Source organism: Salminus brasiliensis, chromosome 22 (genome assembly GCF_030463535.1).
Source record: "Salminus brasiliensis chromosome 22, fSalBra1.hap2, whole genome shotgun sequence".
Classification (NCBI taxonomy): Eukaryota; Metazoa; Chordata; class Actinopteri; order Characiformes; family Bryconidae; genus Salminus; species Salminus brasiliensis.
In genome coordinates this window covers 12,553,529-12,805,676 of record NC_132899.1, presented here as the reverse complement: position 1 = coordinate 12,805,676, position 252,148 = coordinate 12,553,529, and the positions used below count along the sequence as shown (strand labels likewise).

The window sequence follows — 252,148 nt, the reverse complement described above, 5'->3', positions numbered from 1 at the left end:
CTGTCCAACTCAACACAAAAGTGAAGAGAGAGAGAGAGAGAGAGAGAGAGACTGTCCAACTCAACACAAAAGTGAAGAGAGAGAGAGAGAGAGAGAGAGAGACTGTCCAACTCAACACAAAAGTGAAAGAGAGAGAGAGAGAGAGAGAGAGAGAGAGACACTGTCCAACTCAACACAAAAGTGAAGAGAGAGAGAGAGAGAGAGAGAGAGAGACACTGTCCAACTCAACACAAAAGTGAAGAGGTCGCTTAATGGTCAGTGGGTGTACATTTCTCTTACTCACACTGAGGTCCTCCCTGTGACCATGCCTTGCCCGGTTGTGGGGTCATGAAGTTAACTAGCTAGCTACATGGTTTGGCCTCCAACAGTCTACCCGCATATACGTAATATGTCCTAAAGTTTGTAGACACTTGTTCACCTAAAGTCATCAGTAATGATTGTTTGAGATCATCCTCATCTGCCGCAGTAACAGCTAGCTACTCTTCTGGGACCGGTCTGCACTAGATTTTGGGACATTGCGCCCACCTGGCCACCAGCGTCGATAGACGACGTTATCTGGTTGAATGTAGATCGTGACGTCGTCGGTAACCAAAATCCAACGTCTCACAAACGTCACATGCCAGTGTCATATTGATGTAAAATAACTGATAAGTGATTAAAACCTAACGTCTGCTAAACATCATAATTTTAACACACCTCACAACGCGTAAGGCATGGTGTTAAGGGACCAAAAACAACATCTGTCTAATGTTGGGGCCTGGTGTCAACCTAGTGTTGTTTATTTGATTTATTTGAGCCAAAATGCAGCATCTGTACAACGTTGGGTGCCTTCTGGGTGGTGAGAATTTGACTGCATTGAGCCACAACAGCATTAGTGATGTCAGGTACTGATGGTGGATGATGGTTCTAGGTCACAGATGCTACTCCAGCTCATCCCAAAGGTTCTAGATGGAGCTCCATCACATCAGAGAGCACACTTCCTCTGCTGGGGGGGATTATTGCTCCTCTAGAAGACCATTTGCATTGGGCACAGCGACTTTAGCCTCATGGCTGCCCCAGAACGTCTGGTTCTATTAGCAATGGTTTTCTGTGTACACAAGCTGAATTGCATAATTAGAAGATGTGTCTGGATACATTTGGACATCTAGTGTAAGTTAAAATCTCTGATGTTTTGTGCATGCCCTCACAGACACACACGTCACTGTGGTTACACAGCTTGAGCTACCAGGTTTAGTCTATTTTTAGTGACGTATGCCAGAGCATATCCAGGAGATTAGGCTAATGTGTGAGGAGCTTGAGCATATGAAGCTTCAGCGCTTGGTTTCCATAATCCAGATTATACTGTCACATCCTCTTTCCTAATGTATAAACGTGTGTGTGTACTAGAGATGCCTGTGCATAAATCAGGCATGAGCACCAACAGTCCAGTAGCCTAAGGAATCCCTGTAGGGTCTTAGAGACACTATTGAGAAGGTAATTCTTAAGGAAGGCTATATCAGCGCAACCACATCCTTCTTCTTTATAGATTCACAATCAATATGAAGCCTATCTGATAAATTTACATTTAAACTCAAGGGCCAGTTTTTTTCAGGTTCTAATTAAGTCGTGGACCAAATTGTACCGTCAGCATTTTCTACTGAAAATCCTTGTAGTCTAGGAAAGCGGTATCCAATCTCAGCTCTGGAAGGTCAGTAGGGCTCCTGGTTTGTGTTTCAGAAAACCGATTCATTGTTTATTCAGTCTAGTCAGGGTTTCATAGGGACAAAATCTTGGCCCCAGACAGCCCAATCAAGCTGGCCATTGGTCTTGGACTAATCCACACCTTTTAAGAAAGAGGTTCTTCCATAGCATTGTTTTCCAATGCTGTGGTTCATGGAGGAGTCATGACACCTCAAAAAACATTTGATTGCTTAAAAGTTTCTTTACCTGGTTTAAGACTTCTTTCTTCTTATTGATGGAAATCCTCCTAAACATGGTCAAATAAGTGTTTGTAGTACTATACAGAACTCTTTCTGATAAAAGTGTATAACCAGAGAACCAGCCTCAAAGTATACAAATGGAAGTTATATGATGCTAGCAGGTGTGACACTGGTGAGCTTGCAAGCTGAATGAGACAATTTGCAGTGACCTGCACCTGGAGGTTATAGTAAGACATTAAAGATATTAGTCTGTGAGAGATGTTTCAACTAAATGATGTAATTCATTTTCATCATTCAATTCAAATGCCAAGATAAGCAGATTCTAATATCACAGGTTAATAGTGTTTCTGCAATCACTAAGATAATTAAACTCTAAGTATTAATGGCTTAAAGGAGCAATGCAACTTTCTCAGTACAAATGAACCCTTTAGGTTATACATGCAACAAGCTTAATCAATAGTCATCTGCATATCTATTGCACTATTAAGACAGTCAATCAATAACAATATATATCTCCTTTCAGGATCCTGGACAGCAAATCAACAAAGGCTTTGTAAATATTCATTAAGAGACAGTAATGATCCTTTCAAATCCACAAATACTGATACGTAATCCTAAAACTGTCATTGAAAGGGTTATATTTAAAAATGTCAGTTAATTAAAAACATTACTGTATGAGAGAAAGCAGTGACAGAAAGGATAGAAAGAGAACATCAAAACATTTCTGTGTGGAATGTGCATTGTCTTAACTGCAGGGTACTGGCACAGACATAAGACGATGCTGCTTGAAATGCTGAATGAATAATTCATAAAAAAGAAGGTAATAATCAGTTGAAGCACAGCTGTCTGTATTATGTACATAATGCCAGAACCACCTGCTCGTGGCTTTGTTGCTGGTTTTCAGAACACAGATTATACCTAGAACTGGTCGGTTAGCCCCTTAGACTGCAGTCAGTTTGCATTGTATTGTAAAAGTACCTTTTGGAGTTCTTTATTTGTAACATATTTGCAGGCAGAACATATTTATTCATATGAAAGTATCCAAAAACCTAGATACCCTGCTGGCACAGGAAATTAATTGCCCACATACAGCTTGTACTTTCTTCTTAGAAAAGCATTGCTAAAAGAAAGGAATGCTCTGGACCTTACTATGGCATGCCCAATGCTAAGTGTGAGCTAGAGAGGCAGTTACTGCAGCAAAATAAATGCTGCTGCCAGGTATCAACATTTGGGCATACACACTCTTTACAAGAAGTGGTTCTATTTCTATATAACACCATTTACAAAGATTTTTTTTCCAGCCAGAAACTTTATAAGCATCCAAATGGTTCTTTGTTTTGTCAGGCGTTATATTAAACCACTGATTTTACTAAAGAACCCTTAGTTCTTAGCAGTGTATACAATTATAATAAGCCAATGGATACAGTTTATTTTAAATTTGGCCTTTTTTTCTGCACTTGAAGTGCAGTTGTGGAGATTTTACTTGTGAATGGGACTTGAATGAACATGTAGATGAGGAGTAATTGATGGTGAAGGGTTGTGGGAGAGGAGCAGTACAGAGCAGATGTGTCTGAGGCAGAATAAGCCTGTGGCTTTAACACTGTGGCTTACACTCATTTACTGAGTGGGCTGAGCGCAGCACAGTCTGCATTACAGATACAGCTGCATCGCCTCTTCATCACACAATAAAGCAGTTAAGTTGTCTACAAGCATTATCTCTTTGACTGTGCGCTTTTGAGCTAATGTCCCCTTCAGCATTTTTTTTGGCGGGAGAACATTTATTACATGATCATAAACTATCACTCCTTTTTCCAGCAGTAATGCAAAGGATAACGCGTAGCTCCAGTGTGTTAAGACAGAGGCATAACTTTTAGCAGGACAGCAGTGAAGTTCATGAATAAAGTATGAGCTGGTCATTCTCTCCTCTCCTGTTTACATTCCTCCTGGTCTCTCTGACAGCTGTCACTCATGAGAGCTGAAGCAGGACGCTGTGCGAGGTCAGCAGCGGCCAGACGCTGACAGCAGCTCTTGCCCCCGTCGGCTCCAGCTGCCTGCAGAACTGTCAGCACAGAGAACACCAGCAGAACACTTTGAATCTCCTGGAATCGGCCAGACCATTAACAAGGCAAGCTAACAAGGTAGTGTGGAGCTTAATGAGCATCAAGCTAAAGTGCTTATATTAGTGAGTAGCATGAAATTACTTTTGCATTTGTGAGGATTATCAGTTCTACATGTAGTAGTTTGACTTCATTGTAATTGTGATTACAATTTTTTGAATTTCATAGGGAAAAAAATGTTAATTCACCAGGCAACAAGATCTCATAATATTCATACATATACCACTAAAGTGACATTTATATTTGTGCAAACCTATTCATACATATTTTACAATTCACAAGGAGCTCTATTAGAATTTCACATTTTACTATTGTTATGTTTAAGGTTAAGGTAAGAGTTCGATCAGGTTTAGGTTAAGGTGTGGGGTCAGATAATAAAATTACATGGGTTGCTTTGGACCATTCTCTGTTCAAATCCTTTGATTTGTGTGTGTCTAGGTTGCAACCATATCTAGTACACATTAGTAGTCTAAATTAGTAGTATGAATGGCATGAAGATGGCCTATTGGTCACATATGTACGTCTTCCTCTTGAGACCAGGCTGCAAACATTGACAATGATGTAGTCAAGTTATTCTTTAAGCAGCAGTTTTGGTTTACAGTAATTTTTTTGACACTCTAGCTCTTCAACTCAGACTATTTTTCAGTTAAAGTTCAGTTAGGAAACAAAGATGTTTCTGAACAGAATTCTGCTGTTAGTGAGACATTTCTGTGGCTCTTAAGAGATTATCTGAGTTATTTTTGAAGAGTTTATTCAATAATTGATGAAGATCAACAACCTTTTCATTTTATGTGTGTGTATTTTCTGACCTTCTCTGCATTCATAGCTAAGGAAAGCACTTTGGCGGCATGTGTGGCAGCTCATATTTATACAAGGTCCTTTTTCACTACACATATCCAGCTATTAATAGTGATATTTTATTGCTTTTTGCTTTATACCAAGGACCTTAATAACACAGTTTCACACTTTATTTATGTGCATTTGTGTGTTTCCATCCATTTTTCCACCAATGTCAAGCGCCACTTAGCCAGTATGTAGGTTTTCCTCCATCGTGTGTCAGCAATAACAATATGAAAAGTCAGTCTTGGTCTGTGCTGAACAACCCAGCATTTTTTGGCAACATTTACTCATGGAATTCCAGACAGTTGTATCAAAGAATATAGGCAACCTAAATCAGTAGCTGCATTCTAAAGCCTAGGCTGCATTTCTCAGCTGCTACGTCATAATATCATCAAAATGTTAGTTTTTATAATAACATATGTCTGTAAAGAAATTCAAGAGGCACAATACAACAGGTTCCAAGGTTCGTGCTGCAGTTGCAGAAGGAGGGACTTCTGGAAACGTCACTACGCTGTCTCATTAGACCCCACCATATCTCAGCTGAAGCCTTGACTTTGGAACACAGCTAGTTATTGTGATTATCTGCCAATACTGCTATGATTCTGAAATCATCATCATACACTATATATCCAAATGTGGTCACCTCTTCTAAAGAATGCATTCAGCTACTTTATGTTGCACCCATTGATGACACAGATGTGCACACAGCTTGTCTAGTCCCTGTAGTCCCTGTTTGGTGTTTGGTGGACTGGATGATTGAAGTTTGAAGAAAGAAGACATATTGGCAATTTAACAATTTATTTATTTAATAAACAGGAGCCTCAGTAGCGTGTGGAGGAACCTTACACAGCCACAACAGCCTGGCACCTCCTCCTCCTCCCCAGCCTGCTTACACACTGCTGTGAGATGGCATCCCATTCTTCAACCAGCATTTGTCGCAAGTCAGCCAATGTGGTTGTGTTGGTCACACCTGATTGGCAGTAACTGGGGGTACCAGAAGCTTAAAACAAGTGTCAATAGCAACAGCAAAATAAGCTGTTTGGCAATGGCAGAGAAGATTTGGCAATTTTTTATTGGCTGCAACCCACATACTCAATTCTACTGCTCATCCCACATATGCATGTTCCCTACAAATGTGGCACCATTGAAAAGGTCAAATTTACAGGCTTTCCAACGGTATAAGATGTATTGGCAAGAAGCATTGTTCCAACAAAGAAATAAACTACCAAGATTTTCCAAAAAGTTTATATACATATTTATTTTTTAAATTATCCTTCATTTGGGAATAAACAATGAAGTAGGTGTCCCAATACTTTTGTCCATGTAGTGTACCTCTAGAGATGTCCAACAATTTATTACTGCATTAATTGAAATATTTGAACACTGCATAGAAATACAATATTACATATTATTCAATATTATTTCACAAGTTAAATGAGTCCTCAATCATGTTATCATCAAATCATCCAGGTCTGATAGTTTGACAACTTTACAATAGCAAACTGGAATTACAGCTATATCTTGAGCTATATCTTAATCAAGAGAGCATAGTACTACATTTGTATCCCAGATGCAGAAGGTTTAAGAGGGGAATTCAGAGAGTTGAGCACAGAAGACAGATAAGAATACATCTCAGACAGAGTGCTGGGAAATTAGATTAAATGAAATGACATTACATTAGATTCAAAGTTAGTCAAGCCTCCCTTATCTCAAGCAGCCACTCCTCCAGCTCCCTGAGCTCTGAGCTGTGATGTTTGTGAGGCTGGGTCTCTGTCTCAGGAGAAGAGTGAACCTGAGAGGCTCTTCCTCTGATCTCACCGGTCAGTCATATGACAGCACTAAAGCTTCTGCTGCACCAGCAGACCTGAAAAGGCCTCTTCCAGTACTTACCACTATTTCTCTGCAAGTATTGATTGACTTATTTAAATGACTTAGCCCATGTCTATATTTACTGTGCTTGGGCTGAAGTAAAGAGATGTAATGGCATAGGTGATTTAGTAATGTGATTATTATTACAAATTGTTATAGTATAGTTATCACTGGTGTCATCAGTATGTTTACAATACCACCCACAAAGAGGTTAAAAAGTACTTGGGCTTAATTGGATGTAGTAATGTAGAGCCCACAAATTCACGCTGAAGTTACACTGAGTGTTTCAGCCCTGCTGTTTTTTGAATTAGGCACAGTAGTAGAAGGTCATTTAAATATGTCAGTCTTAGATACAGTTTAATTCTAATAGATTATACAGAAGTTGGAAAATGGCCAGGTAAAAGTAGAATATTATTGTGGCTTGAGAATTTTCAACTATAGTACCAGGTAGCAGTCCTGAGTCCTCCTGTTTGGCAAACGAGCAGAAACCTTAGGCTTCCCAAGCAGCTTTCCTACGCGACACCAACAACATTCAAGCCAACAATATTAAACCTCAAACGGGAAACAGGAGCGACCCGACACACCGTTTGAGCAGAAGCACAGAAGCAGGGTTTTTTCCCTCTGTTCAGTTTGCAGCGGCACCAGCGACGAGGCCTACAGCAAAGAGAGCTCATTAATCACGGCCTATTGGAGGAGACGCAAGATCAGGCTGAATCCTCTTGGGGTGGATGCTCCAGCCTTGGGAGGAAGAGAGCTGACTAATTAACCAGAGAGAGAGGGGAAGACAGAAAGAGAGAGAGAGAGAGAGAGAGAGAGAGAGAGAGAGAGAGAGAGAGAGAGAGATTAAAAAGACATGGAATGCAGCAAACAGCTCTTCAAGCTGCTCAAATGCCAAATGTCAGATTCGTATATCTATATTTGAAGGCAATAGGAGGAAGCATAGAACGCTCTCCGAATCACATATTTCCATGCAGAAGTAAAGACTGTTGGAAAATCCCATGTGGTGGAAACCCTTACAAGGACTGAAAGCTGATGTTCATTAGTTCACATGTAATGCTTCACTAATTCACTTGTTGGTAATAGATTTGCCCCAATACAGTATATAAAACCTTGGTCTACTGTACATTGGAAATGCTTGCCTCAGTAAACAGGCAAATACTAATTATGTACAGTCCCTCTTGCAGCACCATCATGACGCAGTAGGAGAGAGGAAGAGAAACTAATGGAAAGCAGTACAATGCCACCAGACACTGCCTTTTTTTACACTCGTAGTTGATTCTCATAGTACCCATACTGCTCCTCAGCAAGTGAGGCAAGTGACTCAAAGGCCAGACCAAACACTTAGGCCTGATTAAAGCCAATGCTGTTTTTTGTCTTCCTTCGCTGTCTTTATCCTGTATTTTAAAAGAGGATTAAAGAAATCTCATTAAACAAACTCAGGACCACCATCAAGGTTACCTGATTTAGCAGAATAGCACTATGGAATCAGCATCTACACTCCACTAGCCTCAGGATAATGTCAGCCATGGAGCAGACACTGGAGTGCTATTCCAGCTGTGACTCTCTTCTGTCTTTATGGACAAAGAAACTGTGCCTAAGATTATTCCCCTCTGCCACATGGTGAACCAGATGGGCTATAAAGACTATCATCCCCTGCGCTATGTCAGAAAAGAGCCATTTAAGATGCAGCCTCTTTCTCTTGACTTAACGTTCATCTGCTTTCTCCTCCTAAATTGCAGTGTAGATTTTAAGCTCTGGGAGGCCCCCTGCTGGCCACTAACTTGATTAGTTTCTGCCATGATCTCCTCCAATTTAATGCGTATATAACAAAAATATTCCATACAGTGATCCTAATATAGGATATAATCACACTATTGCACTATTGTGATTACATATAAACACATTCTTAGATATTTAAAAAGAATTAAAGAGAGAATTTCCCTTCAGTCATTTTAGTCTGAATCATTAAGATGTAAAGTTGTTCTTAATGTTCTTGCTACCAGTGACTGGACATGTTCCCAAATTTGTATTCACTATTTATTGAATAGACTGAAGTGGTAGCAAGCCTAACCTAACCCACTAACCTTTAGCACCTTAATATCAGATGTGCTAGACTGAACACCAATTAGCAAACAACAAAAAAAGGTTCATCTGAAAAAGTCAAGATCCCTTCCCACCATTGGGCCAGGAAACCTAACTGTGAAGATATGTAAGCCACAATAAAGTGGAAATGTCCAATACAATTTTTAAAGAAATATGTAAGCTCCCTCTACTGGTAGATTGCCATTTTGTTGCATCATTAAATGGTAGTTCTCAGTCTTGTCCAATGTAACTCAAATATTCCAGATAACCACTTTACTGAGCTGAGTCTCAGGTGGTAGGAAAAAGAACTGGAGATGGAGAACTACCACTTGGAGAATGAGCACTGTTGTCTCACACATATCCTGGAAGAGGTTAAACTGAACAGGTGCATGATTTAAATGTAATAAACCACCTCATCGGAGTGAAAACCCAGTGTGAATACCCCTTAAAGCTGACACAGCAGGAAAGGTGGTGATTGACAAGTTCATGTCCTCAGCAAAGAACTTCGCAGCACACACTGAGGTGAACAAGCAGAGGATACTGAATTTAGAAGAGTCTGCTGCTGAAGCTTTGTTTTTCTTCTGAGAGAGCAGCACCCTGCATTGCTGAGGAGAACACTCTGTGTAAAATTGAAGAAAAAATGGTGGAGAAAGAGAAGAAGAAGATGGGGAATGGAAAGGATGTAGAGGTAGGAGAAGTAAGTAATTGTAAGTTAATCTTGGTGGGAAACTGAGAGGTTGAGACTAAGAGCTGTTAGGTGTGTAGCCTCAAGCTCATGCCCCTGCTGCTCTGCACGTGCTCCACAGTGCCATCCTGCAGCGACACAGCAGGCGTCCCGAGCAGTGAATGTCTTCAGGATGATTTTTCTGCAGCCTTCACTAGACTGAGCTTTTGCTTGTCTGAGCAGTTCCCACTGAAATCCACAAGTAAACAGTGTCTGAAACAGGGGTCACCGGGATGATTTTCATTCCAATCAAGCTGAAGCAAACCTGATTCTACTTGTTTAATTAGTTGATCTCTCTGCAAACACTTGATTGGTGAAATGAGGTGAGCTCCAATGTGGTTGAAATGACAACCTGTAGCCACACTGGCTCTTTAAGATTGGTAAACCTTTGTCTGAATGGGTATGTAAGTGCTACAAGCTTGTAACTTCCATTGTCATCTAGACATAGATATAGAGGTATGATTAATAAGATTAAATGGTTAAATGTTCTCAAGGCTAAAACATGTTACAGCAGTCAGTTTTATACCAGTGAGCAAGATACAGGTGTTGGCACTTTTGGGAACTAAATTTAAATCCAGGGTTGAATTTGTTTCCCAGACCAGCCCTGCTGCAAAGCCAATGGTTCAGCTGCACATCTGTTTTAATTTTGTTTCACCAAAATGTGTTTAAACTATATGAAAAGGAAACATGCAGGTATTTGACAAGCTGTGTGCTTCTACAAGCAAAAAGCCATGTTTTCCCACACAGTACGGACATAAAGAGAACGGTTCTGCTTTCCTGGCTATGCCTCATCACCACTTGTGGTGTTACAGTCCACTAGCATTGTTTGAGGCTGAAACCACCACAGTAAGAGAGAAAAATAAGACAACAGCAGCAAGGCATGCACCAGACAAAAAACAATATGTAAATATGTAAAAAAGTATGTAAATTTCTACAGTTTTAAAATCAAAAACATGTTTGTGTTCATACTTTTTCATAGCTCTACAGTGCCTTGCAAAAGTATTCTGTCCCCTTAAAAGTTCTGGTGCAACCAATTACCTTCAGAAGTCACGTGCTTAGTGAAATGAAGTCCACCTGTGTGCAATCTAAGTGTCACATGATCTGTCAGTATATAAACACACCTTTTCAGCAAGGCCCCAGAGGCTGCTACCCCATTGAGCAAGAGACACCACTAACCAAACAACACCATAAATATCAAGGAGAGTGCCAAACAAGTCAGGGACAAAGTTGTAGAGCAGTAAAAGTCAGGGTTGGATTATAAAAAAATATCCAAATCTCTAATGATCCCCCAGAACACTATCAAATCCATTATCATCAAAAGGAAAGAACATGGTACCACAACGAACCTGCCAAGAGAGGGCCGCCCACCAAAACTCTTAGACCAGGTAAGGAAGGCATTAATCAGAGAGGCAGCACAGAAGCCAAAGGTAAATCTGAAGGAGCAGCAGAGTTCCCAAGCAGAGACTGGAGTATCTGTCCCTCGGTTTGCCAAAAGACATGTAGGAGGCTCCCCAAATGTATGGAGGAAGATGCTCTGGTCAGATGAGGAAAAAACTTTTTGGCCACCAAGGAAACCGCTATGTCTGGCGCAAAACCAACACATCTTATCACCTAAAGAACACCATCCCCACAGTGAAACATGGTGATGGCAGCATCATGCTGTGGGGATGTTTTTAGCAGCAGGGACTGTGAAACTGGTCCGAGTCGAGGGGAAGATAGATGGTGCTAAATACAGGGATATTCTTGAGCAAAACCTGTTTCGGTCAGTCAGTGATTTAAGACTGGGACAGAGTTTCACCTTACAACAGGACAATGACCCAAAGCATACTGCTAAAGCTACACCCAAGTCAAGTCAAGTGGGTTTTATTGTCATTTCAACTACATACAAAGTACACAGTGAAATGAAACAACGTTCCTCCAGGACCATGGTGCAACATAGACATAGACAGTGCATACAAAACACAAGTGCAACACAAACAAGTGCGGACAGACAACACAACACAGTACAGACAGAGAATCATAAATAATTGGGGGTAGTGTGCAAATTCTGCAGTGTGTATAAATATTGAGTCCAGTGAGGTAGTAAAGTTATTAGTGCAAATGCTTTGTGCAAAAAAATGCTTCCCATTTTATCTGGGGTAAATGGTTGGAGAGAGAGAGAGAGAGAGAGAGAGAAGGAGAAGAAGAGAAAGGGAAATAGAGAGGATGTTGAGATGAGTTGATCAGGTTGAGGGATGATTATGGATCAGGCAGTGTAAATGTCCATGACGGAGGGGAGAGAGACTCCGATGATCCTCTCAGCTGTCCTCACAATGCGTTGGAGGGTCTTGCGGTCAGAGGCTGTGCAGGTCCCAAACCAGGCAGTGATGCAGCTGCTTAGGATGCTCTCTATGGTCCCCCTATAGAAGAGGGTGAGGATGGGTGGAGGGAGACGGGCCTTTCTTAGCTTCCGGAGGAAGTAGAGACGCTGCTGGGCTTTCTTGGCTGTAGAGCTGGTGTTCAGGGACCAGGTGAGGTTCTCCGCTAGGTGGACACCAAGGAACTTGGTGCTCTTAACACACAGAGGAGCCATTGATGTTGAGCAGAGAGTGGTCTTGTCTTGTTTTCCTAAAGTCAACAACCATTTCCTTGGTCTTCTCTACATTCCAGTGAAGGTTGTTGACTGTACACCAGTCTGTCAACTGCTGCACCTCCTCTCTGTATGCTGACTCGTCGCCTTTGCTGATGAGACCCAGCACAGTTGTATCATCGGCGAACTTTATGATGCTGTTAGAACTGTGTTTCGCAACACAGTCATGACTGAGTGGTTTTAGGGAAAAGCCCAAGATCTTAATTCGATTGAGAATCTGTGGTGAGACTTAAAGATTACTGTTCATCAGCAGAAACCATCTAACTTGAAGCTGGAGAAGTTTTGCTTTAAGGAATGGGCAAAAATCCCAGTGGCAAGATGTAGCAAGCTCTTATACAAAGTGACTTGCAGCAAAGAGTTGCTCTACAAGGTACTGACTTTAGGAGGGTGAATAGTTATGCACACAGAAGTTTTTTGTTATTCTGTACCATTTGTTTGCTTCACAATAAAAAAATCTAATGTTCAAAGTTGTAGGCATGTTCTGTAAATAAAAATGATGCAAACCTTCAAATAATTAGTTTTAATTCCATTTCATTCCAACAAAACACGAAAAATGCCAAAACCTTTGCAAGGCACTGTAAGAAAGGAAGAAAGCTTTTGAAGGTTTTTAGAAATTATAATGGTATTCTCAATGTTTAATTTATCCCTCTAGCTCATGTCCCCACTCTAGCATTAGACATGGTTACTATTCTATTGACAACAAATATTTCTCTCTAGACAAGCTATGTGTGTTTATTTGCACATCTGTGTCAGCAATGGGTATAACTTAAAGTAGCTGAATGCATTAATTAGAAAGTGTGTCCACAAACATTTGGACATTCTTACATACACTATTTTCATTTATTTATTTATTTTGTCTGGGTAGTGTAATTGAGGAAAAAGTACATAATAGTATTGCTTGTTGTTTCAAGTATTTGTGTCCTTGACACAGCCACGTTTGCAAGGTGAACACAAATTACATATAAAAAAAAAATGAAAATGAAAAATTTTAAAATAACATGTCAAAACAACAAGCACTGAAAGTGTGATTAATGTAATAATATTTTATGGTCACTAATAGCAGATGAACATGAAGCCCTACTCCGACATTCAAAACCAGACTGTCAGTCAAGATGTCAGAATAGTCGGAGGAAGCAGGTTTTTGTTCTTTCACTGAAATAACACGTGGAACTATTCTGTAACGCAGTGAAACAGGCTTACTGTACAAACCACACAACCCACAATGGTGGGAAATCGTATAATAAAGAAGACTCAGTATGAGTTTATCTTGTTCCACAACCAAAGTAGCATTTCAGGAGAAGGTGACGTGTCCTGCCGAAGAGTAATATCCCGTACAGTCAGACGAGAACCTCTGAGAGAGCTGCACCAAGTTCAGCTCACATGCTCCGAAATAAAATTCTCCAAACCTCTGAAGAGAGAAAAATACAGAGAGAGAGAGTGAAAGAGACACAGAATATATATAAATAATAAAATATATGAAAAGCAGGGGCATACCATGATCCAGTACAATACAATTACTCACTAATAAACTATGGCTACATGTGATGCATGTAGTAAATTCTGGCAGGCTTTCCGTATAGGTTATAGCACCAGATACTGCTCCTATGCAAATCATGTACAGTTTGTAATAATACTGAATCACTTCCAGGCCCTCTACACAAACTAACACAGCACTGAATGCATGGGCACATTCTCTTCTATCAGAGACTTCCAAGAATTTCCCCTTTCAAAATGTGAATAAACAAGTCAACAGGATAATGACAGAATTGAATTGTAGGCATCATACAACGCAATACAAGTGGCTCTGTGAAAATTCAATTACACTGTTTACTGCTGCTCCAGACAGCAGTATCTGGAAAGGATTATTAACATTTTGAGGGGACTAAACACTGGTGTAACTCGGATCTTAAGGTCCCGAGCAAAAAAGAATAAAAGAATAATAGGCCGCCCTATGACACTAACATTTATCGAATATAAATACTGCAATTGACCTGTTTAATTAGTATTGCATTTATTTGGGTTATTATTATGGTAATTTGTGATACATTCTTATCATAGCTAACCAGTATATTGTCTTCATAGTCATGTACAGTTGTATAACAAGCAATAATAAAAACATTAGGCACCTACAGCTTCCCTGCGCTATGGGCCCCAATGCGATTGCCTCACCTGTGCTGCCAATAGTTGCGCCACAGGGGCTGAATTGTGGTGTTAACAGTGTGTGCTTGTTGGGTCCCTAAAAAACAACTTGTAATTCTGTTATTGCCAGCAGGGGGCATTGTTTGCAAATTAACAGTTGGTTTGCTGCTTTACTTATGTCTTACACAAGAAAGTATGTATGTTGGGTATGTATTTTATGTGTTTGCAGAATAGCTTATTTAAGAATAAAGTCCAGGTGTTTTTGTTGTTCTTGTTGAAGATATTGGTATAGTTTTGTTATACAGGTTAAAATCATGTATGTGGATGTTCAGTTTATCACAAGAATCTATTGCACTTATTTATGACAGCTTAAGAGCTATGACCTAAAATTCCATTTTAAAAGTAAGGCAATCTAGGGTCTTACTGTTCATTATTATTTAGTACGGTCAATTATATTCACAATAGTTGCAACTATTTTGACAATGAACAGAGTCTGGGGTTAAAAGGCCAAACAAACTATTTCACCTCATAAATGTGAACTAAGCAGCCTTTAAAAAACTTCTAAAAATTAAGTTAAACTGTAACGAGACAATTAATTAATTAATTAATTAATTAATTAATAGGTATATCCGTTTTACTGTATGGCCATTATGTGCAGAGAAAAGAGCAGTCATTAGTTTTTTACCTCCAAAACATTTCTGGCATCAAAAGCTTCTCGATCTTTTATATTCTGCCGTCCTGGACCTCCTTTATCCTCAGCTGAAAAAGAGAAAGACAACCATAAGAGGACAGCAGAAACACATATACACAGTACCACAACATATCACATTAGCCCATAACCACATAAAACAGGTTTTACTCTGTTTATAAGTAATATGTGGCAGTGGAAATGTAGAAGCTTGGGGAATGTGAACGGATAACAGGGTTTACTCAGCTTTCTCAAATTGAAAACAGCACTGTTTCTCCTTAATGTCAACACAGATGCAGCCACCGGCACCACAACAACAACAAATGAACAAAACAAGCTACTTATTGAAACGGAGCCGTACATCGCAGTCGGTAAACACGACCCGGCTCTCTTTAGAAAGCAACTCGGCTGTTAGCGCTGCTGCAGCACTGGCCACCTTCCACTTACAGCAGCTCAATGAGCTCTTTGTTACCAGAGCTGAAAAACACCCTGCCCTGCTCACAAAAACACTTACTCACTCACTAAAACACACACACACACACACACACACACACACACACACACACACACACACACACAGCCAGGAGAACCAAGCAGAATTACAGGAATGGGCTTAGCATCACCACTGCAGCAACTGATAGTCATAATTTTTAAGAATGTGGCTTTGCTGTCACTGCAGGTTACCTCTTCACTGTGGTATCTGGGTGACGCCTATTAGATTTAGGACTGCTGACAGCTCTTAAGCGCAGAGAGAGGTCATATATATATATATATATATATATATATATATATATATATATATATATATATATGAGAGCGGCTTGCTTGTTTTGCTGTTGGATTCACTCAATCTCTTAAGATGATGATTCCTTGAAAAAGAGACTATCATTCACACTCTTGCTCACGTCCTGAAACACACGACTTACTTTTAAACCAAGCAAATCAAAGAGAATGTGGGTGAGTGTTTAGGACGGCGGCGTGAGATTAGCTGGCGTGCTTTACAGAACAGGTTGCATAACATGGAGAATCTCTGGCCGTGATCAGGGACACAACGTTCATCCACCATGTGCTCATACATCTAATATCAGCTGCTTGTGAAAATCAAGTGGCCGACTTCATCCCTGAAGTCCTTCATTAGGTTTTTTAGTTGCTCTCAGACAAAATTATGGCAGTTGTTCTTTACATTGTGTTGAAATTTGAAAATGATGAATGGACCAATAGAAAAGCTCTGAAATTGAAAAACCAAAAAAAAAAAAAAAAAAAGTGCATTGAGGAGGCCATTTCGGAGATACACGCATTTACAATCCAGCAGTGCTCCATCAGTGTCTATATCATGAAAATGTCTTCTTCTATGTGTGCGTCTTCGTTATTATTATTATTTTTATTTCTATTATTATTATAATTATTAAACAAAATTTTATGTGGTATGTAGACACTGTGAATATTCAAAACATTCCATTCACTCGAGAGTCCACCCAGTCCAAATCTAGAGGTCTGTACATGTGTGTGTGTGTGTGTATGTGTTTAAATGTGGGTGCATAGAGAACACATTTTGGCTTCGTCTGTGTGGTACAGACTGTAAACTGCATGGTACACTGTGTGGTAGGTAATATCAAGTTAAGATGTGCTGAGTTATTGTGAGCAGTTGGGCAAGCATACCTGAGGGATCCTTTCTGAACAGCGTGTTCATGACAGTGGCATGAAGCTTCACTCTGTCCCACTCCCTTACCATCAACCCTGCTGCCACAAAATGTTCCATCAGTCTGTCTGCTATCTCTTGCAATCTGCACACAGGCACATGCATGAAAACAAATGCACCAGTCAGATTGGCCTGTTTTTTAGTAACAAATCATATGTGTATATCGTCGCTGTCAGAGGAAAACCATTTACGAAAATGGTGAACAGGAGAAGGAGAAAACCCTTTTAAGCATTCATAGTCAATGCAAAAATATTTTATTCCAGCTCATCATTCAGCATTTCTATTAGTGAATTTATCATTAAATTCTGACTGCCAGGTTAAAGTTATGTCCAAAAGTGAGAAGCAGCTAAATTGCAGATAATGTTTTTAAAGTAACTTCATCCAAAGTACTGGATGAAGCTCCATTATTCCACAGAATGCAGCTCTACTGCTGCACAGCTCACTGCTAGGGGCTTTATACCCCTCTAGCCCATGCATGGCAGGTTCATGTTTATCTACTCCAGGACTAGCTGTGTGTGTGCATTTGCACATCCATGTCAGCAATGGGTGCCATTTAAAGCAGCTCAATGCATTCATTACATGGGGTGTCCACAAACATCTGGACACAAAGCATATATTACAGCTTAAAACATGTATATATTTAAGTAATTCTGGAAATGACTAACTAGTTAACCAAAGATTTATCACACCCCTTATTTGTTGGCATAAATGATTCTAATTGTCTGACATTACATTTAAGCAGCTTTATTCAGTAGATCATTGTTCACCAGGAAAAAAGAATGTATTATAAAAATACAGCTACTCTAACAAAGGATTAAAAAAGGCCTTTACTTGGACTTTTTCACAGTAGTGTAGAGCAGTAATAGCAGCAGTTGTAGACTTCTCTTCTTAACCATGTTTCTGTGCAACTGTAGGCTAACTGAGGTGCATTTCTTACTTGTCAGATCCATCCTGAGCGCTGACCTTGGCATATAAGACATCCACCATGGAGGGGTCATCGTTCATGTATTCAATCCCTCTTACCTTCAGACCTAAAGGTCTCCCTTCTGTTATGTCCCTGCATTCACACAATGTAAAACAAGGCATTGTGAGTTCAAACATTAGAACCATCAATTTATGGGAAATATCATCATAGTTCCATGTCCATTATTAGTACGTCATCATACTATGACGGCATGGACAACTAGGGCCAGAGTCCAGCACAGCTGATTTCCCTGCTCAGGGGAACAAACTTACTAAACCTGGCAATTAATAGATGAGTTGAATCAGGTGTGCATCGGCAGGAAAAGCACAAAACTGCAGGAATCTGACCCTCCAGAACCGTAACTGCCCATCCCTGGTATATGGCATAATTACTGTATGCTTTACACTTTGCTACTGAGTTGTTACTGTAACTGAAAAGTCTAAAACCAAAAAAACCAAACAATTAATGAGTATTAGTAGAGTGTCACCTTTAACAAATAAGGAAAATTCCCCACTGACAGAGTTATTTGTCCCAGAGCTAAACACAGTCAGTACTTACGAAACCTTACTGTGTCTCAGACACGCACCTGATGAAGCCCTGACACTGCTGCAGCAGCTCACATGCTCGCATCACTTCCTGTTCATTCAGCAGGGCAAGGGTTCCCACAGTGAGGTGCAGTTTGGCAGGGTTTTGAAAGATACTCTCATCCACTCCTCCATCCTACAGAGGGTACAGAAACAGACAGAGCAACTCAGTTCAATCACACACACATTTGCCAACAGTCTCTCAAGATACTTATAGTATGCATTCAGTATACCCAGCTGTACGATTATACAATCAATTAGTTAAATCCTAATTTTACTACAAATGTTGAATTGCAGCCAATCAGAAACTGAGCAGGTTTAACACACAAGGCCCTTTCAGTAAAATGTAACAGTATATAATAAGGTTCCACGTCATCGCTATCACACAAAAACCTTTTCTATTTATCTCCATTTATCTGTATTTTTGCTGTCTTTTACATTTTGATATAATGTGAATCTGGCACACAAGACCAGTTGTTTGAAAACTGAGACCAATCAAATAAACAAATGAAAACAAGATCAAAACCTTTGGAAAGAAAATCTGCAACCATACCAGCCTTTCACAGATAGGATTGAAGACCCTGCTCTATATTTATACATTCATTTGCATTGCATTCACTTATGTCTATATTTTACAATTATCTATTTATTTGATACAGGCACACATTGGTAAAACCTATGGTACATTTAAATGATACATTTGTAATCCTAGTCGTAGTACAGTCTGCTGGTCTACCTGACAACAGTGCTCCAATACTTCCTCCTTAAAGCGCTGGAACCCCTCCTGGACCTGAGGGTGGTTTAGGGCGAAGGACAGGAAGTGAGTAAATGGCTGCTTCCTGCGGAAGCTCTCTATCAAAACCTCAACACGAGTTAAAGCTGAAGCCACTGCAGACTTCTGAGGTCCTGTGATCACTGCAAAACCGCAAAAGACACAGATGTACCTCTGTCAGAGCAGACAGAACATACTGTACAAACCACTAACCGAATGCACTCCACCACATGATAATGCACCACCCAGATATAACCGCACTGCTCAGTACATCAGAGCAAACAATCTGTGATGCTGAACAAACAGAGTCTGGGTTCATTTCTCTGCCCCATCTGAGATGATTACATGCTAAGAACCTGAGAAATATTTTTTTAATTAAAGAATAAAATTAAAAATAAAAATATAATCTGACCTATCTGTCCCTCCACTCCTTGTTTGGGAATGCTGATTGATGTTTTAGTATCTGTTTCCAGACGTTTACGTGTCTCCCCTTTCTTTCCAATGATGTACCTTTAAAAAACACAAAATCAAGATGCAGATTATATAATCTAAATACAAAAATAACGAAATGCCGTAATTCAGAAATGCAGAAATGACAGTAAAACAGTCCATATTTACTGACTTGTAAAGAACACTTGGAACATCTATAGCACAGCGAAATCCCTTGTCGGTCTGTTCAATGTTGCTAGTGTCACAAGGTTCGTCCATGCACTGGTCAGTAACTGAAAGAGCAGATTAATCTGAATTAAAATATATCACTTCAAATAATGCTGTGCAGCAGGGCTGGACAGGGAACTAAACTCAGCCATGGACCAAATACCACAGCCTACACACACAGCCAGTGGTCAGTTTGTCCGTGCTGTACAAAGAGAAATGGTTGTTTTCATTTTTGGGCTCACAAACCTGGTTCAGAGTATGAGAAATCCTCCTCCTCTTCATCTTCGTAATGCTCCTCTTTAACGAGATTTTTTCGGTAAATCCTCCCATTGATGTTTACAAGCGCCGGCCGTAAAATGTCCATAATGATCTAGATCTCCTAAAACAGAATACATCTTAACATTGAACATTTCAATTGTTATTCTCAACAACCGTGAACATAAATACTGAATACAAATGAAAAGGACAACCAACACCAAAGCACTTCTATACTATTTAGTAAGCTTTGATAAACTAAGTATGAAGACTGAGACTCCCAAATCGATGGTGGCTCCAACAGTATCTATTTATTTGTTTTTTGGGTTTTTTTGGGGAGGTATACTTATCACCATTACATTGTACAGAGAGTAGAGTTACAGTCCAGCCTCAGCCTCCAGACAAATGTTGGCTAATACAGTGGCCCCGGTGTCCTAGTGTTTTCCTAAATGTAACCCACCCCATTCCCCTTCGAAGAGACTTATTTAGTTGTATTTGATGTTGGGAAGCAGCTAAAATGTGGAGTACCACATTTCAGGACTAGGGTCTGGGTTAGCAAGAGCAGTGTTGGACTACTGCAAGCCACCAACAATCCATCACCACACTGGGTGTCAATGACGCTTTTCTGACGTCATATGAAACCCTGTTTCGGCTCCCAGCATGCAGGAGGTGTGCGTGGCCAAGCTCTTATCTGATCATAACAGTCTGTTCCAGAACAGTTTGACCGAGACTTGGCTTTTGCTGATTGTTTGACACGGAGGCGGTGTCTTGTGTCTTGGGTGACAATTTTCACACCTAATAAAAGCACAGCGTGTTCTAGCTCATGCAGTGACTGTGAATGTCTTTTAAAAAATATTATAAGATTAAAGAACTTAATATCCCTGTGAGTGTAAGTTACAGTGAGCTAGATAGCTAGCTAACTTTCCTGAAACCGAGACATACTCCAGGGGCTGCAGGGCTTTGGGTAACGTTTCATAAATACAACCGAAGAAAGCGTATAACCGCCGTCCCACCGTGTACACCACGCTCACACTGACCTAAACTTAATGTACTGTCTAAAAGTATATGATGTTCATAGAAATGAGCTTCACAAACAAGAAATACAGCCACGTTAGCTTAGCGTTAAATACCTTCCGCAAGTGCACAACTGGAGCTGCTGCTGCTGCTGCTGCTGCCGCCGCTGCTTCCGCTTGCTTACCGGATATACTCCACGGTGGTAGATGGCGCTGAGTGGCAGTTTCTAGACCTGTGTTGTACGAGAAGAAGCGCCAACAGCTCGCAACAAATACGGTACAATTTCCTAAAATACTGTTTAATAGTTTAATGACAGGCCTCGTTTAGTCGTCCGTGTTGTTTCCACGGTTAATCTAATCTGTGAGTTGAGAGCAAACTCTTACAAAACCAGAAAAGCCGTGTTCAAACCAGGTTAGCTTTAGCTTCGTGCTAACCAAACATTAACGATAGCTATCTTAGCAGACGGTCAACAAGCTTCCCTTGTCTCTGTTGCATTTGAATAGTAACACCTGAGATATTATTATAACCGAGCATGTAGCTTACATGTGCTGCTGATCTGTAATATGCACCTCTCTGCTAAATAATGTGTTTATACATGCAGGTAAACAGTTTAGACTGTAGTGATTGGCGCTAGCTAGCACCATGTTCCGGCCCGGCAGGTGAAGGGTTATAGTGCTTCTAAGAGCTCTGCATTATTAAAAACACACGATGAAATATTTATATCTGTATGTCCAGTGCTTGACATTTTAGTTTGTACCTTTGTACCAAAATCTCCAGATAATTTAAAGCTGTTCTTCTTCTGAAGTAGATTTACAAATATTTGTGTAATAATGTTCATGATTGGTTAACCCTTAGATAAAGTCATATTCCCAAGATACAGTAGATCTATATGTGGTATTATTTACCTGGCCTTTCTTCTGAAATGTCTGTGAGGGTTAACTTCTCATGATGGGCACATATCATATCCATGTTTCCAATTTTATGGGTGTTCCCCCTTCCCCTTCTCTCTCTTTAATGATTAAAAAAAGGATCCCAAAAAATAAGGTACATTCGTACAAATCTATTCAGATTGTCAGATTTACCCAAAGTACCAAAAGCTTCGTTTCCCAACTAGCAGTTCAGTTATCATTTATTCATCTGTTTTCCTTAGCATTCATTTATTTATTTTCCTGGTTTGTATCTTGGTGTGTTTGTTATATATTTGTGTTCCAACTTATTGTATAGTACTATTGTAATTTTGAAAAATATGTCTTACTAGCAAATTGCTTATTTATAAATAATGACTCTAATTTCTCTAATTCTAGTTTTGATTGTAATGCACTGATGTTCAACTACAACCGCTTTGTGGGTGGGCGCAAAAGCCAGATCACTAACCTTAAAGTGCTCATATACTGTTTTTTTTTTTTATTGGTCACCTGAGTTTAAGTTACATTTATGGCCATTATATTATAACTCGAAAGTACAGTTTCAGTCCAGCCTGAGCTTCCATGCAGACGTCACAAAACATTTGTCAATAATCTTATATTCAACAATGACTCGATCTTGCTCTGCATGTGGTGTTTTCCAGATCTAATGTACATCTCTATAGTAAAGTTTACCTTAAGGAGGCCTTAATTAGTTGAATTGGATGTTTTGGGAGCAGTAAAATTTGCAGTGTACTGGAACTCGAGGACTAGGTTTAGGGTTGGACTACTGCAAACCACCAAACAACCGTTTCTTTCCTTTCTGTTTTCCATATAATTAAACAGGTTTTGTGCATTAAAGCATTCTATGTAAATTAACTCTATTCTCTTTGGCTTTGCTCTTTTGTTCCTTATTTAAGCAATAGTCGGGCTGAGACAGTCCTGTTACTTTCTGTAGCTTAATTATGAATGAGCAAATGTGTGTTAATATTGTGACGTCAAAAAAATACAAAAATAAATTGAAAGCATCAGTTTTCATATTGACCAGGTGGTAAAATTTGAATAGAATTTACATAATTAACATTTGCATTTATGGCCTTTGGCTGACACTTTTATCCAGAGTGACTTACCATTGAAGGAGTGTTACTTTAAGACTCTTATTGGTGTAGCGTAATGTGGTTTCCCTGATGGGGAGTCGAATCCAAGTCTGTTACAGGGAAGTTAACATTCAACGTTTTTAATTATGCTACACTAACCGCTATCAAATGTTTTATCTCCAAAAAGGCTAGGGATATACTTTTATTTAATCATAAATAATAAAATAATAAAACGTCGTTAATAAAACTCCTTACTCGTTCTTTACTAGTTTAGCTTAGGTCTAGGATTTTGTACATCATTGGCTAATGTTGGTGGGTCCTGTCTTTAACATTGTTTTAAGGTTCCCGGGTGTGGACACACCACCAGGCCAAATGGCCGCTTCATCTTCGTCCTCCTCAGCAGGTGGGGTGAGCGGCAGCTCTGTTACTGGATCTGGCTTCAGTGCATCAGAGCTCATTCCTCCCAGAAAAGTGCTCTACACGTACCCAAAAGGAGCTGGAGAGATGATGGAAGGTCTGCAGAATGCTGTTAAATTTCTTTTCAACTCAGGATGAACATGTTAAATGGAGTTGAGTGGCCAGTGCAAGTTTTTAGTGGACCATGAAACTAAAATAATGACTGGAGTAGAAGTCATAGTTGCTTTTGACAGTGTGAGTAAAAAGTATCTACAAGTATACATGCTGCTCTAAATCATTATGACCATTATGAAACTGGCTAGATTTAATTTACAAATTTAATTAATGTAAAGTGGAAACGGTTAAATGGTCCAAATCTATCAACTTTACTGAATTATTTTAGTTACTGCAGTTCTTGGATGTGAAGGATATACTGAGGTTATTGTTTTAAATGTGCCCTGCAGACTGTAAGTCATTGTTAGACAAGTTTTAGTGGTCTCTGATGAATGTGATGAAATATCCACCTCTTTATATTAAAGGTTGTTGCAAGTTCAGGGCTGACAGAAGAGTCAGTGTTCCTACATAGCCATAGTTCTTTTGTTTTTGACTCCTCTATGCTCCCAGTTTCTGGGTCGTTTGCCCACATGGGGACGTGCGTTTCCATCAGCCTGCCCCCTACTTTGCGTGCCTACAATCAGACAGCTCTTTGGCTTCCAGAAAGAACAGGAACCATTAATGAGGGTTTAAAACCCATCTGTCCCCTACTCCCAGTTCCGCTACCTCATTCAGCACATGCTCCAGTTAAACTGATTAGCTGAGTTTGGACTGGAAAACAGCATGGTAGCAGGGGGGTACAAACAAGGGGGACACTGCAGAAAGAAAAATCATGATTAATACCTTTTCTGGTTGTTGTCAAATGTTTGTGTTTGAGGTGTTGAATGATTTGTGTGTGTCTGTCTCTTTGTTTGTGCTTTTTGGCCCGTATCTTAGTCCTGCCCGTCTGATTACGGCACTAATTTGCTTTCAGTGGCAGTTGATTGTTATGTAATGGTGTTTTGCCACCGTGTTTTCCTCTGATAATTAAGCTGTGCTTGAAATCAATTACACACCCCATTCAGTCCCAATATGCAAACACAGGCTCTTACAGTTACATACAGAGGACTTTCCAGATGATCAAGTTTACATACAGTGTATATACTTTCCTTTATGTTAGAAAGAATATTTTATCAACAGTTAAAGGGACATTCTGGCCTAAGAATGAGCTTTTTAATGCTCTCTAACCTCCTTCTGGGTTAAAAAGGCAGCAGGGGTTTTAAACAACATGCCTTCATTTGTCTTTAAAGTGCTTGCAGATTTTCCACCGTCAAGATACATGATCAGAAGTGGATTACCCTAGTCAACACAGAAATCTCACTCTAGAGACTAAAACTGCAGTACTGTAGGATGTGTTTATGTTGACAACAGGTCAGAGTTTTAAAGTCTGTATAAATATGCACAATTCATAAAGTTTTGCTCTTTGTTTTTCAGATGGCTCAGACAGATTTTTGTGCGAATCAGTGTTCAGTTACCAAGTGGCATCAACTCTAAAGCAGGTGAAGCATGGTAAGAGGCACTGTTTCTAAGCTTTTCTGATTCTTTTCCATGAAAAATGATCACCAGTATCTTATCAAACTATACATTCAAGAGAGTTGTGTGTGGCTTTGAAAACTTCACTTGAGCTGGTTGTCCATCCACTTGCTTGCAACCTGATTGAGCTCAGCTGCCTCAACTTTGTCAAACAAGTTTCATGAAACAGCCAATGAGAGCCAGTAAAGTAGCCCATCATCCTTTCAAACAATGTATTCCAATAAACTGCAGATGGTTTATTAGTCAGATGAAAAGGAAATCCTCTTGAATGACTTTGCAGTGTTGATAGTTTATCATTTTGGCACTTTAATGATCTATGAAAACAATCCAAAGGAGATTTCTGAAAGCTAGCATTTCTGTATCCAGCTGGATTAACTAGTCAGTTAATACTAACCGCTAACCATGCTTCTGCCAGTTTTTATTGTTTGTCTGCTGCGGTCATGATTCACATAGTTTAAAATATGTTTTTGCCTCTCCTGATGTTTGATGGGTTTATACAATAGATTTATTCATTTAGATCAATAAGATGTAAATTATTACTGAGATGAGATCCTAGATGAACTACTCTCACTACTTCTAGGACAGTATGAGCAGGCATAATGGGTGTTCTGTGTTAATTTACAGAGGCTTAACATGCACAGAACTGATTTAAATCATGATTATAGTAAAGAACCACAGATAACAAAACATGATGGATAAAAGAGGGAATATATATAGATATAGATATATATAGATATATAATATAAATAGGGTTTCAAAAATGGGAGCTGCTAATCTGTTGACCGAGTATTAATATCTGTAGCATGTACCATTCTTCAGAATAGCTTCATGTTGAGCTGTGTGGAAATTCTGCTCCATGCAACTGTGCATGTAAAAGTTTCACCATGTAAAGCCAACCTCATCCGATCTTGGGTCAAGTTTCCATGGTGATCATAGCCTTAGTCAGTGTGGGCTGGTGAGCAAATCTGACTGAAAAAAAACTTTCTAACTGTAACCTCTTTATGAATTCTAAATAAGGTGTGGGTGTTTGTTCACAGATCAGCAGGTATCTCGCATGGAGAAGTTGGCCAGCCTGGTGGAGGAGCTGGAAGCAGACGAGTGGAAATACAAACCTATTGAACAGTTACTGGGCTTCACAACTTCATAACTCCGTGCATATCATAGGACCTGTGAATTTGCCTGTTTGATCAGAGCCCCCCCCCTCTTTTTAATTCAGCATGGGTATGGTAGCTATGCTATGTATGTATTCTTAAATCACACAGATGACCATGTCCAATATTTTGAGCATGTAACAGCTTTTTCTAATGTAAATATTCAAAATTACAGACCACAAGCTATCATATCTTGAATTGTGTACACTGTTTTTAACATTACGTATGTCCATGAAAATAAAGTCTTAACTTTATTAGAAAGTCATTATGTTGTTTTTCATTACTTTTATGGGTCTAGTAGACCCTTATCTCTAACATGTCAAATTTCAGTTTACAGCCCACATTATTAACATTTTAGATTAATCCTGTATCCTTCTTGTATATTTATATATAATATATGGTCAATAGAGCGGTACATCTATATTTTAATGCCTAATTAGGTATAAGAATTAGCCGTCGAGCCTTGATTCTGGCCTTTTGGTCACCTTTGAAGTCTGCTTTAGCTGTTGTACTGCACAAGCCCAGAATTGTCTCAATAAAAGTAAAAGAAAATAGAAAGGCAAAGCAACAACACACCTGTGAGGAATCTCAGGCTTCCAAAAGATCAAGTGTTTGCAACATTAAGAAGAATGACAAAGGAAATGGTGTGCTTGGTAACTATAAAGGAACTAGTAGGTCTACAAAGCTGATGGTTGAAAAATCCTCACCAAATTTAAAAGGAAATCCTCATACAGCATTTGCTTTTTGTACATAGCATTTAACACTTAATTCCATTTAAAATGGCCCTCCAAAAGCCTCTCCAGCACCTCCTTGGCTTTAATATGCAAGGATGGAGGACCAAAAGCCTGGGCTTTGTTTTTCCACAGGCCTACACAGTCGCTATTAATTTTAGTGCTGTGAACACTGCGATTCTCCTCCCCCCTTCACTGTATGTGAGTGTTTGTGACTGACAGAGAGAGAAAGAGAGTGAGAGAGAGTCCACAGCAGTTACTAAAGAAACAGGAGAAGACAAAGGGAGGGGGAGGTATGGTAAATAAAACCTACATTCTTTGTCCTAAGCTGAACATTGTGATAGACACAAGTCACAGCAGATCATTCTGTTTAGAGCAGGCTCTCAACACAGACACCAACTGTGAAAAAAACAAGTGTAAAATAAGTGTGTTGTCTGTGTTAGGATGAGAGTGTTTTTTTTATTTATTTATTTATTTATTTTTCTTAAAGTGGTGAACACACTGCTAACTGATATTTGTTTACAAGCCACTTCCTCACTGAAGCTGCGCTGTGTGGGACACCGTGCCCTGATGCATGTTTTGCATCTGAATGAAAGAAAAACCCCTGAATGTACAGAATGTACTGTCCTGCTCTGGGAGCTATTGTCCAGTCTCTATTCCATAAAAGGGCGGTGCCAACCCCACAAAGTGAACTGCAGGGTCCTAAAGCACCCTGGTCAGAACTTGTCTGCCTACAGCACTCAACTCTCAGCAAAGTTTTCCCAAACATTATATGCTTTTTTGCAAAAAGGTTTTTGGTATTATTTTGAGTTTTTCATATCAATTAAATCAGATTTCATGGTGAAATGAGCAATAGACCTGCTCCAAAATGACTTCTGTACAGCGTCAATATGCACAGTTTTCATTTACTTAGACTCCTCAATTTTATAAGCCATAACTTCATTAGTCATTTCCTAAACGCAACTGAAGCTAATTTAAGGGAAAATATTCCAGTGATTCTAGGACTACGCTCAGAGGAAACTTGACTGATCACTCATCTCAGATGCAGTCACATAACCAAGAAATATCTGGCATCTGAAGTTGCCACAAGCTACTTTAGTTTAGAGCAGGGGATGCTGGACTAACATTGCTAACAAACACTGGACTTATACTGTCACCAATGTCATCTGCGTAAATACATTCTCAAAAATATCTCTCAAACCAGATCTTTATTCGTTTGGGAGTGGACATTTCTTATCGCAGCAGAAGAGTGTAGTTCTGGTTTTAGCTTACATGTTTACATATGTCTTAAATCTAAATTTTTTTTATATTGATTGATTGATTTTCACATCAAATAAATTAAAATGATGGCATGTATTTACCACAATGATGTTTGTGAAAGTCTAAGTACAGTGTTTTTTTTTAGCATTATTAGCCTAAACTAATAGAAGTAATCTAAAGAAGCACATGCAGACACCAGACATGCCTTAGCATGAGCAATAAATAATATTCATTTGATGTGTCCTTTAATGTCGGCTAATAGGAAAGGGAGTATATGGGTTCCTTGTGTTGTGTTCTGCGAGTGAAAGCAGATGCAGGACATACTAATGGAATGGACATTGGAGGCGTGCTCTATGCTATGTACTTGGACGAAGTACACGTGCCAATGTATTTATTTTTCTCTCTCAGTTCGTCACAGAGAACAGTTTGTCCAGCACTCACGTGTACTCTCAACACATCTGTGGCAGTCTGGCTACCTGCCAAAAACCTTTTTTTTTTCCCTTTGCTGAGTGCACTTGAAAGGCCTATAGAAGGATGTATGTGTTGCAGAGCTCTTCAGCTTTGCTTGACAAAACACTCGACAGTCCTGATGTCTGTGTATTTCTATTTCCCTAATTTCACTATTTACCTACTTCCCCTTTCTTCTTTATGGAGCCCATTAGCATGGCAAAACAGCATTTTTGCTGATTGTCATTGGTCTTGTCAGTTTTTCTTTACTCCGTGTCCAAATTTTACAATGAGTAGGCCAGTAGAAATGCTCCAAATTGATTTAGACTAAAATCTTAGTCACTCACTTCCATTGACAAATAAGAAGATTTAACGGTCTGTGGCCATTTTAAAAATATGAGGCTGAGCTGTATCTTAAATGTTTAGTTTAGATCTAAAACGTATGAAATGTCTGATTCAGTAATACACAGTAATACATAGAAATGAAACTGCACAGTGAGGACATGATAACTACGATAATACGACACACTGTCCTCTCAGGCCAAAGTCTAAGGGGCTGTGTAACGTCCCTGAGGTATGTTGGCATGCTTCAGTATCATTACTCGGTGAACTCTCGGACAGTTCTTAACTACCTGGTAGTGTTTCATAGATGTTTATGTCCCAGACAAGCCCTTTTGATCGCAACCTGGTCATTTAAAAATAAAACCAGAATGGAAAACAACATTTTACTACTATTACATCTCGACAAAGACTAGAGGCAGTACTACCGTATAATAAAATATAACAAATGGTGCCAAATATCACATTGGTTAAAATACAAGTTAACAATATGCTTTTAAAAATAAATACACTTTGCTTTCTTATAAGAGCCACATTTCTCATGTGACTGATTTCATTTTGAAATCTGGATCAATCCTACAGGCCTGCAGCAATTTCAGGCCTCTTATCTTAAGCAGCACTGCATTTCTTGTAGTGTCATCAGAAGACCTCTGAAAGAATACTGGAACATGTAGGACCATGCAATATTGCATCATGCTGCACATTCAGACCACAAGTTGTGCTATAACCCTGTCAGATCAATGACGTGCTGGAGTAGCCACTGGCTTAGGAGCAGCACTAAGTGATTTATACACAGTAATTTAACATTGCATCACAACCTGCTGTCCCTTATTTTGACCTAACAGGTTGTGGTTCTTCAGCCTGTTAGAGTAACACAGTGTACTGATAGCAGGGTGGCCTTCTATTTTTATTTATTTAATTTTTTACAGCACTAGGGTGACTTTTTTTTTACACTTTCAGATGTTATCATTGTGTATGAGCTGACTTTGCATAAGTTACATAGTAATAGCTTGAGGTACACTTATCACATGGGTGTCCTGTTCTGTTTCCCTGTACTCTTAGGGCATACAGGCTTGAGTGTGTTGTAAAGACGGCTGTATTGTCCACACTGTTCCCTCCACCCATCCTCCCGGGTGGAGGGAACAGTGGCCAAACAGCTCTCTCTAGGTTTTTGTTTCATGGCCAGATGCAGTTTATACTGGTAGGCCTATGTGTTAGTTTTTTAGAAGTAGACACACACACACTCCCTGCAGATAAACTGCTAATTATGGTCTCTCAATTAAAAATGCAGCGTTTAAGGAGATATATCTAAATGTGTATGTGTGTGTATGTGTACAGTGTATATTTGTTTTATTCAGACCTTGATTAGCAAATTGGGCCTGCTGATGCCCACAAGGCAGAGGAAGACAATGAGAATATACAGTAATCAAGGTGTTTCTACTGTGAGAAATGTAATTAAGTTTGTGGGAACTGTGGAGGTCAAGATGACATCTGGAATTTAAAAAAAAACTTTTGAAAAGAACTGTTTATATGCTGCTAAGATCAAAATCAAAACCTCCACATGACTGCGAAGAACCTGCATGAAGGTTTAGCTGAGTCAGCAGTGGTGGTGCATTGTTCCAGTCTGCAGAGTTGCTTGCACAAACATAAACTTCATTGAAGAGTCATAAGAAGGAAAGCATACCTACATCACACAACTCAATATTTGAGGTACGCTATAAAGCATCTAGAGAAGCCAGAGGTGTTTTGGAAACCTCTGAAAATGTTTGAAAAAGTGGTTTGTGGAAACTGCTGAAGTCACAATCAATGAATGGTAAGAACACATTGCCAACTGTGAAGCATGGGGTGGATCTATTATGTTTTGGGGTTGTGTTACAGCCAGTGGCATAGTCAACATTGCACAGGTGGACAAAAGAAAAAAAGGATTCTACAAACAATCAGCAAATCCTGCACTTTTAAAAAGTAAAGGTGCTACAAATGGTTGTTTGAGCCAACCATTTTTTTGTAAAAAGATGTAAATACACTTTATGTCCACATCTTTAAGCCTTTAAAAGGTTTTCACACACAAACATCGCTTTCTTTTATGCCATTTCTTAAAGAACCTTTTACAGCAAATTTCAATCTATCTGTTAAAAGGCTGAAGCTGAAATGGAGTATTACTTCTACAAGAAGATAATGATCCAAAACATCTCCTTAAAACTACCTTGGACTACCTGAAATGACACAAACTGAACTACACTCCTGACTTAAATCTCATAGAAACTTTTAGGATAGGGCTTAACCAAGTTGTGCAAGACGACCCAAGAACGTCTCAAAACTGGAGGCCTTCTGCAAAAAAGAGTGGGTGAATATTCAAATCACAAGAATTGAAATATTTTTAGCTGCTGCGAAAAGTGTCTGCAAACTGTGGTTTTTGGCAAGGGGGGTGTTACAGTACTGATTCTGTGAAAGTGCTTAAACTTAGCTCCAGAGTGTTTACTACTTCTTAAATAACCAAAAAGACAAACAAACAAAAAAAACAAGCAAACAAAACGTGTCATTTGTCCCAGGATAACTTGATAAATGTGTAAAATACTTTTCTTAGCAGTTTAACTGCATTCCTGAGGAAGTGTGGCTTTCAGTAAGACTCATTCTGCATTACTGCAACAAAGAACCACACAGTTCCGAACAGAAATACTAACTTTCTCATTAAAGTCGAAAGATTTAACTGCACTGGTGTCCACCCCAGTCGTCGGCAAGGCTGTGGGGTGTGAGGTTTTGCCCTAACTTGTCCTGCAGTGAGACAAAAGGCGGTTGGGCTGTTTTTCCTCTGCCCAGCGCTCAGTGGCGGAGTCTGCGCCCCGCAGCCTTTCAGCCTCATGTTACCGGGCAGAGTGCAACGCTCGGGACGTGAGCTACGCGCTGATTGGCTGCTGAGTCCTGGAGCAGCGAGGCAGGCTCGGCACCGAAGCTGACGGCTGATTGGCTGCGGCGTTGCTGAGGGGGCGTGCGGAGCTGCAGCTGGTGCGGAGCTATTTAAACAGCTTTGTTCAGCTTCATGACATCAGTCTGTAGAGAGGAGAGCGGGCGGAGGGCCGAGGAAAGCAGCACTGAGACGAGCTCCTTTGTTACTTTTAGCACTGTACTTTTTGTTGAATGACTATAAAGACTGTACGTATAATCTTGGGGACTGCACTGGCACCGACTCCGGACCGTTACAGCTCTATTTTGGTGAGTGTTGGACTTCGAAGAGGCCATTTTTACTCTCTTTAGACTTTGTTTTTCTGTCTATTCATTGTTCCAGGCACCGTTCTCCAACTTTAGCTACCGTGGTAGTTTTTGCAAAATGCACAATACCTGCAGCTTAGGTTCTTCATTTAATGTTAGTTACATTAAAGCTATTCGTTGGTTCTTGCAGAAATTAGAAGTGAATTAAGTGTGTTCCCTGTTTGGTCTTTGTGTGCTGACGTGATGCGCTATAGCTGATTAGCCTGGCCAGTGTTTGCCTGGCACTCTTAGCTAGAAACTTCTATGATAGGTTAACAACAGCACAGCAATGCCCTTTTTTCTTTACTATTTTTTTTTTTTTTTTTTGGGTCATAATATTAATCTTTTTTTTTTTTTTTTTTTGTCCTTATTGACTCTTTTTTTTTTTAGAAGTTAAAGAAGTCCTTTCCTGGTGAAGAAACAAATCTCGCTGGATACAATCATGCATAAAGAGCGAAGTGCTGGTGTGTGGGCAGAACCGTCTCCTGCTACTGAGGCCTCAGCCAAGCGCCTGTCCTGGAGCTCTCTGGTGCAGAAACTGAGCCACAGCCTGGACTCAGACTCCGAGAGCACCAGCAGCAGAGATGATGATGTGTCTGACTCAGGTACGTGTCTCTGCTTTTTCAGGGATTCATTCATGCTTCATTCATTCACTCAAATTAAGTTCAAAAGGGTGATCAGGAGCAAAACAGTGACTTGGTGCATATCTGACTTAAATCTGATCTGAGTGATCTTTCATGCAAATAGTTATGATCAGTTTCTAATCACTGCTGAATGGCTAAACTCCTGTAACTGATTAGTTCTCTTGGTAGTTTTACAGTTTGGTTTAGTTGGCACCGAACTAAATGGTCCATTGTCTCTTTCAGGTTCTGTATCCCTGCCAGACTTATCTGCCCTTGATGCTGATATGTTTTACGACCCAATGGAGGAGAGCCTCTGTAAAGAAGTTGTGCAGCTGATCTCCCACAGCCTGATCGAAGCCAAAGACTGCACTCTCCACTGCTCCAAGCTGCTCATCCCAGAGAAACTTCTGGAGCACATTGGCCAGGAGCTGGTACATTTGGCTGCAAGTGAGCCGTGCGGCCTGCGAGGGGCGCTGATCGACCTGTGCGTGGAGCAGGGGGACACCTACCAGTGTGCAGGGCAGATAGCAGCGGACCCTTACCTTGTCCCCACCTTTCAGCTCACCCTTGTACTCAGACTGGAGTCAGGAGGCATTTGGCCTAAAATCCAGGGCCTGTTTGCAACTAAGTCCTCCTCGTCTCCACCAGTAAGACATGCCCTTAAACTGAGCACTGGCTTTAGGGTGATTAAGAGGAAACTCTACAGCTCTGAAGAGCTGCTTATTGAAGAATGCTGAATGCAAAAGACAAACTTGACTCCTTGGACCTCCAGCAGCTGTCTTGCTTTCAGAGAAACCTCTTGTCACTTTCTGGTGACCCAAGAGGTGTTGAGCTGTTGCTGAGGACTGAGGTGACCTTGCCTTCTGATGACCGACTGCCTGAGGCAATAGAGCTTGTATTTTATATTGAAGTGTACTACAATAGTGAAGATATTACCTGACCACATATCTGCATATCCTTTGTCACCAGAGTGTTTATATAAAAGAACATAGGGTACACATGGGGTTTGTCAAATTGATGAACACACTTGTTTTCAACGACTGCTGTATGTACGAGTTACGGATTACTGCATATAGTTCACATTGCACTTCTTTCAGGCAGTTTTTGAACCTGACAGGTGCTGTTCTGTCAACTGCTTTGAAATGTTTACCTCAGTTTCTGCGGAAACCTGCTGTGGCAGCTATTTTGTCTTGTAAACTTGATTTACTCTTGTCATGGATGATTGTTTTTAACTTTTTAATTTAGCAAGTGCCATTTTGTTTTTGTGAAGATCCAGTTAAAATGGCCCCATGCGCTTTTTTTTTTTTTTTTTTTTTTCCTCCTATAACTGTCATGCATATTCCTCCATGCATCATTATTTATTTGATATTCAAATACTGTTACATTTTTGTACGTTCATTTACAGAAATGCAGAAAATAAATTATTTTTGAAGAAATACCAGAATTGATTGCTTCTTTTGTTTGATATTTGCAGTGGAATTGGGTAGAATACTTTAAGTAGGCAATGCCAAACTATTACAGGTAACAGCAGTTCCCTACTTTTAAGGTGAAATACAGGTATAAAATGAGTAACCTCTCAACTACGGTTGATCTTAAGACTACGGAGACCAAACCAGTCCTGTCTTAAATGAACAAATTAAGGAACACCATGAATGTGCCAAACCTTCTGCAAGCTTTAAGTTTATGGCCTGTGGTCCATCTACTTCTATTTAACTATAGACATGTGTAACAAAATGGGAATGCTCCGCTCCAGTTCTGGATAATGTTTACTATGTTCATCAGGACTCTGCAAGCTGATCTTGGTTCTGACTAGACATTTCAATGTCCCATCTTTACAAATACTGCTTTTGGTGAACTACACTGGTATTTAAGCCACTCCTGAATGCTGTGGCTGTGTGCAGGCCTATACAAACACCATTCATTCCATTACATAGAAGAAACTGGGATAAAAGCTGATCTTAAGTACTGTGGCTACATCAAATGGCTACAAATGTTTGTGGAGACCTTAATGTTTCTTCCCATATCACAAATTAATAATGAAACCATTGCTGTGAGGATTTCATTACATTCAGCCAGAAGAGCATTAGGTTTAACCTTTAGTGAGGTCAGGTCCTGATGACTTAGATGATTAGTTCTGGGTCCCAAAGGTATTGGATGGCGCACCATCACTCTAGAGAACACAGTTCCACTGCTTTACAGTTCAATACTGGGGTGCATCATGCCCCTCCATCCAGCGCATAGCATTGGACACAGCAACCCCAGGCTCATGTGTAGGTCCTTCAGTCACATTCTATTGCCTATTGTTTTTCTATGGCGACACATATACAAACTGTGCATTTCAATATCTGTGTCAGTAATGAGAGCAACCTACAGCTGAATACACTATTAAGAACAGATGTCTATTAACTTCTGGACATTCAAGATGAGTGTGGTTTTCTAGAAGCAGATTAGGACTAGTCTAGGGCTAAACTGCCAGTGGTGATTTACTATTGACAAAAGACAGTCTATAACATAATTTGGTACAAAATGTCTTGAAATAAAAACAACTAAACAAGCATAAAACCAAAAATCTGTTTTCATTCACTCATTTTCCAAGATGTTCTGGCTTGTTAAGATTTCACTTTTTGCAGTGTAAAGCACTGCTAAAGGGTGAAAGACTGAAAGATTTCTGCGTACTATGATAAACTGCTGAACATTTTGCAAAGTTCAGTAATTTGAGGTTAAAAAAAAAGATCGAACAGTGAGAGGAAAAAAAGAGAAAATAGGCGCTCATCAGTAATGCAGATCCAGCAGAGACCAGTTGGAACGAGCTGTGACCATCAGCACACACAAGCTGTTTGAACTACAGGCTGACGATGAACGTGAGCCTCAGCATGTTTTAGCTTTCACTGGGAATGTAAACGGCTGCCAAAACCCGACATGACACACACACACATACGCACTCACACTCGCACACTTCTGCCTTTCCTGAAATACACACCCCCCAAAAGTCTCTGCACACTCAGGACAAAGACAACAAAACACGCTAGCCTGAGCAGTGAAGAGTGGCACGTAGGATTTTTATTGTTCCTTCACTGCAATGCGACTGCCTCTGTCAGCAGTGCAAGACTTCCCTGGGAGTTTAAAAATATAAAACTTCATAGTTTAAAAAAAAAAAAAAAAAAAAAAAGGTCCAAATCTTTGAATAAATACAGCAGCCACCTTAAATGTTAGTGTCCATGATAAAAGTATGGAGTGCAAATTTTTAACAGTTAAAGCTTATTAACTATGCATAACCTAATCGAAAAAATCCCTGCGCAGTGAAATCTCCAATGTACAATTATAAATTAATGCAACATGACTAGATCATGATCTACAAAGGACTGAAGCAAACGAAGACATGTAGAATGCTCTTGCTGAAGTTTCAGTCATCTGGGTGATACAAATTTTACCATAAGAATCCTTTACTCAAGGCGTAGCTCAGATGTAGCTATGGAGCAGACAGCTAGGGGAAGACCCCAAACCTTAAAATGTAATATGACCATCACAGCCAGGCAGAAATGGATCCTGTTTAACTAACAAAAACTCATCCACTCACACACATACACATATATACACACACACATAAACCAGCAGTCAGTTTGAAGTCTTATTCCTTTGGTTGATTTTCTGCCACCAGTTTGCCACCGTTCATTGTCACAGTCTTCTCCAACGAGGAGGTTCTTTTAAAATCTGTATAAACAAAAGAAATGAACAAAAGTTAAAATGTGATACATACACATCCAAAATCAAAATGGACTGATAGGAATAAAGTATGTGATATTAAGCTAAAAATAGTACAGGAAAATTGATTGCACACATGGTCTTATATACAGTGAGCAGGAGTGTGCGGCATGACTGGGTCGCATATTTTCTCTCGCACTGAAGTGGGACAGGTGTAGATCATCTAGTAACTGGGTCAGGCTTGGCAGGCAATTGAAAACGCATCATTTAAAAGAGACTGCAAAAGAGGAGACAGGATAGAAGAGAAAGCCAACAGACATTGCTGAAGAATTCTCTACTCCCTTGCTGCTGGTGGCTTTCTGTTTGCACTCCATTTGCTTACTGAGGGCCTTTTTGGGGCTTTAAGAGCTGAATAAACACACTCTCCACCTGCTCCTTTATTGCTGTGTCTATATGCTTAATGCCTTTTGTCTTAGGTGAGTATATGCTAAGGGAAAAAGTTACAGAATGGGCAGTGAGGCATGCTCACTGTCCACTGCATCCAAAGATGGCCAATGCCAACTTTAAAGGGACATATGATTAAAAACTCACTTTTACATTTGCCTGAAATTCCTACCAACCCTGGCAGGTTTTATAAGCTTTTGCTGTAAGGAGCTCCACTCATTTATTTCAAAAATAAGCTGTGAGAAGAGAGTGTGTGTGAGATAGAAAAAAAGAGAGAAAGAAAGAGAAGGAGATCGAGATATGAACTCAAGATTAAGCCGCCCCCTACTAGGACATGCAGGAAAGTTATAGGACTGCCATTTTTTTTTTAAACCACTGACGGACAAAGTTACTTTTTAAAACAAATCCTTAAACACCGTTTAGCGACAGTGTTTTTGTGAAACCAGAGCCCTAGTTAGAAAAGGGCCAAATCACCCCCCCCTCCCCCTACAGGCTGAGCCCACCTGTTCTTGTATTGATGGCATCAGTTTATCCGTGGAGAGAAGCCTGCACCTCAGACAATCTAGAGCAGCTGGGAGTACCCATTCTCTGAGCTCGGTTATAAAGCTCACTGTCTCCGAAGTACCGTGCACGATACAGCAAACCCTCCTCTGCAAACACACAAACACATACAAATAAAATACATTCTGTAATACTCCATTCACAGCACAAGTCAATTTCAGTAAAAGATCTTTCTGCAAAAAAAAACACAAAAAAAAAACAAAAAACAAAAAAAAACAGAAATCAAGCACAACGCAACGTCCCATCAAAGCCCACGTAGATTCTTCTATCACTTTCCCACAGAGATGAACTGCGGGTTGATAAATTGTGTACTCAGCTACTAAGCAAATTTGCACTGTCCTCATCAATACAGATAGAACACAGTAGATAAGTGCCTCTTCTCTCAACGTCAATTTCCTTATTTTATGAAGTTTAAGCAATAGCTAGTGTGAATGAGGACACTGGCCCCTGCTCTGACTTTGTTAAAAGCAGAGTTTTTGATGATTAATTTGATGAAGAAAAGAAAGTGACGCAAAAACTGTGAGCCAATAGGAAGTGAATTAAGAGATACCAGTTCGAACCAGCTGTAATGAATCACCAACAGAATGACATGCCTTCTGGAACTTACCAAGAACCCAACACAACTGAAGGAAATGTTTTGTGGTTTCTTGCTCAGCTGAATTCCAACGGTGCAAAGTCATGAAACTACCTGTAATGTATTTGCATATCACTTTAGATCTTTTTAAGTAATTAATTTATTCAGGTTTCATCTGAACCCGAACCCGTAGAACATGAGCTATATGAGAAATAGATATTAAGCCCTATTTGTGATCTAGGGAGGTGCCAACCTACTCATTTTACCACTGGTTTAAGATGTTAAGCTGAGGAAGGACAGCGCTCCAGACACATAAAACACTTTTTACAATCACAATTACACTGAACAGCGATCCTGTTTAAAACCCTGCTAGTCTGCTTGTATAGTCTTATTTAAGTGATGAATTTATAAGTAAACTTCATCACACAATTGATTAATTGTGATTGTACTTTTACTGGATCGACAGTAATAGCTATTAAGCAACATCTACAGCTGTTTGAATCCAGATCCATCTGATTTGTACATACAGTAATGTGCAGAGCCAACTAAGCACATTACGTAAACAACAGCTCAGTGCTGGGAGGCTTAATATCCCTCTAGCCCACGTCTGGCATTAAACATGCTGCAAATCTGCTCCAGAGAGTCCTATTCTATTGGCTGTATTTCACTACATTTACATTTGCATTTAAGGCATTTAGCAGACGCTCTTATCCAGAGCGACTTGCAAAAGTGCTTTGCTATTTACCCAAGAAAAACCTTAGCTAGTTAGAATAGACTAATAATTCAAAGATACCTCTAAGCTTAGACATTACTAAACACAAGACAATAAGGTGACCATAGTACTCTATTCGCCCAAGTACTCTCTGAAGAGGTGGGTCTTCAGTCTGCGTTTGAAGACAGCGAGCGACTCGGCCGTTCGGACACCCAGTGGAAGTTCGTTCCACCACTTTGGTGCCAGGACAGAAAAAAGCCTGGATGCTTGTCTTCCGTGGATTTAAAGGATGGCGGGTCTAGCAGAGCCGTACTTGAAGCTTGAAGGGCTCTTGGTGCGGATCGGCTTTTGACCATTGCCACTACAGGGTCTGGACAAGCGGTGTGTGCATTTGCACATCTGTGTGTCAGCAATGGGTTCAACTTAAAGCAGCTGAATGCATTCAAGGAGAGTTTTGAAGCTTTGAGCTTTGAGGTTTTAATAAACACAGTTATGTAAAACTGTTTCTTGTATAAATATTATTTGTATTTAGTCTAATATTTGAATGTTTATTTACTATAATTTCATAGGTGTTGTAAACATATACAGTACATATACAGTTCATGCTTTTCCAGCCGGGAAAATACTAAGTGCTTTTAAAATAATCATGTGCTTTCCAGCGCATTGGCAGGGGATTTTGTAAGCAGCGCTACTGAGCCCTAATGACTGGGATCAACCTCTATCATCAGATTAGGACATTATGCAAGTAAAAGATCAAAGTTCTGCATGGAAACTCTGATAGGCAACATTTAACCCTTTCTTAATTATTAAGCTTAATCAATAAAAATGGAACTGCTAAGCATAGAGGAGTGAATTGGTGTGCAGTGGTATTGTGCAAGTGGATCATACTTTGCTGTTTCTCTCTCCAGCAGTTGTTCCGGAGGGTGGAGATGTAGTCGTCCTCCACGTTACGCTCCACCTGCCTGAGACCCATGCCACTGTACTCCTTACTGAAGTGCTCATTCACGTAGTACGGCACGCGCAGCGTCTCCGTCAATCGCTTGTGTGTGTGACCCGCTGACCTGCACAAAACAAGTGCATGTGTGTGAGAGGATGTGTGTCAGACAGCAAGTGACCAAATACATGCACAAGGCTTAACAGTATCACATGAACTTGCTTCCACGAGAAATAGAATGTGGCTTTACACAACTTAAACTGAATGTTGCTCTGCTGAAGTCTGGCTCTGAGACAGTCTGACTGTGAAATCTCATTTTAGCTTCCGTGTTGAAGGACATGTCAATTAGAGTGGACAGGTGAACAGTAAGGCTGTGCTGTGACAGAAGACTTAATTGTCTAGGTTGCCATAACAAAAGGAAATTAAATGTTTCCTCATCATGATCATTATAATGTAATTATGTTTTTCAGTGCTTAATATTTCATTTGGTCAGCCATTTCATAGAACATGTCTCTCCATTTTTGCAGATTTACATTTTTAAAATCTTTGAATCTGGCAGTTGTTATTTACATTGTGTCCAAACGGACATGCTCTAAAATGAAACCTTTTAAAAAAGAATTACATTGATTTATACTGAAAGTCAAGTAGGGGGTTCCTTCTCATATGAAGTAGCCATTGCATTACAGCGAAAATACATACATTATCTACTATAACTCTTTCTTTGTGTAAAGCAGTGTGCTGCATTAAACTGTATGACAGTTACTATATAAATAACATTTATCAGGTGAATTATTATTTTGACCAGGAGAGATGTCTTATGATAATGATGGGATAAAAAAATTTAATTATCTCACAATGTTATAAAAGCTTATATATATATAATAAATATAATATATATATTATAATAAATGTCATAGCAGAGAACAAAAACTATAGGTCAGGTAGCTATAAGGAGAACCAAAGTCTCTGCATGTGTGCTCATCTAGCACACATTGCATGTGGCAGGCAATCAGGGTCCAGGGGAAGAGTGCAAAAGTCTTGTTCCCCGAGTGATACCATGACCCAGCACTGGCCATTTTGAGCAAGGGTTCTCTGTTTCACTATCACTATCACGCTCTACAGGGAGAAGAGTGGTGGAGAAAACCTGACTGAGTAATCGTGGTGCAAGGTTTCACCTGAGGTCCACTCCTAAAACGATAAGTTGGTGGCTAAGGGGAAAGTTCAGGGGTCAGAAACTCCTCATGGCTTCTTAGTGCAACAGGACAAGAAGCACACCAAAGATAAAGTAAAAGCCCAGGACAGAGGTTATGAGTTCATGTGGACAATGCAGTTTTACAAACGTGAAACCAACACTGTGCTTCCTGATGTGATCATATGATCATTTACAATGAAGGAATACCTTTTCTTCAACATAGCCACTATGTGCTGTTACTTCACCCTTAAAAATAAAGTGCTACAAAGGATTCCTTGAGCTCATTTACAACAATACTAAAATTGCTCTTAAAGGAACCAAAAGTGGTCATTCTATGGCAGGGGTAGGCCCTTTTTGTTTCTGGAGGGCCAGATCCCTGCACAGTTTTCTCCTTTTCCTGATCAAGCACACCTTATTCAGCTCACCTGTTAATTGCCAGGTTTAGTAGGCCGTTGTCCAGCCCTGATTTCTGGCATCGCTTAAAGCACCTTTATTTTTAAGCGTGTCATGTAAAGTTATAGGCTTAAACTTAGACTCATTGTCCTATGCCTAAAAAATTAACTCAACAGCAGGTACTGTCAGGACCCAACAGAACACATCCACCCACCTTTTTGTTTTTTATCAGTGAGAGAGTGTGAGAATATATTTGCTAAATGTCCTGTATCAGCCTGCAGGCTGTCAATAAGCTTTGCTTAGTACTCCACATCCTACAGATTAGGTGACTAGATGCTGTACGTGAGAAGCAGGACCGGTCAGCTCTGCAGTAGCGGAACTGTCTGGTCACTTGGTGAATGCGATTAGCTATTGATCAGCAGACTCGTCAGAGAAGGCGTCATCACTCTACCCCACAAATGACTGATAACACCACACATCTACACGGCCTTCACGTCCACACAGGCCTTACCACGGCTCCCTGGAGTGAACAGGCAGGATCAATACGTCTCAAGCTAATGCCTCAATCCTGCTTCACAGTCCCCACAGGAGTAGTTAGGGATGATTTCACCCCACTTCACCCTTGCACCCTTTTGTTTCTTTCTTTTCCTACTACTGAACTATGGATAGAGCCTTTCTAAGAGCCAAAGCAGCTGGACTACTTGCAAGTAAATTCAGGAGTCATCTGTATTTCTAATTAGGGAATAATAATAATACAAGGATGTGTATTACGCTGAGACAGAGCTTTGTGGATGTACTCTGCTACTGCTCTGCTGGTTCGTTTGATGATGTAGAGAGTTAATTCAAATATGCTAAATAGTTAAGCTACCCAACATTTTAAATATTATATAGAAAACAAATGAGATATTAAACGACAATTTAGGAGCGGTATATAAAAATAGATATATCAAAGTATTGTAATATTATGTTTTGCAATACTGTATCATTCTCAAAAACAGTATAGATTTTTAATAAATAGTTTACAGGCAAAGATTGGGGACAGACAGTGATTCATTTGTTTAAACCCCGACCGTTAGATATCAGTGTTGTCAGATATCAGTGCTCTGTCCTCAGATCCCACTGTTCTGATTGGATAAAAAGTACATTTTCCTTTTGTTTGGATTTTATGTATATTATGGTGTGTTGTGTGTGTATATAGTATGACTTAAAATAGCAATGCTTACAATATTGCAATATCACAATATATATTAAATCATAACACCTGAATATGCATCATATCGCCAGGTTCTTGCCAATACACAGCCATAATAAATAATATACTGTAATTCTCTTTTCACAGTTATTTCTGTGAGGTTTTCTGTGAGGGAACATTATAATAATATTATAGATGCTCTACAGCTTACAGACACACGTTTTTCCTCGTTTGGTAAACTGGAAACTGTTCTTATGTTATTTCAAATACTGATTATAACATTTTACATTTTACATTTTATAACAGTAACGACAGAAAGTGAGAGCTTGAGAGTTTGTGTAGGGCCAATGTGATAAACAGCTGAAGAATTATATACATATGCTGAGCTATAACATGTATAAATGTAAAGTAGATGGGAGTAAAGTAGAGAGCTGCAGGCATACACTCATTGTACATGTTAGTATAATTAAACTGTGTGCCAAGTGTATGTGATTGTGAACTTACGGTGCAAAGCTAAGGCTGTAGGGAGGATTGGTCACCATCATCTGGCTTAGAGCTGACACAATAACAAGTATAAAGATGGGCATGAGCTGGACGAAGAGTGCCAAGCCACCCTGTAAAAGAACACACACACACACACACACACACACACACACACACACACACACACACACACACACACACACACAATATAAATCTCTTGTATACTGAACCTAACCTCATGACTCAAAGTACAATCCTAACCACCATGCTGACCCAGATCTACAACACAGTCTCACCAAAACCATAAGTCTAGTCCTACACATTATACCCTAACCAAAGATCAGGGTCCCAAAATAAATCAACTAGCCCTTTTTAATTTTAAAGTTACTAAAAGTTCATAAGTATGTTCCAACATAAAGACTAACACAACCCACTTTTTATACACCCCATAATAGTTAAATTACACATGACAAAAAGGCAGATTACACATTCACAAGAAAGGTGTAAGAAAATATTGATATATGCAAGTATCACAATATTGTATCGATTCTTATAAACAAAGTATTGATTTTTAATTAATAGTTTACTTGCAAAGATTGGTGGCAGTCAGTGATTCATTTGGTGCTGTGTTTACACCCCGACCGCTAGATAGCAGTGATGGACTGTGACTTCAGATCCCACAGGTTCTGACAGGACAAACAGTCTTTTCTTTTACTTTGATTTTATGCTTGTGGTGGTGCGTTTGTTAAACTATGACAGTTTTCCTAAAAATGTATTTAAAGTAAAAATCTCAAAATATCACCTTGCTTACAGTATTGCAATATATTTTAATATCCTGAATAAGTAACTACTGTATCCCAGGTTTTTGCCCATGCACAGCCCTAATCCACACCATGGGGGGGGTGCTAGAAATTCTGAACAAAGGTTAATACAGATATCTAGCAGCTTGATTTTAACTTAATTCTTTGCTAACTTTAATTAAATCAACAATTTGCTATATAAGGACTGACAACTTCAGAACTGAGAGTAAACCTGACTCGTTATATACTTAAAATGATTTAGTGGATCAGGTCTAAACAGCTGACTGCTGCCCTCTAATGGTCCATGTCTGCCAAAGGTCTTCCAGCATTTTATAAAACAGCTCTTGCAAATCCTGCTGATGACAACATTAACAATGTCCTAAACAAATCCCACAATGCCCTACATGGCCTAAACAAAAACACTGTAACTGCGGACTTCAATTCTAGGAATCAGAGAAAAACAGGGGTTTAAACACTGTACACAAAACTTGTTCTCAGCTTCATGAAAAGAACAGCTTGTGGTACTTAAAAATTACCTTGTGATTCCTAAGCATTCCTAATGTTTCCAATTAACCTGGTAGAGCTGAGGACTTTGCCATTAGCAAAGTTCATTAATTAACAGAAACAAGCTGCTACTGGATGAAGGGTTACTTCATATTAAGCAGCGGTTGCTAACAGGTCTATCCACTGAATGATTTTACATAGTGATCAGACTTTCTTAAGCCCACGTTTATCTTTCCAATCAATAGAACCAGGAATAAAAATTTTAGTGCCCTCTTTTTTTCAGTACACACATAGGCTCATATACTGTAGGTTACCGACATCGGGGGATGCTACATGAGCCGGTTGCAGATCATAAAAGCTCAGATTGCAGAACTAATATATATATATTAATCCAATACAACTGGAGTGTGTTGAAGATGAGGTCGGGTTGTGAACATCCAACATCCTGACATTAATGAAGAATTCATAGATAAACTAGGTACTGAATAGTTTCTTGAGGCAACAGGACAGACATACTCACAACTGTTTCTAACTCTTTTTAAGGTTTTTAGGTAATTATCTTGGTGTTTTGGGCACAAATAAATCCTCACATCCCAGATAAACAGACATACATACCACTGTTCTTAGATCTCAGCTCAACTGTATATACATGTAATATTAAGATGCACTGCCCATGTGCTGCAGAATAATGCATGGTAAAGTAACACTATGTTGTTTCAGGATGCTTCACTTACTCCTCTCTGCTCTCTTCTCTCCCGCTGCTGACTAAAGCGCATTCGTCCATTGCTGTACATGTGTGCACTGCCTGCAAAAGAACAGGTCTCATTCTTTCAGACACATTCAACAAGATTTGACTGGTCCTTTAAAGTAAATATTTGATGAGGTATTTGTTGTATTTCAGAAGAGCAGGGTGTTTGCATTAGATTCATTCGATTGGGTTTGTACTGTAATGTTCATTTATTAATTTAGTCCCAATTTCTAGAAAAAGCAGATAAATGCATGTAAAATATCTGCCCCCAGTCCCATATCAGTGCATCTTCAGTTTCAATGGGACAATACCGGTGACCATAGACACGGAAAAACTCACTAGAGGGAAATCCTCCTCCAAAGAACATGTTGAAGAGATCCTCTGGCGTGATATCAGGCTGGAAGTCTGCATTTGCATGGCTGTGCCTGCCAGCTCTGCCTCTGACCTCTCCATACTGATCATACTGACGCCTCTTCTCTGGGTTGGACAACACCGCATACGCATTCCCTATGGCTGTGCAGAAAAATATTGTTAACATACAACCAAAGTTTCCACTTCCCGCCTTTAAAAAAGATAGAAATTAAATATAAAGAAATATTCTTCAAATAAAGCAGCATACACAAATCTATTGTAGAGAAGGAAGGTCTGCTCAGACCTGTAGTAGAGTGGTAAAATTAAAAAAATAATAAATAAAACTAACCTTTAAATGCTTCTGTAGCTCCTGGTGCATGGTTCTTATCAGGGTGGAACTTCAGGGCCAGTTTCCTGTACGCTTTTTTAAGGTCTTCATCTGACGCGTCTTTCTGCACTCCAAGAATCTCATAGTAGTTTTTACACTGTTTTATTCTGCAGACATAGAGCAGAATAGACAGGAACAAGATGAGAACACGTGTGAAGTCTAATGTAATCTGAATGTTTTTCAAAAAACAAGAAAAAAATATTTTCCGCAACACATCAGAGTGAATGAAAGGGTCTGTACATTAGTCATTGCTATGTAAAGACAGTAAGTTGTTTGCTATGCAAAGACAGTGGTTTGTACATGTTCAAAAATGTATGACTGCTTTTGCTCATGTTGATGAACCAGCAGTCGTTTCTGATAAAGTGTGAGTTTACCTGATCTGTAATGCTGTCATGTTTGGAGGCCCCCATCATAGGAAACTGCATTTAAATAAAGGAGTCTGAAACGTGCTGTTCACTCGCCAGTAAGAAGATTTAACTTATTTGCCATCCATCTTAAAGACGACGTTTTTTTACACATAAAAGTACCTAGTACATAATCACAGCTTGGAAGAACCCAAACACCTAATATACTGTAAATCAAACAGAGTCTTGACCATATAACCCAACATCCTTTTTTACACCCTAATACCCTTTACTAAAGCTGTTATTTATTTGTTATTTATTACATTTATTTGTCACACCTTTTGACAGCATCCACCTGGTCTGTACTGTAAGCTTTGGCAGAGTCTGAGCTTCTGTCCTCTGAAGTTCTCTGGTGTTCTGACCCGTCCTCTGGAGCTTCTGTTCCTGCTGTGGAGCCATTCTGAGAGGAGGCTTGTCCGTTCTGCTGGAGTGACTCCAATAGTACTGCAGACCCCACACATTAAACAAGAATAAAACTAGAGATCAGTTTAATCTCAAAGCTCGAATCTTCAATCAAGACTAGTCTTGCTGACTAAACCAGCTTTATAATTTGGTTCTTCCTAAACCAGACATTGTAAGATGTGGTCCTGGACATCTAGTGTACTTACAGAGCCAATGGACTGTGCAGTGACAATACTAATATCAAGGTTAGTAGATTATGGCTGCATTGATCAATTGAAGTGATGGGTACATCCAGCTTTTGTTGGCATAACTGTCTCTACTATCCAGAGAAGGCTTTTTACAAGATTTTGGAGCATTGCTGTGAGGATTTCATTGCATTCAGCAACAAGTCTACTAGTGAAGTGCTGGGGGGGTATAAGGCATGCGCCAATATCTGCTCCAGAGAGTCCAATTCTATTGGCAATACTTTTCTAAAGGCACTACACAAGATGTGTGTGCATTTTCACATCTGTGTCAGCAATGGTCGCAACTTAAAGTAGCTGAATGCATTCATTAGAAGGGGTGTCCACAAATATTTGGACACATAGTATATATCAGTATCACTGAACCAAATAACATTTCTTTTGAAACTAATTAAAAAACATGAACCTTTTAGATCAAATAATGCATTATTTGCATAATGCATGCTTTTATTGAGTTTGCGTTCCAGTTCTTCTAGCCTCACATCAGCGTACCTGCAGAACCTATCTAAATAATCAAACTGCACTGTGGTCAAACCTGAGATCAGAGAGGTCAGAGGTCACAGGTTCACTCCTCTAGTGGTTAGGTGTGCTGTGCTGTCTGGTTGGTTGGTTGGTTGGTTAACAGGGAGGAGGGCAGCATTAGGAGAGGTAGGGTAGTGGGCTGAGGGTGCAAATATGCTCCATATTCTCCCTAAATAACCCTCCCATCAACCCTGCTGGGTTTTTTCCACCACAGAAAGGAGACCAGGTAGGACGCCTCTATCTGTATGCTCCATGTTGAGCACATGAGAAATACCCTTCATCTCTTCAATACAGGAAAATAATAACTGTTAAAACTGTCCAGGGTTTCCAATCCTAGGTCTGACAAGGCCCTGCACTATCCCTGAATCACCTGCTTCAGTAGAAACAAACAGCTTCACATGGTCAAAGAAAAAAAAGTGGGATACATGTGTAAAGTGAGGCGAGCCCTGAGCTGGGCGGTAAACTGGGACACTGGGGCAGAGGAACGCTAATCCAGTCCCTAAGGGCCTGCATACTATGGGTATAATACTGTACACTACACTGTGTAACGCTTATGCATGCTTATGTACACTAGTATGCGTTATAACACACTGTAATTTTTAGCCTAACACTAACTATACACTGTGATATACGCCTATATGAGATTATATATATATATATATATATATATATATATACGCCTTACTTCTACCTATACACACCAGATCAGGCAGAGCACCGTGTTCACACGACAGTTAGCCACATCAGCGGATAACGCTACCTCCTAAAATCACCTCTAAGACAGACCTTATCAGACAGCCACTGGTGATATTAATCACCAGCACGGACTGGACATGGATCTACGCTTGTCTATGAGAAGAGAAGGCCCTAATGGTCTCTAATGTTCAGGATTAATGAGCAGCTTAGCTTTGGGGGGGCTAGTGGTGGTGGTGGTGGGGGGTGTCTCTCCTTACCTTTCGCTCTGTCGGTTGGAAAGAGTCTCTGTGCTTTTTCCAGAAACCGCTGCGCTTTCTCTGCCTGATTATTTCTAATTGCTTTCACTGCGATCTCAATACAGCGCTCCGCTTCGTCCTTATTCCCCTCCATTGCGGAGCGTCTCCGTGAACGGCAAAACCGGAGCTACACCAATAAACACACAGCACCAAATAACGCACCCCCTCGGCGCCTGCTGATGACGTAACACGTACGCTCTCGTCAAAACCCATGGGATCGTATTTACAGACTATTTATATTATTTTTAAATGTTTATTTTAACAAAGCACAAACAAGACCATATGACGGATACAGTCCTATAGGAGGAAAAACACGGAGGGGAAAAATCATGGGATTTAGTTAGAAGTGCACAGAGCCCCTGAAGTGTGAAGGTAGAGGAATATTTATATTATGTCTATTTTTAATACAATGTATTTTGATTAAACTAATAATTTGTTCCCTTAATCTTACAATCCAGTTTAGAGGGAACGATTCAGTAAAACTAAGGGAAATAGAGGGAAATTTATATAGTCAGTCGTAGGAAAGGTTTAAGTCTCTAAATATTCTTTTTCTACCATCGAAATAATAATAATAATAATAATAATAATAATCATAATAATATAAAATATTAACAATAAATTGTTTGCCATGTTTAACAAATAACATTTAAGAATAGGTTCGTGGTTTGATTGCGGTTGACTATAAGAAGACATTAGTTTCCCAGACAGGGATTAAGACTAGTATTAGACTACAGAGCACTTTAAGTGGTGCTTCTTCTCTATTGAGAGTAAATGTAGGAGTAGAGTTAATCCCATGCTGTGATATTGCACGGTCTTGAGGATCGTTGTGGATATGGATACATATTAGGATTAAATCTGCATGGTCATGAGCTCTGATTAACAATAAACTTATGGAGTGAATCTGATGGAGTTGTGGAAATCTGACATTCAGAAGTTATTAATATACAGTTTAATTTCTGAGAGTTGTTCCTGGTCTGATTTTTGACTGATAGAGGAGGTGCACCGTTCCCGGAGGTACTGCAATACCGGGTCGATGCGTGGAGTGGACGGAGCAAGCCCCTATTCCATCTCCCTGTTCCAAAAATCAATTTAATATATGGACCCCGGGTAGGGGTCGTATCAGATATTAAACTGATAAGAACAGATACTACACTTGATCTTAGCCAAAAGGCCGAGAAGCGATACCGACCGGCTCTCGAAAAGAAATGGCTCATTTTTCGACACTGACGACACGAGGACGGTGGGTTCACTACTGCACTGCTTTTTCACAAATTAAATGTACAACACAACGCGGAAAGATTACTGTTGACTTTGAAACACCAACCGCCCCGAACAAAACTGGATATTTAACAAATATCGAGCACAAAATTAAGCGGAGGGGGGAAATGATAATGAGCTCACCAGCCGTCCAATCAGAAAAGACGCGAACAAAATAGGCGAATAATTGTTTTCTAACAGTAAACACAAACGAGATTAAAAGTAACGTCTTTAATTCAGACTTTCGGAAAAACACTCGTTAAAAAAAGAACTTTAAAAGGGTGAAAATATAGTTTTGGTTTAGGTACTCTGTCTCTCGGTGGCCATATTGGGCCAGCCGTGCCCACAGGGCGCTGCAGTTTCTCCACCAACCGCTAGGTGGAACTACACTGGCTGGTTAGACCTGCAGCACACAGCTAACAGCTTTGTTACTTTAACACGTGTGTTGTTGTGAGACACGAAAGGGAAAATGATCCTACTTTTATTTTTTATTATTTTCTGTGTGTGTATAATGTATCTTACTATAAATGGATTATACAGAGCTGTATCTAGCAGCAGTTGTCAGACTGGACAACCTCCTGAGTTTATGTCAGATATTATTCATTTTTTTTAAACCTCATATACACGTACGCTCTCGTCAAAACCCATGGGATCGTATTTACAGACTATTTATATTATTTTTAAATGTTTATTTCAACAAAGCACAAACATGACCATATGACGGATACAGTCGTATAGAAGGAAAAACACGGAGGGGAAAAATCATGGGATTTAGTTAGAAGTGCACAGAGCCCCTGAAGTGTGAAGGTAGAGGAATATTTATATTATGTCTATTTTTAATACAATGTATTTTGATTAAACTAATAATTTGTTCCCTTAATCTTACAATGCAGTTTAGAGGGAACGATTCAGTAAAACTAAGGGAACCCTGTAGGCAAAAAAAAACGTATAATAAAAACTTTCTAATAAAATCGTATTCTTTTGACAGATTAAAAGAAACAGGTGTTCTTAAATCAAGTTGTAAAATCTTTAGACTTCGCAACCTCCCCGGGAAACCCATTTTTTGCAGTACCTGGAACAGGTACTGGTGCGGGACCCGGTCGAAGGCTTTTTCAAAGTCTAAATTTAGGACTATGAGCCGAAAGTTTCTGTCTCTCGCAAAACAGATGGCGTCTCGGACCAAAACTAGGCTGTCGGTGATCCTCCTTCCTGGCACTTTACTAAACACTCCTGGCAGTTTACTAAAAAGTTTACAGTCACAATTTAAAAGGGTAATAGGTCTTTTTAGGTTTTTTAGGTCGGTCTTGTCTCCTTTCTTAAAAAGTAAGGTAACTATCCCTAATCTAAAACTGTCTGGAAGTCGGTCCAGCTTTTCAAATTCATTAAAAACAGTCTGGATGTCCGTCTTCGTCCTGTATTTTACCATTTCCCACCACTGTGCCCGTGAGTCAAAACAGTCTTGGAGGGTCTGCCAGAGACTGTACTGCTCCCTGTAGCTCTTAACTATTTCTTCATCTTGTAACAGGGAGCAGTTCAGTCTCCACAGCCCCCCCCCCCTACAGTCACACCGGTGGGGAGAGACAGGGTGCATGACAGCAAGAGGTGATCAGAAAAACAGAGGGGGGTCAATGTAGCATCAGTTGGCGGGCAGTCTCTCGTAAAAATGTAGTCGATGCGGGAGGCTCGGGCACAGTCACCACTGAACCAGGTAAAGCCCTCCTCCTCTGGATGCATTTCCTTAGAGCAGTCGACTAGTTTCAAATCCCTAACTAAACCCTGCAATAAAACTGATGTCTAATTTAAAATCCTCCCCTACTCTTTTCCTATCTTTTCTAGATAAAACACAATTAAAATCCCCTCCCACCACTAAAGGCACCCTCCCTTCCACTATCAAGCTGGCACCACCTCGCTCCCCAAAAGTCGCGATGCTTCAGTGTCGGGGCTCAGCGGAGATCCTCCCCTGTGCCCGCTGCTCCTTTCGTGGTTACGGTCTTGCCGGGTGCATCTACGGGAGCCAGCGACCGTGGTGGTCTGGACCCCCCTGCGTGTGACCCCGGCCCCCTCCTCCGAATGTCGGCGTGCGGTGTCCCCTGCAGCGATGATGTAACCAGTGCAGATAGGGCGTGCAGGGGCTCAGTCACCCGTTTCCCCACCAGCAGGTTGCGGGAGGTCCACAGGGCGGCCTTCACGCCGTTAAGGGTGAGCCAGAGCGCTGTAGACTCTGCAGCTGGTAGTCGGTCTACGCCCTGGCCCACCCCGTTTACCGCTAGCCGGTAAACTGATGGCTGGACCTCCCCTGCTGGCAGGCTCGGGCATTGCAGGGGGCCGGTTATGGCCCACAGGTCCCTCGCCACGCTGCACTCCCAGAGCACGTGCCTCACGGTCTCTGGTTCGCCACACACAGGCCGCGGGCACGTGGGGTTGGATGCCATTCCCCGGGAGTGCATCACGGCCCTGATCTCATGAGCCGCCATCCACGACAGGTCCTTGTGCTTGTTCTGGAGAGCGGGGTGGGCTGCGTTCCTCCAAACTGCCTTGGCCTCACTTAGTGTGAGGCCGGGAACTGGGCTCACCTCTTCCCGGTCCTGCACAAGAGAGACAAGAGATTTTGCATTTATTAAAACAGTAAGATCTTCTTTTTCTAAATTATATTTCCTTAAAAACTTTCTAATAAAATCGTATTCCTTAGGCTGGTTAAAAGAGACGGGTGTTCTTAAATCAAGTTGTAAAATCTTTAGACTTCGCAAGTACGACCCCATCCAGAACTTTGCATTGCGGCGGTCTTGTTGTCTCTGGAGGGGTTCGCCGCATACTTTATGTGTAAAGCAGCGAACTTGCTTCCTAAAAACAGGTGGGGGTCTGGGAGCCCTTTCCCTCCGTTCTCCTTCCTCTTCTTCACCACTGTTCTCCTTAGCCTCTCCCACTTGGACCCCCACAGGAAATAAAACACCGCTCTCTCCAATCCTAAAAGAAAAAAACTCGGGGGACTAAAACAGAACACAACAGTAAAAGCAAAGGTAAAATCACAGCTTTGATTATTAAAACCTTGCCCTCTATCGTCAGCTGTCTTAGTCCCCAAAAACCCAACCGTTGCCTGACTTTCCCTAACGCGTCAGTCCAGTTGCCCCGTCCACCACCCTCTTCGTCAAATTTTATACCTAAACTCTTTATATCTTTCTCTTTAAAATCCAAATCCAGATCAGCACCTATGTTTCCCCAAGGTCCAAAGAGCTGGGCCTCGGACTTGCTCCTATTGAGCATAAAAGCGTCACGTCGTCCATGTACAAAGTACAGGTCGCCGTCAGTCCGCCTGGCAAGTCCAGTCCTTTGATCCATTTGTCCTTTCTCAAGATCTGCGCCAGTGGCTCAATGCACGCAACGTACAGGAGTGGAGATAACGAACACCCTTGGCTTTTGAGAGGTGCCCGTTTAACAGAATTTGACTGCTCATGTTTGTGTAAATCAGACCCACCCCCTTCAAGAACCTCCCGGGGAACCCCATTTTTTGCAGTACCTGGAGCAGGTACTGGTGCGGGACCCGATCGAAGGCTTTTTCAAAATCTAAATTTAGGACTATGAGCCGAATGTTTCTGTCTCTCGCAAAACAGATGGCGTCTCGGACCAAAACTAGGCTGTCGGTGATCCTCCTTCCTGGCATGGCGCAGGCTTGATCCGGGTGGATCACGTCCTCCAAAACCGTCGACATTCGTCTAGATAAAAGTTTACTAAAAAGTTTACAATCTACATTTAAAAGGGTAATAGGTCTTTGTAAGTTTTTTAGGTCGGTCTTGTCTCCTTTCTTAAAAAGTAAGGTAACTATCCCTAATCTAAAACTGTCTGGAAGACATTTAAAAATTTCCTCTCCTGTAAAATTTCCTGTTAAAACATCCTGACTATTTATTTGTTTTTCTAAAAAGTTGAAAGCCTCTTCCATCGTTTTATTTTGCACACTTTTCTCATTATAAAGTTCTTCATAAAAACATTCAATTTCTTTTAAAATCCCCTCTGTCTTTATTTCTTCCCTCCCTTCTTTTGTTATTTTTGTAATCCCCCCAGATAAAATTTTCTTTAAAAAGTATCATGTGCATTTTTCTCCTTCTTCAACTTCTTGTTCTTTTCTTCTTAAAATTGTACCTTTACTTTTTATCTCGTTTAAAACCGACATTTCCCTTTTAACTTCTTTAATTTCATCACTAAAATCAATGCCTTTATTTAAAAGGTTAAAATATCTCTGTAGTCTTTTTTGCAGCCCCATCATGCGTCGTCTCTCTCTACTCTTTTTATCTCTTCCTATCTTTTTAAAAAACGTCTCAGTCCTGTTTTTTACAGTCTCCACAGCCCCCCCCCCTACAGTCACACCAGTGGGGAGAGACAAGTTGCATGACAGCAAGAGGTGATCTGAAAAACAGAGGGGGGTCAATGTAGCATCAGTTGGCGGGGAGTCTCTAGTAAAAATGTAGTCGATGCGGGAGGCTCGGGCACAGTCACCACTGAACCAGGTAAAGCCCTCCTCCTCTGGATGCATTTTCTTAGAGCAGTCGACTAGTTTCAAATCCCTAACTAAACCCTGCAATAAAACTGATGTCTAATTTAAAATCCTCCCCTACTCTTTTCCTATCTTTTCTAGATAAAACACAATTAAAATCCCCTCCCACCACTAAAGGCACCCTCCCTTGCAGTAAAAACACATCAGACTTTAAATCTTTTGAAAGGGACAAGACACTCTCTGCTCTAGTGGAGGCTCTCACACTCCTAACATTGATCGTTGAAACAGTGAGAGCCATGAGCAGTGTAGGTTTTAAAAGACAGGTATGTAATTAAAAGACCATAAAAAATAAAACAAAAAGACTACATTAATAAAAGGTTAAAAAGGCATTTTAAAATCACATTATTTCTTGTGACACCTGCTCCTCTTTTACCCCCACTGTTCTGAGGTTAGGAGGTTGGCCGGTGTCTCCAGCCTCCAGGCCTACAGAACGATGCTCTTGTAGGGTTCTGGGTGTGGATGTCTTTAACTGAAAGTGTAAGAAAGACACCTCATTGGGGGATTCATCGGGCCACAGACGATCCAGACCTTCCGAAGAGGAAGTGTCTGGATCCTGTGTTGCCCTCTGTTTCTTCTCTGCCAGTTCTGGCGGGTCTCTTCCTCACTTGAGCATTGGGGAGCGAGCCCTCAGACCCACTCCCACTGGAGGCCACACTCCCCTCCGGCACCGTGATCAGGGAGGAAGTACTTTATCCCTTCTCTTGCTGCTGCTGTCCAACCGTTTCCTTGTCCTGTGCTGGTGGCCTCCGGTTCCTGCTCTGGCTCCGCCTGGATGTTAGCTCCGCCCTCTGTTTCTTGGCCAATCCCTAGGGCTGGCTGGGGATTCAAATCTCCCTCCAAAACCCCAGGGACCGCCCCCTCCTCCTGGCCATGCTGCCTGGCGGACATTTTTCTTGCCTTCAGCTTGTTGGCAAAAAAAAAAAAACATCCCATCTAAACAGAGATTGGGGCAATCTCTGTAGAGATGGGATGATTCTGCACAAAGATTACGCCGTCTGCCATTGGGACATTCCTCAAAAATGTGTCCAATTTCTCTGCACTTCCCGCAAACTATTTCTTGGCACGCTTCGGCTAGACGCCCAAACTTCCTGCTCTTGCGACAGAGTTTGGGTATCCCTTGATAGTAGATGTAGCCCCTAGTTTTCACCCAAAACTATCATGGACGGTGTAACGACTGGAAGTATGGTGTTAGGTGGGCGCTCTTGTGGAGAGGGGAATACTTAGCTCCATTAAGAGACACGCAGGGAACACGTCGTGCAGGGGTTTCAGAGACGGTTTTAATGAGCAATGAGAGCACCTCGACTTCGCTCGTCACAACTTCCCAGACAACACCAGCTGGAGAACCCAGGCTACAACCCAGCACGGTTCACCACACGTACACACTCTCCCGCGCATTCCTCCAAACTTTCCATGCACATGCGCACTGTACCCCACCTTAAAGTGACCGTTACAACGGTATTTGCCTCAGGCCTAGATAACTGCTCGGTTCTTCCCATTGTTTAATGGGAACTCGCCACGAGCAGTTCCAAATGCCGTCCTTGTCCAAAACCTTGACAGGTGGGCTTTTAACGGTGCAAAATCTAGCCAGCCATGTAACAATGTCCTCTCCAGTCACGGTTTCATTAAACATTTTGACAATCATCACCTTGAACATGGTGAACTGGTCCTTAACAGTTTCAAGCCGAGTCCAGAAATCTTTGAGCAGGGAAGCCGAGCAGAAGCTAACGTCAAACCCTTTGTTTCCAGGCAGAGTCATTAAGCAGTTCAAATCAGTAGGTTTAAAACCGAGAGTTTTCTGGACAAGCTTCCTGGAAAAGTCCAGCCGAGACATCATCAGCTTTCCATTCTCCTCTCTAAAAAGAAGGCGCAGGCGAGTCCAAAAGCGAGACAGACAGAGTCTACGGTCCAAGACTCATGCAGCAACAACCAGGGATCCGTACAATCTACCCTCTAGCATTGAGGACCAAGGTCACAAGGGCCAAGATCTCGGGACGCGAGAGAGTCGACCGCTGTCTTAGCCAAAAGATATTTCAACAAAGCACAAACATGACCATATGACGGATACAGTCGTATAGAAGGAAAAACACGGAGGGGAAAAATCATGGGATTTAGTTAGAAGTGCACAGAGCCCCTGAAGTGTGAAGGTAGAGGAATATTTATATTATGTCTATTTTTAATACAATGTATTTTGATTAAACTAATAATTTGTTCCCTTAATCTTACAATCCAGTTTAGAGGGAACGAGTCAGTAAAACTAAGGGAACCCTGTAGGCAATTTAGTAAATAGAGGGAAATTTATATAGTCAGTCGTAGGAAAGTCTTTAAATCTTTTAAGTCTCTAAATATTGTTTTTCTACCGTCAAAATAATAATAATGCGGTGTCCCCTGCAGCGATGATGTAACCAGTGCAGATAGGGCGTGCAGGGGCTCAGTCACCCGTTTCCCCACCAGCAGGTTGCGGGAGGTCCACAGGGCGGCCTTCACGCCATTAAGGGTGAGCCAGAGCGCTGTGAACTCTGCAGCTGGTAGTTTCTCTACGCCCTAGCCCACCCCGTTTACCGCTAGCCGGTAAACTGATGGCTGGACCTCCCCTGCTGGCAGGCTCGGGCATTGCAGGGGGCCGGTTATGGCCCACGGGTCCCTCGCCACGCTGCACTCCCAGAGCACGTGCCTCACGGTCTCTGGTTCGCCACACACAGGCCGCGGGCACGTGGGGTTGGACGCCATTCCCCGGGAGTGCATCACGGCCCTGATCTCATGAGTTGCCATCCACAACAGGTCCTTGTGCTTGTTCTGGAGAGCGGGGTGGGCTGCGTTCCTCCAAACCGTCTTGGCCTCACTTAGTGTGAGACCGGAAACTGGGCTCACCTCTTCCCGGTCCTGCACAAGAGAGACAAGACATTTTGCATTTATTAAAACAGTAAGATCTTCTTTTTCTAAATTATATTTCCTTAAAAACTTTCTAATAAAATCGTATTCCTTAGGCTGGTTAAAAGAAACAGGTGTTCTTAAATCAAGTTGTAAAATCTTTAGACTTTGCAAGTACGACCCCATCCAGAACTTTGCATTGCGGCGGTCTTGTTGTCTCTGGAGGGGTTCGCCGCATACTTTATGTGTAAAGCAGCGAACTTGCTTCCTAAAAACAGGTGGGGGTCTGGGAGCCCTTTCCCTCCGTTCTCCTTCCTCTTCTTCACCACTGTTCTCCTTAGCCTCTCCCACTTTGACCCCCACAGGAAATAAAACACAGCTCTTTCCAGACCTAAAAGAAAAAAACTCGGGGGACTAAAACAGAACACAACAGTAAAAGCAAAGGTAAAATAACAGCTTTGATTATTAAAACCTTGCCCTCTATCGTCAGCTGTCTTAGTCCCCAAAAACCCAACCGTTGCCTGACTTTCCCTAACGCGTCAGTCCAGTTTCCCCGTCCGCCACCCTCTTCGTCAAATTTAATTCCTAAAATTTTAATATCTTTGTTTTTAAAATCCACATCCAAGTCGGAGCCTATGTTTACCCAAGGTCCAAAGAGCTGGGCCTCGGACTTGCTCCTATTGAGCTTAGCGCCCGAGGCCCTTCCATACCAGTCAGTCAAGTCCAGTGCTCTTTGGACCGATAAAACGTCGGAACATAAAAGCGTCACGTCGTCCATGTACAAAGTACAGGTCGCCGTCAGTCCGCCTGGCAAGTCCAGTCCTTTGATCCATTTGTCCTTTCTCAAGATCTGCGCCAGTGGCTCAATGCACGCAACATACAGGAGTGGAGATAACGAACACCCTTGGCCTTTGAGAGGTGCCCGTTTAACAGAATTTGACTGCTTATATCTGTGTAAATCAGACCCACCCACTTTAAGAACCTTCCGGGGAAACCCATTTTTTGCAGTACCTGGAGCAGGTACTGGTGCGGGACCCGATCGAAGGCTTTTTCAAAGTCTAAATTTAGGACTATGAGCCGAATGTTTCTGTCTCTCGCAAAACAGATGGCGTCTCGGACCAACACTAGGCTGTCGGTGATCCTCCTTCCTGGCACGGCGCAGGCTTGATCCGGGTGGATCACGTCCTCCAAAACCGTCGACATTCGTCTAGATAAAAGTTTACTAAAAAGTTTACAATCAAAATTTAAAAGGGTTATTGGTCTCCAGTTTTTTAGGTCGGTCTTGTCGCCTTTCTTAAAAAGTAAAGTAACTATCCCTGATCTAAAACTGTCTGGAAGTCGGTCATACTTTTCAAATTCATTAAAAACAGTCAGAATGTCAGTTGCTAAAATGTCCCAAAAGGTCAAATAAAATTCCATGGGGAGTCCATCCTCTCCCGGAGTCTTACACTTTTTAAAACCTTTTAGACATTTTAAAATTTCAGCACCTGTAAAATTTCTTGTTAAAACATTCGGACTGTTTATTTGTTTTTCTAAAAAGTTGAAAACCTCTTCCATAGTTTTATTTTGCACACTTTTTTCATTGTAAAGTTCTTCATAAAAACATTCAACTTCTTTTAAAATCCCCTCTGTGTTTGTCTCTTCCCTACCATCTTTTGTTATTTTTGTGATCCCTCCCCCCCAGATAAAATTTTCTTAAAAAAATAACGTGTGCATTTCTCACCTTCTTCAACTTCTTTTTCTTTGCTTCTTAAAATTGTTCCTTTACTTTTTATTTCATTTAAAACCGACATTTCCCTTTTAACTTCTTTTATTTCTTCACTAAAATCAATGCCTGTGTTTAAAAGGTTAAAATATCTCTGTAGTCTTTTTTGCAGCCCCATCATGCGTCGTCTCTCTCTGTTTTTTTTGTTCCTTCCTATCTTTTTTAAAAAAGTCTTTGTCCTTTGTTTAACCATTTCCCACCACTGTGCCCGTGAGTCAAAACAGTCTTGGAGGGTCTGCCAGAGACCGTACTGCTCCCTGTAGCTCTTAACTGTTTCTTCATCTTGTAACAGGGAGCAGTTCAGTCTCCACAGCCCCCCCCCCCCTACAGTCACACCGGTGGGGAGAGACAGGGTGCATGAAAGCAGGAGGTGATCAGAAAAACAGAGGGGGGTCAATGTAGGATCAGTTGGCGGGGAGTCTCTTGTAAAAATGTAGTAGATGCGGGAGGCTCGTGCGCAATCACCACTGAACCAGGTGAAGCCCTCCTCCTCTGGATGCATTTTCGTAAAGCAGTCAACTAATTTCAAATCTCTAACTAAACCCTGCAATAAAACTGATGTCTGATTTAAAATCCTCCCCTACTCTTTTCCTATTTTTTCTAGATAAAACACAATTAAAATCCCCTCCCACCACTAAATGCACCCTCCCCAGCATGTGGGGCTGCAGGTCTTCTAAATGTTTAAACCTGTCGTTTTTATCATTAAAACCGTACACGTTAAGAATGTTAAAATCCCCTCCTAAAAAAAGTCAAATTTACTAAAAGAGCTCGTCCATCTCTCACCACAGTGCTGCCCTTCACCAAGATGTGAGGTTTTTTTTATTAAAACAGCAACACCGTCGGCTCTGTTATAGTGTGAACCGCTCCAGAGAGAGGGACCGGCAGCCCAGCGCTGCTCCCAATCTCTGTACGTCTTCAGGAACGGTAAAGCACACTCTTGTAGTAAAAACACATCAGACTTTAAATCTTTTGAAAGGGACAAGACACTCTCTGCTCTAGTGGAGGCTCTCACACTCCTAACATTGATCGTTGAAACAGTGAGAGCCATGAGCAGTGTAGGTTTTAAAAGACAGGTATGTAATTAAAAGACCATAAAAATAAAACAAAAAGACTACATTAATAAAAGATTAAAAAGGCATTTTAAAATCACATTATTTCTTGTGACACCTGCTCCTCTTTTACCCCCACTGTTCTGGGGTTAGGAGGTTGGTCGGTGTCTCCAGCCTCCAGGCCTACAGAGCGATGCTCTTGTAGGGTTCTGGGTGTGGATGTCTTTAACTGAAAGTGTAAGAAAGACACCTCATTGGGGGATTCATCGGGCCACAGACGATCCAGACCTTCCGAAGACGAACTGTCTGGATCCTGTGTTGCCCTCTGTTTCTTCTCTGCCAGTTCTGGCGGGTCTCTTCCTCACTTGAGCATTGGGGAGCGAGCCCTCAGACCCACTCCCACTGGAGGCCACGCTCCCCTCCGGCACCGTGATCAGGGAGGAAGTACTTTATCCCTTCTCTTGCTGCTGCTGTCCAACCGTTTCCTTGTCCTGTGCTGGTGGCCTCCGGTTCCTGCTCTGGCTCCGCCTGGATGTTAGCTCCGCCCTCTGTTTCTTGGCCAATCCCTGGAGCTGGCTGGGGATTTAAATCTCCCGCCAAAACCCCAGGGACCGCCCCCTCCTCCTGGCCATGCTGCCTGGCGGACATTTTGCTTGCCTTCAGCTTGTTGGCAAAAGATTTGGGGCAATCTCTGTAGAGATGGGATGATTCTGCACAAAGATTACGCCGTCTGCCATTGGGACATTCCTCAAAAATGTGCCCAATTTCTCTGCACTTCCCGCAAACTATTTCTTGGCACGCTTCGGCTAGACGCCCAAACTTCCTGCTCTTGCGACAGAGTTTGGGCATCCCTTGATAGTAGATGTAGCCCCTAGTTTTCACCCAAAACTATCATGGACGGTAGAACGACTGGAAGTATGGTGTTAGGTGGGCGCTCTTGTGGAGAGGGGAATACTTAGCTCCATTAAGAGACACGCAGGGAACACGTCGTGCAGGGGTTTCAGAGACGGTTTTAATGAGCAATGAGAGCACCTCGACTTCGCTCGTCACAACTTCCCAGACAACACCAGCTGGAGAACCCAGGCTACAACCCAGCACTGTTCACCACACGCACACTCTCCCGCACTTTCCTCCAAACTCTCCATGCACATGCGCACTGTACCCCACCTTAAAGTGACCGTTACAACGGTATTTGCCTCAGGCCTAGATAACTGCTCGGTTCTTCCCATTGTTTAATGGGAACTCGCCACGAGCAGTTCCAAATGCCGTCCTTGTCCAAAACCTTGACAGGTGGGCTTTTAACGGTGCAAAATCTAGCCAGCCATGTAACAATGTCCTCTCCAGTCACGGTTTCATTAAACATTTTGACAATCACCACCTTGTGAGAATTGTCAGAAAGTTTCTCCACCTTGAACATGGAGAACTGGTCCTTAACAGTTTCAAGCCGAGTCCAGAAATCTTTGAGCAGGGAAGCCGAGCAGAAGCTAACGTCAAACCCTTTGTTTCCAGGCAGAGTCATTAAGCAGTTCAAATCAGTAGGTTTAAAACCGAGAGTTTTCTGGACAAGCTTCCTGGAAAAGTCCAGCCGAGACATCATCAGCTTTCCATTCTCCTCTCTAGAAAGAAGGCGCACACTATTGTGCCTCCGCATGCCGGCACGAACAGTCGACATGCTTGGAGGCACCTGGTGGCCAATAAAACTCTTAAAACAATAAATACAAATAAACAGATAAAAACACTAAAAACAGCAAATGAGAAAAAGAGAGATTGCACTTCCCTTAGAATAATAATAATAATACAAAATATTAACAATAAATTGTTTGCCATGTTTAACAAATAACATTTAAGAATAGGTTCGTGGTTTGATTGCGGTTGACTATAAGAAGACATTAGTTTCCCAGACAGGGATTAAGACTAGTATTAGACTACAGAGCACTTTAAATGGTGCTTCTTCTCTATTGAGAGTAAATGTAGGAGTAGAGTTAATCCCATGCTGTGATATTGCACGGTCTTGAGGATCGTTGTGGATATGGATACATATTAGGATTAAATCTGCATGGTCATGAGCTCTGATAGACAATAAACTTATGGAGTGAATCTGATGGAGTTGTGGAAATCTGACATTCAGAAGTTATTAATTTACAGTTTAATTTCTGAGAGTTGTTCCTGGTCTGATTTTTGACTGATAGAGGAGGTGCACCGTTCCCGGAGGTACTGCAATACCGGGTCGATGCGTGGAGTGGACGGAGCAAGCCCCTATTCCATCTCCCTGTTCCAAAAATCAATTTAATATATGGACCCCGGGTAGGGGTCGTATCAGATATTAAACTGATAAGAACAGATTTTTTCTTTCGAAAAAAGTTTTATTGTCACAATTTCAATTCATTTCCATTTCATTCATTTTACAACATTTTTAAAGCTTTTCTTTTTACAATCATATTTCATCTTAATAAATAATTTCATAAAACCAATACACACATAAGATCATTTTTACACATAAAAGTCAGTTAAGAGCAAAAATCAGTAAAAACATTCAATAAAAGCTTTCGTGTGTGTGTGTGTGTAAAAGTCCAGTTAGGTTTTCTTTAAAAAGTGAAATACAATTACAATAAAAGCTTATACAAGTTTCAATAAATAAATGGAATAAATACGACAATACATAATCAATAAATAAATAAATAAACAAATAAATATTCAACAAATAAAATCAGTTCAGTTTAAAAGTCTTTGCTAAAACAGTCTCTTTGTGCAGGACCGGGGTGAGCCACTATCAAGCTGGCACCACCTCGCTCCCCAGAAGTCGCGATTCCTCAGTGTCCGGGCTCAGCGGAGATCCTCCCCTGTGCCCGCTGCTCCTTTCATGGTTGCGGTCTTGCCGGGTGCATCTACGGGAGCCATTGACCGTGGTGGTCTGGACCCCCCTGCGTGTGACCCCGGCCCCCTCCTCCGAATGTCGGCGTGCGGTGTCCCCTGCAGCGATGATGTGACCAGCGCAGAAAGAGCGTGCAGGGGCACCGTCACTCGTTTCCCCACCAGCAGGTTGCGGGAGGTCCACAGGGCGGCCTTCACGCCGTTAAGGGTGAGCCAGAGCGCTGTAAACTCTGCAGCTGGAAGTCTGTCTATGCCCTGGCCCACCCCGTTTACCGCTAGCCGGTAAACTGACGGCTGGACCTCCCCTGCTGGCAGGCTCGGGCATTGCAGGGGGCCGGTTATGGCCCACAGGTCCCTCGCCACGCTGCACTCCCAGAGCACGTGCCTCACGGTCTCGGGTTCGCCACACCCAGGCCGCGGGCACGTGGGGTTGGACGCCATTCCCCGGGAGTGCATCACGGCCCTGATCTCATGAGCCGCCATCCACGACAGGTCCTTGTGCTTGTTCTGGAGAGCGGGGTGGGCTGCGTTCCTCCAAACTGCCTTGGCCTCACTTAGTGTGAGGCCGGAAACTGGGCTCACCTCTTCCCGGTCCTGCACAAGAGAGACAAGAGATTTTGCGTTAGTTAAAACAGTAAGATCTTCTTTTTCTAAATTATATTTTCTTAAAAACTTTCTGATAAAATCATATTCTTTAGAAAGATTAAAAGAGACGGGTGTTCTTAAATCAAGTTGTAAAATCTTTAAACTCCGCAAGTACGACCCCATCCAGAACTTTGCTTTGCGGCGGTCTTGTTGTCTCTGGAGGGGTTCGCCGCATACTTTATGTGTAAAGCAGCGAACTTGCTTCCTAAAAACAGGTGGGGGTCTGGGAGCCCTTTCCCTCCGTTCTCTTTCCTCTTCTTCACCACTGTTCTCCTTAGCCTCTCCCACTTTGACCCCCACAGGAAATAAAACACCGCTCTCTCCAAACCTAAAAGAAAAAACTTCGGGGGACTAAAACAGAACACAACAGTAAAAGCAATGGTAAAATCACAGCTTTGATTATTAAAACCTTGCCCTCTATCGTCAGCTGTCTTAGTCCCCAAAAACCCAACCGTTGCCTGACTTTCCCTAACGCGTCAGTCCAGTTTCCCCGTCCGCCACCCTCTTTGTCAAATTTTATACCTAAAATTTTAATATCTTTGTTTTTAAAATCCACATCCAAGTCGGAGCCTATGTTTACCCAAGGTCCAAAGAGCTGGGCCTCGGACTTGCTCCTATTGAGCATAAAAGCGTGACGTCGTCCATGTACAAAGTACAGGTCGCCGTCAGTCCGCCTGGCAAGTCCAGTCCTTTGATCCATTTGTCCTTTCTCAAGATCTGCGCCAGTGGCTCAATGCACGCAACGTACAGGAGCGGAGATAACGAACACCCTTGGCCTTTGAGAGGTGCCCGTTTACCAGAATTTGACTGCTTATGTCTGTGTAAAGCAGACCCACCCACTTTAAAAACCTCCCGGGGAAACCCATTTTTTGCAGTACCTGGAACAGGTACTGGTGCGGGACCCGATCGAAGGCTTTTTCAAAGTCTAAATTTAGGACTATGAGCCGAATGTTTCTGTCTCTCGCAAAACAGATGGTGTCTCTGACCAACACTAGGCTGTCGGTGATCCTCCTTCCTGGCACGGCGCAGGCTTGATCCGGGTGGATCACGTCCTCCAAAACCGTCGACATTCGTCTAGATAAAAGTTTACTAAAAAGTTTACAATCTACATTTAAAAGGGTAATAGGTCTTTTTAGGTTTTTTAGGTCGGTCTTGTCTCCTTTCTTAAAAAGTAAAGTAACTATCCCTGATCTAAAACTGTCTGGAAGTCGGTCATACTTTTCAAATTCATTAAAAACAGTCAGAATGTCAGTTGCTAAAATGTCCCAAAAGGTCAAATAAAATTCCACGGGGAGTCCATCCTCTCCCGGAGTCTTACACTTTTTAAAACCTTTTAGACATTTTAAATTTCAGCACCTGTAAAATTTCTTGTTAAAACATTCGGACTATTTATTTGTTTTTCTAAAAAGTTTAAAACCTCTTCCATAGTTTTATTTTGCACACTTTTCTCATTGTAAAGTTCTTCATAAAAACATTCAACTTCTTTTAAAATCCCCTCTGTGTTTGTCTCTTCCCTACCATCTTTTGTTATTTTTGTGATCCCTCCCCCCCAGATAAAATTTTCTTAAAAAAATAACGTGTGCATTTCTCACCTTCTTCAACTTCTTTTTCTTTGCTTCTTAAAATTGTTCCTTTACTTTTTATTTCATTTAAAACAGACATTTCCCTTTTAACTTCTTTTATTTCTTCACTAAAATCAATGCCTGTGTTTAAAAGGTTAAAATATCTCTGTAGTCTTTTTGCAGCCCCATCATGCGTCGTCTCTCTCTACTCTTTTTTTCTTTTCCTATCTTTTTAAAAAACGTTTTCGTCCTTTGTTTAACCATTTCCCACCACTGTGCCCGTGAGTCAAAACAGTCTTGGAGGGTCTGCCAGAGACTGTACTGCTCCCTGTAGCTCTTAACTGTTTCTTCATCTTGTAACAGGGAGCAGTTCAGTCTCCACAGCCCTCCCCCTACAGTCACACCGGTGGGGAGAGACAGGGTGCATGAAAGCAGGAGGTGATCAGAAAAACAGAGGGGGGTCAATGTAGGATCAGTTGGCGGGGAGTCTCTCGTAAAAATGTAGTCGATGCGGGAGGCTCGGGCGCAATCACCACTGAACCAGGTGAAGCCCTCCTCCTCTGGATGCATTTTCGTAAAGCAGTCGACTAGTTTCAAATTTCTAACTAAACCCTGCAATAAAACTGATGTCTGATTTAAAATCCTCCCCTACTCTTTTCCTATTTTTTCTAGATAAAACACAATTAAAATCCCCTCCCACCACTAAAGGCACCCTCCCCAGCATGTGGGGCTGCAGGTCTTCTAAATGTTTAAACCTGTCGTTTTTATCATTAAAACCGTACACGTTAAGAATGTTAAAATCCCCTCCTAAAAAAAGTCAAATTTACTAAAAGAGCTCGTCCATCTCTCACCACAGTGCTGCCCTTCACCAAGATGTGAGGGTTCTTTATTAAAACAGCAACACCTTCGGCTCTGTTATAGTGTGAACCGCTCCAGAGAGAGGGACCGGCAGCCCAGCGCTGCTCCCAATCTCTGTACGTCTTCAGGAACGGTAAAGCACACTCTTGTAGTAAAAACACATCAGACTTTAAATCTTTTGAAAGGGACAAGACACTCTCTGCTCTAGTGGAGGCTCTCACACTCCTAACATTGATAGTTGAAACAGTGAGAGCCATGAGCAGTGTAGGTTTTAAAAGACAGGTATGTAATTAAAAGACCATGAAAAATAAAACAAAAAGACTACATTAATAAAAGATTAAAAAGGCATTTTAAAATCACATTATTTCTTGTGACACCTGCTCCTCTTTAACCCCCACTGTTCTGAGGTTAGGAGGTTGGCCGGTGTCTCCAGCCTCCAGGCCTACAGAACGATGCTCTTGTAGAGTCCTGGGTGTGGATGTCTTTAACTGAAAATGAAGAAAAGACACCTCATTAGGGGACTCATCAGGCCACAGGCGATCCAGACCTTCCGAGGAGGAGCTGCCTGGATCCTGTGTTGCCTTCTGTTTCTTCTCTGCCAGTTCTGGCAGAGGAGACCCCGCGGGCCTTTTGCCCACTTGAGCATTGGGGAGCGAGCCCTCAGACCCACTCCCACTGGAGGCCACACTCACCTCCGGCACCGTGATCAGGGAGGAAGTACTTTATCCCTTCTCTTGCTGCTGCTGTCCAACCGTTTCCTTGTCCTGTGCTGGTGGCCTCCGGTTCCTGCTCTGGCTCCGCCTGGATGTTAGCTCCGCCCTCTGTTTCTTGGCCAATCCCTGGAGCTGGCTGGGGATTTAAATCTCCCGCCAAAACCCCAGGGACCGCCCCCTCCTCCTGGCCATGCTGCCTGGCGGACATTTTGCTTGCCTTCAGCTTGTTGGCAAAAGATTTGGGGCAATCTCTGTAGAGATGGGATGATTCTGCACAAAGATTACGCCGTCTGCCATTGGGACATTCCTCAAAAATGTGTCCAATTTCTCTGCACTTCCCGCAAACTATTTCTTGGCACGCTTCGGCTAGACGCCCAAACTTCCTGCTCTTGCGACAGAGTTTGGGCATCCCTTGATAGTAGATGTAGCCCCTAGTTTTCACCCAAAGCTATCATGGACGGTGTAACGACTGGAAGTATGGTGTTAGGTGGGCGCTCTTGTGGAGAGGGGAATACTTAGCTCCATTAAGAGACACGCAGGGAACACGTCGTGCAGGGGTTTCAGAGACGGTTTTAATGAGCAATGAGAGCACCTCGACTTCGCTCGTCACAACTTCCCAGACAACACCAGCTGGAGAACCCAGGCTACAACCCAGCACAGTTCACCACACGCACACACTCTCCCGCACTTTCCTCCAAACTCTCCATGCACATGCGCACTGTACCCCACCTTAAAGTGACCGTTACAACGGTATTTGACTCAGGCCTAGATAACTGCTCGGTTCTTCCCATTGTTTAATGGGAACTCGCCACGAGCAGTTCCAAATGCCGTCCTTGTCCAAAACCTTGACAGGTGGGATTTTAAAGTTGCAAAATCTAGCCAGCCATGTAACAATGTCCTCTCCAGTCACGGTTTCATTAAACATTTTGACAATCACCACCTTGTGAGAATTGTCAGAAAGTTTCTCCACCTTGAACATGGAGAACTGGTCCTTAACAGTTTCAAGCCGAGTCCAGAAATCTTTGAGCAGGGAAGCCAAACAGAAGCTAACGTCAAACCCTTTGTTTCCAGGCAGAGTCATTAAGCAGTTCAAATCAGTAGGTTTAAAACCGAGAGTTTTCTGGACAAGCTTCCTGGAAAAGTCCAGCCGAGACATCATCAGCTTTCCATTCTCCTCTCTAGAAAGAAGGCGCAGGCGAGTCCAAAAGCGAGACAGACAGAGTCTACGGTCCAAGACTCATGCAGCAACAACCAGGGATCCGTACAATCTACCCTCTAGCATTGAGGACCAAGGTTACAAGGGCCAAGATCTCGGGACGCGAGAGAGTCGACCGCTGTCTTAGCCAAAAGATATTTCAACAAAGCACAAACATGACCATATGACGGATACAGTCGTATAGAAGGAAAAACACGAAGGGGAAAAATCATGGGCTTTAGTTAGAAGTGCACAGAGCCCCTGAAGTGTAAAGGTAGAGGAATATTTATATTATGTCTATTTTTAATACAATGTATTTTGATTAAACTAATAATTTGTTCCCTTAATCTTACAATCCAGTTTAGAGGGAACGATTCAGTAAAACTAAGGGAAATAGAGGGAAATTTATATAGTCAGTCGTAGGAAAGGTTTAAGTCTCTAAATATTCTTTTTCTACCGTCGAAATAATAATAATAATAATAATACAAAATATTAACAATAAATTGTTTGCCATGTTTAACGAATAACATTTAAGAATAGGTTCGTGGTTTGATTGCGGTTGACTATAAGAAGACATTAGTTTCCCAGACAGGGATTAAGACTAGTATTAGACTACAGAGCACTTTAAGTGGTGCTTCTTCTCTATTGAGAGTAAATGTAGGAGTAGAGTTAATCCCATGCTGTGATATTGCACGGTCTTGAGGATCGTTGTGGATATGGATACATATTAGGATTAAATCTGCATGGTCATGAGCTCTGATAGACAATAAACTTATGGAGTGAATCTGATGGAGTTGTGGAAATCTGACATTCAGAAGTTCTAAATATACAGTATAATTTCTGAGAGTTGTTCCTGGTCTGATTTTTGACTGATAGAGGAGGTGCACCGTTCCCGGAGGTACTGCAATACCGGGTCGATGCGTGGAGTGGACGGAGCAAGCCCCTATTCCATCTCCCTGTTCCAAAAATCAATTTAATATATGGACCCCGGGTAGGGGTCGTATCAGATATTAAACTGATAAGAACAGATTTTTTCTTTCGAAAAAAGTTTTATTGTCACAAATTCAGTTCATTTCCATTTCATTCATTTCACAACATTTTAAAAGCTGTTCTTTTACAATCATATTTCATCTTAATAAAAAAATTCATAAAACCAATAAACACATAAAATCATTTTTTACACATAAAAGTCAGGTAAAAGAGAAAAACAGTAAAACCATTAGATAAAGGCTTTCATGTGTGTGTGTGTGTGTGTGTGTGTGTGTGTGTGTGTATGTGTTTGTATAAAATTAGTTCAGTTTAAAAGTCTAAAACAGTAAAACAGTCTCTTTGTGCAGGACCGGGGTGAGCCACTATCAAGCTGGCACCACCTCGCTCCCCAGAAGTCGCGGTACTTCAGTGTCGGGGCTCAGCGGAGATCCTCCCCTGTGCCCGCTGCTCCTTTCGTGAATTCGGTCTTGCCGGGTGCATCTACGGGAGCCAGCGGCCGTGGTGGTCTGGACCCCCCTGCGTGTGACCCCGGCCCCCTCCTCCGAATGTCGGCGTGCGGTGTCCCCCGGTGTGACCCGTTTCCCCACCAGCAGGTTGCGGGAGGTCCACAGGGCGGCCTTCACGCCGTTAAGGGTGAGCCAGAGCGCTGTGAACTCTGCAGCTGGTAGTCTGTCTATGCCCTGGCCCACCCCGTTCACCGCTAGCCGGTAAACTGACGGCTGGACCTCCCCTGCTGGCAGGCTTGGGCATTGCAGGGGGCCGGTTATGGCCCACAGGTCCCTCGCCACGCTGCACTCCCAGAGTACGTGCCGCACGGTCTCGGGTTCGCCACACCCAGGCCGCGGGCACGTGGGGTTGGACGCCATTCCCCGGGAGTGCATCACGGCCCTGATCTCATGAGCCGCCATCCACGACAGGTCCTTGTGCTTGTTCTGGAGAGCGGGGTGGGCTGCGTTCCTCCAAACCGTCTTGGCCTCACTTAGTGTGAGGCCGGAAACTGGGCTCACCTCTTCCCGGTCCTGCACAAGAGAGACAAGAAATTTTGCATTTATTAAAACAGTAAGATCTTCTTTTTCTAAATTATATTTCCTTAAAAACTTTCTAATAAAATCGTATTCCTTAGGCTGGTTAGAAGAAACAGGTGTTCTTAAATCAAGTTGTAAAATCTTTAGACTTCGCAAGTACGACCCCATCCAGAACTTTGCATTGCGGCGGTCTTGTTGTCTCTGGAGGGGTTCGCCGCATACTTTGTGTAAAGCAGCGAACTTGCTTCCTAAAAACAGGTGGGGGTCTGGGAGCCCTTTCCCTCCGTTCTCCTTCCTCTTCTTCACCACTGTTCTCCTTAGCCTCTCCCACTTTGACCCCCACAGGAAATAAAACACCGCTCTCTCCAATCCTAAAAGAAAAAACTTTGGGGGACTAAAACAGAACACAACAGTAAAAGCAAAGGTAAAATAACAGCTTTGATTATTAAAACCTTGCCCTCTATCGTCAGCTGTCTTAGTCCCCAAAAACCCAACCGTTGCCTGACTTTCCCTAACGCGTCAGTCCAGTTGCCCCGTCCACCACCCTCTTTGTCAAATTTTATACCTAAAATCTTTATATCTTTCTCTTTAAAATCCAAATCCAGGTCAGCACCTATGTTTCCCCAAGGTCCAAAGAGCTGGGCCTCGGACTTGCTCCTATTGAGCATAAAAGCGTCACGTCGTCCATGTACAAAGTACAGGTCGCCGTCAGTCCGCCTGGCAAGTCCAGTCCTTTGATCCATTTGTCCTTTCTCAAGATCTGCGCCAGTGGCTCAATGCACGCAACGTACAGGAGCGGAGATAACGAACACCCTTGGCCTTTGAGAGGTGCCCGTTTACCAGAATTTGACTGCTCATGTTTGTGTAAATCAGACCCACCCCCTTCAAGAACCTCCCGGGGAAACCCATTTTTTGCAGTACCTGGAACAGGTACTGGTGCGGGACCCGATCGAAGGCTTTTTCAAAGTCTAAATTTAGGACTATGAGCCGAATGTTTCTGTCTCTCGCAAAACAGATGGCGTCTCGGACCAAAACTAGGCTGTCGGTGATCCTCCTTCCTGGCACGGCGCAGGCTTGATCCGGGTGGATCACGTCCTCCAAAACCGTCGACATTCGTCTAGATAAAAGTTTACTAAAAAGTTTACAATCTACATTTAAAAGGGTAATAGGTCTTTGTAAGTTTTTTAGGTCGGTCTTGTCTCCTTTCTTAAAAAGTAAGGTAACTATCCCTAATCTAAAACTGTCTGGAAGACATTTAAAAATTTCCTCTCCTGTAAAATTTCTTGTTAAAACATCCTGACTATTTATTTGTTTTTCTAAAAAGTTGAAAACCTCTTCCATTGTTTTATTTTGCACACTTTTCTCATTATAAAGTTCTTCATAAAAACATTCAATTTCTTTTAAAAGTCTTTATTTCTTCCCTCCCTTCTTTTGTTATTTTTGTAATCCCCCCCAGATAAAATTTTCTTTAAAAAGTATCATGTGCATTTTTCTCCTTCTTCAACTTCTTGTTCTTTGCTTCTTAAAATTGTACCTTTACTTTTTTATCTCGTTTAAAACCGACATTTCCCTTTTAACTTCTTTAATTTCCTCACTAAAATCAATGCCTTTATTTAAAAGGTTAAAATATCTCTGTAGTCTTTTTGCAGCCCCATCATGCGTCGTTTCTCTCTACTCTTTTTATCTCTTCCTATCTTTTAAAAAAACGTCTTCGTCCTGTATTTTACCATTTCCCACCACTGTGCCCGTGAGTCAAAACAGTCTTGGAGGGTCTGCCAGAGACCGTACTGCTCCCTGTAGCTCTTAACTATTTCTTCATCTTGTAACAGGGAGCAGTTCAGTCTCCACAGCCCCCCCCCCTACAGTCACACCAGTGGGGAGAGACAGGGTGCATGACAGCAAGAGGTGATCAGAAAAACAGAGGGGGGTCAATGTTGCATCAGTTGGCGGGGAGTCTCTTGTAAAAATGTAGTCGATGCGGGAGGCTCGGGCGCAATCACCACTGAACCAGGTGAAGCCCTCCTCCTCTGGATGCATTTTCTTAGAGCAGTCGACTAGTTTCAAATCCCTAACTAAACCCTGCAATAAAACTGATGTCAAATTTAAAATCCTCCCCTACTCTTTTCCTATCTTTTCTAGATAAAACACAATTAAAATCCCCTCCCACCACTAAAGGCACCCTCCCTTGCAGTTAAAACACATCAGACTTTAAATCTTTTGAAAGGGACAAGACACTCTCTGCTCTAGTGGAGGCTCTCACACTCCTAACATTGATCGTTGAAACAGTGAGAGCCATGAGCAGTGTAGGTTTTAAAAGACAGGTATGTAATTAAAAGACCATGAAAAATAAAACAAAAAGACTACATTAATAAAAGATTAAAAAGGCATTTTAAAATCACATTATTTCTTGTGACACCTGCTCCTCTTTTACCCCCACTGTTCTGAGGTTAGGAGGTTGGCCGGTGTCTCCAGCCTCCAGGCCTACAGAACGATGCTCTTGTAGGGTTCTGGGTGTGGATGTCTTTAACTGAAAGTGTAAGAAAGACACCTCATTGGGGGATTCATCGGGCCACAGACGATCCAGACCTTCCGAAGAGGAAGTGTCTGGATCCTGTGTTGCCCTCTGTTTCTTCTCTGACAGTTCTGGCGGGTCTCTTCCCCACTTGAGCATTGGGGAGCGAGCCCTCAGACCCACTCCCACTGAAGGCCATGCTCCCCTCCGGCACCGTGATCAGGGAGGAAGTACTTTATCCCTTCTCTTGCTGCTGCTGTCCAACCGTTTCCTTGTCCTGTGCTGGTGGCCTCCGGTTCCTGCTCTGGCTCCGCCTGGATGTTAGCTCCGCCCTCTGTTTCTTGGCCAATCCCTGGAGCTGGCTGGGGATTTAAATCTCCCGCCAAAACCCCAGGGACCGCCCCCTCCTCCTGGCCATGCTGCCTGGCGGACATTTTGCTTGCCTTCAGCTTGTTGGCAAAAGATTTGGGGCAATCTCTGTAGAGATGGGATGATTCTGCACAAAGATTACGCCGTCTGCCATTGGGACATTCCTCAAAAATGTGTCCAATTTCTCTGCACTTCCCGCAAACTATTTCTTGGCACGCTTCGGCTAGACGCCCAAACTTCCTGCACTTGCGACAGAGTTTGGGTATCCCTTGATAGTAGATGTAGCCCCGGTTTTCACCCAAAACTATCATGGACGGTGTAACGACTGGAAGTATGGTGTTCTAGGTGGGCGCTCTTGTGGAGAGGGGAATACTTAGCTCCATTAAGAGACACGCAGGGAACACGTCGTGCAGGGGTTTCAGAGACGGTTTTAATGAGCAATGAGAGCACCTCGACTTCGCTCGTCACAACTTCCCAGACAACACCAGCTGGAGAACCCAGGCTACAACCCAGCACAGTTCACCACACGCACACTCTCCCGCACTTTCCTCCAAACTCTCCATGCACATGCGCACTGTACCCCACCTTAAAGTGACCGTTACAACGGTATTTGCCTCAGGCCTAGATAACTGCTCGGTTCTTCCCATTGTTTAATGGGAACTCGCCACGAGCAGTTCCAAATGCCGTCCTTGTCCAAAACCTTGACAGGTGGGCTTTTAACGGTGCAAAATCTAGCCAGCCATGTAACAATGTCCTCTCCAGTCACGGTTTCATTAAACATTTTGACAATCATCACCTTGAACATGGTGAACTGGTCCTTAACAGTTTCAAGCCGAGTCCAGAAATCTTTGAGCAGGGAAGCCGAGCAGAAGCTAACGTCAAACCCTTTGTTTCCAGGCAGAGTCATTAAGCAGTTCAAATCAGTAGGTTTAAAACCGAGAGTTTTCTGGACAAGCTTCCTGGAAAAGTCCAGCCGAGACATCATCAGCTTTCCATTCTCCTCTCTAGAAAGAAGGCGCACACTATTGTGCCTCCGCATGCCGGCACGAACAGTCGACATGCTTGGAGGCACCTGGTGGCCAATAAAACTCTTAAAACAATAAATACAAATAAACAGATAAAAACACTAAAAACAGCAAATGAGAAAAAGAGAGATTGCACTTCCCTTAGAATAATAATAATAATACAAAATATTAACAATAAATTGTTTGCCATGTTTAACGAATAACATTTAAGAATAGGTTCGTGGTTTGATTGTGGTTGACTATAAGAAGACATTAGTTTCCCAGACAGGGATTAAGACTAGTATTAGACTACAGAGCACTTCAAGTGGTGCTTCTTCTCTATTGAGAGTAAATGTAGGAGTAGAGTTAATCCCATGCTGTGATATTGCACGGTCTTGAGGATCGTTGTGGATATGGATACATATTAGGATTAAATCTGCATGGTCATGAGCTCTGATAGACAATAAACTTATGGAGTGAATCTGATGGAGTTGTGGAAATCTGACATTCAGAAGTTATTAATAAACAGTTTAATTTCTGAGAGTTGTTCCTGGTCTGATTTTTGACTGATAGAGGAGGTGCACCGTTCCCGGAGGTACTGCAATACCGGGTCGATGCGTGGAGTGGACGGAGCAAGCCCCTATTCCATCTCCCTGTTCCAAAAATCAATTTAATATATGGACCCCGGGTAGGGGTCGTATCAGATATTAAACTGATAAGAACAGATTTTTTTCTTTCGAAAAAAGTTTTATTGTCACAATTTCAGTTCATTTCCATTTCATTCATTTCACAACATTTTAAAAAGCTTTTCTTTTTACAATCATATTTCATCTTAATAAATAATTTCATAAAACCAATACACACATAAAATCATTTTTTACACATAAAAGTCAGTTAAGAGCAAAGATCAGTAAAAACATTCAATAAAAGCTTTCGTGTGTGTGTGTAAAAGTCCAGTTTGGTTTTCTTTAAAAAGTGAAATACAATTACAATAAAAGCTTATACAAGTTTCAATAAATAAATGGAATAAATAAGACAATAAATAATCAATAGATAAATAAATAAACAAACAAATAAATATTCATTCAGTAAAATCCGTTCGGTTTAAAAGTCTTTGCTAAAACAGTCTCTTTGTGCAGGACCGGGGTGAGCCACTATCAAGCTGGCACCACCTCGCTCCCCAGAAGTCGCGATGCTTCAGTTTCCGGGCTCAGCGGAGATCCTCCCCTGTGCCCGCTGCTCCTTTCTTGGTTGCGGTCTTGCCGGGTGCATCTACGGGAGCCAGCGACCGTGGTGGTCTGGACCCCCCTGCGTGTGACCCCGGTCCCCTCCTCCGAATGTCGGCGTGCGGTGTCCCCTGCAGCGATGATGTGACCAGCGCAGAAAGAGCGTGCAGGGGCACCGTCACTCGTTTCCCCACCAGCAGGTTGCGGGAGATCCACAGGGCGGCCTACACGCCGTTAAGGGTGAGCCAGAGCGCTGTGAACTCTGCAGCTGGTAGTCGGTCTATGCCCTGGCCCACCCCGTTTACCGCTAGCCGGTAAACAGACGGCTGGACCTCCCCTGCTGGCAGGCTCGGGCATTGCAGGGGACCGGTTATGGCCCACAGGTCCCTCGCCACACTGCACTCCCAGAGCACGTGCCTCACGGTCTCTGGTTCGCCACACCCAGGCCGTGGGCACGTGGGGTTGGATGCCATTCCCCGGGAGTGCATCACGGCCCTGACCGGGAGGATCTCATGGGCCGCCATCCACGACAGATCTTTATGCTTATTCTGGAGAGCGGGGTGGGCTGCGTTCCTCCAAACTGCCTTGGCCTCACTTAGTGTGAGGCCGGGAACTGGGCTCACCTCTTCCCGGTCCTGCACAAGAGAGACAAGAGACTTTGCGTTAGTTAAAACAGTAAAATCTTCTTTTTCTAAATCATATTTTCTTAAAAACTTTCTAATAAAATCATATTCCTTAGAAAGATTAAAAGAGACGGGTGTTCTTAAATCGAGTTGTAAAATCTTTATGCTTCGCAAGTACGACCCCATCCAGAACTTTGCCATTGCGGCGGTCTTGTTGTCTCTGGAGGGGTTCGTCGCATACTTTATGTGTAAAGCAGCGAACTTGCTTCCTAAAAACAGGTGGGGGTCTGGGAGCCCTTTCCCTCCGTTCTCCTTCCTCTTCTTCACCACCGCCCTCCTCAGCCTCTCCCACTTGGACCCCCACAGGAAATAAAACACCGCTCTCTCCAATCCTAAAAGAAAAAATCTAGGGGGACTAAAAACAGAACACAACAGTAGAAGCAAAGGTAAAATCACCGCTTTGATAATTAAAACCTTGCCCTCCATCGTCAGCTGTCTAAGTCCCCAAAAGCCCAACCGTTGCCTGACTTTCCCTAGCGCGTCAGTCCAGTTGCCCCGTCCGCCACCCTCTTCGTCAAATTTTATACCTAAAATTTTAATATCTTTGTCTTTAAAATCCAAATCCAAGTCGGCGCCTATGTTTCCCCAGGGTCCAAAGAGCTGGGCCTCGGACTTGCTCCTATTGAGCTTAGCGCCCGAGGCCCTTCCATACCAGTCAGTCAAGTCCAGTGCTCTTTGGACCGATAAAACGTCGGAACATAAAAGCGTGACGTCGTCCATATACAAAGTACAGGTCGCCGTCAGTCCGCCTGGCAAGTCCAGTCCTTTGATCCATTTGTCCTTTCTCAAGATCTGCGCCAGTGGCTCAATGCACGCAACGTACAGGAGTGGGGATAACGAACACCCTTGGCGGACGCCAGAGCGAACTCTGATCGCCTTTGTGAGGTGCCCGTTTACCAGAATTTGACTGCTTATATCTGTGTAAAGCAGACCCACCCACTTTAAAAACCTCCCAGGGAAACCCATTTTTTGCAGTACCTGGAGCAGGTACTGGTGCGAGACCCGATCGAAGGCTTTTTCAAAGTCTAAATTTAGGACTATGAGCCGAATGTCTCTGTCTCTCGCAAAACAGATGGCGTCTCTGACCAACACTAGGCTGTCGGTGATCCTCCTTCCTGGCACGGCGCAGGCTTGATCCGGGTGGATCACGTCCTCTAAAACAGTCGACATACGTCTAGATAAAAGTTTACTAAAAAGTTTACAATCAAAATTTAAAAGGGTAATCGGTCTCCAATTTTTTAGGTCGGTCTTGTCGCCTTTCTTAAAAAGTAAAGTGACTATCCCTACTCTAAAACTGTCTGGAAGTCGGTCATACTTTTCAAATTCATTAAAAACAGTCAGAATGTCCGTTGCTAAAATGTCCCAAAAGGTCAAATAAAATTCCACGGGGAGTCCATCCTCTCCCGGAGTCTTGCACTTTTTAAAACCTTTAAGACATTTAAAAATTTCCTCTCCTGTAAAATTTCTTGTTAAAACATCCTGACTTTTTATTTGTTTTTCTAGAAAATTTAAAACCTCTTCCATTGTTTTATTTTGCACACTTTTTTCATTATAAAGATCTTCGTAAAAACACTCAATTTCTTTTAAAATCCCCTCTGTCTTTACTTCTTCCCTCCCCTCTTTTGTTATTTTTGTAATCCCTCCCCCCCTGGATAAAATTTTCTTAAAAAAGTACCGTGTGCATTTTTCGCCTTCCTCCACTTCTTTTTCTTTACTTCTTAAAATTGTACCTTTACTTTTTATTTCATTTAAAACCGACATTTCCCTTTTAACTTCTTTAATTTCATCACTAAAATCAATGCCTGTGTTTAAAAGGTTAAAATATCTCTGTAGTCTTTTTTGCAGCCCCATCATGCGTCGTCTTTCTCTATTCTTTTTTTCTTTTCCTATCTTTTTAAAAAACGTTTTCGTCCTGTATTTTACCATTTCCCACCACTGTGCCCGTGAATCAAAACAGTCTTGGAGGGTCTGCCAGAGGCTGTACTGCTCCCTGTAGCTCTTAACTATTTCTTCATCTTGTAACAGGGAGCAGTTCAGTCTCCACAGCCCTCCCCCTACAGTCACACCGGTGGGGAGAGACAGGGTGCACGATAGCATGAGGTGATCTGAAAAACAGAGGGGGGTCAATGTTGCATCAGTTGGCGGGCAGTCTCTTGTAAAAATGTAGTCGATGCGGGAGGCTCGGGCGCAATCACCACTGAACCAGGTGAAGCCCTCCTCCTCTGGATGCATTTTTCTAAAACTGTCGACTAATTTAAAATCCTTGACTAAACCCTGCAATAAAACTGATGTCTTGTCTAATTTAAAATCATCCCCTACTCTTTTTCTGTCCTTTCTTGATAAAACACAATTAAAATCCCCTCCCACTACTAAAGGTACCCTCCCCAGCATGTGGGGCTGCAGGTCTTCTAAAAGTTTAAACCTGTCATTTTTGTCGTTAAAACCATACACGTTAAGAATGTTAAAATCCCCTCCTAAAAAAAGTCAAATTTACTAAAAGAGCTCGTCCATCTCTCACCACAGTGCTGCCCTTCACCAAGATGTGAGGTTTTTTTTATTAAAACAGCAACACCGTCGGCTCTGTTATAGTGTGAACCGCTCCAGAGAGAGGGACCGGCAGCCCAGCGCTGCTCCCAATCTCTGTACGTCTTCAGGAACGGTAAAGCACACTCTTGCAGTAAAAACACATCAGACTTTAAATCTTTTGAAAGGGACAAGACACTCTCTGCTCTAGTGGAGGCTCTCACACTCCTAACATTGATAGTTGAAACAGTGAGAGCCATGAGCAGTGTAGGTTTTAAAAGACAGGTATGTAATTAAAAGACCATAAAAATAAAACAAAAAGACTACATTAATAAAAGATTAAAAAGGCATTTTAAAATCACATTATTTCTTGTGACACCTGCTCCTCTTTTACCCCCACTGTTCTGGGGTTAGGAGGTTGGTCGGTGTCTCCAGCCTCCAGGCCTACAGAATGATGCTCTTGTACGGTTCTGGGTGTGGATGTCTTTAACTGAAAGTGTAAGAAAGACACCTCATTGGGGGATTCATCGGGCCACAGACGATCCAGACCTTCCGAAGACGAACTGTCTGGATCCTGTGTTGCCCTCTGTTTCTTCTCTGCCAGTTCTGGCGGGTCTCTTCCTCACTTGAGCATTGGGGAGCGAGCCCTCAGACCCACTCCCACTGGAGGCCATGCTCCCCTCCGGCACCGTGATCAGGGAGGAAGTACTTTATCCCTTCTCTTGCTGCTGCTGTCCAACCGTTTCCTTGTCCTGTGCTGGTGGCCTCCGGTTCCTGCTCTGGCTCCGCCTGGATGTTAGCTCCGCCCTCTGTTTCTTGGCCAATCCCTAGGGCTGGCTGGGGATTCAAATCTCCCTCCAAAACCCCAGGGACCGCCCCCTCCTCCTGGCCATGCTGCCTGACGGACATTTTGCTTGCCTTCAGCTTGTTGGCAAAAGATTTGGGGCAATCTCTGTAGAGATGGGATGATTCTGCACAAAGATTACGCCGTCTGCCATTGGGACATTCCTCAAAAATGTGTCCAATTTCTCTGCACTTCCCGCAAACTATTTCTTGGCACGCTTCGGCTAGACGCCCAAACTTCCTGCACTTGCGACAGAGTTTGGGTATCCCTTGATAGTAGATGTAGCCCCGGTTTTCACCCAAAACTATCATGGACGGTGTAACGACTGGAAGTATGGTGTTCTAGGTGGGCGCTCTTGTGGAGAGGGGAATACTTAGCTCCATTAAGAGACACGCAGGGAACACGTCGTGCAGGGGTTTCAGAGACGGTTTTAATGAGCAATGAGAGCACCTCGACTTCGCTCGTCACAACTTCCCAGACAACACCAGCTGGAGAACCCAGGCTACAACCCAGCACTGTTCACCACACGCACACTCTCTCGCACTTTCCTCCAAACTCTCCATGCACATGCGCACTGTACCCCACCTTAAAGTGACCGTTACAACGGTATTTGCCTCAGGTCTAGATAACTGCTCGGTTCTTCCCATTGTTTAATGGGAACTCGCCACGAGCAGTTCCAAATGCCGTCCTCGTCCAAAACCTTGACAGGTGGGATTTTAACGGTGCAAAATCTAGCCAGCCATGTAACAATGTCCTCTCCAGTCACGGTTTCATTAAACATTTTGACAATCACCACCTTGTGAGAATTGTCAGAAAGTTTCTCCACCTTGAACATGGAGAACTGGTCCTTAACAGTTTCAAGCCGAGTCCAGAAATCTTTGAGCAGGGAAGCCGAGCAGAAGCTAACGTCAAACCCTTTGTTTCCAGGCAGAGTCATTAAGCAGTTCAAATCAGTAGGTTTAAAACCGAGAGTTTTCTGGACAAGCTTCCTGGAAAAGTCCAGCCGAGACATCATCAGCTTTCCATTCTCCTCTCTAGAAAGAAGGCGCACACTATTGTGCCTCCGCATGCCGGCACGAACAGTCGACATGCTTGGAGGCACCTGGTGGCCAATAAAACTCTTAAAACAATAAATACAAATAAACAGATAAAAACACTAAAAACAGCAAATGAGAAAAAGAGAGATTGCACTTCCCTTAGAATAATAATAATAATACAAAATATTAACAATAAATTGTTTGCCATGTTTAACGAATAACATTTAAGAATAGGTTCGTGGTTTGATTGTGGTTGACTATAAGAAGACATTAGTTTCCCAGACAGGGATTAAGACTAGTATTAGACTACAGAGCACTTCAAGTGGTGCTTCTTCTCTATTGAGAGTAAATGTAGGAGTAGAGTTAATCCCATGCTGTGATATTGCACGGTCTTGAGGATCGTTGTGGATATGGATACATATTAGGATTAAATCTGCATGGTCATGAGCTCTGATAGACAATAAACTTATGGAGTGAATCTGATGGAGTTGTGGAAATCTGACATTCAGAAGTTATTAATATACAGTTTAATTTCTGAGAGTTGTTCCTGGTCTGATTTTTGACTGATAGAGGAGGTGCACCGTTCCCGGAGGTACTGCAATACCGGGTCGATGCGTGGAGTGGACGGAGCAAGCCCCTATTCCATCTCCCTGTTCCAAAAATCAATTTAATATATGGACCCCGGGTAGGGGTCGTATCAGATATTAAACTGATAAGAACAGATTTTTTTCTTTCGAAAAAAGTTTTATTGTCACAATTTCAGTTCATTTCCATTTCATTCATTTCACAACATTTTAAAAAGCTTTTCTTTTTACAATCATATTTCATCTTAATAAATAATTTCATAAAACCAATACACACATAAAATCATTTTTTACACATAAAAGTCAGTTAAGAGCAAAGATCAGTAAAAACATTCAATAAAAGCTTTCGTGTGTGTGTGTAAAAGTCCAGTTTGGTTTTCTTTAAAAAGTGAAATACAATTACAATAAAAGCTTATACAAGTTTCAATAAATAAATGGAATAAATAAGACAATAAATAATCAATAGATAAATAAATAAACAAACAAATAAATATTCATTCAGTAAAATCCGTTCGGTTTAAAAGTCTTTGCTAAAACAGTCTCTTTGTGCAGGACCGGGGTGAGCCACTATCAAGCTGGCACCACCTCGCTCCCCAGAAGTCGCGATCCTTCAGTTTCCGGGCTCAGCGGAGATCCTCCCCTGTGCCCGCTGCTCCTTTCTTGGTTGCGGTCTTGCCGGGTGCATCTACGGGAGCCAGCGACCGTGGTGGTCTGGACCCCCCTGCGTGTGACCCCGGTCCCCTCCTCCGAATGTCGGCGTGCGGTGTCCCCTGCAGCGATGATGTGACCAGCGCAGAAAGAGCGTGCAGGGGCACCGTCACTCGTTTCCCCACCAGCAGGTTGCGGGAGATCCACAGGGCGGCCTTCACGCCGTTAAGGGTGAGCCAGAGCGCTGTGAACTCTGCAGCTGGTAGTCGGTCTATGCCCTGGCCCACCCCGTTTACCGCTAGCCGGTAAACAGACGGCTGGACCTCCCCTGCTGGCAGGCTCGGGCATTGCAGGGGACCGGTTATGGCCCACAGGTCCCTCGCCACACTGCACTCCCAGAGCACGTGCCTCACGGTCTCTGGTTCGCCACACCCAGGCCGTGGGCACGTGGGGTTGGATGCCATTCCCCGGGAGTGCATCACGGCCCTGACCGGGAGGATCTCATGGGCCGCCATCCACGACAGATCTTTATGCTTATTCTGGAGAGCGGGGTGGGCTGCGTTCCTCCAAACTGCCTTGGCCTCACTTAGTGTGAGGCCGGGAACTGGGCTCACCTCTTCCCGGTCCTGCACAAGAGAGACAAGAGACTTTGCGTTAGTTAAAACAGTAAAATCTTCTTTTTCTAAATCATATTTTCTTAAAAACTTTCTAATAAAATCATATTCCTTAGAAAGATTAAAAGAGACGGGTGTTCTTAAATCGAGTTGTAAAATCTTTATGCTTCGCAAGTACGACCCCATCCAGAACTTTGCCATTGCGGCGGTCTTGTTGTCTCTGGAGGGGTTCGTCGCATACTTTATGTGTAAAGCAGCGAACTTGCTTCCTAAAAACAGGTGGGGGTCTGGGAGCCCTTTCCCTCCGTTCTCCTTCCTCTTCTTCACCACCGCCCTCCTCAGCCTCTCCCACTTGGACCCCCACAGGAAATAAAACACCGCTCTCTCCAATCCTAAAAGAAAAAATCTAGGGGGACTAAAAACAGAACACAACAGTAGAAGCAAAGGTAAAATCACCGCTTTGATAATTAAAACCTTGCCCTCCATCGTCAGCTGTCTAAGTCCCCAAAAGCCCAACCGTTGCCTGACTTTCCCTAGCGCGTCAGTCCAGTTGCCCCGTCCGCCACCCTCTTCGTCAAATTTTATACCTAAAATTTTAATATCTTTGTCTTTAAAATCCAAATCCAAGTCGGCGCCTATGTTTCCCCAGGGTCCAAAGAGCTGGGCCTCGGACTTGCTCCTATTGAGCTTAGCGCCCGAGGCCCTTCCATACCAGTCAGTCAAGTCCAGTGCTCTTTGGACCGATAAAACGTCGGAACATAAAAGCGTGACGTCGTCCATATACAAAGTACAGGTCGCCGTCAGTCCGCCTGGCAAGTCCAGTCCTTTGATCCATTTGTCCTTTCTCAAGATCTGCGCCAGTGGCTCAATGCACGCAACGTACAGGAGTGGGGATAACGAACACCCTTGGCGGACGCCAGAGCGAACTCTGATCGCCTTTGTGAGGTGCCCGTTTACCAGAATTTGACTGCTTATATCTGTGTAAAGCAGACCCACCCACTTTAAAAACCTCCCAGGGAAACCCATTTTTTGCAGTACCTGGAGCAGGTACTGGTGCGAGACCCGATCGAAGGCTTTTTCAAAGTCTAAATTTAGGACTATGAGCCGAATGTCTCTGTCTCTCGCAAAACAGATGGCGTCTCTGACCAACACTAGGCTGTCGGTGATCCTCCTTCCTGGCACGGCGCAGGCTTGATCCGGGTGGATCACGTCCTCTAAAACAGTCGACATACGTCTAGATAAAAGTTTACTAAAAAGTTTACAATCAAAATTTAAAAGGGTAATCGGTCTCCAATTTTTTAGGTCGGTCTTGTCGCCTTTCTTAAAAAGTAAAGTGACTATCCCTACTCTAAAACTGTCTGGAAGTCGGTCATACTTTTCAAATTCATTAAAAACAGTCAGAATGTCCGTTGCTAAAATGTCCCAAAAGGTCAAATTAAAATCCACGGGGAGTCCATCCTCTCCCGGAGTCTTACACTTTTTAAAACCTTTTAGACATTTTAAAATTTCAGCACCTGTAAAATTTCTTGTTAAAACATTCGGACTATTTATTTGTTTTTCTAAAAAGTTGAAAACCTCTTCCATAGTTTTATTTTGCACACTTTTCTCATTGTAAAGTTCTTCATAAAAACATTCAACTTCTTTTATAATCCCCTCTGTGTTTGTCTCTTCCCTACCATCTTTTGTTATTTTTGTGATCCCTCCCCCCCAGATAAAATTTTCTTTAAAAAGTATCATGTGCATTTTTCTCCTTCTTCAACTTCTTGTTCTTTTCTTCTTAAAATTGTACCTTTACTTTTTATCTCGTTTAAAACCGACATTTCCCTTTTAACTTCTTTAATTTCCTCACTAAAATCAATGCCTTTATTTAAAAGGTTAAAATATCTCTGTAGTCTTTTTTGCAGCCCCATCATGCGTCGTCTCTCTCTACTCTTTTTATCTCTTCCTATCTTTTTAAAAAACGTCTCAGTCCTGTTTTTTACAGTCTCCACAGCCCCCCCCCCCTACAGTTACACCAGTGGGGAGAGACAGGGTGCATGACAGCAAGAGGTGATCTGAAAAACAGAGGGGGGTCAATGTAGCATCAGTTGGCGGGGAGTCTCTCGTAAAAATGTAGTCGATGCGGGAGGCTCGGGCACAGTCACCACTGAACCAGGTGAAGCCCTCCTCCTCTGGATGCATTTTCTTAGAGCAGTCGACTAATTTCAAATCCCTAACTAAACCCTGCAATAAAACTGATGTCTAATTTAAAATCCTCCCCTACTCTTTTCCTATCTTTTCTAGATAAAACACAATTAAAATCCCCTCCCACCACTAAAGGCACCCTCCCTTGCAGTAAAAACACATCAGACTTTAAATCTTTTGAAAGGGACAAGACACTCTCTGCTCTAGTGGAGGCTCTCACACTCCTAACATTGATAGTTGAAACAGTGAGAGCCATGAGCAGTGTAGGTTTTAAAAGACAGGTATGTGATTAAAAGACCATAAAAATAAAACAAAAAGACTACATTAATAAAAGATTAAAAAGGCATTTTAAAATCACATTATTTCTTGTCACACCTGCTCCTCTTTTACCCCCACTGTTCTGAGGTTAGGAGGTTGGCCGGTGACTCCAGCCTCCAGGCCTACAGAACGATGCTCTTGTAGGGTTCTGGGTGTGGATGTCTTTAACTGAAAGTGTAAGAAAGACACCTCATTGGGGGATTCATCGGGCCACAGACGATCCAGACCTTCCGAAGAGGAAGTGTCTGGATCCTGTGTTGCCCTCTGTTTCTTCTCTGCCAGTTCTGGCAGGTCTCTTCCCCACTTGAGCATTGGGGAGCGAGCCCTCAGACCCACTCCCACTGAAGGCCATGCTCCCCTCCGGCACCGTGATCAGGGAGGAAGTACTTTATCCCTTCTCTTGCTGCTGCTGTCCAACCGTTTCCTTGTCCTGTGCTGGTGGCCTCCGGTTCCTGCTCTGGCTCCGCCTGGATGTTAGCTCCGCCCTCTGTTTCTTGGCAAATCCCTGGAGCTGGCTGGGGATTCAAATCTCCTGCCAAAACCCCAGGGACCGCCCCCTCCTCCTGGCCATGCTGCCTGGCGGACATTTTGCTTGCCTTCAGCTTGTTGGCAAAAGATTTGGGGCAATCTCTGTAGAGATGGGATGATTCTGCACAAAGATTACGCCGTCTGCCATTGGGACATTCCTCAAAAATGTGCCCAATTTCTCTGCACTTCCCGCAAACTATTTCTTGGCACGCTTCGGCTAGACGCCCAAACTTCCTGCACTTGCGACAGAGTTTGGGCATCCCTTGATAGTAGATGTAGCCCCGGTTTTCACCCAAAACTATCATGGACGGTGTAACGACTGGAAGTATGGTGTTCTAGGTGGGCGCTCTTGTGGAGAGGGGAATACTTAGCTCCATTAAGAGACACGCAGGGAACACGTCGTGCAGGGGTTTCAGAGACGGTTTTAATGAGCAATGAGAGCACCTCGACTTCGCTCGTCACAACTTCCCAGACAACACCAGCTGGAGAACCCAGGCTACAACCCAGCACTGTTCACCACACGCACACACTCTCCCGCGCTTTCCTCCAAACTCTCCATGCACATGCGCACTGTACCCCACCTTAAAGTGACCGTTACAACGGTATTTGCCTCAGGCCTAGATAACTGCTCGGTTCTTCCCATTGTTTAATGGGAACTCGCTACGAGTAGTTCCAAATGCCGTCCTTGTCCAAAACCTTGACAGGTGGGCTTTTAACGGTGCAAAATCTAGCCAGCCATGTAACAATGTCCTCTCCAGTCACGGTTTCATTAAACATTTTGACAATCACCACCTTGTGAGAATTGTCAGAAAGTTTCTCCACCTTGAACATGGAGAACTGGTCCTTAACAGTTTCAAGCCGAGTCCAGAAATCTTTGAGCAGGGAAGCCGAGCAGAAGCTAACGTCAAACCCTTTGTTTCCAGGCAGAGTCATTAAGCAGTTCAAATCAGTAGGTTTAAAACCGAGAGTTTTCTGGACAAGCTTCCTGGAAAAGTCCAGCCGAGACATCATCAGCTTTCCATTCTCCTCTCTAGAAAGAAGGCGCACACTATTGTGCCTCCGCATGCCGGCACGAACAGTCGACATGCTTGGAGGCACCTGGTGGCCAATAAAACTCTTAAAACAATAAATACAAATAAACAGATAAAAACACTAAAAACAGCAAATGAGAAAAAGAGAGATTGCACTTCCCTTAGAATAATAATAATAATACAAAATATTAACAATAAATTGTTTGCCATGTTTAACAAATAACATTTAAGAATAGGTTCGTGGTTTGATTGCGGTTGACTATAAGAAGACATTAGTTTCCCAGACAGGGATTAAGACTAGTATTAGACTACAGAGCACTTTAAATGGTGCTTCTTCTGTATTGAGAGTAAATGTAGGAGTAGAGTTAATCCCATGCTGTGATATTGCACGGTCTTGAGGATCGTTGTGGATATGGATACATATTAGGATTAAATCTGCATGGTCATGAGCTCTGATAGACAATAAACTTATGGAGTGAATCTGATGGAGTTGTGGAAATCTGACATTCAGAAGTTATTAATTTACAGTTTAATTTCTGAGAGTTGTTCCTGGTCTGATTTTTGACTGATAGAGGAGGTGCACCGTTCCCGGAGGTACTGCAATACCGGGTCGATGCGTGGAGTGGACGGAGCAAGCCCCTATTCCATCTCCCTGTTCCAAAAATCAATTTAATATATGGACCCCGGGTAGGGGTCGTATCAGATATTAAACTGATAAGAACAGATACTACACTTGATCTTAGCCAAAAGGCCGAGAAGCGATACCGACCGGCTCTCGAAAAGAAATGGCTCATTTTTCGACACTGACGACACGAGGACGGTGGGTTCACTACTGCACTGCTTTTTCACAAATTAAATGTACAACACAACGCGGAAAGATTACTGTTGACTTTGAAACACCAACCGCCCCGAACAAAACTGGATATTTAACAAATATCGAGCACAAAATTAAGCGGAGGGGGGAAATGATAATGAGCTCACCAGCCGTCCAATCAGAAAAGACGTTTCACGTTTTGCGAACAAAATAGGCGAATAATTGTTTTCTAACAGTAAACACAAACGAGATTAAAAGTAACGTCTTTAATTCAGACTTTCGGAAAAACACTCGTTAAAAAAAAAACTTTAAAAGGGTGAAAATATAGTTTTGGTTTAGGTACTCTGTCTCTCGGTGGCCATATTGGGCCAGCCGTGCCCACAGGGCGCTGCAGTTTCTCCACCAACCGCTAGGTGGAACTACACTGGCTGGTTAGACCTGCAGCACACAGCTAACAGCTTTGTTACTTTAACACGTGTGTTGTTGTGAGACACGAAAGGGAAAATGATCCTACTTTTATTTTTTATTATTTTCTGTGTGTGTATAATGTATCTTACTATAAATGGATTATACAGAGCTGTATCTAGCAGCAGTTGTCAGACTGGACAACCCCTTGAGTTTATGTCAGATATTGTTCATTTTTTTAAACCTCAAGAACACATTCAGTTTCATAAAAAGAAAGTTATACAATTTATTGCTCAATAAAAAAAAAACATATATCACAGGTTTTGTAGGAAGTCCATTCTCAAAAACAAACTTCAGGATTGGAAGTACTGATACTATTGATCCACTCATCCCATGTCATCAGAAGGTTTATATTAAACTTTGTGGACTGGCCTTTTAAAATGTACACAATGTATTTTTATTGTTTTTTATGATCATATAGATGTGATATACTGACTCAAAAAAGACAGACATCATCAATAACAACTTACTACTGTAAGACAACTGAGTGCCAGCAAAAAATCTAAAGAGAAATAAATGAACAATAAAAAACTTTTTTCCCATGTTTGAACAGTACAGACCATGCAATACTATTGTAATACATCCACAAGCAATTACATGTTTCCCTGATTTAAATAAACAGCAGTAAATCAGATATCATAATCTGGTCTGGTCCATGCATGCTTCTTAACTGGCCAAATCTGTATTTCTTGCCAAAACTGAGAGAGAAATTGAACAGAATGAAGAATAAGTTAATTGAGTTAACTTAAAAGGAGTCTTGGGCATTTTAAACAAAACAAGTAAGAAGAGTGAGGCATAAAATGAAACATGGACATTTATGTAGGTAAAAAAAAATAATAAAAAAAAAATTTAACAAGATTCACCCAACAAATGTTTTAGGCTTTATCATATGTGCTTTGAATACAGAGTTCACTCCTAGATTACTTTAATCAGCCTCTTGGTAACGGTAACATAGAATCATGATCTTGAAGCATAGAAATAACTAGAGAGCCAATCAGTCTAAAGTACACCCTCCACATGGCTGGGTTAGTTTTAACTCAGTGATACAACTAAGCCTCCCAACTGAAAACAGTAAGAGAAGTCATTCCTCTCCTATATACATTTTAATCAGTTAATCTTTCAATTTTAGCATTCTGATACCAGCTCCTCCTCCAAGCTCCTGCTCCAAAAATAAATGTGCCAGTGGTATTGATATTTATTTTAAGGTTGGAAAGCTTGTTTAATTAAAACAACAAACAGCTGTATCAAAGCTTTCTTTGCATCATTTTGCCAGACGTGTTACAACTAGCCCCTTTATCTGTTATAATGAACACAGTCTATGGGGTAGGTTGTAACATAAGACACCCACTATGCTTTTGGCTGAACTGTTCAGAACAAAGTTAACAAAGTGAACGTTTTCATTTATAGCTGACGTGTGGAGGCTGCTCGCAAGAAAATACTTGGATCATTTAGCCAAAAGCATTAGGTTGTGCCTCGTTCTCCCAAAAGATCATCCAACAAGGATCAGACAATTACTTTGACTTATTTGTAAGCTAATGTACTAACATATGTATATTCCATGCTTCATACATGAATATTTAACTTACACTAATTATTATTGGAACACATTCTAAGAGTAATTATTTGCCTTCATTAACTTTCTAAAGGTTTAAAGGTCTAAAGTTTCAATCTTAGATCTTCTAGTTTGTGCCAAAACGGACCTGATCACTCCTGTAACACCCGGAGTGTAAAACAAAAATACACCAAAGGGTTAGGTTTTGTTTTATGCATTAGAGATTTAAAACTCAATACTATTATTATTATTATACTTTTAATTTTTAGTAGTAGTAGTAGTAGTAGTAGTAGTAGTAGTTATCATTTTAGCCATGCTACATATGGCAGGATGTATTGTCTGGGTAACGCATCTTTACTGAGGTATGTAAAAAGGCAATATTAAGACAAATTACAGCATACAGGCACTGAGAGAACAGGAAACACTTTCAGGTAGTGGGTTGTTCTTAAAATTAGAAGATTTGATTGGTTAATTAGAGTCTGAGTGCAGTGTTCTTGAGATTTTCCCAGGAGCAGTGGTCACTGAGACGTCAGTTCACTTTCATCCTTTGAATCGCTGCTTTCATCATCCCCATCCATACCCAACTGCTCAAAGTCATCCTCATCTTCATTCCCATACTCATCTTCCTCTTCCTGAGCCAGACGTTGATGCAGAGCCTCAAGTCCCAGGAAGCGCTTCAAGAGGGCAGCGAGTGCCTCTACATCACTGAGGGAAGAAACACAAGCATTGATTCATTTACCAACATTGCAGTTTAAACTTTTGCCTTTCCCATAGTTATAAAAACAAACAAACGAGATTCATTGGGAACATTACTGTGCAAAATTCACCTGAAAAGAATCTGATAATGAAGAATTCAGCATATTTTAGTAGTTGAGATGTAAACAAAGTAATTTAGAGTGTTTTGATGGGAAATAGTGAATTGTAGAGAAACTCAGATTTCTTTACAGTGGTGACAGAAACCACTGTAAAGGGGCGCAGGAAGGTATTTGGAAAAAAAGGGGAACTGTATATGAGAAAGCAAAAACTACATTTTGGAGTATTTCTGTTGGTCCATGTATTGTGAAATGTAGTCACAATGTAAAGAGTAGTTGCTGTAAATCACATGATGCTGAAAAAACCCCAAAACAAAACAAAACAAAACAAAAAAACCCCACTATTTTTGGACAGAGATGACGAAATAATAATAAAAAAATTAATACAATAGGAATTAGAAACACACTTTACCACCAATGCACAACCGTTCAACCTCCGCATTTAACCCATAAGTGGCAGTGAAAAAGCATTGTGCCTCTGTAGAGCATTTCACAACAAAACAGTCTTGATGACTTTCTATCAGCAGGCACGGACAGCACAGACAATTTGTTAGTTGTAGCACTCACCTGCGTCCACCGAGAGTAGCGTTCTGTGTGAGAGGATGAGAGAATCCAGTGGCCATCCGCAGCACCAGCACATAACCCTTCCCCAAGTAGCGCACCTTCTCCTCCTGAACACTGATGTCCCTCAAGTGCCGAATATCCAGCAATACTGATGTAGATACAACCACAGCAATGTTGCCCAATGCTCTGACAATGATCTTAACATCATTAAAAGGGTAAAAAAAATTGAGGCATTGAGGAGATTATGGAATTGTATGATGTCACTCTCACCCATTTCATGCCCTTTTTTCCACAGGGTGAGTATCATTGCATACAGACTGAAGGTTTTCAGCTCTATATTCCCCTTAGATTTGTCAAACACTGCTTCCTGTAAGATGAAGAAATGCCATTTATTATTTTAAACAGTCGAGAATGTGACACTTGTATGTGTGTGAAAAATAAAAAGATACTTCCATACCTCCCACTCCTCCATGTTTTGTAAAGCAACAAATAAGCAGCCTGTTACATAGAACGCCTTCCATAACACGCTGTCTGCAATGTACAAAAATGGTACAAAAATTACAATGATCTAATGTTTCTGAAAGGGATCTTTTTGAAAAGGGACTGCATTTATCATTACTTTCAGAATGCCATATTCACCTGAACTGTAATATGCTGCTGCCAGGCCTACTGAGGCAATGCCTGCAAGAGGAGAAAGGAAAGAGGAAGTGTCATTTAAAGGCAACTGTGTAGTTCCTTGAAAGAAAGTAGTATAAACGTATGATCTTCCTTCATCCAACTTTAACTCATACCGACAAGCAGAGACCAGGATCTAATTCCAGGTGATCTCTTCAGATGGAGAACATCAGCAGTGTGCTTCTCAATTATCATATACACCATCTATGGAAAAAAACAATGGCAGTCATAATCATAAACATCCACTTGGGTCATATGACAGTTTAAGTAAATTGTATGTATTGCAAAGCACTGAAACTGATATGACAGGCACACAAACTGCGTTAGGACATAAGTAAAATATGAACAGTTATCAATATGAGCATATTATGGGCCACCACCCACACATGGAGAAGAGAACATCTCGGATGGCTTTCATCACGTCAGCAGGGCTGGGCTGGGCTGGGCTGAGTCTGGCCAGCAAGGCAACTAGAAAGCGAAAACTCACCTTTATCACGTCGCTGAAGTATCTGGGTGTCTAACTGTCAGATCCCACTTCTTGTCTGAGTGTAATTTACTAACGAGCGCTCAGTTCAGGTCCATGCATTTCCCTCACACACGGGTTTTTCCAACTTCCTCCAAAGCAGCCTGCACTCTGATTGGTCATGGGCGTCACGAAGCCCCGCCCCTAACGGCTTTCCCTTAAGTGTCTTAGTGTGAATCCAAAGCAGTGGTAATATTTTATATATAAATCTGTAAAAACTCAATGTTTTGACAGATGGCTTTTATGAACGTATGATAAAGTTTAAAGATTTTTTTTTCACACAAAAAAACAACACGTGACGTAACCGCACGGTGGGACCGTTGAGTGTTTTTGTGCGCATGCGCGCTGGTTCAGCTGAAGGACAATGAAGGCGGCTGGCGCTGTGTTGAGAACCCGAGGAGCTTGTCTTCGACATTTCTTCAGTATTTCTGGCTTTAAAATGGGCTGCGGCGGTGGCGACAGACCTTTTGTTGTCAGCAGTAGGCAGTGTGAGCGTGTCTGCCCTGTTTTTTGATGAACGTTTGGACCTTAAGAGTCACAGCCGAGCAAAACCTTGCCTGTGTTTTCACTCGCTTTCGGTTTGCAGTGGAAGAAGACGCTCTTCTCTACCGAGCTGGACTTTCACACACTGAGAGCAGACCCACTGCTTTCAGGTCTAAAGAAGGTTTGGACAACTTGGAAAGAAAGCAAGCGGTTGCATTTTTAGGTTTCAGACTCCAGGAGTGCTTGTCCTAGGTAATTACACAAGAAACTAGTAAGGCTGGATCGATTCACGTATTTTTAGGTTTCAGAGGTCGAGGCGTTTTCAGTATTTTATGGGTTGCACGTTGATCTCGGAAACACATCATCATCATCATCATCATCATACAGCAGCAGCAGCAGCAGCAGTAATCTCAGTATGTAGTGTATATGCAGTATATATGAGCTTATTAGATTTAACTGATCAAAATCTGACCTCCCCTCCATCCACAGATATTCAGAGAGACCACATTGCAAATCACACAATGCTCAGGTGATGTTGGGCTCTTATGCTGAAACGACTGCATAATATTTCACTGTGTTTATAATACAGTCTACAAGAAAATGTGTTCAGGTCTCTGTAATGCTAATGCAGTTATTTTTGTATTTATTCTTCTTCTTATTTTTTACAGTTCACAAATAACCCATTAAAAGATTTGGCCCTATATTTTAAGCCAGTATTTGGAGATGCTGGGCTTCTATGCTAAAATCTGAATATCTAAATGTTATGAACTGCCTCAAATTAAACCTTACTTATCTCATATGCTATACTATGTTACGTATCTCATATACTACTATGTTTAGACTTCATATGTCTAAACTTAAATTGAATTCAGGTTTCAAGAGATCATATTAAAAATTGTACTTCCTTAAAAGTAAGATATATTGTATAGTCCCTAGTTAGATTTCTTAAGACAGACTTTTATTTATAAAGTCTCCACTGAATTGACTGTGTGTTTCTGTCCTGTAATTGAGGTCTAGCTAGTGTCTGTCACATGTGGAGACATAATGAAAAGACCCACAAGCCCCCTGCTCTGCTGTCTTTATTTCTAAAGAACTGTTACACTCTCAAAACAGCAATCATGTTCAGGTGTGTCATGGGAACCTTCAATTACCACCTGCTATCTGTTAAGTTTCTCATTATCTGGGTATTATGTGATGGCCGTGGGTTTCAGGGTACCACTTTCTCCTTACTGTAATCTGTAATTACAGTGTTCGTTTACAGGCTGGGATTCTGATTGGATGCTCAGGAGTTCTTAAAACTCAACAAATCTATCATAAGCTCATTTGAGTTCTGCTGTGGGTCTGCACTGAAGAGGAATACGCTACGTTTCTACCGGGACAGGAAATAATTTCTGCTGTTGATTGTGTTTTTCAGGAATTGTTGTATAATGTCTGAGGTTCACATTGCAAGGAAGAAGGAGAAGTGTGAAAATTGCACTAAACAGGTAACTGTTTTGCTCATACATATTTTATTAGAACTTGTAGAAATAGTTGCAATTCATATGATATACTTGTTTTAATCATAGCTGGCAATCGTAGTTGTGTAAATTGTCTTATCAATCTTGTTCTTTCATTTTATCTCATAGTGCAATAAGAAACAGAGCGATGATGCTCTAAGCTCACTGCAGGAGAGAGGTGTTGCCAATGGAGAGGTAGTTTGTTTATTGCTTATAGTTCAGAATCTGATAAACTAATAGGTCCCTTCTCTATTAAGCCAGTTGTTTTTGCTCCTCAGGTGAGCGGACATGCTCCAGCTCAGGCAGTGCTGCTGAGTGCATGCCTCTCGTGTGATGGCTGTGTGTCTGAAGAAGAGAGCCAGAAAATCTCTCAACAGAGCCTTCAAGAAATCAACCGTGTCCTTGCCCTCAATAAGGTATGGTCAAAGTGCCTTGGGTTAAGAATTTAACTAATGTCTGTCCACAAGGAATAGTCTGACCTGAGGAATAGTTCTGCCCCTCTGCCCCCAAGTTTACTCATGCGGTTCTGTTTACCGTAATTGCGTTCTTGTCCTTTTTTTCAGTACAAGTCTAGTCATATCATTGAATTTAGTGTATATTCCACCACGATTTAGCATATTACTGATGTTCTAACATTGTTGGTATTATGAAGAAAAATGTTTTGTGCTTATTCTGGGCTGCTTGGTCATGAGTGCTTGTGCATTTTGGTTATGTATATTTGGGGGGGGAGTTGCGACAGACCATGTGTTTCATACAGTGTGAGTTTCTCACATACCCTTTTGTTTGCTTGTGCTTGTGTGTGTTGCAGAAGTGTGATGCGTCAAAGCACAAAGTGCTGATGGTGTCTGTGTGTCCTCAGTCCTTGCCGTTTTTTGCTGTCAAATTTCACCTGGATATCCCAGAAGCTGCTCAAAAGCTCTGTGGCTTTCTAAAGAGTGTGGGTGAGTCTCCTGCCAAGCTCAGCGAATGTGTCCTTTCAGTCTGCCTCCAGATGCCGATCATGTCGCACATGCTTGTTTCTCTTCCCCCTTTTTGCCTCTTGGCTTTGATTTGTGTAGCACCATTTTTATTTTTGGATGGAAATTTAGTGCACGAAAGCAAAGCTACACCTGTGTGTTGAGTTTGTAATCAGAGATTCAAGAGTCTCAGTGCTTTTTCACTTCCACAATAAAAAGGAAACCTGTTTGTCTCTGTTCTCAGGAGTTAAACATGTGTTTGACACTACACTGGCTGCTAGTTTCAGTATTCTGGAGAGCCAGAAGGAGTTTGTACAGAGATACCGTCGCAGACATCACGACACACATGCTATGCCAATGTTCACCTCCTCGTGTCCAGGTAAGCAGTTCTATATCTATCTATCTATCTATCTATCTATAGATAACTTATTAGCTTGGTGGTGCATTGACTTAGGAAACTGTAGGCACAGATTCGGTTTAGTTTATGTGCTGATTGAGAAGAGACAAACTCTTTCCAGTCTCAAATGTTGTAATGTTGAACGTTTACCTAAAAAAGGAAATTTAGAGCACTTTTTTCAGGCATTTGTGGTTCTGAATAATACATGAATTTGAGGAGATTTTTTTTTCTTTTTCTTTTTATTTAAAATCATTAAACCCCAACTGGCAGTCACAAGAAATACTCATGTCATATCCTGTTGGTGTTTAGCTTAGGAGATCTGTGGACAACAGTGAGGAACGTGTGGGAATCAGTTCATTCAGCTAATTTTATAAGCATATACAAATATTACAGTGGTGTGAGATGGTCAAGTCATTAGCCTGGTCATTAAACGGGTGTTAAAATGTGAGTGTGGGGGAAGAGTGTGTGAGTGAATGTGTACACACTGTGCTTAAAGGGGTGTGACTGGACTTAGATAGCCAAAGCATCCTGCTTCAGAGAGATAGGCTGGTGTGAATAGTCTCACACCCTTCCCTAGAGATAGAGACCACTTTCCTACTTCCTTCAACCCTTGTGAAAATTCCTGTGAACTAAACTTTAAATGCACCTGATCACAAAAAGCCTATTATCATGTTTTATCTGGGAAACAGTGGTGAATGATTATTGGTGTGTGCTTGGTTTTGCTGTGTGGCGATAATGGTTTCGGTCAAAAATAAAATAAAATAAACTGAATTTCTCTCTTACTCCAGATACAGCTGATCAGTCAAGACATGTTTGATATCTGACTTGTGTTTCTTTAGCTTGTAATGGGAGATGCTGAGCTAACATTGTTAACAAACAGTATACTGGACAAGTGAAGATTTGGGAGTGTGTTAAATGAGCTTTTGAGGTTTTGGATGTGTATTTACAGTAAACGTTCAGCGTTTGTTAGCAATGTTAACCTAGCGTAATACGCCAAACTATTCCATTAGGTATATTCCTAAGGTGTAGTTAAGTATGTGTGTGTTTGTGTCCACTTAGGATGGATTCGCTATGCAGAACATGTACTTGGAAGTCTGGTCACTCCACACATCTGTACAGCAAGGTCACCTCAGCAGGTCATGGGCTCTCTCGTCAAAGACTACTTTACCAGGCAGCAGGTCAGCTTGCTTTGAAACACACTAAGCTTTGTGAGAGAGTGACTGAACATGTCTTCTGTGGTTTCAATTATCCAGCTTAAAACAGTGCTAAGTGGCTTATGGTGAAAAGCTTTTTCTTGTACATTTGCACAATATCAATATTTTGTCTGCTATGTAGTGATTAGGGCTGTCCCGGTCCGATCCAGGCATATGTTAAAGAATCAGGTATTTGTTATTTTAGTGGTAGTCCACTTCAGAGTCTTTTGTTTTAGCCACAGTGTTCAGAGTGCCATCTGGTGGCCTAAAGATGCCATTAACGGACGAAATATGAGTTTAGAGCCTGCCGTGTGGAACATGAAAACATCTGCAGCACTAGCAAAAGAGCCGGGAGGAGGCTAACGCTAATGCTAATAAGCACACACTATAGAAACCCAAATCATAGCACATTCACCCACCATAAACCAATTGTTTCATATCAGTAGACCACCAACAGCCATCAGTCCAGAGTGTGTACCACTACACGCACACACCCAAAAATAAAGTGATTTGACTGCAGTGTTTTAAATGAGCTGGGTGCTGAGTGGTCAGGGAGGAGAGTCAGACTGGATTATAAGATATTAAACACTGTAAAACAGTCTTTACTAAACTAGATAAATCATTTCCTAAACCAGAATGTATCTTTAAAGAAACTGTTACTAAAAAAAAGTTTTACTGAACGTAATAATCAGCAGTCCTAAACTGTGTGACGGTATTATGTATACAGATGCAAAGATTGGATCAGAATGGTATTATTCTCAAAATTAAGAGGCTGGATCGGGGCAAAAATAACCAAAAAAACTGCATTGTATTGTATTGCATCTTTGTGTTTTAACTAGTGTGCTAGCTTGTGGCTAGAACATTTTAAATCCGGTTATTTGTAACAAAAAACACAGCTTTTAACATATCACATTAGTCTGAGACACAATTCCAGCCACTTTATATATTTGCTGTATCTAATCTAGACACCACTACATCATTTCTAATCGAGTTATGAATCTTGAGAATCATTATGCCCTATATATTGTGGTGTGGAGTGTATGTGTGTGTATATCAGAGTTCATCATATGATTTTTTCCCCAGCTTGTCAGCAAATATTCTGAGTAGAGTTAATACCATAGATGTAAAACATCTTCTGAGTCTGTCAAAATTGTCCCACTCAAACCTGTTTCCACAATAATTTCTTGCTTGGTCTGTTGCATGCTCCCATAACGTTTTGAATCACATCTAACTCTGCTAGTGATTACCATCAAACAGTATTCTTCTCTAAACTTAACACGCTCAGCTAACACCAGCAGTAGCCCTGGAGTGGCAGTGGTGGTACCGTGAAGAATAAAGAATGTTGAGGGAGTGTGATGTGTGTTTGTAGAAGCTGACCCCGGAGCAGGTGTACCATGTGGTGGTGGCTCCCTGCTTTGATAAGAAACTGGAAGCAGTGAGAGAAGAGTTTTATAACAGCCTGCTGGAGAGCAGAGATGTGGACTGCGTGCTTACCTCAGGTATGAGCTCAAGGCACTTAACCCGATGCGCCTGTGTTGCTCTTCTGTGTGCAATCTGAGCTCTCCTCACAGTGTACTATCAGGCGGCTGTTATTTCAGTTAAAAGTGTCACCTGAGTATTTGTTGTCCTTTGTCTTTGTCTCTCACCTGAAAGTCTTTTAAAGGCGTCATAGAATGCATGTGTATCTTTTATTTATCTTTACTGTATAAATAGTATGTGGAAAATGGCAATAACTAAGTCTGGAGGATGTACTTATCTCCAGTGTTAAAAGTATCAACACCACCATGTGCTCCACAAGTGCTTTTGTGCTTGTCAAAAACCCTTTGCTACAGGGCTGGGTTTATGTACATTTTGGAGGCCTGAATATAACAAGTCTTGACTGTTGCAAAACAGTTTCACAGCCCTGTTTTGGTTATGCTGTATTTGATGAGTTAATGAGGAGACAACAGTTTAGAGTTTTGTGTTTTGAGGTTCACGTTATGTCCCTTCCATATACTGAACTCTCATTATTCAACTATGCTGAGGTGAATATAGTTTTCTCTTCTAGGGCACCTTTTAAGTCTATGTCCTGAGTGTTGTTTCAGTAGCTTTTGGAACCACTCCAGTGTAATACAGGGGTGATGGACTTGGTTAACTCTATACTAGTCCCAACAAGGAAGTTTCGTGTCTTAAATAGACAGGCCAGCAATACTGAATCAGAGTTGTGCTGTACTGTTGTGTTGACATTAAGTCAACGGATATAAGCTCTTCAGGACGTGTATTTTAAATGGAAGTATGTACACTTGTGGCACAGACGGCACACTTTAATGTTTTCCTCCTTCTAGTGATTTGTGGAACAGAGCCAGTGAGATTCTGTTGTAATGGCAGGGTGAAAGTCACACAACTCTGTAAACCACAAGACTTGTTTAATAGCGTCAGACAATTACAGTTGTTAGAGTGCGAGTCAAGGTGTTTTACTAGGATACATTTGTGTACATCTCTGTTTTTGTTCAATTCAGTGTTGTCTTTTGTGTTGTTTCAGTGGAAATTCTGCACATGATGGATCAGAGTAATGTCTCCATGGAAAACATCGACCCTGTTCCTCTAGATCATGTGTAAGTTAGATTACGGACATTTTAATGAGGTTAATTCTGATACTCCGGAAGTTCTAAGGTCTCAGAATGAGAGAAAGATACTGGAGTATTCTCATCTTGAGCTAAGTTATATCCTTTGGGCCGGAGACATACGTGCACTTTATTGTTTTATGCAGCCTCTACCGGATATTGATCATGTGCTGAGAAGATAAATAAAAAAGCTGTCGTTGACTTGCACTGGCACTTTTTTGCCAATAAAAGATGATCTTTGATCTTTGTCTCATTGGAGTCTAGTGAAAACGTTATGACCTTGGTACAAGACCACAGTCTCTGGGCTCTTTGGAAGGCTTTATGAGGTCATAACATAAGGCCATGACCAGTGCTGTCTTTTTCTGTTTTGCAAAACTAGCCTTTGTTTCATTGTTGTCCTCAAGAGGTGTGGAGAATATGAGCTGCATTTGCTGTGGTTTGTGTGTGGCAGGTTTGGTGAGATCAGTGATTCCAACTTGATGAGACATGATGGTCGAGGCTCTGAAGGCTTCCTAGAGCACATTTTCAAATATGCAGCCAAAGAACTATTTGGCTTAGAAGTTCAAGAGATTGTATACAAGACCCTCAGGTAAGTTAAACTTGGAAAATATCATCACTATGTGAAAGTAAATATATTCATATTTGGAAAAATTGCAATTATGACCTTGTCAGTTAATTTCATTTCATGACTTTTTCAAAAAGTCATTTCACCTTGTTGTGTTTCTGGTAGAAACCGAGATTTCCAGGAGGTGGTGCTAGAGCGTGATGGAGAGACTCTGCTCCAGTTTGCTGCAGTCTATGGCTTCCGGAACATTCAGACACTTGTCCACCGTATGCGGAAAGGCAGAGTGCCGTACCAGCTAGTGGAAGTGCTGTCCTGTCCGGGAGGTACATAACTATATTCCAGAGAATGCTTAAGTTAAGATGAATCTTGTCTCACCGCCTTTGCAGTACTTATGGATATCTTGTGCCTGTCCTGTTCTGACCTAGACCTATAACTAACAAACTAATGAGATTGAAACTTTTGTATTGATGGATTAACCTTTCTTGCCTTTTTGGTAAAGGTTTAGCAGGAAACTCACAGACCATTTGCATGCAATGTAAATATCACATTTGACTCTACTTGGCCAATCAGATCCGTGCATTATGAAAAGCGCTGCGAGACAGTGGTCAGAGGTTTGAGTCAGGAGGAAAGTTAATTCACATGGTGGCTCTAAAAAGAGAAAAGTTGTAAAAAAAGAAAAAGCAATCCATTCTTCAAGAATAGACCGACTCATACATGTTTATTCTCTTGTTGGTAGTATGGGTCATATTATGATTGCAATGTCAGATGATTAAGCCCTCTATATTAAGATGCTCTTTTTTCTTTTTTTAAAAGCAGCTTTGCTTGTAAATTTGACTTAAAACAAGAAAAGAAGATTCAGAGTATTTAGATATAGTTTGTTCAGTTCATTGTAAAAACTGACACTAGTTGTTGCAATGTATTAAATAGTAATTTTACTTATAGTTTAATTTGACACTCAAACATTCATGACACTCATGATTACATAAAATGTGTATATAACTACTACAGTATCCAAAATAGGGCACAGAATCAAAATGCAAGGTAGATTTGATGACCTTGAGGAAATGGTTTTTAACTGGACCTTACTGAATTTGAATTAAATTTACATTTAATTTTTTTAATGTTACTTGTTTTACCCTCTAGTTTTCACAGTCATGCTTTGAAACTGCTTTTGCTTAGTTAATGTTCAGTACCCTTGTCAAATATTGTTAAATGTGGTAGCTAATATTAAACTTAAGGATCTGTGCACGTTAGACTGACATGCAAATAGCCTGGCCCTTTACTTGGTCACAATACCCTATATATAAAATGGACATTTTGGCCTAAAATTAGCACCTAATGCAGCAGTTCATATCTCAGCATCATAGGGTTAACAAAAATTAGAATTTTATTTCCTTTTACCATCAGTGTTCTGTTGCTAGCATTACACATCTCCAAAATGGCAACTTTTATAGGTGAATTTCAATCATTTTTACATAATTATGTATAACCACTCACTGTATTTCTTTGCTATCACCCCACAGGTTGTGTGAGTGGCCGTGGCCAGGCAGAAGGAGAGGGAGGCAAGCCTGACCGTGCCCTGATCCAGCAAATGGAGGAGGCCTACAGTAGTCTGCCCGTCCGTCTGCCTGATGCCAACCCTGAAGTCCAGCGCCTTTACCAGGACTGGTTAGAGGGCCAGGACTCTCCACATGCCCAGCAGACCCTCCACACCAAATATAGCAAACACGCACAACCTCCTTCACAAACTCTGATCCCTGATATACAGTGGTAAAGAGCAGAAGGGCTTTAAGGGACCATTTATTTCTTGTATGTCTAGAGAGATGCAGCCGTGTTTTTAATTGGCAAGCGCAGAGTATAAAGCAGAGACTGGGACTGTACTGTGATCATGCTGGCCACGGCCAGACTGCACTGCGTCCATTCTAAGTGACATATTATATGACCTAAAAGCAACCAATCCAAGGAGTTTTATGTTCAAGTTCTGCAGTTTATTTGCTTGTAAGTCTTCTTCCATTGCTTATAAAAGATGTCATGAATAAATTATAAATCTTAGAGATTCATAAGTGGACCGTAGCAATAACCGGGCATTCTCTACTTACATTATATAAATATTATGACCATCAATTAAATCAATTATAAGGTGTTAATCACTACCCACATAGTGTTTGTACTGTTATTAAATGCATAATTATTGTTTATTAGCCTTGGAACGGCATTTTAACCCCCTTTTTCAGCAACCAAAGACCATTTGTTCTGAAATTAGTTTGTGGGGAATGTCATTAATGACAAAATACAGAGCAACTGTCAGTTCAGTGAGCTGCCACAAGGTGGAAATGTACATACAGTAAATATACACAATAGTCCTTTCTGCTGGAGGTAGCAGGCTGTAGCTTGTCTCTCTGGAAGCCAATCAAACTAGCAAATATTTTTTGACAGAGGGAACGTTGGTGCTGCTTGTCTACCATTAAATACTTGTGTACCTAGGGACGCATGATATTGCAATCATATCTGTATTGGCAGGTAAATGCTCTACAAAAAGTGCTAAACCCTGATTATTGGTGCAACAGTGTAATAAAGAAACAATCACTGATCCAGGCTTCACATTGATTACTCTCATAGTGCATGTAAGTTTAAAAAAAAAAAAATGCAGATTTTGTTTGGTGCACATAACTGATGTACTCACGGAACAGTATAAACAATTGAGGCATATATAGTGTAGTAAAAATAAATATTTACAGCTGACTGGTATTATAAACTGATAATTGGTGCATTTATTGTAGTGCAGAATGTTGATGCTACCTTACGCTGAATTGTCTATTTTATTTATATTACTGCAATTGTAGCTTTCCACAAATTAATGTTAAATTTCTTTTTAAGGTTGTCAGATATATACAGGAAAAATATCAGGAAATCTGTCAGAATTCTGACAGGATTTGTCTATAGGTGCATCCATAACTGTAACATGGTTCTGTACTAGGTATGTCTGATAAACACTACCTACTGTACCCAGTAGTGCCACTCAGTGTATTCTAACAATTACAGTTACATCAGTGAGAAAGCATGAACCATTCACTTTAATCAAACTCACACCAGCTCACGTTGGAAAATGCTTCCCTTTCTTTTAGTGATTTAGTGTTGTTACTATCAATATTTCCTTTAGAGGTTCAGTAAATGAGAGTATAGTGAAATGTGTGTTTCTGGTCATATGATCTGCTCTATTGTTATAGGACGGTGCATTGGTGTGTGGGTGTGTTGCCCTGCCCTGGCACACCGACAAGTTTTTGTGTGTCCTATCAGCACCTCATGCCTTTATCTCTGTGTTTTCTCTCATATCTGCTTGGACTGAAATGACATAGCAATAATAGACAAACTTTGTGGGTGGGAAGAATGTCATGGGTGTGACTTTTATTACACCATCCAGATTCTCTTAGATCTTATCTTATAATCAGGATCTTAAATAAGAATCGTTAATGATACACTAAAAGAGACAGACCAGGCCTTGTTACATAATAGTTGTAATGGATTTTACACGTATGAAGAATATCAGGAACTCTTATAGCAGTCAGCTGTTTGACAGTGCATATGTACACCATGTTAATCACTTAGTGTTCAAAGTAGTTTATTCACAATCGATTGGGTTTTTTTTTTGGTTTCCAGTCTCACATCTAAAAAGATTGAATTTAATTTGTAAATTCAAGTAACTTATTAAAATGCCCAGGATCTACAATCAGCCAAACTGGCTACACTGGCACATTTACAGTATGAATATAGATTAGTGTGCACAGTCCCTGTTAATCCTAATTCAATAAAATACAAATGAATGCTTACATAATTTATTTTAAAGATATATGAGATGAAAAGCAGATAATTAAAGATACTGTTGATGCAGATTTCTACTGATTAGACTGAGTTTGAGATGTTTAGTGGTGCTCGAGTTCAATGGGCGGTCTATATGGTTCAGGCGGTCAGCTATTGGCTGAGGAAAGGGGACCGTCTTCAAATCTCGGTTGCTAATTGGTCCGGTCAGGTGTCAGTCAGGGAGACGTCATGTCACTTTTAAGCTGAACCGTGTCTGGACTACTCGATACTTAAGAGTTTGGGGACGAGGGCGTATAATAGCGAGGGAGCTTCAGGACGTAAACAGTTTACTTAAGAAATTACTTCAAGAAATTTTCCCTAATTTTAGCAGTCGCTCAGTTTCTCTTGTGGTTTGTAAACTGCGTGTCAGCTTTAATTCTGGACTTTGGAGTGGAAATCTGTGTAACTTCAGTTTTGTAGGCAAACTGCTGAAAGTTAGACGGGATGTCAGGCGACCTCAGGCCCAGGCTGTGTGTTTTGGAGAAGAGCAGCGATGGATACGGTTTCCATCTGCACGGGGAGAAGGGGAAGGCGGGTCAGTATATCCGGCTAGTGGAGTCCGGTTCTCCGGCCGAGGGCTCGGGTCTTCTGGCCGGGGACAAAGTGGTGTTCGTGAACGGAGAGAGCGTGGAGGGAGAGAGCCACCAACAGGTCGTCTCCCGCATACGAGCGGTGACGGGAAAGTTGGAGCTCATCGTTGTAGATGCCGAGACCCAGGAGCTGCTCGCAAAACTCAGCCTCAGGTGCCAAAAAGAGTTCGTCACCGACGGGATACCTTTACCGGGCGGCGAGCCGAAGCCCCGCGTGGAGCCGGAGTCCCGTGTGGAGCTGGAGAACGGTACGCCGAGAGAGAAGAGCCCAGAGCCCGACACTAATGGAGACTCTACCCCCGACAGACTGAGTGTCAGCTCTAAGGTAAATGAAACGAGAATATACATAAGCCAGTCATTTAGTCATTTAGCTCTCTGATCTCCATATGACACGTTTCCTTTGGCCCATGTGCTCTCTGAGCTAGTCTGAGCTCAGCTCTGAAGAGCTCCATCAAACCTGTGGAAACCATACAGCTTAAAAAAGTGAGCTTTACTTCATTGATCACATTCACATTAGAAGCAGTTTGATTATTGATAAGAAAACAATACAAAATCCCAAAACCTTTACACCAATGTATTACATTAGATTTATTTTATGTAAAGTGTGTTGATTAATTTTTAAGAATGAAAAGTGCTAGATGAATTAAGTTTATTATTATTATTATTATTATTATTAATTATTATTGTTGTTGTTGTTGAGGTTTAATGTGATGTGTAATAAAAATACTGTTAGCTCTTTATCCATGACATAACCATACAAACATTTACCTCTATAGACCAGTCTTAACCGGCTTTGCGGCATTTTTTTCTAACCATGCTAAATTAAACAAACACTGATCAGTTGTTGAACCCTTGAACCCTTGAAGCACAAATCTGAAGAAATGTCTCAGATTTTGAACAAAACAGTAGGACATTCCCATTTGAGTATAAGTGTGTTCATGTATTATTGTAAGAATTTAAATAAATACTCAAGTGGCATTTTTCTTCATACTAAATTCAGTAGTTTAGTATGAGGGTTAAGTTGGCCTGTTCTGCTCAGTTTAGACTCCAGCTGCACTCATGCTTATGATACTTACAGCAGTAGATCTCAGAAATACTAGATTACAAAACTGTCTCCTTACCCCAAATGTAGTCAGTCAGCAAAGACAACATTTATGTCTGAAATTGGCTTCTTTTATTTGTACTATGACACTAACGTAGCTAAAAAGGAATAGAAGTAGATAGCCAAAATCTTTTTAAGTGACACTCAACTGGAAATTCGGCCAATGGTCTCTACTGTTAACCTTAACAGACCAGTGGCTCACCCTCCAGCTACTGCTACCTGCCTCTGAGAATATGCCCACAACTCCATTACCAGCTACACTGAAGTTTACATGGACTCTAACTATTACTCTTCTAACTGCTGTTATTATTATAGTTATTATAATTATTACTATCATTACTATCATTAACCATCATCATCATTACTTTCCTTACTCTTACCTCCACTATTAAGACTATATCAGTACATTTGAGCAAAACAGCAAGCTTAGGTAATGGTACGGTGCCTCTTTTTCTAACATCAATAATCTATACATAGTTCTGACAAGGGTAGAATGGGTCCCCCCTTGTGAGTGTTGCTTCATCACAATGTTTCTTTCTTCAGCTCTGTGGGAGTTTTTTCTTGCCACTGTCGTCTTTGGCTTTCTCACCAGCGGGTTTATGCTTTGTTTTGTTTATTTTGTCTTATTACCTAATTTCTGTAAAGCTGCTTTGTGACATCAGTTGTAAAAAGTGCTATACAGATAAATCCAATTTGACATCTGTTATATTAGCATTGTAGCTCCGTTGGTCTACCGGTATGCTGCCCAGCATCCAGGCTTCTTATCCAGTCGAACCTACAGAAAAAGAATGACCAAATACAGGCCAGAAAGCTTATCAGAGATTGCAAAGATAAAAGTGATGGTATTTCACCTTTGGTTCTTTCATAAAGATGCTTCTATTTGATACGTGAATAGTGTCTCATGCAGTAATATTACGTAGCAAAAGGTCAAATGATTTGCACAATTGTGCAGTGTGTGGATAATGCCAGGGGCCTTTTGGCAGGGAATGTGAACAATTAATTTTTTTTCCCCATGGATGTCTTAATCCAGCGATGCTTTCAATCAAAGTCCTCACATCTCTGAAGGACTGGGTTGAAAGTCCTTTTGATTTGAGACGTAGAGGACTGACACAAAGCTGTTTTTAATTTAAAGCCTTAATGACGCGCCTTCATGAGAAAGCTGGACCTGTTACCCAAGCAGGCAGACTTAATGGTTGCATTCAAATAACAACATTTGCCTTCTAAACGTTTTGCTACAGTGGTTGGAGCTAACCTGATTTCATGACGAGTGTGTCCCACTAGGACGTTGGAGTGTGACACTTGTGAAAACTGCTTATTAGGCATTTTCTAAATCGGGGAAATCAAACCATCTTCCTTCCGAGTCACAGATATGCAGATGTTAGCATGTCTGCCTTAAAAAATATCTAATTTAACCCATTTGGAGAGTTAGAAGAAGAAGCCAAGTTTAAGCCTATGTTCTTTAATGTAAAGCACAGCATGATAACATGGACACAATAGACAGAATTTCCTGTTTTGTTATGTCTAAAAGTGGTAATATTAAATATTAAATCTGATTGAATATCTCATACTTTAAGTCAAAATGTTGGTTTGTCAGAACTTCATTGGCTTTATTAAAATATAAGGTATTGAAGTTTCTCTATGTGCCAACACCACATTAGTCAGTGCCAGCTGTGCACTTTCTTATGAGCAGTATTGGTTACTTGTTTACAGGTTGGATTAGGTGCTGTTGTTCCGGCTGTGAGAGAACTTAATTATTGACCTTAGAACCATAGACTTGAAACCTTTAGTGTAGATGATTGTAGTTTTATTGAACACTGCGTTTTAATGATGTCATTAACACTGCGTTTTAATTATGTCATTTCATCACAGTTTCTCAATCATTTACTACAGGTGCAAAATGTGAAAAGTTAATGCATGGTAATAATGCATTTCTACATAATTACCTGTACCATTTAATATCTATCCTCCTATTATTGGCACATTATAGTGACCCCAAAGTGTTCCTACTCCGTCTGTTGCTTGTTTCTATTAGTGGAATGGAGCTAAACAGAGGCATACCACAATAAGATTTTCTCCGAGGTATTTGGGTGAATATGGATTATAATTACAGTTCATCCTAGCAATTATAATAAGTGCTTTTGAATGCCTGGTCATCTATGAATGACTCCTCTGTTGTGGAAGGGGACTCCATAAGACTCATGCATTTCACGCTTCCTCTCTCCTGTCATTCAGGAGCGATGCCACTGAATGGAACATCCTCGGAATGGCTGTCCAGTTGGCTTAGACTAAGCACCCTTTGTTCATAGCCAAACTCAGAGGGGTGTTATTTTCAAACCGAGATGAGTTTTTGGAATGGATTACTCACACAGAGGGTTTATTGTTTTTCAGCCATTTTCCTGGACAGCTTAGATGGATTTGCAGAACAAACATGGTGACTGTAATAGACCTGTAATAATACAGTATAACTACAGTTATGTTTTATGTGTCATGGAATGAGGATGAAACATCTGGTGCAGACACATGTCTATATATAAACTATATACTAAAGAAAATTTTTTAATTGTAGTTCATTTGAAGTTATTTATTACATTTGAGTGTGCCATTATAGACTGAGAAAGCATGGACTACAACGTGCTGGAAACTCCTCCATGTTGCAACAGTGTGAGTCACAGTGCAGACTGATGTAGTCTGCTTAGTAAAGCTGGGGCTTATTATAACCTCACTGACATTCCTCTGATGATTCTTCATGATTTGCATGTAGATACAAAGGTTCAAAGAGTTCTGCCCTTTAACCGGCATGTGCTCTAATGTATGCCGTACAGCCTACTGGCTCTGAACATAAAATTAAGGCAGTCAGTTATTGATTACTATTGACTATTGAAAGTCAGTATGCTAAATACAGGGTATGTCATGATATTGTGAGTGTTACATAAACTTGATTGAACTGCGAGATTTGGTATTTTTCACTTTTTTCACTTTTCACTCCCCCTACATTTGGGGAGTGTAACTCACATTTACACCACTATTGTAGATACAAATTGCACTTTTCCTTGTAAACAGCTGTATACGTGTGTTTGTTGACAAGCTGAAATATAGAGAACCAGCATCAGACCTGAGAGCATGTGAACTGACACGTTAATATTACAGGTAATATTACAGGATTTTATACAAAAGACCCCGCGAGAGGTCTTCTGCAGAGCTCCACCAGTTAAATAGTGCAGTAACAGTGTGCCAAGCCCAGGGTAGGAATGACAGAAATGACTAAAATTCCTACATTAACTAAATTCTTGTTATATGATAATCATTAGATAACATGCTGTAGCAATTTCATTACAGTTTCAAAAATAACATCAGAATTTAAACCTCTTTCAATATATTATGATATATTGTGATACATTTTTTGTATCATGAAATCTAAGTAAAAGAAAAGTCTGCTTTTTATCCAGTCAGAACAGCTCAAAATGAACCACTGTCTGCCATAAATTTCTGCATGTAAACTATTAAGTCTATATGTAAGTCTATACTGTGTTTTTGAGAGAACACTTAGTATTATGATGTTGTCAATAAAAAGAAGCAAATATCTTGAGACTTTGTTTTGAAGTCACTACACTGAATTTGCTTAACTTAACACTGTGAAATGTGGCCTAATCATTTTCCTCCATCACAGTTCCTAGTTAGTTGTGCTCGTTTCATATGTCATTTGCGTTCGCTTCTAAATAAATCAACCTTCATGATAAACTTGCACATGCAAATGCCTGGCTCTGACACAGTGTACACAGTGCTGCTCATGATGGCACCGGTGACTAGATCGAGGTACTTAATGCTCACTTCATGTCGACAGCCACATGTAAATTTCAAAACTAAACAGGAGGGCAGATGTCAGCTCGTGCGTGTTTGTAACAGCTGCTGATGGTGAAAGGCCGTGTGTAGACATGAAGCAGGGAGAGGTGAATGCACATTTGAATAAACCACTTCCTGCGTTACAAGGCTGTTGTTTTCCTGCTGATGAAGTCTTTGTTTTAAACGATAGAAAAAAAAAGAAGAGGCGACAAAGTGCCTAATTTCTCACTTTAAAATGAAGGCATAAGTGCCTTTTTTATGACACTTGGTGTGTGTGTGTATGTTTTGCTGTTGTCAATGTGCTGCTGTGTGTCTATTAGACCTACAGTCTCATGTCTTTGTAGGTTGATCATTATCTTTGTAAGTTCATGTGGTAGGTTCAAGGCCTCAGCATGGAGCTTGTAAAAAGCTCCCAATTTTCCTCATAGTCAAACTTCAATAATCCTGCATGTGTCAGTTGCTGACACCACCAAAGAAAACAAGTGTGTTAGACACTCTGAAGTGTTTTGTTGGTTTTAGATGAAAATTGTAGCCATGATGCATGAAAATGTCCTTCTTTTACTCCACCCCATTCCCAGTGTCTGTACTTAACTCTCCTCTTAAGCAAACCATAGACAGGATCATGGGTAATATAAGTGAGCTATAAAGTCATTAACCTTTGGGATGTTGCGCATTATAATGGCTGTTGATAGTGTTGTGATCCATAGGTGAGCTGTTAACTCTTGAGAAAAGGGTTTTTGTCCTGTTGAATGGATAAAGGACTAAGCTTTCTATTAGCAATTTTCAATTTAGTCCTTTCTACTCGCAAGGATGTTCTACCAGCCCCAGGAGGGTGAAGGGTGTGCGTCCTCCAAGTCTTATTCCAAGTCATTTGCACAACCGAACATGTTTGAAGGAAAACATTAACTGGGAGAGCCTAGCTAGCATTGCATTGAGTGATTGGGAGAACGAGGTCCATCCTATCCACCTGGCCATCTAAGGCTGTGTCATTTCCAGGGATCGAACTTATGACCTCCTAATAAAAGAGCCAAGCTTATTTGTTGTACATTAAAACGTGTGGCACACAGACATTGATCAGTTCGAGCTGATTAACAGTGGTTCATTTGAAGCCCTCAGCTATGCTATCTTTTGCTGGCATCGTCAGGCTTTTTTTTGTTCTTTTTAAAAAGCTTTTGTCACACACAGTTGTACTGGTCAGACTCGTTGGAGCACTGGTTGGCAGTGAAGGGAGTACAGGGATTACAGCATGTCTGCTCTACTCACCTCTACTTCTGATTGGACGATATTAGATACAATGGGGACAAGAATAGCAATTCTGGAAGGCCATTGTTACATGAAGGATAATATTTATTCTGGTGTTTTCATGAAAAGCCTTATTGTACACTCAGCAAACACCTTTTTTAGGAACGTTGTACTAATACTGGGCATGGCCTCTCTTATGCTCTCATAACAGCCTCAGTTCTTCATGGTATTAATTCCACATGATGTTGGAAACATTCCTTAGATATTCCTATCCATGTTGACATGATTGCACCACACAATATCTGCAGATTTTTCAGGTGCACTTTCATGCTCTGAGTCTCCTGTTCCTCCACATTCCAAAGGTGTTTTATTGGATTCGGATCCCGTGGCTGTAAAGGCCACTGAAGCACTCTAAACTCATTGTCATAATCATTATACCAGTTTGACATGACTTTTGCTTTGTGCATTGTCATGCTGCAAGTAGCTGTTAGAAGATGGGCCATAAAGGGATGCACTTGGTCAGGAAAAATACTCAAAAAGGCTGTGGCTTTCTGGATATTATCTGTTCACCTCTCTCAATAACAAGGTGTTTCCATCCATAGACCTGCTAGTAATTGCATTTTTTTTTTCTGTATTGCTCCTTTCTGAGTTAACTCTGAAACAGATGTGCTGAAAATCACACGATCAGCTATCAAAGAACCAGTCTGTTTGAAACCAAAAATATTTTCAAGCTCAAAATCACATATCATATTCTTTACTTGGTTGATGTAAACGTTACCTACATCTGCATCATGTCTGCTTTGCACTACTGCCATACAATTAGCTGTTCAGATAATTACACAAATTAGTAGATGTACAGTAGGTGTTCCTAATAAAGTATTAAGTGTGTAATAAAGTGTGAATCCATATTGAGTGTGATTCCGAGGCCTAAAGCATAATTTCATAGTCCTGTTTTCCAGCATGGAAAGAATATAGTTACATTAGGAGATGATTACCATGAACATAGAAATTAACAAAATAAAACCGCTATGCAGTTTTAATTATCTGTGCCCTACTGGCTTTAGAAGTATAAATACTCCAGTGGTGTCAAATATAAATAAAGCCATTCTTCTAGCTAGTTAACACGTATTAAAGCCTACAGAGGGACACTCATTTTTCACCAAAACAGACAATGTTCAGACAATTTCTAAACCAAGTAATGGACCAAACCTTCTCTCTCAGACACTAGAGCAAAACAGGTAGTCTTTAGGTTGCAAAAGCCTGGGGTAATACAGCCTGAACAGCTAACAATATATAACATTTTCACTAAAAAGGCAAGGGTTAATATAATAAATATAATTATAATTTTAAATATAATTTTAAAAATTTTTAGAGGGCACATGGTAACCATCTGCAATATCAGTATTTCAAAAGCCAGCCGTAATAACAAAAATATTATAAGTGTGCATTCCTGGTGATTGTATACTTGCATTTATATAAGACTTGCTTCAAGTTCTTTTTCCCATTTGTCTGTCTTGTGGTCATAGTGTATCATGGTAATGCAGATATTAGGCTATAATCGTGGTGTTTTTAGTATGCATGCTTTTACAGTCAGCAGTTCTCCTTGAACAGGACTCCACTCCCTTATGTACTCATTCACTCCGTTGCTACCCCTTCCTCAAGCATACCTAAGGAGACACATGTCTGTGTTATCAGCACACTAGACCCAGGTCTATCTATTACGTTCTCAAGGGGGAGACTGTGGAGTGGAACGCAGCACACCTTTTAATATATGTGATATACAATAAAAACGTGATATAAAAAGGAGTTAATTTTTATGCCCAACACTGGGAATAGCCATGTTGTCAGGGTGCAAATGCTTGTAAACCTCCTTTTTAAAAGCACATCACAATCAAGCATGGGTGATAAGGGTGCTGGACTTAAGAGTACAGTGTATCTTATCATTGCCTTCATGTGGTGTTGACCATTAGTGCAGTTTATTATAGACCCAATAGTTCCCTTCTTACTCACGCTGAAAGTGAATGGCTGCCTGCTTTTTTCTAAAGTCCTGAAACGGACTTTTTTTTTTTTACCATATTCAGCATTACTCATCTAACGTAGAGCAGAATTATGCAAGAATTATAAGACTGTGTCATTTGCTTTTACACACCCAGTGTCAAAACTAATCGTACTTTCAGCTGTGCTCGGCTCATGGACAGTGGTACACACATGCATTTGTTCACAAGCGGAAGGATATAGAGCCCACATTGAGAGGTGTTGTAAAGCTCCACCAAAATTACATAGTGCAGTAGCAGAGTTCCGACCTGGAGTGGCAATGACAGAGACGCCATTCTCCCTATTACTGTCAGTGGACCATCAAAATGATTTTGAAGCTGCTATTTGAAGCTCAAATGTTTCTTTAAAAGACAAAATTCTGCAGCAGGGAAAATAATAGTAACTAATCTAAAGACCACCACCACAACCCACCTTCGATTGAAAAGGCTGAGCTAGCTCAGAAACCGGCAAGATGTCATATCTCACCGCACAGAAGGATGATGGATCATGATTTTCCTATTCATATTGGCTTTAACCGTTAGAAGCCTTACTTATCAACAGTGATAGCAGAGCACAATGCAGTACAGTATTAATTATTGGTATTAATTATTTATAGTTAAGCTTTTGTACTTACAGTTCAGTTTCATAGAAAAGGAACAGCATAATAGTTTGCAATAAAAATACTGTCTGGAAGAGTTTAAGTCTGGAAATCCAGCTGTATCTGGTGACTTTAAAGGGGTTAAACACTTTTGCAAAGCAAACGCACCATGTTAAATGTGGAGTGAGATAATTACATGTCAATAGTTGAAGACTGGAAGTGTAAAAGTAATATATGCCCAGATCAAACATACATTTTGACGCTTTCACACAAAACTGCGTATCTCCATCTCCATCTCCATTTTTGTCATTGTGTCAAATTAGAAATGCAGGGCAGTGGTGGCTATTGATGTTGTGTTTTCGATACCCCGACTTGGCAAGCTGCCACTGTTGGGGCCCTTCTCTGCTCCCTGGGCACCACAGCTATGGCTGCCCACCATTCCTGGCACGTGAGTTCACTGTCACTGTGTATGTTTCCTCACTAGTGTGTGCGTGTATGTGTGTGTTCACTGCATAAATAGTTTACAGGTGGAGGTCAAATAGCATCTTTGTCTAAAACGAATAATGAATATGGTTCTTAAAAGTTTCAAAATTGCTTGAAATAATTTTTACATTCCATTGAAAGTTATACGTTATAAAAAAAATGAATTATTATTTTTTTTCATAAATTAACATTTTGTAGAGACAAGGTTTTTGTATGACCATTACAATGTGTTTGACACATCAGCAAAAGCACCCAGTTCAGACTCAACCTAGTTCCGCAAAAGCAGTTGTTGTGCAACCAAGAATGTAAAACCGCTTGTAAGAAGCACCGAGGCATTTCCCAAAATGACCACATTAACCTAACATGGTATTCAAATATTACAGCAACAGAAAATAAGTAGTCTTTTCTAGGATACATGGATGGCATGGTGAGAGCAGAGCTGGTGTTAGACTAGCCACAATCAGCACACCCAGCTCCTCCTCAGCAGTAACCTAATGCTCTGTGGCTGTGGGATTAAGCACTTACCTCAACATATGGCCTCTGCTGGATTAGGCCGTGGTAAACAGTGGTACACAAGGTGGCCTCTCACTTCCTCTTCATCTTCACTAGGTTTTTTTCACTAGTTGTAGTGCTGTGTGTGTGTTTTTTTTTAGACACTGTAGAAGTGAAATATTTCTTGTGTGAGGTTTTACTTTGTAAGAAGTTACTTTTTAGAGTGTGTGTGTGTGTGTGCACATCGCCAAAGCAAGTGGAGGTAGGTAATCTTGGTTAAGCCTTTACACTGACACTAATGCTACCCTTGTTTTTGCTGTCCAATTCCACTATCCCTTTTACATGTAAAGTAGCCTGCTGAGACCAGATGTCCTGCATTATCCTAATAAGGGTACGGACAGTGTAGGTGCAGGTTTTACACACAGACCAAAAAAAGCATTCAGTGCTAACCCTCTGCTCACTCTCTCGTTGAACTCTCTCATTTAACACTAGTTCAATGTAAAAGCATAATGTTGTCAGTGTGATTAGAGTGTTACTCGTTTATCTGATCCCTGTTTTTCTTATTACAAAGCTTGTGTGCCTGTTTCATTTGATCTATCATCATCCATAACACCCAAAGACAAATAGAAATATCATCTGAAGACCATTAGGAGAGACAGGAGGTCATATATTGTCATTCATGTGCAACGTTTTGTTTGGTTGTGTAAAACCTTGCCCATATATTATCAGGCAGTGCAATGAAAAAGGAAGTAGAAATGACAAGGTATCATCGGTTCTCATCAGTTCTCTTTTAAGTGGTATACACGGAGAGAAGGCGGATGCCTGAATTCCCAGTCTCTCAAATGGTATAACGTTTTTCTTTCTATAATTTCATGATTATTTCTATGGCTTGTTTATATGTTGAATCCATGTAACATTGCAGGGGTTTACTTTGTTCAGGCTTGATTAACAGACTATACATATCCATTGCATTGGCATTGTTTTAGCTGATCTGTACTTTGTTGGTGATTACCTGTTAAAGTCTTGGGCACTAACTGTGGATGACTGATAGACAGTGCTGTTTTTACAGTGTTTATTTGTACTGTAGAGTGGTATGTAGTGCTCAGACATATTTTCTGTTTTTTTCCTCTCTATACTCAAATGTGAAGTGAATCATTCTTCTTATCATGTTCAGGAATTTTTCAATTTCCAAGTCCACGTCTGTGGTTTTGTTTTGGTACTCCATCATGACATAAATTGTGTCATTTTATGATCATCTCTTGCTATTCAGTAATAATTAAACACATTGTTTCCCGCTCTCACACATTTCTCTTGTCTGTTGCAGGAATCGAAGAATGAGCTACGTCCCCGTCTCTGCCACATGAAGAAAGGAGCCACAGGCTATGGCTTTAACCTCCACAGTGAGAAGTCCAAACCAGGCCAGTACATCAGGGCAGTGGACGAGGACTCCCCTGCCGAGAAATCTGGACTTCGACCCCAAGATAAAGTGGTGCAGGTACTGTGCTTCCACAGCTCTGAAGCCCTTCTGGACTTTAACCAGCCCACACCTGTACTGTCATGGTCTGGCTTTAGATAATTATGATTCGATGGAAAATAAGATCTTAATGTTGAAAAGTTTGTTAGATGACACCACCTGTTAGGTTCACTGGTTGTTTTCAAACTGGAACTTGAGAAGCAGCAATTTTCAGCTTTATTATACCCTTGCATTCATGGCGCATTAAACAGTAAAAGCCCAGCTTACATTATATCTACCCTGCTAAAGTATTAAAACAGTGTTTATGAGATAATCCCATTATGCATCAGAGCAGGAGTGGTCAGTGCAATTACTGGCTCTCCTGGAGAACAGGGATTAGAGCACACCCCTTCTAGGGTCAGGGGGTGCTGCTTTTTTTTCCAGCCTTCCCACAGTGTGCATGGTGAAATGGGGTCTTACTTAATCCACTTATTGTCTCTTGGATGGAGTTACAGAGTTCAGATGGCAGTTATGCAGCTTGACAGTTCAATAAGGCAGAGAGAGAGGCCAGTGCATACCATGCTGTGAAAATGTAACCATATGAACTCTGTTCAGGGCTGTCTGCTCTTTTTGTAAGCATTTAAAGGCCCCATATCATGGTCAACAAAATTTTCTTGCTTTTCTGAAATAATTTGAATTTAATACAGTTTGTAGACATTGCTCACTTTATATTTAACACAGTTCACATATGGAAAAGTACATTTTAATAGGACTCCCTGGAGCAGATAAACCTGAACCTGAATATACCAGGAATAGGCTAAAGGTGTATAAAGCTCCCCAGCATTGAGCTGTGGAGCAGTAGAACTGTGTGAATTATCTTACATCCTCCCAGCAATTCTCTAAACTGTAAAATCCTTGGAAATCTGAAAATCCTTGCCTGGACAGTTACTCCAACAAAAGCAGGATTGTGTGTGTGTGTGTGTGTGTGTGTGTGTGTGTGTGTGTGTGTGTGTGTGTGTGTGTGTGTGTGTGAGAGAGAGAGAGAGAGAGGCAAAATACACATGTCAGATATAAATTCTACAGGAGAAAATATCTATATATGTTTTTACCAGCTATTTTTGGTACATAAAACCACACCAAAAACCTCCTGTGGGAAAACACAAGAAAATGTACATTGTGTGCTTTAAATACAGTATTTGATGTATGGCTGTAAGAGTAAGAACAAGAGAAGGCCAGATGCAGGCTGCATTCCTGTGTCAAGGGGAGATGTAGTCAAAACCTACACAGCTCTTTCTCAAAGGCATTGCGTCAGTGGTCAGGTTCATGGAGCTTTGAAGAGCCTGTTGCTGTCTAATACTGTCCCACCCTGGATGTGTACTCTCTGCCATCTGCGTTTAGCACTGACTCACCGATCCACCGCTCCCCTTGCTTCTGCTGGCTTCAGTGGTTACCTTCTCTAATCTGGAGGAGGCTTCATGTTGGGATGAATAATGGTGTAGCCTGTTTAACCAGAGACCTTGAATCGTTTATTTGTTGAGCACTTTGATGAATTCCTGTTATGCCCTTTAGTGTCAGACTGCTCTACACCCCCTTACAGACGGGATTTCCATTTTAAAGACACTTCCCAGCCGCTTCAGGGCAGAATAGGATCGAAGCTGAGCAGTAATTTGAATGCTGGCAGCCGTTAAAGGCGAACATGCTTTCACATTCTTAGAATCACCACACTTTCACTTCTTCTCCCAGCATGGCTCTCATTTTCTTCTGGTCCCGAAGTCTTTATGCACTTAAATGTCACAAATGGAGCCTTAAGGTTGTTTTAGACTGGAAAATTAAACTGAACAGTTTAGGTACTTTTTCCTAGTTCATTCCCACCTTTCAGAACTCCTAGTTTTTGTGTGGGTGTATGAGAATGTATTTGTGTTTGTGCGTTTGTATGTGTGCACACTATAGGGAGGAGGAGGGGGGTGTCTCCTGTGTTGACTGGGAGACACATAAGGGGGCTGTTGTTTGCCTGCTGTTCTTTAATTGCCTGGGGAATGGGAGGCTGGGATAAGCATTCCGAAAAGCCCACTCCTGCCCTGGTTCTCCTACACACATTCCTCAGCCTCGGAAGCACTGACATAGGCCCCCAGTGTTTCCTCAGGTGTCTCTACATTATTTCTGGACCAATAATATTACATTTCCACAGATATATTTAAATTATATAGCACATTAATTCACATAATGTGTGATGTCATGGTGTTAGCTGTGAGTTTCTTCCTGTGGGTTAATAGAATGGTTGAGTTGTTTGTACACGATATCCCTTATAAGTGAAGTGACCTTAAGTGCCTTAACTAAAAACAGGTCACTTTTTTTTTACTTTAATTTAAAATGTTATATATATATGTATAGATATTGGTATCTGTATCTGTATCTGTATTGTAAAAGAGAAAGTAGTATTGTCCTTCCTAGTATTTCTTGGATTGATCAGCTCTGTTGTATTGAACTCCTGTTGACCTCATTCTGTATAGAGGTTCCAGCAGGTTTAGAGATCCATAGCATGCTTCAGCTTTCCCAGCAGCCCTTGCTGATCTTGCCGGATCTCTATGCTGTTTGGCAGGTGAATGGCACGCCTGTGCAAGGCATGCAGCACTCTGACGTGGTGGCTGCCATCAAAGCTGGAGGTGATGAGCTTCGGTTGCTGGTGGTTGACCCGGACACAGAAGCTTTCTTCAGCAGCTGCGAGGTTCTCCCTACTGAGGAGCACATTACAGGTGAGCAAGTACCAAAATCTAATTAAACACTGTGCTATTGAAGGATACAATCACAGTATGTCATACTCTTCATGCATCTGGACATGATTGTCAAATGGAGTTTGCCTCTACAGTTGCTGCGTAATTTTTTTGCCAGTGAACATGCACACCTGGACTCGTAAGCAGCCATCCCAGTGTCTGGGAAGCAATTGGGGGTTAGGGCACTCCTGTCAGTCCAGAGGTTCGAACCATGAGCTTCCAGTCCCAAGCCCACTTTTCTAACCTTTAGGCCACAGCTTTAGGTGTTTCAGGGTTAAAAAATGTAGAGGCTGTATGTTGACCAGTTAAAATTCACTTAAGTCAGTTTGAGTCTATTTCAAGTCTTTTCCATCAAGGTGGGTGATAAGTGAGGCAAGCAAAACTTGAAGAAGCAAACTTCAGACACTACGTACTGATCAATGAGGTACTGTTTTGTAAGGGGAAAATTGTATACATGTGCTTCAATCTTCAGGTTAATTGCCCACACTTTGATGGTGCACTCACACACAAACCGTATGATTGGGCAACTGTTTAAACATTAACTCGCAGCCTTCACAGGCCCTATCTTGACATATGAGTATTAGTCAAAGTCAACAGAGTTCTTCCAGTAGGTCTTGGCAACCATGACCATAGCAACAGCATGGGGTTGGTTTTGGACCCTAAACCTGTCAGATATAGTGGACCTCCACACCAGCTGCCTAGACGTTATTAAAAAGTCTTTCCAGTCCAGTTTTTACAGTGTTTATAGCATTTCAGTATTTGGTCATGTATTTCATCTTAATACATACATTTTTTCCTTTTCTCTCCTTAAGATGAGCTTACATTGCATGTGACCAGCTGTTAATATAGTGTGTCCATAACGTTTGGACTTTGCTTATTGACCCTTCAGTTAATAGTTGTTTTGTGCATTGTCATACAGATGCTGAATGTTTAACTTGCAACAAGTCACTTATTTATTCACAAGCAGTTCCTCGCTCTCCATCGACTACACCGTCTCACATGTTCTTAACACAGAATGAACAACCATTAGTGTAGAAGATCCTAAGATGTGTCGGTTAGAATCATTTGAAAGGCATTGGTTTATTAATCTGACTTGTTCACATACACCACAGCCCTCCATAGTGGAGGTACTGATTCAGGGAATTTTACCAGACATTTTGTTTGTTTGTGTGTTTATGAGAAGCTTGATATGAGTTAATATTGTTTCTTCTTATTTTCTCAGGCCCTCTGCCTGAACCAGCTGCCAGCAAAGAGAGTTCAGAAGAAAAGGTAATAGTAAGTAAATTGCTCCTGTTTCATTTTTAAATGAATATTATTACTCCACAGCCAGTGGAACTGTCTCAGGCAATGTACGTTTTCCCAGTGTTGTGTTTTCCAGTGTCTAATGTTCAACTCGCATGTTAGATGTTTTAGGTGTTTTCAAGAAAAAAAAACTAAACAGATGAATGTGCAGTAGATCTCTAAGACTGGAGCTGAGAAACCCTGTTTTAGGGGCACTTCCCTGCACTCTGACTGAGCCAAGTCCCAGATTCAATTACACTGTTAATGGTGATTTTTCCATTGAGAAATCAGACCAGCACTCTTAATCTCTATTCCGGAAACCAGTAATTAGAGTCTTTTTGTGCCTTTTGAGAAAGTTTTAAACCTCAACCGAGAACTAATTGCTTTGGCATTTCTTTTCTAATCAAGTTTGTAGGTTTGGAGGCTGTAAATACTTTAGAAGCTCTTGTTGGTCAAAAAATGTATAACATGACTGGGTTAAACTGAGGAGAAAGCAGCTGTGTACCACAGGTCATGAGGTTCTGCTTTCTCTCACACAACACTCTCTATCAACGATGGCCAGATTACACTAAGGAACGGAGAAGGAAGAAGTCAGAGAAATACAGAATAAGAGAGTGTGCTAGATAAAAAGCAGCTGCTCAAAGGTAGTGGGGGATTCTTCAGCATATAAGACAGCATTGGGTGTGAGGAGCTGGGTCTGGTTTTTGCAACTGTAGTTTTTGTGTGAAACCACCAGTTATTCTCTCTAGTTTGTGGATCTTTCTGTCTTCAGTTTTGTCTTCATTGACTGAAAAGTTGCTGGGTTAAGGTCTGGTGATTGACCCTGACATTTTTTTTTGCCTTAAACACTTAAAGCACTAGCCTGTCCATTTTGCAGCATTTGACCAAATCTGAGCTTTATACACTTCACACTTGTATACTTTATACACTATACAAACTTCACTCTGCTACTTCTGTCAGTAAAACTAGATCAGTCTAGTATCAGTGTAAACACCTGTGACCCAGTTTGATTGGTGTTGTTGAGCTCACCAGTGTGATCCTTCTTTTTAAGAATCTAACATTTTTTTTATTTGACCACTGAAGTTTCTCCTGTTACTCTTGATAGATTTGTTTTTTTTTGTCTAATGATGGCCTCCTTCACTGGCATCCATCTCCATAAGTTGCCATGAAATAGTGTTATCAGTCAGTTGTCTTTGTTCTTTTAACTTGAAAAATGTATGCAGAAAAAAATTATAAAATGATTGAAGGTAATGAAATGAATGCAGTATTTTTGTTAAACCCTTTGACCTTATAGATGAAAGTCTACATTTAGGTTGCATCTTAATTACTAATTGTTGATTCTGTACACAACCACATTGTAAATAAAAAAAAAAGTACCTTTATGATCTGCTTGTTTTTGTGGGAACATCTTTTGGGCAGACCTTGTGGATTGAAGGGACATGAAGGTGCTGGTTAGTCAGTCAGCTTCATGATCCCTTAGGTGCCCATCTGAATCAGTTAAGTCGTGTGATGATGGGTGTGTTATTTACATCTTTATTAGTAGGATATAATCGTCTTTAAAACAGTATGGGAATATGTTGCAATTTTGAAAGAGAAGGATTTCAAGATCACACATAATTAAGGGATAAAAATCAGTTGCAATCATGAAATTAGTGTAGCTGACCGTTATTTGTCAACAAAGCTTAGCTTTTGCCTATAACTAGCTTTTTTAAAAAGCTCTAACCTGGCCTAGTTCTGGTCACAACGGAAACCACTAGATTGTGGTTAAAAGAGTGCATACATGTTATCTGGGTGGGGTTGAGTGACACCAAAATATGATTAGTGAAGCAGACCGTGTTAAATGCTCCTGTCACAATGTCCATCCAAGGTGCTCTCAGGGCTCTCTAGTGGATACAGATAAAAGGCTTTCAGTTATACTTCTCTGACATCAGAGAGCACTCCCTACCCTTCACTTCAGTACTTTGTACGCAAGATATGATCTGTGAACTTGGACTTGGCAGAGACCTTATCACTTGGATTATTATTTAATCCTGTTTTTGATGCATTAGAAAGGCTTTATCTGCTGATTTAGTCTCATACAGTCTCAGTGCTTTGGTGTCTGTTGTAACTTTGAATGTTCATTGCACAGGTAAAGAAGGAGGAAGAGGAGGAGGAGGAGGAGGAGGAGGAGGCAGCACAGGAAGCCAAACCAAAAATATCAGCGAGTCCCTCTACGTCCAGCACTTCCTCCACTGCATCCATCCCTGCTGCTACTGTCAATAGTCCACTCCCTGTTGAGGTCTGTCTCAATAAACACACACACTCACACATACACACACGCACACACTGCATAAAGGTTGTTTTGTAATTGATGTGCTCCCTCTAGTGGTTTCTAACTGTGCAAGGTGGTGATATATAGACATGCATAAATATAAACAAGAATGCTAAATTGTCCACATTGTGAATCTAGCTGTTAGCTAGAGCGTTGATGGATTTAGGAGATGCTGAACTTTGTCAATAGTAGTTTATAAAAGATGTTAGCTTGGCAGTGTGAAGTGCTGCTGGCTGTAAATGAAAGAACTTGTGGATACTCAGCATGACCTATGATGCTAATGTGTGTCACAGGAGAAGCCAGCGGAGAGGAGTGTGGTGGGAGATGCTGGTGCAGGTGCAAATCTGGATCTGAGTTTGTCCCTCCAGCAGGCTAAGGAGCGCGCTCACCAGAAACGCTCCAACAAGAGAGCACCACCTATGGACTGGAGCAAGAGAAGCGAGCTGTTTAGCAATCTCTAAACCAGCCCCCTTCCCCATCTCTGTTTCTCTCCGTAATTATCCTCCATTCATTATTTATGAAGTTCACAAACCTCAGTCAGGCTTATGAACCCAATCCTCAGATTCTGTGATCAGCTGGTAAAAGGGCTACTGGAAAAAGTAAAAAAAAAAAGGGAAATAATGAATTTAGGTAATAGAAAAACCTACAGTTTCCTTCTCTCACAAGAGTTGAAATCACTGTCTTGAAATGGTAGCTGGATATTTTAGTTTTGTTTCTCTTTTTTCCATCTTTTCCTTCCTTCTGTTGTTCCTTTTGTTTTAGCTCTCTCTCTCTCTCACACACACACACTCTCAGATGAACATTTCAAGCCAGTGTTATTTTGCTTTGATGATTTTTTTAATGAAGCTTGTTGGTGTGAGTGTGTTTGTACACATTTCTTCCAACTTTTCACATATCGATCTCCTGAATTAGTTTATCAGATGTAATGTTACTATATTATGTACAGTGTAGAGTTGAACTTTTAAGTAGGAAATGCATCATAATTCATATTTTTCTGAATGTTATTCATAAAAGATCATTTGTGTCCCTGTGAGATTCTGCACCACAATGTACTGTGACAGTTCAGTACACTGCACATGAGTCTGTCCTGTCTACATACATACCGTTTATTGATGATTGGAGATTACAGAAGGTTTCAGAACAGTTCAGAAAGTCTGTAGAATTAGAATTTTTTGGATCTACTGCTTTCTTATGATCATGTCTGATAAAATAATCGTCTGGGTAGGGGCAGATATCCCTATTGAAGTTATACAGAAAGGCTACGGTCTCTCTTCTGTAAAGCTGAGCCACTGTTTGTTTTGTTTTGTTTCTATATTGAGGAAATCTTAAATCTCTAACATGGACCATGCTGTTAGTAAAACATTGATTGATGGGAAATATGTGTAGAGGTACTTATTTTTAAATAGATTTTATGATTAGATTTGTTTTATGTAAATTAGTCTTGATCTAAAAATCAAATACACTGTTATACAGTCACCCAAAGTTTATTTAATATTTTAAATATTTACTCGTCATTAATTAGCTTTGATTTGTACTTGTTTCTTTATTCAGTCACATTTGTAACTTGTTGGGTTGAAAATCATGTAAGGCTGTTGACTGCAAAACATTTTTTTAAATGAACATTCCTGAACAAATGACCACTGTTTTATCACTGTACACACCTCTTCACCTGTTAACAATGATGAATATATAAAGAAAAATAAATACATTTTGGTGTATTTTGTGATTGGTTGGTGGTGGTTGATTGAATGAACTGGAGCAGGAGAACCACAAGCAACTTCTTGTAGTGTTTCCCTGATCCAACAAATGCACTTTACTCTAGGAAGGAGCATTAGTTAATTTTCTCTCCCTTTTCATATTAATTAAAAACTGTGAAGTGTGTAGAGCATAATAAAATAATGTATTACTTTAACAATGCCATCAGCACACGTAGATTAGGTGTTTCCCAGCCCAGTTGCTCATCTCCATTTACTCAGAATGAGACACTTCAGGTCCCCTTTACTCCAAACTCTAAAAACATGCAACTATTTCAATAAACATCAATCCGTAAACCTTTACTCACTCACCAAGACTAATAAATAGCCTTAATAATATTTATAGTTATATCATCTCCTTTTATTTCATGTATTGTATGTCTTAAGACACATAAAAAGGAAAAAAACATAAAAACTTCCTTACCTATTATAAGTTAATATACAACAGTTAGATCTGTTGGCTGGCAGTTCAGCAGCTAGAGCCCCAGGCTACAGATGATTGGGCTGTGGGCTTGATCCAAGTATGTGTGTCTCAGTCGATCCACCGCACAGATCCCACCCTTGACCAACAGGCTGGCCAGACTGTGATATGAAGTGTACTTAGGTAACATTAGCGTTATTAGAGATTACATGATTTATGTTTAAAATAAATAAGTATATGTAAAATTAAATAAATACATATACTAAAACCTCTCCCCTCATCTTGAACTACCAACTACCCAAACCACACATACCCTGACTCAAACCAGCAACCTCCTGATTACAATGACAGCGCCTTAGTCCACTGGACCACTCAGGACCCTTGGGTTTATGTTAAATGTACACAGCAGTAAATGATGCATTTACCCTGAGCAAAACATGCAGATCACTGCTGTTTATATTTACCACAAACCCAAGGGCCCCCAGGTGGTCCAGCAGACTGAAGTGCGGCCACCATGACCAGACGATTGCTAGTTCAAAATTATCTTACAATCGGATTGGGTAATAGGCATCCCAAAATGGAGAATATTCTGCAGGTCATTTATTGCATTTTAATAAATTGTGTCCAATATAAATAAATGGTATCCATTATCACAGGACAAATTGCAAAAGGCACTGATGTTGAGTGCGGCCAAATGTTCAGTAAAAACACTGTTTATTGAGAACACACACTAACAGAACATTATAGATAACACACACACGACACATCTGGACAAAAAGGGATCTTAATCTGGAAGAGAATGTTTTTAAAGCATCTTTAATTCAGTGTAAAATGTTTTTGTTTTCCAAAATCAACAGATACATTTTTCACAGCCATGCGGAAACAGTTTGCAATGCTTGTAAACAAATCAACATTCTCAACCAACAAGAGCTCCCCCATACACACACACACACACACACACACACACACACACACACAAATTTGAATTATATACATTATACACTATCAAACCCTATATCACGGCACAAATGATCATAGGAAACAGAGGAAAGAACATTTACAGACTCTATCAAAAAGTTACAAACCCAAAACCCTCACCTCTATGTACCATGAGGGTTCAATGTTAGTTCAGTTTTATTATTACAAATCATTCAGCTACTTGTATCCAAAATACAAATTTGTAATTTTAATATATTTCACTTTTATATTCAGTTTCCTCCTTAAAATGACTGACTTGATTTCCTCTCATAGATCAAATGAATGAGTTATCAAATATATAGCACCATGATGTAATTACTAAGGACAGGGGAAATATCACAAAAAACCCGTGTTAGTATTCAAGGCCAGAGCAGCACTGGCCTCCATCGGATTCTCACACTGCGGCATGCACTGATGATTATCGACCTACTATATATTTTTAATCCCTTAATTTGTTTTTGTTTTTTGATTTTTTTTTTAATATTGAAAAAAGAGGATAAGGCATCAAATTCACTGACAAAAAAGATTTTGCTTTAAAGGTGAAATTGTGCGTTAGGGTGTGTTAAGATTCATTTGAGGGTAGCAGCAAAAATCTCATGCCTCGAAACAGTCATGTCTTTTTATAAGCAAATGATTAGGTGATTTTGGTCGTAAGAAAAATAATACCAAAGTGAACTGACATCATAACCAGTGTTGACTTTAATCCTGATGCTATGATTCCGAGGAATAGCCTATTTAGAAAACGAAGGCTGGTTTAGAAGACCAGATCAATTGTGAACAGTCTAATGGAAAGAAAGGAAATATTTTCAAAAGCACTTAACCAAAAATATTCAATATGACAACATTGTAGCAGAGAATGTTATTGCCTCAACAGCGGTCATATGTGGCTATAGAAAGTTTTAAACAAAAAATAAGAAAAAAAAATTGGTTGGAATTTTCAAAACTGTGCATGTGGAAATCAACGGCCAATAAAGAATATATTCCATTCTAAAGGATGAACCTACAATTTAAACTCCACTTTGAAGACGAGGAAATGAGAGTGGAAACGGGTCCATATCAGAATATAGAAATGTTACTCAAAGTCGGTCACAAGGAAGGTACTCAGTACTGTACAGTTTGGGGTTTTTCAGTATCCACACAATTCAAGGCCTTCATCAACTGAATCAGGTGTAATGGAGCAGGAAAAACAGCAAACCCTGCAGTGCTGAACCTTTAGGACTAGGCCTGAGCAACAGTAATTAATAAACTCTGATTAGCTTCTGAGTTCTGCATTATTCATGAGGTACTGTAAATGAATAGCAAATATAGAAAAAAAAATTCACATTAATCGTCAATATGAAGAAAACTTGATTCAATAATATAACAAGCAAAAAGACTCCAAATAAAATAAAAAAAAGCCAATGAAATGCAAGATTTCCTGAGAATTCACCAACAGCCTTACTGGTACTAGATAGAGATTATAGTTATATTACGATAAATCACTATGCAAACAATATTGGTTGTTTTCTATACGACAATTAGGTTGTATACAATAAACATATTCAATAACAGGGAACGCTCAAGTCTAGCTTCTATAAAATTGTCACAGTTTTGCAATATATTGTAAGAACATCTGATTTAGGTCTATAGAATGTAAGTATATACTTTCGTGTGTGTTTGTGTCTTTTTGTTTTTTAAGAATAAGACATCATAAAACATAGAATTACTGTATTATTGCATATCTTTTCTTCCCATTTTAAGGACTCTGTCAATAACATGCTATGTTACAAATATAAATGTTTGGTAACTTGTAAAGTGTAATATATGGTTTGCCCAAGTGCATGTGAAGTCATAAACTCTTGTTTTGCATATGGTGAATTATAGTCCTTCCAATGGTATGTGAAAACTACCTATTGCAATAAGGTATAGTTAAAGAACCAACAAAACCGACTTGATTACACATGAACCCTTAACCTAAGTATTTTTAAAACTCACTTTAAGAGGTAGTACAAAAACCTTTATTCTGAAATGAATGTTATGATTAAAATACATCGGCCTGATGACTGCTCTCAGGATAGGCTTAATCGCTCATTGGTTCGGAACACAAGCAGAGAGGCTGGTAAACTGGCATCGTAATGATCAGAGATTAACTCAAATCTCACATTATACAAATACAGCATGATCAGGAGTCGTTCAAAGTTCCTCTGCTGTGCTACTATATCAGACATAATGGCAAGATAGTGTTTTTGTTGGTAATAATGACATTTAAGTTTACGTTTTATTCTGTGGCTCATGAAATACTTTGACCAGTTATATAAAAATGGCTCCAAGAGATTAACAGATATTCAGCATTGGCTTCATATCAAATAAATGATCTTGCATATCAGAATGTTGACTAGAGCAAATATTCCCTCTCAATTTTGTATTTTCAGCCACTATACATGGTGTACATTTGCTTGCCACTTAATACAATAAAGCTGTAACTTCAACGTTTTCACAGGCTGATTTACATTTAATTTTTACATCCCTGTAGTGCAAAATGTGACAGTGTTTTCCATTAGGCTATACCTCTTCTTACCAGGAAAGTTTATGACCCAGATGTAATATTAACCCTCACTCCACTATTCTACTATCCAGTTAATATATCATAGATAGATGGATATACTTTATCACTATAGATCATTATAGATTTTTACTGCTCTTACAGAATGCACACCCATCCAAATAAAAGGGATTTTGAAAAGGAAAAAAAAAATTCAGCGCATGAGACCATCGGTCTTGAAAAATGTTACTCAAAATGTTGCAAGGAGAAAAAAACAAAAACAAAAAAACTTCAAGTACAATGAACACTGAGGAAAAGTCCATCTGGCAAATTGATCAAAGTCAGGAAATCAAGAATATCCTCATTCCAAAGAAAATCCCTATTATATCTCGCAAAACTGTTACTGAATTGTCTCTTCGTCAGCTTTTCTTACCTGAACAGAAAAAAAAGACCTGGTGTGGAAGAGGAAAAAAAAGTGACCCTGTTCGCCCAGGTCTTGTGTGCATCGCTCTGAATGGGCTCTTCCAGTGCTGTTGGCAGTGAGGTAAGGCTCCATCAGGGCCAGGGCTCACGGCTCTTGTTTGATGTAATAACTGCCAGAGCCGTTGCTCTCTTGGTCCGAGATGCCCTGCGAGAAGGTGAACTCATCCACCTCTGGAGTCTCCTCCTTTAGCTGCAGCGAGGCCTCTGAAAGAGACCAAAGGAGAAAATGCAGTTCATTATATTTATACACAGATGTGCAGCACAGGAAACAAGGTCTTGTTAATCCAGCATATGTAGAAGAGCAATCATAACAGCAAAGAGGGGGAAAAAAACGCCAAAGTAAGGCAGTAGATACACATTTACAATAGATGAATGTGACGTTTCATTAATTACTAAAAACAATTATGAACCTAATGGCAAATGCTAGAGAGAGCATGCATGTAACACTAATAGAATAATACACTAATAGACAATACAAAACTTATTTTTCATGGCAATTTTCCAAAACAACAGAAGCTCTTTATATCTGTATACATTTCTGTACATCCACACTAGTGCCCACCAAACATCAAATCCTAGATCTCAAAAGTCCAAATTTTGTGTCCTCAACTGACCATGACAAACTGGGACCCGGCCACCTTGCCACAAACCTTTTAAGACAGATCTTGTGAAAAGTCCTTTTTGAACAACATGTGCTTCCCACGTTATATCAACAACCAGCGAAGCATACAACCCTGCCTTTGTTCACGCTGGCAAGTCTCATAAAACGTAAAGAACACCGCAGCACCCTGGCCCTGAGAGATTAAGAATGAATTTACCTGAGTTGAGAGAGCAATCACGCCCCACACCTGAGGTGAGAGGTCGCCTGGACCCAGACGGATGGGACAGGTAATGGGGTGGAGTCTGCTCTTCATCGTCTGAGAAACTGCTCCTCCTCAGAGACCCACCAAACCCGACCGGCCTCCTCCCCACTGGAATCTTCCTCTCTAAACACCAAGCCAGACCGAGGTTACCCAAGTTAACTGCAGCACCCAAACTACAGAGTTGCACTTCCCAGAAGCACCCTGCACACCACCTTCCTTCCTTCCTTTAAGGAAGGACTTCACTGCTGCACCAAATGATCATGCGCTACCTCTCAAATCCATGCCAGAGTCAGTCACCCGTGAATGGACCGCCACCCTGCTAATTATCATTTTAATCATGACCCCACCGATTCGTGACACCTCTGTAATTAGCGTTCAACACACAACCAAATCAGACCCAAAGCAGTCCAGACCAAAAGAACACCCTAAAGTAGTTCACAGCCCTGTCAGGCTGTGAAAAAAAAAGAATAGACAGAAAAGTGTGCGGGAAAATAAGGTGCCTTACTTTTCTTTTGTCCTTTGTACTGCGGAGCTTTCTTTTTCTGCTTTGTCACATTAGGAGGTGTTTCTCTTGTTGCTGAAGAGGGAAATTGTAAAAATGAAATTAATAATTCATGAATAAACAGTGTGAATCACAACATCTTTTATAAATACTGCTCCCTTATCATTTACAATGTATCACCCATGACCACATCAGGACTGCAAAAACAAACACTTTTGAATATGTATCCTAAAGTTAAAAAACAAAAAATATCTAACACTACTGCCAAGTAGACTGCATGCTCCAGTCATTCGTCCATTAAATTGTATCTTTGATATTGGAAATGCTCAACAGCGGTTACATTAATGCTGACTTGGTTGTGTATGCATATAACAAGGGTCACCGTCTGCAAAGCTGAATCTACTTGATTAGGCAGTTAGACTCAATCTTTGAAAACAACTCAAATTTGCTCCTGCTTGGTTTGAATGATACCTGCAAGCACACTGGCCCTCATAGAGAAGACTGATGTCACCTGGTATATAATATATAAGGACTGGGTGAGCATAACAGAGATTCTCAATGATTGTTCAATAAATACATAACACATACATATTATGTAATAGTGTAGATCATGCTGGATACTGGAAAAATATTTGTAGGTTAAAATGCCCATTTAATGTGTACTTGTAATTTAAACAAGCAATTTGATATTAAATTAAACATAAAATCACTCAAGTTTATGTAAACACTACAGGGCTGTTCTGGAACATACACTTACTTTGTGCAGCAGGTGGCTGTAGCTGGTAGCCAGTGAGCTGACACCAGCCCACTGGGTAAAGGTCTGGAGACTCACAGTCCACCCACTGGTCATATTCATCTTCCCATCCATCAAAGTGGATGCGGAGGAGTCTGTGAATGATCCTGGTCACAGTGGCTACACACACCAAGCGTGGCTCCATTAGGTCAACTGCCTCCAGCTTCATCCCTTCACGAAAGCCATGATTTGGGACCTCCTGAGAAACATACAGGTAACTAGTCAAAAGACATGACCCAAAAAGGGAATAATTGTGTTTTGACAACCAGCTTTAGGAGCTGTTGTCAACAACAAAGTTGTCAAACTCGAGCACCTTATCTGAAACCATCCAAAGCTGATTAAGAACAAAAAATAAATAAACGAACAAATGTTAAGATATTTAATATTAGGTGATTACACACCTATTTACCATATTCTTTATGGTAACTTACTTTGTTAAAGAGCTTCACAGGTGCTGCTATTGAACCTGTTTCTCTGAGATAGTCAAACCATTTGAATGGCAGTTTGCTGTACCCTGTGGATCAGGTTAAGATTCACAATGATCAGTCAATAATTTGTAGCAGAGAAGTGTGAATATTGATAAATAAATTATGCAAATTACCTCTTGGGGGTGTGAGCTCAATGCTGTTGATTTCACAAAAGCCTGCAGGAAAGATGGAGGGAGAAGTGGAGTGATAACAGAACCAATCGGATCCATCTGCTGCCTCCGAGCCATCGATCCCAATCATGAGGTAACCGTCTGCCAACACCTAAGCGAGGGAAAGAGCCAACTCCAAGAATTAATGAGTTTCATTCATTAATTATTTAGGGAAAGTTTCCATTTTTTCCATTTTCCCATCATTTATGTGTACATTAATTCATAATGAACTTGAATTACCTTTCTTACAGTAGCAACACATATAGCTGAAAGATTGAGAGGGTCTATTGCCTCCAGCTTCATGCCATCTTTAAACCAGTCCCCACTCTGGTCCACATCTTTCACCTGTGAATTGTAAGAAGAGAGAGAAAAAACAAAACAAAAAAAAACATTTGTTAGTGACCCCCCCATAAAACTAGAGCTTAATATTTACGAATAACATACAAATGTCCATATTACCTTCTGAAACAACTGGAAGGGAGCATCCATCAGGCCATCAATTTTCTTTGAGACATCTACAGAAAAAGGTATAAAATTGAAATGCATAAAAAGAATTTTTGACAGTTATTAGACTTCCAATATATCTAAAGATTAACTGTTGTAAATGACAGACAGAGCTAAACTTGCTTTATCAAAAACATTGGAACAGTTAGGTTAGTGACACAGAACACTGACCAGATCTTTTGAAGCGGTGTCCAATACTCCTCGACCAGCCAATGGAATGGATGAGTGGACTGTACATGTGACACCAGAAGTCATCTGTACCATCCTGGCTCTCCTCGTAGACCAGTCGCAAACGGCCGCCAATCACCTGCTCCACCAGAGCCACACGCGTCCGGCACAAATGAGTCTTATCCACCACCTCCACTCGCATTAGCTTCTTAAATGGGTACTGCATGCCCTCCTGCACCTGTTATTTAAATAGTAAGAAAGTATTTTAACAGAGTTAGTGGTTTCTCTTCTTCTTTAAACTAACAAATAAACAAAAAAAACTTTCCAGCTTCTATGCTATGAGACCCCTCAAGCTCAAACATAATCTTGCCTAATCTTTGGGTCCATCCGACATTTCTGTTACATTGAAAGGCCATGGAGCTTGCTTACCCTTGTAGCAAAATCAGGTGGGAGAGTTTTGGCCCCTGTGAGTCGCTTCACAAGAAATGCTTTCCAGTTAGAGCACTTATGTTGGATTGCTACAAAGTAAAAAAAGAAATGCATTACATCCATGCCAGCCAATTCAATTTAGCCTTTAAATGAAATACACCCACAGAGCTCTACTGATTGCTTACATTTGGGAGGTACCAGGGGTTTTCCATTTGAGGCACACCATCCAACAGGATGGATTTCTGGTACACACATATTACACCAGAAGTCATGGCTCGAGTCATTATCAAATCCCTCATATCGTAGAAGCGCTTTAAAACCTGGGAAGAACATTATGATTATAATTAGCTTCACCTCAGGATACTGCAGCAATTACACACGATTAGGGCAAAATTTAGCTTTACCTGCCAACTTAACAATCCCTGCTATCCAGTAAACTTTGGTAGAGAGGTGTGTGTCAGAATTGAGAACCTCTATCCTTACACCCTCAGTGATGTCACCCCAGAAACAACCCATGGGCACCTGCAGAACAAAAAAAAAGATCAATGATGTGAAATGATGTAAAAGGTACTGGGGAGCAAACAGAGGGCTTGTTGCCTTACACTTCTTTTGGGTCAATACGTACATGCTTAAAACAGCTTACTGGTGCTCCGGTAAGGTTATTGCTACAAATGTATCGGCCCCAGTCAAAGCCCTCAACAGGAACCACTGTGGGAATTAAAAAAAATAAAATAAATGCAGAAACACTTTAATACTTCAACTGCATGATCTACTATACAAAATGCCTCTGAGGCAATAACCTTAATCCAAGTCAATATCTATTCTTATTCCTTTACAATTCCTCTTATAAGCTCTCAAGCATTATATGAGAATATGTTATGTTATATTGACTAATTTATATAATTTCACATATATCTACATGCAAGTCTTACCTGATTTTGATTTTAACTGGCTCTGCTGATTTGCTTGATACTGTGCATAAGCTGCCAACTTTGCCATTAGAGGCTGTTTCTGTAAGACTTTTGCCTTTTTCGTTGGTGGTTTACCCTTGGTGAGACACAGAACAAACATAGTATTAAATGCATGAAAAACACAAGGACTCGCTTAGATGTTAAAATGCTTGTTTTGTAAACAGCAGACATGTAGAGAAATTACCTGAAGTCTTGCCAGTATGCTGGCTTTTTTAGAATTGGAGGAGTAGCTTCTGGAGCAGGACACACTACAGAACCTCTTTGTTTTTGAGTAGAAAGCATCTCGTACTCCAACCATCCCACACATCTCACAAGTTGCTTTAAGAGTAAAAAAGAAGATAAAGAAGATCACTACATGTACATGTATACCCTAGCACAAGTGCACGTCATTCTCCAAAGCAGGGATGTCCTGCCCCTATTAAGGAGAGCCACAGTCCCCTTGTTTATTCAGAACATCAGCAGGGAGACATGGATCAGTAGAGAGAAATGCTCTGAATAATGTTCAGCTTATTCATTAGTTTTGAGGTTTAGTAGGCGTGTTTGAGCAGGGAAATCACCAAACTAAAGCTACAGAAATAGAAAGTGTTTCTGTGCACCTAAAATCAGGAGTTTCTACTTCAAAATGCAGTAAACATGGACATCAAAAATGATACTCGAAAGCCTTTGAATTAGTATTAAACAAACCAACGATTTAAAGGAATTAAATCTTCATAAGATCTGATAAATATACATGCTGTCTCAGGAGGTTACCTATGCCAGTGTGTGCATTTGTGATTAAGTGATTTCTATCCAAAACAATTATTTACTAAAACTTTTTATTTGCTATTTGTAACATCAAAGTTTGGAGTTTGGATCCAGCCAGAGGTACAATAAACCCTGCTCTTCCAGTCCCACCAGTCTGGAATCTGACACCCTGCTTTAAGGCATGAGCTTAGAAGTAGTATTGTAGTAGGTAGTAAATAAACAAACACTCACCCATCCCAGCCTTTCCATCTGGGTAGGTGTACACCTGCCCATTGTTCTTGATGATAGGCAGGCTGGCAGGGATGCTGCGCACTTCATCCTCACTGTCTTCCGAGCTGGAGCTGCTGCTCGACTCCTCGCTGCTCTCATAGCCATCAAACATCCCGAATGAGTCTCTCCTTTTGCGCTCCGGGCGCGAACTGCGCTCCGCCTGCACAAAGACATTGAAAATGGGGTTAGTCCAAAAAGGAAAAGAAACAGAGATAACACCGAACATAGCAAATGGCAACATAAAAAGCCCAAGCAAAACAATATAAAAATAAAATCAACATGAAAACTAAAAACATGAGCATAAAAGAGAATTATTCCCCAATAACCACACAAGCAACCCTGAGTATTGTCTGATACTAATACCATACGTCTTCTCTAAATACTACTAGACTTTAAAATGAGCTGTACATGTTTGAAACACCTAAAAGTCAGCCCTGCAGGAAGACACATACAGCTAACATCACATCACACCTTGCAAGTATAGGCTATTTTGGGACAGATTTGTTACAGGATTTGATTCATTCATTTTTCAAACTCTTCTAATTTTGTTCTTCTGCAGCGCCCTTAGAGTATCAAGTTAGAAACATACTGAGACATAATCCATGCCCTCTATTTAATACTGTTCCCTCAATTTAACAATATGTCCTCTAAACTAAAGTTTCCCCAAATTAACTGCTTATGCAATTCAATAGATCACTGTCAATTTAATGATCTGTTCCCTCAATGTAATGATCTGTTCTCTAAATTCAATAAATCGTTCCCTAAACGTCCCTCAGAACAGAGGAAATAATCCAAATAAAGCAATGGGATGATTAAATGAACATAGCTAGCTATATGTATAACGTAGCTATCTATATATTCACTATGGTGCGATAAACCAGACAACTAGCACCAGCTAACGTTACTAACGTTAAGAAAACTAACATTAGCGACAATTCAACTAAACGAGCGTGAAAACAACTCAGAGTATGGGCAAAGGGTCATCTAACTTCTGGCTACCAACATCAGCACAATCTGAAACATCTAACGTAAGCACAAAACACAGGTCAGTGAAGGGGAATGTAGTGTAAAGCACTGCAGTATTGTGTAGATCAGAACTAACATGGCTTAGCTACAAGCTACCCCCCCCCTTTACAGCACTTCTCTCTAATAAATACAACATGCACTCTGCAGCTGTCTAGTGGTCTAAAAAGAGTTAAAAATATATAAATAAGATTTTCACTCTGAACCTGTAGTCCGCAGTACGGCAAGTCTGTAATTTATCCAACAGGTCAGCAGCGCCTCTGTTTTGCTGTGAACATAGCTGGAGTGGAGCCAGTTAGCTAGCTAGCTAGCTAGCCATGGAGCTAACGCTAGCAGCAGATTAGCGAGCTCTGTAATGGGCCTCGGGTTTCACAAAATACTAAATAAAGAACTGGAGTGAGCTGTAAATAATCTTTACAAACATGACAGAGTGTAAATCAACCCTCGGGGTTGCTTTTTTACTGCTAGAAGACTGCCAAGTTCGTGAGGTAGCTAACATTAGCTTTGCTGGAAACTGACAACCATAACAAAGAGGATTGTATGGAGCGAGCTAACGAGGCTAACTGCTGCTTCACAACCGAAACAAGGAAGCACATATTCTCTGTGTCTCTCTCTCTGCCTCTCTTACCAAATCCCGAGCGTCTTCCATTAGCCCTTCATGTAAGATCGTCACCTTACGCTAGTTGGTTACGTTGTATTCCAATGCCCCAGAATGTAGGGCTTCTGTGTGGGATATTTACGGAAAGCACAAAGAAAATAAAAATAAAATAAAATATATAACTCCAGCTGATTAGCAACAATTGTTATTGAACAAGTGCGCATGCGCTTCCGTGCCTGTTTACTATAGGTGCGGAAGCGATGTCGTCATCATCGGATAACACAAAAATAGGGCGAGTAAGTTAGAGCCGAGAGCAGCCGATCTGAGCAGAGGAGCCTCGACTCGGCTCAACCCTTCAAAACCTCAACCAGCAAATAATTGCCAGAAAACCCCTTTACCCTTTAAAGCCAAGTGCACCATTTTTGATACATATTTAACACCAGTGAAATTCAATTCAATTAAATAAGTATTATTTTTTATAATAATTATCAAACGATGTATAAATAATGACTACAATAATGCATTAAATAAATCATTATTAATAAATTAAGATACATGTTTTCTGCTCCCTAGTGGATTATTTGTGCGCTGCATGCACCAGAAAAATACATACAGATTTTAAAGTTTAAATTACTTTGTAAAGGAATTGTAAAGGAAACTTTAGCCAATTTTTTGTCTTCTATGTGTTTTTTATTTATTTAAAAACCCTGCTATGAACAATAAATTCTGGATGTATAAAATTCTAATAATAATACATGCAACTTTATACTTTTCAAATAATTCTTCAGAAGGATAAATAAATGTTATATATATATTATATATATATATATATATTACAATAATAATAATTCGATTTAATTACCACACTGATGTTGCAAAGGTCTCATAAATATATATCAAATATGTATTAAATAAAGGGTCAACATCCATGTCGCTTTCAGGGTTTGGCAAGTTTACATCCCAGCCATATGGACATTTTTAATGCAGTAATAAATATGACCACAGTTGGGTGGGGTACACTAAACCCATATCCAAATAAAACTTTTATTAGCTTATTATTGATTAATTAATGATTCCCAAAATAACCCAAGTAAAATATAACAATGGCACCTGGCATTCAAAACTAACTACTTACTGCCCATATGTGAAGATAATAGTAATAACAATAATAAAAACAATGACAATCTGTGTAAGAAGCTACAATCACAAGCACCCAATGATGTATAAATAAAAGTTAGGACACCCCCACATTTATTACTTCTTCAAAATGCTTAAAATTAGAATCAGGCGCGCCACATCCGACTTTATTGAAACCCCAGACATTTAGTTTGTATTGCTCTTGGTTGTTGAAGCAAGTATCTCTGGTGAGACCCAAAGAGAGGCCTTCAGAAAGGAGGTTGTAGATACAGATTGATGCATGGAGGAGTGGGAAAAACTCTCTCCCATCAGAGATTGGTAGATTATAGGAACTTTACAAATGACTTTTAAACATTTCTTCAGTTTTATTGGTTTATATAGGTTTTTGGTTGTTCTATTACCATCTCACAAGATTCTCCAAATGAAGATCAAATGTTCAAGTTTAAATATGTTTATAAAATGCCAATGTTTTAATGGCATATCCTAACTTTTTTACATGACTGTAGTCTGAAAAAGAAGGAGAAAAATGTATGAAAGAAAACCTAACAATGAAACATATTGAATAGAATAGCAATCTTTATTTAATTTTATTTGCAATATATTTGAGAGCACATAAACCTCAATAGGCACAACATATATTACATATTACACATAATAACAATATTACAGTAAAAGTACAGACAGTACCGAACAACAGAATGTTTTAACTCACAAAAAAGTGCAAAACTATGGAAATACTGAGGTTTCTTGCTGTCGCTCACACATTCCAAATTCCCTGAGCACTGTTCCTCAACTGGACATCAGTTAACTGTTCTCAAGCAGCTTGATGCAAAGCAAAGAATAAACTTTTGTCGACAACTAAATGTTGAAATATTGGAGATAAACAGAGAAAAAAAAAACCCAAATAAACATATAGCACAGTCAGTAAAGCTCCCAGTTACAGCGAGGGAAGCATGAAGCAACTTCACGTCAGCATGGTGGTCTCTGGGGGAAAAGGACAAAAGTAAAACAAAATAAGTCACACTTGCACAGGGGCTTTCCAGCTGAGCTCAAAAACAACACAAAAAGTGATACATGACTTTTGCGAATACTCTGATGAATGCATTTGTGTGATGTGGGGTGCAGTGGGGTGCATATCATAACTTGGTCTCTGAATGAGGTTCACTATATATCCAAATGTTTGCAGACACCCCTTCTTATAAATGCATTCAGCTACTTTAAGTTGCAACCATTGCCGACACAGATGTGGAAATGCACACATGCAGCTACAGTCTACATCTACTTCTGTACTACAGCTACATCTACAGAGATGTGGAGCAGTAGAACGGTGTTCTCTGGAATGATTGTACTCCATACAACACTTTTAGGATAAGTTGTGGAAGAGGCATAGTGGTGATCATACAACATCCTGACCTCATAAATGCTCTTGTGCCTAAATACAATCAAATCCTTACAGCAATGCTCCAGAATCTAGTAGAAAGCCTTCCTTGGACAGGAGAGACAGTTACAGAATAAACAAATTATAGATTATAAACTACAATTAGATTATAGTTTATAATCTATAATTATATGAACTAAATATAGATTATAAAGAGCAGGTGTCCCAATACTTTTGTCTACATTGTTGTTTTTTTGTAAGTAACGTTTGTAAAAGCTAATATAAAGAAATTCCAAAAACGGATGGATATCAGACTTTAAATAACTGATTACACATGATACAAGACCAAGACATTTGCTTACCTAAAACGAAGGCATATTTGTCTTTGGTCTTTCGTCAGTTAAATTCTTCTTCAAGAACATCGTCCACACTTCCAGATATTGAAGCAACTTCTACAAAAGATGAAGAAAAAGCAAATCAATAACAGTTCAACAGATCGTGCTTACTCACTTAGTCACCCTTTGAAAAACATTATGGTGAAGGGATGTCAAAAAGGACCACATTTCATAACACACATACACACACAAGCAGCATCTTCCAGTGAATGTTATACACCCTCATGCATCCCCTGTGTTGTGCAATCTTTAATATACATAACATATCAAATAATCAACTGACAATATATTTGTGACATTCTATATAGGCCTTATATACACTTTGTTAAACTTCCATATTGTGAACGTGAAATCTGAGAGTTCTCAAAGTTTTGTCATGCTCTTGTGAGAAACACCTCAACTTAACCACCTCTCCCAGACACACAAAGTCAATTTCCATGAAAATCATTTACTCCCCCAGTGCTCCAGTGAACAGCAGTATCACCATTAATTCAGCACCTCTTATTGGTACATCTCCCCTTTCGTCCATCTTGCTTTCAGGTTCCGTCCTCCCCTCTTGCACTACAGCTTGTTCACCAAGCTCAGTCTTCCCTTCCCTTATGTTTTCAGCATGGCCCAATTCATTTTCATCAACTGCCTGGGAATCACTGGTTCCCTTAGCAAAAGGGTCAGATGCTGACTTGTAAGAACCAACAAACATAAGGTCACTCCCAGTATTACAATCACTGGAGTCAGACAAACAGACAACACTGTCACCATATTGCTTTTGGTGTGTCTGGACAGGCTTAGTTTTTTCTGGTGCATCTTCTGCCATCATTTCATCATCAGCACTCTCTGAAAAGTCAGAGCTCAGACAGATTATGGAGGGGGAGGTCACAGAGGTTGTGTCCTCAGAGTCGGTAACAGAGGAGGTTGAGAATGATGGATAGGAGGATGAAGAAGTGATGGACGACGCAGGCATGGTAGTGTTAAATGAGGTCTCAGAGGAATCCGTGGAGGAGGTGAGGTAGTACCACACACCTCTTATTCCATCACTAGTGTTGCTGCCGCTGTTGGTGCTGTTATGCACACTTTCATTGCAAGTACTCTGTGAAGACTCCAGGCCCATTGCCTCGGAAGAAGAAGCTGTTACATTGTCACATGTCCCAAGGAACACATCATCAATGAGGCTGACAGAACCTAGTGCTGCCGTCACCACATTTACAGGGGATGAAAAGGAAGTTGAGGATGAGGAGATTTCGGAGTAGCTTAATGGATTCTCACAGACACTGACTGGTGGATCAGGGTCCAGTGGACTCAGCACTGAGCTGGACAAGTCTATGACCTGGCTGACCAGGTCACTCAAGCACTGAGATGGTGTGGAGTGGATGAGGGAGGAGGAAGATGGCATGAATCGGTCTGAAGGAATCTGGTCCACATCGGCCCGCTCAACTTCCACAATGCTCGGACAGGTCGCAGAAGACCATGTCAGGAGCCGTCTCGACCACGTATGTGTAGAACCTTAACACAGGTCATCTAAATGGTTGTTAACTCATTCATAATGATTACCAAAAAAAGTACTGTAATCAGCAAATCCCCCCCCCCCCCCAACTTCCCAAAATTAAAAACTCAACAAATCTACACAATTCATACATAACCATAACATCGTTCAAAATGCAGAATTTCATAGAAAGGGGACAAGGTAGCATGTATGCATCTTCATATTTTACAGTCCTGAAGTCACCTTCTTGAACCTACCTGACAAGCTGATGCAGGAAAGACTTAACTCTGATGTTGCCCCGGTCATGTCATCCTGTAAACATCCAACAATAGATGCTGTTAGTTCCACTCTTAAAAAAGGCACACTACTTAAGAGAGGATTGCTTTGACATGGGAAGGTACAGTAATAACAGCTCCCGGCAATTTGTTCTATAAGCTTCTGTGCGAAAAATACCATAAGTTTACAAACTCATTTACTGATTCAAACCAGAGAAAAACTATAGCTGTGAAAATGCACCTAGCTAATGACAGAAACACTGCATTTACTAAACACAACTAGCTGGGCAGATGGTTAGAATAAGAAAATCTACAACTAATTGGGAAGTTCTGTCCTTGTCAGAGTCCATTTTTGGTGCAGTCACAATGCGCAATTCATATTAAACACCTCGCACCTCATCTCATTTGAACAGGTCAAACATCAGACATTCTGTAATATAACTCCATGTATCTGAAATATCAGTAGAACAATTTGGAAACACAAAAGTATGTTTAATAAATCTAGAGAAGCACAGTGATGTTGTGAGCATGGACAAAATTGCTCTCTTACCAACATCTTCTGCAGAGATCTGGGCTCATCTCCATCTCCTGTCAGCCCACTGCCCTCGTCTTGACAGCTCACTGCATGGCCCAAGCTGATCAACTCTTCACCCAGGTCTACAATCTAACACACACAAAACAAGACACAAAAAAACAGATTTCACATCAGCAAGAGTGTCAAGGTGCATTAGTTAATTTTGCCTCCCTTTAGCAAAGGCACATGTGTTTAAGGCGCCTGAGAAAGCCGGTCTGAAAAACTGCTCTCAGAACCAGAGCTACATCTGTGCTTATACTGACCACCTTTCACCCCATTAATTGGGCCCCCCATCTCTATCTGTTTGGGTAGAAAAAAAATGGCAGAATCCAGTAATCTTCCCACAGTGCCGGAGAAATAGTAATACCGGTCAGCTGCAGTTAACGATGCCAACGGCTGACACAGGAAGCGACAGATAAACTTAAGGGAGCGCATTACAGTAAATACATTCAACTGTACTCACAGCAGTTTAACATTACAAGCCAAATGTGTTTGAAAATGTATAATATAAATAAATAAGCTATTTTAGAGTTGTGCTTTGAGTCCATGGGAGGGAAAGAGAGGTAGACTAATGCACCTTTAAAGCATCAGAGCTATAAAAAGCAAAGTGTTCTGACCTTTCCCTGCCGGTTATCATACAGCTTCACACTGGGCCAGGAGGACATCTCTGAGTGAGAGTAACTGCACAGTTTGGCCAGTAAAGGCTTCCACTCTGCACAGTATGTCACTCGATCAAAGTCATCCAGAGCCTCTTCTGTCCACACCTCTCCTGCAGCAAAGGTTTAGAATAATCAGAATATTTATCAGAATACTAATTTAGCTTAATTAATACAATATTGCTTTCACAAACATTAAAATACAAGTGCTCACCTACAGGATTCACCCCAGCCAGACTACACTCAATAGCTTGGAAGGGCAAGCTCAAGAAATCACTCCTGAAAGAGTACAGTAAAATCTCTCATTGGGGTCTCAGTACAACAGAGTAAAAACAGTACAGTAATTTAGGTGGTCCAACTTCACTCTCTGACCTCATGCTGCACAGCTGATCTCGTGGCAGCTCTCCATTGTCCCCAAAGTCCACAAAGTACAGGTCAACCAGACCAGAGCCCAGAATCCCCAGCACTCGCGCCCGGTTCCACGTGCCATGGTCCCGATAAGGAGCAGCCACAATGTCCCCCACAACTATGGCCTCCACTCTGTGTTCCTGCACACAGTTTCTTAATGACCTGTGTTCTCCCTGTTAAGCAAGAGGGTGATCTATACCCTCAAACATTAAAAAAAAGAAATAAATTCAACTCACATGTAAAGTGTCTCCATTGTAGAAACGACTCATCTCAGTTGTCAGTTTGTCCAGCTGAAGTGATCGAACTCCTACAATCTGGATCCAAAAGTGCTGGGGATTCTCTGATGCAGACACATACACTTCCAAATGCTCGCCAGGTTGGAAGCTCAGGTCTGGACTGGGAACTAGCAAGAGAAAGCTAAATTCTTTATCATATTACTTAACGGAGTGTTACCACTCTTAATGACCAAAATTCTTTTGGTGATTTGATAGATTGTCCCATCATTATAGAAGTTATAAAGAAGATCATTTACATGACAATTTGAACTTACTTTCAAATTTTGAGACCTCTAATGGTGAAGCTGGGGACAGAATCTCATCATCATCTGATTTAAGGGAATTTTCAGCTGTTTGGTCACAACTGCTGGCAAACCCATTAGAGACACTGGTATGAAGAAGTCTTGTGTCAGTCACTGGGGACAGCAGGTCCTCGCCGTTGATGTTCTGAGTAAGGTCTGTGTCTGGGCCCTGAACTTTGTGGATGAGCTCCAGTTCTGGGGTTTTCCTTTTCTGCCGTAGAGCTGAGGACTGACTTATCCGCTTCCGTACAGTCTCATTCTCCAGCACCTTCTCCATGATTAATTCCTAAGTGAACCAGAACAGGGCCAATCATTCAGACTACCTGATTTACTTAATTACAAATACACTTAAGGGCGAGACCAGGCACATTTGTTGTCTGTAGTTCTCTATTTTAGCCTTGCACTGGAGCTTCAAAGCTAATGTAGATGACAGTAAACTGAATGGCCAAATCATTACTACTCGTCTCATACCCAAACCTAATATCGGATCGGTGCATCCCTAGTATAATGTACATTTATGCAGTGACATACTGTAATAGACAAAAGCAACTTACTGTAGCACGGCGTACTTCTTGGCGTGTTCCCATAATTGTGACCTTGCCCTTCTCTTCCATTCTGTTGCCACGGTCCCGTGGACAATTCACCCGAGCGCCTGACGTCCGGCTAATTAACTTCAGCGTCTCACCCCCACGGCCTGTTGCATCGAAGGAAAGAATAATTTTAGAAATAATGGAATGGATAATTGCAGGCTGGTCACTGTAATTCTTGAGAAAAAAAATGCATGCGGATATAAGTCAGAAGCCAGTGGGATACCGATTATTCTCCCAAATGCCGTCTGCGGCACCTCAATCACGTCACTGATAACCTCACAGTCAGTGGCAAGTTTATCCAGAGCACACTTCGCCAAGAGAATCTGCTCAGCCGTGCCCTGAAGCAGAAAGCAGACGGAGCTCGGCTCCTCCCCATCCGGCAGCACATTCACCTGAGCCCCAGACTTCTGATTCACCTACACAAAAAGAGTACTGTAACCAATTAAACACACGTCACACACGTCCTAGAGCAATGTTTCTCAACCTTTCTCCTGGAGGACCCCCTGCCCTGAACATTTTAGTGTTTACTCTCCTCTGAACACTCCTAATTCAGATAATTAGCTAATTAACAAGCGCTTCCTAAAACATGTTACATAGAAAACCACTAAAAGAGGTGTGTAGGACAGGGGGTCCTCCAGGATCAGACTTTGGAACCATTGTCCTAGGGGGGACCACAGAATCGCAGCGTTTCACTCCCACCTCATTAGACACACCTGCTTTAACTCATTAGCTTATTAGCAAGGCCCTTATGAGCTGCATTCAAAGTTAGAAGAGGGCAAATGCTAATCTCCGCAGATCCGTGGCCCTCCACAAACAACATTAATCTGGTAAGGATGACTAGCTAATTGGATGAAAAGCAGGCAGAGTGACCAGAATAAAGGAAAATGGACACTCACCAGATCCAGAAAGGTGCTCTGGTGCCTTGCAATAGATCTGTACACATCAAGGGGCACAGAAAGCCTGGACTCCTCTGTTTTTTGGCACTCTGCTACAGAGTTCAAAAAGAAATATGAAGTTATTATCCACAATATTACTACAACTCAAGCCAAACAACCTGTCTGGATGGCTATAGTGTCCAAAGAGGTATAGTCACTCCCACTATGCCAATATGTAGACATCACACCAGACTGTAATCACAATAATTGCATTTACATGGACCCCAAAAGGTTTGATGTTAGTTCAACTAAGGCTGCTAGTCTGACTAGTTTACTGCTAAACTAAACTACACTCACTCGTTGTTTCTTTCAAAATCCAAAAAAGTGTATATATTGTATATACTGTTCAGCAAAGACTTTCTACTACCATTGCTGTGGGGATTTGATTACATTCAGCATTTAGAGCTTAAGTGAGTTCAGGATGTTGGATGTACACCACTCCACCTCAACTCCCCAACTGATCTCATCAATTAGGCATGGTGCCAATAGGTTCATGTTTAACTGTTCCAGAGAGTCCTATTCTATTGGAGGTATGTCTCTACAGGGACTAGAGAAGCTGTGTGTGTGTGCATTTGAATAACTATACAATGGGTGCAAATGAGCTAAATAGCTAAATGCATTTATTAGAAGAGGTGCCCACAAACATTTGTACATATTGTAGGTCTTCTGCTGCTGGGCTTCTCTAAGCCTAAGTTCAGTCTCATTTCTGCAGGGGGCAGATCTTCCAGTCTCATGGCCCAAACTATGGAAATCCTTACCACAGGCTCTCTGTCTCATCTTCATGTACCTTTTTCTCAATACTTTTTCTTAAAGACATGTCCTTCGTGTTGAACACTTTGTCAGATATAGACTCTCGCATAGTCTCACATAGGTTACTGTGTGCTGTAAAGGTTTCTCACCACTGCAGCTCCTAATGTGGCGGTAAACCATGTAGCCCACTGTAGCTCCCACAGAAAGGCCTGCAGCCAGGGCCACCTTCTTTCCAGAGCTTAGGCCCTTCCACGGACCATCCCGTACTGCTGCCATCAGCTGTGCTGAGCCAAGGGCTTGACCCCACCTGGAAAAAGGGAGGATTGCAGACAGTGTTACTAGTCTGTCCACAGTGAACCATTCTTTTCGGTCTGTGCACTGGCCTGCTAAACTGTGCCATGCAGCAAAAATGAATGTATAAAAATCTTTTTGCTTGTTTGATAACTGCCATTTCGACTGAATTTTCTTTAAGCCTAAATGGCAGTGGTCCATTTTAATTGGAGTCAAGGGTGAAAAAATGTTGCAAGAGACAATTATCTTTTATTTTGAGCCAAGAGTGAAAGAAATGTAAAACAACATTGTTTAACATTAGAAAAACAACCATAGCACAAACAACAGCTTGGTTGTTTTTGGCTTAGGCTTCAATTCATGCGGATCAAGTTCTTTGGGAAATCACATGGGCTCATACCTTAATACTGCACAAGCTCAAACATCAGCCTTCTCTTAAAGCACACACATAGAACATTCACTAAACAAGAGACTTTGTGATACATGATTAGCTACTTAAAATGACAAGCACACAGCAAAGTGCTTTAATGGGCTTTGCTGTCCTACTCCCCATAGCATAATGATATGGGAGTTATGGCGCTCTCACACACTTTAAGCACTTAAAGACTCACACCATGCAAAAATGGTTCTCACTGTGAGAGGAGGGCTGTAGGACTGTAGCTGAGAATCACAGAAGACCTAGAAACACCACCGTTCATCTTCACTCTTAAACTGATCTCCCTCCCTTAAGCAGCAAGAACATGTAAAAGCGTTAATACATAAGTATGCAGTGTTTATCGTCGCTGGCCAATGAAAAACCTGCATCTCCAAAATGGTGAATTTACAGGAGAAGGCAGAAATGTAAAATAAGAGTTTATTCCAATTCATTTAAAGCATTTCTATTGGTCTGTCCATACAGAATTGTTGACACAGTGTACAGAAGCAGCTACAGGGTTCAAACCACGGAACAATAAACTAACAAAAATGGAGCTACATGGTCATTGGACAGCAGCGATATGTGGTGTAATGAATCCTTACCATTAACTCAGTGAATAGCTGGCCAATGGGAAAGAACAAGATTAGATGGTTATGATGTAAAGAAAGTCATTCAGAGTGATTTTATGTGAAATGTCTTGTTCTAGAGAAACTGAAGTTGTAGGGTTGTAGAGTTGTAGGCTTCTGAAAGCTCCTTTACTAAAAGGTATTATATATAATTATTATGAACAGGATTCCTGATGTCTGAAAAACCTTTTCATAAAAAAGGCATACAGCGTTTGTCATATTAAAACATTTCTAATTCATACTTGAAGGAGAGGTATGTGCAGTTGTAAGGCAAAATAGTCCCAAAAGAAAGAACACATCAGCACAATAACAGGGCTGGTTAATGGCAGGACAGTGGGACACTCTTCATTGTGACGGTCATCACAATATATTACAATTTACTTTTCTAAGCATATCATTGGCATCGTCATCGCTTAGGTTATTTCACGTATTAAATAAAAGTCATTAAAAAAAAAGTGATTATATTTAGTGTCGAAAGAGAAAATGGTTAAGTTTTGCATTATAGGCATCAGAAATCCTGGTCCCTATCAACACCACAGTCCAGAATTAGTCTGGGGGTCTTTTCTTTTCTCTACAGTGGTCTATTTCACAGCTGATTGACTTTACATCTCAACCATTAAATTACACACACAACTTGAAACATTAGTGAAATTCCCCTTTAACTTCACCACCCCCATGGCCCCTTCCTACAAGGGTCACATGTCCCTTGCTGACTGCAAAGGGTTAAGTGAACGTTAGCTGCTTTCTCTAAACCACGTCTAAATGCACCGTGTAATAGCGGTGGTCTTCTAAAACGAAAGCAAAAAGTAAACAGCTATCTCTAGCTAACGTTAGCAGAGAACACCTGACAGATGACTCGGTAGAAATGAGGCTGGCCAGCGAGCTAGCTCCTCGTTCACTAGGCAGAGCAGAGAGAGCTTGCTGAGCCCCAGTGCGGAGCGACCGGAGACAGAAACACACCAGTGTGTTATCGCCTCAGGAAGGTCATGTTAGAGTCCAGCCCCAGCTGCAGCTGCAGCCACACCACAGGGTACCCATTTAAAGAATGAAGCTCGATTAAAGACACCATTAACCACCAGAACTCCTCCCAAACCCTCACCACCACCGATTACCTCCTAAACGCGACTGAAGATGCGATACGAGTCCTCCAAGCTTCAGCAAACACGGACACGGTACACCATCTAATCAGGAGTCAAACCAACGTGCCCGCTATGTGTGCAGTGGCGATGTCCGGCTAAGTGAATCGTTCATTAAACCGATTCTTTTCAGTGATTCGGTTGAGCTGACTCACATGTTAACTGAATCGTTGTGTAGCATCCTTGGCATGATCATGGCCGAATTGTTGACTTCTGACTAATAAAACCCAATAATAATAATAATAATAATAATAATAATAATATATAATTGAACCTCACTTAAAAGAAAAACCGCAATGATGACTTTAGACATTTTCCAAATCTATTACACCATTTTATTCGCCTTACTGTTATATATATTTATAAAAGGGCAGCTTAAAACAACAGAAAATCCAAATATCGGAGCGTCATATTAGACTTGAGTCTAAGACCTGATTAATTTAATGGGCTACATTTTTAGACCAGCCAAATTTTTCCTCACTGTGGTAAAATGTAGTTGTTGGACATGCATATGTTAAATAACACACTTCAATTTAATTTCCTCTCTGTGCTTTTCGAGTCGGACTCAATGTGAATCAGACTCACTTAACCTAATAAAAAATAAAAATAAAAAATAAAAAATCTCACTTAGCGACAAACCGCTTACCCTGAATCAACGATTCGTTGACTCAGACGCTAGTTCGAAAGAACCGGTTCTGTAAACTGATTCGAACGTGTCATCACGACTGTAGGCTCTGTGACTCCTCCTGCAATCAACACATTCAATTGGCTGTGGTGTGGCGGGTCAGTCGCCCTCTACAGCCAATCACGACCGCAACTGCTGAAAACCAACAGCTCGGGAGCGCCCCCTACTGGGGGATTATAATAATCTCAAAGCTCAAAAGGTTTGTATGGTTTTATCAACCAACTCAATATTTCTTTTACATGACAATTATATTACATTTTCCAACTAAATTAAAGATAGTAGTTGGCGTGAAGAATGACCTTAAATCCCTAGGAAAATAAGATCTAAACAAACGTAACAAATGTAACGAATTTAAAATAATAAAAAAAATAAAAAAATGCCAGTATACCACAAACTAAATGTAATGCCATTGATTGGGCATTCACAGAATATACATCCACAGCTACAGTTATTTTTGCAGCTCGGTTTCCATACCGGGAGAGGTGGACTGGTAAAAGAACAGCATGTTTTGTAACCTGCTTTCCCTAATATGGGCTCTTTAAAAGTAGGGAAGAGAAGACCATTCAGGGCAGTCGTTCAGTAACAGTAAGGTAGACATTTCGCCCTTGATCAGCTGATTTCACCCTGACCAACCCTCAGATGCAAAACATCTTCAACGCTACAAGTTCAGCCGGCTGGATTTAGAGCCAAGATAAAATCCAAGTATGATTATGTAAATACAAAGAATTCATAGGTTTTTAAATTTTTATATTTATTAACAAACTGGCTCACAAATAATTTTGGAAAAAAAACAAAAACAAATTAAAGACATCTTAAAAAAATACAAAATGTACAACATTTATACATTTGGTGAACATTCATAAATAGCAAAATTATTAATAGTAATTGGCGTAAACCAGTACAGGTTTTGTTCTGATCATTTATTTGCACACACATGTGTAGAGTAGAGAGGCTGAGCCTGGCTGTTAGGGCAGGGTGAGGCTGATATGAATGGTGGAAGCACCAGCAACCCCTGCAGTCCATGCAAGATTGAGTTAACATACTTAAAAAAAAGAAGACAGAACTCTTCAGTTGCAATGTCTTTGCATTCGTAATGTCTTGATCATGCACATATTTCAGCGAAAAAATAAAACGTTTTCAATAAAATCTCAAAAATAACTGGGATAATATAATCCTCCATATCTGTACAAAAAAAGGGAACAGAATTGTTACATGTTTTAAGGTGATAATATAGTACTGTACACACAGAACCGATCAGTGCTTTTTAACAAACGCCTCCCCTTTTTACTCTGATGTGTCACCTTTTGCAAAAGTTATGCCAGCACTAAAGCACCAGTTAAAAACTTTACACTGCCAATGCCCACTGGGTCGCCCTGCCATGCTGGATTTATGGGTGGATGGGAGCGTGCGCGCACAACATACGGCCCAAACCGCCATGAGGTCCTGAGGTGGACATTTAACACTATGCTAAAAGCACTGTGGCACAAGGGCTTCAGAACAGTAAGCACTATATGAAGTGCCTGAAAAGGAGACTACAGAAACTACAGGTTGAAAAAGTAATCAAAATAAGTAAGTAATCAATGCATGAAATATAGAATATGCACAACTATGTAAAGCTATGATATTTTGCACATATGACATTCTCCTCAGGCAGAACACACTGCATTTGGTGTGAAGGCCTATTTAAATATGATTCATACAAAGATGGCATGAAATAAATAAATAATCAAATGCAAAGACTAGTTTGAGCCTCTGGTTAAGACTGGTAGGATTGACTCAGGTATAATCAACAGGAATAAGAACTTACAATACAATATCTACAGTAAAGGTTGCTTATCGGACATGAAAAGGATAAGATCTGAAGATCATGAAGCAATCTCCTCCAGAATCTTCTGCAGTAACTCCCTTTATAAGGGTCCAGAGACAGGAGCAGGGGATCATTAGAAGGCTAAAAGGGTTAAACAAGGGCAAACTAAAGGAAGGATTAAATGCAGGGCTCGCTGCATTAAAGCAGAAGGGCACTCTTAAAAACAAAGGATGTTGAAAAATGGTTCTTTGAGCGATTAAACAAAAGAACCACTTTTGGTTTTCAAAAGAACAGGCTGTGCCGTGCTGTGTGTGTGAAGAACCTTTTATCAAGTGAAGGTTATTTAGACCTTTAAAAAGGTTCTTTACGCTCATGGCATCGCTGGAAGAACCATTTAAAGCACCTCTATGTTTACAGTTCGCACTGCTCTCTGTACCACTGGCTACTCTAACATGACTGCAATGAGCTTCAGTCTACGCAAAGGCCCGGCTGGCTTTCAAAATGATATCTCCGTGTTCTTGGGAAGCAGATAGATAATGGTCAAACAAACCAGTAAAAGCCCCATGTATTAAGATTAAAACAACGATGAAATACAACTGAGGCAAACAACACGAGGTAGAATAGCAATAAGCTTGTCTGCTCTCTTTCCCAGTAAAGACTGAAGTCTTGGTTTGGAAAAGGGGAGCACAAACATCATCTAAAAAGCCTAAATTAAAAGTTATGTTTGCAGTTCAGAATTGCAGATATTAAGTGATCCAGCCCCAGCTGTGTGATGAGAATGCAGGCAAGCATTGCTTCTTATCAACGCATGCATGTGTATGCAAATTATTCAGTCCGTTCTGGCTGACATTCACATATGTAAACAACATAAGTCAAATTTAGAAAAGCAGTTAGATGGAGCTAGAGGAAGATGTGTTCTATTTGAACAAGCCCTCTTTAGTTTAATCAAACTAGTTAGAGCTGCTGCTCCACCTGTTCACAGAGTAGAAAAATAAACCTGTTTCCTGTGTCTTCTAATTATTACTCATACGCTACTTTCACAGCTGAATTTCCAACCAGAGATCTGACCAAATTTCCTGGTCTACGAAGAAGCAATAATGAAATGTTTTAGGCCACTTTCTAGCTGACATCTGTTTAGAGACCAGGTAGTCAACTTCAGCCATCAAGGGCTGTTGACTCGTACGTCACATGCTGCTGGAATAAATACACTATATGGACAAAAGTAATGAAACACCTGCTCATTGTTTCTTCAGAAATCAAGGGTATTAAAGTTTAAACTGCTTTTGTTGGAGTAACTGTCCAGAGAAGGCTTTCTGTTAGATTTTGGAGCACTGCTGTGAGGATTTGATTGTATTCAGTGACAGCAGCATTAGTAAGGTCAGGATGTTGGATGATTACCACCCCACCTCATCCCCAATTACCCAACTGATCCCAAAAGTATTGGATGGAACACCAACCGTCAGTCCAGAGAACTAAGTTCCACTGCTCCATAGCTCTCCATAGACTTCAAAACACACAGTTCTCACCATTAAAAAACGCAACTTAGTTGGCCTGAGCATATTAGGCAATGCTCAAAATTAACCTAATTTCCCAAATGCCTCGCTCCAGGACCAGGACGTCTGTAATGGAGCATCATTTCTTTCTCTAAGTGCAAAAATTGTTTCCCCTGCAAACACTTGATGTGAGGTATTCTGAAGGACATACAAGAGATCTTCACATTCAAATCTGTTAGATGCAAGATGCAAAAGGCTCCTCAGTGTTTTGTGCTGCAAGATAGGAGAAAATCAAATGTAAAATGAAATCTCTTGACTGACCAGGTGTTCAGGCTTTCGATTTTGAGGAGCATTAGCCCTGAAGCGATCCAGCATGTAAATATGATCATATATGACCGTAACATGCTGTAAAATCATTCCATGTACTTTCTAAAAACCAATACGCATTATTTAGATTTCAGTCTGACCTACTGTGTCATTAGCAGGTAATGAAACTAGAAGAATGTATGATGGGGGTCAGGGAACCATCTTAATCATTTTGTAGTTTTCAGGAGTTTTTCCTCATGTAAACTGTAAAATCCTTACCTTTCCCCACACACAGACCTTGCTTTATTAAAGTAAAACTTAAAATTAAAAAATAAATAAAGTCTAACTTAAAATTCAGCTTAAACAGAGTGAAGCTATAAAAATAAAGAAAACATTAAAAAATTTAACTTAAACTGAAAGCTATTGAGGGACATCAATGAGAACAGATACTGTCCTCCGTATTTTGGTGGCTTTGGAGAGGGGGGTCAGTGTTTGAGTCAGGCACTGAGCACTCCTCTGAAGACTGTGGAGGAGAGGGAATCCTCGCTGTACTGCTGGTCATCATTGGAAACTATGAGCTTGCTTCATGATAGTCCTGTGTTTTAGCAGCTCAGAAAGGAGAGTTCATTCCCAGCTTAGTCTCAAACTGGAGCTTCTGACGTTTCTGGTATCGCACACGTACCCTGAAACAACAGCATGATTTAAATGATTATAATATATATATATATATATATATATATATATATATATATATATATATATATATATATATATATATATATATATATATATATATATATATATATATTACTGATACAAAAAATACCAGTAATGTTGTAAAATGTTAAAAGGCACCACTGCAGATATTAACCAATTATTCCGTTTTGATGTCAATTATTATAAAACTGGCCCCCAACTGTGATACATAAATAATCATAATCTTAATGTACTTTGCATAATGCTTAAGCTTTTTTTGCTCTGACTGTAATCTTACCTGATCTCATGTAGTTTGACAGCCTCGTTGATCAGCACCACAAACACAGCGGACAGCGACACCAGCAGCCAGACCACCATGGGCACATGACTTAATGTAAACTCCAATTTTATGCTTCGGTCCTGCCATAACTGATAATCTATTGTGGCCTGAACCACCTGACCCAACAGCCTGACAGAGACAAGAGAAAGAAAATGAAGAGACTGATGAAGAGGTTTAGATGTCTACTATTATTACTAGCCTGAATGTGATACAGTACTTTTACTTCAATTGTTGATGAAAGTTGTTTCATTCATGTAAGTGGTACTGTATTTAAGACCGTACTTTCCAGTCTTATAGGACCTCTAGTTAAAGACACAGAAGACTTACAAGCAACGTAATGGGAATACACAACCACTTACACAACAGGCACAGTAATACACCACCACGTGTTGCTGAAGGGGTTCTTCCTCCACAGTGGCTGAGAACGATGCACATAGCTCAGAGAGATTACCACTGGAACAAGGGAGAGAAAGAAGGAGAACTAATTATTCCCACATCTTACACAAAGTCCAGTCTTAGACATTTTGAAGCATTTTCTGCTTCTCACCATCTAAGTAAACATGTAAAATGATGCCAAAGTCTGGACTCTGAAGTGCTCAGTCTATCGATCTGAGAAAACCAGCAGCTTCAGCAGGTATGCAAATGTTCTTCTTTTCCGTCTGTTTGATTTTCTCAGTATGAGCTTCTTGATCAGCTCAACATTTTTTCAGACCCACAGTGTGGAGTCATCTTTTCACGATGGAAGGAAGGGCAGAAACACCTGTGGATTTTGGAGTAAGAGTGGAGCTACTCTCTCAAAGACGAAAGTTTGAAGTACTGTGGAAAACTAGGTAATCTAGTGGGCCCGGAACATCTAAAAACTAGGACATATATGGTATACATCTTAAGGCTCTGAGGGCAAGGCTGGAGTCCTCTACCAGGCAGGGTCAGATGAAATGATAAAACATGAAACAAAATAGAGGCCATTTAATGCCACAACCTCATCTTTAAAATAAAGAGCAGATATTTTTTGGTCCCAAACTTTTTTTTAATCACCATTGATGATTCTACGCAGCCGGTGGCTATGCATGCCTGTTTTTCTGATATTCAAATAACCATACCCATCACTAGTAGTGGTCATCACATTGTGGGCATAGGTAAGTGCCAGTCAGTAGATCTTACCAGTATGCAAAGCCAGGAAACCTGCCATGACTTTCTGGATGAGCAGCAGACCATTAGACAACTCGCCAAACCACTTTGGAGCATCTTTATTTGAGCTGCAATTGGGGTGCAAACAGATTAAATGAATAATCAATAAAAAAAAAAAAAAAAAAAAAAAAAAAAGTGTCAGACTATATAAAATAAAAAATATAATTAATGTCAGGGTGTGTACCTAGGGGTGAAAATGTGAACAGTGCTGGAGTTTGCAGCTATAGCACACACTTCCTGCAGAGAGAAGCCAAAACCCAGCAGGTAGGCACACATAGTCAGACCAAACTTGAGCAAGAACCAACCCAGGAAGTACTGCTGAGTCTAAAGGAAGAGAACAAAGACATATTTTATATTCCTCACTTGGATCCCAAGTTAAATAATGTTCACGGACACACCTAGATATATGCAGGGGAAAAGAATGTGATATTTGATGCGGTGTTTGTGCCCTTTGTCATGAGCCATAACCAACCTTCCGAGGAATGGCATCTAGATTCTTTCCAGTAGCAACTGTCATCACAGAGCTGTCTGGTGGCTTCCCCAATAAGGACACACTATAAAAAAACAATAAATGAGACATGATAACAGTACAGTAACTCATGTGTATGTGTATGCCTATATGTGTGCATGAGTGAGAGAGAGAGACTGATACTTTTTTCTCCCCTACCTTAGCAGTGGGTAACAGAAACAGGAAAGCCACAGAATGTCTGTTATGTTCATTGGAGGGGGAAGCTGGGTAAGACAGGCCAAAAACTATCAGAGAATAAGAGAATGTTATTTAACATAGTTATTAAGCACTGAAACTCAAAATGGTTTGTATTGAGTTTGATAAAATTAGAATATTAGCAAAGACGCTATACAGGTACAAACATAAATATTTAGCTTTTGTTCAGCAATGTGTGTATATGCATAGATAAATGTGTATCTATTTCTTAGTGTTAAAAAAAAAGAGCAGTTTGTGCTGCTTCATACAAAAGTAAAAATCTGTTCTATATAGTAATGTATGTATATATGTATGCATGTATGCAAGCAAGTTTGTAAAGCTAGTTTATTTATTTGCTTATTTTAACAATATTAACTATAAATGTCATCATGAAGATCCTGAAGCACATCCTGACTCTTTCCCCCCATGTGGATACCTTATTTTTCTTTAAAGTTTTGCAAATTAGATGCCCACTAGCTTAGTTCTTTATCATTTTCTGTTTCTGTAGGCTGAACATTTAAAGCATAGGTCAAACACTGTGGTAGATGGCTGAGCAATCACTGGGGTAGTGTCACATTAGCTGTGGTTGCTGTGCTCACCTGAATGATGACCAAGGTGAGCTGGCACTGAAGCAGGAAAAGGAAGCACTTGCGAATCCCAGATGTGGTGTGCCTGGCCTATAAACAGAATATTTGAGCATAAACAAACCAGACTTTATTTTTTTAGCTCATTTAGTTTATTTCATACAATAATTCAATGACCGAAGTGTTGTGTAGTAAAGCTGAAATTCTGAGTTACTGTTGAAAAAATATAACCCGTGAACGTTTCTGGGCGAGTTTGTCTGTGTGATACCTGCTCTATGAGTTTGACGATGCTGACGCTCTCGCCATGGTGGAAAGAGACAGAGCAGCCAAGGCTGTTGAGACGAGCGCTCAGGCTTTGTGGGGTAAGTTCCTCTCGTTCCTCACCCACCCCGCAGCCAGCTGCATACCCAAACGTCTCCCATGAGCACCGTGATGGGTACAGGGGGTCCAGAGAGATACTACACCAAAAACACAAACACCCTAAATATGCTTCACTTCAACATACCACAAATTATTAACAAATATAGCGCAGCAGAGCTATTTTTCCCCACCTGAGGTCACTCTGCAGGAACAGGCAGCTATTGCGGAAGTTAGCTGAGCTCCCCAAACAGCAAGTCACCTCTCTGTTCTCCTGCATAATTTTCATCATCTCACACATGGCTGCAAGCATGCACACAGACATTTTCTTGAGACACTGTTTTTGTCCATTTTGCCTTCAGTTAAGTTCACTTTAGATTTACATTTATGGCTCTTATCCGGAGCAACTTACAAGGTTACTCGTATTACAGAGGAGGGCCAATGTAATGTTAGGAGTCTTGCCCAAGGACTCTTATTGGTTTAGCGCAGGATAGTCACCCAGACCAGGAACTGAACCCCAGTCTCCCACATGGTGTGGTACCGGCCAGTAGTGGTGTTATCTGTTGCGCCACACCAACCACGCAATGAATGAATGTTTAAAATGAATATTCATAATAAAATAAAATAGAACCAGAGACTCACTTTCAGGTGTGCAGTCTGTGAAAAGGGGCACCAGCAGAGGCACATTGTCAATGTTCTTCAGGTGAGGGCGAACCTGGTGAATACCACGAGGCAGCTTGGCCTACAAGACAAACAGAAATTTTATAGCTTGGCTCTCTCACTGACATGGCTCAATTCTCATAGTAATCACAGCTAGAGGAAGACACTGCATACTCTGTTGCAGTCCTCCAGAAAGCTGGGCACATCACTGTCCGTGGGCTGAAAGCTGGCAAGATCAGACTGGCCTTCATCCTCAGGAAGTAACGGGCCCTCAGCATCATCCCTAGAATCTGTGCAAAGACAGATTAACTTATTCTAAGTCAACAATACAAATGTGCATGTACAGTTTCCATTATTCATACACGATTGTAAAACTGTACCGACACAAACAAGAAAACACAGCATACCCTGCAGTAAATCATCGTGTACAGAGCCTGCCTGGCTGGGACTGGACGGAGCTCCATCACCATGGCCATCACCGTTAGGGGTTAAAGAGATATGACAGTTCCAGCCTGTTTCCAAACCCATCTTCTCTGCAAATACCTACAACACAAACACATGCAAATTACTACCCACACAGCAGCACAAATGTTAGAATATTTACCAGCCCACAGAGCATCACATTCAGTTTTCAGTGTTTTGCAGTTCAAACAGCTTTGCACAGAGATAGCTAGACACTGTATTAGGGCTTCAGGTAATCTAATTATTTCTTTAATTGATTCTTCTATTAACAATTGATATTACCTTACTGCGTAGCTCATCCTCTCTGGAGAAGTAGACAAAGCGGATGCATGCTCCCACCAAGTTCTCAATGAGCCGCACTGTGTCCAAACGGGCCTGGAACTGTGAGGACACCATGCCCATAAAGATCTGCCCACTTAGGGCCTGAACACAGTCTTCCTTTTCAAGAACCTCTCCAATGCCCTCTGGAACATATGCAGACACAGAAAATTGAGATGAGTCTGAAAGAGGGCAAACCAACCATTTTCCTAGTTCTAAATCCCATACTGTTCCCATTAAAATCATGCGACTCCCACCTATAAACTTTCCTACTTTTTTAAAAAGTCATTATAAAACTAGAGCTGAAGGTACCTGTGCAAGGGCAGATAATCCAACAATTTCTAACTAGCTGATTCAAGTTTAGAACAAGTATAAATACTTTTTTTTACACATTAGATAATCCCCCTTTCCATCTCCCTCACCATCGGAACTCCAGCTGTTGCGCCGGCTGCTGTGTTTGATGGGTGTAGTGCTGGGCAGATCTACTCCGGAGAAGAGTGTGGGGCCTGGAGCCAGCTCCACACACTTTCCATTCAGCTGGTTGGACAGTGAAACCTGCATAGGCTTATAGGCAAAGGCAGAGCAGTAGCCTGACAGACAGGCACGCTGGTAGAAATCCAGAACCTTCTTCCTGTAAAGAGGGTAATCAATACTCTTCATTATGAGACAATGCAGTATTACAATGCATTTTGTACATTCCCAAAACATCAGACTGCCTGGGTGAGCATCTGTGTGCATGTGTTTCTGACCTGTCAGAGCCAGAAAGCGGGTATATGTCTGTGCCATCCCAAAAGTCTGTGCAGGCCTCCAGGATGAGGTCAGCCGAGCCGTGGGAGAGCATCTGCACATTGTCTGAGAAAAAAGGAAAAGGTCAGTGACAGCGCAGACCAACGAGCATAAACAGGAAACAAGCAGAGACCGGCTAAGAGGTTCTCACTGGTAGTGCTGTCCCGGACCAGCAGGCTGATCAGGTGGCTGATGGGTGGCTGGCGTTTGGTGAAGTGGTGCAGACGGCGTGGCGCCGACTCTCTGGCCTTCTCCCCACAAGGGAGCTGGTACAGGGCCAGATGGTTCTCCTGTTTAAAGAGTTCTCTCGCTCCGGGAGTAAAGCCTTAACAAGGGCACCAGGACATGGCATTGTGTCAAGCAGGAAGTCTTTTTATGTACAGTACAAAAGGTGTCTAAGCAACTGAGTACACACATTTGCAGAGGGTACCTGGGGTTTAACATGCACCAAAATCAGTGTGGCCAACAGCTGCAATTTCTTCAAGCTGGTTCTTATCCAGCTGTTACAATAAAAAATATCTTTGTGAGTGTTGTGCCTACCTATTAGCCTAGACAGTTCGCAGAGGCCCCAGGGCACATGCACAGGTAGCACAGCACCATGGCTCTCCTGAAGGGCCAGGTTGGACAGGTGGTCTGAGAAGCGACACAGCTGCTGGGTGACTGTAGAGTTGCATAGGTTCAGCATGATGTTGAGGCCCAGTGGCTTCAAAGAGGACAAGTGGCCCTGCCAGCCCGAGTCATCAAACTGGATGCTAACAGGGTTCTGCTGGTCCTGAGACAGGCTCAGCATCTCCAGGTGATAGTCACAAACAAAATCTTCTGCCTCACACAGACCCTCAATACCACACAGCTAGCAACACACATACAATTGCAAATTAGGAAACAAGACACTTATGCTTCATAACAAGGAAATGTGCGTGTCTATGTGAAATGTGGTACCTGAACACTCTCCTCTTCGCCACCCTCTGTATCATGGCTAAAGCTCACGTTGGAGCCGGACGGGTGTTTGGAACGTGTGCTCTGGGGACCCCGTCGAGTACGGTGAATGTCGCAGGACCGTACAGGGTCATTTACCATCTCACTAGGCTCGGGCTCATTGGTTAGATGTACTGAGGGTTCAAAGGCAGAAACACTTAGGAGAGCCTCAACTTCCTGAGCCTACAGAGAGAAACGAAGAAAAATACACAGATTTGAAAAGGCTTAGTTTATACACACAATCACTTAATCGCTAAATCACTGATAAAGGAGTGTTCCAGGATGCACTCATGTGCATTTATTATTATTATTTTTATTTTTACACTTGCTCACCTCATCTCGGTCCTCCTCTCCTTCCAGACGACAAAAAGAGTTGATGGACAGGTCATCCCTCAGGTCATCCTGACTGTCGTGGGGTGGCTCGACACGCCCGCTGAAGAAAAGCACAGTCTCTGGGCTGGGGTTGGGCCAAGAGAGCACACCCTGCTTATCCACACAGCACAATACCTGTAATAGTAACATATGCCATCAGAAGACCAGGAGGAATGTGTGTACTGCCCCATTTCACTGTTTAAACCACCAAAAAAGGAATCTAAATTATTTAAAAAAAAAAAAAACATTTTATATATATATATATATATATATATATATATATATATATATATATATATAGTTCAGTCTGCTGAGTCCCTGACATTCTATCCTCTTGGAGGTCAATGACAAGCCCACACATCTGTGATTACACCCACTTAATGACAGACCGACAGACTAGACCTAAGGCTTATTACTCAGGAAATGAATGAATAAACACTGCAAAATGACTTACTGGGTTATTGGGTTACAGGAAAAATGCAAATGTTTATTTCTTTATCTGAGGTCAGTCTGTGTGTGCGTGAGTGAGAGTGTGAGGCACTCACAGTCACTGAGCCTAGGTTTTGCAATAGACTGGAGGTGTAGCACAGCGTCTGAGACTCTCCTTTCAAAACACAGAGTAGGTGTCTCCACACACAGCGCAGCATCTCCTATAGACAGATGGACAATGCACACATACATAGTCAGAGTTGTGTCCCTTCTCTCCCATGAGTCACAACCCATGGTTGGCCTGTAAAAGGATCTACAAGGTGAAAGCCAAATCGCAAGCAAAAAACATAAATAAATAATCATAATAATAATAATAATAATAATAATATATATAAATGCAAAAATTCTTAATCTTACACTTTTTAATTCACATTTCACACTTCATTAGTTATTGTACATCTCCTCACTGTTGCAGTTACTAAATCATTTGACTGCAGTGCAACACACACAAGCATGCAGATACAGGCCAGCAGCTTGTTACATCCTGTTACATCTGCAACACTCTGTACAATTGCGGTGTACAGCATCTCAGAATGTGCAACAAATAACATACGTGGATGAGCTACAACAGCAGAAGACCACATCGGATTCCACTTCGGTCAGGCTCACATAAAACTGGATAGTTGAAGCCTGGTCTGATGAATCTGAGTTTTTGTTGAGACACCCAGACGACAGGTTTAGAATTTGGTGCTGACAGCATGAATCCATGGACACAACCTACTTTGTGTCATGGAGTCCATGCTGGTGGGAAATGTTTTCCCTGGTAGAAGTTAGGCACATTAATACCAATCAACCATTTATTGGAAGTCACAGCCTATTTGAGTACTGCTGCTGACCATGTGTATCTCTAAATATACAGTGTTATGGATACTTCCAGTATGAAAATGCACATTGTCACAAAGTAAAAAGGTCTTCTCAAAACGGGTTTCATGAGCACAACAATGAGTTCAATGTTCGGATCGGAATTCAACAGCACACTTCTGGGATATGGTAGAACAGGAGAGTTATGCATAAAAGTGCTATGGAAAAATCACCAGGAACAGCAATCATGTCAATATAGACCAGAATCACAAAGAAATGTTTCCAACATTTTGTGAATTTCATGCCTACATAGAAAAAATATAGTGTTCCTAATTAAGAGAACGAACACTCAAAAGTGGGAAAAAATGCATTTCAGAACCTCACCAGTGTGTCTTTTTTCGCCACTTACATTAGGTCAGATAATGTGATTAGAGCTCATTCCATGAAGCACAGCCTAATAGCAGGAGCATTACACTATCATGCAGGCTGTAAACAAACAAAGGACGCAGGCAGGCGCAGGCTGGGGGAGTGTAAGACTGGTACAAAACAAGAAGTCATAAATAACTAAATAAGTTTGCCACACACTTCATAGAAACTCTAGCCCTTAATACCACTTTATCAGTCAAGCAAGATGCAAAGATAAAGTAAAAACCAAAAAGCTTAAAAGCTGAAAGTGTATAAAAGAAAAAGGTAATAAAGATCAAAAGTGCTAGTGTGGAAAAACTAAACAGAGATTTATCTCTGCAAATCAATGTCTGCATAAAATAAAAATATACATATAATGAAAATAATGGGTGGTGTTGCAATCCAGAGTAGGAGAGAGGGGGCATGTATAGCTTGCAAGCAACAGGGAGAAAGAGGGAATAGAATAAATACAGATGATGTACCTGGGAAGACACCACTTCTGTGTAGCTGCTTAGTGTGTCCTCAGAGAACTTAGCCAGCTGGGACGAGAGAAGAGGTGGATTAAAACCCCTTATCTGCTTTTTAGGGACACACTATGGCACTATGCCTGCCTTGCGCTTGCTTAAAGCTGAATAGACGCTCACAGACACAGCACTGTGCAGGTTAATACAGAAGCCACATGAATTGCATACGTGTTGTGTTACTGAGTAGCAGAAGTATAAGATTTTTGAGAAGATGAGCAATACAGGCTTTATTACCATTTTGTGGAAAATCTATTGTGCTGTATTACTACTATGTGTGTGTATCTTCACTAAATGAGTGGAAGATTGTGCAAGTTGTGAAGGTGCTCAATTAATCACAGTATTAAAACAAGCTCACCAAGCCTGTTGGAGAATTGCGGCTGGATTCTGCCAAAACACGCGCCTCTCCATAAGCGATGACTAGGACCCACATGACTGGGAACAGAAGAGGTAGGATGGGCAGCACTCCCATCAGCTACACAACGCAGGACAAGAAACACAACAACTGTCAGAATAAGATCCACATCTCCTAAAACTTACAAATTACCACAGCATAGACGCCTAGCAACACCTAGCGTCACCAGTGTCAAAACTCACCAGTAGCCAGGATTTAAAAGGGACAATATTATACAAAATACTGAAGTCAACCTATGTTGTTATTGCGTGACATGAGGTACAAGCATACATGTATTTGTGCATTCATTGATCTTCAAGGTTGCACATTCAGTCTAAAACTAAGCAGACTTCATTGTGCATTATAAGAACAAACTTTAGCAAGGAATTTCATGTTCTCTGTGGAAATCCATGCTGCTCTGAATACTTTGTCTGAAGTGTCACTCAAATACAACATATTGGGACACCTACATGTTACACCTACAGGATCTTTTATGATTAATTAATAGGCATTAATATGCAGGTCTAACAGCAGTTATGGTGTCAGAATTGTGTTGGTGACTTTTATATATTATGATCCCTAGCATATCCCGCTCTGGTTTACTGGTAGTTGCTGTGGTTCCTAAACGCTTCTCACAGTGAACCATGAAATATCCAGGAGGAAAAAAAAATAAAAAATTCATAAACTGATTGACATCTTATTGCAATACCATGCTGGAATTCAGTGAGCTCTGTAAAAGCTCAAGAACCCATTCTTTCAATAATGTGTGTAAAGGCAGACTGCAGGGTTGTGCGCTGGATTTTATAAACCGGTGCCAATGGGACGAAATGAAAAACCTCAATGATTAAGAGGTGTGTCCAAATACAATTTGCCCATATAGCGTATGTCCCGGATTTGTTGCCTGTTGCTTTAAAAAAAAAAAAAAAAAAAAAAACACTACTTGAAAAAATACTGGAATCTTACCTGCAGCTGGAAGAAGTTGAACTGAGCTGGAGTGAGGCTGGGAGTTTCAATAAAGTAGCGAATTGTATTCACAGTTAGAAATGCCACCTAGAAAACACACACAAATAAATAAATAAAATACAAAAAAAAAAGAAAATAAAAAGGAAAGGTGTCTGTAATTGGATATTTTTTAAATGTATGCACACTTAAAAGCACATACCAGCACTGCTGGGCAAGCAAACTTCGTGATGATTGACTGCACCGTGAACCGTTCATTATCAAGAGCTGTGATTGGCCGAGACAGGGCAAGGTCAAGGCTGTTCCTGTTGAAAAATGTCATTAATCATCATACAGATTCTGTTCTTCTTTGCAGATTTTTAGAAAACATCATTTAAAAATCTAAAATTGACAAGATAAAAAGATCCTCTTTCAGAAAAAGCATTGCTACAGATTATAATACACTACCTGACATTGTCAAGTATTGGGGTACGGACAACCCTGAAGAGGCGGAATTGCTGGGGGCTGTGGGGTCCCCTTCTGTCATTCCCACGAGGGGAGGGGGGAGGTGAGAAGGGTGGAAACAGGTCTCCAGGCTCCAGCACAATGTGTTCGTCATCCTGGACAGGGAGAGGTTAAGAGTCACCAACACAGTGAGGGTCAGCACACAGAAAACTTGGTAAAACCCTGAACCACAGGAAATCCTGAAGGCCATTTTGCTTTTAAAATGATACACTGACAAAATAGCCACTTGAACACAATAGCTGAGGTATGAATTACCTTAATGCCCCTGAGCGAGGCAAATGCCTCCTGGCCTGGTCTTAGGGCAATGACATCACCCTCCACCAACAGGCTGACTGGTAGATTAACCAACTGCTCATCACGATATGTCCAGTGCAGTGACCAGGATGGAGAGGAAGGGGTGTATAGGTCAGGGTATCTTGAAGGGGCCCATCTGATTGGCTGGCCTCTACACCCTTCCAAATGCACTGATGAAGATAAAGCGCAATATTACGTTAGTACATCTTCATTGTAAATGACCACATTACGGGCAGGGCCTTTTCATTTATATATATTATATATATTACCCTTACACTTTAGTCCCTTCATTCTTTTCTATCTTTTCTTTATCTTTATGTTCTATGACACAAGTTAAACAAAACTGAATGAAAGGAACAAATGAATGAATAAGAGACACATACATTTGCAATGTACATATAAGAAACCATGTTGATCCTAAACTTGATGTACAGTACATGTACAGTTTAATTTCACAGCAAAGAGAAAAAAAAATCAGAAACAAAAAGGTGGATATCTCATGCACATGTGTAATAATCTCTAATCTAAAAAAAAAAAGCATTTTTTTTCTTCAAGCAAACTTGAATCACTGTTGTTGCAATCACTTAAAGGTAGGAATGCACTGATAAGGGAATTCTGGGTTGATACAGACATCTGACATTTTTTCCAGGTACAGATCTGACGATGCCTGGACTAGCATTACAGAGAACTCGAACATTCTGTTTATAGATGGTTACAGATGCGGTAAAATGAGGAACAAAATGGAGGCAGTTTAGCACAGTAGGCCAGAATCACCTAAACATTCTGTTTTTCTGAAATACAAAAAATACATCTTTAAAAACTGACTTGAAATATCTGACAATTGCAATGACTTTTCCTCACCGTTCAGCTCTGAAATAATGGACTTCAGTCGCTGCACCATTTCAGTCCTCCTTAGTTTTTGCTGGCGTCCAATTAGGAGGAGGTTGAGCAGCAGCAGAAGGAAGAGTGCACCTGCATTCACCAGTTCTATGCCTTGACTGAACAGAGAGAAGATTTATGTTATGTAAAATAACACATGCACAAGCATGAATCTGGGTTTTGATGTTGTAGTTTTCCAGTTTGTCCTTTTTAACAACAAGTCTCTCGTTAAAAAAAACAAACTATAGGTCAAACTGACCCCTAGTGGTCAGCCATTTGCCTAGGCAATTGGAGGGTTCATCTTTTACTTAAACACATTATTTAACATAAAACATTTCTGAACGCAGAGGATAAACAGGTTCTCTAAATTGCACGGCAAACCAAACCAACCAACAACAAAAACAAAGAGCTTGTAATTTGTTTACATGTAACGTTAGGACTTTTCCAAGAGGGCACAGTGTTCCAGTAAATTCACACCATTTACAAGACTCCGGTAACTCACCTCTGTTTAAAAGACACTATGTAAAATCCATTAAAACACAGCCTTAGCCTCAACTCACCTGCCTTTTGGCTGGCTGCCATGGCAACACAGCAAACCAACCACTATGAGAAGTGTGAGGGCAGCTCCAGGCCAATGAAAGCATGAATGGCGGTCCTCGTGGTGAAGGAAGCTCTTGGCCCATAGTTCCTGCAACAATTCCCTATTATGAATTCAGCTGAACCAATGCCTGTACAAAGTTTACACTAACATCACAGTCAATCATATGAAGCACACCAGGCTGGGACTCACTGACCTGTAAAGTGGATCTGCGCTGGCCGAGCTTCTGGTGCTGCTCCAGCAGACTGGAGAGCTGGTCCCGGAGGGTTCCCAGAGCCTGGGTTGTGGAGAGACCCAGAGGAGTTGCTCCTTCCTCCTTAAATAAAGGGTCAGATTAGTCACACTATCAGACAATATAGGACTTATCCTTGCAAAGTCATCAAATGCCTCTGGGCTGCATGGTGGGGTATGGTAACACAAGCTAAACAGTTTAAGAGTTAAGAACTTTGGCACATGGGACCAAACATTTCGGAACAATTTACTGAATGGGTTAGGCCAGAAAGGTCAACGTCCTCCGGTTGTTTAACTTCACAATTTCACTATTCAATTCCCGATAAGGCCAAAAAGAGGAGAGCCTATTCCCACACTATCCTCCTGTTCCGGCTCTATCTTAATCTGACTCCCAGTTGGCTACCGCACAATTTCATACTGGAACCACAAAGCAGCAGACAAGAACAGCAAAGCTATAAATAAACCAAACCGTTTCCCACGGCCAGAGACAGTGAGCCAACATGCTGAGGCAGGGTCTACGTGCATCCACAGCTAAAGGTTTACTGCCTACTTACTTTGCCATCTCCCTCCCTGTCACACACCCACACACCCCAAACCATAAAGGAGGAATTTCATAACTCTGTGTTAGCATAACTACAAGGAGACAAAAACATGTCCACATTTATATATATATAAAAAAATAAAAATAAAAAAAAAATCCCACACTTCTTATTAAATCAGCATACAGACTACTCACACCAGCCTTCCAGAACCAGGTTCCATCTTTCAGGATCATGATTAAGTCCTTGTGTTTGACACAGAGGCTTGTTAGTCAGACACAGTGTGTGTTCAGTGTGTCTGTGGGCGGGTGGGTCAGAACAGGGTGGTGGACAAAGTGTGGGCTGCTGGATAATGTATGCTGCTGTTTCAGCATCCAGCCGGTCCAGCCACCACGGCTTTGCCCCAGCGCATTCAGCCTCTCCGCTCTAGTGCTGCCTGCCAACGAATTGCACAGCATGCCAAAACCAGCTACTTAATACAGAAAGACTGTGGAAGCCCCTCGTTTTATTGTGTTATTGTGCCAAGCTTATTTAGCTGAGCTAATGAGGCTAATGTGGTTAAAAAATATTGGAAGATCGTCTTTAAATGTAGCGCCTTCAACCACAGATGCAGGTCCTCTTCTTCTTTGGTAAAATGTTGTGAATAGCTCCACTGCAAAACCAAAGCAACAAACTTTAGACACCAAACATGTCTTGCCTGATTGACTGGGTTTTAAGTATGCCTTTTTTATTTGGTTGGTTGGTTTCCAGTTACAAAAAACTGATAGATTAGAATGAAGATATTTAATTTCTCATAGCAAGCTCACTGCACACATCATCGTGCACTGACACCCACTGACACAAACTACTGGCAACCATTTAGGGAGTTAGACAAACCACTACCCTAAAGACAAAGTAAAAGACAGGTATTACTTGTTGATGGGATGCAAAATAATTACTGTGTTCAGAGGCACAGACAGACTGCAAGAGGGAAAAAGGCAAAAGTAAGGCTCAGACAGGCCAGCAAAAGCATGCCTCAACCCCTCCATTTAGCAGGCATTCATCTATTTCAGCAAACACAGCACTTTTCTATCTCAGCGGCAGTGATGGGGGCTGGAAAGAGAGGGATGGACAGAAAGCATCCTCAGTGACCCTCCTGCCCCATATACAGAGCCCACAGCTGCCTCTATCATCAGGCCTCAGCTTCTGCTCTCACAGCACAGAAATCGATAGCAGCACGAAGGAGCTGCCCTGCAGAGGACTTTAGTAACGAGCTGAGACACACACAACTGTACCAGGATTTCAAGGACAAAGTCAAAATAGCAATGTGCTACAAAGTTGCACAATCTGAACTGCTCACACTGCACCAGCAACAGTCAAATTACATCTTCCCCATAAACAGACATAAAGAAAGACTGCCCGACTTTCCCACATGCAAATTTCATACTGCATGCCTACTTCCAACAACACAGAAACTTACAAAGAGCAAAGTCTACTTAACCTCTACGACTTCCATTTTCACACAGAAATAGACAATTGCGATGGTCACATCTGCAGTGTTAATTATTAAAGAACACACCAAAGGCGAAAGAACCATAAACAGGAGAATTGGGTAAGCTCAAAGCTCTGCGGAGAATCTGGAATTCTTAAGTACAAATGTTCACATCTTGACCCAGTTGTGACATAACCTCCGGTTCAACAAACCCAAAGTTCCAGCAGACCTTTAGAATCTCTCGCAGCAAAGAACGCACCCAGAGAAGTAAATGGTGCCACATTCATCTACCACTTGGGTCTATTTCTGCACATTTTTATCTGGTATCCTTGCTATATTGTGCCATTACCTAATCAAAACTCCAAAAAACAACATGTATTTTGCTTTGCAGCAGCACAGGAGTTCATCTCTACTGTCCAGGGGACACTTTCTACTAGCATTGCTGTGAGGATTTGACTGTTAGTAAGGTCAGGATGTTGGATGACCACCACACCCCACCTCATCCCAATACTGGCTGGAACACCATCATTCCAGATTACATAGTTTCTCTGTTGTACATCTGAACAAGATGCGGGGCTTTATACCCCTCTAGCCCACGCCTGGTATAATGGCACTGACCGGTTCATCTCAATGGACAACCATTCTCAGAAAGCAGTCATGTTGCACACAAGGACATGTAGTAAAAACAATCATTTGGAGCCCTTAATGACCTGCTGCATCTCTGTGGGAGTAATGATTAAGTGATGAACAAGAGTTTCATGATCTAATTCTAATACTCAAAACTGGTTAGAGATATTGTTTCCAAACGAAATTAGCACAATATTCAAATATTCCCCAACACAGGCTGCTAATATGTTATTGGTCTACCATTGTATAAGACCTAAATATCCTGCACTTACAGTCTTAATATGAATGAATTGACACATTCTATTGCATGAAAACAGAGAGAGAGAAAGAAAAGAAAAACCTTTTTTTTGGTTTAAATGTTGCGTCAAACTGAATTTGGCCATACAGACACTAAGCTGCTGCAAACAGTACCAAAGAACTACTGTATTTTGGGAGCACTTACAGGATTTAGGATTCGCAATTAAAGGATTGTGGGATTAAATGTACTGCGTCATCCCAATAGCAACAGTGAGTAAGTGTTAAAATAATACAACGAGGCATCATAAAAGCAGAAGTGATCTTGTTTACTGGTGGCGATGATGGGGGTGGATGTGCAGGTGTAGGTGTGAAAAGAGGAGCATTTCTAAAGTCCACTAAAAATATGTTCGACAGCCCATAAACGTGACAGACAATACTTCTTCAAGGCATGTGCAGTTATGTAGCACTTCAGTATATTATGACATTAAACGCAAGTAGTAATGTTATGTTATGTGGACGCTCTGAAATACTGTCAATGAACCCAAGTCATCAAAGATTCATTCTAGAGGATCAGGATCAGATCTAGGATCAGTTCCTCTTATTTATAAATGATCTTACTGACAGGAAGAGACCTTAGATGAGCTCTCCTTGCATGCATATTTGCCCTGGTTTCATAAGCTAAGTGTAATTAAAACAAAAACAATCAAACAAACAAAACAATGGTCTGAATGTCTGGTAAAAGCTTTTAAATATTAATGTATATAATAGAACGCTATAGTTTTAACCCTTTTAAATCCCTGGGTTTATTATTTAGCTAATAATCCTTTTGCAGAAACTATGCAGGAATCCCACAGAGTTCTATCTTAAGGCATATGAAACTGACAGGGTCTATAGGGTGAAACTACATCACCCCATGCACACACACTACTATTTGGATAAACAAAGGCCAAAATAGAGCAGGGATTTCCATATAAACAGTAATAAAACTTTAGGTAACTTAGCAGATTCCCACACTGCATCCTTTCCATTTGAGTTGGTGTTTATATCTAATTAGGCACCAGTATATAATGATATTGCATTTGTTTATTATTTTATGATTTAAACGGGTATATCCTTTGTTGTTACACTACACATACATTCTGCTAAAACCATCTTTAAATTTAATGGTTTTATGTATCAGGACTACATAAAAACCACTGGGCTTTAGAAGATCTTACAATTAGGTAAATACAACCTCTGATGAACACCACCACATGACAAATTACACAGAGTATTTTTTTGTAACAAAAAATGCTGTCAAAATGTAGAAGCAAGTGTGTACACCTCTATTAAAGCAGAGGGATTGGCAGTATTCTGGTCTGGAGCATTCAGGTGTTAAAAATGCTAAGAAAAAAAGGACATCAAAAATGATCTTGGTAAGAAAATATTGCTGCCCATCAATCTGGGAAGGGCTTTAAGGTCTACAGTGAGAGATAATTCATGAGTGTAACACATTTATTTTTTTTTTCTTGTTTTGCAGAGTCGACCATGAACTCTGTATATCAACATATTCTAGAGGCCATCTAATAGATAGCTAAGGCTTAGCCAAAATTGGGTCATGCAAAAGGACAATTATCCAAAGCACACCAGCAAATCTAAATCAGAATGACTGAATAAGAAAGAATCAAGGTGTTGAAATGGCTCAGTCAAAGTCCAGACCTCAACCAAACTGTAATGCTTAAGGCCTTAGACCTTAACAGAGCTGGTCAAAAATGAATGCCCACAAACCTCAATGTGCTGAAGCAACATTGTAAAGAAGAGTGGGCAAAAAGTCCCACAGACCGATGTGAGAAACCAAGTTTAAGTTATTGCTGTTAAAAGGTGGTTCTACAAACATTTTTTTATTGATAAAGTTGAATCTGTTCTGTAAACTGCATTGCTTATTTGAGGCTGTATGTACCTAATTTTAAGACCTCCTACGAACCGGTACAGATTCTTCTATTAATTATGTCATAATACATAAAGCCATCAAATTCAAGGAGGGTCTACTTTATTTGTACACATTACTGTAGTACTGTCCATGCTTAATTTTACCGTCGGGCAGCTTCCCAGTTCTCAGGTCCTAGTGCTCTATTGCTTTATTTGCTTTATTACCTTTTTTTTGCTGGCGGATTCCTTAACACTACGAGATAAGCTCTCTTTTAATTTACCAAACTGGTTATTTTACAGACAACATGCCATACAAAACACCCACTGTATGGAGAAGATGAATGTTGGCAGAATACTGAAGAATGGCAAAGCACAAGTGCTGTGGGAAATAGAAAACCATGGGTATCAAAACCATGGGTATAGCATGTATCAAATGTCAAAACATTGCATGAATAAGTGTATCTAAATTTATTACTGTGACACTGATATGCCCCTCTTTCGAGGGTCTATAATATTATATAATAATCTTCCATGTGAATGATCAAGAGTATGCACACAACCACACTCCAAACACTAGGCTTTTTTCCTGAATGCCCTTTTTATTTCAAGGGGTTGGGACTTGTGGGGTTTATTTTGTTAGATGGCACTGAAACATATTTGACAACGTAAACCGATTTTAAATATCAGGCTTTTTCTTAAAAGAATCAGGAATATCAGTTGCTGGGTATAGGTAGGGGTGGGCAATATGACGAAACTGTGATAAATTTTTATTATGTTACAAGTAAGTGAATCATGGATAACGTCAATGCTTAAAGAACACAGACCAACTGCATGCTGTATCATAGAGGGTGTAATTAGCACTGTTTAATTAGATATAAGAATAAGAATAAGTGCTGCAGATTTTGAAAATAAATCACTAATCTCAGTACGGGAGGTCATTTAATTGGCAGGTTTTTATGCATTTTGTCTGCATGTCAATATACTGTGTACGGTAAAACTGTCTTTAAATATCAAGATAATATTTTTACAATATCACCCAGCCCTAGGTACAAGAATTCCCGTTAATAAAGGAATTAACGACAGGTATTTATTTATGCTAAAAAGACTGTACAGGATTCTTTGAGACCCCTTAAAGAGTCCTTGCTGTAGAGCCTTCCTCCAAAACCAACGGCTCTAGAGAACATGCAGAAAGGTGAAAAGGATAGAGACTCAGTACAATATCAACACAAATAAATTTTCAATTTCGAACTCAGAAGCATCAATCTTGTGCCCTTTGAGCATTAAAACAAGCCTAGAAAGCAGCACAGCAACTCACCTTTTTATCTTGCAGTTCCATGGCAGCACCTGCCCCTCACCATGCTCCGAGCAGAGGCGCAGCACTGGTTGTCACTGGCGAGGGCCCTGGTGGCAGAGGATAGCAAGCGCGTCCCCCGGCCCCCAGACGCTAATCCTGTGAGTACTGCCAGTGTGAGAGGAGCCTCAACACCCAGAGCGATAGTTTGCATGTAGCAAGGGCCACTCACAGCTGCAGTCAATGCAAACAGGCGGATTCCACTTCTGCTTCCGCTGGATCACCTTATGGGAAAATGCCACTAACCTGAAGAACAACAACAAACAGAATCTGTTTAACATCGCAGTTGCAGCCAACACAAGTCTAGAACTTTACAGCTCATATTGACAGTTAGGTTACTGAACAAAGGCCAGAGCCAATTTACAGTACTAGAGGCTATATCAAATCATAGAAGGGTTGTGGTACACTTGATTTTAACCACAGCTAATGTCTGCACACATAGCAGCTATGAAAGCAACACCGCTCTCATCTGTGTATCTTTTTTCCAAGATTTAAAAACTATATCTTGTAAGAGGCAGGTCAAGGCTGAAATAAATAAATAAATAAATTGAAATAAACATTTTTAATAAATAATATAGTTGGATTAAATATTATTAGATAGCAAATTGACATTTTATTTAAATATCACTTATGCTGCTGGGGTCAGTGTCTTGTATGCAAAAAATGCCTTCACATAGATTTTGGTGAGCTTAATAGCCAAGTCTACCCTAATACTTCACAATTCCTAATGCCAAGACTGAACATGACAACAGCTGAGCAGACAACATTACTGTATCATGAGAAAACTGCATCATGAGAAAACTGCATGATCAGACAGCAGAAGTGGCTGCTGTCATGTTTGTTCAGTCTGCAGCAGACATCACGTCACACTGTGGCACACTGCCTCCACTATTTACGTTGGTTGTGTCCTAAAGTCAAGCTCATTTCTGAAAACGGCAGCGACATGAAGGGATGAAGGGAGTGAAAGGATTGTAGGAAGAACTCCTACGTTGGCACATCTGCATTATGTGAAGGTTTTTAAGCATTTAAAAAGTCTCACATTCACAAACCTCTTTTTCAAATATGGTTCTTTAGGGAACCAAGTGTGGTTCTTCAGTGGTATCACTCAAATAACCTTTAGTGACATTGTGTGTGTGTGTGTGTGTGTTTTTTTTTTTTTTAAGAGTGTACATTAGGGTCACAGCTCTGCAGTCAATCTAACCTACAATACCCAGAAACACAGTAAAATGACCCATGTCTACATGTGCTTTTCTCAGGTTTAGATCATGTTTGCTGACATTCACCATAAACAACATAAAACAGAGAGGCGAAGTTTAATTAAACCATTCAATAAAGTTAGTCAGAGTGCTCTGATGTGACCTGTGTCTTAACTACATTAAGAATTGTGCTTTTGGAGTTTTTTTTTTTTTGGAGGTGGTAATAGAAATCAGACGTCTGGCCACAGAAAGTTATTACACGTAATGCTTATGAACACGTTGGCTGACCCCTGAAACTTTGTTCTACAATATTTAATAAAATATAAATAGAAAATGATAAAACTTCACCTCTTATCATCATCAAGACATCAAAACTGCTGGTACCCATCATGGTAAATTTCCCTACACTGTAATTTTAACATTTCAAGGACTGAATTAGTCATGTGGGCCTGTAACTATGGGCATTCCTGCAAGTGAGCTATACCTGGCCATGAATTACTGACCAGGTTAGTACACCTCATTACAGCAAAAGAAAACCTAGTAAAATAGTAAGATTGGGTGAGCAAGGCTATGGGGATAAGGGGATAACGTTGTGTTCATTATAGTAGCTACAACACCAGTCACTGACAATCAAGCACTGCTGGGATTCACTGAGCTGCAGGACAACTCACAAATCTCTGATTTCCTCTTTAAAGGAGGTTGTTATTATTATCATCATCATCATTACTGTGACTAATCACAGACTAACCCTTAAGATTCACCTGCCTCGCATAGCTGGAGAAAGTTTAATCTCTCACTCTCTCCCGATTAACCTGTCATGACTTGACGGGCGTCCAGGTGGCTCAGACGGTCTATCGCCAACAGGGCTGCAAGTTACAGCATGTCTACAACAACAGCTAGCCGGCAAAGCTACAACATCCCGTCCATATAATGCTCCTGCTAGACTGGAAAAGTGGTTGACAAACATCTTATAAGCAAATGTGCCTTTGTTAGAGCTACCGATCTAGAGAAACACACGCACCAGAACATCTGTCAACTACAACCTGCCATGTATTTCCCCAGAACTGGATGACCGGGGCTAACGTCCTCATAACCCGGAATATAATACCATACTGAAGATTTTGTACGAGTCAGGGAGTCCCTGCAAAGACAGCTAGTGCTACATAAACAGTCTCCAAAAACGCTTTCCAAGTCGGGAACGGGAAACGTACGAGAATTTGGTCACTTGTTGTTGGGTGGTATCGCTAGCAGCCTCCGCTGTGCCAGGCTAGCTATTAGTGCTAGCTAGCTAGCTAGCTACTTCCCAGCTAGAGGGCTTAACTGACTTACGCGTTGGCTGCACACAATTAGTGAAAACAAACAGCCAAATCATCAAATCCAAATAATGCCCAGTTTAACTTACCGAAAACACTCGTCTCATCACGTATGGATGGTCTCGTCGACTGTCAGCAGCAGCGTCCCCGTTGAACTAACGCTAGGTGTCTGTCTCTACAACCTCTGGTTTCACTCCCTGATGACGGCCATGTTAGTAGCTGTGACCAACTCTCTCGAGCGAATCGGTTCGTTTGAACCGAATCTTTCATGTAAATTGGTCGAACCGATTCACGAGAGAATATTCATTTCAAATTTGATTAAATAAATAACATAATAATGTCTTTACCATATTATAGCAGAATTGATCTCACTGTTTGTTTTTTATATATATAATGGAAGTAATCTTTATAATTTATGCAATACAATTTATTTGTATGCTAATTATCCAACAATATATATAGTTAGCCTCGCATGAATATGTATTTCGATTCTACGCCATAAAACTAGCTAACTAACTTGCTGGACATTTGGTCGTTGAATGTATCTGTATATTTTAATGACCGTAGAAAAGTTTTCTTCATCTCTTCATTGGTATATTTTAGGATAATGAAGCTGGCTGCCCCGTGTACGAGAGCTTACTTTACGAAAATGAATCTTAGAATCGTTTGAAAGAATCGCTTCGGCAAAGTGAATCCAAGTACTTGTCGCTTTCTTGTAGAGTCGTAAAGGGAGAGGCTGGTTTGCGTGGGCGCTGTAGCAGTAACGCTATAGGTCAGGATCTTTAAAGGGGTGGGTGTTGAAGAGTCTTCTCTCACCTGATTGGTCCACATAAGGGCGGCGGTTATTCGGCTGATCACAGGTGCAGTTGAGGGTCACTGATGCACGGGCCATGTTCACAACAGCTGAATGCAACTTGCTTTCCTATTTGCTTAGTTTGATGTTCCCTGTCTGTTGCACAGAGCCTCAGTAAACAGAGCCGTAAGGGTCCATATGAACTACAGATCTGGCACAATCATGGCAAGCATACTGGACAGGATGTTACGGGCTTTACCTCCACACAAACCTGTTGGTCGGACTAGTACACCATCACTATTAGTAGTGTAATCAAACAGTCATAGGCAAAGGTTTGCACACCCCTGGGTCAAATTACAATATATTGAGGAGTTACTCAGAGAGAACAGAGAGTGTGCTTCTGCACATTTGCATTTAATGTACAATTACTAGTTTATTTGCTTAATTAAACAATAAACATAATATATGACCTACACAAAGGTTATAGTTTAATGTAATGTTTTATTTTTCTTAATATGGATATAACTTGTGCTCGGTGTGTCATGATTGTTCTTTGCAGAGGATTTTTAAATAATTTTCACTTAAAAATAATAAAATATGTAATTTACCCAAGGTTATGCAAATGTTTCCATAGGATGGTAAATGTAGTATAAATGGTACAGTATGTGGAGAGTATGTGGTTGTGGACTCTCAGTTGCTGCATTCCAAAGCCTAGGTTAAATTTCTTTGGCAGCTGCTCCACAGAAGAGTTGTTATAAGATATTTAAATGATTTTATCATTTTATCATTTCCATGTATAAATGAAAATGCATGTTTTACTCTGCAATTGCAAGAGGCGCAACCTTTTTAGTGATGTCACCACACTGCCTCATTACTAGTCCATCTGTGTATTAAAGGCCCCATAGGCTACTTAGGAGTCTTCATAGGACAGTCCTACTGATGACCCACCCTACATCAGCTGCAGCCTAGGCTTTAGAATACAGGTAACTCAAATGTATAGCATTGCTTTATAGTGTTATTACTATTCATTCAGGCACAGTGATTTAGATGAAACTTTCTTGGTGAATAGTAGTCTGTTTAATATTATATGTAAAATATGACCTCTACAGCACTCAGACAGCACTCAGGTTGTTTTTTTTATTGAAAAGATATATTGATAGTTTTCACAGACATAATATAGTTTACTATAATTTCTGACGTTTGTCTTAGACTGTACATAAATGACTGATTATCTATCATTATAACAGAGACAAATAATGAAGCATAAACACATATTTATAAGTACAATCTCAGCATTTAGCAAAAATAATCATTTTCATTATTGATTATTTCTTACGATAAAAGAAAGTAATTAAGAACATGAATGATTACTTAATTACTAAATGAATGATTATCTTCATAAAACATATTTTTTGTTTGTCTAAAGTCAACTTTTAGAAATCTCTACTCTTAACTTCGTACAACAAGCACCATGCTATTCATTCAGGTACTGATCTGTTAGTTAGTGAATATTAGATTAGGCAGTGTGGTAAAGCAGAGAATGGGTCTTGTACATGTGGGTGTTGTGTTACTGAGAGGTTCCTGTCTGGCTGGGTGCAGGTGGTCTCGCCAGCACTTCCATGATTACAGCAATGACATGGCACAGCTCTCTTGCCTGAGGATGGATTGGAAAAGAAAATCTTTAGAACAAACAGCCTTCTTTTTTCTTTTCTCCCCTATTTCCCCATATGTTTTACAAAGGATTAGATCAAAACAGCAGATACTGGGATCTGTGTGTGTGTGTCTTCACTTATCTTACTGTATGAGGGCCAGATTCCTGCACAGTTTTGTGCTTTTCCTGCTCAAACACACCTCATTCAACTTACCAGTTAATTGCCAAGTTGACTAAGTGTGTTTAAGCAGGGTGATCGATCAGCACAACTAGGCTGGACACCGGTCCTTGGTTCCCCATCCCTGCTGTACAGATTTCGTACCTGTTTCAGATAAATGGTGATGGTTCTCTTTTGAGATGGATCACCAACGTTGATCTCCACTGCTGGCACTTTCTCCTTCTTAGGACGGACAGAGCGCAAGGACCGCACCTCCTCCAGTGGGATTGTTAAGGACGCCACCTGTAGATTTAACATGGTCAGTGATGGTTCTGTACATTGGCTACATACTAAAGAAATCTGTTTCTGAGTATTCTACCTGGGTCTGAGGGTGAACAATGCTGATGGTCTTGTAGTTGGCAACCACCAAACAGGGAGAGGGGCAACTGCGATGACTGACTTTTTGAGCCATGAATATGTTTGAGCCAAACAGTGGCAGTGAACTTACATTCTCTGAAAGAAAAATGGTAGAAATACATGACAAAGAAACAGAGTAATGAGGAACTAGCTATACTTATACAGCATGTTTCATACATAAAATTACAGCTCACAATCCTATTGATCAAAAATGTTCAAGAAGCCATTCACGATAAAGTCTAGAGATGCATTGATCAAGCTAAAACACTCAACCAAATCTGAATTTGAATTATATCTTGGTTATATAAAAATTACTTGTACTTTTACACTTTTATATTACTCATGCTAACATTTCGAGACCTGCTATCATTTACCATGGCAAATCAAAAACTGTACAACAGATCCTAAAGCAGCCTATGAAAAACCATAACTAACACTGGAAGTTGGTCAAAGGTTACCTATACCCCTACAAAATGCCTTATCTTATCAAAAAGTCCTTGTCTCTTTCAAGGTATCATTAGTATATAGCAGTCCACTGTTCTATATAGAACCATAAGTCAAAACCCCTTTTTCAGAACTATAATACATAGAACACCTTTTGCTGTATAATGTCCAGAACTAATGATGACTTTTGACAGGGATCAGCAGTCAGCAAACACAGACTATGTCAAGCGTGCAAGAGTGCACATGATGATAGGCACTTTATTACTCTACAGGATCCTGGTTCCCTTGCAGGAAGGAGAGTGGCAAAATAACTTCCTTAAAAACCTCACACCTGTTCCTCAAGGGTTCTTTAGTAAAGGCAATGGTTGTATAAAGAAAACAAGACAACAACTCAACTCATATGAACTCATGAATAGTTGCACGATATGGGAACAAACTGATGTTGCAATCTTTTTTTCGGTGATATATTTTGTGTTATTAAAAATACAACATTTGTCACCAGATTTCACCGAAGGTCACTAGATGCCAATAATGCTCTCTGTGTATCCATATTTGGAGAAGTTAATTTGCCTATAATGACGATGCTAAAACAATATATTGCACAGCCCTAGGTTAAATGGTTAAATTGTTCTTTTCTATGATGCAAAACCTCTTGTACAGGTTTCTATATATAATATATATACAGCACTTGCTATCTGACTCCATTTCAGTATATATAGAACAGTTGCTGCTCAGAGTGTACACAGCATTTACTGTACAATGAATGTCTAGGAAAAAAAATGCTGGAACATTGCTGATCAAAACAAAAGGGCTCACACATTCTAAAGTGCAATTTGTCTGTAATGAGGAGCAATTTCATACCCAGTTAATGGGAACTGAGTATGAAGAACCTTTTAAGATTAGAATCCATGTCAGTGATTATTTTTGCACCCAAGCCAACAAACACTTCTGAACCTTTCAATTGAAAGTGTCATGACAATGTGACCATCATGTGCATCTTTTACAATAAGTCTGTTACTCACTGAGGAAGTGTACTTTGGCTTCCAAGGGGTTAAGAGACGCAATGACGGACAGCTGTCTCAGTGTCGCACTGTGCAGTTCATCGAGACTGATTCCATTCAGCCGGGGAAAATACTCTTTCAGCTCCTGCCTAAATGGATCAAAAACACAATGAGAGACAAGGGTCACCATATTACCATACTGAATAAGCTTGAAAACGTATTGATGTGCAATTTCAGGTGAATAAATAATACATAGTAGGTTGCTGAGTTGGGCCTATAGCAAGGTGCTGAAGTGCAGCCAACTCTGCCACCCGCTGCTGAACTGAGGAACTGTTGCCAGACGGGAGGAGTTTTCCATCCAGATAATCAAACAGAGCCTAAAAGACATACATGAGCTCAGTGTACAATCTGCCTATACAATGAAAGGAATTGCAGTCTGGTGAAGATGAATTGGAAAATCATTTGAAACACAACACATTCATAAAAACATAGCAAACTGTACCAGCTGGTAATGAAACTCCACGTAGAGGTCATTGTCAAAGTGCAGAGGGTGTTGCCAGACAAGTCGATGGAAGGAAAAGAAGATTGAGCCATCTTCTAGCAGGAAGTCAAACATATACTCATCTGGGTGAATGGGACGCACTTCTCCATCTAAGAAAGATGAGAAGTACAGCGTGAATTTTTAGTATTTGCTTTTTTGAGCTGCTGAACAGTCATTAAGGACAGAGAGTGATGTCAGAAATCATGTGGTACACTTGGCATCACTGCGTACTGTGGTTATGTGTTTGTTTCATATCTTGTGGAGACAAAAAAAGCACTGACTGTGTTGGGAAATAGATTAACAATTATTTCACTTTTTTAAAAAGACATGTAAAAGCTACATGTCCTTTTACTATAATCTTAAAGGGGCAGTAAAATAGATGTATGTCTTCGGCCTAGTTAATTAATGAGAGCTCGGTACATGGAACTGACATACTGTGAACCTCAAAACACTCTCTTAATTGAAAAGAAAATCTGAAATAGAGCCAAACCCCAAGACTATTATGTATCATTTCATTTACGCCTCCAAAATTGTGCATACACCCAACCCACTAGCGAAAGCCCATAAGCTTTAGTCAGTTTCATGAGACAAGCAGCACATCTACTCCAGACTCAACATCCAAGCTTTTGGGAATGAGGCCTGCTTACTCTGTCTCTGGGTGGCATGGATGGAAAATTCTTGCATCTCCACTGGATTAATCACACCCATCTCTGTGCAAATCTCTGACACCACCTCCTGCGCCACCTGAAGGAGCACACACACACACACACACACACACACACACACACACACACACACACACACACACACACACACACACACACACACATTCAGAACTTGTTTCACCTGTGTATCATCTCTGCTGTTAAAGGGGAATGTATGGAGAGCTGTTCTGAGCTCTTTCCAGTGAATGCTTACACTAAAGCTGCGGACTTTGCATGGGAACTCCACTCCACCTGGAAGCAAAACAGGTAGACAGCGAGAGCTGCGTCCAGCCTAAATGGAGAAAGACAGAATTAATAAACATGCTCACATTTACATAAATGACTTTTCCTTTGCATTAAGACTACATCACATAAAAAAATTACTTAGTGTAAATCTACATACATTAGAACTTACCAAAAGTGCCTCTATCTCCATGTGGGAAGGAATATGCCTACGTCCTCCGTAGGTGAGCGAGCGTTTAAGATTATCTTTACATACACGAGACAGCTCTAAACACACCAAACAAAGGCTTAATGACTGAAAAAGTGTCATGACATATTTAAATGATTCAGCAACTTAAATATTAGCAGTATGACAAGACATATTCAATAGTAAAACTTGCTATGATGCATAAGGCTGAGGCCGATAATGCACAGACATTCATCATTTAAATACTTTAGAATATGGAAACTATTGTATTTAAACCTGACTGACATACATTAGATTAGTAGTAATGAATAATACAGAAGTCAGGTTGTGTGAGGTGAGTGCTGTACCTTGGTAAGGGTGGTTAGGATCCTGACTGCACCTCTGTAGATGATGCATAACGTAAGGCAGTATTGTGTTGGAACATGGAAAGAACCCAGTAACCAGGTTCAGCAAATGCCAGCCATGTGTACAGCTCTCTCTGCACAGACACAGTACAAGAGTGCTTAACATTTTTTTTTTACACATCTACAGAATGTTGATATTTAAAGACAATGCAAGAACATGCACTCACTTGGCTGGATTGTTGGATGTCTGTTTGATGATCTGACAGTAGATCTCATCTCTAAGGAACTCCTTCTCTTTTCCAAGCTGCATGAGCACATTTCAGTGGAAAAGTTCAGTTATATATATTTATATATTATACAGATATATATACCTCCTAAAAAAGAATTTACTGCAAAGGAAAAGACAAATGAGTGCAACTGAGTACAAATACAGGTATTAAATTTCTCAAATACTTAAGTAATGTAAAATTACTTAATTACTGAGTTTCCATCACTTTCCATCACAGTTCCATCACTTGTTATCAATAAAAAGTAGGCCTAAAAATAAACAATAAACACTTTGCCCATGTAATCCATTAGAATAAACCACTGTCATACTCTGGAAACACATGTTTGATTAAACTAGATGTATATTAATGTGATGTGTTGCTGAGTTGCGTTTCTAATGAAACATCACCTGTAGAATGTAATTCACACACACTTCCTTTGTCTGGTCCTTCCTCATGGGCCAATCAGTCATAAACTGCATTACATCTGCAGGGAAGCATACAGGCAGAGAAAGTAATACGAGAGGTATGGAATATTTCAGAAACCTACATAAGTAAGTTTGCTGGAATAAACATGTTCACTCACTCATGAAACACTGGGCACCCAGACCATTGAGTTCATTGTCTGAATAGAGGATAAGAGACTCTTTGATTGGCTCCTGAGAAACAGAATCACAGTTAACAAAAGAATCCAAGGTTTAAAAGACCATTATAGTTTAACAGAGACTGGAAAGAGTTTCTAAAAGATATACATACTGCAGTGTATTGCACCATCTCTTCAAGGTCTTTTACTCCACTGGGCTGACCTTTCTCATTGGCTCTAGACAAACAAAGCATACAGTGAATGCATAATCTTAGACCAAAATTATTGTCAAACTGGTATAACAAACCCACTGACATTCAAATATGTGCATTAAAACTCCACCACCCAGAGGAAGCATGAGGGAGCATTTGAAGGTATTAACCTTAGAATGGCTTCTCTGAAGTACTTCATGGCAAACTCAGTCATGTGGTACTGTTGGAGGTCTAACTCCGAGCCCTGGTTTGACCCCTCCTCCACCTCCACACTGCGCTCACTGGGGGCTGAGCATGTAGGCTTGCTGAGTGGAGTTGAACGACCACCAGGGGGCACTGAGGAGCTACCAGAGACCCTCATGCTTTTTCTCCTCTCAAGCTGGCGCTGCATGTAGGTGCTGTGATAGTCTGGTGGCGCAGAAGGCTGAGTGACGTCGACTGGGAAGAGACCAGAGCGACCTCCTGCTGAGCCAAACCTCCACCCTGCAGAGAAAACAGTCCAATTAAACACAGCATGGCTTATGCAATTCAGTACAATTCAGTGCAATACAATAGAGCGCAATAATCCATTCATGTTCTATTTGTCAACAACAAAGATGTAATGATTGTTTTCATATTATAGTAGCTTTATAAAGTAGCTTGATATCTAGCTAATGTTGCCAAGGGCATAAAAAGAGATCAACATGATGAACAATGGCAACTCACCTTCCTGAAGCCCATCCATGTGAAGCAGTTTGATGATGTCGCCTCTCTGGAGACTAAGCAGGCTCTTGTCATCTGTCACATAACTCTTCAGAGCAACCACATACTCTGAGCCCTGAGGAGAAACATGAATCATGATTCACAACTGCTGAATGTCATTCACTTTAAAACGATCTGGCATACATTTTTAAGCTTTATTCAATGTTTTAGGTCACCTGGGAACAAACCAAAACCAAAAAAAACTATTAAATGACAAATAATAGGATATAATGATCTATTTACAGTCATTTCTTTTCAGGTTGTCTGCCTGAGATTTGATCATCACTTTTCAAACTGGAGGCATTTTAGGTTTTATTTTATTTGTCAGAAACTTGACAATTGATGTTATATAGCTTCTCAGGGATGTGAGAGAGTGTGCTGTTTTAAGCAGCATGTTGTCACTGTCACAGAAAGACCCTTGTATCTCCATTTTTGTTGTTATGTCACTTTTTAGCATAATGCAAATCTGGCAGCTATTTTTTACACTGTGTCAAAAAGTCACAATGAATGAACCAATAGAAATGCTCCAAAATGACTTGGAATAAAATAATTTTACACTCACTTTTACTGAGAGTTAAAAAGATTTTTATCCTTCGGTAAAGTTGCTGCAGTGACGCACTGAAAATGTTAAGCTTAAACACTGAGAGCTTAAAAGAGTAGGACACATAATAGGTTAAAAATGTATTATAAACAAATATTACTGTAAAAAATATTTACTGTGAAAAAACAATATTTCGCCTTATTGAACTTGTTGTAGCACCTTTAAATGGCCGAACAGTTGGTGAGATAAGCCATATGATAGTTATGAAAATACTGTGTTTCCTTAAACAGTTTTGCAGGTAGGCATTGCACAACCAGCACTGCTCCCAGCGGAACACATACACACACACTTAAACTACACACACATGTTCAGGGAACAGAGATCCCTCAATGTAAAAGTACAATGTGCAATACCCCCCCCCCCATGTGCAATTAAGAGTCATTTGCTGTAAATAATATTGTTATTGCTATTTTAATTCTTATTTATATTGTGTATATAGTGTAAATTATTTATCTACATTTTTGTAACTGAGTGTCTTGCTATCCCTTTCTGCTGTGAAACTGAGAATTTCCCTACTGCGGGACTAATAAAGGATTATCTTATCTTATCTTGGCGATATGGTAAAAATACTATATGACGATATTTAAAGACTTTTTTTGTGATACACAATATTTATCATGATTAATCACAGAATACATCAATACATCAGACTAAATACATCAGTAGCGACAGATTCTTATGAACTACTATTTAGATGCTCTCCTGCACTGGATCTACAGTGATTTTTATTCAACATCTGCTGCTCTTCATCTAATTAAACCAGTCTAGTTACACTATTTGTATTTAAACCTTCAGCTGATCAGTTTTTTTTAAGCACTAACAGTATCCTCGATATGCTTTGAAAAACATATTGTTACCACGATAACAAAATTTATCATGGTACAATAAAATATTGTCATATTGCCCAGCTTTAATGGCAGGAATTTAAAATATATCATAATAGATAATAGATAACAAATCTCTTGATAGTCTATTTAATCCGGTGATGACATCGGATACAATGTCTAGAAGACTCAGGACCATCAAAACCATGGCATGCTAACAGCTTTTTTTCCCCAGAGCTGTAGCGTTCCTCAACCACAGTGGACACCTCACACTCTCTATAAACCTAATCTATAACTAAACTGAGCTTCCAAATCCAAATCCAGTACTGCTGCATAACATGATGATGTATTTGCACAGCTGTACAGATGTTCATTTTCTGTAAATGTTTATATCATCTGTAACTTTCTGTACATAATAGTGTGTGTATACAAGTCAACTCAGGCTATATATGGATATGTAGTATTCATACCTGTACAAGTGCAGATCTCTAATAGCTCTCTTAGCTCTGTATTTGTTTTTCTTTTTATTGTTTAGGGTACTTTTCTCACTGTCTGTGTGCTTGTACATGTCATACTTGTGTTGCTCTCACAAAGTAAAATTCCCTGTAAGTGTAACATACTTGGTTAAATAAAGAGATTCTGATTCTGGTTTTACTCTGTTAATGGTGTGTTTTTCGATGACTATAAAGACCAATCCATGAATCACAAATTCTATTGCATGTGAATTCTGGTATATGTCCTTGTTCTTTTGTGTGGTTTCTTATTGTTTCTCTTAGAGTCCAGCTGTTCTATGCCTGCATAATAAAGTTGCCGCCAAGTGGAACGTTCAATGGCACCTTTATCCAGTCGTGAGGGATCAATTTGACCTTTCCTTAGTAATGTTTTAAGATGGTCTTTATACCTTTTTTTCTGACCCCTACTGCCACGTCAACATCCCCTATATTCCTGCAGCCTGATCAATTATGAAGGAATTATCTACTATGTTTTTATCTACTCTTCATCATTCTAGATACATTAAAAATCTTACATAAAAAAACTGCTATTGTTTTTACAGCTTCCTTTACATATGTTTCAACATATGTATAGGAAGGAAGGAACTTGAATATGTTGAAGAAGTTGTATAGTTCTAACAGCATATCAGAACCTTTCTATCCACTTTCCTGCAACAAAATAGGTTTTGTATTTTTGAAAATGAGTTTAAACTGTTTTAAGGAGTGTGGTGATGGAGGTCAGAAGCTGTGACTGAACCACCTACTGCAGTGAAGGACGTAGACAGGACACAGTTCTGTCAGCAATGTAGTATTATAAACATAAAATAAAGGTGTGAAATAATAAGCACCTTAGTGAGGGTGGTGAGGAAGAGGCGCACTACAGCATTGATCTGTGGAGCTTGTGGAGAGTGTATCTGCAGCTCCTCACTTTTCAGACAGATTAGAACTGTCCCAGCACCCTGCTGCTCCACAGACAACAGCTCTGCATAACTATACAAACAAAAAGAGAAGGCACAGCTTGGAACAATGGAGCACATCCGAATATGCAAACAGAACCAAATGATGTTTAAAAGAAGTGCACCTATTTTTAAAGAGATTATGCAGTCCTACCTGTAGCTGCACAGCAGTTTCAGGTGTTTTGGGTTGATGCCTGATGCTTTGGCCACTTTCAGGAGTCTTATGCCTCGATGAGAAACACCGAGAAGCTGAGCATCACCTCCGTTTCCACCCTGAGACAGCAGACGCCCATATATATGCATGGTCACAAACTCAGTTAACACAGAATACATTACAGTTGGCTGATGACATATTTCGAAATCTAAACAGAATGTATTGTAATATGTTGTCAGAATGCTATATGGATTCCACATAGCACAGGAGGTATTAAAGGATAGCAAAGCTATATTGTTTGTGTGCATGTGCCCAATTCTGCATGTGTACATTTGACTTGCACCCATATGTGGAAGGGGAGTTATTTACTTTAACAGGGAAGAGACGTGTGAAATAATTTTCCCAATTGTCTCTAGCTGCCATGACAACCCTCTTCTTCATAGCATCATCCGGCACAGCGCTGATGCTCGTTCCAATGTGAAAGCTCGCTGTTGACGACCAGAAAAGCAATCAACTAGAGAATAAGGATCAGACGATTACAGCAAAATGTGCCTCAATAGCAGCTTAATAAAATTCATACCCAGCAGATCCTTCATTTTGCGACGCTCTTCACGCGAAATTCTCACGCAGGAATCTGAGTAGGTGTCTCTCATAATCTATAGTTCATAAAAAGCTAATTAGAACAACTCCCTTCAGTGGAATCTGGAGAAAAATGTTAATATTCTTCCCCTGGTGGAGTTGATCTGTGATAAATATACCTTCAGCCTAAATGCCACTGCTATAAAGATTCTATATTTAGTTTTGAATTATATTGTGAAAAATATAAAGAAGGCAATTGCTTTTATTACTCACTAACCTGCTCACACAGTAAATTAAGGACATAAGGATGGTTGAATTTCTCTCTGGGGTAGAACAACTGCAGAGAAGAAAACACAGGTCCAATGAAGAACAAAGCAAATGCAAAACTACTACTACTACTTAAAGGGGCCAATCACTGGCATCCTATGAGGAGTCTCTCTAGATACCTCTTTACGCAGGAAAAGCTTGCCAGGTGTTTGTGAGTAGGAGAAGTAGACACTGGCAGAGAACTTGTGTAGCTGGGAGTGAACACTCTCTTCGTTGGCCATTTTCCGAAGATCATCTGAAAAAACAAGAGACTTTCTTTTAAAAATGAAAAAAAAAAAACCCAACAAAAACAAACAAACAAAAAAACCCATATATATATATATATATATACTTTTATATTGAGAATGTATTTTCTTTTCATTTTAATCCCTTTTTAATATTTGTTACCTAATTTCCACCCCAATTTTCAATGCCCACCCCACAATTAAACCAGAGCTAGGAGGTGATGGCTAACACGTGCTTCCTCTGAGTCACATGACGCAAGTCAATTGTATCTTTTTGAACCCTGCAGTTTGCTTTTTAGTGTTCGTGCTTTATTATGTTACAGTGCACTACAGTGTTCTTGAAGAGCGCTAAAATGGAACAACTAAGGGAGGGCTATTCAACCACAGAGAGCATTGCTAATTGTGATCTCTGGGACTCTTAGCCATGAAAGGCTGTGGCATTACCAGGGATCAAACTGCCGATGACACTTTATATTGTTCATATTTTCACTTTTACTTTATTTTTTAGAAATTCAGTAATTATATGAAGCACATTGAGCTGTATTTCATGTATGAACAGTTTAAAACTTGGCTTCTTTCTATACTTTCACCAGTTCATAATACAGCAAAATACAATGTCCCTCACTCAGTCCAGGTGCAGCCATCGGAGGCGGTTCAGGGATGTAAATGGGCAGAACTGGTGCAGGGTCTGGAGGGGGTGGAGGCGGGGCTTGAGAGCGCTGAGAGCCGAAGAGGTCAGCTAGAGAGCGCTGCTTTTGTCTCATGTTGTTGGAGATGGAGCGAGGAGCATGTTTTTCAGGAGGTGGAGGAGCAAGGGGATACTCTTTTTTGGGCTCTGGAGGAGGGACCCTCTGTTTCTGTTGCAAATGAGGACAAAAGAACACCTGTCTATTTAGGACAGTAACTGTTTAGGTACAGATCATGGACAACTGTTCAATTCTGAAATAGTGTCTATACTACTATATCTTTATTATATATACTACATATATATGTAGTATACAGTGCATCCGGAAAGTATTCACAGCGCTTCACTTTTTCCACATTTTGTTAGGTTACAGCCTTATTCCAAATTGTATTAAATTAATCTCTTTCCTCAAAATTCTACACAAAATACCCCATTATGACCATGTGAAAAAAGTTTTCTTGAGAGTTCTGAAAATTTATTAAAATTAAAAAACAAAGAAATCATATTTACATAAGTATTCACAGCCTTTGCTTAATACTTTGTAGAACCACCCTTGGCAGCAACTACAGCCTCAAGTCTTTTTGAATATGATGCCACAAGCTTGGCACACCTCTCTTTAGGCAGTTTTGCCCATTCTTCTTTGCAGTACCTCTGAAGCTCCATCAGGTTGGATGGGAGACGTCTGTGCACAGCCATTTTCAGATCTCTCCAGAGATGTTCAATCGGATTCAAGTCTGGGCTTTGGCTGGGCCACTCCAGGACATTCACAGAGTGGTCCTGAAGCCACTCCTTTGAGATCTTGGCTGTGTGCTTCGGATCGTTGTCCTGCTGAAAAATGAACCGTCGCCCCAGTCTGAGGTCAAGAGCGCTATGGAGTAGGTTTTCATCCAGGATGTCTCTGTACATTGCTGCATTCATCTTTCCCTCTATCCTGACTAGTCTGGCAGTTCCTGCTGCTGAAAAACATCCCCATAGCATGATGCTGCCACCACCATGCTTGACTGTAGGGATGGTATTGGCCTCGTGATGAGCAGTGCCTGGTTTCCTCCAAACATGACGCCTGGCATTCACACCAAAGAGTTCAATCTTTGTCTCATCAGACCAGAGAATTTTGTTTCTCATGGTCTGAGAGTCCTTCAGGTGCCTTTTGGCAAATTCCAGACGGGCTGCCTTGTGCCTTTTACTAAGGAGTGGCTTTCGCCCGGCCACTCTGCCATACAGGCCTGATTGGTGGATTGCTGCAGAGATGGTTGTCCTTCTGCAAGGTTCTCCTCTCTCCACGGAGGAACGCTGGAGCTCTGACAGAGTGACCATCGGGTTCTTGGTCACCTCCCTGACCAAGGCCCTTCTCCCCCGATCGCTCAATTTAGATGGCCGGCCAGCTCTAGGAAGAGTCCTGGTGGTTCCAAACTTCTTCCATTTACGGATGATGGAGGCCACTGTGCTCATTGGGACCTTCAAAGCAGCAGAAATGTTTCTGTATCCTTCCCCAGATTTGTGCCTCAAGACTATTTTGTCTCGGAGGTCTACAGACAATTCCTTTGACTTCATGCTTGGTGTTTGCACTCTGACATGCAGTCAACTGTGGGACCTTATATAGACAGGTGTGTGCCTTTCCAAATCATGTCCAATCAACTGGATTTACCACAGGGGGACTCCATTTAAGCTGTAGAAACATCTCAAGGATGATCAGTGGAAACAGGATGCACCTGAGCTCAATTTTGAGCTTCATGGCGAAGGCTGTGAATACTTACGTAAATGTGATTTCTTAGTTTTTTATTTTTAATAAATTTTCAGAACTCTCAAGAAAACTTTTTTCACATGGTCATAATGGGGTATTTTGTGTAGAATTTTGAGGAAAGAGATTAATTTAATACAATTTGGAATAAGGCTGTAACCTAACAAAATGTGGAAAAAGTGAAGCGCTGTGAATACTTTCCGGATGCACTGTATACAGGTGTACTAAGCATAAACGTTAGGTTGGGCATTTTACCTTCTGCTGGGTGACTGGTCCTTTAGCTCTCAGAAGGGCCAGTGCTTCCTCTTTAGGGTCATTCTTCTTTTTAAACTGCTTGGAAGGAACCCTGAAAAGTTCAAAGTCCGCACCATTACCATAACCCAACACTGAGTTACCTCGTTCCAATCTGGGAGCCTTGCCAAGAGATAAGAACTATACAACCTTGTCCTGAGTAATTAACTGCATAGTGTAGCAGAGAACGGGATGGTTAATGACTCCCCATACCTGACAGGCTCAAAGGCCTCGGGCTGTGGAGTAGGTCGGCTCTGGTACTGCTTGATAATTTCTCGGATGTTGCTGCTGGGTTCTGGTTTAGTGGGAGAGGCTTGAGGAGACTTTCTCTCCAGTTTGGGTGACTCTGCTTGTCTAGGTGGCTCAGGAAGTGGTCTTGCTATAGGAGATAGTAGAGAAGACAATTTAAAAAGGCTGGATGTCAACCCTTACAACTTAATTGTTGTTTTGTTTATGTATATTTTATAATTGAACATCATCAAAGACCCTATGTTTACCATGAAGTGACACAAAATGATAATAAATGGAAAGTGGAAATGGAAAGCACAATTTTAATGTGTACATCAATATGAATAAAACCAAGGTATTAAACAGTGATTCATCTGTTTTATCTCTGTCTTTATAATGAAGTAGAATGAAGTCTAGGAACACTAGTTGATTATAAGGTTTAAAGGCAATACTGATATTATATAAAAAAAAGCTAATCAATAGTTGTTCTTATTATGGGATTAATATTGGCACAATGTGCAGTAAGCAGTTTGCTAGAATTGTTAAAACCTAAAATTGTGAAAAAAATAATTGTTAGACAGCAAAGACAGTATGACAGAGCTGTGCACAGTAAGACTGTAGCTTTAATGAGTGGTGCCAGCCATTTTAAGGAGAGCTTCTATCCTCAGGCTGACATGTGTGTGAACTCTGGTCTTCTAATGATTGTTTCTGAGGAAACACCAAAGAAAAGCTCCCAGCCTTGTTTGGACAAATAATTACTGTAGATATATTTCTATAACTTCATTGATTAATTTTTTTCTGCTGTTAAAAGGTTTGCCCCTTTATTTTTTGCCCTGGAGATACAAAGCAATGTAGTAATGAAGTATCTTCAACATTGTGCTAATTAAACAAAAAAAAAAATAATAATAATAATTGTTGCATAGACAAATGCTAACCTTCAGTCTTCTCTGGGGAGGTGGGCTGTGTCTGCTGCGGAGAGGCATAGATCAGTGGTTTAGCAACCTTCGGAGCAGGCTTCGGTCGAGCATCCTGATTTCCTGTGTTATACAAAATCATATTTACTTGTAAGGATATCATTTTAATTTTATCTAGCATCGAACTTAACCATATTGGTTGAAAAAAACAAAATTTACAGCTAGGTAAAAAAAACAAAAAACTTAACAGTACTCTCACAGCTTTGTGTACTGTTATGAGATCAATTGAGAAAAACTGCCTCACCGATGTTCTGGAAAAAGGCTCTCTTCTCATTGAAGGATTCTGGCTGATCTACTTCACTTGCTATAGGCTGTAGAAACAAGGTAAAGAATTTAAACCAAAGGCTACTTACAAACATGCATGTGTAAAATCATCATTTGCATGCATATGCTTGCATTACCTCAGGATTGACTTGCTGCACAGGTGGTCTAGTAGTTTTTTGTGTTGAAGGATGGTTAGAAGAAGGTTTTGCTGGAGATGGGGGGGTCTGCAAACGCTGCGGCTGCGGACTTTCCTCTGGCTGCTGCTGCTGCCGTTGTTTTTGCAGCTGCCCCATCTGCTGCTGTTGGGAGAGTGTCATAGCCTGCAGTGTCATCTGCTGGGCCTGCAGGAAACAATATGCACATTCTGTTTATATACTCAATATATTTCAAAATAGACAATGGTAAAATGTACCCAGCCCTCTGTATTCTCACCATGAGCAAAGCTTGTTGGTTAATGAAGGCTTGCTGTTGTTCAGCCAGCTGCTGGGGGTTGACAGCCTGTGGGGTGGCAGGCACAGGAGTTTGGGGCATGGCACCTGGCATCATCATACCTAGGGAAAAGGAAACAGGCATTGGGAAAGCTAAGGGTCACACCCTGCTTTAAGAACATTGGTTGGATGTGGCTTGTAAAAGCATCCTTACCTTGCATGGGCTGCATCATAGGCATCGAAGGAGCTACAGGCATCATGTTTGGCATCAGTGGTGTGGCACCATAGCCTGCCATGGCTGGATTCATGGGCATTCCTGATCAGTAGATTTTTAAATTTATGTTACCATATGCATCAAGAGAAATCTTTAATGGCAAGTAAAATAATTCTGATTCTGATATTATAAGACAATATGTGTAAGCGCTAAACAGGCAACAAATAAAACAGTTTTCAGAATATCTGTGGTATTCAATCCACTCACCCATAGAATAACCTGGAACTGTCATTGGAACACCTATATAAAACAGTGGAGTGGGAAGACTTCATAAGAAGAGTTCATAAATGCATCCATGATTGGTGTTCTACAGTTAACAGTAGTTTAATGGCTATGGTAGGATGAGCTTCAGTAAGTATACCTGCTCCAGTAAACATGCTAGGCAGCATCCCTCCTCCTCCTCTCATTCTGCGGTTCAGCATGGCCATGCGTTCAAAGTCCTAAAGCCATATAGAAACTCAGTCATGTCATGTCAACTAACAATACCAACAACTATTCACATTGTTTTTTTATTTTAACCTACCAAACATATAGCTTTTGAGAAGAATCTACTTACAAATATGGAATAAGACAGCACTAACTATGTTCTGCATAAATACATTTTAAATGAACTGAACTGCACTGACCGGAGGGCCCTGATCCAGCACAGGGTCGAACAGGTCATCCACATAGGAATCCATCTGAGGGCCTCTGGATCCTAATAAGAACATATGAGAGCATCACAGAAGGCTTTCTGAAATGTGATTTTTTTTTTTATTTACTTCAAGAGCAGTCTTTTTTATGAAATTGTATCTCCTGTTTAAGACATGCAATCTTACTGTGTAGATACACCATGAAGTGAATCCTGTTATTAATATCTGTACCCACCCTGAGATCTGCTAGGTGGATCAAACATTTCCCACTCAGCTCCTTCTAAAGGAGGAAGGCCAGGAGCCTGCATGGTTGGAGCAGGAGGGATGAAGTCATCCATCTCTGGGGACATCCTTCTGATTTTAGGGATTTAAAAACTGAATTTCACTAACCAATAATAAGGTTGTTAGTTAGTAGGAGTTATAATTAAGCCTAGTAATTTAATATGTATCCATAACATAATATTACATTACATAATAAGGCTATATAATTTACAATCATTCAGTCTTTTACAACATTCAGTAAGGCATGAATCTGTATTTAACACACCTGTCCCCCATGTCACTGAAGAGGTAATCAGGGTGGGCAGATGACTGACCCAGTGCAACATCCGCCTCCACTTCAGCCAACAGATCCATCACATAATCGGAGCCATTCAGGTCAGTCCAGCCTTCTCCAGCCAACAGAGACACGGACCATCCCTGATGAGCCTCAGGAACACCCCTGAGGATAACACACAATTTATCACTAAGAGGTTATATTTGGTTTCTAAATGACTCTCTAAGCCAGCTTAGTTCTGCTATACAACATAACAGAAACACTGTATATACAGACGTGTCCAGTAATATGCAGGATATGGCATAATTCAGTATTTTATTGGTGCAGAAACAGTACAGCAAATAATAATTAACATTTATGTGTTACCCCAGATGCATTCGATGCAGCCAAGACATGTTTATTATCTGATGTGTGCCTCTTTAGTTTACAATAAAAGATGCTAGGCTAATATTGAAAAGCTACATTAGAAAATGATTTAGTGTAATTGCATGGATAGACCTAACTTCAACATTTAAGCTAAAATTGGAACTACATTATTATCAGCATTATGTCATGCTTTGTGGTAAAAATCCGCCTCAAACTGGACCACAAAGCAGAAGAATACCACATATTGTACCGAGGTCAAAGTGGTTCTTACTGTGCTCTTAACCACATCATTTGTCTGCGAGAAACAAATGGAGATCTGGGTGTGTTTTAAGTCGGTTGAGACACGTTTGAGCATGTATTTACAGAGATGAGATTGGTGACTCCTAAATCCACAAAAACAAGTCTCACCATTGTTATACTATTTATTCTGTTTCAGTTGTTTTCAGTGTATAAATATGAATTTGTATGAAAATAATTAATTTGATACATAAATTAGATTACACCAAAACCCATTTGCTTTAAATCCACCCATATTACTCATCCCATCCAATGGAGGAGGCTAAATGATGCTTAAAATTACAGTAAAAATAGCAATACAATACCAGTGGAGAGGAAAAAAGAAAAACATAAATTAATTGTGAGGGAGATTGGCACCGTTTATTGGTTTGGGTCTGGGCATTAAAACTATGATTGATTTTTCTCTAAACGCAGGAAATAAATGGGACTCTTTAGACAGTGAGGGAGGAGTGGATTTCTTTCATAAAAGAACAAGCCGTCTAGCCAGTAGATCGCAAACAGCTCAGACATCAGAGTGCAAGGATAAAAGAGGATATTACTGAGCGACAGATCGAAAAGTCAGTTAGGGACAGGGCTAGTTTAAAAATGGTTTTTAATAGTTTGAATGTTGGCTTTAGTTTTATTCAGCTATTATAATCTTGGTCTATAATCAGTCATTCTTACATTTAAGTAGTGAGAAAGAAATTAAGCAGAGAAGCAGAGAAAGTATTATATTACTCAATACTGTATTAACAGCAATGTGATATAGTACATAATTGTATGTCATGCATTTCATAAGAGAAATGCCAATTGATCTCTCTGACTTCGGCTGCTGATGACAAGCAGCATGACTCGTGATGCATGATTCGAAATAATGATCCTCGTACCATAGTGGCAGTGCCTAGTTCATTTCACCACTCAGAGCCCTCAGTTTTAGAAAGAAAACTTTGGTAATTATAACTCTACCTACCTGAAGCTCAGGAGCCAAGAGGCAAGCTGTTCTCCTGTGGTCCAGGACTCCACCTCGGCTGTTAGCTTCTCTTCTGTGAAAACCAAAACAAAGCACATTGTATCAGTCTTGAAATAATTATCTGGCCATGTGGTTACCTCTAAACCACCATCAAGATCTAAGACAGCATTATAGAGGCCAGAGGTAAAGTGCAATACAATACCCTTACCCTATCAGGTATTACTGGTCTATAAGGTATGCTACATAATGCATTTACTTTACATGCTTAAATTTTCATAGACAACAACTCAGTCTGTTCTAACCATTAAAGGTGTTGACATCTACAACCATCTTTCCTTTCCTCTGATTGGCAGTCCATTCAAGCTGAGTGGGCGGGTGATGTCTATAGGCAGGTGCTGGCAGCTGGAGAGAAGTGAGAAGCTTATGCTGACACAGAGAACGGTATTCTCCTGGACCCTGGTCTGACACATACCTGACAAAAACAGAAGCCATGTCAGTCACAGAAACACAAATAATACTAATATAATGAATATTAGGTTCAATAGCTTTTTTATTGGTTCATTCATCATGAAATGTTTGACACAAAGTATACAAAATACTATTTCTAGCAAAAATAATACAAAAATTGGCATATAATAGTTATATCTGTCCCTTAAAACACAGGTCATTACACACATACTGCAAATCCGCAACCTCATTTTTACCACCTCCTACAATACCCATTTTCCTTATATAATGGAGGACATACTTAAGCAGTGGTTTGTCCAGGGTAGGGGAAGGAGTGAAGGCACTGAGGCAGCAAGCAAGGAGCAGCCAGCCCCTCAGGGAGCCCTCCTCGCCCTCCCGACCCCAGGTGTGGTAGGCTAGCTGGGCCAGAATCTCATCCCTGAGCGAAGGTCTGGTCTGGCCTTTCTCCACAATGTAGTTCCCCAACATCTGCTCCTGCCAGCCAGTCAGCTCTGAGTCTCCACAGAAACGCAGGATCTGTGAAGAAAGACAGACAGCAAGTACACACGATGCAGTGAATTAGACAGAAGATGCTGAATTAGGCTTGGAAATGAGAAATGCTGAAATTAAATTCTACTTCAAAATGTTAAAATACATCATGTGACTACATGTAGACAAAGATGAGGCCAGTATCATGTGGGCACACTCTTTTCATTTACCAGTTTGTATATCTCCACAGCAGTGCGGGCATCCTCAGGCTCCAGAGAAGTGAGTGGTCTCTGGAGGGACTGATCTTGAGCCTGGCACCATCCATCCTGTAACAGTTTAAAGTAACAAATAGTGACTCAACAAACTTAACATTGATCCACATCTCAACACTTTCATAAGTTGTTTTACACTGATTTAGACTGACTGTGACACTGGCTATGACCAAAACTGACCTATACGCCTTCATTACTATTGTGCTAAATGGGGCGGAAGTTTAGTTTACAAAAAATTCATAAATGACCAAATTACATTTTCTTATTATCAAACTGTATAATTATTCACCAGTGGCATAAACAAATCAACATTAGTTGCTAAAGTGAATCTGATTCTGGGTTCTAATTCCTAGCCATAGTCACAGGTATAACGTTCTGAAAAGTGAGAATGAGGGAGAAAAAGATAATAAGAAAAAAATATATAAATAATTTTTGCATATTTGTCACATTTAAATGGTTCAGATGATCCAATTTATTTGAATATAAGATAATAAGACAACACAACTAAATACACAATGCAGCTTTAAAAAGATCATTCCATTTATTGAAGATAAAGATTTATTCAAAGCCTATATCACCCATGAACAATAGTAAAGTAATGCCCCCCTTAGCTACTAAATCAACCAGTTTCAACTGACAATTGGGTTCGATTTCACTAGCCAATCCAAGCATGATTACTGTCAGACCTGTTGAAGCTAAACATCACTTCATTATAACCTGTCTGGCCATGTGAAACTGAATTTTTTTCATGACTTTTTCACAGCATTGTACAACAGTTACCATCCATTAGGGTATTTGTTCTTAACTGGGCTGCTGTTTTTGTGTCAAGAGAGCCTGATAAGTCCCGTTGTCTCCCATTAATGTTAGCTAACACTCTTTTGTCTGTTGCTTAGTAACAAGAGCTTCGCAATGCACTTTGGTCCACATTCCACTGATGTATGGTGCTCTCTAAAAATTACAAGTGCATTGTGGGAAATTGCAGTGCCTTCAAAATCATGCAGATGAGAACAATGGATCTGAACACTGTACCTTCAGAACTGTGTTGGCATATCGGGAGAATGGGTAGCTGTCAATATCAGGGGGCAAGGAGAGCCTGTGCTCTGCTTTGACCTGTGGTGGGGCTACTTCTGTGACCCCTGAGCCCTGTGGACGGCCTGTTTGGGACCATAGGAAATAAGTACATTAACAAATATCAACTCACATGAATGATAAAAATCACATAAAAAATAATACTTTCTCTCTTACCTGTTGCACTTCGTAACCTGACTGATAATTCAGCCGGAATCTCCAACATTCCCACATCCTAAAACATAGACAGAATAATGACAAACTATCCTGACATCACCCTCTCAATCCAACTCTTTAAACCGCAGGCTTATATTAAGTAATTACATGAATACAGGCTGCTCCTTATAAAACTATACACTATTTGGTTACTAGATACGCTATACGGCCAAATGTTTGCAGACACCCCTTCTAAATAAATACACTCAGTTACTTTAAGTTAGACCAATTGTTGACACAGATGTGCAAATTCACACACACAGCTTCCCTTGTCCCTGTAGAGAAGTACAACCAATAGGACTTTCTGGAGCAGATAAACATAAACCTATTGGCCCCATGCCTAATGCCAGGTGTGGGCTACAGGGGTATAAAGCCTTCTAGCATTGAGCTGTGGAGCAGTGGAACTGTGTTCTCTGGAATAATGGTTGTGCTCCATACAAAAGTTTGGGATGAGTTGGATAGTTGGAGATGAGGCAGGGCGGTGATTAACCAACATCCTCAGAGCAATGGAACAAATCTAGTAGAAAGCCTTTTTCCCTTTTCCCTGGACAGTAGAGACAGTTACTCCAACAAAAACAGCTCATGTTGTTACCCTGGATTACCAAAGAAACAATGAATAAGCGGGTGTCCCAACACTTTTGTCCATGTGGTTTATGTAAGTTACGTTGTTATCAGTTATAAATCTAGAAATTGAAGGACAAATAGGGTGCTTGTAGTTTAAGCAGTTACACAGAGGAGCTCAAAGCTGAAGCCAGAGATGAAAAGGTATAAAGGAGTGAGATCTTACCATCCCTGAATAGGTAGAACGGGTTTTGGCTATATGTTTCACTCTGGTTCTTTCTTCGTGTTCCTGTAACATCAAAGCAAAGGCTGTATTATACTCCGCAATCAACAATCACAGTCTTTGTTATGAAGACAATATGCTTTTATGCTCGTGAATTTGTCTGGACTCTTTTGGGTTTTATGCACTACACCTGTACTACGTCTACGTAACATCCTTTGTCAGTTTCCTTCTTGTCCTCCTACGGGTGTGATCAGCTCTAAAGTAAAGATTCAACAGGACTATTCTTAGCAGCAGAGCTTCTTTTATATTCCAGTAGCACCACTCCCACCTAGTCCCACCCCACACGGCAAACTCTCATTAAACCACCCCTGCATTATTATTGGCTGGGATTGTTTGTTGTTTGTTTTGTTTACCATGGTTGTTAAAAATGAGGGAAATGCATAATACTTCTATGATCTACATTTACATTTACATTTATGGCATTTAGACTCTCTTATCCAGAGCGACTTACAAAGTGCTTTGCTATTTACCCAAGAAAGAAACCTTAGCTAGTTAGAATAGACTAATAATTCAAAGATACCTCTAAGCTTAGACATTACTAAACACATCTATCTCTGTGATTCTACTATATTTGAAAATAACTTTCAGAAGCACCATAGAGTAAAATTCTAAACATTTCTTCCATCAGAGCTATAAAATAAGTTAAATCTACTCCTCTGATAAAAAACAAAATCTACTCTGTATGAAGACCAACATACCCTCATTCTTATTTTTACAATACAGATTAACAGAATTAGACAATGAAGCAGGACATAGTCCAGCCTAAATTAAACAATGACAAGAAATGGGGAAGTGGTCCAAAAAAGTCAGCATAATTTTTTTTGTCTCTTCCTCTTTTTTCGTGCGGCGAGTAAAAGTGGTCATAGAGGATAACAGCCTGACTATGAGTCTTCTGCCACCTTATCACTATGAGTATTTTCTCTATATCGCTGTTTAATATTTTAACATCATGTTTGGTGTTATCTGGTTAAACCTAATATATAAGCTTACATAGTAATGAAACAGAACATACCTAAGGCAGTGTGGTGGAAGAGTGGTAGTCAACAGAAAGGAGCTCCTACAGACGCAGGCAAAGATGTGTAATTCCTCATTAAAAGTGAGGGTTTGAAGTCCAAAGAGGACAGGAGTGCGACAAGGTGTGTGCTTAGAGGAAGGGAGAGTGTGACAAAGCAAGAGAGAGCGAGAGAGAGAGAGCAAAGATGAAAGGGCAGATGGGCAAGAACCTCAGCTGTTATAATTTTGTTGACCCGCTGAGCAGAACACCTTCTCTTGGATCAGAAAATCTTGCACTATGCAGAATATTGTGTTTAAATGTTGTTTTCAGAATATATGAGGAAATACAAATGGGCCCCAAGAGATATTTAATATTATAGAAAATACATTTAATGCTCATTCAGATTTATTGGGGCAATTTTTCAGTATTCAGTAAAATATTGATTTAAAAAGGATTAAACTGATAAAATAACGGATTTATTTGTGGCAGGAGCCCAGAGTAAAGCGTTTAAAACGTGGATTATATTCATAGTGGATTGTAAAAAAAAAAAAAACTAGTGTGAAGATATGAGAAAACGTCACTCAATTAAAGCAAGCCTCAATTAGATTATTTTCTAAATCCTTTCCAATGACGTATGTTCATACTTCGACCCTACACGTAACTACATTTGTATATCTGTGGCTGATCTGGAAGCAGTGGACGCCTCCAGAAACTGACTCTGAGCTATAAAAACCAAGCTCAGATCAAGAGTGAAAGAAGGGTGAGGTTGGAATTTATAACATTATCTGAGCAATAAACCAGAGCTGGTTGCCTGGCAATGAGTAATACCTAGTAATACAGAGATCTCTGTGTGTGTTAGACAACATCCAATAAAACTCCTCTCTGTGACATATGGTACATGTGACAGGGGAGGAAGAGAGAGTGAAAGAAAGAGAGAGAGAGATAGTCCGTTATGGTCCTACCCTCCACTGTCGTCTCTTGACGGTATTCCTGGTAATCATCATGGTTGCCCAGAATTGAGTGAAAGAGTTCTTCAGTCTCCTAAAATACTTCCTGCAAACAAGAGAGGGCAACATAACTCTTTTTATTTATCTCTTTATTTATCTCTTTGTTTTCTTCACCCACGTTTGTGCATTCCTAGACAGTAGCTTGGTGTGACTCAGTCGGGAAAAGTCAAAGTAAATGCTGAATGCTTAGAGTGTAATGAAATTTGAGGAAAAAGGCTCAAGGCTTTTTGCAAAAAGGTGTCAAACTGCCTATGGTCAAAAGTGTTATTACAAACTTTTATGATCAAAGAATAGCCCCACCAGTTTGTACAGAAATCCCTGTAGTTACTGAACAACGCACCTTTGTGTGTAATAAGCCTTGCTGTATTAAGGGGCCGTTTTATCAGAAACAAATTAAGACTTTTTGGGTAACTGGGCCTAATTGTGCCAACTTTTGATTTTGTAGCTTCCCTCTAGTCACAAATGTGACAAATCATAAAAGGTCACAAAATATCATGCACCTACAGTACCCATCAATCAGACAGATAATATAGATATAGACAGATCATTTATAATATAAAATGCCCTTTTTGCTTGGTCAATAATTTGGAGCTCATTTACTGTACGTGCTTAACAAACATTTTTGCCACTATGCAAAATATGCTGCATGCTCCCACCCTTTTCTGGAGCTTTGCTCCTCTCGTACCTGGCCTGATGACCCCTGATGTGAGACTGGATGACAATGGCTTTCTGTTTGAAGAATCGGAAGTTGCGCCTGCAGATAAAACCGCGAATGTTCCTCTGGATGGTGATAGCTGCCCAAGTCTGAGTGCTGCTCCATTTCTCTTCCACCCGCTGGTAAAGAGACTCCTTCATAAACACCTGTGAGAGTGTGTGTTTTTATTGCAGTGGAGAGTATGAGTGGCATACAGTTTTCAACAGATTTATAAGTGATGACAGCAGAAAACTTTCATTTTAGTGTACCTTAGTCCGTCCTAATTGGTATTGACCATCTTCAGTGCCAATGACCTCCAGCAGGGAAACAACTTGTTCTTTATCAGAGAGATGTGTAGGCCTCTGTGCTAACAACACACCATATCTAACACCAGAAGGAGTGAGAAACTCAATTAGAGAAGTGTGGGGGAAAAAGTGTAAATAATAGTACAGAACAGTACAGAAAATCCAAGAGATAAGTAATGATCCTTGACGAGTCTGTACTCCAGAACCATGTTTTAAATTTCTAATTAGCTTCTCATTATGCATTTAACTCAGCACCTTTCCATGAAGTACTTGAAAGGGATACGGATAGGAAACCCCTCCTTTCTAATATGGATAGTCTCTAGGATTCCTCCATGTCTCAACTGTGTAGTGATGTAGTCCACATCAAATATTCCAGGGAGCTAAGACAGTAGAAGGATGAACGTAACACAACATAAAGAACTGAGCAGCTACAAAGGACTTAAGAACTGCATGCCACTATAATACAGTATATTCTTGTTACACCATTTGAAGCACTAACTGTCCTTGTTATACTGACATTGTATAAGGATTTTATTATGAACAGATCAAAAGTAACATTTAGTAACATTCTCTTAGAAACTGAGATTTTTTTAATGAAAGAGACAACATTCCTCTGCATTCAACATGACAGAATAACTCAAGCATGATTTAGACAGTAAAGCTCAGAGTTTACCTTGACATAGTTTGGCTTAAAACATCGGATAAATGTGGTCTTACACCTGAGAGCAAAGCAGAAAGAACAGATTATCAACCTCTAAGGCTGGTTTAATTTTATTCACATTGAATATGAAGGCAACATGTCATACAGGAAAGGGTTATTTAAGCATGAGAAAATAATTTAATAAAAAAATATGAAATAATAAAAAAAAAAGAAAATATACTGTATGTATGTAAAACTGTATGTATGTAAATTGGAATAGTTGAAAATGGGAGTTTAGGACATCAAATGGACTAACCACAAACCTCAAACTAGTTGTCTCTTCATTCAATTCCAAAAGGTTATGCACCCCTATCCCATTAGCGAAAGCCCTGCTAGCCCTTCTAGTTAAACCTGGTGCGGTAAAACACAATAGCCACTTTGGGAAAATATGGTGTTTTTGTAACTTTGGCATCATTGTGCATCATATCATCTGCAGATTCTTCTGCATATCAGATTGCTACACGTAACTGTGGCTTTGCTTGAGGCCTTTCAAGAAAGGGGGCGTCAAAAGAAGGGTGCAAGGAAATAAAAAGTGTAGAAGTGAGTGTTTATCTGTGCAAGGCTAAAAGTTAACCATATCTGCAGGCTTTACCTTCTCCTCGGCTAGCTAACCACAAATCACACCTACAGGATAGCAAGACTATGCGGTAAATATTTATAATATATAATAATTACAATTATTGCTTCTGTGAGGGTGGTTATAGTGTCTCACTGTGAACCAGACAAAATTATTCACCAGGCCACCATGAAAGGAAAAATTACATGTGTAACATGCAACTGAAAACTAAATTAGAATAGTATTTAGTAAAGTAGACCTCTCCAGCCTTGTGATGAGCTCGGTGAGTGATTGCTGAAAGTGTGCAGCTACAGTAGAGGCCTGATGTCGATAGCTTTTCCCTCTGAAGCCCAGCTCTCTCTGCTGGATGTATCGCTCTTGCACCTTACGGAACAAACCTGACACCATCTGCACACCACAAACATTACTGGCTTAGTTCTTTTGCAACAGTTTAAGTCCAACACATTGCATATTTAGTATGCAGAGGCAAAAGACGGACAACTGAATTGATTTTACCTGAGATCTACTGCGTGCAAAGAGCTCTAACACCTCTGAACGAAACTGGTCATGGTTTTTGTTGAGAAAGTTGTGAACCTATTGGTGGAAATGCATTTACAATAAAACATAAATGTTTAAAGTCATGTAAAAACATTGATAGATAAAGTATGCTCTTTCCACATACAAATCAGAATAGTCTAACAGCTATGTAAACCACTGGTCACGAGATGAATGAATGGATGTACATGGACCTATTAATTTTGCACAGAAGCTTAGTTGCTTGCCTGATAGGTTACAGCTCCTGCATAGTGATACACAGTAAAGACAGGGAGAGGAATCTTGGGCTTGGCGTAGTAGGGGCTGTTGCCATGGTGATAATGACATTTCTGCAGAAATGTGTGGTCTGTTGCCTGAGACAGAGAGAGAGAGAGAGAGAGAGAGAGAGAGAGAGAGAGAACAGGTGATGAAAAAGAGTGAGGCATACAAAAAGACACAGATAAGTCACATCTCCAGAGCAACTCAGTCTGAATTTGAACTTGACACACATTAGTCATGGCTTTTGTTGAAGCCATATTTATAAAGTGTTTGTCCTTATTCACTTTATGAAGTGTGTGTGTGTGTATGCATGTATATGTAGGACTTTGGGTATGACAAATCTGACTCCCAGGAAAGACCTTAGACTAACAAGATGCACGCATGAGCATCGAGAAAAATTATGGGGATAAAGTCTGAACTGTGTGAGTACCTGCGGGAGGCAGGTTTGGTCATCAAGGATGCGGAGGATGCCGTATGGACGAGCAGAAATGAGTTCCAGGCAGGGGTGGAAGTTCTGTAGGGTCACAGGATACCACTGAATCTGCTCTGAGTTATATTCCTCCTGAAACACAAGATATACAATACAGAATCAGAAAATACACAGTCTTACGCAAACGTTTGGGCACAATACATGTGCTGTTGATTATGTTGTTCACAGAGCTACACATTTGCACATTGTAGAGCATCATTACTGTGTGTTTGCTTAATTGAGCAAATTCCACAAAATGTGGCTCGTGCAAAAGTAACGGCACAGTAAATATGTAATATGTATATATATTAATATATATGACACTGGAGACAATATATATTGTCTTAGACAGAAAGAAGAGTTAATGCATACATACTAACCTGTTCCTGCGACACTAGTGCTTTGTTCACAAATTGCTGGAGCTGCTCATTTGCAAAATTAATGCACAGCTGCTCAAAACTATTCACACCCAGGTCCTGTTAGAAAAAGCAAGTGATGACAAAGTGAGATGCTTGGGATAAGTGGCACGCTGTATTTTAGAGTCACATGCACAAATCTGCTCCTGGACATCTGATTCAGTTTGAGATTCAAAAGGATAGTAGATCTCCAGGAGCAGGGATATTCACGCCAGCAGCAGAATGTAATGTCCAACCTCAAACCCGTAAATGTCCACGATGCCTACAGTGCTGTCCATCTCTGTGGGAATCAACCACTCATTGATGCGCTCAAGCAGCCAATCAAAGAGCACAGAGTAAAGGGCCTTGGCAATGGCATCCCTAAGCCACAAAATGGTATACATAGTGTGGAAGTATACAGCACAGATACTAATTGCTATGAAAGAACAGACATTCAATATCAATGCATTTAAACGCTTCTGCTCAGTGCCCTACCTGGATTCAATGGCACTTTCCACAGAAAGAGGGCAGTAGATCCTATCGTAAGTAGTTTCCTACAGAAAGAAGTAAGATAATGAGACTAATGTGTCATTTTTGCCTCCTAGGGGATTTGTATCAGAAGACAACTGTAAAAGTGAATATATGTCAGCAGGTGAAGATGTGTGCGGTGCTCACAGTGACCCTGTGTGTAATAACAGTCTGCAGGGCTTCGGCTGACACCTGTAACAGGTTACCCACTCTTCGAGCTTCAGCCTCACTAAAGATCCTTGCCACCTCAAACGACTCACTCTGGAAATATTATACCCACAGACACACACACACACACACACAAAGGAACAGCACATGAGGTACTTTTTACTCACAATGTTTAGACTTGGTCGAGCAGCTTTAACCTCCTGCTGCTGCTGCTGCTGCTCTTTATAAGCACTGACCCATCTAATTTACTAACCCATCTATGTAGGCATAAGTTTTACGTTATACAGAGAATATATGTGCAATTACAAGTGTCTTCCTTTCACTTCTTAAGAGCACTACACACTAAAGTCAATGCACTTGACTGAACAGACCTCATATGAGCTGAAGCAGATGTTGCCTAGCTGTAGAATAGATGACAGAATGGCCCATATGGTGGCTATCTGATCTGCATGTAAGCCAATGGTCTCCAAGCAGTGTACAAGAAGAAGGAAGTCTTGCTTGTCATGCTTTCCTTGCAGTTCACAGGTGCCACCCTTAACAACACAATAAAAACACAAATTATTACTACATACATGTTTCAGGAAGCAAGTTCACTATATGTCCAATGCTTGTGGACACCCTTTCTAATACAAATGCATTTAGCTACTTTAGGTTGCACCCATTGCTGACAAAGATGTGCAAATGCACGCACATCTTGTCTATTCCCTATAAAGAAGTACTGCCAATAGAATACGACTCTCTGGTGCAGATAAACATAAACCTATCGGCACCATGCGTAATGCCAGATGTAGTCTAGAGTGGTAGAAAGACCTCCAGCATTGAGCTGTGGAGCAGTGGATCTGTGTTTTCTGAAATGATAGGGATTCATTCAATACGTTTGGGATGAGTTTGGGTGTTGGGGATGAGCTGAGGTGGTGGTCATACAACATCAGCAATCAGATCTTTACAGCTATGCTCTAAAATCTAGAAGAAAACCTTCCCTGGCCAGTAGAGACAGTTACTCCAACAAAGGCAGGATAAACTCTTTTTTTAATACCCATGAAGAAACAATGAAAATGTGTCCCAATAATTTTGTCCATATAGTGTATATTTAGTTGAGGATTATGTTTTACACTTTTTCAAGCCCACACTCAAACCTGGTTGAGGTAGTAGTAAGTCTCGGCTCCTTGAAGATATAGACCCTGCTTGTCCCACTGATTCATCCCAGCCAACAACTCATAAAACACATGATAGTTTCTTTCTTCATTGGCCTACATGGGAGAAAAGACTCCAAATGTTGATTCCTGTCAGCACATCATGCATTTACAGTAGCTATAACATTGCATAGGATGATTATTTGATTCTTTGAATGTCGGTTCCCCTGAAAATATATGCATCTTAAATATAAAACCATAAAGAAAACATGTGTACCTGGAAAACAACACGTGATTTCTCAAGGAGATACTTTGATAACGAGGTCCCGACAACAAAGCCACTGACAAAAGAGTTATGAGACTTCAATCAATCAATCAGCAGTTTGATCATGTTCATGGACATCACTATATTTAAAGGAAATAGACTTACTGCCGTATGTGTATGTGTAGGTATTTGCCAAATCGGCTAGAGTTGTTGTTGAGTATAGTCTTGGCATTACCAAAGCTCTCTAATATGGGCAAAACGTCCATTGGCTATAAAAACAAGATGATATTTAGATTTTCCAGCCAAAACACATAGAAATGCATGTTTTAAATACCTACCTGACGGAGGTTGTCGTTTCTACCCTGATACATGGAGCTCAGGTAGTGCACAATAAGTTTGGCTGCTTCAGTTTTCCCTGATCCACTCTGGCCACTGTGTAGAGAGCATTTACACTTAATAAAGTACAATTTCATTCGAGCCCAGATGTTCCCCTGGAGAGGAGTACAATAACACAGGGTCTCTCACCTTATGACTATGCATTGCTCTTGGGTAGTACTCTGGGACTGGCAAAATGCAGCCTCCGCAATGGCATAAACATGGCTAGAGAGATCATTCAACTAAAGTCAACCACATCATCACAGGAACTGAACTCATAGCCATTGTATACTGCTCTCACTAAAGTGGATACCAAAGGGACACACTCTGACTACTTACGGTGGGTTATTGTGCTTCTCCTTGCCCTGATATTGCTGTCTCAGTTCCTCTGTGAAGATATTCAGAGGCTTAAAGGGGTTGACTGACAGCAGCATATTGCCAATATATGTCTGTGGAAATCAGTAAGACAAAAAGGAGCAGAGACAAAATACAAGACAGGTAAGCAAATAAGCTTCAGCATTGTAGAAGAGTAGACTAGACCAGTGGTTGGATTCACTGTTTTGGAAAAGTGGAGGCTATTGAAACAGTTGGGCATGGAAAAACCACCTGACCACCTGAGAGAGGTCAAATTGCTCATTGTTTAGGAAATCTAATGCATACATAAATGGAATCCCGGTGAAATCGCTTCTTCAGATTCAGCAGCACTGAACTCTCACACACTTCCCTGCAAAACACAGATGAGTTCAGCTTAGGCAAAGTGAGTTTTTTGTTGGTTCACACATAAATGAATGCTAGAGCAGTGTCAGTTATTATTTACTGTAAATCAGCTCTCCTCAAACATATATCCTTCATGTTCAGATCTGCTACCAACATTAACAGTGTACAAAAATACATGTCCAGTGCTCTATTATACATACTTCACTTGACTTGACTTGATATGTAAACTAATCTTGTGCAAGTACTATGATATAGTAGAACATTCCTGTGGGTGAGAGAGGATAATTTAGCTGCTGTAACTCACTCCAATTGTGACAAGTCCTCCACTTCATCCACCTCCACAGTTTGGCTGCTTCCTGGCATGAGCACCTGGGGTAGAGAGTATTGAGCAGTAGATTTCTGTTAGACACCAGGATAATAACAGCTCATAGTCGTCATGACCTTGCAGCAGCACAAAAGCCAACTAACACAGCAGGTACAGTACACACACACACTGATGTACAGAGTACAGTATCAGCGGTACACTGGATCAGCATTCTACAGAGGAACACTGTAACTTCTTTGCATGCAACATGAGCCACTGTGATAACATCACAGAGACAATGTAAACAATTAACAATTAACAAAAAATACCCAAACCAATTAAAATGTATAGTTGGCAAATATTAGTAAACAATGCATGTATATGTTTTATACCTGAGTGCTGTTGAGTCTGTCTTCCAACATATTTTGAGTTGGATCCTCTGATTCCCATGGGCCCCTGCCATTATGGATAGGTACTGTTTGAGCATGTTCATCATCTTGATACACAGTCCACTTTGTAAGCTTCTCTATGGTTTGATGTGGCAGCAGGTTTTCATTTCGAAGCCAGTCCTGTGGATCGCCACTCATTTGGTGATTCTGAGCCCAGTGGAGCTCCGTAGTTGAGGGGAAAAGACCCTCACCCATCAGTTCTTCTACTTCTCTATCTGCTTCCTCTTCATAAATAGATGGCCCCAAACCTTCTCTCCGTGGCCCAGCCTCTGCAGACGGAAGTGCCCGATTCCTCTCATTCAGTTCCACATCCCCGCTTCCTCCCAGGAGAGGCATGGACATGGATAGTTTAGTAAGATTGACCTGTGAGCCCCCAAGCTTTCCCTTAGCTGCTTGCAGGACACTGGCACTGTCTTTGCTGTCGAATATAGGGGGCTTCTTGTCTGCTTTGGCCTCTTTTCTGCTCTCTAAGACTTGTTCTTCAGAGCTGTTATTTCTTTCTGCTTGACTGGCAGCATTGGTCTTTTTAACAGACTTGAGCAGACTAAAGTCTGGCTTCACTGGAAGCACCAGACGAGCACCAGGCTTTGGAGGTTTACGCTCTGGAGAGGCATCATTGCCTGTGCTAGTGCTAGCAGGAACAACAGAAGCGTCTTTGGCCTTGCTGACTTTGTTCATTCTAGGGAAGACAATTGCATATTTGGCATCACCTGAGTTGGCCTTTTCTTCTGGATCTTGTGGAGATGAACAAGGGTCATCAGATAAATCACCTGGGCATTCAGCAGAGTCAAGCTGAGTATTTGATCCCTCCTCAATCCCTGGTTTTACATCTTCTGCTGCTCCCTTATTTAACTTTGCAGCACTGCCAGCCATCTTCATGGCCATCCTGTGGCGAAGAAGACTCTTCTTAGACTTTGCTCTGGAATTCTTCTTCTTTAGGACAAGGGCAGGCAACCATTTTGAAATTCCAATTGCTTGTGTGACTGCTGATAGCTTTCGTCGAACACTGACACTTCTGGGCATTTTCTTTTGTATCCAGCCAGAAACACGACGCAAGGTAGTCATTCCCCTCTTCCGTGCTAGCAACCGCTCTGTTGCCTTTGAGGACACTGCTTCTTCAGTCTCAGTGGTTTCTGTCATTGTTTCTTCATTGTCTTTCTTTGCTTTTGAAATCTTTACCTTTCCTAAGGCCTGTTTTACATTCTCAGACTGAATGTTTGGCTTTTGTTTCTCTTCCGTTTCTTCATTAATTTTATCTACTGACTCTTCTTCCTTGGACAATGTTTTATTTCCATCATCCTTGCCTTTCTTTTTCATTGTAAATAACACCCGGGACTGTTTGTTGAGCAAGCCTTTGGGACTTTTCAATGGAGCCACTAATTCTTCGTCCTTCTGGGTCACTTCTTTCTTATTTATTGTCTTAGTTTTGCTTGCCAATTGTAAGATCTGAGACTTACCTTTCACTGCATCACTCTTACTGAGAGTGATTCTTTTCATTGGGACTTGTTCTGAAGGCACAGAGTCTTCATTAGGTCTTTCTGCTGGAGTAGGCTCTTTCTTACGGAGTATCTTAGATTTTAGCATCACTCTTTGGCTTTGGAGGTGTGAAGTAAGGTAGAGTGGTTCTGTCTTCTTGGGTGGAACAGCAGATTCCTCCCGATTGTCCTCAGTATCACTGATCACCTCTTGGGATTCCACTTCCTCCTCACTGCTGATAGGCTTGTCCTTTTCTTTAACTTCACTTTCTGAAGATTCGTCTACATCCTCCTGTTTTTCCTGTGCGTTTTCCTCTTCTCCTTCATTCACCTCCTCCTTAGCTTTAATCTCTGTGTCTGATGTTTCTTCCTCACTGCTCACTTTTCTTGCTTCTGTCTCAGCAGGCTCCTCTACATCCTCTGACTCCTCCTCTTTCTCTTCCTCACTAACCTCCTCACTCTGTTGTTCAGACTTATCTTTTTCAGTCTCAGATTCATCCTCATCTGAGTCCCCTATCCTTCCACCTCGCCTGTTACCACGTTTTTTGAGTGTTTTCCTGGTTGTTTTGGCAGGAGGAGTTTTTGGACCAGGTTTTGATTTGCCAACCTTACCTCTGCCTACTTTCCCTGGGACTCCATTACTAGTCTCCTTAGAAGGTAATGGTTTGCTATTTTGTTGTCGCCTTCTTTTAATTCTTTTAGGAGGTTCGTTTTCTTCATTTTGTGGCTCCTCAGCTTGGTCTGTCTTTTCAATTTTATGCTCATTTTTTTTGCCCTTCCCTTTTATGACTACATCTGCATTTTTGGCCGCCTGCTCTTTAGCATCCTTTTCCTTTATTCTTCCAGTGCTTTTCTCTGTAGCATCTTCAGAAATTTTAGATCCTGTCTTCCGCCCTCTTTTAATTTGGACTGGTTCTTCTTTTTCCTTCTTGTTTTTCTCCACTTTCTGTTTACCCCCTCTGGCCTTTCTTGGTGATTTGGCAGGTGGCATAATGTAGAATTAAACTTGCATGATATGTCTCTTCTTTGGTTTTCCAGATGTCAGGACATTTCCTTTATAACCTGCAGATTTGTACATATGTGTGAGACTTCAAAACTATTCAGCATTAGTTCATTCAGGGTAACTTTCAGTCAGGGTGACTGCCAATACTTGCAGTCTTGCAGTTGTAACCTTCTGTATTTCAACCTTTTTTATTGACATAGTGAACCTGAAGCAGGAAAGAGACCCATTCTAAGAGGTGGCCAAGATCATGTGTCATGTCTGTCAACTAAAGTGAAAGTGTGCCTGACCTAATGGTCATCATTAGGACTGGGTTTCAGTCATTTAGCTCATGCAATACTGTTTGGACAAAAGACCTGACCTATTTATCAGTGAATGGTCCCTAATACAGTACAAATACATGACAGACAAACTTCACTTTTCATTATTCACAAAAGGCTCTTCACAGACTTTGATTCCTAATCCTCAAATCAATCTTACAATGTAAAGTCAGATAGGTCTCTTAATACTGAATTACATCAGTGAAGTACTGAATTACTTACTTGTCTTCTTAGGTGCACCGAAGGCATGGTGGGGGACTGCTGAGCCTTTCTGCTTGTCCTGAGCTGCTGGTATCGCTGACACACATCAAGGATTAAACTCGCTTTAGTACACAAACACCTATGCGGGCTCTCCAAAACAGATGCAGGTACACAAGCATACACTCTCAAGAGGTCTTGTGAATAATTCATGTTTGCACGGCAGCCCATAGAGTTATACACCCATTCATATCGGCAGCTGGTGAACAGACTCTGGAAAGGTGAGAGGCAGCGCTGAAGGAGTGACAAAAGGTGGTGACACATGAGAGAGGGAGACAGAAGGAAGGAGAGGCACACTGAGACAAAATTCCGTTAGTGCATCTTTAAAGATATTTAGAAATTCCTCACTTTTAAATTGGGCTTTTCCTTTGTAGCTATGGGCAGGTAGACTTGAAGATGTAAGATGTAAAATAAGCACAGACGCCTTCAAATAAGTGCAAAAGTAGTTCCATAGGGACCAAAATATAAATCACAGCTGAATAAAAATATTTACAAATATTAATGATCTGAAACATTAACATTGTATATTAAAAGTTATTATACAACTTATAACATAATTTCTCTGCTTAAGTAAATGTTATGGTTCTGTATCCAGCCATCCAGAGAAGAAACAACACAGAACAGAAGGTCTAAATGCTGCTGGAACTGTAATGATAACTGTAAAAGCAGGTTTTCTCTGTTTAAACCCTGAAGGTTTTTGTTTTGTATTACATTAAGCAGACATTGGCCAAATGAACTTCGCATATCTGTTCTTAAATACATAACATACAATTAATAAAGAAGTCTTAATTTATAACAAACCTTTCAGTTTTCACAAATTAAGTCTTATAATGATTATAAGTACCTACTACTGAACATTAAAACTGAAACTTTGTCATAAAGGCCAAGGAAATAGCAAGCTTGGACTCTACCCAGGACACGCTTGCTCAATAATTTACTGACTATTGTCTAGTTTCACAATTGTCTTGAAACGTCACTCTTTTATACTCATATTATACAGCAGCATTAAATAGCATTTCCTAACTTGAGCATTATGCAGATCCATAGTCATCCTCATTTCCCTGGTTGTTCAATTAGAAAATACCTCTTTTTTGGAGTCAGATGTCAGCAAAGTGTTTGAGCTATGCCACTGACAGTACAAAGTGACTTTCAATAATAGATTATCAAACTCTAGGCTGCTCATGTATGACAGCAGATCCTGCCTACAGCCACTTCTTCACACTGGGACATTCCTAAACCTGAACCTCCTTGGCAGTTGGCTTCAACAGTACTGCAAACTACATGCCGCCCATTGTGCTCACACTGCTAAGCTCTTAAGTAATCGCCACCCAGGGCATTCAGCAGCTTAACTCCATTATAAATTGTCCAGTTTCAATACATAACTGCCAGATGAGCTGGCCTACGATTTTACAGTCCCATGATACAATTTGTATTACTCTTAAAGGTCATTTTTTTGTATGTCACAAAGGTCACACAAAATGCATGGTTCACTTCATACAGGCTGGCTTATTACATGTTTTTATTTATTTTCTCCATAGGTCATTCTACACGTTCATATGTTACCAAATAAGATATAATGTTTTTTGCTCACGGAGGCAGGCACTCCATTGTATTCACAGATAATGGTTAATAATACATTAAAAAAGAGAGAATATATTAAATACTCTTCTCTTTAAAACAGCTCTACTACCCTACCCCAGGATAACATCTCTGCAGGCTCTGTAATGGAAGTTTCAGAGGGGATATCTCTACACCAAAGTGGAGCCAGAATGCGGAGTCCATTCACATTTGTAAACAGGAATTATTATACATTGGATGTGAACATGACAACTCTTCAAACAACCTCAGTAAAGAAAGTTACACTGTATTATTTTATGATTTGTGATACATAAGAATAATAGTATAATTGAACACACAGTGAATTACATTTCATACTTATTAGATTTCCTTTTAGATGTCATCAGTCCAAACATGTGTATGAATGCACCTTCTACGATCACCAGAACCAGTTTCTGGAGTTCCTGCAGAATGATGTGCACAGTCAGATCACAGACAGGTCCTTCCCTACTGATAAACACAGCCATCTGAGCTCACCTTATACTGTACATGGTATAGAAATAGAAACCTTTAACTGTTTTTTTCACACCTGTATAGAAGTGTTTTTGTACAGTGTTTTTTTTTCTGTGTAATATCAAAGAAAACTGGAGGAAAGAAATCACTCCAGCGGTCAGGTATCATGGGAAAGCCCATGATGACCAGTGTCTCTTATTTGGGCATGACACCAACCACAAAATGATGTATAACCTCAGAAGGCTGCAGGAGGTCAAATAAAAAAGAAAAATGTCCTGAATGGGATCCGGGTTTGAATGTGATTCTCTGTGAGAGAGTAGAGAGAGATATCATGAGTGAATAAGACAGTACCATTAATAAGTTTCAAGTTCCTTGTCCTTGGCATATATGAGACAGACACTTTTTAACACTTTAGTGTACATCCTGCACATCTGCACTCCTGTACTCTTTTGACAATTTACTTAATGAACAATATATGCACATGCTTATGAAGTATTGTCATTTATCTGCTGATACTCGCTTCTCTTCTCTCTATGCTGAATTCATTCATATTGTCTGTTGTGTTCATTTCACATAGTGTGTGTTATACAGAAGTGAAAATTCATGACTAATTGTACAGCACTTAGAAAGTAAAAAGTAAAAAATACAGGTTTACTCAAAAAAATTATATTGGTAACTAGTTGGTAATTAGTATTTTACCAATCAGTTGGGTTAATGTGCATTATTATATTTGTTCCAGTCCTAATCAGTCCTAGGGTCCCCTGGGTGGTCCACATTTTTGCTCTATTCACACTACCAGAAATAAACTTGTCCACAGCTATGCTCATTTATTTGTTATTATAATGAGTAAAACATCACCACATCACACATTACACAAAAAAAAAAAAAAAAGAAAAAAGGAAGAAAGGGTGTTACTTTTACCTTGTTTAAGTACATTTAAGTATGTCACTATTGGCACAATAGTGTCAATAGATATCTACAATATCCATGTTTTTACTTTCAGTTCCTCCGTACATTCTCCACCTCAGGTGTTTTAATGGTGTTGTGATATAATATTGCAATAGCAAACTACAAGAAAAACATGACAAAAATGAAAATGAAACAATTAAATGGCTCATAATGTAGACTTTTACATGGGCAGTATAGCTATATAGACCATACATATAAGCCAGTGAGATCTAATGAACTTATTAGAAGGTGTCTACAAACTAATGGACACAGTGTACGTTTTAGGATTATACTAGACTAGTGGCTTTTATTTTAGAAACCCTATTTTCAACATCCATCCTCTAAAGACCCCCGATCTCTAGCAAGTACACTGACTTCTTTAATGACACTTGCTTTCGTTTTTAATTTAGTTTACATTCAGTGGGAACAGGGCTGAAGTGAGCGAGTCTAGTTAGCTAGGGTTCTTTTTCTTCAGGACGACTTCAGGATGGTCCACACAGCTGGTCGCTCTGTTTACCTTAGGATTCATGGTAGGTGGCGATGTGCACGACTTGTGGACGAGGAGGCTACAACCCCGACAGAAGAAGAGTTTACTCGCTTTCGGCGGCGATCTCAGAGTTTTTCTTCACCTTTATGCTTCACTCTCGCTGCAGTCTGACCACAGAGCAGCTGTATCTACCTGCCTTGTTGTACACACTTCGAGTCCACAGCACTGGTCCCAGTCCAGCTCATAGCTACCTGAAACAGAGCCAACTGCCTGGACTCCGGGCACTTTAGCTAGCTAGCTAGGTGCCCTTATTCAGTACACATCGACGTCAGCTAGCTGGTGCTAATATGTCTGTGTATAGACAGCTTGACTGCTGCAGTTAGTTAGCTAGTTAGATAGATATATGTAGCTAATATTTACGCAGATATATGGAGTTTAGCTTGGTAGTGCTAGCTAGCTAGCTGCTAGCGTTATTAGCTATTTATTTCTAGACAGGCAAGCTAGCTAGCAAGTCTACCTAGCTAACTAGCTACCTGTCAAACGTGATTCATACTAGTCATATTTACTTCATATTTTAATATAATGAACGCTAAAAGTGTTTTTGTGGTACTAGCTAGCAGATATGGACGCTGATGTTATTTGCTATCGCTAGCTAGCTATCTAGCTAGCTAGTGTTTCCATAGTTACCAGAGTGTATTTGAGCTCTTGTCGCTCTCTTTGAGGACACTGTCTGCTGTGTTTAAGGTCTGAAATTAAACGTTAAGTAACGTTATTGATGGATTTCACGGAGTGTTATGCGGACACCTGCTCAGCCATGGCCCTTGCGGCCAGGCACGGCGACGGCAGGCGGATTCAGAAGCTCCTGAGGAGAGGCTACTCGGGGGATGTGAAAGATAACCGGGGCTGGAACGCTTTACACGAAGCTGCGGCTTCTGGATCTGCGCAGTGTGTGCGCCTGCTCCTCAGTTCTGCTGGTGAGACACACCAAACTGACTGACTGATATTTCTATGCTTGGCTAGATAAAATGACTGTCCACAATTTCATAAAACCCGTATCCTGTCCCTTTAACTCCGATGCATAACGCTGCAGGGGTGTTGCTGTAAAATACATTGTATGGACACAAGTATTGGGACACGTCTCTTAATGATTAAATTCAGTTGTTTAATTAACTCCCATTACAGACATTTGTATGCTTCCATTTTTGTGGAAGGTCATTTTCTGTTCCAGCAGGACTGTACTACAGTTCACAAAGCAAGGCCAATAAAGGCATGAATGGGTGAGTTCAGTGTGGGAGAACTTGACTGGCCCACACAGAGCCCAGCCCTGACCCTTAACTCCATCGAACTCCGTTGGGGTGAACTAGAACTAAGACTGTGAGCCAGGCCCTTTCATCCAACATCAGGTTTTGACCTTACAAATGCTCTTTTGGATAAATGGGCAAAACCTCCCACAGACACACTTCAAAATCTTGTAGTAAGCCCTCCCAGAAGAGTGGAAGCACACAAAGCTGCAAAGGGGGGATCTGAACTTCATATAAAGCCGTATTTCTAACCACCAACAACTTATCACAAAGGCACAATTTACAATAACTACTGTTTTAGTTTGACAGCTAAACTAACTGATCAATTACAGTGGCTTTCACAAAACAGCGAATAAAAGGCCCTCAGAAAAGACAGAGGGGTGAATCACTGATGCAGTGTTGAACAGTAATACTACATGTATCAGTACTACATAAGGTAACCATCATGCTACAAAATAATTTTGTTTTTCCTCTCTTAATAGCCAGCTGTGAACACTATGTCAACTCCCTGACACACAACTCTGAAACACCTCTCTATTTCGCTGCAAAGAATGGACACATACGAGCAGTTAACCAACTCCTAAAGGGAGGTGCAGATATCAATAAGATGTCCAACGACCTCTCTTGCCCTCTCTTTGCAGGTAAGATGAAATGTTTGACGTATATGGCTCACCTGCCATGTTATCTTTGTCTTGTATGATTTCAGTTTATTGTTTTTTCCTGCTTTGTTGCAAGCTGTGGATGGTGGACATGAAGAAGTTGTGAAGCTGTTGGTCAGTAAAGGAGCAGAGGTCAACGGAACTCATTCCACCTCTGACTGGTCTTGTCTCCACCAGGCAGTTTACAAGGTACTGACAGAAGACCTCCTAGAACTGTTAAAGTTCTTTGTCACATAGTAAACAACTGAATTATTAGGCCTAGAAAGCAGAGGCAGAGTGAAAGGCATTCTTGCCACTTTCTCAGGGTCACACAGAGATTGTGAAAATCTTGGTGAGCGTGTGTTCACTTGAGGCTGTGGATGACTATGGAATCACACCATTGTTTGTTGCTGCACAGTATGGACGTCACGAGTGTCTAGAGGTCCTTGCAAATGCTGGTGAGGTTCCTTTTTCCATAATTAACTCAATTGCTGTACATATATTGGACTACATGTTTCAAGCTTTCTCCAGTTGCTTAGCTCGTTCAATTCAGTGTAACAGTACTATACAGCATCACCTCAGGTTTTCCTCAGGTATTTTTATGTATATAGCAGAAGCAGTAGATGGGCTTAGGAGAGGCCTGAGGGTTTTTTTTAACATGACTGAGATTGACCTGTATTTGCTGCAGGTGCTAATGTAAATTGCCAGGCGAAGGATCTTGCCACTCCCCTACTTATTGCTGCTCAGGAGGGACATTTATCCTGTGTGGAACAACTTCTGTCTCATAAGGCTGATCCAAACCTCTACTGCAATGAAGATCAGTGGCAGCTTCCTATCCATGCTGCAGCTCAGTTTTGCCGCCTCAGGTAAGGTGGCTAATCCAGTGACTCGTATGCAGATTTGATCAGTGCCCATTCGTAAAAAGCTTATGAGAACAGGAGTGCTGTGAGTTTCTTCAGGAGTGCTGTGAGTTTCTTCTTTTGTTTATGTTGACCTTAACGACAGGAAGAATTGACAGATCAACACTCCTGGTGTCCTTGAATGGAAGTTGAAATTAAAGGCTGAGAATGCCTATAGGTTTGCCAAAAACCCTGCCAAAAGGGATGAAGGATCCATTGCGACTGTGTCAGATTTGTCTGCTACATCATATATCACAAAGTTGATGATGCAAATTTTTGGACAGTGACAATTATTGTAATTTTTGAATATTGAATAAAAATATGTATTAATAGTTTTGGAGCTCCAAACATTTTTACATAGTCCACTTGGTAAGTAAGTGGAGCTACATTTTCAGCTGAGATTTGGTCAAATGCTGCAAAACTGATAGGATGGTGATTCACAGTGTAGATCAATAATGGCCCAAAAACACGCTGCAACAGCAACCCAAGAGCTTCTAAAGGGAAATAAATTTGAATGTTCTTAAGTGGCTGAGTCAGTTTTCTGACCTCCTCAACCCGGTTGAGAATGCTGTTTTACTTACTGAGGACAAAACTGAAGCCAGAAAGACCCACAAACAAGCAGCAACTGATGGTAGCATTTGGAGATGTCCATGGGTCAAGATCTTTATGGACTCATTGACTGCAAAGGATTTCCATCAAATATTTAAATATAATCCTTATACTTCTAACTCTTAGTTTGTCCAATTACTTTTGAGGCCGTAGAAATGAAGGGACCATGTTAAAAAAAAAAAAAAAAACTAAACATTTAATGCAATATTTTTGTTAACCAACTTGAATTAAAGCTAAAAGTCTACAATTCAGTCACATGTTGAATGCTTCATTTCAAATTAAGGTGGTGTACAGAGGCAAAAGTATAAAAATTGTGTTATTGTCCAACTGTATATACACTGGCTGACTCTATATACACTGGCATGAAAGAAGGAATTGCTTAGAGATATATTGTATTTCATACACTGATATTTTGTACTGATACATTGTATTTCATACAATGTTTGACATACAAATGAGTGTTTTTAAAAGGATCTATTCCTTTTTTGGCTGCGAGGTTGGTTGAGAAGTTCAGGTCAGGTCATGGAGAACAGAATCATCAGATTAGACATGAAGAAAAAAAAGTCCAATCACTATATGAATTGTGAAGAACATGGTAAAGAATGTGTAGTATGATATTGTGATCGAATAAAGTAAGAATTCTAGAAATCTGTTCATCATGCATAGTATATACAATATATATATATATATATATATATATATATATATATATATATATATATATATATACATATACATATACATGGTATATACGATGACTCTTCAGCATCCACTAAAATGGAAAAAAGGTAAGGTAACTTACTGATCCTGCTCAATCTGTGGGTTTTTTTTATTGGTTTTGCTTGACAGTCATTGGAAGCTGCAGCTGTGTTTTTGAATCGCGTGTCTTCTAAATGTGTTACTCCCTGTAAGGAATGAACTTGTGTCTGTCAAGGAAACTGACGACATGCTCGACAGGATACAATATCCTTCTCAGACTCCAGCAGTACGAATTCTTCCTTCTTTCCTTCCTTCCACTCAAAAAAAACTTTCTTAAAAAACAAAATGTAAAAGTTTCATACTTATGCAATTCTTTTTTTTTTTTTTTTTTTATTGTCAGCCGTGCTAGTGACTGTAAATCCATATTTTACTAACTCAGCTCTAATGGCAGGTTATCAAGAATGCTTGATAGAAGCTGCCACTTACTGTGACATTATTACCTAACATTACAGTTGACGAATTCAGACAAAATCTGATTTTATGCAATTAGTGTCCGACCAAACAGGCTCAGCATCTCATGTGGGCGAGTGAAAAGTTAGTTACTACAATGGATCTGGTGGTTTATTTGAAAAAAAAGAGGGGGGGGGGCTAAAGAAATGTGAAATGGACACTTGGGTCATAGGCTCTGCATTTGTTATGGTCAAAATGTGTATTATACAAGTCAGGGACACTGGGCAGTAAGATATGTCTTCCCCCTGTCTGCCCCTGGAGTACTGGGACACAGCAGCACTGCTTTGTGGTGGTCCTGTGGGGTCCTGACCATTGAAGAATTTTACAAAGTGTGCAGAGCAGCAGATGGACTACAGTCTGTAATTATAAAGCTATAAAGTGCTCCTATATGGCAAGTGGAGCTGATGAAATGTACAATTAGCGTAGAAATGAAGAGGTGGTTTAAACAAAATGGCTGCTCTGTGTATGGTCTCCTGACAAATTTACATCAGTGCTAAATGTCCCATATTGTATTTTCATGTAGTGGAAATGAATTGAAAGCCTGTGATAAAATTACAGTGATAAGTCTGAAGATCTTACTGTAGCCTTTGTGAGAAGACTAATGTTTTGTTGCTGTCATATTAATCTTCAGCTTTCTCTTCATTCCCCATACCCTACAGTATCCTGGAGAAATTGATCTCTGTGACAAGCAGAGAATGTGATCAGGGTAAAGGGAAGGTCAGTCCTGTCTATCTTGCAGTGCTTAGTGGTCAAGCGGACAGTCTTCGGCCGCTGCTCAGAGCGGGCTACAGCCCGAATGCCCAGAGCTGCAAGCAGTTTGACTACTGTTGCCCTTTGGACATGGCGCTATGGTGTAACTCTCGGAAGTATGGACACAGACACAGTAAACAATGTTTTCATTCAGGTTTTATTCAGTCTTGCATCATGTCAGATCTCTGTCTTATTTCTCTATATCTTAGTTTGGACAGTGAACGCCACCAGAGTCGAGAGATCGCTCAGATGCTGCTCACTGCTGGGGCGCACGTCACCATGCCCACATATGTCTTTGCACTTCAGGGTCACGTACCTGAACATCTGCCGCTGATCTTGGAGCATGCTGGCCTCCCTGAGGAGGACCATCTGGGGGAGCTGGTCCAGGCAGCACTGAAGGAAGTGCTTAGCGCGTCCTTTTGGCTCCCCTTGCTGCTCAAATCGGGCCTGGACCCCACGCTGCTCCTTCAGCATAAAATGTAAGAAAAAGCTCCCACCATTGATTGATTTATGTTAAAGATCACTGATCTTATTTACATCGTTTTATATAAGTTTGGAGGGGGGTTCAAGAGAAGTGGTGTTTGCTTTTACAGTGAAATGAATTAAGAGGCAATTTTGTTCTACCCCTCCTCTTCATGTGTAGTGTTTTCCCATGTGGTGTTTTAATTGTATGCAGGTTTGAAGAGGCAGAGACCAGGGTACTTAATTTCTTGCTGGAGTTTATTAATTGGAAGACTCTGCCCTCCACGATGCTTCAAATTCTCTCTCGCCGTCGAGCAGAGGGAACTTGGACCCCACAGAAGCATTTCGGTAAACACTGTTTAACAAGCGAAAAACCCATAACGCCCCACCTGCCTTGTCTCCCCTCTCAAAATCACTTTACCTTTGCACTTTAATAAGAGGTTCTCACATATATGCAGGAAAAGAGCTTTATACATTATGGGTTTGTTGCCATGGTAGAATAATCGCTTTTCTCTGTGTTTCAGAGAGTGTTCCTGCTCTGACTCATCTGTGTAGACTGGCAGTGCGAGCTGCAGTGGGCAGCGATGCTCTGTCTAAATCCTCCTTTGTTCAGCAGCTGCCTATTCCGGCGCTGCTGCAGGACTACCTCCAGTTCAATGATATCTCCAGTGCCTACACCTACACGGCCGCCTGACTGACAGTTTGTGATAATTAAGTGATCTCGCTTGTTCAACTGCAGTATTTTGTACATAATCTTAATAAAACTTAAATTAGCGTCTCCTGAAATTGGCTCACTTCATTGCGCGCTGACGTCAAAAGATGTGGAGAGGTAAATGCAATGAGTTCCTCCATGTTCTCTCTAGCTTTTTTTTTTATATATATAAAGTTCACCCCCTCTCACACAGCTGGCCCTCAGACAGAGCTGGAGTTGAAATTCACCTCTGCTTCATGTCTTTGGTCTGTCTCGTTATCTCCTCTCCTCTTCTCAGCAGCTCCCCTCTCTATCTGCCTCCAAGGTCACGCAAGCACAAGACGCATACTCTCTTCCAATGCTAATTATGGACTGAGGCACAACCGTTCGGCCGAGGACATATCTGTTCTTTGTCATCTTATTATTTTAATTTTTTTTCTTTTACTGTATTTTTCTGTGAAAGTGCGGTGCGTGCTGGTAAAAGCCAGCAGCATCATTTATTTCATGCCAAAGTGCTGCTGTTGTGTGTTGAGTCTTCAGCTGTGTCCACGGCTGGCTGACTGACTGTTGTGTAGAATTTAAAGCATTTGAACCACATCCAGTTTCACGTCTGCGCATGTGTGCAGTTTCCTTTGACTAATTTGAATTTGCCTTGCATATTTTAAGCCTAACATGCACCCTGATGTATGTTTAATGCATATGGAGTGCTTGAGGGACATATGCTCGCTCTTCATGGTAAAAAGTCCTCAATAGTGAGCCTGTTTGTTTTTTTTGTTTTTTTAAATATATCCCCCTCTAACATATGTGAAGAGCCGAGATGCACATTGTCAGATTGATACATGTAATTGGAATCAATTGGGATCCTTGTTTGATTAGTGCTCAGCTGTTGCGAAGGCAGAGCAGAGTCTATATTTCTTTTGAGAAGGGGGAATTTATTGAAGGTAGATCCAAGATGAATACCATCAGCCAACAGCAGGGGGAGAACATGCCTCAGCCTTGATTTTGCTATGAGAGGCAGCTTAGAGCACTCTGAACATGGGAGCCATTTCAACTCCCACATCCTGCTTTTCTGAATTCTGAGTAAAGTGAAGGCTGAGGAACACGGAGGACAATCAGGCTGCCTCTCTGTGGGAGACCCCCTGAATGCAAGGCATCAGCAATCACGGGCATTAACGTCCCCTTGTAGTGCAGGTAAGCTTTGGTCCAACAGTTAAGGCTTTGATTTGCAATCAGGGTTCTGAGCTGCAGTCGAAGGTCTCTCTCTTTCTCTCATTTTCTCTTTCACTCTTCCTTTCTCTCACACTCTCCTTGTATGTATTGAAAGTGTCTTGCTTCCGAGGTCCTTGTAAATATAATAGAAACATGTGCCCTCTGACCTTCCCCAGTTACTAGCAGTTTGTATCTTTAGTCATATTTAAACACTTGATGTTCACCGACGGACACCATGTCCCTACCTCACCCTACAAACACATACGCTTCAACAGCAAAAACCTAGCAGTATGGCATTGGCTTCTGTCTGATATGTGACCCTCCCTCAGTGGAGTGATGCCTAGAATAGGCCATGTAGTCTACATAATTGATGCCACATAATGTAAAATGTATCAATCTTTTGGCTGCAGTGCCTGAGTATTATGAAAAGTCACCCTGACACCAGGCCTCAGAGCCCGGTCACTCCATTTGACCATCGTCTGGTTTGTGTAATGCTTGACAGCCCTCGCACTGTGAAGAACATCGATTCCAGGGAAATGCAGCAGGGCATTGAACCCTGCATGGAGGAAGAAACTTTGAGGTGGAGAGACTCAAGCTCCCAGGCAGTACCATCACACAGTGTGGTAAGCAGCCAGCTCTGTTTCCTTGGTGCTTTGTTCCATGAAAAGATGCCTGCAATAACAAAGGCACATGTGCACCTTCCCTATCTCTGCTTTCAGATTTAGCTCTACCAGCTCACACTGATTTACAGCTCAGCTGGGGCTATTTAGTATTGTTTTGAAGCAGAAACACACGGAATTCGTCCTTGTATCTCCATGACCACCATGTGGTTAAAGACTGTGCAGAATGTGAAAATGAAGGTTGTGACTCTGAGGGGTGAGAACTGTTCTGTTCTCATGCCCTCTCCAGCGGCTTTGTGTAGGAGTATTCTCCTCTACAGTGTGTAGCTGGGTTTTATTGTAACATGTGGCCACAGTGCCCAATACCCTTATCAGCTCATTATCCCGTTCTCACTGTGGATTTGGATCACTAGGACACCGTTGCCTGGCGATCTGCTGATGGGAAACATCCGCTAAATGATTTGCCTGAAGAGGCAAACTGTTTGCCAACATTTCAGAGAACTCCAAATCCCTCACAGGTTCACTTCTCTACCCCAGTGACTGGAAGTGTTGACAGATGAAAGACAATCTTGTGACAAACTGACGTTTTGATTGGAGTTAATAAGCTGAATTATATTTGCATGCCTATAATCATAACACATGGTTCAGTGTTTAGTGTGTCCAACCCTTACCTTTATTACAACATCCTTTCTTTTCAGGAGACTCACTCTAAGTTTTTCACAGATAATTCCACACCTTCAGTCTTCAGTTTAGTCTTTTGCTCATCAGAAGGTTGTTGTTTACCAGATGGTTAATAAGTCAATTCAACTCTACTCCATTTGGGTGCTTGTTGGAAGATCCTTCCACTAAGCAAGGAGATCTGTAAGAGATTACAAAACAATTGGACAGTTATTCATCCACAAACACTGCAAGGAAATGAAATGAATTAATAATAGTCTTGTTTAGTAGTGTAAAAATAATTATAAAAAACCCTCCAAAACATATGGAAAATGTATGGTAAAGGTCCAGATATACATCATATCCGGTTAACATGTGTATCACCTTCACTGACTGGTTTGAGTGCAATTTACAAGTTGTACACACGATATTTCCCAGTTTCCAACACCTCACGAAGGCAGTAGGTCTGTCCACATCTGGATATTATTTCAAACATAGCATTTTCTCTACATTTTGGTCTGCCAACCACATGAACAGGCCATTTTAGGTTGTGGAGCTTTTTGAGAACTAGTGTCTTCGTGTGAACGGGCAAAACGCAGCTTTCTGAAAATGCTGATATCACAATATTAATTGTCTATGCTGGATTTTCCCCTGATTTTAAGTTTTTTCCTGGTATAAACCTGTCTGTGAGATTACGCTACAGAGGGCTGCTGTTTAAACACAGTGGGAAAACCGTAGGTGTTTTGGGGCCATTTTTGTGTTTTTGTGTGGATGGAGAGATACACAATATCCAGATTCTGTACCTATAAAAATTACTCACCTTCTTATTTTCCTCTTTTATTGTTTTTATGAATGGAGTCATGATCAATACCATTCTTAAACATCAGATTCAACCTAATTAAACAGAGGTCCAGGCAGTGCTAGTAGTCTCATAATTAGTGAACTGGAGAGCAGCTGAGTGCAGTGAATGTGTCTCAAGTGCTTGTAGTATAAAGACACCTGTCCTTGTGTTTACACCAGGACGAGAAAATAACTACTAAGAAAAGGATTGAAAAAGTAAAAAAGCCAAGCCACTGAACATTCCCAGGAGTTCAGTTTAATCCACCATAGAGAAATGTAAAGGCACACGTGTAAATCTGTTTAACGCAACCCGTCCTCACAAACTGAGTGACCGTGTAAGAAGGAGACTGCTGAGTGAGGCCACCAAGACACCTATTACTACTCTGAAAGTTTCAGCTTTAGCAGCTGCGATGGGAGAGAATTTCACCAGTCAAAGCTTTATGGCAGAGAGAAAGCCACTGTGGAACAAAGCTCATATTAGATCTCGACTACAGTTCACCCAAAGGCATGTGGGAGACTCCAAGGTCAACTGGAAAAGGGTTCTTTGGTCTGATGAGACCAAAATGGAGCTTTTTGGCTACCAGACTAGCTGCTATGTTTGGCGGACAACAAACACTGCACGCCACTACAAACACACCATGGTGGGGGCAGCATCATGCTGTGGGGAGGCTTCTCAGAAGCAAGTTATTCTTTCTTGCCTGTTTTCTTTTTTTTGAGTAAGAGCTTCGTTACCAGTTCCATATCCTTTCAGACCCACAGTGTTGTGTCGTCTTTTCACAGTGTAAGGATGGGCACAAACATCTGTGTATTTTTCAGATTTTAAGTCTAGTTTATGTGATGGGGTTAGTTAGTGGTCTACTAACGACTTGTTAGAGGTTCTGTTTTCTCTCTATATCTCAGTTAATGTTGTATTTTTCAGTTTTCCCTTGATGTTTTCTATTCTCTATGCAAGTTTATTGTCTTATCTGATCTCCTTAAAAATATAATCTAAAAAAACCTGCATAACTCCGGCTGCTAAAAATTAAAGAAAGAAAATGTATCCTCTGATATTTGCACTGTAGAGCGCAGAGAAATAAAAGTAGACTGTTTTGTTGACTCCCACTGACTGCCAGGCAAATATGCTTTTTGCAAGTTACTGTGTTATTTTGTGCCTCATGTCTTGCGCCTGACTTTGCTCTGTGGTACCTCTGAAACAGGCCATTGTGTGCTTATTTGCGTGTGCAGGGTGTGGTTGGACTAACCAGCAGAACCTCAGGAAATGACCCTTTTTAATGGAGGGGTTGTTTTGTGAAGCACACAGTGGCATGGATGCAGTGGCAGTGAGTAAAAAAACCATCTTTCTCACCCAGAGCTACTGGGAATGATTGTGAATATTGTGTTGAGGTGCTACCAAGTAAGCTGAGTGCCCATGTTCTTCATTACTTACAGGAGAAGATTAGAAGGAATAATTGGTTTGGGTTGATGCTCACCTCACATGGGGTTCCAGGTGCAGTCTAGTTGCTGAATGTGTGAAGAAGTTGCTGATTGAGAGAAATCTGTAACACCCTGGTGAGGTAACCGTCCCTTTAAATAATGACTGCAGTCAATCACCCGGACGTTGTGTTAATCAGTGCAGCGCAGAGCCAGACAAGAGAGGAGATGGAGGAGATTGCAGCAGAGAGGTGGGGAGAGCAGTGGCTGCAATTACAGACTAGCCATGAAAGGTATTTTTTCTTGGTCCAGCCATTCTTGTATTTATGTGAGCCTGTTTTTTGGTGTTGGCATTAGTCTTCTCAAAAGGGCCCCAAAAAAATAGGGGAGAGTAGGGCACAAACTAACATGGGATAACGTCTGTGGTTTTTATACTTTATACAGATTCAAGTATAATGATGTACTTTTTGCATTTCCATAGCGAACATCATATGTCACAGCTCGTTAACAGCAAATGGAAAGACATTTCTCAAGATTTACCCTGAAGATCATATTATTAACTATTAAAAACAAAAAATCATTTATAAAAATGATACATTAATCAGCTGTATCGTTAGCACTCCCTGCCTAATAATGAGTTTGTTTACTTTTGTCCGCCACAACAGATCTGACCATGAACTCCACAAGACTTCGGAAGACGTCCTGTGGTATCTGGCACCAAGATGTTAGCAGAAGCTCCTTTAAGTCCTGTAAGCTGTGAGGTGGGGCCCCTATAGATCACATCAATTACCCTTAGGTGCCTATGACCCTGTTGCTGGTTCACCAGATATGCTTTCATGGACCACTTTTAGTAGATACTGCCCACTGAATACCAGGAACACCCCACAGGACCTCACAGTTTGATTCTCTTGATGGATCAGACCCTTATGCTTGTCCATTTTTTCTGCTTTTAACACATCACCTTCAAAACCTGACTACTTACTTGCTGCCTAATATATCCACCCCTTGGCAGATGCCACTCACAGATGAAGATCATTTTCACTTCACCTGTCAGTGAAACTAATTTTATGGCTGATTAGAGTCTAGGCGAAGGTGTTTTATTTTTAGATTTAAGGGTTGTAGATGTAGGTTGTGGTTGTGGATGTATAGGTTTTTCATGCTCATATCTCACCTACTCATATGCTTATATGGTCCTTCTGGCACTGCTCAAACCCTTTGTAGCAACTTTATTTGTAACAAGAGTGTTGTACAATAAAAGTAACTTTTCCCATCATAAGTCATAAGTTGTGAGGATTCACAGAATTTACACCTATATTTTAGACGTCTAGACATCTTCCTGTTGGTGGCTGTGATGTAGTACTGTTTTAATGCATGTGATTACTGTTGCTCACATTTGCAGTCAAGGTTAGTAAAATGTGTGTATTTATACTGTTATGCCACCCCTGTGGCTATGCCCCTGGATGTAATGGTAAGTTGCAACTAAGCTCATACAGTAAATAAAGAGACCTCCACATCCCCCCCATATGAATTCAAAATAGGCGCAAATGCACAGATTTATTAAATGATGTACTTCAGTAGGTTTCAGTGGTCACACATGGTACAATAAGCATTTAATTGCCTAGATAAAAGATAAGATGGATAAATACATAGATAAAAATCTATACATATACAGAGATGAGAAATACACAGTATGTCTGTGGACACCCCTGAATGCATTCATTAACTTGTTGAAGTTGCATCCATTGCTGACACAGATGTGTCAGTGCACACACACTCTGCTTGTCCCTGTAGGAACATACTTCCAATAGAATAGTTTGGGGTGAGTTGGGGATAACCTCACTAACGTTCTTGTCGCTGAATGCAATCAAATCCTTACAGCAAAGCTCCAATCTAGTAGGAAGCCTTCTCTGGACAGTAGAGACAGTTACTCCAACAAAAACAGAATAGAAAGCAATAATAAAGATAAGAAAGTATATATATATAAATATCCAGAGATAAGAAATATATTGAGATAAAACTATAAGAACAATATATACACATGGAAATAGAGAGTGATTTAAGATGAGGTATGATGTGAGGTTTTATATATGAAGTGCAGAATGTGTGAATTTTTAGGCAGCAGAACAAATAATTGCCTAATAAACTGGCTTGAGGAATCCTTTTAAAATATTTTTATAATATCTCAGTGTAGTTTTGAGAACTTTAGCCATGAACACGATGCATCTTGGACACAGAAACTTTAATAGAGAAAATGCAACTTTTTAAGCAATAAATGGATGATCAGTCATTGGGCTGGATTAAGTGAGCTAAAAGAGGAGCAGCTGTGTATGTGTGTGTGTGTGTGAGAGAGAGAGAGGGATGAGGGAGGAGTAAGAGAATGAGAGTTAGTTATGTGATTGAATCCATATTTCAGCATAAATAAAGTGTAATGTACCCTCTGAGCTCAACAGTAGCGACGCTAAATAAAACCGCTAAGACATCACTATAGGCTCTGTAAAGAGGGTGTCTTACAGGAGGAAGCTGGGGCCAAACATGGGAAAACCATTAATTGGGGTTAAAAAAAAGGTTAACCCGTAAAAGTTTGCAGATTAATCGGATCCAGTAATTCATTAATGTTGACAGCACTAAAAAGCAGTAATCTGCTATGTTGTTTTCAGCAAGAACTTTCAATACCTTTCAAAATACTTACCAAAGTGTGTTGGGTTGCACTCTGCTCTCCCTTGTGTAATAGAAAATGAACCTGCTCACTGTTTTTGAAGCTCACCGAAACATGAGAGTGGTAAACCCCTACACCCACTGGGGTCTCCTGAATTAGGCCTCTGAAACACATCCCTCGTTTCTTTCTTACTGATCATAGATCTGCCGCATTCAGATGCTTTCTTCATGTTTACATTCGAGAATTTCTGTCCACTCTCTTTCAACTTGAAGAAATGAACCCTGAAGAAATGTTACTCGGTCACTGTTTCTCCCCACGCTCAATAGCTGCTTTAACCTCATATTTGAACTCAGTGTTTGAACAGCTAGAGTTCCCCATCAAGTTTATTCCCCACTACTGCATGCTATCACTGCTAAGTCCATAACGATGACCTGATGCCCACCTCCCCCCCCTTAACATCACAAGAATTAACTATCTCCCTCACTCACACAGCTTCAAACCCAGGCTCTTGCTATCTGATGAAAGAGCATCAAAGAGAAGGTTACAGTGACAGCCGCAGTAGAGAAAAAAAGAGAAGTGTCAGATCATTTAAATGCTAATTATCCATTTTCAATCCCTCATAAACTTTAACTGCAAGCCTTTGAGATTGGAACAAAAATAACATCTTGAGGAGGAATGTTCCTTTGGGAGACGATGTCCTTTTTTTGAGCAGTGAAGGGAGCAAAATGATTCTCCAGAGAAATTTAGCATGCCTCACCATTTCGATCAACATAATGCGCATCAGTGTTTGCATCCTGCCCATTTCCAATCAGGTGCTGCTGCAGTGCCTTCCATTACATGTTTATGCCATGGGCATCCCTGTCTATGGGATATTAGATTTTTTTCTGCTAGAGGAGGATGGGCTTCCCTGTCGAGTTTTGATTCCTCTCGGTGTTTCTTCCTCTAATTTGTAGGGAGCCTCCCCACGTCATCGCTGCCCTTGGCTTGCTCACTCGGGAGCCTGGACCCTGGTATGTAAAGCTGCTTTGTGACAATGTCTGTCGTAAATAGCAGCTATGTGAATTCTGAATTGCATTAAATGTTGAATATTCATTTGAGTTAAGCTCGAATTTTTTAACGGGCTTACTGGAAAATCCTACGGTCTGCAGACAATGGTATGCACAATAGTGCCATGTAAAATGCAGACCATGCGCCGTCCATGCTATGTTTGGTTAATGTCTTGATGTTCATCCAACAAACATTTTTTTCACCGACTGCTGCACACATCTTAACGAGACGTTGCTAGATTTTCTCAAGGATGGTGCAGAAGTTCCCAGAAAGCCGCAGGCAGAGTGCCCACTCATACTCCTCTGTGCTTCCTTTCATATACGTCACTTGGTGGGTTAGCGAAAAAACATCAATTGAAATATTTCTCCCATAGGAATACACTGATTCACTTCCTTTCCAAGAAAAAGAGACTAAATAGAAAGCAAGGCTCTCTTTTAACGTCCAAAAAGATAATAAGTTAATAGAGAGGAAGAACAGGTAACTGATTTGTGAAGTGTCATCGTGTCTAGCTGTATTTATACTGTGCCTCACTGAGCTGCCACAGTCATACAGCCACAGTATCCTTTAATGTGATTATTGATCATCTATATGAATCAACCTGAAACAGAAATGGAATAATTACCGCCTCGCTGTTGTTTACCTGTGTGGTTGAGCAGAGACAGTGACAAATATCTCAGTGTCAGTCTGTCTAATGTGTAAATTCTACAGCAGAATGAATTCTTTTGGCACATCCTGGTGGCACATCAAGTAAAATCATGTTAGACTAAATAAAACATTTAATCCTGTCTTACCTGAACCAAACCTTCCGTCTAATTAGCCAATCGTTTGGTGGCAGTAAGATGCATAAATCATCCAGATACAGGCCAGAAGCTTCGGGTAATGTTCACATCAGCCATGGGAATGGGGTAAAAATGTGACTTTGTGTGTTTTTGCAGTGTATGTTTATAACACTGTTTTTTAGGCAAAATTTCAACTATTGAGACACCTTCTAACTTCTAGCATATTATACCACTTCACTGTATGTTTTATTATAGATGTGGCTGTAATCACAACATCTATCATTTTCACCCAACCAATGTTGGAGGGCACTTTGATATTCAGTGCATTGGAACCTAGAGAGCAGAGAGCAGGATTCAGAAAGTATAGCATGATGTAGTATGAGACAAATAACACACAGCCTGCCAGGCAGAGCATCATACCTTTTACATGTACACGCATATCATATCTGCGAGATCAGTCTTTTGACGGGTCATCAATCCCACACTGCCACTGGTTGTCACAATGTAATTGACCATCTTTAATCACTACTGTTGTTGTCATCCATCATAAAATAACCCACAACACCAGCTATTAAGGTTTCAATAAGGATTAAATATAAAGGACGGGCTCACACTACAAGACTGAATTGATCATTTAGCCAGTACAACATGCAACAATGGCTCAAGTGAAGGAAAGTAGCCAAAAAAACCCAAAAAAACAAACTCATTGGGAGTGAGAAAAGCTTCTCACATTCTGCCCACTGGTTCATCTAAGTTTAATGAACTCACTTGGAGGTTAAATGCTCCCCAAGGATTGATTAATACCTTAAAGGTTTTGTACTGCCTGAAAGTATAATTTAGGTGGGGTTGCCTTTCAACCACCAAAAAGCATCCCTGTGCTGGAAAAGACTTTAATTGTGTTTTTGTTTGTTTATTTTAAATGTATTTAATTTTCAGAACATGTGCACTGTAGATCAGATATGAAAACCGTGGTCTCATGCAATGGCATTAATGATACTCCAGCTCAAAGCCAATGTCACATCAGTGTATCAAAGTATCTGGAGCGTCTTGACTAGACACCACATAAATACCTATACACTTTCTAACAATGATGGTTTGCATGTGAAGTTGTTGGAGAAGGAGCTTCTCTGTGGAAAGGCTCAGATCTTTAAGGATATGCATGTTGATGGATATCACAGCCGGGTGAATGAATGCCAAGTACCAAATGTTACTTCTTGTCTAGGCTACTTGCATGTCCATGATGCTGGCCTGCTTTGCAATCTTTCCAGGTAAACCAAATTATTATTATTATTATTATTATTATTATTATTGTTAGTAGGAGTAGTAGTAGTAGTAGTAGTGGTAGTAGTACTTATTGTTGTTATTAGTAGTAATTATTTTTCTTTTAGTTTTAATTATTATTTTGTTCCTTAATTAATTCATGTTTGCAACTGAGTGGTGCAAACAACAGCAAAGCTGGCCAGGTGCCGTCACCCACAGAACAGAATGAATTCTAACACAGGAAGAGAATTAGTAACTAAAGTGTAACTCAGCAAAGATTTAGATTAAGTCGTAGTACTGAGCACCTGAGCTGGTAAATAAGTGAATGAGTAAAATGAATAATACTGTCTTTTGAAAATACTCAGAATTGAAAATCCACCAACATTTAAAGTACATGTAACTGAGCAGGCTTGCTCTCAGAACTCCCTCATTATTCTCACACTGTGGGGATTCATTTACATACAACATCACAATGCTATTAGAGAATTTCTATCAAGGGCTCTGCTGGAGAACAAACACAGAGCCTTGCCTTGAATTTCCATTCATTTTCCCATTGTAAATTAAAGCACAGTCTGTATTACTGTATTGTATCAGCTGTGATTAATGAAAATCCCTACAATTGCACTGCTTAAGTAATTTACATTTTACTCTGTTGCTTTTATAACGTGAGCACAGATACAGCTAATGGTAATGTGTTATATAAGAGCTATCTCCTGCTGTATCATTCATTTGATGTCTTGAACACTTTTTAAGTCATCCATATGCATCTGTAAGGGGCAGGCCAGATTAACGGTCCTATTCCAAAATTAATCACTGGAACAATAAAGTCCATGAGTGCACTTTTTCCATATTTTTAATGGGTTTAGATGAGTGCAGTTTTATTAAGCATTTAGGTTTCGGTCAATTTACCTACTGTTAACTTAATTCCAGATGATTAAAAGCACAACAGTGACCTACCTAATTATTCTGACTTGGCGTTTGAGTGTTTTGCATTTGCTACTTGAGTTTTCTTTATATTGTTTATTACAAAGCAGCAGAGTAACATAGTTAATGGGCATCTTCATGGCAATTGGGCACATTGTTCCAAAACTGAGGCTGGAAATCCTAAAATACTAACAATCATCAAAAGAGTCAACTTTAATGTGTTTTTGGAACAATATTGTGAGAGGTGTTGTTTGATTACAAGCGATGCATCAAGCTTGCAATGACCCCAGGATAATTGACACCTGTAATAAATAAAGAAAAAAGGGCTTTCAAAGAAATTATGGAATGTTCCAATAAGAAATGTTGCTTGTTTTTACATTGAAAATATCAGAGAAAGACAACGTTTCAATCAGCGGAAACAAAAACTTGCATTATGCATACAACCACAGGTGAGACCATTCCATCATACACAGCCTTTCCTGATCCTTCTTTGGTGGAATCTTCTTTTCACTTAACTCCACATTTTCAAAGGGGATTAAGCCAAGAAACTGGAATGGCCATTGCAAAGGGAAAAAAATGGATTCTGTGGTCAGTGAACCATTTTTTGTTTGAATTTAGAGGCATGCTTTGGATCATTGTCCAACCATGACCCCATCTTAGCCTGCTGGCAGAGACAGCCAGGCTTTGATCTAAAGTCTCCTGGTATTTGATGGAGTCCACGATGTCCTGTATCTTTTAAAAAAGATTCCCAGGGCCTCTTTTTAGAAGAAAAAACAACACTCAGATTCACAAACCCACCCCCACACTATACAGTGGGGAGAAATCTCTTTTCTACATAACCTTAACTCTTTTTACACTACCACATCTGACGTCTGCTGTAGAAAAGTTCTGTTTGTGTTGCATCAGACCATATAAAGCAGTTCAAATTAAAGTTCCACTGATATTCAGGAAACACCATGTACTAATGTGTGGTGTGATGACACCAGACACAGGCTTACTTGTGGCCAACCAGCCAGATATTTTTTAGTTTGGCATAAAGGTGGCATCTAATTGCAGTTTTGGGAACTTGCTGGCCTAATCAAGGTCTGATCGACCAAACTTTCTGAAATTGTTCAGCTTTGATTCCTGGATCCCCTTGAACAATCCTCCTCAGTTTATGTCAGAACAATATACTTGTATCTATTTCCAACAGTTTGTCCCATTTCCAGGCACCTTATGACCTGAAACCTATATACCTCGTACCTGTATTATGAATTATATTATGTATTATGTAAATTAAGTATTATTTAGTTGTGGTAGTAAGGAGGGCCAATTCTTCTGGAAGGCACTTGTTGTTATTTATGTCTACACAATCACAATGGCATAGTTTACTGTTGTGTTGATTTGATCAATTGCATAAAAGACACAAACCAAACCCTTAGTTCTATTAAACAGGCTGAAGTAGGTTTAAAAGAACTAATTATTTATTCGTGTTTCATGTCTCTGAGAGGTTCTCTTATAGATTTATGGAATGTCCTCTGAGTCTTTTTTTTAATTATTTTTTTTACATTTTTATACTTATTAACAAATATCTGGAACTCACCAAGGATGTTATGTCACATGAGAATGCATTGTGTGAGTAATCTTGTGTCCCTTTTTGTCTGTGGTTAGTGTAGAGTCTGAGTTCTGTTCCTGTAGGATGCATGGTAATTCACAGTGCTGTTCCAGGGGACTGCACTGAGCTTTGCCTGATTGAGAGCAGCCTCAGGAGGGAACCCTCTGCTAAAGTGTGACTGCCGCCTTCTCAAGGTCCTCTAAAAGGCAAAGGCAGAAAATCAACTTCACTTGCCTCATGCCTTACGCACTTTTAGAGCAAGGCTCTCGTGAAAGCAGGACTCTTTGAAGGGCTGTTAAGCCAAGCCCTATGAAATGTGTCGTGACTGTGCCAATACTCCTATTTTACAACAGAAAAAACGCCTCCATCGGCCTCTATTGTGATACGCACTATCTTGATAATTGTATTTGCTGAATTCCTTGTTCAGTGTTTCATCACCATTTCCAAATGTCATCGTCTTGGGCTAGTTGCCATGGCGACAGTGTTGCTTTCCTTTCCCCCTCCAGAAATAAGCTCAGCCCCTCCATACAAATGGCTTTGAAGCAGTGGCTTTCATCCTGGAGGAGTGGAGTGGGGTATTTTGAACTATGACCCTTTTTGCCCATCTTTGATGCTTTGTATTATGGGTAACGTGGTCACTTATGCCCTCTCTCATGAGTAGCCAGGAGCTTCCAAGGGCTTGGATATTAAGAAAAAAGGATAAAAATGCCTGAAGCTGCAATCTAATCCCTTACACAAGGAGGAACCTCATCCTCCATGCCAAATATAGCTCAAATATAGGATGTGTCCATGCTTAGAGCTTGTTTCAGGGTGGTAATAAAGGCTACTACAGAGCGTATGCCAGAGGCCATGTGCTTCAGAAAGACATGCTCAGGAGGCAGGTGAGGAAAGGAGAGGAACACAGGCCCTGTAATCAGGACTCATTAAAATCACCTCACCTGTCGTTCAGTGGGGCCACACACAATCAGCCGTCTTCCTCCATTAAATTATGGCTTTTCTCGGTGCCAAGATTTGATGCTTCTGCCCATTCTGCACTCTCTCGGCTGTGCTTTCACTCATCTTCGTGAACGCCTGTCAGTGATCAGGCCAGAGTTATAATTACATTCCAGCACATTGAAGAGAATAGGAAAAAAAGACCAAAATTTGCATGAAATATGGTGTCGCTGGACTGACATGGCACATTAAAGTGAAAGGCAGGAGATGAAAGGTGACACACAAGGGCAGCTTGATTATGGAATAAGCAAATCTTCAGTTAAATTGCATGCTGGAGATTGGGTTAACAGGCCATAGAAGCAAGCTTTATGCAGCTCCTTAGTAAATCATAACTGCGGTTGAAGTACCTACTCTTATAGTCAGAGAAAGCACTGAAAGGTGGTGAGATTGTGCCCAGTTTTAATGCAGCCGATGATAAAATATAAGTTTCAGTAGCATCAGTGGTCAAAAAACCGAATGCATGCTCTAGGTGTACTACTTTTGGTTCATCCTATGAAGCTGCCCCCAGATATGTTAATGACAGAGGGCATATTATGTACATTACATGTCCAAAGGTTTGTAGACATCTGCTCTTCTCATGTTTCTTCAAAATCAAGGGTATCATACAGAGTCTGGCCCAGCTTTACTGCAGGAGGGCTTCTACTCTTCTGGGAAGTCTTTACATTAGATGTTGGAACATTTCTGTAAGAATTTGATTGCTTTTATCCACAAAAGCATTAGTGAGGTTAAGTGCTCATGTTGTATCATTAGCTCTAGATCACAAACTCTACTCCCACTCCTAAATGTTATCTGATGCTCCATCTCTTTGCTTATCAGTGGTCCACAGCCTAAAGCTGGGGGACCTTATACCCCTCCACCTAGAGATGTTTACAATTTGCTTATTGTGAGTTCATGGCTGGTCTCAGGTCTTTGGGTGCAAATCAACCCAACTAAAAGCCTGTCAGATTTGACATGGCTTCAAGTAATGTGCCTTTCATTATAGAAGAACCTTCTCTGTGAAGGACAGATCTGAAGTAATACACACAGCATGTGTAGTGTTTAAAGCAAAACAGCGTGAAAAGGCTGGTAAGTGGTTTGTATAATTTGAATAATTTGCATCCTTTACAAAAAATAAGCTAGTGAGAGCTATGTGTATTGCATCAGTGGCTGCAGTTGCCAAGGCAGCAAAGATTAGATTACTACAGTACCCACAATGCAACTTTATTCTATATTTCCTAAGTCTGTGTGCATGATTGTAGCAGGCCAAGCCACATATGCAAGAAGTTATTTAGGAATATTTTATTAATTTTCTATCCAGTTTTTCATCCTTATTTAATCATTTTTTTTCTCTGGCTGAAATTTTGTGAGTCATAAGTCTCAAGTCTGAGTCGAATTGTGAGTCATTTAAATTTGAGTCCAAGTCAAGTTCTGAATTAGTCAAAATGTCACTTGAGTCTGACGCTTAGCATTAGGCAAGATGACCTTAGGCTCTTGTGCGGGCGCTATAGAGCATCTTATTCTTTTTGTATTTAGATGAAACAAGCATCATGTGCCCTGTTAAATGCCTAATTAGAAGAAGTGGACACTTGCCTGAACACTTTTGGACATGTAGTGTATGTAGTGTTGCTGAAAATGAAGGATTTACAAGGAAAAGAAAGCTGTATTAGCAATATACAGCTCATATACAGCATATGCAGGTTCTTGTGGCATTCAGGCGGAATGGCATACAAAGCCTGAAATATTGCGATAACAGCTAATGTATGCTTTCCAGCCTTAAGTGCTGTGTAGTCTATGTTTGACATAATGACATGTTGGCAAGGGTTTAAGTCTAGTTTCTGAGTGAAATTATTTCAACATTATACTTATTATTTTTTCTACAGTGTTATGGAGGCAATAGGTAGGTCCAGTATGAAGGAATTAAGCTACCAGAAGACAATGGCATTACCACAAAGGATGTCTTTTATCATCAGTTGTAAATGTCTATTTAAGCTTCCTATAGAGAAGCCTCTGTGGTTCTCTCTGGGGGGTGATGTGGTAGAAAGGACCAAAATGCTTTGCTCTACCCTACAGTATACCCAGACCCCTACTGAGTGCACACACACCAGCATGGAAATCACACCACAGGTAGCAATGAACACAGGCTGGGGAAATCTAAGGTATGTGATAAACTTTGTCGATAGCTTAGGAAGATCTTTGGCACTATTTATGTGCCTATGATGTCTGTAATCACAAAATCATGAATATACTCACAAAATCAAATAGTCTTTCAGAGTTTGGCTTTCCATGCAATGATTTTTGGGTCTTCTAACAACTGAAAATTGATTATAAATCCACAAGATATTACGTTAGACATAATATACTGTGTTAGACATGTATGAGACATGTCTCAAAGCTTGTATGGGTATTGTGTTTGCCCAATAATCGGCTTGTGTTTTCAGTGTGTGTTGCAATTGTTAGAAACAGTCATGAATGCTTTATGGGTAATGCTATTACACTGCAGGAGTTGAGCCAGCAGTGCTGCAGCTCCTCATTCATCTTCAAATGAATGATTTAAAGGCTGAATATTTTATTGCATTTTGACATTTATCTGACATTTGATGTCTTCATAGCTCCCCTGAAAATATGCAAATGTGAAAGTGAATGCCGTGACCTATCGAGTCATAGTGTGTCATCACTGATCTTTACCGAACGGCTCGATGGGTAAGGGATAGATTTATATAAAGCTTGCGCAAAGACAGTTTAAAGCGGTGATCTTTGAAAACTAGCTCGTCTCTCTGGCGGCCCATAACAGGACGCTCTGTGCCGCTCTAGGTGACCACCTGGGAGCATCAGTAGTGTGGTCATCGGACCAAGACTGGGATTTGACTGAACAAATATGTGTCTTTGATTATGGGTGCTGGGAGAGGCTGCCGTGGGAACCTCTCCGCAGGATATTAGGAGGCTGTTGCCATGGCAACAGCACCTCGGAATAAGAGTGGAAAGCAAAGGTGCACTCTTCTTCTCTGTTTGAGCTGTCAGATATGCGTCGAAGGTTTATATGATATAGCTCATCAGCCAGGCTCTGCCGAGGAGGTGCGCTAAAGCTCTGCATGCCTGACAACTGAAACATCCATCACGGCGTGTATTTTAGGAGCGTTAATGCGTGCAAGGGGATGATTAGCCATTTGCGCTTTTCGGGGCTGGTGTGTTCTTAGTGATCATTAGCCTTCCTTTGTTCACAGCTTGGCTCTGCCTTCGATCTATCTCTCAGCCCACTGGCCACTCTAAATGACCTGGTCAAATGCCTGTTCAATCAAGTGTGTGTGGGCACTATGCCCCAGTGGCTTCTCACTAAAAAACAATGAAAACTCATAGGTTGGCTACAAGGAATCCATCTCTGGCGCATAACCAATACAGATCAATGTGTGCACAGTTCCAAGGGCCTAAGGATAATGTAAAAAAGTACTGTGTTACAGTTTAGAAACCAAATTGCACACTAAATTCAAATTGCTAAAAAGAAAGCAATCTTCTCAGGTAACATGGCTTAAAGAAAACCAAATATGCAGGCATGTGTAATCATACAATTTTTGTGTCACTGCTTTTATGAGTGAGCATTAGGCCTTTAGTTTGTAATCACCTGCCCAGGGACTACAGATGAAAATTAGCTTATTGGCTAACTCTAATGTACACTGATGTGGAAACAAAAATGTTGATTAATGTGCATTGTCTCTGGTAAATAAACAAACAAACAGTACCAAATACATTGTGGATCATTTTGTCACAAATTCTCCTTAATTTCATAATTTCCAGTTCCCACCCACTATTTAAAACCTCACGTACCACACAATGCTACCAGCACTTGGAGGTAGGCTAGCTTGTGTTTCCTTCACGTCACATGAATAACAACAGGTTGGGCTTGAAGAAAAGCACAAACTGCCCATTCTGTTATGTCAGATAGCATAAGCCTGAGTGATGAGGGGAAAGGACCACCCAGAGAGAGCACAGCCAATTATATCTGGGTCTCCCAGCCATGGATGGCTGTGATGTCACAAAGGGATTGATAGAACTGAGATGTTGTTACGTATGTCCTGCCACTTGCACACGATTGGAACGGAGGGGTGCCAATTCTTACAGGGTGCTCTCATGCCTGTGTCACCTTCTGGCTCTCTCTGTTTAGTTTGACTGTTATCGTCAGATCTGTCACATCTCTATCTTTTTCTGTGTCAAGGACTGCCCATCTGACTATCAGGCTCAACCTGCTACCCGCTTCAGACGAGCTGCACACCCTCTGGCTATGGCTACCTGCTTTGTACTAGTTGTTTACCCCCCATTACTGACTATATTGAAGTTTACATGGACTCTAAAGTTTAAATATTTAAATAGCTATTCTTCTTCTTCTTCTTCTTATGAATTATTATTATTTTTTATTATTAGAAATAACCATTATCATTACTCTCATTATTTTTACCATCACTCCTATGACCTGACCTTATGTGGTAGTACTGTATCTTTTTATCAATAATTCTTGGTTCCTCCCAAGGTTTCTTCCCCTAACTTTGAAGTCGTTTTTTCTTGCCACTGTTGCTTTTGGCTTGCTCACCAGGGGTCTAATGTTTTATGTGTCATTGATCTTTTGTCTTATTACTGGATTTCTGTAGAGCTGCTTTGAGACATCAGTTGTAAAAAGCACTATACAAATCATTTCAATTTGACTCTATTTACGATCTGGTCAAGGTATAGACGTCACTTAGAAGCCCCAGGTTTGTACATTGAATCAAGTAATGATTCATATTATTTAAAAATTAGTTTATGTACTTAATATGAATGTACACATTTTGACACCAAACAATATTTTATTTAGGTGGCCCATCCTAGCTGAACCTGACCAACTTATTTTGTTTCCAGGACCACACTTTATTTGGATTTAATTATACCACTGCGTGTTTATTTGCCTTATTACTTGCTGCTTTTTCTTTCCTCTAATGGCTTAGGTTGCAGTTGATTTTTTTCTTGAGAAACTGAATACAATGAAAGGACATGATCAGAAGAGCTGCACTTCTTTTGTTCTATTGTTGTGGCAATTAAAGCAAAACATTGTGAAATAAACAGTGATTTAATAAAGGAATTAATAATACGTCTGATTTTTGCAGTTCTTTTTGTTGGCGGGTGCTTGCTGGAGGTCCTCATTAATGTTTTGTTCAGTATGTGCTGTCATAACATTAAAAGTAACCTTTGCACACTGGTTAAATGGGAGCAGGGCCTTGCTCTGAAAATTAACACTCATTTGCTCTTCTGATCTAATGCAATGATATGGGGGCCTTAGACAATGTTCGCTTCTGCCTGTAGCTTGCACTAGCCTTGACTGTTAGGATAATTATTTCATTTGTGGAAAGTTTCATGTATGTCTATTGAGAGGTGCTGAACTTTGGGCTTGAAATAGCACATTTAAACCCCTTTGAGGATGTCACAGATGAATGTATGACTTTGCATCCTACATGGCTAAACAATGAATAAGCAAGCATCTGAATTTCTTAACCTGTCAGCCTTAATTACTTAGTCAAATTGAATCATAAAACTCCCTCCCTTCCATTTACTGGCTCTTCTCTCGCTTTCTGTATGTTACAGAAACCCACTCATCTGACTCACAGGATCCCACCAGATTCTCCAGCAGAGTGTGGGAAAGCAGCAAAGAATGATGGGAAGCCGAATTGGGGAGGCTGTCTGATAAACTGGACTAATCCCTCAAAAGTAAACAACTCAGGCTCAGAACTCACAGGGTGACTGTTTGGTCACTCAATATGCTGAAGAAATCAGCAGTCCCCTCCCATCACTTGTCACAGTTTCTATAACTTGTTTTCTCTCATGTTGTCCTTCCCTGAGGCCAGCTAGCATAGCATGGACATGCTCTGAATATCGCGACAGTCACATGATACATCACCCTTGACCCTCCGGTTGCCTCAAACAGGGAGAAAGAAAGCTGTCCTTGGGCACTGCTAGTATGTCACTGCTCGACTGTGCAGTCTTTCTATCAGAGTTGGCCCTGACCTTTCAGATGACTTATTGTTTTAGGTTAAGGAAAATACCGTGATCCCTGAAAATACTCCATACCGCTGCCAGTCACTGTTCATATTTTGCAGCATGTGAACAATTATTTTTCACTTTGGTGGGCAACTGCTTTATAATACCCAATATACTCCCACGCTGTGCAGTTCTGTGCACGAGATCTTCCACAACTGAGATAAGTATATTCAGGGAAGCAATATGCAGGAGCTTTTAGTGTGAGACTTCAGCTGTTTTACCAATAAGAATCTAATTTGTCAACCAATTATAGATGTTTTGGATGGGGTGTCAGTAACTGTGAAATGAAACACTTTTTAATACCACTCTTCCCCTGCAATGGAGATAAGAGAAAAGAGAGGAAGGGTGTGAAAGCTGTTACACAGAGCACGCCCCAGACTGCAAAACATCACAGATTTTCTAAGCATATGGAACTCTGAGCCAGAAATAGAAAGCTGGTGCCATTGCATTTAGAGAATGAAATGTGTCTAATGGAAAACCATCTGTCAGCTCCACATCAATGTTAAAGGTGTGTCTATGTGTGTTTGTGTGTGTGTGTGTATATATATATATATATATATATATAGTTTTAAGAAAGTTGCACACCATGGTCATATAAGGCATGTTTCAGTTTCCCACAAAAATTGGACATTTCAGTCTGGAAAATATATGAAAACACATAGACACCTTTAACACTAACGTGGAACTGACAGACGCATTTCATTCTCTAAATGCAATGGCACCAGCTTTCTATTTCTGGCTGAAGTGTATAACATTATTGAGTAGGTCCCCTGTGTGCCATCACAACAGGTCTGACCGTTCAAGGCTTTGACTCCACAAGACCTCTGAAGGCATCCTGTGGTATCTGACACCAAGGCATTAGCAGCAGATCCTTTAAGTTCTGTAAGTTGTGGAGTGGGGCTTCCATGAGTGTCAGTGAGCCTTAGGGACCCATGGCCCTGGCGACTTGTCACCGGTCGTCCTTTCTTGGAGTATCTTTGGTATGTACTGCCCACTGCATACCAGAAAAAAAAACCCCAGAAGACCTGCTTGATGTTTTGGAGATGCTATTAGCCAGTCGTCTGGCAATCACAGTTTAGTTCTTGTGGCTCATATATATAGCTATATATAGCCATATATACAGCTAACTTAATTTAACAGAATTAAGCACTGATTCACTGAATGATCTATGACTATAAATAATATGAGGAGCTCCCATGAGGAAAGACAGTGTTGTAAACCCACTATGTTGTTATTATTATTATTATTTTCATTTATGTATTCATACTAAGAATTTATACTAGAACAGATAAAACATTTATACAGGTGCCTAAAATCTTTGCGCAGTACTGTACATACCCATACACACACATGTATGGTCCAATATAACATCCTGACACTGTATGAAATACAAACCTGTGCGCGCGTGTGTGTGTGTGTGTGCTTGTTTTAATTATTACAAGCAGTAGCAGACCATGTGTCCGTTCTGTTCTCTCTTGGCCAGTAAGGCTGCTTGACCTCTAGCTGCAGGGTGCCCTGATGGCCCAGTTGCATGCAGCAGATGTGTGCTAAGAGCATGTGTGTCGTTGTGGACTCGGTCCAACTCGACAGCCGGGAAAAAATGACAATGCTCGTCCCTGACATCATTTATGAGGCCATTAAACACCCATTCCACTGTGCTAATGACACGTGATGTTGCAGAGGACAAGGGCCTTTCTAACATCAGACCATGTGTGCTATTACACCTTTGACTTAATATATATACAAACAACCCTGGACAGATGATAAACAGGCAATGTCAACAAGACCTTAATGCATTAATCAACTTGAGTTATGTGTATTTTAGTACAGTGATTACTGCATTTATTATTCACCTACTAAGAAAAAAAAATAATGCAATAAAAACAACTCATGAAATCATGATTACATCACTGTTTTGCCATGTGTTCAAAATTTTGTTAAAATGTAGTTTTTAATCAGCCATGTATTGGGTTCTGTCTGTTTAAAAATCCTCCTATAATCCTTTTTTCATATAGTTAGTCCTTAGAAGGTAGTCAGTCCTTTTACTAGTCCTTTCACTATTGTACACACAGGCCTATAACAACACACACAACATAAAATCCAGATCTGTTATTTATGACATGGTATTACCTGTTAGCGATAACTGTTCAGTACTGTAAACTAAGCCGTAAGCTAAGGTGCATTTCTACTCCCTTTAGGTGCAAAGTTTAATGAATGCGTTTCAAATGTTGTAACTGTCACTGCCCACATACTATGCGTTCTTCACATTGGCATGCGTGCTAAGCAATACATCCCCCGAGCAGGGGTACTCATTAGGTGGACTCTGGTCCGGTTCTGGACCTAAATGTACAGAGTAGAAAAATAATTCTTCATAATCTGTCTAAAAATTGCATTATCTACTTTGATTTCCTGCAGTCCAATTACAGAGAGAAAAAAACTATGACAGTGACAAGACAGTCAGCAGCTTGTGCTCATCAAGAAACCTTTGCTGATCATTGGTTAAAGGCTGGTTCATACCTAGTGCAACGAGCCACACATGCCATAGCATTGGACCGACCGTCCACACTGCTCCATGTTCTAATATGACCTAATATGACTATGGAAATTGTTCATTTATAGAGGAGTGGACTGAGCGTGCGTTCTCTGAAGCACAAAGCCAGTTGGGTATAATCTTCTGAAACTGAGGCTGATGTGAAGAAGGGTTAGACGAGGCACCACTATGAGACCAAACATGCAAATTTTGAACAAAAGTAATGTTACCCACAGAACACAGTGGTAAGAACTACACAAATGAACCAGCTTAAATTATTACATCAAGCCACAGCAGCACCATAGCGCACTTACAAATGAACACTTTAAGCCAGCCCCCCAGCTTCAAATACAGCCCGTCTTGATGTAATCTAATCCACACAGCACTCCTCCAAAATCTAGAGGAAAGCCTTCCCTGGACAGTGGAGAAAGTTACTCCAACAAAAGCAGGATCAAATCATTTTAATACCCTTGATTTTGGAGGAAACAGTGAATGAGTAGGTGTTCCAATACTTTTGTCCATTTAGTGTAGTTCTGAATTTTCTGAGGACTACACTTTGGTCATTAGATTTGCTTTGTGGGATGTATGGGATTTACATCATATAGACCTCTGGTGGACCACACATATGGTGACCATAGCGGAGGTTGTATTAATATACTTACTACATAAGCTCTTGAACATTTAAGGGGCAAAAAATTGTTTATGTTTTTTGTTTTTTAATTATCATCACATGTCTTTTAAGCATCATACTTCTGTCTTGACTAGCATGGTGGTCTTAAATATTTTAACATAACTTTTTATTTTAACATGCTAAAACACCTTCTATATGGTTATTGAGGTTAAGCATATGCATAGGTGCACACAACCACACACACAGCCACACACACACACACATTTAATACATTAAATGAATAGCAAATAAACACTAATTGTGCATTAAACTGTGCAGAAGACTGTTCTCTGTAGAGAAAATCATGTAATGTAGTTTGAAGAGAGGTGCTTAAACTCCTTGTCCCGAAAGACCAGTTTATACAGTGTCCATCTTGTTCATGTTAAACATCAGCAAGCAAGTCTAGCCACTGAGACATACTGCTAATGAACTGACCAACTATTGGTACTGATAAGCAATGAAAGGATTGTTGTACCAATTTCCCTGTTCTCTGTTGAGAAATACAATCTGTACAAATGTGCTTCATAGTCTATAGAAATGATTGTTGTCTAATATAGAGGTGAAGCATCATTTGCATTGATTGGTAAACTGTCTCCAGTTGTATTCATTGTTCTGATGTAATGCTGTAATTAAGTGCCTGTTCGTGGATGCTGCTCCTCCTCAGATTTCTATGCATGCAGCTCATGAACTCCAGTGCCTTTCAAAAGGTATTTTTAATCTGTTGTGCATCAAGCTGACTGTACTCATAAACTGCTTCATTGTGGTGTGTCTACAGTAATGACTTTTAATAATGATGTACAGTGATGTCTATTGGCTTGACCTGCCCACCTGTGTCTGTTTGGCACATCTGACTATTGGTTATTGGCTTGGGCTTCGCTCAAAAAAAAAAAAAAAAAAAACGGATGGGAGAAAGTTATAAGGAGTCTTTTCTTACCATCATGCTGTTAAAAAAGACAAGACTGGGTTAGAAGAAGCACATATTAGCATTCACCCTCATGGGCAACTGAATGTGTGTACGACTAATACTGTACACTTTCAAATGGTAAAGAACTACATTTTAAAGTAGTTTTCTTTTTTTAAACCATTGCATACAAAACATCGTGAAATCACAGAAAGTCTCTGTAAATGAACAACCTGACTTTTATTAAGGATTATGCCAATAATTACAAATTAAATTTTTTATGTACTTTTTTTAATAGAAACAATACTTTATATACTTTAATACTTTATACTAATACTTTATACTTTACATTATTAATACAGTATTTTCCTGCTTTCTTAAATTACAATCAAGTGTATGTAAAATGTCTGTAATAATTATCTGTAATTAAACATGCAGATAATAACATGAAGGCCATGTCCATACTAACATACTAACAAATTAAGAAATGAAGAAATGAGTTAGGAAGTGAGGGGTGAGGAAGGGGTTAAAGCTTACCGTGGCTTTGTGTCAGAAACATTTCAGTATGCAACATGAAAAGAAAAGGCAGAGAAAGTGATTGTAAAGACTGAAATTAGTTAGTAATGTTCTCAGTCAGTTCCCTCCCCTCCTGCGGAGCGAGACCTTTGGTGAATATTGAATGATGCTAATGTCAGTCTGCCTCCAAAAGTCATTCTCATTTTCTATCGACCAAAGCAAGAAAAACAATTCTGCCAGACCAGCAGAGCAAGCAGTAATGAAGCAGGGACGACAAATTAGAGCCGAAATTAAATAAAGTAGATTACATAAAGCAGGGGTGTGGGAGCATGAAATACAGATGGAAGGTTGGCCCAGTTGTGCAGTCGGAAGAGTCCGTCAGTGCTGACATGAAGGACTCCTGCAGTAGGCTTTGTCTTCCACTTTGCTTCATGCTAAATTTACATTCATATACGTTGGCGGTTTTGTAACACCATTTTACAGGATTAAGTGGGTTGGTGGTACAATTCTGAACACAGGATGTTTTCTTTTATAAGCAAAGTCTCCTGAAGACTTTGTGTCTCAGTTTGTTGGACAATGTGAGAACAGTGGGATTATGGCAGATGTGGATTAAGCTACATTTTGTGAAATTATTCTTCCACTGTAAGACATATTACCTTGATTTACCATTTATACTTTTATTCATGCCTTAAATGGCGCAGCAGCAGGCTAGGGTCATTTAAGGTGGAACAACATTCTAATAGAAGCTTCCTGAGTAAGAGACCAACTTCAGGTCAAGAAGCAGAAAAACATCAAAAGGTTAATTGGATTTCCCAATCATTAATATAATGATAATAAATAAATAAATAAATTTTCTTTTAATGTATATGTATAGGAAATCTGCAAATATTTAAAAAACAAAAAAATCCAAATCCAAAAGTCTACTGCCCAGAGTAAACATTCTTGTTAATCATTTTTTGTGTCTTAGTTGTGTGATAAAGTCTAAGAACTTTCAGCACTAGCAGATCTGTGGTATAATTACAATAACACACTTCAGGTCGTACTATACTGTTGATATTAATGTTTAAAAAATGTATGTTCCTCATAATTTGCAATATTAATCTGTTATTTATCGTCAGCTAAAATTTCATGATGAAAACAGTGTCATTGTCAACCTGGCATCATACTTGATCTGTTCTGCCATGTTCACTAATCATTTGCACTTGTCAAAGTTATTGCTTGATTTAAATAGTTATTGTTATGCATTGTTGTACATGATATCTTTATATAATGAATATAGATTCACAGTAATGATTTAATAAATTAAGAAAATGGACTTTGAGGTTTTTTAATTTTACTGTCATTTGTCTTTTGTCATATCTTATTAAAATGAAGTGGAATCATCATGACAAATTGACAGAAGCCTCAGAGTGCTGTATGAAATAAAAGAATAGGAAATAAATGCTACATTGTGATGCCTCATCAGGGGGGCTTCTTACAGCACGTTGACAGTGGTAAAAGGGGCCGCCTTTTAAAGATTGTTGTACTATAAGTGCTGTTCCAGTTTATTTCCTGTGTCGGTTCATGGGTCATTGTCGTGCACATGCTGAACTAACGCACTAATATAGTTTAGCGTCACAGTAAATGGATTTCATTCCTATAGAGGATGTTTCCCACATTAGCCCAATATCTCAATGTTGTGATGATGATACAATATGTCATACAGTGTGGGCATTCGCTGTATCCTTACATTGTGATGATAACACACTGTGGCATACAGTGTAGACATATGGCTTGAGCTTTATGGCTTGTGCTTGGAAGAGCTCTTTATTAGTTCTTTATAGGAGCTCTGTGAAAGGAATGCAGCCAACACTAAAAACAGCATTTCCCCAAACAGAGTACAAACTATGTAACTGTGAGTTTCTTATTTGAGTGCAGCGGTAGTTTAGATGATGGCAATGACGCTAAACAAGCCTGTGCTCAGTTACTTCATAGTCGGTTTCAGTATAAGCCAGCATGTTGGCCAGTGTGGTGGGATTTTAAAATAGAAATGACAGAATCTGTGTTTTTGCAGCCGTGTGACTGACGCTTCAGGGCTTTGTCCCAGAGAGGGTCTTGTTTGCTCTGATCCGGGGAGGGGAGTGAAGTCTCTCGAACAGTGTTATGTTAGGGCTCACTAATTACGGCAAAATCAGTTACGCCTGGCCAAGCCCCACATCTGTTCAGAGCTCCTGCCTGCCTCTGTCTAATGCACCACTGCTCACAAAGCACTGATCTCAAACCGCTCACATCTAATGCCCTAGTTATCTATCTCTTTCTCTCTCTCCCACACATATCTAAACACACATACTCATGAAGTGAAGGTGGGAGAGGCTTTTTTCTGGTATGTACGATATTTGATTACTTACTCTTTGCACAAATGCAGTCAAAGTGCCGTTTCAAATGAAAGTCTGTCAGCAGTCCAAACTCATTCATTCTCAAGCAGCACTCTGAAGCAATTTCAGAAACATGCTGTATATCAGACAAACTCAATTGTTTGGCTTTTTTACAAGCTCAAGCAATCCAATATTACTTATTTTTCATTTATGACATGTATAGATTGTATAGAAAGCCTCTAGAGAATGTCTTGGTGGCACTTTCTTTTAGACAAAGTCCCACTTTTGTCATAGAAGTCGCCAAGTTTAAAGGACATGAGATTTTGCTTTATGTTTTCTGTATTTCAAAGTGTACATTTAAAAAATGATCAGTGTCCCAACAGCTTGCTGTGCACACAATACTCTACTTTGATAATGAAGCCAATTTAAAGTTGCTCTCTGTATTTAAGCTATTTAACGTATGGTTGACTTGACTGTTAACACTGAGCTTAATTAAAAAATGAGAGGGGGGATTAACATTACTTCTCTTCATAATAACCACAATGAGGGCTACAAGCAAAGCCATATTTGGAGTTGAGAATGCAGGATTAAAAATAGAAATTATTTTCCACCAAGTGTCTGTTTGTTTGCTGGTGGCAAGAACCGCTGACACAAATTATAGTTTATAACACATTTTTTGCCTGAACACATTAACAGCTTAAAATAGTCAAAATCCTTCTGTGAAATGTGTTGAGTTTTGAATGTGTCCCTATCTTTTTGTCAGTCTCTGTCAAACCATGTTAAACCATGGCATATCTGCCAAAATACTTATTTTTACATCTCTTTTCTGGAAGAAATACATTATTCCAATGTTAAATAGTCTTGACCTAACAGAAATAGTCGGTAATATGTATAGAACAGTCTACCTTTATTGCTGTTTTGCATTTATTTTTTTTATTTTTAAATATGTTACAACAAACAAAAATCAAAAACTAATTGATGTTGGATTGAATCATTGCTCTCAAGTCATTGTTTCTCATCAGGTATTAGAAACAGCTGACACAAATTATAATTATAATAATATACAGTGTGTTTGAGTGTGCAACATTTTAAAATGAAACTTGTTTTTCATTGGCTCCTGGCATTATCTATTTGCATATTGGGCGTGCCCCCTCTACCTTTACTCACAGTCAATGCATAGTCGTTCCTCCTAGGGTACATTATCTGGGTGTACAGTTATAGTTTATGCAATGTTTAAATTCCAGGCCTCAGTGTTGAAGTCTGTTAGAGCAAGTTACCATTTTCTATGCTGCATAGACTGTGACTCTATGCTGGCTGGGGATTGTAGTGGTCACTCTTGCACTCTTACTATAGGATTATACTGTCAGTCTTTTTGGCTGACAGTTAATATTAGTCAATTAAGGAATGGAAGAATGAGACTAAAAGAATGAGGTGCTACTAAGAATGTTTAAGTTGGTAAGACTTAAAAACCATTCTTGAATATAAAAAAAGCTTACTGAAATGTTATACATTGTGACCATATATTTTATATTACAATCCTGGCAACCACAGCTGCTGTTCTATTTTATGACACATTAGTAGTATTTTACGTTAAATCTTATGGATTGTTTTCCAGTGTGAAAAATAGAGTGTATTGCAGTGTATTCCACACTAAGGTCACTTTGTTTCATTTTAATTGCACCTACCGAAATTATCTACCATTATTTGCCAGTGATAGGATGTTCTTTACTAGTGCATTAAAAAATATTGGTGTTGTAACACAGCAACTTTACAGCAGCAGTTAATGTTTGTAGTTGTTATGTTTATTTTGCTAGTTTGGACCATGCCTTGAGTTTATGATGATTGGGAGAAGACAGTAAGAGAGTGGGGAGAACTTTGGGCTGGGGTTCGGGAGGCTTCTACATTGCAATAAGAAATCATTCCTTTCTCTGATAAGTGGAACCAGAAATGATAAATGAGAGGGTTAAAAGGGAGGAGCCAGGGTGGTGGAGGGTTGCAAAGACTTCAAGTCATATGTGTACAAGGTAGAGATGCAATTAATAGGATGATTTTGAAGGAGGTGATTCAAGCATGTTCCTCCTCCCGAAATGTAGTTCTTTTATAACACCATTAAATGCATAATTTATTTGACTGTTTTCTCAAGCAGTCCTTTAGTAACTTTAGGACTTCCTTTTGATGATGAACAAGCTTATAAACATTTCAATTTAGTTCAAGCTAGTTTTATTAGCTTGTTTAATTTATTGGGAGAGCGCATTGCTGAGGTCATATTTTTCCTTCTTGTGTTGAGATCTTCTTTCTTCAGATCAGGTGAAGGAAACAGAACTAAGCCAGTGTAAATTCTGAATTCTGAAGCTGAACTGAAGCTGCAGGGTCCACTAATAATGATCTAGCCCAATGCCTTTACAAGATGCCATGCTCTACTGCATGGCAACAAAGAAGCACACGAGGTATTAACAGAGATAACTGAAGTGTGGGTGGGTGCATAATTACCCTAGTAAAAATTTATTTGTCAGTGTACTGTACTTTTACACGTGCTGTATTTTTGTGCCTTTTGTAACAAATAGCATGTGTGGGCCACATATGAGTATACGAGCACAGTTTATAAATAAGCTCCTTATTATATGAACACACTCTAACTGAGCTCACTGAGCTTTGGCAGCCACCTTGTAAATCAAACTAAACGTTGAGGTAGATCTCTCTGATTTCAGAATTTCAGTGAAATAGAGCCATTGAAGTTGTCAGTGGATGTAAGTCTTCAGCAAATGAAGACAATCACCTACAGGGCAGCTGATATATGTCTGTATTAGGCTTGCAAGGGGATACTGTCATAGCAGGCATGAATAACTGCTCAAGTGTCTGGGCTAGGAGACTCAAAAAGCACATTGGGTGCCACATAACACATGTATGGATTTGTGAATATGCAGAAGTGATGTAATCATTTTCTCTCTGGAGACATGGTTGTGCTATCTGATCTATCTGATCACTGTATATGATGTTATTTTGTAGGTCCCAAAAGTTGAACTCTCTAGTAAATTCTGTCACCCCCCCCCCATGTTACTATGTGCAATATCCCCCCCCCATGTGCAATTAAGAGTCATTTGCTGTAAATAATATTGTTATTGCTTTTTTAAAATTCTTATTTATATTATGTATATAGTGTAAATTAGTAATCTACATTTTTGTAACTGAGTGTCTTGCTATCCCTTTCTGCTGTGACACTGAGAATTTCCCCACTGCGGGACTAATAAAGGACTATCTTATCTTATCTTATAAAGGAAATCTTAACTTCAAGGAAGAATGTGCCAAACTATCACGACTTGTGTTCCTTTCAAGTTGTTTTTTTATTGCATGGTCATTTGGTCAGATGAAACGTCTGGCTGCAGATGGGCCTTCTTTTCAACAGAATGGTGGTTCAAGTCTGAATATATGGGCCATTTCCTAGTATTTGAAAATACCGCATACAATAATTTTTTGTGTCCATAAAGGGATTATATGGTCATTCACTTTTAATGCAATTGGGAAAGATTTAGTTGATTAAAAAGAAAAAAGAAGCAAACCCTGCTTAGTCCTTGCATGCAGTATACTGAATATATTCTAGGTGTTTTAAACTCACCTGCAAGTTTTACATCATCACACTCAGTAGTAGAAAGTTTTTGAGCAGACATTGATGTCCTGCTAGCTTAACATTTGGTGTATTTATATCTGCTGTGTTTAGCTATCTATCATATGCATTTTATAATGTCCTATTTTACTCCAGCTTTTTGATTGTTTTTAATACTATATTTATCCTCTAATGTCTGTTTAGGAAGCCGGATGATCAATCAAGACACCTTTTCAAGTGAATACAAGCCTCTTCCATGTTCCAGCATATCCATCTATATATATAGATTTTAAAAATAAATCAATTGTTTAAAATTATTCTTCAACATATTTTATTTATATTTTTACTGTAGAAACTCCAGAATATAGTTCATATCCTGTGAGGTAGTTTGAAGAACATAGCTTGGTTCCAGATTTTTCCTGCACCTCCCCTGACAGCACATGGATGTGTTTAATTCCATCACCATCTCATCTGATTTAGCATCATTAAGCACTGATTTACCAAAGCAGGTGTTGGATGATAACTATAAATAGTACTAGACTCTGATGAAGAGAAACTCCTTCAGAGCTGGAGGAAGAAACCTTGGGAGGAACCAAGACTCACAAGGGGGACCCATCCTCCTCTGGTCAGAGCTATTTATAAATTATTGTTAAGAGTCACCGAATCATCTCATAAGACTGTTCTTCTGTTCAGGTGTGCAGGGGATGCAAATCAGGCAGCCAGTAGCAATCTGTGCTGCCCACAAATGATCGCAAAACCATAAAGCTTTAGCTTTAGCTAAAGATTTAGCTAAGATTTAGAAAGTGACAGTAGATAGCACAGTAGCTATATATAATATATATAATGTAATACCCAAAGTCACACACTTGCTGCCCTATCTACGCTGGCTAAACATGCTACCTCTGCGCTAGCATTAGTCTGAGGAGTAGGGAGGTTGACTTAGCAGGCAAGGGCAGCAACACTACTACCCCGGACTTGGCACTCTTGCTACTCAATCAGCGTCCCTTGGCCAATCTGCTCTACGTATGCTCAGCACAAATTGAGCAGGGGATGCAAATCGGGTAGCAACAAAAGCTAATGAGTAGGGCGAAGACTGCAGAAGGAGGAGCCTTGATAGGGTGCTCTTTATTTAAGTGTTTAATATTTAATAATATATAAGATGCCTTTGATGTTCTTTGAAATGAAGAAGAATCACTTTAGTTTTTTGTACTGTTCAATAGATGTGAAAGTGTTTAAAGTTTAACAAACCTTCATATAGGTTATATATGTGGTTCTATACCAATTAAAGCCTTTTTCCTTACAGCCATATGTCCATGACCCATTTTAGGTACCTTTATTCTTTAAAGGTGTTACTGCATCATGGTCCATTAGTCAGTACAAGAGATGTGTGTTAGGGGGAGCTGTTGGTGTGGGGGCAAATGTACTCTTTGTACATTCAGTTAGAATGTCAGATATGCTACTGTGGATACACTGTCTCTCGAGTTGGTTTATGTCAATCACCCTCAGAGAAGCGTGACCAATCCCATAGGAGAAGGGGCTGGTAGAAAGCACTCCATCTTCACACTTGTATGCACTGAGGCGACTCTCTCTCGCGCTCTCTCTCTCTCTTTTTGTGTGACAGAAATGCACTGCAGCATCCTCCTTTACTGAATCCTCTGAACCAGTGAGGACTGAAGTCAGATATGCAGGTGGGCATTTTTGCTACACTGTTAGTTTCACTCTGTAGCTTCCGTACATTGCCTCTAATCTACAGAGAACAATAATTAGCCGTTTATGTCAAGCTGTATGGATTGTTATGACTTCGAACTGCACAATCTGTGCAGTAAAAAAAAAATAGAAAAGTTTGACTGGAGTTGTTTCCTGCATTAGTGGCCATTTAATGGTCTTTTACCCACCTACAACAATCTGTATTCTGCTCATGGCGCGCTGTGTACTAGCTCTTTCTGCCCCCTCCCAACTTCTTCTCCATCTCCTGCATCCCCCCCCCCCCCTCCTTTCTCCAATGCTCCGCTTGTCTGCTGAATGGCAGCCCGTTCTTTACACAGGGCCATTAAGCTCTGGAATTCTACTTTGCCAGTGAACCAAATCGCTGTCTCCTGTCTCCCCTGTCTCTTCCCTGTGGACCCTCCTGTGAATATATAAGGCAGTCAGCATCGTTGTCCCGTGGAGAGCGCATGTTGAATGGCAGGACGATCCAGTTGCTGACTGTGAGCACTCTGTTCTGACCACCATGCTTTCTCTATCCCTTCTACAAAATAACCCACCGCACTCCTCCTCCACCTCATCGTCATCTGCAGTGTGTCACAAGCTTAGCTGTGACATTAACTGAGGCACACGAAACCAGTGTGTGATGGATTTTTTTTGTGAGTCGCCACTTTTTGTGCAATTACAACAAATAGCCTTGAGAAAAATACAAAAAACAAATAATTCAAACATAATTAAAGTTCTCTCAAAACACTGATG

General features: G+C 40.5%; 12 protein-coding genes, 1 long non-coding RNA gene, 2 other non-coding genes and 4 pseudogenes across 24 annotated transcripts; 6 read left to right on the top strand and 13 right to left on the bottom strand.

The window, feature by feature from the left end:
- Positions 1-12,685: 12,685 nt before the first annotated feature.
- On the bottom strand, positions 12,686-21,618 carry ascc1 (activating signal cointegrator 1 complex subunit 1). The gene is made up of 11 exons (XM_072667056.1): positions 21,496-21,618; positions 21,069-21,184; positions 19,930-20,062; positions 19,649-19,748; positions 19,439-19,536; positions 18,991-19,169; positions 18,257-18,390; positions 17,644-17,763; positions 16,667-16,791; positions 15,005-15,078; positions 12,686-13,588 (listed from the first exon to the last, which is right to left on the bottom strand). Exons 3-11 carry the CDS (start codon positions 20,045-20,047, stop codon positions 13,472-13,474), a joined length of 1,065 nt encoding a protein of 354 aa, XP_072523157.1. The 5' UTR covers positions 20,048-20,062; positions 21,069-21,184; positions 21,496-21,618; the 3' UTR covers positions 12,686-13,471.
- On the top strand, positions 21,147-26,389 carry anapc16 (anaphase promoting complex subunit 16). Its single transcript, XM_072667057.1, has 4 exons — positions 21,147-21,228; positions 23,293-23,465; positions 24,875-24,949; positions 26,011-26,389. Exons 2-4 carry the CDS (start codon positions 23,324-23,326, stop codon positions 26,118-26,120), a joined length of 327 nt encoding a protein of 108 aa, XP_072523158.1. The 5' UTR covers positions 21,147-21,228; positions 23,293-23,323; the 3' UTR covers positions 26,121-26,389.
- A 5,560-nt stretch (positions 26,390-31,949) lies between these two features.
- Positions 31,950-34,135, top strand: ddit4 (DNA-damage-inducible transcript 4). 2 transcript variants are annotated; one of them, XM_072667450.1, is made up of 3 exons: positions 31,950-32,111; positions 32,541-32,752; positions 33,014-34,135. In XM_072667450.1, the coding sequence occupies exons 2-3, from the start codon at positions 32,590-32,592 to the stop codon at positions 33,505-33,507; spliced, it is 657 nt and encodes a 218-aa protein (XP_072523551.1). In that variant the 5' UTR covers positions 31,950-32,111; positions 32,541-32,589; the 3' UTR covers positions 33,508-34,135. The 2 variants fall into 2 exon arrangements, with proteins under 2 accessions (XP_072523551.1, XP_072523550.1); XM_072667449.1 differs by having other exon boundaries at positions 32,538-32,752.
- A 1,673-nt stretch (positions 34,136-35,808) lies between these two features.
- On the bottom strand, positions 35,809-48,490 carry dnajb12b (DnaJ heat shock protein family (Hsp40) member B12b). Its single transcript, XM_072667719.1, has 9 exons — positions 48,272-48,490; positions 46,431-46,596; positions 45,710-45,855; positions 45,349-45,522; positions 44,996-45,066; positions 42,979-43,088; positions 39,652-39,824; positions 37,420-37,566; positions 35,809-36,481 (listed from the first exon to the last, which is right to left on the bottom strand). The coding sequence occupies exons 1-8, from the start codon at positions 48,402-48,404 to the stop codon at positions 37,445-37,447; spliced, it is 1,095 nt and encodes a 364-aa protein (XP_072523820.1). The 5' UTR covers positions 48,405-48,490; the 3' UTR covers positions 35,809-36,481; positions 37,420-37,444.
- An 812-nt stretch (positions 48,491-49,302) lies between these two features.
- On the bottom strand, positions 49,303-49,493 carry LOC140544557 (U2 spliceosomal RNA). The gene has a single exon (XR_011978258.1). It is a non-coding gene; the product is annotated as a U2 spliceosomal RNA (small nuclear RNA).
- A 12,491-nt stretch (positions 49,494-61,984) lies between these two features.
- Positions 61,985-62,160, bottom strand: LOC140544560 (U2 spliceosomal RNA; annotated as a pseudogene).
- A 6,355-nt stretch (positions 62,161-68,515) lies between these two features.
- On the bottom strand, positions 68,516-68,691 carry LOC140544561 (U2 spliceosomal RNA; annotated as a pseudogene).
- A 5,421-nt stretch (positions 68,692-74,112) lies between these two features.
- On the bottom strand, positions 74,113-74,289 carry LOC140544559 (U2 spliceosomal RNA; annotated as a pseudogene).
- A 6,133-nt stretch (positions 74,290-80,422) lies between these two features.
- On the bottom strand, positions 80,423-80,599 carry LOC140544558 (U2 spliceosomal RNA; annotated as a pseudogene).
- Positions 80,600-86,331: 5,732 nt separating this feature from the next.
- Positions 86,332-86,522, bottom strand: LOC140544567 (U2 spliceosomal RNA). Its single transcript, XR_011978262.1, has one exon. It is a non-coding gene; the product is annotated as a U2 spliceosomal RNA (small nuclear RNA).
- Positions 86,523-87,060: 538 nt separating this feature from the next.
- Positions 87,061-91,237, bottom strand: cybc1 (cytochrome b-245 chaperone 1). The gene is made up of 7 exons (XM_072667274.1): positions 91,129-91,237; positions 90,758-90,845; positions 90,606-90,647; positions 90,424-90,497; positions 90,237-90,333; positions 89,970-90,114; positions 87,061-89,295 (listed from the first exon to the last, which is right to left on the bottom strand). Exons 2-7 carry the CDS (start codon positions 90,843-90,845, stop codon positions 89,109-89,111), a joined length of 633 nt encoding a protein of 210 aa, XP_072523375.1. The 5' UTR covers positions 91,129-91,237; the 3' UTR covers positions 87,061-89,108.
- A 296-nt stretch (positions 91,238-91,533) lies between these two features.
- narf (nuclear prelamin A recognition factor) lies at positions 91,534-101,447 on the top strand. The gene is made up of 12 exons (XM_072667270.1): positions 91,534-91,899; positions 93,062-93,131; positions 93,273-93,338; positions 93,422-93,559; positions 93,952-94,084; positions 94,344-94,478; positions 95,556-95,674; positions 97,059-97,188; positions 98,211-98,283; positions 98,744-98,881; positions 99,023-99,180; positions 100,381-101,447. The coding sequence occupies exons 2-12, from the start codon at positions 93,075-93,077 to the stop codon at positions 100,629-100,631; spliced, it is 1,398 nt and encodes a 465-aa protein (XP_072523371.1). The 5' UTR covers positions 91,534-91,899; positions 93,062-93,074; the 3' UTR covers positions 100,632-101,447.
- Positions 101,448-102,944: 1,497 nt separating this feature from the next.
- nherf1a (NHERF family PDZ scaffold protein 1a) lies at positions 102,945-122,620 on the top strand. 2 transcript variants are annotated; one of them, XM_072667515.1, is made up of 6 exons: positions 102,945-103,630; positions 114,421-114,591; positions 117,149-117,302; positions 118,543-118,589; positions 120,730-120,879; positions 121,206-122,620. In XM_072667515.1, exons 1-6 carry the CDS (start codon positions 103,160-103,162, stop codon positions 121,371-121,373), a joined length of 1,161 nt encoding a protein of 386 aa, XP_072523616.1. In that variant the 5' UTR covers positions 102,945-103,159; the 3' UTR covers positions 121,374-122,620. The 2 variants fall into 2 exon arrangements, with proteins under 2 accessions (XP_072523616.1, XP_072523615.1); XM_072667514.1 differs by having other exon boundaries at positions 118,543-118,595.
- Positions 122,621-123,887: 1,267 nt separating this feature from the next.
- On the bottom strand, positions 123,888-134,810 carry mbtd1 (mbt domain containing 1). 2 transcript variants are annotated; one of them, XM_072667607.1, is made up of 17 exons: positions 134,602-134,810; positions 132,912-133,110; positions 132,121-132,254; positions 131,898-132,012; positions 131,591-131,673; positions 131,370-131,487; positions 131,151-131,285; positions 130,966-131,054; positions 130,540-130,774; positions 130,324-130,379; positions 130,105-130,209; positions 129,829-129,976; positions 129,659-129,741; positions 129,192-129,426; positions 128,438-128,509; positions 127,888-128,055; positions 123,888-127,273 (listed from the first exon to the last, which is right to left on the bottom strand). In XM_072667607.1, the coding sequence occupies exons 1-17, from the start codon at positions 134,620-134,622 to the stop codon at positions 127,155-127,157; spliced, it is 2,115 nt and encodes a 704-aa protein (XP_072523708.1). In that variant the 5' UTR covers positions 134,623-134,810; the 3' UTR covers positions 123,888-127,154. The 2 variants fall into 2 exon arrangements, with proteins under 2 accessions (XP_072523708.1, XP_072523710.1); XM_072667609.1 differs by lacking the exon at positions 127,888-128,055.
- Positions 134,811-136,266: 1,456 nt separating this feature from the next.
- On the bottom strand, positions 136,267-146,275 carry LOC140544375 (tudor and KH domain-containing protein-like). 4 transcript variants are annotated; one of them, XM_072667899.1, is made up of 14 exons: positions 144,648-146,113; positions 143,876-144,033; positions 142,938-143,029; positions 142,265-142,457; positions 142,006-142,145; positions 141,425-141,737; positions 141,111-141,277; positions 140,839-141,014; positions 140,681-140,745; positions 140,428-140,579; positions 139,787-139,900; positions 139,219-139,273; positions 137,449-137,538; positions 136,267-136,692 (listed from the first exon to the last, which is right to left on the bottom strand). In XM_072667899.1, the coding sequence occupies exons 1-13, from the start codon at positions 144,710-144,712 to the stop codon at positions 137,483-137,485; spliced, it is 1,746 nt and encodes a 581-aa protein (XP_072524000.1). In that variant the 5' UTR covers positions 144,713-146,113; the 3' UTR covers positions 136,267-136,692; positions 137,449-137,482. The 4 variants fall into 4 exon arrangements, with proteins under 4 accessions (XP_072524000.1, XP_072523996.1, XP_072523997.1 ...); XM_072667895.1 differs by lacking the exon at positions 136,267-136,692 and adding an exon at positions 146,168-146,275 and having other exon boundaries at positions 137,455-138,981; positions 144,648-144,738; XM_072667896.1 differs by lacking the exon at positions 136,267-136,692 and having other exon boundaries at positions 137,455-138,981; positions 144,648-144,738; positions 146,016-146,124.
- A 1,331-nt stretch (positions 146,276-147,606) lies between these two features.
- tmem94 (transmembrane protein 94) lies at positions 147,607-172,845 on the bottom strand. 2 transcript variants are annotated; one of them, XM_072667101.1, is made up of 32 exons: positions 172,731-172,845; positions 170,097-170,378; positions 163,965-164,084; positions 163,731-163,858; positions 163,153-163,289; positions 162,253-162,461; positions 161,941-162,092; positions 161,696-161,798; positions 161,497-161,583; positions 160,498-160,614; positions 160,101-160,157; positions 158,469-158,573; positions 157,885-158,058; positions 157,516-157,734; positions 157,117-157,426; positions 156,728-156,901; positions 156,540-156,642; positions 156,213-156,421; positions 155,755-155,936; positions 155,418-155,553; positions 155,185-155,300; positions 154,993-155,092; positions 154,545-154,653; positions 154,262-154,451; positions 154,009-154,086; positions 153,374-153,459; positions 153,179-153,260; positions 152,891-153,030; positions 152,680-152,774; positions 151,878-151,971; positions 151,477-151,647; positions 147,607-151,165 (listed from the first exon to the last, which is right to left on the bottom strand). In XM_072667101.1, exons 2-32 carry the CDS (start codon positions 170,115-170,117, stop codon positions 151,093-151,095), a joined length of 4,077 nt encoding a protein of 1,358 aa, XP_072523202.1. In that variant the 5' UTR covers positions 170,118-170,378; positions 172,731-172,845; the 3' UTR covers positions 147,607-151,092. The 2 variants fall into 2 exon arrangements, with proteins under 2 accessions (XP_072523202.1, XP_072523203.1); XM_072667102.1 differs by lacking the exon at positions 160,101-160,157.
- A 1,694-nt stretch (positions 172,846-174,539) lies between these two features.
- myo15b (myosin XVB) lies at positions 174,540-208,437 on the bottom strand. The gene is made up of 64 exons (XM_072667933.1): positions 205,915-208,437; positions 205,523-205,587; positions 205,162-205,225; positions 204,841-204,950; positions 204,652-204,726; positions 204,465-204,558; positions 204,292-204,395; positions 204,139-204,202; positions 203,865-203,978; positions 203,100-203,261; positions 202,708-202,821; positions 202,528-202,586; positions 202,290-202,413; positions 202,018-202,113; positions 201,599-201,730; positions 201,138-201,263; positions 200,872-200,949; positions 200,615-200,763; positions 199,773-199,818; positions 199,355-199,479; positions 199,100-199,178; positions 196,230-196,277; positions 196,043-196,105; positions 195,217-195,274; positions 195,001-195,125; positions 193,930-194,025; positions 193,512-193,747; positions 193,066-193,235; positions 192,764-192,836; positions 191,143-191,316; positions 190,831-190,949; positions 190,590-190,660; positions 190,325-190,403; positions 190,171-190,203; positions 189,904-190,005; positions 189,694-189,812; positions 189,399-189,602; positions 189,242-189,308; positions 188,959-189,060; positions 188,009-188,174; positions 187,760-187,850; positions 185,707-185,938; positions 184,977-185,092; positions 184,808-184,867; positions 184,532-184,607; positions 184,321-184,439; positions 183,952-184,070; positions 183,690-183,831; positions 180,890-181,001; positions 180,355-180,667; positions 180,146-180,209; positions 179,976-180,048; positions 179,800-179,876; positions 179,351-179,427; positions 179,127-179,257; positions 178,765-178,859; positions 178,564-178,641; positions 178,293-178,389; positions 177,607-177,755; positions 177,357-177,481; positions 177,126-177,253; positions 175,622-175,755; positions 175,408-175,545; positions 174,540-175,088 (listed from the first exon to the last, which is right to left on the bottom strand). Exons 1-64 carry the CDS (start codon positions 208,435-208,437, stop codon positions 175,002-175,004), a joined length of 9,441 nt encoding a protein of 3,146 aa, XP_072524034.1. The 3' UTR covers positions 174,540-175,001.
- Positions 208,438-212,453: 4,016 nt separating this feature from the next.
- On the top strand, positions 212,454-219,175 carry asb3 (ankyrin repeat and SOCS box containing 3). 3 transcript variants are annotated; one of them, XM_072667721.1, is made up of 9 exons: positions 212,455-213,503; positions 214,313-214,471; positions 214,566-214,678; positions 214,794-214,926; positions 215,157-215,334; positions 217,845-218,051; positions 218,145-218,414; positions 218,612-218,745; positions 218,922-219,175. In XM_072667721.1, the coding sequence occupies exons 1-9, from the start codon at positions 213,305-213,307 to the stop codon at positions 219,089-219,091; spliced, it is 1,563 nt and encodes a 520-aa protein (XP_072523822.1). In that variant the 5' UTR covers positions 212,455-213,304; the 3' UTR covers positions 219,092-219,175. The 3 variants fall into 3 exon arrangements, with proteins under 3 accessions (XP_072523823.1, XP_072523821.1, XP_072523822.1); XM_072667722.1 differs by having other exon boundaries at positions 212,454-213,503; positions 214,887-214,926; positions 217,845-218,414; XM_072667720.1 differs by having other exon boundaries at positions 212,454-213,503; positions 217,845-218,414.
- Positions 219,176-220,179: 1,004 nt separating this feature from the next.
- LOC140544406 (uncharacterized) lies at positions 220,180-239,490 on the top strand. Its single transcript, XR_011978250.1, has 3 exons — positions 220,180-220,279; positions 220,800-220,920; positions 238,661-239,490. It is a non-coding gene; the product is annotated as an uncharacterized lncRNA (long non-coding RNA).
- The last annotated feature ends 12,658 nt before the right edge of the window (positions 239,491-252,148 follow it).

What these genes read in the sequence shown, in the direction of transcription:
- narf (XM_072667270.1), top strand. Translation starts at nt 93,075, where the DNA reads ATGTCTGAGGTTCACATTGCAAGGAAGAAGGAGAAGTGTGAAAATTGC. An exon ending in GTGTCCTTGCCCTCAATAAG is followed by an intron (nt 93,560 to 93,951) that starts GTATGGTCAAAG and finishes TGTGTGTTGCAG; the next exon opens with AAGTGTGATGCGTCAAAGCA. An exon ending in AGTGCTGTCCTGTCCGGGAG is followed by an intron (nt 99,181 to 100,380) that starts GTACATAACTAT and finishes ATCACCCCACAG; the next exon opens with GTTGTGTGAGTGGCCGTGGC.
- LOC140544375 (XM_072667895.1), bottom strand. Translation starts at nt 144,712, where the DNA reads ATGAACGGTGGTGTTTCTAGGTCTTCTGTGATTCTCAGCTACAGTCCT. An exon ending in GGCTGGGGTGAATCCTGTAG is followed by an intron (nt 140,580 to 140,680) that starts GTGAGCACTTGT and finishes CCTTTGCTGCAG; the next exon opens with GAGAGGTGTGGACAGAAGAG. An exon ending in GATCTCTGCAGAAGATGTTG is followed by an intron (nt 139,274 to 139,786) that starts GTAAGAGAGCAA and finishes GGATGTTTACAG; the next exon opens with GATGACATGACCGGGGCAAC.
- anapc16 (XM_072667057.1), top strand. Translation starts at nt 23,324, where the DNA reads ATGGCCGCTTCATCTTCGTCCTCCTCAGCAGGTGGGGTGAGCGGCAGC. An exon ending in AGCTGGAGAGATGATGGAAG is followed by an intron (nt 23,466 to 24,874) that starts GTCTGCAGAATG and finishes TTTGTTTTTCAG; the next exon opens with ATGGCTCAGACAGATTTTTG. An exon ending in TCTAAAGCAGGTGAAGCATG is followed by an intron (nt 24,950 to 26,010) that starts GTAAGAGGCACT and finishes GTTTGTTCACAG; the next exon opens with ATCAGCAGGTATCTCGCATG.
- mbtd1 (XM_072667607.1), bottom strand. Translation starts at nt 134,622, where the DNA reads ATGGAAGACGCTCGGGATTTG. An exon ending in AGGGATTGTTAAGTTGGCAG is followed by an intron (nt 131,286 to 131,369) that starts GTAAAGCTAAAT and finishes TGTTCTTCCCAG; the next exon opens with GTTTTAAAGCGCTTCTACGA. An exon ending in TGAGCTCACACCCCCAAGAG is followed by an intron (nt 129,742 to 129,828) that starts GTAATTTGCATA and finishes CCTGATCCACAG; the next exon opens with GGTACAGCAAACTGCCATTC.
- asb3 (XM_072667720.1), top strand. Translation starts at nt 213,305, where the DNA reads ATGGATTTCACGGAGTGTTATGCGGACACCTGCTCAGCCATGGCCCTT. An exon ending in TCCACCAGGCAGTTTACAAG is followed by an intron (nt 214,679 to 214,793) that starts GTACTGACAGAA and finishes CCACTTTCTCAG; the next exon opens with GGTCACACAGAGATTGTGAA. An exon ending in CTGCTCCTTCAGCATAAAAT is followed by an intron (nt 218,415 to 218,611) that starts GTAAGAAAAAGC and finishes AATTGTATGCAG; the next exon opens with GTTTGAAGAGGCAGAGACCA.
- myo15b (XM_072667933.1), bottom strand. Translation starts at nt 208,437, where the DNA reads ATGCCACCTGCCAAATCACCAAGAAAGGCCAGAGGGGGTAAACAGAAA. An exon ending in CCCTGCTGGAGGTCATTGGC is followed by an intron (nt 196,278 to 199,099) that starts ACTGAAGATGGT and finishes TCACACCCGTAG; the next exon opens with GAGGACAAGAAGGAAACTGA. An exon ending in CATGGATGGGCTTCAGGAAG is followed by an intron (nt 180,668 to 180,889) that starts GTGAGTTGCCAT and finishes TTTTCTCTGCAG; the next exon opens with GGTGGAGGTTTGGCTCAGCA.
- tmem94 (XM_072667101.1), bottom strand. Translation starts at nt 170,117, where the DNA reads ATGGAACTGCAAGATAAAAAG. An exon ending in CATTATTTCAGAGCTGAACG is followed by an intron (nt 162,462 to 163,152) that starts GTGAGGAAAAGT and finishes TATCTTCATCAG; the next exon opens with TGCATTTGGAAGGGTGTAGA. An exon ending in TAGATGCCATTCCTCGGAAG is followed by an intron (nt 153,031 to 153,178) that starts GTTGGTTATGGC and finishes CTCTTCCTTTAG; the next exon opens with ACTCAGCAGTACTTCCTGGG.
- dnajb12b (XM_072667719.1), bottom strand. Translation starts at nt 48,404, where the DNA reads ATGGAGGGGAATAAGGACGAAGCGGAGCGCTGTATTGAGATCGCAGTG. An exon ending in TGGAGGAGGATTTCCCTCTA is followed by an intron (nt 45,067 to 45,348) that starts GTGAGTTTTTCC and finishes GTTCTTTTGCAG; the next exon opens with GCAGTGCACACATGTACAGC. An exon ending in TACAGCCTTAGCTTTGCACC is followed by an intron (nt 39,825 to 42,978) that starts GTAAGTTCACAA and finishes TGTTTTGTGCAG; the next exon opens with GTCAGCGGGTCACACACACA.
- cybc1 (XM_072667274.1), bottom strand. Translation starts at nt 90,845, where the DNA reads ATGGTGTATATGATAATTGAGAAGCACACTGCTGATGTTCTCCATCTG. An exon ending in AAAACATGGAGGAGTGGGAG is followed by an intron (nt 90,334 to 90,423) that starts GTATGGAAGTAT and finishes TTCATCTTACAG; the next exon opens with GAAGCAGTGTTTGACAAATC. An exon ending in GAAAAAAGGGCATGAAATGG is followed by an intron (nt 90,115 to 90,236) that starts GTGAGAGTGACA and finishes TATCTACATCAG; the next exon opens with TATTGCTGGATATTCGGCAC.
- ddit4 (XM_072667450.1), top strand. Translation starts at nt 32,590, where the DNA reads ATGCATAAAGAGCGAAGTGCTGGTGTGTGGGCAGAACCGTCTCCTGCT. An exon ending in TGATGATGTGTCTGACTCAG is followed by an intron (nt 32,753 to 33,013) that starts GTACGTGTCTCT and finishes TGTCTCTTTCAG; the next exon opens with GTTCTGTATCCCTGCCAGAC.
- nherf1a (XM_072667514.1), top strand. Translation starts at nt 103,160, where the DNA reads ATGTCAGGCGACCTCAGGCCCAGGCTGTGTGTTTTGGAGAAGAGCAGC. An exon ending in CCCAAGATAAAGTGGTGCAG is followed by an intron (nt 114,592 to 117,148) that starts GTACTGTGCTTC and finishes GCTGTTTGGCAG; the next exon opens with GTGAATGGCACGCCTGTGCA. An exon ending in TACTGAGGAGCACATTACAG is followed by an intron (nt 117,303 to 118,542) that starts GTGAGCAAGTAC and finishes TTATTTTCTCAG; the next exon opens with GCCCTCTGCCTGAACCAGCT.
- ascc1 (XM_072667056.1), bottom strand. Translation starts at nt 20,047, where the DNA reads ATGGACATTTTACGGCCGGCGCTTGTAAACATCAATGGGAGGATTTAC. An exon ending in TATTGGAGCACTGTTGTCAG is followed by an intron (nt 18,391 to 18,990) that starts GTAGACCAGCAG and finishes TACCCTCTGTAG; the next exon opens with GATGGAGGAGTGGATGAGAG. An exon ending in GCTCAGGATGGATCTGACAA is followed by an intron (nt 16,792 to 17,643) that starts GTAAGAAATGCA and finishes GCCTGTGTGCAG; the next exon opens with ATTGCAAGAGATAGCAGACA.